Here is a 288,358-nt window from a genome sequence, read left to right as displayed (position 1 = left end):
TGAACAGACAGCAGTGGAGGAGGATGTGAGCAAGCCCTGCTTGCTGCAGCACACAATAGCGATTACAGGTGAAGAGGAATCCCGCAAAAGGCTAGGCTCAGTCATTTCCTCCAGGGAGATCGATGGCCACATTTGAACCCCCGGGCCTGTCTTGCTGCTGCAGTGGCCATGGGATCTGTGGCATGACACTTTCTCAATGTAGCGATTTGTACTGAGCCTGTCACTAGCTCAGCGGGAGGTAAAATGTACTTGACAGTGTTTCCTGGCTCTCTCCCAGCCTCAGCGTGAGAGCGGGTGGGAGTGCGGAGTGAGTGGGTGGGTGCCAGGCATGGGGAGTCGTTAAGGCCTGCAGTCCCGGGAAGGGGAGGAGTGAAGGGTTCAGGGAGGCTTACACAGAGCTGGGGACACAGGTGCCAAGCAAGCATGCTTCCCACCCCGCAGTCCCCCATTCTCCATCCTCTCTGTATTCAGTAGGTAACTCTCCACATGCCGGATCTGCATGGGAGTGGACTCATGGCTGAAATTCATTCAGTCTTTCCCCCATCCCCATTTTCAAACCTCACATTGAAGTTCTGCTATTCTCTGGTTCCACTGGCTTCCTATTAAACCGCAGATGTGAGCCATTCACCAGCTGCGGGCCACTCATTTAAACCTTTCGCCTTCTTCAGGCTGGGTGACAACATTTGGGATTTTTTTCTTTCCCAACAAGAGTCTTGAGTTTAGGCCAAAGGGGGGGAAAAAAATCCCAGGCCCAGGATGAATGTGCTTTAGACCTCACTTTCTGTCAGGAGGCCAAGTGGACTTGGGAGAGAGGGTGGGGCTGTCTGCGGAGACATGATTTTCAGTTTTGCCCTTTGCCTCTGGAGCCAGGGTTCTGGCCCACAGCCAGCTGCACGGAGAGAAGATTATGGTGTTTTCTAGGTAATTTTAAAGAGTACAGGCCCAAAGCAAAGTCAGGTGGTTTCGAGTCTGCATTGAATTTTTCATGTTCAGGATTTGTCATGAGCCGGGTTTTCGACAGAGCTATATTTTAAATGATGAAGGGGGTTGTAGTCTTCTGGAGACAGGCATGTTTTGGTTGTTTGCTAATGACCTCTGGTTTTGCTTATGTGGAGTCTTGTTAACAAATTGAAATGTAGCGAAATAAAACATTCTCTTTCTTTCCTGCTTTCGTTTTTCCTTTTTTTTCCCTCCTTCTTTCTCTTCTTTTTTAAACAATAGGAACCGTTAGGATAAACTGTCAAAACTGGGCTATAGATATTGGTTATTGTAGCATCATTAATACTGTGCAAAAAATAAATTAGTCACTTTGGCAATCAAACACATTCTTCTTATCTCCTGTCTGTGCTTTAAACAGAGCCTTCTCCTTGTGTTTGATAGGTCCTATTGTTAAGAGAACCGCAGAAATGTATTCAAAAATTCTTTGAAAATTTTCCAACTTTGGGAACGTATTCAGCAGTAATTAGCCTTCAAGGCGGCTGCTAGGGAGATCTTGGCAGGGGGCTGCTCTTGAGTCTAAAAGTGCACCCCAAGCCCTGCATGAGAGGGTGTCAGCATTAGGACCCATGCCAGCTGAATCTATCCTGCTTGCTTACCCTGCCTGCCCTCTCACCACATCCCACATTACCTCTTGAACCTCTTTTCTAAAAAATAAAGACGTTGAGGCAGAGGATACAGGGAGTGGAATATCAGACCAAAATAACCTCTGAACTCAAGTGCAGAAAATAATGCTTAGGTGACCAAGGAAGTGGCTCAATGAGCAAAGTGCTTACTGTGGACGATGAGGTGGTGAGTTCAAATCCCCAGTGCTCCTGTACAAAACCAGGCTTGGCAACACATGACTGGGATGCAGGAACAGCAGGATCCCAGGGGCTTGCTAGGCTACAAGCCTAGTCTAGCTAATCAGTGTGTTCCAGGATCAGTGACAGACCTGTCTCAAAAGAATAAATTAATTAGTTAGTTAATTAATTTAATTAATAAGGTGAAAAGCAATGAAGGAAGAAGTCTATCATTGTCCGTCACATTTTCAGGCACAGACAAATACACTTACCAGTAGGTATATGTACCTACATGCATACACTACACTTACAAAGATATTGAAAGAAAATAAAAAATAACATAACTCTTACCTCAGGCAAGAGACTGACGTACTACAACAAAGCAGCCATTTCCTAGTTAAGTTTAGGCAGATCCCTGGGATAGTTTGTATAGAGACAATATCGCTCTCCATGGAATGTTCCTTTTCCTATCATAAGCTCTTGTCACAGGATTGTTTCGGAGTGACGGGCATGATATAAGTCAAGTTGAGATTTCTTCAAAAGGTTTTTGCTGTCTCCAGAAATGAAGCGCATGTTTTATATTCATTACAGGCAACTTGTTCCCTTCACCAGAAGGTGCAGTAGAGCTAACAGTAGAACAACTATCACTGGTCCCAAAGGGACGTGCTCGAAAAAGACAGAGGGAGCTGCTTAGAAACAGAGTGTGTCTCATATTGTCAGAGACCCTTCCATGGAGGCAGGAATGTCAGTAGATAAACCCCGGAGGGCATCGATGGGTGAGAGGAAAATGGAATGCCGCACCGCTTCCCTTTAAGTTCTGACTTCATTAGGCCTGCCTGAGTAAAGTATGGTGGGTGGAGAGGCTTCAACAGTGGGAATGTATTTCCTCACAGATCTGATGCCAAAGTGCCACGAGGGCCAGCTTCTTTTCAGAGAACCTCTCTTTAACCTGTAGCAGTCTTAGCCCTGTGTCTCCTAGCACTCTTCCCCCCTGGATGTGTCTGGGTCCTAATCTCTCCTTGTAAAGACACTGTTCATATTGGGTTACACTCCCCAAAGCCAAATTTAAACATAATTACCTGCTAGAAGGCTTTATCTCCAAATACAGCAATCACATTCTAAGGTACTAAGAATAAAGACTTCAGGACAGGGGTAATCTCGCAACCATTGCTATTCTTCCCATCCTGAGAACCGAGGCTACTTCAGCATCCCCATTTACCCTTGCTTACGGACCCAAACCAAACCCTGTTAGCATCACAGGCTACACAGGGCATCTTTTTACCACCCTGGCTCCTAGTACCTGAGTGCTGCAGTTTTCCCAATGCTAACATCCAGGGCCAGCTGGACCCTGAGGGAAAGTATAGTCGGAGAAATGAGGCTGTTCTGACAGTGGAATCTGCTCACGGTGAATGGAAAGACTGTTTTATGCAGGAGTACCACCTTGGCTGATGTTCTAACCCTGTGCAGCTGGTGCACGGTGATTGTTTGCATGAGATCCTGTACCATTCACTTTCCTGACATGGCTCTTCACAGACAGACACATGAGACTACCCCAAGAGAACTTTATCATCTCTGTCTTTCACACGTACATGCAAATCATTTGAAATACAAGAGTTACATACAAAGAATTTATGGATATATACTGGTGTCTTTTTAAGCTTATCTAAAGCTAAGTGTTATCTGTTTTTAATGAGATAGAATATATCAGATGTTTAATATCTTATTCTCTTGTGGTACAAAGACTGACCATTCCTGGCTAGAGTCCCCACTCTGCTTTCTAGAGTGGCTGTGCTGGTTTATAGTCCCAGAAGCAATGTCTGGGGGCTACTTTGCCCCATACCCTGGCAGCCATTTGTTTCCGTTTTTTCCTCATGGTAGTCATTCTAAGTGGGATAAGAGTGTATCTTTGTGTAGTGTTGATGTGCCCTTCCCGGGCAGATATGAATGTTGAGCATTTTTTTCCTGTATGAATTACACGGTTGCTTTTCTTTTGAGAGCTACTTACTTCACTCGCTTGCCCATTTATTGACTGGATGGCTGGGTTTGGGGCTTTAACTTTTTATTAATTTATATATTTATTTTTTATAATTTATTTTATTAATTTATATATATTATATATAATTAACTTTTATTAATTTCTATATTCCAGACATTGCTCTCCTGTGAGGTGCACAGCTTGCAGAGCACAGCACGGGTCAGCACCGAGCATGGCTTCTTCCAGCCTTTCCTTAACCAACACTATTGCTCATTTCACGTGTCTGTCTTCGCCACCATCCATGAGTCCTGAGCTGATAAATGCAAGGGATTCCCCTTAGCAGCCATTGCCTTTAATTCTGGCTACCGCTCATTCCTTTGGCTCTCCCCATCCTGGATTCTGTTCTACTGCTTTATCTTGGCATAGCCTTTTTCTCTTAAGGATATTTTTTCCTGTCCCTTAACACTTCTTGTAAAAAGTTCCCAGTCCTGTCTTAACTCCATGTCTGTATTTATTTTCTTGTCAGCTTAACCCAAGTGTCACTTCCAGGCCCAAATGTACCATGTTTAAAATGCCAATTGCATTCTTTTTTTAAAATCTATTTCTTCTGTCTTGCACTCAGCTAGAGGTACCCATCATTCAGCCATCCACACTCAGAAAAGATATAAACTTACACATGAATATTAGACATCTTCAAACGCATTTAGTACATGGCGCATTTCTCAATGCATACTTAATAAATTAGCAGGAACTGCATCAAGAACTCTTTTTAGTTTTTTTCCATAATTTATTTTTATTCACATTACATCCCAATCACAGACCAACTCCCTCCTCTCTCAGTCTCACCCTTACATATCCCTCCCTTATTACCCCGTCCTTTTCTCCTCAGAGAAGGACAAATCCCCTTTAGGTACCACTTGTCTTGAGACATCTAGTCCCAGCAAGACTAAGCATCTTCTCTCACTGTTGCCCAACCAAGTAGTTCGGGTAGAGGAGGGAGATCCAATGGCAGGGAACATAACCAGAGACAGACAATATACCCATGATCAAAATTACTGTTGTTTTATCTATGTGGACAGATGCTCAGTCCTCCTAGAGATTTTCCAGCTCTCACTTGACGTCTAGCTGGGAATGCCATCCTGACCATATGACCAGGTCTGCTCTGCTCTCTCCTCCATGACTCTCTTCCTTTGTGTCTATTAGGGTATCTGCATCTTTCAAAGCAGATCTCCTCAGCTGTCCTAGGCAATACCTTCCTGGAACACATCAGATGCCAACCTTCAAGCCCATCTTAGAATTCCTCTGGCATCTATCAACTATAGCACAGAATGAACACTTGGCTATCGTACCTGTTCTCTTTCTTTAGCAAAAACAAGACAGGGAGCTGGTCTGGTTTCCAGGGGTTCTCAGGTAAGGGAAGGTCCTCATTGAGTTTTACTCAGGAATGTGTCTTTGAGAAAGAATTTCCATTCCTTGTTTCTTACAACAGGACAGTCTCTGCACCTCCTTTTAATTCCATATGTGTCCCCTTTCATTTTGTTTTTCATGTTGCTTGGATCTGCTTCACCACCAGCTTGCAATAACCAATCATCAAGATGGCAGCAACAGCTATGCAGTCTTTCTGTCCCTGTTAGAGCTCTCTGTTGAGTGTTTGTTCTTAACATTGCATGATACAGGATCTGGAAGATATGGAAAATATTTTTGGAATACAGTGTAAAAACAGATTTTCTTAGTATTCATTTCAGAGTGCTTATTCTCCTACCTGGACGGTTAGTGCCTGAGAGCAGAGACAAATCTTGATTCCTATTGATTGCCTAAGGTAGAAAGATAGCTGATGTCCTACCTGGAATGTGTGTTCAGTAGAAGGAAGTTAGAGCATCTGCAGCAGGGATGAATGCCTTCTAGGATGATGTCATTTTAACAAAGGACTCTTCCTATGTGTGTTTCTGCTATTGTGCTCTTAAATATTCAAAATATCAGAAGGAAAACCCACACTGCACACGCTAAATTAAAATTATAAGTTCTACAAGCAAGAAGATGAGCAAAATTGGTAAGGTTTACTACAGAACAGAAAACAGAATTTGTCCACAACTCCAAAGGTCTGTTGGTGCTTTTCTGATAAACACAATATCAGACAGTGTCTGATTTATTTGATTTTTTTTTTCTTTATGGCCATTTTTATTCTCTCCTCTCCCTTCTTAGCATCGGAGAGTAAATACTAAAATTGGGTTTGATAAATCTGCCTGTGCTGTCACCAATCCTGTCCCGCTGCACATGTCTGTTGCATCCTTTTTCAAAAGCTCACCCACGCAGAATACTTTAACCATGAAAGAAACCACAGAAGAAATCGTAAAGCCACCTCCCAACTTGCCCTGGATGCATACTTCCTGTTCTTTGCTTCTACAGCCCTCCTCAACACTCGCCTGTGCGCACATGCCTTTGAGCTGCTGAATATGTATGCAGACATGTGTGACTAATTCATGTAACTATAAACACTTTGGGGACTTAAAATTCACCCCAGCTCACTGGACTTTCTCATTGAACAAGCAGTCTGGGCTTGGTAAATCTTTTGTTTTGCTCTTTCAATCAGCAGGGAGGGGAAATGTTAGCCTCTGTATTTTAATGATATACTGAGCAGGTTGACTTCTCAAGCAGAGCCTTCTAAATAATATTGTTGGGTGTGGGAGAGTTGCACGCCAATGACTTGCTTATAAAGCAAGTAAAGGCTCGCCCCCAGGTCCCCGCATTGATTATCATTGTATAACTAATATTGTAAGATAAGTCAGATCTCATATTTTTTTAACCCCAAGTAGTTGTTTTGGGGATCAAACCAATTTTTAAGACCTGTGACCTGTTAACTTTGCAAATTGTATAGAGCAAAAGGTAATCCAAGCAATCACGTGGCTATTTCCAATATCCGGAATAACCGCACTTCACCTCACATTTAGTTTGTGTTCGCTCCTTCAGTACAAAGTAATTCCAGCTTGGTGAAGCAGAATGGAATAGACAAGAAGAAATCTGGTGCAAAGATACGGCTAACTCGAGCAGAATGTTTAGAGCTTTTGCTTTCTAGGATTCTCCATTCTGGTCCTCTGCAAAATTAAGAGAAGTATGTCAGCTATATTTGTATTACGTATTATACAAAAGGTACAAAGGAGACGTAAGCAAGATGAGCTACCAAACCTCATCCTCGTTCTGAGTGCACACACACACACACACACACACACACACACACACACACACACATCCCTAACTGTTACATTTAAGTGAGCTCACTAATATCACATTAGCTTTGGTAATTGGCAAATACCAACCTGACCATTTCAGAAATAAATATGATGGGAGACTCTAATAGAATCTACCATTCTAGATTTGTAAATTGATATATTTTTTAATTTGTGCATTTATAACATGCACTTCACTAAAGCCTGTTGTTCACAAACTCACACTAGCGGTCACTACCTGTATAAGACTTGGTCTCTCAGAAATGCATCATCAACAGGAGAAGGGCTCCAGAGACTCCACCCCTCCCTAAGGGACTGCTAGGCCTTCATGGTTTCTAGATGGGCCAGGGATGGGAGTGAGGTAGTAACTCCTAAGTTGTCCTTGCTCAAATGGCTAACTCCTTACCCATGTCCATGTAAGCAACCCTAATTAAATACTGTGGGTCACCAAAGAGTTTAAAATAACTCAAAGTAGTAGTGGTCTTGTGAGAAGAAGACGGAGTTTTGCAGGCATGTAAGGGGAGTAAAAGAGATTAATTGGGGAAAAATAATTTTAGTACTTTGTGGTGTGTGTATGTGCATATTTGCATATGTCTGTGGTGTGTGTGTGTGTGTGTGTGTGTGTATAAAATTATGAAAGAATAGATTCCAAATTTGGTGCAAGGTTGACGATAGGAGTCAGTACCTGTCATGCACAAAGCTCTGTTTCATCTCTAGCATTGCATAAATCCAGAGGATCAGGAGTTCAAGGTCATCCTCAGCTTCCATAATCAATTCCAGTGCAACCATGGCTACCTGATACCCTGCCTCAAACAAGATCAACCACAAAAGATTGTAAGATCAATGTTACAGTGGAGATCAGCACTTAAAATCATTTCGATGGAAATATTTTAGCCTACTGGCTAATGAAATACAATTGTACAACCTGACATCAAAGTCATAATAAGTAAGCAGACACTGTCTGACTTGGTTTTTCCTTCTAATTCTTCATGACTTCATGGTACAGACACAGCCAAATGTCTTGCTTCTTCTAGGTCTGGTCTGTCCTCCCTCTTTGCACTTCCAATCCTTCATACTGGTATTCACATCTTCTGTCTGTCTGGGACTCTCTAATCACCCTAACTGTCATATACATGCAGAATGGTTTTTTGCCTAACTAATATGATGTTGAGTATGAAGCCCCTCAGCCACAGTAGCAGTAGAACTGGGAAGCATGCAACCAGTTCAGGGGACTCAACCTGTTTGCCCCTTTCTGTTGCTCTGCTCTTTCAAAAGATGTGGCTTGAGAGAAGACCTGTTGAAGAAATAAATCAACTCAGCTCGCTCTACTGTTAGAGACATAATTCTCCTCTCGGCCATCCCTCAGAGCTGCTCCCTGGTTAGTGTTTTCACAATGTGTCCATAAAATGTGTGTCACTAGAAAGCCAGTTTTAAGGAACCTTGAGGTTGAGCTAACATCCATAAAAAAATGACAGTGTGGGAAACACTCCCTTTATGAATTAGACAAAGCTCATAGCTTTCCCCATGGCTTTGAGCACTCCCATACTAGTCAAAACCTGTGAATATGTATACATTCTTTTTTATGGATAATTGGCCTCTTTATTGGTGGCGCCTCCTGGATTAAGAGGATTCCTCCATGCAAATCAGCTGTAGAGGAAGGCAGAGCAACAAAGAACGCCTTTCATGTGGCTTTGATCTCAGGTAGCAGACTGCTACATCTAGACAGAGACAAACATCAAATTCCTGGATGCCCATACTCATCTTTTATATTGTTTTAAGTCAATTAGTTAATGTTAAAGTTCTCAAATAATTTTGCTTAAAGCACAAAAACCAACCGACTGACCTGCTGTACATGTTGTGTTGAGAATGATTCCCCAAAGTTTTGATGTCTAAGCTGCAACTCCTGGACAGGAAGACAAGGTCATCATGCAGCCAACATACGGATTGAGTCAATAAGAGGCCACAGACATTAAGATAAATAAGAGATACTTTGTACATTAGCAGGACCTCAAATTAAGTTACACATAAAGTTTTCCAAAGATGGTACCAAATTTGCAACACCTCTCTGAGGCCAAGAGGGTTGGTTTCTTTGCTCTGGTTTGTGAGTTTTGGTTTATTTGTGTGTTTAACCACATTCTTTTTTTTTTTTTTTTATGGTAGAAGTATTCATTTTGCATGAGCCTGGAGTTTGGGGATCCTTTGCTTTTTTTTTTTCTTTGTTAAAGTGATAATGTGGTCTCAAATTTTAATAGTTCATGGAAGAACTGGATGTCTCTTTGTTTTAATTGCTCCACAGGGACCACAGGACAGCTTTTGAAGGATATCTTCATATTACTCGTTTTGGTCATCATCCTTCTCTCCCAACAGGGTACTGTTTCTAGGTCCACTTGTTCTTCTCCTGCTTCAGAACTCAACGTTAAAAACTGTATTATTAATTTTCTATCCTTTCCGTTACCTACCTGCATACTGTCCCCTAAATAATACTGCTCCCTAACAAATGAAATGTTCCCAGATTGGGTAAGCACTTCTATGTTTGGTTGGAAAGTTGATCATTTAGAAACAAACCCAACCTCAATACAGTGTTTGAGGCTGTTGGAAAATGTTGTAACAGAAATTGTTTTATTCTCTGGCCTTTGGGACACTAAATTATGTTGGGACCCTTGGAAGTCCCCCCATAAATGAAGAAGATAAAGAACACAGAGGAAAATTGCCATTTTCAACTCTGTAGTGTCAGGACAGGGAAGCCAACCCTATAGAAATCACTTCTGAGTTGACAGGTTGGTGGATGGGCAGGCCTGTGTGTTTTCACAAGTAACCTGATTGTGTTCTGAGTCCTAGTGGAAGAATGTTGTACAGTTTTGTTTTTGTAAACAGATCTCACAGGCTAACACAAATCCCGTATTTCTTATTTCCCAGTTGATCAAAGAGAGAAACTCTTACAGCTTTCATCGTTTCAAATGCCCCGATTTTATGTTATTATTTTACTGAGTTTGAAAGTTTAGAAAGCATTTAAATTTTTTTGGAAACTCATGGTCCAAATTCTAAAAACTCCAAGTAAGATGGGTTCAGGGATAATATGTATCACTGAACATCAATCAGAGAGCTTCCTTCCCATCTCACACCTAACAAAACTGTCACTCAAAGGCCTGAGGTGAAACTTTCCGAGGGCCGCCATTTCTCGTCTTTCAAGCCCTTTCTGGTTGTTCCTAGCTTCATTCCTCTGCTTTCAGCCTCCATCATCGTAGCTCTGTCTGAGAGGCTCCCAGTCAGAGATCTGGAGCCAAGCCTCTGTCTCCTTGCTCATTTTATTCTACTTTCCAGGGCACAGTCTCATGCTCTTCTGGCTAAAGGACAGTCCCCATCCTATTCCTAGCATGTTAGAGAGTTTTCTTTTCCTCCCACCAAATGCTAATGACCCCTCGGAAGTGTGGGTGATGCCCTCAAAGTCATTAATAACTGGTTTAGGAAGAAAAAAAAAACAATCATTAATAATTTTTTAACTGTTTGTACAAGTCATTTAGTGTGTGCTTAGTAAATATTGGTTGAATTGAACAAGAGTGTTAAGAATAAGGGCTAATAAATTTGTTGTTCTCTCTGTAAAGACTGAAGACCAGGTTGAAGAGTGCCTGCGAACACAGAATATGCCTAACAGCTAGAAACCCTGAGACCAAAAGCTACTTCCCCTCCTCCACAATTTCTGTGGCCTTATGAGTTACTAACTTCCCTGAGCTATAATTTTCTTTTCTGTAAACACCATCTACCTTACAGAAATTTTATGCGGATTAAGTCAGACAATGTGTGTACAGAGCCTGGCCCACAGCAAACCTTCTTCCCTGCTCTTCAAGTAAGTCAGTGCTGGCCGACCACTCTGCTTTGTTTGAAAGTCAGTTTTTGAATTAAAAAACAAGCTGGGCTATGTAGCTTCACGCCCATTATCGGGAATGGCAGACCTGGAGGCCTGATGAAGTCTAGGGTTGAGGTTTTATTTTAGTGGTGTGCCGCATATGCACAAGTTGTAAATGGTGGAGTTTTCCTTTTCCTTTTGTGACACTTTGCTGGCACTAAGCATGACGTTTGAAAGGAAAACATATAGGTGAAGGGGGGTGTTCTCCATTGAAATTTGACTGCTTTACAAAAAAAACGCTTTCTACAGCAATATGCTTTGGAGCAATATTTAGTTAACTCAACCACCTCAGGTATTTTTCCAGAGTAAATGTTTTAAATCATGACTCCTCTGTGACTTTGATATATACAAAGGATATTGTGAAATTCCCCCTCAAGATCATTGACAGTGTTTGTTCCCATACTGTCTTTTGAAAATCTGTGGTATTCTAAAATCAATAGCCATGCCCTCGTAAGCTATAACGAATTCTGTGAGCTCTGAAGTTTCTGCTGCACAAACTCCAAAGCAATGTTCTTGAGACCAGAGGCTTTCAAGGTCTTTTTGGAAAATATTAATATTTCATGATATTAGTATTTACAATAGATTTTTAAAAGTTAAGCATTTGAGGCAGATCTTTAATAATGTGATCCTTGGAGACAAAATGAAATAGAATGATAAAAATCCTTTATTGAACAAAGTGAAATTGCTGTTCAAAATAGGACTAGTATACAAAGGTATACAAAGGGGCATTATTCTGCACTGGTATTGTATGCCTCTGTGGGACATGGGACCTAGTGGTCTGTAGATAGGAGCCCAGAGCATACAGTAATGAGTTCAGTAAGTTTCCAAACCTATCAATTTACCAAGGTTAAACAGAGCCTTTGAAAATATAAAGCCTCCTCCCTTTTCCCAAGCACACACCTAATATGGCCAAGCGTGGCTTTCACAGTGACTTTTGTAATAGATGGTTCAGCTTTAGGGGTGTGTGTGGGGGGGTGAGAAGGCTTCAGAAAGACAAGAGGAGAAGAGTACTGAAGTGCAGTAACATGAAGAAGAGCAGTTATTTCCAGATGTTTCAAAAGTGATGTCTCCAGGATATAATTTTTACTGAATTTATCAGTAAAGAACATATCAAAAGGAAAAAGGAAGAATATTATAAAAAAAATTAACAGGATAATTTTTAAGGGGATTAGCATTGTCTTGTGTTAGCTCCTTAGAGAGTGGTTGTTTGAAATTTGATGGGGTTTAATTGATCAAAACAGTAATAGCAGGTGTGTTACATGTGCATTGTATGATTGTATGTGCATCCGTATCTACAGCTCTGTGTGCTTAGATAAACTAGTGACTGAATGAGAAAGAATACTAAGAATCCACTCTTTCAAACACATATGTCTTTAGCTGCTATTGACTCTAAAAGATGTGTGTTATGTTCTCTAACTAATAGTGGCCAGTTAGCTATAAAATCAAGAGTCTGTGGTGATATGTTTGGTTTTTATTTTTTTTACAAAGAGTTAGATTGTAATAAACATAATGGTCATACTTCCTTTTTAAAAAATAAGGCAAAAGGATATAATCATGCTATCAGGTAATCATTTGATACTTGGATTTTCTAGTAAAAGTTTGAATTATCTAATATGAACAATGAGAAGAAGACACAAGCAGTGGCCGATAAACAAATAATTTTGGTTTCTAGTCATATTACAGACATAAGACTTAAAATATTTTTGTATAAAATTTATAGAATAATAATATGACATCACTATAAGATAAGTGTCTAATTTGTTCCTTTTTAGTGTTTCGATGACAGGTATTCTTTTTCAAATTACACTCCCTCACAGACACTTTTTAAGTTAAAAATATGAAGTTAAAAATCTCTTTAAAAAACATCACACACACATTCACACACACTCATACACACACACTCATACACACACACCCTTACACACACACTGGTCTGCACACACACAACACAATCTGTGTTGCATTACTCTATCCAAACTTTGTTTAATCAAGCCAGTGACTTTCAAATGTCAAGAAAATGCAAACAATGGAAATAAGTCAATTGTAGTTTCTCCTGTAACAAGTTGTTGCATTCTGTTTCTGTTAAAGAACTGCGGGTTTGCACTGGTTCTCCCCACTCCCATCTCAGCACGTGTACTTTGAGCATCCCGAATACACAAGCAGCGCGCATTGGAAGCTCTCTCTGATACTTGGAGCCGATTCCCTACAGATGTGTTCTTTGAATATCCAAGGCAGAAAGGATTTGATTGTTATATTGTATGTTATCTTTTCTTGATCTCACCGCCCTGGCCTGTGTAGGCATTCCACAGAGCCGGGGGAGAGAGTGCAGACAGCTGACTCGAGGAAGAAGACAAAAATTCCCATTGTTTAGATTTCTGTCAGAGGATATAAGAATAGTTAATTTCTTTTATCTCTGGGGCTTTCATTATCATTTAAATTTCATTTTACATTAATTGATCAGGGATTAGTAAAGCCATTATGCAGAAATTAGAATAAGACAAGCCAGATGGGATGAATAATTCATAAAGTCCAATTACGTTTTATTTCTGGTGTACTTTCAAACTTGCCTCTGACTTCTGTGCTATTTTGATGTGACAATATTCACTGGAAATCAAGTGTGCCATTTTAATTTATTATATCCCTCTGGAGTGGAGGCATTTGTATGCAGTGGAAGAATGTTCAGTGTTTCCCCTCAGAACATCAACTTTAGGGGTCTTGGAAATCCTTGGTGACTTAGAAAGAATGTCATATTTTCTGTGTAAGTTCAGAGGTTCTAGAATGTACTATATTGCTCCACTTGGTTCGGGCTAACTAACCCCATAGAGAGAGGCTAGTGTCTTGAGTGGAGAAATGTCCACTTTCCTGTAAGAGCTGAGACCTGCCTTTAAAGGTATTTGTCCCCTTTCCTCTCCGCAAAGAATGAGTTAAAATATGAATTTGGCCTGCAGTTGGACTGGAAGAAGCCACCGTTGCTGCAGCGACAAGCGAGGACCACGAGGTGGCAGACGTTGCCTTCGGTGCAGAGCCAGGGTCGCCAGGGACTGCCCGGGCTTCGGAGCATCCCAGCGGGTCCAAGCCCCTCAGCCCACTGCTGGGTTCAGGCTCCCGGCGACCTGCACAGCTTGGCCCGGCAAGAATTCCAAGCTAATGGCAGTCGCGTCCACCTGTCTGGAATGTCGCTTACAACTGTGTCTGAAACCGCCTCGCTCCGCGGGTCCGGCCCCGGCCCATTCAGAGTATCCCCCACCCCCGGGGATTTATTTATGCCACTGGACAGTTGTAGTCACATTAAAGCTCCGGTTCACCTTCTCGAGGACTTTCATCTCGGGAAGTTTTATGACACTTGGTGAATGTGCAAAGTTTTTAATTAGGCTCTCTAGACAGCCCGAGGCGGCGGCAGCGCCACTAAGTCTTCACGGTCTCTCTGCTTTACAGCACAACAAGCCGCTCTACTCCTTTGAAGACAATGCAGACTATGTGTACGATGTCATGTGGTCCCCCGTGCATCCCGCGCTCTTTGCCTGCGTGGACGGGATGGGGCGCTTGGACCTCTGGAACCTCAACAGTGACACCGAGGTGAGCAGGAGGCTCCCGGGCCCAGGGCTGGGAGGGGGCACCCGGGCCACTCTGCAGTCTGGTTCTTCCTGCAAAAATAATAATAATGGCCTTTTGTGGACAGACCCTCCAATTGCCTCTGGGCAGCGATCTCCCCACATCCCCCAATTCTTGACTACTCAGAAGAGAACCAGCAGATGTATTGGCCAAAACTCCATGTCACTTCATCCCTAAATTGTAGCAGATCTTAGACAGTTATCGACTCTGCCCCCCACACACCTTTTTTCCCTAAGAGCACAAAGTGTGTTCACACTTTTCCCTAAGGGGAAGGACACATAGTGTTGAAATAACTTTGTTGGCAGAGACTTGGAAAAGTAAGCTTTCGTGGGTGCCGTTTTTAGATTGGATTATTGAAATGAGGTTACTCTGTCAACGCTGGCTATTTGTACAATTTCTGTTTTGACTCCATAAAAGATGATTCTCTACACTGCTTTCTGTTTAGATCTAACATCCTTTTGATTTTTGCTAAGGAAATATTCCTTGTCTACAATATTGAACTCAAAGGCAGTAGTGTCTAAGTTTAAACACGTGTGCAACACTCAATTAGTTTTTAAAATGGGATTTTAACATGTCACACTTAAAGTCATTCACAAGTGAAAAAAATGCCTATTTCTAAAAAAAGAAAAGTTGATAACAAAATGATTATTTTTAAAGTGTATGTCATCTGCTTTGTTCCTTTTATTTCAACCCCTCAAAAAAGTATTGAGGGTCTAATTCAGAGCCTTAGGATTGGTGCTGTTGCCAGGGAACATATTACATGAATAGTATGTGTCCTAAAATGGCCTCTGCATCATTTCTTGGGTTTTGGTCCAGGTACAAATACCCAGGTAAAGAGTACATGGTACAAGGTATGTGTCAAGTAAAGTAAGTCCTTTGAAGTGCTTGGAGCAGGAAGCCATTCAGCCTTTTTAATTAAGGGTCCTAAGGCTGGAGGACATGAAGGAGGAGCACAAGAGGCTAGAATTTTTTTGTGGGAGAGAAATTTCCTTCAGGTGATGTTGTGTTTGGGTACCTTTAAGGGCACAGATACCTGTAACTATCACCAGACAAATGCATTTTCATCGCAGCCAATTTTTTTTCTTTTACCTCCAAGAACGATGGAAAAAGAAAGTTACACAATAAAGTATCTTTGAAAATGGTCAGAAGGCATGAGTGAGATGCCCATCATTTGGGATGCTGAAATGTTTATAGCATCATTGCATTTAATAGTAAGATGCTATTACCTTACGTTGTAATGGTCTCCCAAAGTCTTTCATCACCGTTGATTAAAATCATATTGCTTCTATTTGCTAGAAGAAATTCTAAGCAACCAAAAAAAAAAAAATGCTTTCCAGATAGATTCGGGAGTATGCTATATCAGAAAGCAGGCCAGGCTGAGGTGATGCTTCCATGACACCAGTTCCAATGAACACAAAGGGATGCAGTAGTCCACACCTTAACAACTTAGATTTAACTTTATTGATCTCTCTCTCTCTCTCTCTCTCTCTCTCTCTCTCTCTCTGTCCCCATAAAAAAGAAAGTGATATCTTGACACTTTCTATAGGTATCAAAGAGAGAAACTCAGAGAAGTTTTATGGTTAACATTTAAAAACACATGGTCAGTTATACATACAGTTAAGATTGATGATAAACATGGCTCTGCCTTCACAGTGACAGTAAATGCACACCGAGTCTGACTCAGATCCAGGACCTCACAGTTTAACCTCCCCCCCCTTTTTTTTTCAGGTTTAAGTCAGGTTAGGAAATAGATTTTAAAAAGACTGAGGGAGGGAACCTATGTTCCCCATCTACTTTGTATTTCAGATTATTGTACTTTTAAACCAAGTTGTCCCCCCAACTCTCACTCCTCTGCAGAAATGGCTATTTACCCTTGATGCAACCGACTCTTACTGCTTAGTAATTTATGCTATATACATCTTGTATTTGCAATTAAAATGACTGTGTCATAAAAGCATGAGAATACTTATGAAATCAAAGTTGGAAGTAGGACACATGCAAAGAGCATGCAGATTATTTTAATACAGATTTTCACATTTGAGCATCAAATACCACTTAAATTAATACAGATATATATTTTCCTTCATGTACTCATTAATTTTTATCATATACCATAGGCTGTGATAGTGTATTTTATTATATTTTTATAACAGCTATGAAAGGAAAGGATTTTGGATAATCTTTTTAAATTGACTTCAGTTTGCTATATTGCTTACATTTCAAGTAAACTAATTAGACACACATCAGGCATTGTTTTAACTACATGAGAAGGTGATCGGGTTTTTAAAATTAATTTTTAGCTATGTTCCTACAAAGATTAAACATTTTACTCAGCTTTTAGATTATTCAAGGTAACATCCTATATGCTACTTCTAAGTCAGTGTTAAAAATGAACTTTGAAGGTTCTACAGCTGAATCATGAATCTGTTTTCAGGCCGTCACAGCAATAATAAAGTGTATTGACAGAATTATAGTCTATCTAAATTCACATTGTTTTTATTCTTTGCAAGGTTTGGTTAAAAATTCAGACTCCAGCTTGCACAGCAGGGACCTTGATTGTAGAAATTGAGTTTTTTTTTTTTTTAAATGAGCTGAGAATTTTCATTTTACGTTTTTGTTCACAATTGACATGCAATGATTTAAGCAGGTGGAGAGAATTCTTATTGATTTCAAGATGAAGTTTAAATGTAGATTCTTACATATGATGAAGTTTTCATTGCTATTTTAAAGATAAGAATTGGCTCAATAGTTTCCCATAAACAGATGGTTTCAGCCCAGTGACTAGCTGAATGCTAGGGATACCATGTTGCAGAACATGTCACGTTTCCGTGTTGGCGAGATGCACTTATTAAGCACAGATCTCCTAGAGTGGCAGGAGATGCTCTCAGTGGCTGTCTTCCATCTTTCTCCCCATTTTCCTCTAGCATGTACCACTTTCTTTCTTAATGATGTGCTGTCATTTCCGAATCAACATTCTTGTAGAAGGCTCGGGAGCTCTGAACAATTATAAACTTCCAACCTTGAAGACTAGAGTACACACACTGACAGAAGAAAGGTCGAGGCCCTCAAAATCCTTCCTCCACATACCAAGGTTCTTGAAATAAACAGACAGACAGACACACTGCAGATTTTGTCTCAGCACTGCTAGTTCACTGCAGTAATGATTATTAGGCCAATTACCAATGGTTCTGAATTTCCAGTGTTTATTAAAGGAGTCACACACATAGATAGCTACATTTTAACAGGATGTCTCTGAACAGACAGTGACAGTGTTGTGGACCATTCTCCAGTGTTGCCACAGGGAGAAAAAGAGACATGGAGAAAAGGAGAATTTGTGATTGATTCTTCGGGTTTTTTTGTTTGTTTGTTTGTTTTACCTGTACACAACTTTTTTTTTTAATTTTATTTACATTGGTGTTTGCCTTTATATACATCTGTGTGAGGGTGTCAGATCTCCGGAAACTGGAACTACAGAAAGTTATGAACTGCCATGAGGGTGCTGGGACCTGAACCTGGTCCTTTGGAAGAGCACACAGTGCTCTTGACCTCTGAGCCATCTCTTTAGCCTCCTTAACTGTCTTCTTCTTTTCCTCTGATCATCCACTTCCTGCTTTGGTGGATAATTCTCTAAGAATCAGTGCATGTATGCTACCTAGTATTGTTATGAAGACTCAAGTCCCTTGAGCAACTGACTGTTTTCTACCATACCACTGCTTTTTATAGATCCTCAGTCTTTGTAAAAAAAAAAAAAAAAAAAAAAAAAAAAATCTCCCACTGCCCCAACACATCCCATATGATCTGATGGTCAAGCATTGCATTTATCTGTCATGCTTCCGTGCTGGACATACACTTGACAAAATCCAGAGAGAGATTCTTGTTGCTGGCTGCCATGACTGGGAAAGTATGTCCCTGTATTCCGTTTTTGTTTCTCGTTTCTACTCCTTAAGTCAGTGGAGCGTACAATTTCAGAACAATGAATCTCGTTCATGTTCACCCTTTCTCGTGGGTGTGGAAGTGGCACAGGAAGGCAGTTGTGGCTTGTGGAGTAAAACACATCACTGTGTATTAGTATATTTAAATTCATATTCATTTTTTGTATCATAACCCCTTTGGCAGGTACCAACAGCAAGTGTGGCCATCGAGGGAGCGTCTGCCCTAAACCGGGTTCGTTGGGCACAAGGCGGCAAGGAAGTTGCCGTAGGGGACTCAGAAGGTCGCATTTGGATCTACGATGTTGGAGAGGTACTTATTTTTCATTTTGTTCTGTTTGGGGACAGGAGTTTGGCTTGTGTTTCCACTTTAAAGACCTGCTGAAACTATTAACAAGACTTTCTGAGCCACAAGAACCCTCTCGATTGCGTTTGCAAGTTTCCATTGACTTCGGTGTGAGTTTGGAGACACCTCCTTGGGGTCTAATTTGGCCTGTGTCTCCGTGCACAGGACACTTTAGTTAATGATCTGGACTCCTATTTGTGCAGTAGAAACCCCAGCTTGCCAGGCTGAAGCATGACACAGGATGCTTTCGTTCGACTAAAAGCTGGCCAAACTCATCATGTTAAGATCGAAGTTGAAATTTACCATTTACTCCCAGAAAGTGAAATTGTGCTTAGAGCGCTGATTCAAAATCATACTATTTAAATATAGTGCCTCCAACTAAGAAGACTAGGATGAGTCAAATTTTATATCATTTTTGACATTTATGATATTATCATGTAGGACCTCTTTTGGTATGTCTTATTATATGACATGCAAAATTAAGATATAAAGAGAATGTCATGGCATGTATCAATGTGAAAAATAATACAGCTTTTACTCCAGAAAAATTCTCAATTTGCATCCTATCTTTACTTTTCCATTGCTGATCAAATTGAGCTGTTTAAATCAGTTTTCTTTTACTTCTTGTGAAAGTGTTGGTTTTAAAACCTTGATTTCTATTAGGTTAAGGGTTTTTGTTTGTTTGTTTGTTTGGTTGGTTGGTTGGTTTTGTTTTGTTTTGTTTTTCTCTTAAAGACAAAGAAAATGCAGGAAAAATAACCAGAGGTGTCCTGTAGTTACTTAGGCATAATTTGAATCTAACATTTGCATTCCGGAGAAAAAATAGAGTGCATTTGTATGCATGGTGTGCTAGGCCTGGGAAATATTCTGTCACTACCTGGTAGACCAGCTTAGCTGATGTCTCTGAGGATTCTTCCCAGTTTCACCAGTCAGCATCATGGGACTTTGACAACCCCAGATGCTCAGCAGAGGAGCTTCTGAAGGCACATTATATAATGTGCTGGTCTACAGCTCATTATGTTGCAACAAGCTAAATGGTTTTTTTCAGATTTCAGCTGGGCACAGAAACTGAATAACATTAGAGATGGGGCTTTCTATCCCAGCATGCAAAATGCTAAATAAAACACTTAAGCACCTCTTGGCTGCCCTGTATTTAGACTCTCATCCCCTGCCCTGGTTATTACTGATGCCACAAGTTAAGATAGGCAAAGTGGCAGAGACCATCAACCCTGGCCTACATGGTGAAGCTCCAGATGGCCAGGTGCCCCACAGTTTGAAGCTTGGGAAAAAGAATGCCGTTTGAGCTAGAAATATTTATTACCCGTGATTTTCTAGCCATATTTTCTGCCGTGAGGTTTCTTTATATTTGATGTTCTTCTTAATAGTCCTCACCCAGACAAGACCAATATTTATTGTTGATCTTTTCCTCAAATGAGAGAGAGAGAGAGAGAGAGAGAGAGAGAGAGAGAGAGAGAGAGAGAGAACATAAAGGACAATTAAACATGGTTTCTTTTTTCTCTTGTGTGTTCTTTCTTCCCTGTCTTGATAACAACTGTTCTTGTGGGGAGAAAAATAAAGGTGAAAACTGCCCAGAAAGAGCAGAGATGAAATATTAAACCCCTTCTCTGTCTCACTCAAACACATAATGTCCATTAACTCTCTTTAAGTAGTACACATTACTTGCTTTCCCCTTTTATTCTAGCTAGCGGAACAATATAATTTATCTCATAAAGGTCTCCTGAAAGACCTCTGTGTGTATTGAAATTTTACATAGGTATAGAGACACCTCTCAGATTAAAAAAAAGAACCAGCCTAACATGGACATCATTTTCTGGAATAAGGTACATTGATAGCTTATGCCCACAATGACTGGAATATGACTCTGTCTGGGGAGTATATGTGATTTTACAAAAGTTGCTCGGGCTGATATGAAATGTATAGCCGCTCAGCTTCTTGCTAGGACACTATCATCATCTCTAAATTGTGAAGTGTTGCTATGCTCATATGTCTGCTATCACTGCGGGTCAGGCTGGTTTTCATTTTTGTATTATTGCCCTTGCTTTTCTAAGTGATATTACAGGCTGCAGAAATGTCTGCAGCTAGAGGCCAGTCTCGCCTATTGTCTGGAGTCTAGACAGGCTATAGAAAAATCTTGGTGACATATAATAGGCTAAACAATTTGTAGGGTTGTTTATCCTTACAAATTCACCACGAGGAGAGGAAAGGGGGACTATACCATTTTATTGAGTGTAGGTAATGTTACAATCTTTAGCCCTTTTCTGAGTGAGTGAAAACCAGGCTTCAGCGCTTGAACAATTCTTCCTATATTGTTTGATCACACACAAAGCAATGGTTAGCTTAGACTTAACAATGTCATTTAGACTAACGATCTTTTTTTTTTTCTCTAAGTGTTTCTATAAAGTATCTTAATTTATTTTTGAGGTAAGGAGAGTCATTTCCGTTTCTCCTTGCTGACCTCTGTAGCTTTCCTGAAACTTCTGAAGACCGCAACTGTCAAGGCACCAGGGATTGACAGCAAAGACGAAGTCTTACAGTTGAGGCTTAACTGAAGCTCGCTTCTTAGAGATGGTAGATACACTCTGAGCAGCTGCTGCCATTACTGTAATTCCTGTTATATCACTTACTAGCCTGGAACTGACAGACTATCACTGAACGTAGAATGAAGGAATACACTCTGACAGTGCCTTCCCAGACTTCTAATGGGACAAGCTGGGCTGTTGAGAATTAGAGGTCAAATCTAAGGCTGGTACATGGCTCATGAGAGGAAGAGAGTCTGAGCAGGAAGCAATTCAAATATTAAGAAATATAAAGGAAGAGGAAACATGTATAGCATTGAGAACCAAATTGTTAGTAGGCTGTGCTACCACGATCAACATTCAAAATCAGTCCTCTGGTCCTCATTAGAGCTGAACTCCTCACCAGGGTCATGCTGGCCTTTGGAAAGCCTGACAGAAAAAGATACAAACACTTCTAGATAACTCTTAAAATGTAGTCTGTGTACCGATGAAAATGGTCGTTTCCAGAATCCTCAATGTTGATCTGCTTGCCTTGAGACCCCAGTACACTGAAGAGATGTCTATCTGTGGAAAGACTTCTCACATCCATTTTTCCATTGCTAATGGCCCGAGACTTTGATAAGACTGGAGGAAGGCAGCTGCTATCTTCTGCCGAGATCTTGTTCTACATGTGAAGCCAGCTACACTGGTGTGTGAGTGATTCAGGTTCACAGGGCACTGTGCTTCGGAGCTCTGAGCTGAGCCCAGTGTTCTATTGTCATTGTCTGGCAGTTGGTAAACCATTGTCAACGAGAGGTTCCCATATCTTTACTTTGTAATGGACCCTGCGTGTTATGACGCCTGTTCTGTCCCTAAGAAAACTGACAGTAAAACAAATAAGAAATAAAATATGTTGGCCCTGACCAGGATCATTGGGGAAAACAAAGAGAAATCTCTAGAAATGTGAGTCAATGGAGCATGCTCCATCACTCTGTTACCTACTTCTTAAATTACAAGATTCTAGATTATAAACCTTAGACGGCTTAAGCCAAGGTGGGGTTCTATGACACCTCCCCAAAATCTCATTTCTGTCCTATCATAATTTAAGATATATATTTCATTTGGAAATTTTTTTTTTTTTATAATTCTTGCTTCATTAGATGAAACAGGGTGGGACAAACTGATATTATTCTTGCCCATTGTAACTTCCCATCAACACCTTTGGAGACAATTCCATTTCAGCCCAGGTAAGAAGGCCACTGCACAGAGGGACTCTGGTGTCACCAGTTGCTAACAATCATGTGCCTCTTCTACCCCAGCTGCAGCTGCAGCTGCTGCTGGGAGTCCCAGCTCAAAGCACCAACGATAGTGTCCTTTTTTATTACGTACAATTATCCTTAGGATGATAGAGGTGGCTCAGATCCAGATACTGATGCAACTTATTAGGAACTTGTGAAGAGGTAAACAGAGGGTTGGGTAGGAGCTCACCGAAATCAACAAGTTGACTTGGTCTACCCAGCCCCCACCTGTTTTACTTTTTGTCGCATTTAAATGGCAAAAGTGTGAGTAATCTCTCAGGGCCTGTAACTCAGGGAAGTAAAACATAAAACAGGCATGTTTTCAGGACGGCTACTTGATGCTGTGTTTGTGTAGCACACATTCTTGCTTGTTTGATTTCAGCATTGTGTCTGGAAATCTATTGCACATATTTATTTTCACAGATAGGGGCCTATTTCCTTCCCAGAACAGGTGTTTAACTTCCATTAGCATAAATAGAAGCTCCACAAACCCAGTGTAAGACAAAGAGCCCCCCCTTTTACTATTTGGTTGTAATTTTTATTCTATTTGTGCTTTCAAAAATCACTTAAAAAGAAAGTGGTTGCATGCATCATTTAAAATTTCTGAAATCTAAAATAAAGGGCTGAAGAGCCAGCTCAGCAGTTAAGGATGCTTGAGGCTCTTCCAGAGGACCCAAGTTCAGTGCTGAGCTTCTACTGCTCACCACTACATGTAACTCTAGAGGATCTGACACCCTCTCCAGGCCTTTTAGAGCAACTGCACACACACACACACACACACACACACACACACACAACTAAATAAAAGAAAAAAATAGATCCACTTTAAAAAAAAAAATGAGCCTAGCCTTTGACTCCATTTTGAGAAATTTCTACAATACAAGATGCATGATGCTCACACTATGGGGTCTCACTCAGTTAATTAGAACATGAGTGAAATCACAAGCCACAAATTAAGCCTAAGTATAACTTCAGATGTATTTAGATCAGAATACACTCATAGAACTCTGTTGAGAACTGCTGGCATGCGTTTGTTGTTTGTTTGTTTGTTTGTTTCAAATGATATGGGAATGCACATACCTTAAAGATTTAAGACTAAAAATTCCTTAGCCATCATACTTTCTTTTCTGACCAGCAAGCTTTTCTGCATGTATACATAACAGGTTTTTCACTGCACATGGGCCAGTGTGTATAGAGTTATTGCCGTGTCCTCGTGATTGATAGTTAGCCTATCTACCTGTCTTTCCTGGAGATGTGTTTTATGGAAAGCCCGTTGTCATTGTTAATGCTTCACTGCAGTCACACGGATGCGGCTGTCACAAATATCCCCTAACGACTACGTTGGCTGCTTATCTGAATTAGTTAGGAGGCCGTGTGCAGTTCTGCTTCTCAAAGAAGCAGTTTATCTTCCATCTCCTATTATTTCTTTTTCCATTAACCTCTTCCAGGGAAGATTTTGTTTTTCAGTTCTGATAAATACCTGCAGCTTTCGGATCCCTGATTACATTTTTCACACTGCACACGTGACAAAATTTCAAAACCATGTTCAGCTTAAAGGAGGATTTGCAAAATAAAATTATCACCTAGAAGCTGTGACTTATGAGGGAGGTAAATCTTATCACCCTAGCTGTGTTTGTCTGACCCACTTGAACAATTAGTAAGTAGAAGCATGCGTGTGTCTTTAAATTTAAACTTCTAACTTTGGTGTTACAAATCACTCATTTGGTATGGACCACTCATGGGCCAGAATGACAGCAGTTATATCATTACAAATCTCAGTGGATGCAATGCATTTGTCAATATATAAGTGCATTGAAAAGTTCTTGGGATGGAAAATGCGGGTGAATATATTATATCGAATGGTATTGCTAAAAAAATAAAATGTTACTTTAAGTATCTGTTTGAAGATTTTAAAAACAGAAGTGAAAAAGTAGATTCTAAAGTTTATTCAGAGACAAAAAAAAAAATGACCCATGCTATAAACTTTAAAACAGTGACCAAGGTGTTACTTGCAAAAGCTACTTTAAAAAAATATACTTCCAGGATTTGGGATATAGCTCAGTAGCTAAGTGCTTAGAAAGAAACAAAACCAAACAAAAATACTCTTTTTCAACTTTTGCGCAGCTGGCAAGAATAGGAATAAAAAGAAATTCCAGGAGCCGTTTCTCTTGCAGTTTGTCCTAAATAGTATTTGGTAGAGTAAAATCTGGTAGACAGAGTGCTACAAGTTGGTCGGGGCTTAGTGACACAAAATCAACAGAGTATATTTATAGATTTTTTTTCCAGTGGATTATATGAAGCAGTAATTGTTTGCTCTTCACAGTTTCCTGCAGCACAGGCTATACATTACTTTCAAAAGAAGCCTGGGTCTTTGTATGAATAACTGCTCTCCTTGGGAATTGGGTAGACAGAATGCCAAGTAGAAAGTTAAACTGAAACCTGGGTATTAAGTCAAACAAGAGTTCCCTCGTGACCAAACTGTATATGAAGGTGGCCGTGCGGTTGCTCCCCTCAGCTCAAGAACAACTTAGGTGACAGCTCGGCTTTAGCAGTTTCCAGGAGCAGGGCCGGGCTAGTGTCACTTAGCAACATCTGGTTGTGACCGTCCCAGGCACTGGTGTTTCTCATTAAGAAAGTTTGCCTGCAACTTGCTAGAGTCTTGTCGGGCCATCTAGAGTATTGCCTTCTTCGATGGAGAAACGATTTTAGATTCTTTAGCTGGTGCCAAACACTTCCTTTGGTTTTCCCTTCTCCTCCCTGAGAGAGCTAAAGACAGGGACCATTTCTTCCATGGTACCAAGCACCTAGATAAAAGCTGACAATCTAAACACCAACTCTGTCTGTGTTATCTACGCATTTGATATCGCAGGCAAACCCTGGGATTTGTGGTTAAGCTTTTTAGATTTCTGATACATTTTAAGGGTGAGAGCCACAGAGCCATGCAGTGAAGTCAAAGTACTATACAAAACCATATTTGTATGGGAAATTGGTGATACTAATAAACACCATTATAGGGAAACAGCCACTCTGAATTAATATATTAATTTACTTCATTGTCATAATAAGTTACATGTATTTAAAATAATTGAAGTAAAATAATGTATAATTATAATTTTAGCGTTAACTTGATTTCTCCTGCGAAAAGTGCGTAATTTAAAAAGAGAAAAAAAGAGGCACTGTTAATTTCAATAAAATTATTTATTTTATAGTCAGTGTGGTAGCAGCAGCTTCCGTTGATAATTATATATGTAAAAGATCATGATCATGATTAGATTAATTACTATATAAGTAGTGTGCTTATTGAGGTAGTATTGGTTTATAAAAATGGACTTACAGTATTAATACCTTTACAAGCACATTGGTTTTTTTTTTTTCAAAGTTGATTCAAAAATACTTAGGACTTTGATGTTTTGTGAATGGTTGATAAGTGGGAAGGAAGTCCTAATGTTAAGTTTATAAAAACCAAGCTAAAATGGGTATAGTCCTTTTCAATACAGCTATAGTGATAAATGGCCTATGACTATATACCTCCTGGACAATTATCCACCTTCATCATTCGTCTGCCATTTCACAGCTGTCTTCGGTGCTTGTTTGAACTCTGAAGCAGTTGTCATTGGGTTAAACGTTTTATGACTGACAAGTTGTATGAGTTTTATAATTTCAAAACTTTTTCTTGTTTGTTTTTTGTTTTGTTTGGTTGGTTGGTTTTTGTTTTGTTTCTTTTTTGGATTTTCGAAGCAGAGTTTTCTTGCAGAGCTTAGCTGTTCTGAAACGAGCTCTGTAGACTAGGATGGCTGCAAACTCACAGGAATCCACCTGCCTCTGCTTCCTTGTGCCAGGATTAAAGGCGTGTGTCACCACTGACACCAAACCTATTAAATTTTGTCTCAAAAAAGTGTCAATGAGAGCAGTTGCCTCAAGTCACATAAATCACATTGTACAAAGCTCAGGAGAAAGTTGTGCCCTGCCAGCAGTAGAGATTTTTCTGATCTGCAAGGAAATCGAGGGGTGTGTCTCTGTGTGTGTGTGTGTCCCAGTTTCTGTGTTGGCATATATAAAATATAATATGAAATCAAATATCTGCTTATGTGTGTTTATGTATAAATGCGTATATATCATATAGGTTGGACTTGAAAATTATGAAGAATAAATGGCCCATTATATTCCATCATTAAGGAAGACTTATGTGTGTTTTCTAGAATATCAGTTATCACTACATCCTTTACCTTAGATTTTTTTTACTTGAAATATATTAATTATGTATCATTTAAGTAATATTCAGCCTTCTGCTACTGTAGGAAAAAATCTTGTTCCTTTACCTAGTAGGCAGACAAAACAGATCAGTAACCCACTCCTAAGCCTTCTCCTGATGAAAAGGAAGCCATTTCCCAACATTTAGATTAAATCTTTTCTTCTTATTGACCTTGACATTAAGTCTTGAATAGAAATTGAACACCGTCTAGTATCATAAAGACTAGACTGTCTATCAAACATAACAGTAAAGTATTATAACCTTTGGAGAACCAAGTTCAAAAAAAAAAAAACCCAAAGATACATTCTTGTCTGTTAAAGCAGGTGCACCATGCCCAACAGTGTCTGTCATATAACAGGAATGAATGAGTCCTGGCGTGAAGCGAGTGGGAAAAATTAAAGCAAAAGCTAAATTGTACAATGTGTTCAGAATGCAGCCTCCAAGCTGAGGATAGTCTGGTAGACACAGGAAAGTTGACTGTATTTGCACAGAAAAGGAGTTGTAGAAAGTAGCATTTGTCCTTCCTCCTAGCCATTATCCTGGTCTTCCTCCCTCCTGTGCTTTTAGAAGAGAGATTGACTTGGCGGCCAGTGTGGTGAAAGCCTAATAGTTGGACTCAAACAGCTGTCAACCGCTGGAAAAACGCTTCCCTTTCATTGTGCTTTTTTTTTTTTTTTTTTTTTTTTTTGGACACTATAGATATGATAAATCATGAACTGCATTATAAAAATACTTCTTTTATGCCCAAACATTCAGTGGGAGGAAATGACACTTCTTTTATTACCTTGGTAAATGTTTTTTGAGGTGTTTAGCGATAAGCTTTCTTTTTGTCAAAACTGCTTAGATTCCGTGGTTGCTAGGAATTTACTCGAGAAACCTATAGTCAATACTATCAGGGAAAAGGCAGCTGCATAGCTAGTCAGCTAATGTGGAGGAAGGCTTGACTAGCAAACCCTTTCTTTCTTCTCTCTCTCTCTCTCTCTCTCTCTCTCTCTCTCTCTCTCTCTCTCTCTCTCTCTTTCTGTCTTGTGTACCATAGAAAGAGAGGCAATTGGAGTTTAGAAAGTTTATTTTCCATCATTGCCCATCAGCCATTGCTTCCAGCACTTTCTGCATCTTTTGGGCTGAGAAGTGGATTGTCTCCAGTAGTAGACAAAATAATAACATCCAACATTTTCAGGAGACAGGAAGCTGATATGATTTCAATACTTGTGCAAGCAAGGGCATCTCCAGGTCTTGGGGAATCAGTACTTTCGTTCTCAGCTGTTGTTTGGTTTTTGTTTTCTCCAGAAGTAAAACTCTGGATTTTGGTACCCTTGCTTACAGGCTAAATGTTAGCATGAAGAATAATTGCAACTGTTAATCTCTCAAGACAAATGTTTAAATTACTCATTTCCTTCTGTAGTTACTGCCTTACTGCCATTGATGGACCGGTTTCTATTACTATTGACTTTGTCTTTTACGTCTGACTTTCATTTCTTACCTTAATTAGATGGTAAAAGTTTTGTTTTGTTTTGTTTTGTTTTGTTTTAACATTGCTCTGAGAAATACAGTAAAAAGAAACCACCCATTTAAAGATAGAGGGCAAAGGGACTTTGGCAAACGGGTCTGGAAGCTTCTTGGTATTTGAGTATGCAGAGGAAAAGAAATTCAAAAGCAGATACCACAAGAGAGTACTAGGTTAGAAAGCAGGTGACCTTCCTAGCAATGTTAGCCTATTGACGAGCTTAGCAGTCTACGGAACAGATGTGTGCGTGTCCAGCTTTCTTGACTTCTCTGGAGCTTCTTCAAAGGCTAAGTCGTCTCACTACAGTCTGCCTCGTTGCAGAGCTCTGTAGTGTATCTTCGTCCGTGTAGCTGTGTTCTGGCACGGGATTCTAGTCCGTGGTTTCCTCCATTGTTAACAATGATGTGGGCCTTGCCACTCTGAGAATTAAACCCAGCGAAGCTGCATTTACGTGAAGCGGGTCTGCCTGGTCGCTCCACCGCTGCCGTTTCAGTGCCTGTTACCTCCCACTTTGCTTCCATCTGTGTGTGTGGCAAAGGGAATTGTCCTTAAAAAAAAAATACAGGCTTTCTCTGAACAGAAATTCATGTTTGCATGCCAGTGGGTTAACGCTCTCCTGAATTTGGGTGCCATTAATAACTGTCGGTGGGTTTGTTTTGTTTTAACCTTTTGAGTCCAGGGGAGTTTAACTGTTATTCTGCAGAAACCTACATAAGCTTCCCTCGTTTCTGTAAATGCACTAAAAAATAGTGTGCATTAAAATGAAAAAGTCATTTGTACAATATCTTTTTAGCAGAAAACGTTCGTGCTGGTGTTAACATAGAATATGAAATCGTTCTTGTGTCTGTTCAGAATCGGTAGTTCATGTTATAGTCCCACAGACTTTTTAAAATTGACTCCATTTAATTGAAAGATTTCGAAGATACCGATGAACCACACATCCACAAAATATTTATCTTGAATCTATCTTGAACCTAGAGACCACCTCACTTAGTTTGTTGGCCATGATTAATGGAACTGAGAAACCTAATTGAGAATATTTTTCTAACCTCTTAATTATCCAAAAATTTTCAACCCTGCTTTTGTAAGTAGTGCCTGAGATATATTTTATCATAAAAGTATTCATAGGTAGAAGTCATTGCAACTATTTAATGGAGTATAGAAATGATCCTTGAAACAGAGTCTTTACTGCAGCTATTTAAAATCAGCTGCTAGGGACTATAAATTCTTAGAATTTACTGAAAAAATGAGGGAGACCTGACTGAGCACTGTTCAGAGCGGTTAGCTGTGTGCTTATAAAAAGAGGCACGTGAATGATATCTGTGTGTTTAACCCCGATTATAAATAATCACTTGACTTTTATTACAACATGTTCAACAATAATCCAGCCTTATAACGTAAGGTTAAAAGTAAAATCCAGCTGCAGAAAATGCTGTAACAATAAAAAAAAAATAGCTTCATTGAGATGCATTGGTGATATGTGGAAAAATAATAGAGCTGTGAAGAATATTTGTATATACGTATGTGTATGTATATACATGCAATCCAAATATTCTAAATTTAATTTTAATGGGTAATAAAAAGTAACTATGACAAACTTCTCTTATAACCCCCAAAAAATCTCTTCTCTTACAGTTACACATTTTCCCCTAAAGTTAGCTATTTTTTTTTAAAAAAAAGATTTAGGTAGTCATGTGTGACATTCAGAGAAATAAAATGGTACTTTAAAATAAACTTTATAAAAAATGTAGTTCTAGGTAGGTGAAAAGAAGAAAAATAGGAGGAAGAGAAGGGGAAAAGAGGCAAGAAACCAAGAAAAATTAGAAAGAAGATAAGAGAAAGAAAAAAAGAGAGAGAGACATTATTTAACAGGGATTATAATGGGCCAAGCACTGAGTCCATTTGTTTCTTTCTTGCTCGTGTTACTATTAGTCATGAGGCGTGCTCTCAAATTTCCTTCAACTCAATAAGGGAGATCAGAAAGGTGGCCTAAGGACACGCAGCAAAAAGTGACAAGCTGGTGTGTGTGTATGGGGGGGGGGGGGGAACCATCATTTAGTGACTCTCTGTGGTGGATGAAGCTACTCCTGTCTGTGCCTCTTACAAGGTACCCAAGATTTCCAGGCATGACACCCCATGGTCAGACTCACTAGTCTTGGAGGACCTATGGTGAGGCTACAGGCAGCTACTGATCCACTCAGTCAGGGAGAGGCTCAGATCCCTAACCCAGCAACAGAGGTCAGGTAGACGGAGGGGCTGTGGGAGAAGCTAAACTCACCCACATCTGTGATTTATTCTTCCTTCAAGTTTTGTACTTCTGCTCCTTGCTTGGGACCTTTTGTCCCCTAAGAATCTTGGGTTACAGTCTTTAGAACCTTTTGGTGAGTAACTCAAAACTCATTACCTGCCACCACCACCACCCCCCATTCTACTTCGGAGGGCTAGCCCTTTTAGAGGGCGAGGCCTTCCCTGCTTCACATGGACTGGTGAAACTGACTTGAGAAAACTGTTTAGCTGCCTTCATTTCTCTTTACCTTGTAGGCAAGGATGGATTTCCTAATGTTCTCATAGCAGTCAGAATGCATTCTTTAAGGAAAAATAACTTCTCAGAGACATACTGAAGATACCTGTTTTTTAGGAATCTCTTTTATCTGAGAGACAGCTTACAGCACGAATACTGCACTACAACCTCAGTCCCTCTTCACTCCTGTCCTCTCCATGTCTCTGTTGATAAATGGTCCGGTGTCCCGATTCCTCATCTGACAATTGAGGCAATGAGAGGTTAAATGCCTGCCCACTGGCGGCAGCTGAAATAAGAGTAAGACTCGATTGTCCTGACCGAATATGAGGTTCATTTTCCCCTCTTTCTTAAGGCCAAATTGCTACCTCAATGACTACCTTTAGCCTTCAATCCTTTGGCTGTTAAAACAGGTCATTCCATATCTATAAAAGGTGGGTGCTTTTAGAGTTGAGATTTTATTATCTTAGAAATCAGAGCCCTCGGTGCTTAAGGCATTCAAATGCTTTAAACACTTAGCCCCCACCCCAGATTAGGGAGCAGTTCTCAGGCAGGGTGGACTGGCTATGGGTGAGCTCCGCTCCAAGAAGCAGTGGAAAAGGAAAACATGAGTCCCTCCGTAACCTACAGTGTGACTCCAGCAGACAAATCTGCAGCAGAAAATATTTCCAGATCCAAGTGGGTCCAACAGAAGAAGGTTTCTAAAAGTCAGGCAATGCTTTTATTTCACTGCATGTATTTTTCTCTCTGTTGCCTCTCGTGGATTTTCAATTGATCAGAATTATCATCTCCACGAGAAATGAAAATATTTTCTCCATCATTATTTATTTATTTATTTATTTGGAGACTAGGTTTTACTATGTAGCCCGGAATGTCCTGGAACTCATTATGTAAACCAGGCTGGCCACCGACTCAGAGATTTGTCTGCCTCTGCCTCCCAAGTGCAGGGGTTAAAGGCATGAGTCGTCACCACCACACCATGCAACACGTGGAAATTATTTAGAAATTATTAGAAAGTGTTATTTGCAAGGGGCAGGGGAGTAGTCTTCAGTGATGCTTGGATACTCTGCATTTAGCCTTCCAAGCCTTGATAGAGACCGAAGAGAGCTGAAGCATCAGACTCAGCTGCCTGCTTGACAGGAAGACATCACTTACGGTAAGAACACTCTCCTTGTGCTATTCAGTTTCTGAATGTAAGCCAGTAGGCACTCATTCTGATGAAAACCTGCATTGATTATCACCTCCATTTTCTGGTCATGACATTTCAGAAGGGTTCTCAGTAATCTCTAGTTCTGATACAGAGTTGTATATGCTGATTAGGTACTGGATAGGAACAAAGCCTTTTCCTAACTAGTGAGTGAGGTGTGGTTAGAAATGCCCCGGCGTGTTTATACTCTCTCACCTCCTCACTCTGTCTGAGAACACCATTCGAGAAAGACTGAGAACTTCCCAGGATAAGAAGGACGGCCCCACCCAAACAGATTTTGTTTGGAGTCATAGATAGAAACTGACAAGAGTGGCCACCCTGTTTGTGAGGCACCTGTTTGGTCTCACCTACAAGTAACTCAGATGCCAACAATTATTAGTTCAGCCTTGGAAATGGCCTGTGAATACACATTCTCACGTTTGAGCTAAGATTATACTTAGAGTGCTTCCTGATGTGAGATTTCATTCTAAAAATGGAGCAGGCTGCTGTGTAGCTTCCACAACGAACAGTGGGTTCAGGTTGGGTTATTTTTACAGTCAACTGGATGAAAAGGTGTAACCGGATGTGCTAGGAAAAGGACTTCAAGTTTTGAGAAGCAATTGTGTTTCTATCATTTCGGTTCCAGAATTTGATGCAAACAGAGCAAATTAATATTTCCGTAATGTACATGGTATTTCAGGAAGAAAGTATTTGACAGAATGAATTTGATTTATTTTTAAAGCTTGATATGTGTGTTTGTGTGTGTGTAATGTGTGTATGATTTTACACAAAATATTAGCATATTAGAAAGAGGATAAAATCTTCATATTTCAAATCATGTTTCAGTATTAAAATATTTAATGTCAGTTTTAGTTCCACTAAAACCATTAAAGAGGAAGGCCAACCATAGTTTAATTGCTAGGATAATTTTGTTTAGTAGAAACATTTAGGTTTGAGAAAATTTAGTTTTTATACACTAGAGGTGTGGTTTTGTATAGTATGCATGGCTGCCAGTTTCAACCTGTGTCTGGCCACTATTTGAACTTGATGTTCCAGAATCTTGGTAGTATTACTACATGAAACTATGTGAAAACTTGGGTCTATTTTCCTGTTCTGGTGCATAACTCCTATACAGTGCTATCAATAAGATGTTCCATGGGCCACCAAATGTGAATTTATTTTTACTGCATGGAAAAATATTATATTCTTGTGCCAGTGGGATGTCCATCAGTTTGTGAGCAATATGCTCCTGGCTTGGTTAAATTCTTTTTCCAAGTGTTTAATGTCACACAGCAGTCTGAGGTGCTTTAGCTCTGTGTTTCTCTTAGCTTTACTTTTTGAGAAAAATAATTAATGTTCTGTTGATTGAGTTCTCATCTCTCCTCTGGCTTTTGTTACGTTGATCTTTTTGGAAACACTTGCTCAGGCACTGGGAGAGAGAAAACGAAAATGGGCCTCTTCTTTCAGATAAATGGTACCAGCCCTCTTGCCTGCTTATACTTTTCGTTAGCCATTTTGAATCTTTTATTTTGGGGGGTTCTCATTTCCCCCGGGACAGTATTATCTAAAATGGAAGACAAAAATGAAGACTCATGAAATCTGAGAGAAGATCCCGCCATAAGGAAAACGGTCTGGGCTAAGGGTAATGATGTCACTCAGTATTACTGTGAATTTGTGTCATTGCTGCAAGAGAAATTTAGATTCATTTCAGTAACTAGGGATGGGCTTCTATTTCACTATTCCAAAATGTACTCATATGTTTGAGTGAAAACTCTCACTGGAGAAGCGTTTCTGATAATGAACTGGAACACTTCCCCACCTGGACTTCATTTCCAGAATTATATTTTTGAAATGTTTGACCTTAGTACTAGAAGTCACCTAAGGACATACTTTACAGAACGGCACTGCCACTCTCCAGTAAGTTTTCTTGGACAGATAGTATCTGAGACTATCATTTCCTCTAATAAAAACCTTAAATGTTCTAATCAGCTGGCTGTGTGTAGTGGGCAATTTTCTAGCTACAGACATAATTTGAACACTTACTTTCTTCTCTCTCTCTCTCTCTCTCTCTCTCTCTCTCTCTCTCTCTTTACTTTTAATAATGTGTATTGATTGAGTTGATTGTGTTCTTAATGTGAATGGGATATATGCATACCATGTGTGGTCCTAGTATGTGGATGGATTGATCATACCTTTTTATAGGGTGAAACACCCAGAAACTTCCTGTAATGTAGACATGACTTTCATTGCCTATGAACTCCTTCAGCATTCTACTCAATCCTGCTGTTCATCTTCAAATATTTTTTTTTCTATTTCAAACACATTTCTGTTATCTTTAAACAACTCATTTGGAATGCTAGGTAGTGCAATCATAATCTTTAGCGCAGCTGAGAAAAATTCTTATGCAAAATTTCTATGCAAGGGTATGTTAATTCTTCTTCATTGAATTGCACACAGAAGACAACATTTGGGAAGTATCATAGATCTCCCCTTTTGGCAAATCAATATAACTTATTGATGCAATGCTGAAATAGCATAGCATTGGCAAAGGTACCTGCTGGTTTTGTAGCCCTGGTAGGATCCCTCCCAACCCTGTGCCTCAATCCCTACATCCTGCTTCTTGTTCTATAAAATGGAAATAATTTGCTTGCATACATAAGGTAAATTTACCCCACCTAAGACTGCTATGAGGTATGAGTTAATATATGTGAAGTACTTAGAATAGAACCCTTGGTCAACACTAGTTAGTCTTGCAGTTACTCATAGCCATGAACACAGACCCTGTCGGCAGTACTCAACTGTGACCAGAGACTAGGAAAGTCTCTGTGCATATGCAAGCTATTTTTTTCTCCATGTGTATTGACTCATTAATGGCTCTTTAGGAAACCAATAGATAGCTTCGACTAGAAGGAAAATGCCATAGTCATTCTGAAATCGTGGTTAATAACGCAGCCTTTATTTGCTGAGTTCACCGTGGGACCTAAGAACAAAGAGCCAAAGAGCGTTCCTTACTATGAGTGCTTTAAAGTGGCCTCTGGGGTTGTTTGGTTAACGCACTTCTAAAGGTTTTACGTGTTCCCTGAGTGATGTCCCTGCTAACACCACACTTCAGGTCTCCCTTAATTCTCACTGTATTTGGTTTCCTTCGCATTCTTTGGTGAGGAACGGCCGTTCTGACACCAATAAGTGTAAGATGAAAGAGGTTGTCTGGCTTATCATTTCTCTGCTGATTTGCTTTGCAGCTTGCGGTTCCCCACAATGATGAATGGACGCGATTCGCCCGGACCCTGGTGGAGATCCGCGCCAACAGGGCTGACAGCGAGGAGGAAGGTGCCGTTGAGTTAGCTGCCTAGATGTGCCCACCGTGGTACCCGTCCTTTCATGCTAGAACTCAGTCTGCAATCAAGGCCCCCGTGCAGTGTTTTGTGTCCCTTCTGTATCACTATCCCCATGGCATCTTGTGTGCCATATTGTGCAGTGTTTCCCTGTATTCTCCACGTGTACCTACTCACCCGAAATCCACCAATGCATTTCTACCTTTGTGTCCCTGTCTCAAAAACAAATGGGGGAGGGAACCCTTAGGGGTTTAGTTGTTGCCTTTTAACTACTTGGTAGCTGTATTTAATAGCTGGAAACCTCTGGTTGAATTTGTGCTTACATGTACTTCTGGCGTAGTCCTATTAAATCCATATGAAGCCAGATATGATTGGGTACAGATGTGGCGTGCCTCATGATATGGTACAGGGCCAAAGGCTTGCGATGTGGTGTTTTACATGGTGATTCACATTATGAATGGATTTACTACAAGAACATTGCTGCTCCTTATTTATTGTAACGCGCTGCATGGAACATATTTATTTGAAAGCATTAAAATAAACGATCTTAGAGCATGAGCGTAATGAGAGGACTCTATTTTCTCTACTGCTGCCGAGGTTACATTAAGTTCCAAATAACAATTACAGTATGCCGGTTCCACCGAGAGCACGAAGTCTTTAGAGGTTTGTTGCAGTGAACGGAATGAATTTTAATGCCTATTATTTCTATGTACTTGAACAATATTTCAAATATAGTTGACCATTGATACTTGTCATCCAAACTAGCACAGCCCTACAAAAGTCTGTGGTTCCTAAATATGACCCCAGTATTACCCATAAAATGTTCCAACTAGGTCTGTATCACTGTGGGTAAATATTTTGCTTAGCAGAAAACCTGACATGAGGTTTGCTTTGTCAAGGGATTCGAGAGATGCGTGAAAACCATGTTAAAAACTGAACACGACTTTTTAGGCAGCCAACCTGGTGGGCTTAAATCAAGACTCTTAGTTGTATTTTTTTTTTATAAGGCTACTTAGGTATGTGTGTTGTTTTGTTTTTTACTGTTGTTTGGTTGGTTTTTAGGGGTAGACACTCCCTTGCCACTTCACCAAAGCCACCAAGTTTAAAAACAATGTCAAATGGTAGAATAAGAAAGGACAGGTTGAAACAAACGCAGTATGTTCTACTAATGTGTGGTTTTAAATACACACTAGAAATTATGCTAATTACTATTAAACTAGAGACTGCACCTATAAGCAGCTTTAATCATGCTTTATCTCATGGGTTATCTTATTGCTAGAGAGAGTAAAAATAAATTATAGATAAATAATTTTAAAATTAGCTTGTTAATAGGCTTTTGATATTTTAAGAAGAAAACTTCCATCCACACATTCTTGGTAGGGGTTCCTTGAACTAATTTTTTTTTTTTTAAATATTTTTAAGATGTAATATATTTTCCTCCAAGTGCTTTATACTACCTAAATAATTAAATTCCCTTACAAACAGAAATTAACATTTTATAGATTAAAAATGATTGTCTTCTTCTGTGTATATTTAAACATAGTGGGTAGAAGTATGAAGACAAACATTTGAAAATGTCAGCAAATTTTCTGTTTTGTAAAAGAAAGTTTTAATTTAGCAATATAGAGATTGCTCTTTAGATATTATGAAAATATGACAGCATATTTATGCGAAGCTAAGCCAAAATGCCACTATGACAATGTGATGAGGCACAAGACAAAAACATCTATCTAAAAACAATTTTGCTAAAATCTGGTGACCTGACATCTATTGGGACTCATACAGTAGAAGGAGAGAAGTGACTCCCACATGTTGTCTTCTCTCTCTCTCTCTCTCTCTCTCTCTCTCTCTCTCTCTCTCTCTCACGCATACATGCATACAATCAAATAAATGTAAACAGTTTAAATTATAAAAGCAATCTAGGAACAAAAAAAATGGACAAAAGCTCTCAGGCATACACAAAACCATCATTAAGAATAAATCAGAGCTGGGCGGTGGTGGCGCACGCCTTTAATCCCAGCACTTGGGAGGCAGAGACAGGCGGATTTCTGAGTTCGAGGCCAGCCTGGTCTACAGAGTGAGTTCCAGGACAGCCAGGGCTACACAGAGAAACCCTGTCTCGAAAAACAAAACAAAACAAAACAAAACAAACAAACAAAAACCCAAGAATAAATCAAAAGTCTAGGTTGTGACTGAAGACCAATCTCTGAATGTTTCCTGTGAAAGGCAACAAGTCAGAGACACTTCTGAGGAGCACATTTGATGATTCATGTTAAAGTCCTTATTGATCTCCTGAGACTGCCACCTCTCTATGTCCTCAGACCCTGTGTTGAGTGGCTATTGACCTCATGTGATTGACAGAATAAGGGGACACTTTGAGGAGAATAATATTCAAGGTGAACCTTTGCTCCACATCTATGAGAATCTGTTGTAATCCAAAGTGCTAGGCTGGACATGGTGGCACATAGTCTTAAATCCCAGCACTCAGGAGACAGAAACAGGAAGATCTCTTTGAGTTTTGAGGCCAGCCTGGTGTACATAGGGAGTTCCAGGCCAGGACACTGAAAAGAGACTCTGTCTCAAAACAAACAAACAACAAAACAAAATCAAATACCCAAAGAACAAACAAAAATCCAAAACAACAATAAAAACCAACCACAACTAATAGCTGTCCCCTCTGATACATGGTAATGGGGTATTTGGCTGAACAGTGACTGTGCAACAGTGAATTCAATAGCCATTAATCCGAAAAGCCAAGTCCCTCAGCAGTCTCAATCCAAGCACTGATAGCTTGGAACTCCCTAGAGTCACTGGTAATGAGAGTTCCATTAGGATGCCAAAGAAGTAGGAGTCCCATGTCCATGGCTGATCTCAGCAGAATGCTCACTGCTTTTTCCTCAGACCTCTTTCTAGCTAGACTTCGTGTTGGAAGATGCTACCTACTTTGAGAGTAGGTCTTTCTTCTTCAGTTGACCCTCTCTGGGAACACCATTACAGGTACTCCCAGGGATGTGTCCCCCTAGGTAATTCTAAATCTTAATGAATGTCAACAGGCTCTCACATGTGCCACTGGTAATATGAAGCTAAGAGATGAATTCAAAGAAAATTTAGGGACCTGCTACTTCAGTGAATTTGTTTGGGATCTTCAACCCTCCCAGTGGTTAGGAGCATACTGATATTTCCCCTAACATAAAGGCGAAAGTGCTAATATTTAAAACTCTCACCACATAGAGGAAAAACCAACAGCACAAGGTCCTGTAGAAAAGGATTCCTTTGCCATAAGATATGACTATGCCATGCATTTAGATGTCCTACTGTAAGTTAAGCTCTATTGGCCCCACTGGATCACAGTTAGAACCGCAAGCCATTTGCAATATAGAAATTGTGATCACAATCAAAGAGTTTGAGAAGCAAGTAACCTAAGAGCCAATGTTGGCCAACAGAATCTCACTAGTTCCCCTCCCCCGTGCTTGCATGGGTGATCATATGTGGGGTTAAGGAAAGTTCTGTATGACTAGCAGTAAGAAAAGGAAACACATCAGAGCTTGGTGTAAATATAGGTTGGCTCAATTCATAGAGGAAAGTTAGACATGGATGACAGCCACATATTAAAGCCATCTTCTGGACTTTGAAAGACAGTACATATTAAAAACAAAACTTTCCCATAGATCAGAGATTTGGGCTGTACAAGCTGTCATCCACAAACATGAATCTATGGGGGCAATTACACATTCAAACCACTTTGAGTGGGTGGAGAAAGGGCTAGAGTTCATGTGCCTATGGCCAACCTACCTCCAGCTCTGTCATAGTTTCTGCAGTAGCAACCACCCCTTACCTTTCAGTCCATCTCTTTTCAGAATAGCCACAAGGGCTGTGTTGCTCAAACACAGAGGTCACCAGAATACGCAGTGGGAAGGTCCAAATCCTTATAATGGTCTATATTCCTAGATGATTTGACTTTGACCTTAGGTGTTGGTTACAGTTTTTTTTTGTTTTGTTTTGTTTTTGTTTTTTGTTTGTTTGTTCTTTCCTTGCTGGGATGAAACACCTGAACAATGCAACCTGAGGACTGGTTTATTTTAGCTCCTGGTTGAAGAGACACAGTCCATGATAGGGAAGGCATGGTCATGGTGGTTGAAGGGTGAGGTGACTGGTCACATGGTCTAAAGTCAGGAAGCAAAGAGTGGACAGGAAGTGGGGCCAGCTATACAATCAAATGGCCAGCTTCAATACCCACCTTCACTAGAGCCTCTCCTCCTCCTAAAGTTTCTGCAACTTTCCAAAACAGCACCACCAGCTGGTGACCAAGTGTTTGAACATATGACCCTCTGGTGAACATCTCACAATCGAACCAGGTCCTCTATGGTCTTATCCCGGTGTGATCTTTACTACCCTACTCAAGTTGCATGGGTTTGCTCATTCTTACAGACACACAACCAGTCATAGGGCCTCTGCAGCAACTGTTGAGAACACTGAATTTATCAATCTTCATGAACACATTCTGAAGTTCAAGCCTTTAATTAAGGTCATTCTTCTGACTGACTGATTTTTCAATTAACTTTTTAATCCGTGAGAGCCGCACATCCCTCAAGGCCTGAGGTCAATGTCAATATGAAAAGCTATAGCCTGGAAGAGCAATAATAGCAAAAATAATAAAATGGGCTGCAATTCCTCATCAGAGACAGAATTAAAATGAGAAAAGAATGATCATTTTTTTACAGTTTAGTGCATAAAATGAATAAATATCAAAAATTTGATCATCAACTTTTTTAAAGTTAAAGATGATTAAAATACTTATTTTTGTGAGTATGAGTATTGCCTGCATATATGTATGTACCATGTGTATACCCAATGCCTACAGAAGGCAGAAGAAACCGAGAACTGGAGGTTCATGACTGTTGTGAGCCACAATTTGGGTGCTGTGAGCCAAAGGTAGGTCCTCTGCAAGAGTAGCAAATGCTCATGAGACATCCATCCAGAACAAGACAGCCCTCCTCTTATGTTTGAAGATAGGGTTCCACTATGTAGCCCTGGCTTGTCTGGCACCCACTATACAAAACAGACTAACCCCAGTGTTTAACCTCCTCCCATACCTCTGACTCCCATGTGCTGGGGATTAATGCCTGGCTTTATTCAACAACTTTTAATAATTATCTTCACAATGTTTAAAAGGCTAAACCATGGTTTTGAATCTGGTTACCTAATCCTTTGGCTTTTCCATTTTTATTTATGTACTTTGAAGTTGTTGCTAGATACATAGGTTATATTCTCTTGGTAAGCTGACATGTTTATCTGACATACGAGAACTGAACTCAACACTTTGTGCAAGTCAAACATGGAGCAGGGCAACCCTTAACCCTTTATATTAGTTACTGGGTTAGTGTCCTGTCATTTCAGCCTGAAGGACTCACTCTACTGTTTGCTTCTTTGCATATATGCTAGTCACATGTGCTTGCCTTACCTCTGTAGGATTGCCATAGTTTCCTCTTTATCTTTGATGAATTTTTTTATTATTATTATTTTTAATCAAAAATGGAACTTTCGTCGACAGATTCTTTTGTTTGTTTTAGCACTTGAAATGTCTCAGACAAGGCTGGGGAGATGGCTCAGTTGGTAAAGTGCTTATAAGCACAAGTGTAAGGTCATAGGTTTGAATCCCCAGAACCCATGTGAAGCTGGGTGAGGTAGTGTGTAACCCCAGTGTTCCTATGGTAAGATAGGAAGCAGATACAAGAGAAACCTTGTACGTTCACAGGCTAGGTAACCTGGCATACCAGAAGAAGCAAGATTGTCCAGTGACCTGTAACCATATCCACACATCCATGAGCACACACACACACACACACAGAGAGAGAGAGAGAGAGAGAGAGAGAGAGAGAGAGAGATTTTCTAGGGTAGGGGCTGTGGGGTAATATCTCAGACCATTGCCTGTTGCCCACCCAGTTTCCTCTACTTTCTTGACATTATTTATAATTTCTGTCTTAATGGTTTTGTTGCTAGTTTCACAACTATCTATCTTTTGGGGTCTTTCTATTAATTTTTTTTACTTGGTTGTGGCTTTTCTTGTCTTTAAGATTTTAAAAATGCTCTTATTCCTTTAGGTCTTGCTTTTGTGTTCTGGCAGTTAATACTTGAAGATTGTGAAGTCCTTGGGAGGATCATGTTTTGGCTTTATTAGGAACAGTGTAGTGACTGTTGTCAGTAGCCTAATTTAGCTGTTCACTGGACACTCTTCTGAGATGTCTACTTGGTGTGCTGTGTAGGCTGAGGACTTTCCTGTGACTTTCAGTGCTGAAATTCCTTCTTCTCGGGGAGCTCCAGAATTTTCACTCTTTCCTGGTTTCTGTGATTCTCTCCAAAGGTTCTTTTCACATATAGCTGGATTGGTACTTGGCCCAAAGCTGGAGACACCTCTGTAATGCCCACAGCCGTCTCTAGGATGGGCTCCTTTGTCTCTCAGATTTTAGCCCACTTAGTTTCTTTGATTTCTATCTGTTCAGTCAATCAGGGAGACTCATGGCGGTCTCTGAGATCTTCTATTCTGCACCTAGAGTAGAAAGTGCCTCACGTGACAAGCTAAAGCAGTGATAGTGTCACACCCTAAAGTCTCTTTCTTTCCCACCTACCAGCTCCTTGAGGAGCTCTTTATCCCATAGTTCTGTTACATTCTGGGTTTTCCAACTATTCCAAATCTATATATATTGTAAGATACAACTTTCAAAGAAGAAAACAAAGGTGAAATCAATGTCTCACAGAAGCCGAAACTGATCAAATTTACACTGATGACATTGGTAACTCATTTAAAAATATGCAAACACTTTACAGATGAAAAATAGAAGGTATCAGTTAGGGCATAATGGTGCCAAATGTCATTGTCATAAATCAGCCAGATATGTATAGAGAGGATTAGGAAATGTAGCCACTATTTAATCCCAGCACTTGGGAGGCAGAGGCAGGCGGATTTCTGAGTTCGAGGCCAGCCTGGTCTACAGAGTGAATTCCAGGACAGCCAGGACTACACAGAGAAACCCTGTCTCGAAAAACAAAAAACAAAAAAACCAAAAAACAAAAAAAAAAGGAAATGTAGCCATTCAACTAAGATTCTTCCTAAATTAAACAAAAGGGAAAAATTGTAAGCCTTAACTTCAAAGGGACAAAACTGATGGTGTCTCTGCACCCACGGTCACAAGCAAACTGAATACAAAGGAAAAGAAGATTATAGACTTTCTAAATGGATAAAGGGTAGGCTAAAGTTTCAGGATAAGCTTAACCTGAATTTTTAGTTAGGAAGAGGCATCCAGTGCCCAGCATGGCAGAACAGAGCCCCAACTGAACTGGAGAGGCTGGGTTTCCATAGCAATAGAACTGGCTTCACTTCTCTCTGTAGAAGGAAAAAAATAAGTACCTGGACTCCTGCTAATGATTCTGGCTTCTCTTCTTCCTCTCCTCCTCTGACTTTCTGATTTTATAAAAACAGAGCATCAGCCTAGTGTCACAATGAGACTCTCTCAAATGACAACAATCATCAGAGGCAGATTCTTAAAGGCTGGAGAGATGGCTCAGAGGCCGAGAGCACTGTGGCTCTTGCAGAGGATCTGAATTTGCCTCTCAGCATTGACAAGGTGACTGGATGGTAACTGATGACTATTAACTCCTGTTCTAGAAGATCTGATGCCCTCTTCCAGCCTCGGAGGGCACTAGGAATGTATATGTGACACAGACACATATCCAGTCAAAATACCCATACACATAAAATAAAACATGTTTTGAAAGCAACCTTGAAGAAATTAAAGACATAAATTCTCAGAATATAATAGCATATATCACATTGTGTAGGACTTAAGTGCAAAATTCTGCTTCAGAACAGTCTAAACACACAAGAGTGAAAGTATGACATCTTAATGTTACTTTTTCCCAACAAGAAAATGTTGCAAGTCTTTGGAGTGGTTCCTTGGTCACATTTATGTGAGAATGGGTGAGACAGAATGTTTTTTTAAACTTGAGGGGGTAGTAGGAACCCTCTTGAGCATATACAGTATGGCTTTCTTTTCATTAGTATGAGAGGAATCTCATGACCAAAACCATTGAAGCATCATCCCCCACATTCTGGAAATTGTCTCAATTCCCTCCAGACACTGAGGCAAAGTATCCACAGATATTTACTTTTAACGTAGTTTTCCATTATTTCCAACCCTTGACAAAAAAAAAATGGCATTTTCTAATTAAGAGATTTTGAAGACGATCCAGTTCCGTTTGGTTGATATCACGTTGCACTCTAACCTTTTGTAAACTTACCTCTGCTTTTTTCCACATTACCTTCCAACTTTACTCCCGTGGGGCAAATGCTTCAAGTTTACCTCCTCAGTCCTCTTTACTGACTTTAATAGGCTGTAAAACTGTTTAAGAGGAACCTCAAAAGACTGCCTCAGGATTCACCTGGTCCTCAAGTCCTGGAATTCTTTGAGGTAGCAAATGCACTTGGTAAGACAAACAATCAGAGATCGCACTTCCCCCTTCCTTGAAGGTGGGCACGGTTCCTCTGGTAGTGAGAATTGGCCACCCTGGGCACACTGTCCTAAGACCTTTCTGCACCAAGTTTTACAAAGAAACCTTTCTAGAGGAGGCCTTTAGGCAACCAGACTCAAACCTGGGCTCCATCACTGTGGTGCCTGAGCAATAAGACACTTATTGCTGGTCTCTGTCTCCTCATTTATAACATGGTAAAAACAATACCTCTTCAAGGACCAGGAAGACTTAATAAAATCATGACTGGCATGTGACAGCTCCTGTTTAATGAGTCCTTATAAGTCAGAGAACCCTGTCCTCTAAGAGTCGTGTGCGTGTGCACGAGACAGTTGCAAGAGCTAAGACTGGCAGCTTTGGGGACAGCAGTGGGATACGTGCCTTTAATGGTTGTTACTCTCAACTAGTTTTTTTTGTATCTTATTGTAGAAGTCTGTTTTAAGAATTTGCATCAACCTTAAAATCACCATATTAACTCTTCCACCCTTGAAGAGTGTCACACTGAAACAACTGTAGGCACCCAAAGCCTTGGTGGCCAGAGCAGAATAAGGGGAGGCGTGTCTGTGACCCAGAAGTTGGTCTGAGACAAGCACAATTGCTGTGTCTTCCTAATTTTCTTCCAAGAGTTATTCAAGGGGACTGTGGTTTTGCCTTAAGCAAAACCCCTTTAACAGCCCAGCATCTCAAAGCAAACAACATTATTTTATTAGGTATCCCAGAAGATGAAAGCAAGCGCTCCATTTAGACTCTTCTCAGGCAATTAATGCATTAGCTAAAGACAAACCTCTCTGAAAATAAACCCACTGTTCTCAGGAGCATCCCATAGATTTGAGAAACAGACAGCAAGCTTCAAATGTGTATCCACTGATAAGAGAAACAATTCACAACCCACTTCAAGCCCAAGGTAACATTCAAGATTTTTAAAACTACAGTTTAATGTTCACAATGTCCCGGGAATTTAAATCCATCTTCAAGCTTATGTGCTACTTCCTGACTCATAGGAACAAATTACTAATAATTAAAACCTGTTTTACAGCTATGTTGATTTAATAAGATTAACTTATGATTTCTAAAGAAAGTGTTTGATACTCACGACTGTATCAGTTGGTCTTCATTTCTGGTTTTAACACTAGCAGCAAAAAGGCCCTGTAAAGGACAGAGTGGAAGCCAGCCTGATGGTGCTGCCTTTGTCTCCATTCTGATGGCTCAGCCTATATCCCCAGTCTGATGGCACAACCTATGTCCCCAGTCTGATGGCACAACCTATGTCCCCAATCTGATGGCACAACCTATGTCTCCAGTCTGATGGTACAGCCTGTATTTCTAGGTATTTGGTTGGTTGAGAGTGATGGATTAACTTGGACAACTTGGAAAGACCATGATTCAAAATAAAAGAAAAGTAAGAAGGGCTGGGGACCTGGGGACACAGCTCAGTGACATGACATTTTATCCAATGCCACATGGTTTAATTCTTTAGTATTATAACAAAAAAAAAAAAAAAAAAAAAAAAAACCCACAAAATAAGAGACACAGTGGAGGAAAAAACATTTATTAAAAATCCACCAATTTGACTGTTCATCCATGCATACTTCAAAATGGTAACTTTAAATGTTCATGATCCAGACGGTCTCTTTCTTACAAGAGAGCCCCGTTTAGGTCTCAAGGGAGACGCTGCCACTCTTCCGAAAAACCCATGGGGATGCTGGTAGGTATCCGAGACATGAAGAAGCAGGCAATTTTGTGAGTACATTTTGTCTTAATACCAAAGGCTGAACCTTTTGGAGAAAACTGTGTCCCATCTGCCCGTTCCTCCAGGTAAAACAAAAGGCACACACCCCTTTGTGGAAGACGCTTGTGGAAAGAACATTTTAGAGAGAGCTCTGGAAAAATCCACATCCTGAAAGCATTTGATTACCCAGAATTGAAAATGGGATTTTACTCAGTGGCAAGACTACAAACTCATCTATACAAGTCTGGCTTCTGTGGTCAGAGGCACACGAGGGTTTGGAGGGAAGGTTAATTTGGAAGGCAGATAAACCAGGGCCTAAGACAGACTCAACAAATATTACCATTGAAGTGCTCTCATCCTTGCACCTGAAGCTTCCCAACATGCTGTGCACTCCGAATACACAGTCTGAGGAGGTTGCAGACAGTTTCAAGCACAATTTGTTTCCCGTTTTTATTCCCTGCACACCGAGTTATGTGCTGCTAAACATTTCCAGAAGACTGTCAAAATGTAGGCATCCCGAGGTTTACACAGGCCACACCATTAAATAACATATAAGCACGAAGATTTAAACATTGTTTTCCAGCAATGCTAAATATTTTAGCTAAGTAAAAACTGAAGCTTGAAATGCAATAAGCATTTAAACGACTCTTTTTTCTGTGCCAGAATTCTTACTTTTCCCTGTGCGACCCTGGCTGCTGGGATTAAGGCGACCCCAGGGAGTTCAGCAAATGGCTGTGGGTTATGAGGTGCAGCAGGGGCTTGGCGACAGCGCGCCACCCAGCTTCAAGAAAACCCAGCCACGACTGGAACCCAAGAACCAGTGTGTTCACTCTGTGGTCAGCTTCGCATTTTCTCTTCTCCTTGGAAAAAAATTAAAAAGGCTGCTACGAAAAGCAGGCCCGTCTCCCCCGCCTCCCAAGTAATCACAAGCTGGGCCAAGCACAGAGCTGCAAGGATCCAGGGCTCTCCACTAGGGAAGGCATGGAAGCATACAGGAGTGACATGCCTACTGTGCCTCTCCCTTAAGAAGGGACACGGTCCAGGGACCAACTGCAGCAATGACAGAAGCCATGCCGATCCAAACATACTGTGTGTGCTGTCACTTTAGGGAGAAGAAAAACCCAGAACAAATTTCACGTGGTTCTTACCGCATGGTGATTGCAGTCCAATTCTGGGCCTGTTACAGGCATGCCACCCACAGAGCAGAAGTCATGGAAATTAGGCCTCCTTCAAAGGCTCTCAAGTCACTGCCTCTCCAACAGAAAAAGTCAAGGATTTCAAAGAAACAGGGACAGTGGGATCCTATCTCCTATCAGCTCTTGGGCCTCTGGTTTCTTCTTGTTGTTTTTCATTCACTCACTCATTCATTCATTCATTCACTTTACATCCCAGTATCAATCCCCCTCTCTTCCAAGTCACCCCCCTCATAGCTCCTTCCCCAGTGTAGAATCACGCTCAGTCCCACATAAGTCTAAGTAGAACCAAGATGCTCTCTCATCAAAACCAACAGTTCATAAAGAAATGGATGGACTATGCTTTTTAAGCGATCTGGGTCAGTGGTTTTATTTCCATCAAAATCTGATCTTCTGTAAAATTTCCAACAGGGGTCAAAGGGGAATGCGTGGACTCAGGAGCTTCCTTCCACACTCTGAAGTCCAAAGCTGGAACACTGGGTATTATACCATCTTCAAACTAGTACCTGTAGTAGATGCCACATTATGTGATGGGAAAATCACTCCTTCATAAAACAGACATTTCCTATTTCTGGTAAAGATCCACACCATTAACAGGCATGCAAATCAAAAACTTGTGGATGATGTTGACGCTTTTCCAGCTTTAATAGAACTGCAGGGACTGGGACGGAAACCTTCAGGGACGAAGCACATTCACAAAACTCTAGTAGATCAACCAGCATCGTCTTTAGGCGATGACTGCTGTTGACAGTAACCACAAATTCTTAACATTAACTTTTTTTTCCCCAAAGTCATCACAATGAGGTTAAGAAGGGTTAGATACAGCAAAATTTGATTCTGGTATAACCCAGTAGTAAATTACATTACAGATATCATATCATAGTTCTTATGTCCAACTTCCACTGAAGCTTTAGGTCACTTTAATCATCAGGAGAAGAAATTGTAGCAAGTTGGGCTAGGGAGATGGCCCTATCAGCAAGGGGTCTGCTGTGCAAGCATGGGCACCTGAGTTTGGATCTATCACTCACATAGAAACCCAGGACTGGAGGCACTCACATGTTACCCAAGGACAGGTGGTATGTTTGTGAATATGGCACAGGTGGATCTCTGGAGCTCACTGGCCAGTTAGGTAGCCAAACTTATGAGCTTTAACTCCACAAGAGACTCCTTCTCAGTAATTAAAATGGGCGTAAGCAAGGAAGATGTCTGGTACTAAACCCTGGTTTCCATATATATGTGCACACGTGTACACTCACACCTAAGCACTTACAGATAAATGTACCCACATAAGCAAGTATGCTTCCCAAATACACAAATTGTCTTAAGTACTAAAGATGGTTAGTGTGAGCATATCCACTCGGTAGTTCTTTTCTTACCAAGAGTGAAATACATGCTCTCTTAGTCATTCTGAACTGTGAACATGAGCCCACACATAACTTTGAAAGCCAGCTTCAATGGAAACACAATAACCCCGAACATGGCATGGAGAGTAAGAGTTCATTGATGACAATATTTTTTGCTATTCATCATGGAAGAAACACACAAGAGCAAGCAATCAGTAGCTTTAAAAATAGTTTATTTTTCCCTTCAAAGACACACAAGCATCTGACCATGATACAAAGCACCCCAAATTAAATATAAACTTAGAGTATATTTGTCAGACATGATTCAAGATAAAGTTGATTTTAAAGACAAATGGGTGCCAACCATGGCGACTCGAGGAGGGTTGTACCAGCCAAAGGGTGTACATTATTCTTACAGTGTCTATTAAAATTGGAATCAGCATGTGTTCATCATATACATATTTATCCCAAATCAGTACATTCAGGAGTAGAACTGTTTCTTCTGTCTCTATAATAAAAAGGCCAAAAGCACTTCCTTAACATTCGAAACTTTTCCCTACTAGACTTGGTAAAGTAAGAGAATATGATTGCTAAACATCCTCAATGTGGTTTTCATTACGAAAAAACATGTTTCACATAAAACCTTCATAATATAATCCAGAGGCCAAATTTGTGCATGTTTAAAATTTGAGTCCAGGCTAGATAATTTGTTTTTTTTTTTCTTTCCAGTGTTTTTCATTTTTATAAATATATACCTAACTTTCTACTACTTTAAACATACTCAGAACTCTTTGGGAAACCATGGCCACCTTTCAGTAGCATTAGTGAGACCATTACCCAGGTAGGAGGCCTCCCTAACTTCCCTTCAGACTTACTCCAGATCAAGTTAGTATTGACCAAATCCCAGTATTGAAAAGATACAAACACAGGCTGTGGGCAGAGTGCCAAAGAATAATTAGGAATAATTCCACATGATCTTGCTACAAAAACATCCAGAAAATGAACCATTGCATTCAATATAAGAAGCATTGACCTGAATTTAAATGAGACAGATGCAGAAGGGGCGGAGCCACGCTTCAGACCCAGATGAGGCTTATTGTGGTTCCAATCATTTTACAGCCACCTCCAGGTCAGTCTCCCTAGGAGTCCCCAATAGTCACTTTTGAGGTAGATGCCGATGGCTTAAAGAGAGGTAGGTAAAGTCCAAACTTGTTTTCAATCCCTGCGAATGTTGCAACAGCCAGTTTGTAGCCCCCTACGTGGTCAGGATTGGGAGCAGGCAGAGTAATCCGGGATTTAGGAACCGGCTCGGATCCCATGGGCTTCCTATGAAGAGAATAAAGAGTGTCAACTGACGTAAAAAAAAAATACAAGTAGAAACCAATAAAACCGTGCAACATGAAGCAATGATTGCATTCTGTGTGCTCCCTGGGAAACAACTTTGTGGACACTGTCACAGGAGGCAGACAGCCCCCTGCACTTTTCTCAATGAGAGCCGAGTATTAGAGGCTGTGGACGTTTAGCAGCGCATTCTCCATGACACTTACACGCCTCCGAAATCGACGTAGAACCATCGCTGAAGCAATTCATAAGTAAGCAAGGTGACACCGAACTGGGGCGAGGAGCGGAACACACGCGCTACGACCAGGATGAAAATAACAGACACCATTAGAGTTTTAAGAAATTTCCCTGATACCAAAGGACTAGTTAAGAACCGATTACTTCCGTACCACCAGCTCCTTTCCACAATGCTTTGGGGCCCTCTTCCCGAAGTATCTTTCTGAAGCAGTCCGTCACACCGCTGTAAGTGGTTTGGCCAGCCCGGGCAGCCACCTGTAATCTAGTCTTGATAACATCAGCAGGGGTCACTAAAGATGCTGCAGGCATACCTGGAAGCAAGACACAACACCATCTCAGTCCACTCACATTCTCACTATATAAAAATAACTGTGCTTTGAACTGCTGGCCGTGGAAAGAAAGTTAAGCAGCCAGTGCAATAAAAATGCCCATTTTGCTGTCCTCTGGAAAGCACAATGTGACAGTTCTGTCTGCAAGCCACCACCCCCACCCCCCACACCAACCTTCATTTGTTGTTTCTATTCTTAAATACATAAATATTTTTAAGCAATTATTTATCCGTAACACTATTTCAAGTGGTTGAGAACAAACAGAGAAAGTGGTTTTCAAAAAAATTATTTTCTTTTTTGCTTTCCTGTTGAAATCAGAACCTCACGAAGTTATTAGGGCTGATTTTTCAGAGCTGAAGCTTATTATGTGTTTCCTCTTCATGGTTTCCTGGCTGCTGGCAGCCACAGGACGCTGCTTTCCCTCACACAGCCAGCCACCCTGTACTCCAAAACCCCAACTTCTCTTACCAGAAGGTTGTACCGATAGCTAAGCAAACACCCGGAGCCTATTTGTGACTTGCACACACATCTTTCTCCTAAAATCGATCTATCTAGAAAACTTTAAAACCAAAAGCTTAAAATTTATACTGGTTGGTAATTGATAAGAAAGAATAACAACAACAACAAATCCCTCCTAACAACAATTCCCTCCCAAAATTACCAACAGTAAATTTTTTTACAGTCATTTTTATCCAAAAATGGGGCAGTCCATGTTGAGAGTTTTAAAATGGAGACCATTCAGAAGACACTGTCTCTTACGGTTTTATTACTTTTCCACTATGAACCTATTCCAAACCAAACTGGTCAGATGCAGATGCATAAATCTCCTTTGCTTTTTTTAAGGCTTAATAATTCTGTAAGAATTTCTGTCCAAACCAATATGGTCTGGCTTAGAATTCCATCTCATCCTTCAACAGACAGTTTTAAAGTCACATTGCAAGTGTGTGTGTGTGTGTGTGTGTGTGTGTGTGTGTGTGTGTAGAGGGAAGGTGTAACTACATGCTCCCATTTCTACCAGAAGAGCAGCAAGCGTCTCTTCGCCTTCCATCTCCACTCAACTCCTTTAACACTAATTCTTAGGAACAGTCATTACCCAAACACCGCCTTTTACATATGCGAAGCTCACTCTCTATCCAGTGTTCATCTAAGAAGCAGCATTGCTTCTTAGCTTGGAGGGATTACTGTAATTTTGAGCCAGGAATTTATCTTCTGACATGATGAAAAGAAACTTGAAAGATGCTTGGAAACCTACTGTTCACACTGGCCATTTTGCTTCACTCTGGTTTAGAGAGAGTTTAGCAGGGAATTTCCTCTACACACGAAATGAAGTCCTCCTAACCACACTGCAGGTGTGGTCATGTGATGCTGTGAAAGACACGGGGGCAATAACAAAGGACATGTTCTTTTTTCCACAAAGATACTTTGCATATGCATTGCCTGGTCACGAGAGGATGTTGGAGAGAGAAGAGTATGAAGAATACATGCAATGAGAATAAAAATGACAGAATGAAATATGAAATGCTAAAAGAAACAGATAAACTACTTAATAAGATGCTTGGCAAAGCAGCTTGATGTGTGGTGTATATGTGTGTGTCTGTGTGTGTGTGTGTGTGGTGTGTGTGGTGTGTGGTGTGTGTGGTGTGTGTGTGTGTGCACGTGCTAGAAATCCTATAACCCAAGCACAAGCCCAGTCATCTCGTCTGCAGCCCCACACCCCTAAATGGATGATGTCTTGGTTCTTGTAACTGTTAAAGATGTGTTCTGTAGATTTCTGAGGGGTGTGTATAGGGGGTGTGAGGTTGACATTAAACCTGGAAAACTGAGTTCAGCTACTGTAAAAGTTGGCCAGCAAAAGAGCTTGGTCATCTGAAAGCTACTGATTTTCCAATCCTGAGTGGGCATAGATTATGAATTGATTTGTCAGTTCATCCTCTGCTTTCAAAAGCCCGATGTTACACTGATGAAATGACTTGAGTATAGAAGAAGAGGAGATCAGAAGATAGGAAGGTATCTTCTGTGTCCTCACAGGAAGAGGACATGGTTCATGCATACATGGGGGGGGGTCCTACCCACCACCTCAACAACAGAAATGACACTAGGTACTCAGCAGCCAAAAAAAAAAAACAACTGTGGGATTTCCAGAGAGCCAGCAACTACAGAGGATCTCTGAGAGCAAGAAGAAAACTTGACTTGGTGAATCCAGACAGCTTTGGGAACCAAGACCTTAATTTTTTAAAGTATTGTATCAGGATCAATAACTGTGTTTTCTCCATTTAAGCCTTAAAGGTTAGTACATATTTATTTTAGGTCAAAGCTAAGGCTTTCCACATTATACTTTTAGGCTATTGGCTATATGATCAATCTACTAGGTTAGTGACTGACAGCAACATGATAAAGTTATTCATTAAGAAGGAGGAAAATCAGCCAGGCAGTGATGGTGCACCCCTATAATCCCAGCACTCAGGAGGCAAAGGCAGGAGATCTCTAAGTTCGAAGCCAGTATGGTCTACAAAGTGAGTTCCAGGACACCCAGGGCCACACAGAGAAACCCTGTCTTCAAAAACTAAGGGGGGGGGGGAGGAGAAAATTCTTAAGCTGTTTATATTTCATTTTAAACCTGAACTGAAAGCATCGGTTTTCAATGGATCCATTTCCGCTGACTGTGGCTAGTGGACCCGTTCCTCATGTCCTGTGTATGTTTCTGTCTCTTCTACTTCCAGTTACTTCCTGCTTGATCTCCATTTCTCCACTAGATAAATATACATAGCCGCGGCATGGCTGCAGCATGTATATACCTACCACGGGTATGACTCTAATATGCTTACATCCCCTTTCAACAAAGTGAGGATGAGAGTCACTTTTGCTTTGGCCCCTTTCATGTGTCTTCCAACAGCTCTTCTTGCACAGTAAGTACAAAACCAACGTCAGAGACAATTTGGATCAATTCACACCTTTTATTTTTTCCAGCTCAAACTTTTCTCTGTCAATGCTACTTCAAGTATCCCATGGTGTCCGTCTTAAATTCACTCCTAATCTGGCTGAGGAGAAGGGAGCCCTTTCAAGCAGAGCAGATGCAGGCTCTGCCCTCCCCTGGGATGCTACCACATTGCTGTGGTCAATACCTCATGTCCTGAGCAACTGGGAGGCGTTGTGTTTCAAACTGGAAAGCAGTGTTCTTTTCCTCACTTGTGTCTGTCCTTCTTCCTATTCCTATTCACGGTAGTATCGTTTCAACGGACAGTACCTCTAAGCTATGTGCCCCTCAGTTCTGATTTTCCATCTACATATTTTTATGCCACATTCTAGGGGGTGATCGTTACCATGTCTTTATTTTCTAAAGGTCTATTTTTCTTTGTCCTTATTCTTTACTTAACACAGGTTCTTACTGTGGCACCCAGGCTGTCCTCAAACTCTTAATTCTTCTGCCTTAGCATCCCAAATGTTGGGATTATGGGTAAGAACCATTAAATAGAGCCTAGCTTGGTTTTCTTTGATGATGTCTGCTTTATCATTCAGAACCAAAGAGATTTTTAATTTTGACAATCATTTAATTAATTAAAAAACAAAAACAAAAAAAACCCACTCAAGGCCACTTTGGTCTACGAAGGTTAGCCTCAGTCTTCCTAATGAGAAACTGTCTTAAGATATCAAGTAATCACTGCATTCAACCCTTGAGTCCATCCTCAAATAAACACATAAAATAAGTTTAAAATATCACAGAACTCTGACATGTGTTACATGTCAATTTGCTGATTTTGACCTTGTTTGATGGTTATGAAGGACACAACAGTCCCAGGAAGAGTGGGTGAAGGATTACTATATTGTTTTTACAACTTCCTGTGTACTTACTTTTATTTTAGAATAAAAAGTAAGATAAAAAGAATCACCCCCTCCAAGTTTCCAATTACAGTTCTTGCAAGTTCCCCTGTGGTCCCTAAATTACCGTTTTCTCTGTAATTTTTCAGTTGACGTTCCTTGCTGCCCCTTCCTGTCTGAGGATGGCTGGCTGTCTACTGATACTCGGGATTAAATAAAAGGCTGGCCAGGCACTGCACTCGGCTCTGGGTGGCATCTGCCATACTCCAGACTTACTTCCCTACCACTTTCCTTTTTGGATGGATGAGTACTCTCTGCTGAAGGGTCTAAGGCAGGCTACAGGACCAACCAAAGCTTCGTAAATGCTGACGTATAGAAAGCCAGCTGAACTGTGAAGTGAGAATACTGTATTTCCTACTCCGCTGGGGAAAAGCTGTTAATTTATGTTTTGCTGCACCTGTGGTTAAGGTCTGACACGAGCTTAAGCCTTGTCCTGCTTTCCATCAGTTCTACACGAGTCGTTACCAGGCCAATGGCCCATTCTCTACATTGTAATTCTCAGTTTGTAACTTGCAGACAAATGTTGCTTGATGCTCTAGGTGGCATTGCGAATGGCCAGGCTGACTGTATGTCCAGAAAGGCAGCTTGCTGGTTTCCTGCTTTTAGAATACATTCTTCTGTTTACTCAGAGGTCAAATGGAGGGACCTCCACTTACACTTTATACTATCAATAGCTTTTCCTGCCAGTTTTGGCTTGTGGCATCAACAGTTTCAGACGCAGAGTAGTTGGCTTTCTGAGTACAGATGCTGCCATATTTTATAGCAGTTTAACACATTCTGGAAGAAAGGTGTCTGAGGAGTATGTGCACTTCATGACTCAGATCTGTCTCCATTACTTTATACTTGCAAGGTGCTAAGAACTGAATTATTTAATTATCAAATCTTCTGTGCCAGCAGCTCTCCCCTCCAAAGATTTTGAAACAGACCTCAAGCCACAGACACCCCCCAAAAAAACCCTGCTCCTGACCTGCACCCCAAAACATACAGTAAGTACGCGTTTTAAGCCGAGAGGCTCTGAGTTAGAAATAAAGATATGCTGAGTGTGCTGGGTAGTTTTATGTCAACTTGATATGAGCCATAGTCTTCTGAGAAGAGGAAACCTTAATTTAGAAAATGCCTCCTTAACACTGGACATAGGCAAGCCCTCTGTGGGTGGTGCCATCCTTAGGCTGGGTAGTCCTGCATTTTAAGGCAGTAGTCTGAGAAAGCCACGAGGAGCAAGCAAGTAAGCAGCATCCCTCCATCACCTCTGCTTCAGCTCCTGCCTCCTGGTCCTTGCCATGTTTAACTTTTTACCCTGACATCCTTCAAGGATGAAAAATGGTGTGGAAGCATGCGCCAAATAAAATTTTTCCTTCCCAAGTTGCTTTAGGTGGTGGTGTTTCAGCACAGCAATTGTAACTCTGACTAACACACCAGGTGAGTGCACAGAGAATGGGACGGCTGTGGGGCGAAACATCAGCACAGAGGTGGTAACGCCTCCAGAACTTCAAGGCTAATGTCACTTCATGTAAAAACAAACAAACAAACAAACAAACAAACAAACATACTTTCTACCAGCAACCTCAGTTCCCAGAATCTATTTCTTCAAAAAAGAGATATAATCTAAAACAAGGTGAAGTCTTTGAGCCTAAAGATTCGCTTTGTTTTGATAAAATCGCTTATATAAAAGTTTCAGTAATTTGGACAGTTCTGAGTATCTGTGATTAAGAAGTATATGATTCTATCTCTTTATTAAATTTTATTTTAAAATCCTGGATTGGCCTCATGATTTCCATCAGCTTTATGTTTACCTTTTCTTGGGCATCACTTAGGCATTTGATAGATCATAAAAATGTAGTACATATATGCAATAAATGTGCCGGCCATTATTAGTGTCTACATGACTAATCTGGAATGAACTATAATCCAGAAATGGAAGGAACATCTGAGAGAGATTTTTTTTTTACTTGGTTTAGAGTGGATGGATGCACTTCTAGACTGGGCCTTTGAGGTAGGAAGACACACGTCTTTGATCCGAGTCTTGAGCTTGGAAGACACACCTTTAATGTGGGCCATGCCTTCAGCTGGTAGTCTATATAAAGAATAGAAGAAGGAAGCTTTTGCTCTTTGCCTGCTTGCCCTTACCTTGCTAGCACATCCATTCATTCGCCAGCATCACTCACTTCTTTGGGATCTAATATATTCTGAAGGCCATCTGAGGCATCTATCATTATGGACTTTCTTTTCATAGCCAGACACTGTTGGAGTAGCTAAACTATAGCCTATACGGCATTACAAGAAATTTCTTCTATCTATCTATCTATCTATCTATCTATCTAGCTATCTATCTATCTATCATTTTTCTAGAGATTCATCTTATAAGTTCTGTTTCTCTAGAGAACCCTGACTAATATAATGAAATACTATTTAGCTGCAAAGAAAAGAATGGTATTATAAAATGTGCAGGTAAACAGACAGAACTAGAAAAGAACAAACATATTGAGTGAGGTATTTCAGACAACGAGAAGCAAGTATTTCATGTTTTCTCTCATCTGATGCTCCTAGCTTCAAATCATCGGAAGAGAATATATAAAAACTAGAAGAGTAAAGAGGGAGGCAGATGTGTAAGTGTGGCCAGGCTTTAGCTGGAGGGGAGGGAGATAAACACAGAAGGACGGAGAGTAAAATAACTCAGGATATCTGAAAAGATAATAAGGAGCCATAATATTAGCTATCTACTTAAAGATACCTATAACATATATAAGTGTGTATATACATATTCACAAAGAATGTCATCCCCAAGAGCCATATGCTATCTAATAAGAACCTTAACACAAGGCATGAAACACCCTCTTTAGAGTTGCTGGTCAGTGTTATCTAAGAGAATCCCAAAACATTATAGGCTATTGTTGGTGTTGTAGGTTGCCACCTATGGGAGAAAGGATAAGTTTCTATTGCTGCAGACACTACCCACTTCGGACATAGGACCAAGAGGACCAGACCTGCGATATGACCTAAAAGCCTTCTTCCTGGGGACCATCTTTCCTAGTACCAGAAAGCACCATGCAGGTTTCCAAAGGAGAGCAGAAATCAAGAGTCCTACCCTACTATGCTGCCTCTGAACCACAACAACTGGCATGACATAATAACCCTAAAGGTGCAATAGTGGCACATATACCTGGTGGTAACCAACAGTTTTCTAATTGGACTTAAGGCCTGATCAACAAAAAATGGAATCCTACCTTCTGCTAGATACCTAGCCAACTACCTAGGACTAGTAAAGTCATAGATCTTGGAGGAGAACCTACAATTGCCAGATTAGTAAACCAGCATAACTCCTAACTACATTCTAAATATTTGTCCTTGTACCCACAGATACCTGTAGTTCTGAACCCTCATCAAGGAAACTTCTCTTTTCAACAAAGACCATTACAGAAAGCCACAACTGAGCAAAATGCAGAGTGGTGGATTCTAGTCCCAAGTGATACATCCACAATACATTACAGCTTCTGTATCTAAGGCTCAGGAATATTCATCGAAGAGGGGCAGGTAGATTGTGGGAGCCAGATGAACATAAAGTTTGCTGCGATATTGTGTCTCCTAGAAGTCTTAATAATAACAGAGATGCTTAAATATGAACTTAACAAGGATGATGTCAGTAGTCATGCTAACATATAAGGGTAAAGCTTAAGGCCTCAACAGTGTTAAAACAAAGCAAAACTAGAGACACCTAGGAAATGCTGAAAGCAGGAAAAACAGTCTTCCCCCGGGAAGAGAATACAAATTGATTATCCAATAGCAAATGGTCAACTCTGAAAGCATACACATAATATATAACACCATATAGAGTGAGCAGGTTGAATGTACATATTTAGAACACAGACATACACACACTGCTGTAACAACCATTAGAGTAAAAGAGGCAATCATTTTGAAAAGGAAGGGGTGACAACACAGACTTAGGAAGGGCTGTAGGGAGAAAAGGGAAATAGTATATTAATATTATAATCTCAAAAAATTATAATGAAAAATAAGGGTATGATTATCCATCAGTTAAAACTATGTTTAAGGAGTTGAAAATTATACACATAAGAAAATCGCTATCGTTGAACTGACATGATGTCAACTACTTTAAATCTTTGTCTTTTTATTCTACTTAATTCTTTAGTGAAGCTAAGACTGTTTTTATCCCCAAATTCGAAGTGGGCCAAGAGGGAATCAATGGCTCCTGTGAGTCACAGAGGTCTGAGTGGGAAAATGAATCTGACCCATGCAGCCAGATCCCACAGCACATTCCACTAACCACCAGCCTACAATAGTCAACAACGCTGCTGATAAGATGAAGTACAAACACAGGTACAGTGTGACTGAAACTCCATCAGAAACTACTCAAGTAGGCAAAAGCAAAAATGTTAGAGAGATGGCTCAGAGGTTAAGGCAAATGCCACCAATTCTGCCAATCCAAGTTTGATCCCCGAGAGCCACACAGTTGAAAGTAAACTGATTCCTTCACTGTGTCTTCTGGGCTCTGTGCACCTGGGCGTATGTGTATATACATACCTTCATAAAGTACATGAATACTTTTAATAAGAAAATTAAATTAAACAGAAACTCTCTTCTAGTAATAGAATCATGAATAATATTTGCCCTTTAAAATATTTTTATCATAAGCTGTATGTATCACTTACATAATCAGGAAAAAGAAAAGAAAAGAAATGTTCAGCTCTAGTAACACAGGCTAGCTAGCATATTCCTACACAGACATGAAGTTGGTTCCCTGTGCCTCTTTTCCCTGAGAGAAAAGTGAACTATTTTCTATAGTTTGAGGCAAACAAGGTTAAGAGCTAGTCCTCCATCCTGAGCTCAGCTCTACTGTTCATCCTTCATTTCCTATCTGGTACTTGTGGAGTGATTTAATGGGCCGATTCTTCTAGAATCTAGATTCAGCCTACATATTTACTGAACACCTGAGTCATGATAGATGCTATGCTAAAGGCCTCCCATGATGCTCCCCCTCCATTTGACACACCCTGGACTCTGTAGTATTATCTCTATTCAAAGCCAAGGAAATCAAGTCTGGGGAAGCAGCAATTTGTCAAAGGTCACACATCAACAAGTGGCACTTAGTTTTCCTGCAGCCCTAACCTTACTCAATTGGCCGGTCTGAAATAAATTGTATAATGTCTTCTTTCCGTTTCTCCTCATGTAGACATACATAAATGACAACTCGGGACACAGTGAAAACATGGCTGAGTTGGAAATGGAAATAAGGATTCTGTATTCCAGATCTTGCTACCTTAGTGATGGTGTTTGGATCTCATTACTCAAGCAATGAAAATCCTCAGTCGCCCAGGACAGAACAGCCCTGGCTCAAAGACCAGCATCCATGCCTTCGAGAAAGCAAATGTTAAGTATAAAAGAGAAACGCCTTCCTGCTATTGGGGTTCCTGCAGAAGAAGGGAGGCATGAAGTACTGATTCAAAGCTGGGGTTCACCTCCATTCTTGTTTCCCAGCTCTAACTTCCAATGATGAGAACATCATGTCTACCAAAAATGTTTGGAGCCAGGAAGCTCCGGACTGCCCTAGGGCTTGTTAAACTCATGATAAGCTTATTATTACTTAAAGAGCTAATGTAGCCAGATTCATCCCATAGCTTCTCTGGACAAGGAGTTCCCAAAAGCCAAGTGCTGATTCCCCCACTGTGCTGATAATCAGTATCTATTTTTAAATCCCTATTTTTTGTGTGTAATATTCCTAACTATTCTAGCACAGCACTAAAGACAGAAGACAGTCAGTTCTGAGATTCACAGAAAATACATCTAGCCCCTGACCTGACAGCCACTTCAAGAAATAAATCTAATCACCCTAGTTATTACACTAGTTTTCTTATACTTCTTCTAACTATATAATAATAACTTTGCTTAAATCCTGAATAAGCTTACATGCAATCATTTGTTTAGGGGGTGAGCCTTTAACGTTTTAAAAAGTTCAGGTCAAACCATTTTTATTTTTGTGTTACTAAGTGAAATTAGGAAATAATACAGAATTTGACTTAGACTCTACCAGTACCACAGAAACTAAAGAAACAAAGAAATAAATCAAAACGAACCAATCACTAGCAAACACTTTCTAAAAGCTAAAGTATATCTAATAATCTAATGTGTCAAAATACAAATTAATTTCTTATCTGCCTTCTAGAAGCTATTTAAAGAGGGTCACGTGGACTCAGCAGAAAACTGTCAGGAAAAAAAAAAATCCTATTTCTGTAACATGGGTGGAGTTAGGCTAGATCCTGGAGGGTTTGGGGGTGGGTGGTGGGAAAGCTCAGTGCTGCACGGATAAGACTTACCAGCAATAGCACCAGCTAAGAGAAGGCTTCCAGGGCTGACCTGCCCGTCTTCATTTGCAAAGGAAGCCTTCACATGGGCATAGCAAGGGAAGTAGATGGCCGAGAAAGGAATGTCCCGCAGAAAACACGCTTTGGCTCCCTGTGAGGTTTGTAAGGGGAAGAAGAAAAACCACATGAAACACACATCCCATTGAGAAGGTCAGGCTTCTCTGGAACTTACCTCAGGACAAAATATTCCTGGAGAAGACCAAATCTGTACTCATGCACTGAGAGAGGGAACAGTAAAGTGCAACCCGAGTTCTTGAAGCAACAAGCCTGAGTTTTGATCTTCCAAACACGACTAGCTTTGTCATAGGGTGTGCGAACATGGGAAAAGGGAGTTCACGGTCACTGTAAGGTGGAGCTTTCAGTCAAAACAATTTTGGAACTCTGCCTGTGACTCTTTTCAAGTCTCAATGGGCAGAAGACACTGGCATTTCAAGGAAGATCTGTTGGCAGGTCTCAAAGTAAGGAAGGAGGCAACAATCAAGGTGCCTCTCTGTTTATACAGGAGGAGAGAGACAAGCTATGTAGGTGCAACGGGAGAGGTCCAATTTTTTTTTATTATTTGTGAATCTGATGAAAGTGTTGGAGTCTTTCCCAGAAAAAAATTACATGTACATAAAAATATATCTTTTTTGAGAGTTCTTGGATTCTTTTCCTTGTTGAGGGTTTATGAAATATTGATGAAAACCTACCTAAAATATTTACCGTAATTCTGACACATTTAAGAGCTCAATGTAGAATAATTAACTCCAGAAGTGAAGTTTTCCCTAAATAATTTCTGATGCCAAAATCATGCCATGCGGAGGCCCCCAAGCATTGATGATACCAAGAAAAAAATCATGGTGTTATAATGCAAGCTCCAACACATATACTGTTTCTCAGGCAGGTTGAGTGGGAAGGAAATTATCTTTTCAACACTTAATGATTTAATACTGTTTCTTTCATTGGTTTCTAATGCTCCAAATTCCCACCAATTATAAAGATTCCCAAAAGAAAATAACGAACCCATTCAGACTCAACAGATTGAGCTGCATCCAATGCCACGCATGGAAATCTGGATATGCAGTATCCAGGGCTTCTGTCTGATGCTGGTTCCAGTCGGTCACAGCTCTCTCTCTCTCTGCACTCCTCTGTCACTCACTGAAACTGACTTTCCCTACCAAACACATTTCACTCGTGCCTGCAACTGAGATCCCAGAGTATATACAAACCCTTCAGTCTTTTTTTTTTTTTTTTTTTTCACAGAAACTGTTATTAGTCCAGGTCTACTGCAACTTAATTAGTTGTCTTACACAAGTAATACAAGTGGAACTTTATCCTTAATCCTATTAAATTTAATCCCAGTTTAGCTGAACCTTCCAACCAGAACAAAAGCTTGAAATCTGGATGCTGTCCAGACCTGACTGGATGTGGATATTCCTCTTTTGACTGACCTATGGAGACTTCACGTGCTCGTTCTGCACGACGGTATTAAAAAAAGGGCTGGCCCCCACTCAGGTACTGTGTTGCCAGTCAGTTCATGCAAGTAGGTCGTCACTCTCCAAACTGTTAGATGCTGAATAGAAAATAAGGTCCTCACTTCACAGATGTAAAACCCGATGCCGGGATGTTTATCTATCAGCTGCATAGTTGAAGGTTGTGCTCCAGTGCAATCTTAGAGATAACTGCAGACAAGTCTAAAGCTGTAGATGCTGAGATTTTGTCTCCCAGCTCTCAGCTTTTGGGAGGTTGGCAGTTGAGTGAGGTGTGAGTATCTACTGACATGTACATGTACAGTGATTCCGTTATGACGTGTTCGTTAAATAGTCTCAGGGAATTAGTCACCCCCTTTGAATTTCTCCTTTTCTCCTCCAGTTTGATTCTTCCCTCAGGGTGTCCTGTGAGTTCTAGTTATCTGTTCACACATGTGTGCTGTCTATGAGAAACACACCACAAAGGCAATTCCAATAAACATCGGTTAAATACGGCTCCCTCCCTATATAGAAAAAAAAAATCACCTCACATTATTCCCAAAATAAATCATAAGGATTTCTTCATTGATATGATTTTTTTTCTATAGATTTTTCTTTTTACTATACCTCTACCCGTAAAGGTCTCCAGTATTACATTTCACAGCCATACCCCCGTCCTGTCTTTATTTCTTTGCTAATAATAGCTTCTCCTAAGGAAACTAAATTTCTCTGTAGAGAAATTTGTCTATAGAACATAACGTGTATTTAAAAGCCTACAAATTTAATCTGGGGTCCATTGTTGCCACTTCGAGATCACCACGGCAAACACAGTAAATGTTTTAGAGCACTGTCAACAGGAATAGAAGTGACAACTCGGGCTCAGACCGTGCTGAAGCTGCTCTGGCTCACTCCTTTGCTCCTTAAACCCACAGTGCATGGCTTAGGCTTGTTTTGATCAGGAATGATATGGCGTCTCCTTCCTTCGGCCTTTAGTTGTGCAGTCTATAATCTTATTTCACTTGCTCCTTTAGCACCCTCATGCCTTTCCTTGGTTTGGGACGTCCTGCAGATAGGTTCCTGTATCCTCACTCCTTTCAAAGCTTTGTTCCTCCAGGTGCCTCTCACTGATAACCCTAAGTCCTGTCAGCCACAGCCATCAATGCTCTATTCATCTGAGCCGCTACGGTGTCCCCGTCGCTCCTCACCTTCTTTGATGATTGCTCTGCTGGGGATGCCGACCTTTTAAATATCATCTCTTCATTTATTTAACCTCCAAACACCACCGTCTCTATTGAGCATCTTCTAAGGAGAAGATGGACAGGCATAGATTCCATATGGCTCCACCCTGTCTGCATCTTCTCCATGTCGTTCTGAGTTTTCATACTTACATACCTGCCCATTTCAGTGTTCGTGTTGCCTGCTTCCGATTGGAAACAACCAGAAATAAGGGATGACTACCTGATTTAATTTATAAAACAGCTCTAACAAAATCTGGGGGTGCCAGGCATGTTCTTGATGCCAGTGATCGTTGCTTTGGTGATGTCAGTAGGAGGAAGGAATACAACTAGAAAGATGCACAAGAGACTTTGGAATGGGTTAGCTTTCTAGAATAACACTAACTCACTTCTTTGAAAAGTATTCTCAAAAGCAAAACCATTAGTTTTTGAAACAAACATCCATTATTTGTTTGAGACTGCCAAACTGTAGCAGAAAACAGTCATTTTGTACCAGTTTTTAAAAAGCAAGATCAGTTTGTTTCAGGTTCTGTAGATTCAATGTGAGCAAAAGCCATGCATAAGAAGGCAAGGAGTGCAGACTGAAAACACTCCTGGGACATAGGAAGAGCACAGGCACATGCAGAACAGCTGAGTTCCCCAAGAAGCATCCTTATCTCCCAACATCCCTCCTTTCTTGAAAGCATGAGTCAATTGTACATCCCTATGAGAAGATGTAAGGAGATTGAAGGGATGAATAAAGTCTGAAGGCAACTGACCTGGTAAGAATCAACTTAGAAAAAAACAAAACAAAACAAACAAACAAACAAAAAAACCAAAAAAAGAGAAGCAGAGCTGCACCTGTAACACGAAGGCACACGGTAGGAGTAGCACGCAGTAGGAGTAGCACACAGTAGGAGTAGTACCTGTAACAGTATGAACACTCAGGAGGAACAGGCTATATTCTTCCAAGAAACAGGCAGTGTGGTCAAACAATTTATATAAACCCGAACAGACGTTAGGCTGTGTTAGAGGTCTTAGGCTGCCAATGATATGAGAATACAAAAGACATGGAACAGGCCAGGAAGGAAAAAAAACCTCCATAGGCAGGATGGCCATGCCAGCAAGGGAAGCCTACCACTGCTTCTTTTACCTACCTACTCAGATAGGAAGCACACTCCACGGAAGGGCCTCCACTTGGTACTGTGGAGGAAGTGCTAAGCCCTGGGAACAACTTTACACTCTCAAACACCCAGGGGCAGAGGAGGGAGTGGGGCTGCAGGAAGGCGTGAGTAACACCTGTTGCAGTCCTGTGACATACCCACTGTCGCAAAAAATGAGAGGGACAAATGTGGGCAGAAGGATTGTGTTTCCTCGACTCTCCTTTGGTGCCTACCTCTATTGTTCCCTAAACCTGTCCCTCTTCAACAGATTCTTTTCAGCAAATCATTCTGCTTGAGTCAGAAGGTGACCTTAGTCTCTCCTGGTCAGCCAAGGCATCAGAATCCAATCTTCCTGGAGAGGTAACTTCAAAACCTATTCAATTTCCCAGGCCTCCTTTTCTTGACCACTCCCTCCTTCTAGGTCTTAGTGACAAAGGCAGGTGCCAATTTGCAGGGCTGCCTTAGGCAATCCCTGACCTGTTGCTCCCACACAATGAAACGGGAAGCAGGATGCTAAAAGGGCTTTTGGGGGGGTTTCCAAGGGTGGAGAAAGCTACTTCTCTACCAGATCGCTTGATAAATTCTTCATTCTGTGGCCAACACTCATTTCCCGGCCCAATCTTTCAAAGGGGAAGCTGCTTGGTTTGAGTTCTAACTGTCCTTATATAGTCTGACTGAGTGGTCAAATCATTCTCAACGGGCTACCCCGCAACAAAGAGACAAGCTGTGCTTCTCTGCAGCCTGCATCAGCAATGCGGAAATCACAACTTCAGTCACTGAAAATTAACAAATCGCATAGAGTATGCCGTTTAAGTCCTTATTTTTTTCTGCTCCCGTATGGAAATGGCCAGATTCTCTGGCTTCTTTTTCACTAGTTATCTAGGTGGATTTTCCTTTATCCTCTGATTGGCCTTGGATTATCAGAGTACACAGTAAAATCACATATGGAAAAATTACTAAACGTAAAATATAACCTTCTAACCTAATCATTAAAGTACCCTCTATCTCCAAAGAATGGGAATTATTGCTTTTTTTAAATGAAAGGTTCATTGATGAACAGATGGGAGCAATAAAAGCATTTCCAGGCAACCTAATATGCAAATAATTTTGATCTGATGACATTCCAGTTCTAAACCATTCCAATACCTTCCATCACCATGCCTACTTACAGATAACCCAAGTGTCTTTAAAGATAGGCTCGCTTCAGGTTCACAGTCCACAACGGGCAGGGGTCGTTAGTAGCTTGAGGATGCTAGTCAAAGTATCCTCACAACAGAAAAAAATCTTTTTTTTTTTGTCCCTCCTGTTTTTGATGTGGAAACAGTTAAAAGCCCAAAGGAGCTTTAATCAATTCTTAAGTTGCTGGAATTATCCATTCACGTTTACTCCAGCAGTTTTGCTGGGCATGAGATTCTCATGAAACAACACACAAGACTGCCCTCCGTCTGTCTCTTACACACACACACACACACACACACACACACACACACACACACACACACACACACACACCTCTTTAAAAGCTCTTCATCTGGTGGTATTCCACCAGCTCCATCAACCTAACTTTAGGCAGGAAAGCCAGTCCTATGCTGATAAAGATGTCAGAGACAGGGCAGGTCTTTTTGCATGCTAATTCCTGCTTATTCTAGCAGTACCTGCAAACACAGCTCTAAACAGACTATTTCTAATACAGGGAAAGGTAATTACACTCACAAAGGCACCTCTGTGTTGGTCTGGGCACCAGGAGCCAGCAGGTCTGGGGGACTGGGGCTTAACAGAGTCTCCAGCAGTGAATGCACATTGTCTAGCATAGGGGAAAATGCCAGACTGGGGGACCCCCACGGTATTCAAGACAACAGTGGTGCACCTTGTCTGAGGAGGTTATTTAATGCTTCTGGCACCTGTCGTCAGAGCCACCCCCTTTTCCAACCTTACAGGTTTAGAATTTATTTGGCATGCATAATTGTATATTTTGATCTGGAGCTGCAAACAATGGGCAGCGTGTCATGTCTTGATCCTTTAGCATTCCTCTTGGCTTGCCCTCAGAAAGTTAACCCTTCCATGCACAGCTTGGCAGTAGTGGGGGTTTCTGCCCTAGGCTCAATACACAGTTTCATTAATGGGGTGCGGTGGGGTGGGTGGAGAGTTATGCAATATTCTTCAGGTAAAACACAAACTGATAACAGGTAAATAACTGGGATGAGATGCAAAAGAAAACTCTGGGAGGTTTCAAAGCATCATCCGGACTTTTGTATATGACTACACAATGGTAATAACATGGCACTTCAGCAGGATCTTGCTAGGAATCTTGACTCCCCAGTGTCAAGAGCTGCTATGAAGATGGTACTGCAGTTAAAACCAATAAACTACCCACCTACTGAAGATGTCAGGGAACAGCCAATGACTCAGATTTGAATATAAAATATAAGGGCCTCTTATCTGGTTCTAATCAAGGGACTTTGGTGGCATTATTTGCTTCTTAATTTCATTGTAAAGATAAAAAAATATCTTGGCAGCCCGGTGTCTTTTGGTGGAAACACCACATGTTGGTCCAGTTCCTGTGTGACTGTAAGCTGCTCTGTCACCAATAGGGCTGTCACTCAGATGGATGGAAGCCCTGTGACAGACATGGAGTTTTTTTATGTAGAACTTTGGGCTCACGTCATCAGCAGGGCAGCCACCTGTGGAAAGGTGCTTTTCTTTACTGTTCTTCCTTCCCCCTCCTCCTCTTTCTCCCAGCTACACCCATGCCTGACAAGCATATATTTTGCCTGTCTCCGCTGTTTACTTTAATGCTGTTTGTAAATTTATCTGCATTCTGCCCAACACACATTCTTCCGACTACTTAAATTAAAAGCAGTCTTCATTTTATAGTTATGACTATTAATTATAGCTAGTAATATTAATAATGTAGTTACACACACACACACATATGTACATTAAGACAATGCTATCAAACAGTTCCCAGTGTTTCCATTTCATTCCTGCTGCATGATTACCAAGTTTCATTTTTTTTCTTCTTCCTTATGTGTATTGTAAATTTCCCCCTTTTCTCTCGTTCTATTTAGAACTAGGGCTTGAGTCTATGGCTCATGCATTCTAGGAAAGGCCACTGTCACAGAGCTATAGAGATAAAATTTCATTGTTTATTTGCTTTTTGTTTTGTTTTTCGACTAGGTCTCCTCATGTAGTCCTGTTTAGTCTGGAACTATGTAGATCAGGCTAGCCTCGAACTCAGAGATCAGTCCGCTTCTGCCTCCTGCATGTAGAAATTATAGAAAGAAATGATAATTTCTTTCTTTCTTTCCTCTTTTTTTTTTTTTTTTTTTTTTTTTTTTTTTTTTTTTTTGATTTTTCGAGACAGGGTTTCTCTGTATAGCCTTGGCTGTCCTGGAACTCACTCAGTAGACCAGGCTGGCCTCGAACTCAGAAAGATAATTTCTTTCTTAATGACTAACTTCTTGAGTTTTGTCAATCTTTATTATTCTTTTTTAAAGATTTTTGTTACTGTTGTGTCTAAATATACTTTTACAAAGTATGGAATTCTAGTCTGAAAGGTTTTTTTTTTACCCCTTCCACACATGAGGATACCATGTGAAGGGCTAGCCTCTGAATTGGGATCTGTCATGTCTCTGGCATCAAGGAGCCTCTTTGCAGCTGTGAGACTTGGCACTTTGAATGAGCAACATCGAGCTTGAATATTTTGATTCATTCTGCTCCTGCAATTTGTCATATTTCGCTAGTCCTGGGAAATCTTCAGCCATTGTGTCTGCCTTTCCTTCCAACTTTCTTTCAAACTTAGTAAGCCATCTCAACATTCTCACCGTCTCGAGTTCTCTCAGAAATGTTTTCTGAATAAGTTCTACCTTCCGGTTCTCTAATTCTTTATTTAGCTATGTTCAGATTTGTCAGGGCCACCCGCTGAATGCACAATTCTAACCATCATCATTTTACTTATTAGTTTTTTTTTTAAATAAATCTTCCACTCACATTCCCAACGGTTTTAAGATTGTCACGTTTTTGTTTAGAGTCCTTCCTATTCCTGTCATCTCTTACTGCTTTGCGAGACTTGAGATCTTTGCTCTTTTATTCACCGTGGATCTGTATCTGAAAAATCCTTTGAGGTTAGGGTTGAAAATGGGCTCCTTCTCAGAACACTAGTGCTACACTGTGTCAGTCACATAGGGAAACTGCCTCCTGGCATTCCCTGCACACCCCAACCCCCAACAGAAAATACGAATTCAGTGTGTAAACTCAAGTCAGACCAGCTTAAACCTTCTCAGTGTTAGAAGAGGGATTCCTCCCCTTTCTCTTCTCCAGACAAGCAACCTGATGTGGGAAGGTGCACGTTTGTTTGTTTTTGTTTTTTGTTTTTTGTTTTTTTTCATTTTGCCATCCATCGCATTCATCCGCATGATGAAGGGTATAGCTTTTGGAGGTGGCAGTTTTGTGGGGGAAGACTGTTTAGCACCAGAAACGAGGTCAGAGAAGTGGGGCTCGGGCAGAAAGGATGCACAGACAGGTGACCTCTGAGAACAAATATCATCTGAATTTCTGTGACCACCTCCCCTAATACCAGCCATATTCTTTCGCACTTCAGACGTTACTAAGATATCTGTTTGACAAATGCTTTCAGCTGCAGATGCCTGACGAATTCACCAACGGCTGTATTCCTTTCCATACTAACTCATGGAAAGGCCTTTACACAGTTTGTTCCTCAACATTTTTAGTTGTTTACATGTGGATGCTCTGGCAATGGCTGGAAACCCTAAAGAGAGCCCTTATTGGAGGAATCCTTAACCCCATCTTTAGACTATGTCTTTCCAAGTTTCCTTCAAAACACCGCAGATCACACATGCAGTGTTCCTCATGATTACCTTTTCATTTTTCCTAACTCCTTGTTATACTCAATGAAGGTTATGTCTCAATAGCACTGGCAGTTATGGATGACCCCAGCTATGTCAGGATTCTCTTGCAGCTTTGTACTGGCTGGTTTTGTGTGTCAGTTTAGAAGAAAAACTGGCTTTTTGGTAATGGTGTTTCACCGAAGCAAGAAAAACCCTAACTACAACTACGGCAGGTGGTAACATGGAACACAGAGTCTGCCGAACGTTCACTTGTTGCTAGGTGAATGGAAAGGGAAGACTTCAGATAGGCAAGAAGTTGATGGCTTCCAAAGAAACAAATATTTGAATACTGGATTGTATTCGAAATCATGGCTGCTCCATGTAGGAGCCAGAGCACAGGCCTTGCAAGTCAGAGGACTTTCTCTAGGTGAACTTCCTTATTTATAAACTTTATAGAGACATTACATGTAAATTTGGTGTTAACATAAAGTGCCTAGTATAATGATGCAGGATGGGGTCCTCCAAAATGGTGACATCAATCACCATTATCAATGCTCAGTACCTTGTTCTCTCAGATGAGAAAATGAAAACGGTCAATGTATATTCTTTTAACTGTCAGCTGGGAAACAGCTCTGGCTTCACAACTGAATCATGAAAGAGTACATTTTTCAGCTTGAGAGTCAAAGTGCTTTTAGTGAAGAACCCAATCCTACTAAAGATGTTTATACGAGTTCCCTTAACTGATCATTCTCCACACAGGGCTCCGGCTGCCACAGATCTATCTTTTTAGTGAAGTACTTAATGAACATTTCTTAGCAGGCTGTCCCTTAGTATATAACTCAGTCACAATTAGAAACCAGAGAGTGAAAAAGCTGGCTTGGTAGAAAGGGAAACATCTTCATCACTTCTGGAAAAATATATTGGGAGTAGTCTATGAATAGGGGGTTACCATCAGTCTACATCCTTTCTAACATGTATATTATAGTCTCACAGTTTTGATACTTTGGGCTCTTTGTAAAGAGAACAGACCAAAAGTTGAAAACAACAAAACAAAATAATAGACTTGGTAAAAATTCTTGCCTCTGGAAAGACAGATTCACAGAAGCTTAGGTGTGAACAAAGTAACATCTTATTGTCATAAGCCCTTTTTGTGTCTGAATTTTCTGTGTTGACTATTAAAATACTTAAAAGAAGTTGATGGGACAACAATGTTTACATTCCTCCCGGGCCTCAACAATGATCCCTTTGAAGGCCACTGCCTTCATACACATCTTTGTAACTTCAGTTAATGAAGTGCTTGCATGCAACACTTGGTGACTGAACAGAAGGATAGTTGTGGTTTGAACAAGAATGGCTCTCACAGACTCATGTGCTTGAATGCTTGGTCCCTACTTAGTGGGACTGTTTGAGAAGGATTGCGAAGTGTGACTTTGTTGGAGGTGTGTCACTGGAGTTGGGCTTGAGGTTTCAACACCAGGAGCTAGAGAGATAGGTCAGTGGTTAAGAGCACTGACTGCTCTTTCAGGTCAAGAGTTCAATTCCCAGCAGCCACATGGTGGCTCACAACCATCTGTAATGGAATTCAATGCCTTCTTCTGGTGTGTCAATGACAGTGAACTCATATACATAAAATGTCTGTCTCTCCCTCTCCCCCCACCCTCCGCTCCAGTGTCATATCTGTCAACTTCCTGACCCTCTAATATTGTAAGCAAGTCCTCAACTAGGTCATGGTGTCCCTTCTCAGCAATAGAAAAGTAATTAAGACAATGGTCAATCATTTGTGTTTTTTAAGTACCACCGCTCTCCTACAGCTTATTTAAACACTTAATTCCACTAGGCACTGTAGGCACTGTTCTGTAAAAAAAAAAATCATACTTCTAAAAGTCATCTTCACTTCATTTGTTCATCCAGTGTTCCAAGCCTACCTGTAATCCAGGTGCTGAGGTGAGGGCTGTAGGGTTAGGAGTTCAAGGTCACCCTCCTTGGCTACATATGCAGTCGGAAGCTAGCCTAGGCAATAGGAAACACCCCACAATCTTTCAAAAACTAACAATAAATAAGAAACTATAGGCCCAAAGTAGTATGCTCAGTCCAAGTGATGGTGATGTTTGTGAGGGGGAGACAGAAGAGTTTAATGCAGAACCTCAGAGATTATCCAGGGCTAGGGCAATATTGAAAGAGCAGGGTAGGAATTCCTTCATAATCTTTGAGCTCACGCCCTCTAGCTAAAAATTATGATTGGCAAGTAACGCACCATCTGTACTATGTGCTAAACTCTGTCTAATATGCTTTATATGTACAGAGGAGGACTATTTCCATGGAAAGTTAAGGCACTATGCATGTGTTCTTTCCTACCTGTCTCCACAAACATCGTAAGATACATCAAATTTCAAAGAGAGATGTGGTTGAGTTTGAAGTCCAGACTCACCACGTAGATGACCCTGGAAAAATGACCTAAACCCATCAGGTCATCCTTTTCTCAGCTGTAATTTGGAGCTTAAAAAGAAAGAGTGTCTGCCTGATGGGCTGGTGAGGACTAACTGACAGAAAGCAGACACAGCTATAAGCATGGGCCTGGCAGAGGAAGCTCACCATAAACTGTAGCTTGAAATGAACTTGCAACTGCACAAATGCTGTCCCAGCACTGAACCTATCTCTCTGAATCCTGAATATTCTAGCCATAGCTGATCTTGCCAGCCTTCAGCTGTGTCAAATACTGACTTCACTGGCTCCGTTTCTTCTGTCTACAGATAGAAATTCCTCCCAATAATTACTGGGAGGTAATCCGAGTACCACAGCACATACCCAGCATGCACTAGGCCTCAAGGTTTGTTCCCAAGCATTGCAAAAGAACAAACACAATAAAGACAAATTGTAATAGTAATCTCTCAATGCTCCCTTCTCTCCTAGAAAACATTATCCCTCGACTCTAGTTTTTTCTAGTTGCTATTTTCTTTCACGGTAAAACTCCTAGGTTGAGTGGTTTATATGCCTGTATTTCCTCACGGAGGTTTCTGCCTCCATGATTCTATTTCCACTGGTTTTTTAATGATGGCCATTGTCCCACATCTTTAGCGCAAAGACCTTGCCTTTTGCTCCCTTTGTTGCTCCACTGGATACTCTTCTTCCCCCTCTCTTGTTCCTCCCCAGGCTGTTACAAAGCTATTTCCAGCCTCCATCTTTGAGCTACATCTGCTCTTTCCCTCACTCGTACCTCCTGCCTCATTGGGTCTCTTCATACCATCGTTAGCTTCCTGCAGACAGAGATATCGACATTCTCGTGGCTCCGTGCCGACGGATGCTCACACAGCATCTTCTGTGTCCATCCCTCTGACTTCTAGAACCTTCACAAGAGGAAGAAAACTGGACCTGGATCAGAAAAGTCTGTCTTTGCGCTGCTTGCCTGCGTCACCTAGCTAAGCTTCCCAATATTTCTGGACCTCTATTCCTCAACGGCAGGGAGAAGAGCAGACAAAAGAGCTTTTAAAAGTTTCTCGAAGCTTCTATGATTCTGAAGTTCTAAAAATCCCATCACCGCCAAATTTACTTTCTCCCTTTTGTACTTTGAAAGACTGAAGCTTCCTTCAAATCTATCCTTAATTTCTATTCTAACTGCCACCACTCCAGTCGGGTCAGTGTCACCATGCTGCATCTGCTGCATCCTTCTTTCCTCCCTGTCTTACTCTCCATCACTGTGGTCTACAGGCCAAAACCACAGTTCCTGTCCTCAGACCTTACTGGGTTATTATAACAGTCCTTCCACCCGACTAACAATGTGATACCTTTCCACACCATCTCCTTCAAGAAGCCCCTGGCTTTTTTGCTGTGAGTGGGATCTACTTCCCTCTCAGCTCTGCACTTTCCTGACAGATGTTCTTGACTGCATATAGACTGCAATCCAGAGATCTGGGAAGCTGCATGACTACAGCCTATGAGACAGTAACACGCTCCTGTAACCACCCCTGGCTGGTTCCTTCCCAGCACCGAGACAGAGTGCACCGGGAGAAAGGGCTTTCCCTCTTTACCGTTCCAACTTTGCAGTGTTGTGCTCTTTCTTGGGTCATTAGACAGCAGACTGCTTGCCTTCTGTACTCTGATACCCTCGTTTGTAATGGGGAAAAAGACTTGGCTTCCAGTTACCACTTAGTTGCCCAACAATCATTTATCTGATGTCTACTCATGTGCCAGAAAAGGCTACAAAGCAGCAGTGAACAAGATAAGTCTCCTATCACAGACACTGAAGAAAAAGGAAGCACGGGCATAGAGAAAGTGTCAGACAGCCACATGAGCTCTTAGCTAACTGTAATTGAGATGTGACCGCAATGCAGTGTTCATCTTTCTGAGAATGAGCCGGCTGAGCCGTGAAGAGCCAAGCCTTTAGCGCTATCTGATATGTTATTTTCTTGAAGGTCGACTTGACTCTTCCTAGTGTCCAAACTGTGTGCAGCAACTCAGCTTTTTTTTTTTTTTTTTTTTTTGTCACCTTCTAAATGGCCACAACGGTGCCAGGACCTGAGTCAGTTCTCAGTATAAGTGCATTAACCATTCTGTCTCCACACTTTCTTTTTCCAGACGTCCTGTCGTCTGTCCAGAGTCTTGTCTTTTACATAATGGCATGAGTTTACCTTTCCTCTGTGCCTCTTCATGGCTTTGTAGTTCATTTTCTTTTTTATTCAAGTTTAATTTATTTTATGCATATTAATATTTTGCCTGCCATGTATGTCGGTGCACCATGTGTTTGCCTGGAGCCAGCAGAGGCCAGAAAATGGTGTCTATCCCCTGGAACTGGACATATAGATAGTAGTGATTCACCACTGGAAATTGAAACTGGGTATTCTGGAAGAGCAGCCAGTGCTATTAACCGCTGAGACCTCTCTCCAGCCTGCAGCTCATTCCTCTTCAGCATTTGTCCCATTGTCCAATACACCACAGTATGTTCATCCACTCATTTACCAAGGGACAGCTTCATTGCTTCTAGGTTTGGGCAATTATAGACAAAGCTTCTATAAATAATGACACATGTGTGCTCAGAGAGTGGATCAATTTTATTTACATTATTCCAGATGCTGGGTTTTGGAAAAGCCAAGTCTCACAGAAAGCCCTCAGGAGGCTCCTACAGAGGTTCAGTTAAAAGACAGAAGCAGAGATGGGAACGTGGGAACGGCCACTAGGGTGGACCCAAAGTGACAACTACCTGCTCCCTTCTCAACTGAAGTGTTCTCAAAAAACAATCAAATACCTGCACAATTTCTTTCTTCATTCAGGGCAGAAATGCATAAAAAAAGATGCTTCATAAGCTAAGCAGACAAAGGGGTAATTATTCTTCTAGGTGCTTGTAATATTAATAGAATGAAAACAATAAATAGATGCAATAGATAAAATCCACTAATATTGAAATGTATACACAGCGTGATCTACAACTTCATTTCTAAGACTCTGTGCTTTACAAACACACCCAAGGGTATGCCAGCACACACAGGAATCCACAGCCTAACTTCTAATATCTCTGTAAGGGATACTATGTTTGGTCCATTTTCAATATGAGGCATGCTTATAGTTCATCAGTTATAGATAAGTGGGAGGTGCCAGGCCTCTCTCTCCCCTGGCTGGCAGCTGGGGACTATTAACTTCTCTGGGGACTCCGAGAGTCAGAAAGTCATGTGTAATGTGCTATACGAGTGAGCCTGTGATTAGAAAAAGGGGCAGTTTCAAGGCCCAGATAATTCGTTAGTCTCAGCCTGTAGGAGAAAAGGACACGGAGTTCTCAAGATTGGAAAACTTTCAAAATATCAAATCAGTGTGCCAGCCGTTCTCTATGCTGGGTTCCATTCTGCAGAATAATGTATTAAAAGCTGCTTCTCTTTCACTAATCTCGAGAATTTATTATTGCCTATTTCCAACATCTCTAAAATTAGAAAGAAACAATTACTCCTCCTAAGAAACTAGTTTAAAAACTTATATCCGTAACACACACACACACACACACACACACACACACACACACACATACACACACTCCTTAAAACCATGCAACCATGAACAGGATAGACGAGCCCTCGGATATACTGTACTTAGAGACATGGGATTTATAATGCACTGGTACTCTAGCATAGTTTTGGGTTACAGAGAATTAGAGTCTTACTCCGGTATCCTGGATGGTTTGAGATTTTGAAACAAATAAGCTGATGCTACATTTGCTTTCAGAGCACACCCATAATAGCTCCAGCAATCTATTGACACAAAATGGTCGAGCATGTAAGCGTTTTACACTGATTTAAAAACAAACCCATTTGAACAATGCCCAATACAGTGTAAGAATGTGAACACTTTGATTAGAACACAGGAAGAGGAGCCCATATTCCTAGGTGGCCTCTCCCTGCCAGCTAACACCTGGGATTACAGTAAAAACCCTTCTGTTAAAGCAGGGTGGCGCTCATCCTTACTCCTCGGTGGCCAAGTTTTGTCCGCAGAGACAAACTGTACCGATTCTGCTTTCTAGAGAAGCTGTTTTAGCCTCCATTAATCATGAAGAGTAAGCTTTATAAATTGACAGCTCCAACACAAAAGGGAAATTCACAAAGCCCTCTTTCCATGGTAGATGGCTTACTTTATGGGCAGGAACGTAGTCCATATAACAGGGTAAGAGAATTATATCCACACACACATACGAGGCCATGACTTTCCCTGCTCCTCATTCTCTGTTGGGCACGCATGTGCGCATGCATGTACACTCGTGCATACAGACATAGCATAGGTAAGGACTCCACCACTGAGCTGCAAGCACAGACCTTGCATTCTCATGCTCTGAGAAAAAAGCAGTGCACGAGCATTTGGCTTTCTTTTATCTTTTTGGTTTTTTTTTTTTTTTTTTCATATTAAATTGTCTTTCAAAGGCAATTCCTTATTCTCCCTTGTTTCGATCGGCTCCTTCCTGTCTGCTTTAACTGAGTCTCAAATGCAGGTTTTGTTTACATAGTCCACTACATCTTCACTAAGTTATTTCTAACTTCTGGCGTGTAACGTGTTTACAGTACTCATTTTGATTTTTCAGTTGCAAATGTACTTTTACTTGCCATTCAAGGAGAGGTCACAGAGTGCTAAGGTACTTTGCAAGTCAATTCGTGAGAAAAAACAGAGAGCTTGGTCAAATCAATTCAGTTAAGGTTAAGCTCAGCAGTCCTAAACACACAGACAGAATCAATCACACACCCCTCAGGCCTCCAGTATTGTAATGTTAACAGAGCAAACAATGGGGACCCTGGGGAGGAGAAGGAAGAGCATCTGCCCCAATAAAAGTTAGGAATGGGGTCCTCCTCTTAAAGACTCACCTGAAGGGACAACTAACTGCCTTAAAGTATCCAGTTACTCCAGTCATTTGCATTTTCTCTCCTGAACTAAAGCTGCTTGAGAAACACTTCAGGAGTAGACCGCTCTACCTTATGAAACAGACTCTCCTGGAACGACAAGAAAACTACTATCATGACGCCCACTTGCTAGCCGTTCTTAAGGAGATGCCTGACCAAGGAAAAGTAAGGTAGAGAGGCCTGGAGTCCAGGTTCACAAAACAAAACTGTAATAACAAGATTTAAGCTCTCTGGGGTGAAGCCACAAGCAGACATCACCAGAGAGGTCCCAACTTCTGGGCAACCCTTGCTTCTCTGGGAATTTGGCTGGTGTAGATGCCTGAAAGAAGTTAGAAGTGGCCAGGACACTTTCACACAATGAAACCGACTTTTCGGGCTCAGAATCACTAGTAACTTCATGTGGTAATTATCAATTCACCAAAACAGCATTTTGCAAGGCAGTGCCAAGCCTTGTGGAATGCTTCTGAACTAGATTAAACCACTAGACTAGTAATTAACTAATGTATGGGAGAGTGTTCTTGCTCGAACGTGAGCGATCTTGCTCATTTTAGAAAAGCAACTTTAGCATAAAAGTGCAAACAAGCAGTGGCTCAAATACTGCGGCTGGCAGCCACTGCTCACCCAACTCCAAAATCAGGGTGCCAGTGACTTCCAAGGAGGGTTACAGGGGATTAAGATTGAGAGATAATATGAAGATGGAAAGCACTAAGCCCCAGCCTGGTGTCATCTGCAAGAGTCTCACAGTCTGCTCTTGCATCAGCAAACAAGTTTCTACCATTTCATCTACAGAGATATTATTTCGATAACAGTCATTGCCATCGTACCAAGTGCTTTTTACTAGACAACCTGCTGAAAGCCTGCCTGGCATCCTGTCAACGTGACAAGCTACTACATCATGTCACAGACGGCAAGGGCCTACGATGTTAGAACAGAGGGTGTTTGCTCTCAATAATACTGTTTACTTCTTCTAGCTGGTAATGTATGTGCAAACAAAATGGCTATAGACACTGTTCGCTGCTCAATCATAAGATGAACACCTCTGGTGCTATTTAAAAACAAAAGGGCCAACATACCAAGGGCCTTAGGGATGGCTTTGTGGATAAAGTCACCCGCTACAAGTCTGGCAACTTGAGTGTCATCCTAGAAACCAAGATGAAGGTAGAAAGAGAGAGATAACTCTTCAAATTTGTCCTCCGACCTTGAAATGGATGCCCATGCATACACACAAATATGCAAAATTAAAAACAAAACCACTCTACAACCACGTATTTATTCCAATCTATTTCATGCACTCAGCTGCCATCTTAGGCGAAGCCCAGTAGAGAGAGAGGCACATTCTATCTGACTCTAGAGACTCAGATCACGGGGTACTCTAATCACCTCAGGATCTGGGAGAATGCGGAGAGCCATCTGGGGGTAGGTGAGCTGTCTAAAAGAATCTCTCCATTGGAAGCAATTCTACATATTCACTGAGGTCACCTGCAGAACCCAGAAACAAGCCAAGTATTGGGGAAATGGGAACATAAACACCGTAAACACCATGCAGAAGGCCCTGACTTCTCAGAAGGGTCAGTTGTTACCCATGCAGGTTCCCTTATATCCATGTGGGATAATGGGGGAGGGGAAGACTTCAGTGTCCCAATGTTAGGTGTTTATAGGGTAAACTCCTAGGGCCTCCGACAACAAAAGCACTTCATCTGCATGGCTTAGGTAAAAGTGAAGACAGTGCACGCTAGAAGCCAACCTAAGTAGGGTCTAAAAGCAGTAAGGAAGGGTGGAGGGGGGGTTCATCTTTAAAATTCACACACATATTTTGAATAAAACATTTCTATCTGTGTATATACTCTATTAATTATCTATTTTTCTGCATATATAAATTAAACGGCTTCAGGCAGACTTTGAATTTTTCACTCCACTGAGTTGGTAACAGATTCTGTTAAAATCTTGTTAGGAAAGAGTGGGTGCCTTCTGTTCAATAAAATTTAGTGCTGGACATAGATGCAAATAATGTACTTTATTTTACATTTTGAGACAAGGTCTCTGTGTGCGCCTCTGGTTAGGTTTGAACTCTCTATGTGTGGCTTTGAAATCACAGTGATCATCTGTCCCAACTCTTGAGCACTGGTATTAAGGGCTATTCCAATGCAACTTTGTAGTAGAAAAGTAGGGGAAACTTTCCACTAAAAATTTCCACTAAAACTTGACATTGTTATCCTAGAAAACCATTTTATAAAAGAAGAACAAGATTAATAATAATTAAGAAGAGGTATTGATACAGGAAAATCACCTGGTGCCCGAAGATATGTACGACCCGAAAGCAAATTCTTGATCTAAGATTTTGGTTTGGGGGCTGGGGAGATGGCTCACATTTTGCTTGTCATGCAGGGTTAAAGATCTCAGCATGGCTGTCCAGGGCACATATAAAAAGCTAGCTGTGGTCACATGCCTGTAAGCCCAGTGTTGGGGAGGTGGAAACTGGAGTCACTGGGACTCATTGCAAGCCAGTCTAGTCAGTGAGTTCCAAGTTCAGCGAGAAACACATGTCATAAAAGAAAGGAAAGTGGTAGAAGACACTCAATGTTGACCTCTGACTATCACATACATGTGTTCACACATAAAAACATGTGTGTGCCCACCACCCCATGTAACACACACACACACAACAAAGAGAATCAAGTTTTTATATCAATACAAGTCAAAAAAAAAAAAAAAAAAAAAAAAAAAAGCTGCAGCCAGTGGCTGAGGTCAGTGTCACCGAAGAGACTCATGCTGTCAGACTCTATCAGGTGCCACCCCCATCACAGACCTTCTGAGTCTTCCTATCTAAGGGCAGTTTGCTGGCAGATGGTAGGAAGGGACACCACCTAATTGGCATGATAGTGCCCTATGGGTTTCAGCAGGACTTATTCTTATATACTTAAGATAACAGCAATCAAACAAACCAATAAAAGAAAAGTTACCTTGTAGATGCCAAAGAACCCCAGGTCTCGCACCACAGACAGAGCGCTGACTCGGGGGCCAGTGGTGATCTCTCCAGCCACTTGCAAGCGGATCTTAACTATTTCTAAAGGATTTGTGAAAATCACTTGGGAGCCTCCAGCCTAAAGAGAAAAAGGAAAATTTTAGGATCAAAGCTGAAACATGTTAAGGGATTAAAGTGAGAAGAATACATTCTTTGAACAAAGTTTGGGATATTCTATCCTCATAGGATGATGGTCTCAGATCATTGGTTCTATCCACCAATTAAAACAGTTAGTGGATTGGTAAGATGGCTAAATGGGTAAAGGTATTTGCCACCAAGCCTGAGGATCTGAGTTCAATTCCTAGAAATCATATGGTGGAAAATGGAATTTGAACCCTTGACTCCTACCAAGTTGTTCTGTGACCTCCTCTATTATGTTTGTGTGTGTGTGCGCGCGCACACACACACACACACACACACACACACACACACACGTAATTAAATTTAAAAAATGCAACTAGGGACTATAAGTGTGAATCAAAATTCACTTGTGGCTTGGATGCCTCTAGACAGAGATTTTAGTTTCTTAGTGTGGAGAACAAAAGAACACAAAGAGCTGAGAGAGACTGGGGTTGGCTCCCCTCACCCTGAAATCAGAGAGAATTCTCAGTGGTGTGCACAAGGCCTTCCCATGCACCAGACTTCAAGTTTGATCCCTAGCACCAGAAGAACAGAGGATTTCAGTAGGTATGGATAACTGCTACCACAGCACCCAAGCCAAAGATACAAAGGCATTACTAGACACAAAATAATAAAATAAAAATTAATTAATATTCAAATAGACAAATTTGTGTCTCAAAACAGGAGGGGGCAAAGAGGACAACTTGTATCACAGATGTCCTGATTCTGGCAGTGATTTAAAAATGGTCAAAGACTTGTGAACTCAGAGGGAGAAAATCTTAAGAAAAACCAGCAGGGTTCAAATTCCATTTTACGGGATTATTCTTACAATTTTATTTATATACTGCCTGTGTATGGAATCATTCTTTTTATGTAAACTAAATGATACATCAAATGGTAAAGATATGAATTACATTGATTACAGCCTGGACTTTGACACTGTGTGCTCATTTGCTTTGGGGATGGCTGGGTACCACACCCCCAAAATCGACAGTGAAATGTTTAAAGAGTGTAATACAGGAAACATCATTTTGAAGCTAAGTCCATATTAACTGTAAGCTTGTATTTTTTTTTTCTTAATGGTCTCCAAGTTGTTATTTCTTTCTTTTTTTTTTTTCTTTTTTTTAATTTTATCTGCATTTATTTTATGCTGAATTTATTCCCGTGCCATGAGCTTTTGTTTCTTCAGTTTCTTCTGGGATATATTTTTCTTCTGTGCAACCTCCTCTTCTGGATTTGGAACAATCTGCTCCTTCTCAGTGAGGATCATCTCAATGTGGCAGGGGGAGCTCATGTATGGATTAATCCGGCCATGAGCTCTGTAGGTTCATCGGCGCATCTTAGGTGCCTTGTTCACCTGGATATGTTCAATGACTAGAGAATCTACATCTAAACCCTTAAGCTCAGCATTACTCTCTGCGTTTTTAAGCATGTGCAGCAAAAACTCTGCACTCTTCTTCGGCCACCGTCTCTGTGTCCAGCCCCACTGTTTCGCCTAGGCGCACCTACCAACTCCACCATTATACCGACGGAAGGGCACACACTGCTTTTTTAAAGTGACATCCTTCAGGTACTTGGTAGCTTTGCGGATGTGCATGCCCTTGATGGCCTGAGCAGTTTCCCGCGTGTTCTTAAAGTGAACACGAAGGTTTGAGCCTCGTGATTTACAAGATTTCGTGGGGTTTTCTGGGTCAAGAGAGTAGCGAACCATCTTCACGGGTCACCTTTCGCCGCTTACCAAGTTGTTATTTCTCAATTAAAAATATACCATTTTTTATATAATCCAACTAAGATTAGTCACGATGCGGCACAATTCTGAATGTGTGTTATGAAACGATGTCACTAATGCCAGACCACAGATATGAGGCTCACATAACTTATGGGGACAGGTAAATTAGGGTGGATATCAAACAGAAGTGCCTCCTGAAAGATTCTCTACTCTCTGGACTCAACACATGCATCTCTTTTTTTTTTTTTTTTTTTTTTTTTTTTGGTTTTTCGAGACAGGGTTTCTTTGTGTAGCCCAGGCTGTCCTGGAACTCACTCTGTAAACCAGGCTGGCCTGGAACTCAGAAATCTGCCTGCCTCTGCCTCCCAAGTGCTGGGATTAAAGGCGTGCGCCACCACCGCCCTGCTCAACACATGCATCTCTCAGATGGTCCCTCTGTACTAAATAGACTGCACTAAGCTCCGAGAATGGTCTTGGAAGTATCAGTCATAATAGCTGCAATAAGACTAAGAAACAACATGAATATCCAATGTTGAGAACAGATTAAATAAATTTGAGTACGCCCATGCACTGAACACAAGGTACCAAATACTCTGTTAAATATTCAATGTACATGTTAAGTGGAAAAGTGTTATGGCACACAGAGAAGATGCACACCGAAGGGATACTTCAGAGGTGATAACATGGCAGTCTAATTTTTTCTTATTATATTTAAAATTTTTGTACAGATGCTGTACTCCTAGGACAATGAGGCGAACAAAGTTCTCCTTTCAACAATATCCTTTCAGTATCTTCATCAGGACACATTTGGTTGTTTTAGAACAAAATTTCCCTGTCTCTGCATTTACAGAGGAGTGGTGTTCATGCATTTCTTAGATCCAGGCTACCTCTCCCTGTTCACTCTCCCGATGTTTCTTGCCCATACCCTTGTCTAGGAGGGCCATCCAAACAACTTGGGAGGTCCCAGGAAGGCCCTCATGAAGTAGGAAATAGAGCCTGAGATAGCATGACTTGGGGCTTCTGTGTCTACCTTGACCATACAATACTATCTTGTCCCCTGCTCAGAAGAGCTGCGCATGCTCATATGTGCTTCCTGTAGGAACCTGGGAATGTGGGGGGTGGTAGTTTCCACCACCCTAGAGCACACTGTGGGTTTGCAGGTGATTCCTCCACAAGATGTGGTCAGCTGATGAGCAAGAAATGAACTTAGTAACCATATTAAGCACACAGGGAAGATTCTTTTAGTGCTTCTGGACCAGAGAACTCTATAAGAAAGTGGAGATCATTATCAAATACAAAAATGAACTATAAAAGAGGAGAGGTTCTAGTTTGAGCAATAAAACCTCTTCCATGGGTCAAAACAGAGTAGGATGAAATTAGCCTAAGGGTAGGTTTCTCTACTGACTTTCATTGTTTTTAGAGTAGAGAGAACATTCTGAGCATACAATGTAAGGGGCAGGAGGCTAGTATACAAAGAGGCACTGCAGCCTGCAACCTTAATGGACGATTTCTCAAAGCCCCAAATAGGGGTACATCCCAGCACACCCCAGCCCACTCACAGCAGGTGAGGAGGCAGCTGAGTGCTCCATGTGAAGATAGACCCTCAGCTCACTTATCTGTCAGATTACCTCGTTTATTACAAAAAGCAAAGAAATGCTGACCATGCACCGCTAGCCTGGCTGGCCTGCGGTTAAGGCCAAGCAGTGGCGCTACACAGATAGGGGTCCTTTCCTTTTCTCATAAGGTCCTGATTCTGTGTCCAGGCGAGGTCACAATCACCTGCTGAGCTTGTAAGGGGTAGTGACTTCTGAACTCCACACCAGATAACTAATTAAGAATTTCCGTGTCTGTGCTTTTTTTTTTTTAAACAACAACAACAAGAAAAAAAACCCTTTCCTATCTGATTATGCACACAGAGGACTAAAAAATCTCTTTAATATGCAATCTGAGGATGCCTGTCAATTCTGAGGGTTTTCTCATCGTCTATAAAAGCTATGATTTCTAATTCCAGTCCCCCATATTATTTCAGAGAATAGCTTTTATGTTTTCCTTTTGATCTCACAACCAAGCATTGCCATTATCAAAGGTATAATTTTTAGACACAGAATTGTCTCATTATTTTATTTCTTTACAAACACCTATAAAAGTTAACAATGTATCCAATAAAATAGGAACTTAGCTCTCAAACTCTAACTCCAAGACAACAGACAGATACCAACTCTTAGGAAAAGCAAAGTTAGATTGCTGAATTTAAGATACTTGAAATACACAAGAGAAAAAAGACACTTCCTAGGGCTTCAGGGACAGGATGCAGCAGAAACTGTAATGGAAGGATGAATACCTAGCTTCTGGAAGACTAAGAAATAAAGAACCCACAGACCCAAGGTAGCACACTGGAAAGGTGTCAAAGATGAAGCAGATCCTTTAGAGTCAGGTAGGGAGAAAACGAGACTTGAAGGCACCGAGCAAAGATGCTTATCATTTGGTACACAGTATCTGGGCAACTCTAGGGCTTGATCACTGCACAGCACACTGGTTGCCTACTGCTCTTCCAACTCCGGTTCTATTGTCCATTCATAGTACCTCAGCCATGTTCCTCCTCTGTAGAGATCAAAGATACCTCAAACAGGCCAACAATGAACAGGAACATCTATTGTACACATAGGCTTTGTGCCCCTCATCACTTGAGAGCTCTGGATGTGCAAAGATACTGGCTTTTGTGTACATGTGGTGTTTGTCAGAAATCATTTTCTTATGACTTTCTGGAGTCTCTGGTGGGTTTCAAAGAAGATTTGCCATACTGAACTCACAGTGGTAGATTGTACCCTCAGTGAAGGCAGGGACTTCTTTCTGGTTTTCTTGCTTTAGCTTCTGTTACTGACTCCAACTGAGGGAAAAACACAGACTTGCTGTGGTGGTTTGAATGGAAAATGTGCTACTTAGACTCTGGCATCTGAAACCCTGGTCCCCAGTTGGTGGCACTATCTGGAGCAATGTGGGGAGTTGTAAACTTGTGGGAGGAAGTGCAACACTGGGGGTGGGCTTTGAGAGTTATCCTACTTCTGGTTTGTCAGCTTCATGCTTGCTGTTAAAGACTCACATTTCTCAGTTTCCTATTCCTGCTGTCTATCTATGGGCAGCTTGATAGCTCCCTGCCATGGTGGATGGATGGACATGTATCCCTCTAGAACCATAAGCCCACATAAACTCTTTCACGGAGTTCTTCTGGTGATGGTGTTTTACCACTGCAACAGAAAAGTAACTGATACACTTGTTTCTACTCCTGAATATTTATCCACATGCTTATCCTCTAAATGTTTTATAAACACTTATGTTCAAAGTTGTGCCTAAGAGCTTGGAGTGGGGGCACACTATCTGTAACCTCCGCATGTGGGAGATGGAGGCAGTCAAGAAGACAAAGACTTCCTTTATTGTACAGAAAGTTTGAGGTTAACCTGGGCTATGTAAAACCTCTTAACTCACTTTCTTCCTTGCTTCACCCCCAAAAGGGCAAAGTTCACCCTCGGAATTTTGCAGGAACAAGAAAGCATTCCCGTTCCCGGAGAACTTAAAATAAAAGGAGAAATAGTACTGGGCATCCAATTAATATCTCCCATGAATGACTTGGACCCTGCTTTGCATGTACTATGTATCTTTACATCAGGGTAAATACAAAAAAGTAATTGTACAAGTTAAACTAGTTTATCAAAAGTCACAGATGCCTGTGACTAAGCCGAGAAACCTAAGCACCTACATTTCAGCAAGTGCATGTATTTGGAGATGGAGCTTCTAAAAAAAAAAAAAAAATTAAGTTAAAATGAGTCTTACCGGTGTATGTTTGTTTCTTTGTTAAGTGAGGAGCAAGCTTAGGTCTTGCTATGTAGTCCTGGCTGGCCTGGAACTTGCTTTATAGACTATGCTGGCTTCAATCTTAAGTGATTTTCTTGCCTCTGCTACTTCATAACTGTAATTTTGCAACCAAAATGAATTATAATACAAGTATCTGATATTTAAAATATCTGATATGCAACTCCTGAACAGGTCTCAACCCACGGGTCAAGAACCACCAATTTAGATAGAACAGAAGGGTATGAAAGAGAATAGTGGCAAATGAAGCCACTGAGCCAAATCATGGAAAGACAGTCTGGGAACAAAGACTGGACCCTGACCACCATCCTGAAGAGGGACCTGTACAGTGGATGTGGTGCAGTTAAATCTGAATGAAGAGAGGGTATGTAAACATAGATAGCTTAGAACTGCAGGGGAGCATCCAAGGCTTGGGAAGAGGCTTAGATAACAAAGGGCTGTGTTTGGTGCTAATTTGGAGAAAAGGGGGCCCAAGCCAAGGGTAACAATTAAGAGTTTTAGCAGATTGGGCAAGAGAGAAAAGGTACAATTAGAACAATTATGTCTGTAAGGAGAAGGGAAGGGATGAGAGGCACTGGGTGCAATGAAAACCAACAGTATTAGAATGCAGAATGGGAGGAAAGGTGGAAGAAGTTGAGTTTTTGCAGCTATTTCAGAGGATGAGAATAATAAAGAGATATCAACCCAGAATGTGAAGAATGTGAGCTGAGAGATGAGAACTAAGACTCAGTTGAGGCCACACTCCACTGATGCTCAACCGAGGGGTTTGTATGAGGTTGGAAGGAGAATTAAAGGCAAGAGTGGTGAATGAAGCTGGGCAGTGGTGGCACACACCTTTAATCCCAGCACTTGGGAGGCAGAGGCAGGCGGATTTCTGAGTTCGAGGCCAGCCTGGTCTACAGAGTGAGTTCCAGGACAGGCAGGGCTATACAGAGAAACCCTGTTTTGAAAAAAAAAAGTGGTGAATGAATAGACTAACTAGACAGTAGTGTCCTGGGAATCAGGATAGGGCAGAGAAGTAAGTTGGGAATGTGGCTTCTAGAAAGGAGATGGTGAACTAAGTCAACAGGATTTGCAGACTTCAGACACAGTCAAACCTGGTGACCTAATGTGAAAGCAAAGTGGCTGCTGAGGCAGAGCAGAGGGACGAGAGAAAATGACTGTCACTAGGAGAGTATGCAGAGGACAGTGGGTATTTAGAGTCACCAAGGAGTGCAGAGATAAAACAGCTGGGGATATATATTTTTCTTACTAAAGCAAGACCCAGTCATTTCTGAGTACAGGAGGGGAGTGAGAAATAACAATCTGAAGACTTTCCTGGAAAACAAGTTTTAGGCCAGCCTGAGCTACAAGGCAGCTAATGTTCCGACATGTCACCACAGCGATCTCCCTGGCCCCTGGAACTGATGGCAAAACAGGATTCTGGCACTCTACAAGAAGTTGTGACCAGCAGCATAGAGATGATGGTGAGTGATTAAAGAGGAATTGCTTGTGTGTGCTCTTGCTAAACTCAACAAAAACAGCCTGGAAGCCACAGCAGACAGTGAAGTACCAAAACCCAATTTAAGGCTGTATTGGTACCTGTCAGCAGAGGAGCCAGAGTCATAGGCAATACCGAATGGGTATTCCACAAAGAGCCTACTGTGTGTATACATGACTCATAAGTTCAGTGCCATGTGGATCCTTACCTAGGAAGTTATCATACCGAGGAAGAATATTTGACAATCCACATTATTTCAGTTTTGCTACTGAATAGTAGCAAAAAAAAAAAAAAAAAAAAAAAAAAAAAAAAAAAAAAAAGAAAAAAAGAAAAGAAAGAAAAAAGAAAAAGAATAACCAACTATTACATTTCTAAACAGGAAGAACCTGATGTTCAAAAACATTACATATCTTCAGAGGAGAGAGAAAGAACTGGTATATCCAAAAAGAGTTTATACCTCAACTTTTTTTTGAAAATAAGTATCATTAGCAAGAAATAACTATGTAAGATACCCAGGACCAAAATAAAGAAAATTATAGGTTTTGTGTTTTGTTGTAACAGGGATAAAAGATTTAAAGACTAGGGAACCAACTATTGTTATCAGGAAGAGTCAATGTTATAAATATATATTTGCCCACAATTCAATTTCAAATACAGATGTTATTAAAAACACCATTTAAAAAAATTAAATTAAATATTATTAAAATGTCTTTTTCCTCAAACTAATTTAACATTCAAAGCAATTTTCGTAAGTAAAGTTTTCACTTAGTTTTCCAGAGATGTTAAAAGAGTCACATGGAGAATTTTATAGGTGTTCATCCATTTAGTAGAACATCAGAAAAAAATTTAAATATAGCACAAACCAAATAAATGAAAGACCCATAAATAGCAAGACAAAGGTACTGAAAAGCCATGTACAGGCAGCACAGGCAGTAAAAGAGGGAGGCTCCTTCTGCCTACAGCTAGGAGCCCCTTTCCCTTGCATATAACCTGTGAGCATGATAGTCAGTAGCTATTTACTGATCTTTTCTACTTCAAAGGAGGAATCTAGGAGACTGGTTTTAGTGTGTATCAGCATTAGTTCCTTCAACCATGATGAAGAAATCTGCCTCAATGATCTTTCTAGTATAGTCTCCAGCATCTATTACCAGGAATCTCATCTAGTCCATAGTTAGGCAGGGGTTCCGTGTGCTGGAGGAGGGCCAGACACTGAGAATATACCAATGCAAGGATCATAAGAAGTTGCATTTAGTTTACATTTGTCAAGCTGTGGTTGTTTGGGTATGAAGGCTTTCCCAGGAGAAGAAACACAACCTTGAACTCACTTTGCAGAACCACCTGCCTAGCCTCTTGAGTGCTGGGATTAAAGGCATGCACCACTACACCTGGCTAGCTGCCTCTTAACATCTCCTTCATGTCTTTAGTGTTTGAATGTGCAAGCTGTTCTAATACCTTTGGCCTTCTTAGCACCAGGAGGTATCTACTGGTCCTTATCTAGTAAGGCTGTCCCCGTACTGGGACCACCACTACAATCATCTTCACAAAGCTTCTGACAACACCAACTATACATGCATCGACCCTGAAAGTCCCTTTCTGGAATGATGTGGTTTGCTAACAAGCAAGGTAAAGGAGGTCTTTCATTTTTGGTGCTAATGATGGGCCTTGTGCAGGCTACTCAGACCTTCTTCCATTAAGTTACATTCTGGGACCTTGGATGGATAGTCATTTGAAGACTCAGATCCCAAGAATGAATGGTTCATAGGTGTGACTAGAAACAAGTCACAGTTATAAGCTTTGAATGACAGCACCCTCACAAAACCTTTCTCTTCATCTTCCTCTCAAGAGGCCAGAGTTAGACATCTGGGGTGCCCTTGCAGCGCAGTGGGCACAATGCTGAACTCTACTCAGACATCTTTGCCCCCATCCTCCATTTGGGCCAGTGCAGGCTCTGTTACTCTTGCCTTTCTGGAGATGAGAAAGGAGAGATAGAATTCTGTCCACAGTAGAGATAAAAGTTGAGCCCAGCATGGCCTAATTTCAAACCAAAGCTCAGAACCTTTATGCTAATTTATTACCAAAGAAACTGAGCATCGAAGTAGGTTTTGAGTTTTTTTTTTTTTCTTCTTTGTGTCTGCTTGTATCTTTAGTCAATCTGATCATCTAGACCACAGTTCCCATGATGCTTTTATCAAACACATAAATAAAAGATCCATACACATCAAAGAGATGTGAAGAGGTGTTGTTTTTTTTTAGATAAATCAAATTGGTTTAAAAGATTTATCCCATTTTGTCTTTGTAGATTAGTCAACAAATCACACAGAAATCTGACAAGTAGAAATTATAATCTCTAAATCATTAAAATAGAATCTTTGAGGCCTACTTTAGACTCAATGGGTAATTAGAATTGGGTAATTAGTGGCAAAAAAATGGTTATTCTAGGTGGTATAGATTTAACATAAGTACAGAATTAGTTCACGATCGAACAATAGACACTCCACCTCTCTATATACCGCCATTCACACCTTTATACACAGCTTTGGCCATTGCAATTCCTACCTGACTCCTATCATCAACACAAATGCACCTTTACACCCTGTGGCCCGAGAGCAACCAGAGAGGGAAATGGGCTGTGGCAGCTGCAACTATGCCAGCATGGAGCCCCCACACCAAGCTTCTCAAATGAATACGGCTTTCTCCACACAAAGCATCATCATTTCCAAAATGCTCTAATTTTTCACATGATATGATTTCTTGGGGCTCAAAGTAAAATTATAGTTTTTTCCGTCTAATATCCCCTCTCAGTAAAATGGGCTAGATGGTTACTCTGCAAAGAACCTGAAATATGGCTTCTATCACGGCTTCTTTTGGTCCATGCCTAGGTGTTTTTATAAGCTTGCTATCTCTGCTTCCTCACAAGTTTGCAACCCCAATTTTTCTTCTTGTGTTACAAAAAAGACTTGCTTTACTCTTGATGCCTCTGAATGCACTGGGAACATTATGGCTGTGGGGTGAGGGTACAGCTATCTCTTTAGTAGAAACAGCATTCCAAAAAATATTTAGAAATGTAACACAGTCCTGATGTATTGTCCCTTTTCTCTAAACATCCAAAGAACAATGACCCTCAATAAACCTCACGAAACTGACAATATTCTTTAGGTAGAAGGGGCACAAACAAATCAGTTTTCTTGCTATAACTCGAACAGGCTCATTATCACGACTGCAGAAGGTATCAGCCATCCAAGTCTACTACATCCTCAGGGGCTCCTACTCTTTCTGTTCTCCCATAATCCATTTTCTTTCATTTGTCTGAGGACAACAAGCTTTTCTGCAGAGTATCCTTACTCAATGAGACAGTATCCCCAAATATTCATTTGTAGAACCTGGAGGATTCTGTCATAAGTAACTAGGAAAGTGTTAAAAACACAAAACAAAACAAAAACAAAAAAAAGGAAAAGAAAAAAACAGCCTTTCTTTGAAAACAATTGAAACCATCAATCTGTTGTCCACAGAAACATGGCACTATATTTTAATACAGCATAATTTCTGCTATGTTTTAAACTAAAGGCATTAAATATATCCATAATTTAATCACCTTCCTTTAATTTGAATTCACATGGTAGATACTTATAGCTACTTAAAAAATTAAGTGGCAAAATGTATATGAAGAATATGTATCTTGATATTTTAATTATGCTCAATTGAGTGTACTTAGATTTAAAGTGCTTTTCACAAATGACATGTGCTAAGAATATCTAATTGCACAGTGACATTCTAAAATATGTGTTACATGTGTCAAAAATAGATTAATATAAAGTTATTGGGTAACTTTTTTTCACTAAACCCAAATACATTATTTTGATTATTTAGATATAACAAAATTGTACCTACAAATAAGCTCTAGACTAGTAAATGCCTACTGGCTTGTCACATTAAAATGAATATATACAATTGTGACAGCATTTGAGATGTGAGGAAGTTAGAAAACAGGCTTCTTAAGAATTCTTAGGTTCAATGTATTTTTCCATTTACTCATCGTGACTTGATGTCAATGGAAGCATCAAAATAATTCGAAGGTAGAACAAGTGTTTTTACTCTTCACAGAGATCACAGAGAGAAAACAGATTCTCATCAAGTAACAGTAGATGGTATAAATTAATGTATATTGCTCAGAAACAGTCAAGGTATTGAAGACAGACATTCAGCAGCCTCCCAAGCAAGCTGATAAATGTGGCCAGCTGCAAGAGTTCATCCAAGGTCATTCACTCCATGCTGGGTCTGGTCCCTTACAAGAAGTATCCTCACCCTCCCACAATCACAAGTTCTTCTAGGTTGAAAACAAAACAAAACCCTTTGCATACCTTTTGACACTGTGACATGATATTATTATGCTCACCCTCAAGAACCACACAATCCAGTTTTAAAAATGGAAAAAAATCACAAATCTCACTATGCTTTAAGTAAGATAACCACTTTGTATTAGGCCGATTCATAGCTCTCTTCCGCAACAAGTGTGTCGGACATGCCTAGAACCCCACTTGTTATGGTTTGAATCATAAAATCTAAAATTTGTACACACAGCTCTGCTACCAATGTCAGAATGAGTCTACATTTTGAGGGAAGTCTTTTTTTAAAGAGGTAATTCAAATACAACCAGGTCATAGGGTTGGCCCTGCTCGATGACTATCCTCAGAAGAGATGGAGACATACACAGCACACTGACTGAGGGGGACCTCATTGAGGAAACAGAGAGAATGTGGTCATTCTAGAGAATATGCATCTGGCAAGACCTCAGCCTTGGCCTCCCAGCATCCTTATCTGTGGAGAAAATACATAACTGCTGTGTACGCCACCTGACCTGTGGCACTTTGCTCTGGCAAACCCACTGAAACTGAAACTGGACAAACTGAAACTCAATGCAATATAAGATTTTCCTCTTTTAGTTGGGTATATGAATTTAAGAACTCTGAAAAGAGGCAAGAGAAGATCCTTACCATTTAATTGTTCCTGAGATACCAAACGGGAAGGTTCTAGACTTAACGATTTTAACCACATGGCGAAGGTGGAAAAGGGCTATCATGTTTACATGTTTCATCAACATCAAATTTCTTATTTTCAGCTTCATGGGGTTTTAATAGGCCCTTAGCAGCCTGGCCAAGAAATCAAAGTGGAATCTATTTGACATTAAAAAGCAATTAAGTTACAGACCTGTCAAACATGTTGACATTCAGGGTCTGCCTGTTACACTGTCTACTGTGACTGCTAACCACCAGAATCAGCTAATGCTTAGCAGGCTATCGGTGTCTGAACTATTTTAACTCTAGGACAACTGTGGCCCAATCATTTCTCAAATTTTCATATCATAAGAAACCCCTCCTCTATTTGTTAGAAACCCAGAATATGACCCCAATGTTTCAAGTGTCCTGAATCAAATATTTTAACTGCTGAAGAGAGGGGGAAAAACCAGCAACAAGTTCTCTGGCGTGCTGAGTATCTGCCATGAAAGCTGGACGTTCCTCTACTAAGATGTTTCCTAGCATTCACAGACAGCTCTGATCTAAACACATTAATGTCTTCATGTTTGCAGGCTACAATGCCAAATTATCATAGATTGGTCCCCTGTGCCACTTAAAGGTTGTCAGTTTGACACTAGCTAGGGTCATGTGGAAAGAGGAACTCTCAAATGAGAAAATGCCCCCATCTGGATGGTCCTACAGGCAAAGGCTTTGGGGGCATTTTATTGATTGATGTGGCCCAGTGCAGAGGACCCTGGGTTGTGTAAGAAAACAAACAGAAAAACCATGGAGAGCAAGTCAGAAAGCAACACTCCTCCGTGATGTCTGCTTCTGTTCCTGCCTGAGGTTTCCTGCCTTGAGTTCTTGTTCTGACTTCCCATAACAACGAACATTAAACTTCAGCTGAAACAATCCTTTCCTGTTCGTGCTGTTTTTGATCATGGTCTTTTTTTCATAGCAATAGAAAGCACACTAGGACAGTCAAGTGCAAATGACACCAAGTGATTCCTCTGGGTTCCCAAAGTTACACATTCAAGGTCAGGTGCCAGGGCAGCACATGCAAGGAAGAAGCTGGATGCCTGTGACCTCAGAATGGCACTTCCCCCTCCTAATGCCATCACGCTGGACCTTAACTTCCAGTGTATGAACTTAAGGAAGAGATAACCACTGAATCCAGACCATGGCAAAGTCCTCAGCATCATCTGCCATTGTTCTCATTTTTACCTTCAGCTCCAGTGGAGTTGTCTAGAGAGAGCTCTCAACAAGGCATGTGGAGGCACATAGGTACTGGAACTCTGTTCTATGCCAAGGCCTAAGTTCCATCCCCATGAAAACTTCTTGGGTAAATGTCAATGAAAATTCTTCCTTCTAAAAATTTCTCCAAATTTGGATATTGCTATGGGTAAGCACTTTTTTTTTTCCTTTTCTGCTCATCATCTCCTTTTGAAATCCTTTCTTATATGGTTCTTTCGTGGTTTTGACATGGTGATTTTACAAGTAAAACTCTTTTCTACTTAAAACATGAGTCATCATAAATAAACTATACTAAATGTCCCTAGTCATTATCTTCATCCTGTGCTTAGGGCTCTGATGTCATTTTTAGAAATGAAGTCAAATGAAATAAATAGGAACTTTGCAAAGGTTGGTTCGATTTCTGCGTGCTCATTCTCTCTTGATAAGGCAATACATGGTCATGGCTACAGCTGTTCCCTGCAGTCCATCACCTGCTTCACTTGCTCTTTCTGGAGTTAACACTTCCCATGGGCCATCTACCTGTAAATTCATACAGCATGGCACATGGAATAACTCTACCCTCTTTACTAACTCTTCCCAGCCAAATATCTAAGGACCCTATGCAGCTTTCAGGCTATGCAAAACAATTTCCTCTGGAACGTTTCAAATGATAACAATAACAAAAATTTAAAATAAAGAAAATGATCATTAAATTCTAATCAAATTATAATGATATATGCACCAAAATAAAATAAAATAAAATTATATGCATTGCATTTTCTTGGTTGCCTGACCTGTTACATCAGAGTAGCATCAAAGAGACTCCACTTAATGACTAAGTTAACATCATCTGATACTTATAAGTAGGATTGGAAAATAAAACTACCTTAAGGAAAAAAACAAAAACAAAAAACAAAATACTATGAGGCCACATCTCTACAGGAACCCTTGAGAAAAGAAAGATCACAAAAATAGGACTTAAATCTACTTCATGCTAGCTTCTCAACATCTCTGGCAGCCTGTGTGTTCATTATTGAGGAAATTTTCTCCCTGGCTTGAAATGGCTGGGTTTGCAATCTCAGGTTCAGTGATAGAGCATCTGGCTTTGGATATATTTCATGACCCAGGTACCCACATCATCATTCAAGGTTACTTCTTCACAGAACAAAAATCAAAAGACTGCAAGAGGGTTTGATCATGTTCTTAGATGATGCAAATGCAGTCTTTCAGAAAATCTGGGTGGGGTCACACCCCAAACCATCCATAATCAAATCTATGCACTAAATTTCTTCTCTCAAGGAGTCACTGAGTAGGAGAGCATAGCTAAGCAACTTGAGTTAATTACCTTGGTCTAGGGTAGGAGCTGAAGAGGTTGAAAGGTCAACCGGAGGGGCCAAGTGCCTAGTGAGAACATGAAGCAAATTCTTGAGGCAATAAATACCGTGAAGAGGAGAAACTGACAGCAGACTGATAAGAGGTATGGAGAGATGTAACGGCACTGTGGGAGGAACCAACTGGCCAAGTGGAGAAAACGAAGACAGCACCGAGTTTCCAGAGGTGTCCAAATTTCAAGAACTCTGCCTGTTATTTCACGATCCCCTCAAGGTAAACCCTTATTGGTTATTGCTGCTGAGATGAGTTCCTGCTCCCCTGTGAACAGTGACGATCTGGAGTAGAAAAGTGAATCTGAGAATCAACAAAAGACAAGAAGCCACTGGACCTGCTCCGAAGACTTCTTACGAAGAAGGCAGTGAGCGTGCTCCCAAACACTGCTTCTGTTAGTGGCTTACAAGTCACCACTGTATTGCAGAGAGATCTGTTTTTTCTTTCTGAACCTGGGCCAGCCTCACATACTTATCTGATGCAAAGAATACAGTGGAAGAATAGTCCAGCAGAAGTCCTGCAGCTTCTGCTAAAGATGAAGACTCCATTTCAGAATCAAACTACCAAGTCCAAGCTACACAGAGAAGCAAACAGTAGATGTTCTCTGAAAAATTGCCCCAGTTATTAGCAGCTGACAGAGAAAATTAGTGCCAGCCATAAAAGTTCACCATTTTGTTATCCACTTCAGGCTAGGTTTTAGAAGATTCGTCCCCAGCAGCCCCTTGTTAACAATATGGAGACCCTGACTGAGACTCTCCCAGCTGAGCCCACTCAATACAGAGAACTTAGAGAAATGATGGCAAAACATCACTGTGTGAAGCCAGACGTCTTCAGTAGATACTCAAGTCTAGAACCAGAACCTCCATGCAGTATAGTCCAAGATGAAATAAAAGCTATATTTAAAAGATGTGGGTTCAGGGTGCAGCTTGGTAGTGGTGCACTTAGCTAATATATATGAGAAGCTGGTTTTGATACCCAATGTTATGGTTTGATATGAAATATTACCAGAAAACTCATGTTTCCGAGGCTTGATTGCCAACAGTGATCTTCTTGTGTCTATACCATGATAAATTCAATGATAGATTCTTAGTTTGATAGTGTTACTGGGGGGTGAGGGGCAGTTGAAATGAACAGGTTGAGCTAGTTGGGAAGATTACTATGGCTATGTTTGTAAATGTATAGTCTGTCTCCACCATTTTGTTTACTCTCTATTTCCTGTCTACCAGGAAGTAACCAACATCCTTTGACCAAGCCTTGCTGCCAAGTCTTTGTTTTGTCACAGATCTAAAATGGAAGCCAAGTGACCCTGGACTGAAGCCTATGAGAGTGTGGGACAATGAGCCAACAATAAACCATGGGATATTGCCACTGTGACAAAAGCTCCCATTGATAGTATGGCAGAATGGATTAGGAATGTCAAGAACTCTCAAGGTGGCATAGGGCCTCAGTGGCTGCTGCAGTCAGACCCCAGTGCATTTCCCTGTCCCCCGAGAAAACTGAGTATGATTACATGTCGTCCTCTCCAAAAAGCCAAAGGGAAACACTGTCACCAAATCTAAAATACATGTACCATAAGCTCAAAAGAAAAGAGTTTTTGATTATTTTATTATATCTGATAATTCTTAAAAATTTGATGTGAAAACTTTTGAAAATAACACTTTTAGTGTGTCCAAGGAGGGTCCAACCATGTGTTTACTACTCATCTTGACTTGGAGACCCCGGGAAACATGCTGTAGAGACAACGGCGATAAATTTTATTATGGACAGAAAGACACATGACAGGAAGCCGAGACACAGAGACCACCAAATCTGTCACTGAAATTTTCCATATTTAAAAGATCACTTTTAGTTTTGGTGCTGAGAACTGAGCCCAGACCATGAGTGTGCTAGGTGAGTCCACTACCACAAGGCTGTACCCCAATGTTCTTTGTACTTTTTAATTTTGAGACGAAGTCTCACCAAGTTATTTATACTGGTCTTTAACTCACTCTGTAGGTCAGGTAAGTCTTAGCCCAGCAATTAATTCTCCTTCCTCAACCAAGTAGCTACAATTATAGGTCTAGATCAACTGCTCTGGCAATGAAAATCACTTTGAAGAACAGTTTTGACTTTGAAGCTGTTTCCTTTATCAAATGTTTAAGAGTCTGATGGCAAAATGCCATGTATTATCTGAGGTCATTGGAATATGTTAGCGAGTGGAAGGCATGTCCATTACGTGGTAAGAAGAGAGACATAGAAAATGGAGAAATTATGAGAAATACAAACATCATATAGAAAGATCTCTTGTAAATGGCAAGAGCCACAGTAGGAGAGAGGAAGGAGAGAAAAAAAAGTAGAAAGAGAAGAAGCATCTGTAGTAAGGCAAAAGGAGAGGTCACCTGTGGCAGGAAGCATTGAAATTTTGAGTTTACTCAACACTGAATATAAGTTAAAATTATAAGACTCTGAAGGAAATATTGTAGTCTTGGTTAGAAACCTTCTGTTGGTTAATTAACCATGACACACTGTCCTAACTACAGGAATCTCTATGTCACAGCTCTGTAGCTACAAACATCTGTAACAGACACCTTCAAGATAAAGCAGCGTTGCAGCCTGGGAAGTCATGATCCCACTTAATGCTCTTTGCTGACAAGCAAGGCCCTGAGGAAAAGGCTAAGCTTAGATCCGGCCAGCATGGGGTGCTCCTGGAGCACCAGGCGTGAGCACAGCACTCAGAAGCAATCATTTACACTTCTGAGGGATATGCGCTCAGATGTAGTGAAGAGCTACCTAACTCAGGATAATGGTAACAGTGGGGAAGGAGGGAGGGAAGGCCACCAGACAGCTCCAGAAGGACCCCCAGTTGCACTTTTCCAGTCTGCAATTTTACCATAACCTAGAGTCGTACCATAGATTCATATCTTTGCATTTCCCACAGTTTTTTTTTTTCAAAATAAACATTAATTTCAACCAAATGTGATACAAAAATGATGAGTAATAAAGGTTTGCCTTAAAAGTAGCACCTAGGGTCCTGAGGCCAGAGAGATAGCTCAGCAGTTAAAAACACCAGCTACTTTTACCAAGGATCCAGGTTCGATTCCCACATGGTGGTTTACTATTCCCAGGGGAATTGACACTTTCTTCTAGGTGCCACAGGCACCAGCAACACAGTTGGTCCACAGACATACAAGTGAAATACCAACAAATAAAATAAGATAACAACAAAACATTAGAAGTTTCTGGGACATCACTGAAATGGTTAAGGGGTTAAAGCACTAACTAGCTGCCAAGCTTGATGGCCTGTGTTTGGTGACTGGAAACCAAGTAATAGAAAGAGAGAGCCAGTTCTTACGATTTATCCTTTGGCCTCCACATGCATGTGCACATGGACACACACACACACACACACACAAGTAAGTATATGGCCAGCACAGTGATATACATATGTAATCTCAGCACTCAAAGATGAGAAAAGGAGACCTTGAGTTCCGGTCCAGTTTTGGTTACACAGCAAGATCCTATATCAAAGAAACAACAGCAAAATTAACTAATACACATCTACAAAAGCAGATACAAAATTCATAAACATACGAGAATACAGAAGCTGGGCCTAATGGCCAGGCCTGTAATTCAAGGTACTCAGGAGGCCAAAAGGAGAAGGAGAACAGGTTCAAGGTCAGTCTGGGCAACTTAAGGAGACCTTGCTTTTAAGTTGAAATTAGAGGGGAAAAAGTGGTTGTGAGATACAGTTCAGGGTTGTCATACAACACCCAAGGCCTTAGGTTCACTCGCTCCCTAAAACCAGAGAAGAAAAAGAAAGCAGAAATATAAGCAGACAATAGCATGAGGCCCTGACCATCTGCTAGGGAGAGTAACTAGATTACATTTCCTACCTTTCCAATCATGCTATCCTGTTTGCAGATGTGCAGACAGGCACATGTGTGTGCATGTACAGGAGTACATGTATGCACATGCAATAGGGAGGCCTGACAGTGAAGCCCAGTGCCTTTCTTAGTCCTGCTGCACCTTCCTTATCAAGGCTGAGTCTTTGGCTAATTTCAGCTAGTCTGGCTGGTCAGCTCGCTTTGGAGAATTCCTAGCTCTGCTTCCAATAAGCTGAGATCACAGGAAATCCACAGCTCCCAGTTGGCTTTTACATGGACGTTTCAGATGACAGCTCCAGTCCTCACACTGTGTGACCAGTATTTTACCCACTGGGCCATCTCTCTAGCTCTGGCTGTGATATTTTTACCTATCATTTCTAGAAAATCATCTTATCAGTGACTTTTTCCCATGGACGAATACAAACTCACGACATCACATGCACTCAGGTATGTACACATGTGAGCGCACTAAAACCAGGAAATATCGGGGCTTCATTACCACAAGTGCAACCACTGCCTTTACAAAAACTGTGACAGAATTTTATTTTCTACTGACATAGAAATAATTTTCTTTCTTCTTTCTTTCTTTCTTTCTTTCTTTCTTTCTTTCTTTCTTTCTTTCTTTCTTTCTTTCTTTCTTTCTTTCCTAAGTATGAGCTCTGTAAAATAAGGGGTATTGAAACAGTTTTTCTGGTGAGTATTATAATTTCATGCCAGATACTTTCTTTTTTAAAAATAATCCTAGGACCACATCTGTCTTTCCTTACCTGGTATTTAATAAGATCAAAAGAGCAGAGGATTTCAGACTGCTCACACTCCTCACCTAGACTTTAATCCTTTATTCATCTGGATGCATAGAAGAGAGAATGACTACAACCCAAATATTATCAGCATTGTATGCTTTGATTATTTATTTATTTATTTAGGTAGAGTTACAGCAAGAAAGCATTCACGACATACTCAAAGCTTAATTTCAGGTTAATTTCTAGAGTTGCTGGCAGGGCTGTGCTCACATGTCTTTTTCTCTACCAAATTTAACAACAATGTGTCCCCTACCAGTCACACTGTTTTACAGAAGGAGCCATGACCAACAAGGAAAAGGCTGGAAAGAAAAGGTGCATGTATCTTTTGTTCGAGGGGAGCTTGGGGACCCAAGTTCTCTCAGAATTCTTGTATTGCTGAGTGTAATTTAAAAACCAGAAATTCTACTCAGAGAAAAACACTATCACAAAGATTTCTTTACAATGGAAGAGTTTATAAACTTCACTCTTAGCATCTAGTTGAGTTACAAATTATGGTGAAAATATCACTACTATTCACTGTGGATCTATAAAAAAAAAGCTCAGGATTTTATACTAGAACTAATCTCAGTAAGAAATTTAAACTTTCTTTTTTCTTTTTTTTAAATTGGATATTTTAATTATTTACATTTCAGATGTTATACCCTTTCCCTATTTCAGCCCCCAGAAACTCCCTAACCCATCTCCCTTCCTCCTGCTTCTATGAGGGTGTTCCCCCACCCACCCACCCACTCCTGCCTCCCCACCCTCGAATTCCCCCACACTGGGGCATAAAGTTTCACCTTTGCCCTTTTATATGAGCCTGCTTTTAAAAAAATACTATTTTATGAAAATAACAAGAAACAGGATACGTTTTATTGAGATGCCGATGACTGACTCTCTCCAAATGGCTGATCGAGTTCATTCTTCTAAAACAAGTAAAGAACTGAGATCAGCCAAGCACTGTGAAGATGTAGGTTGCGAGCCAATCATCTTTTCGTATTTTCCCTGTTGGCAAAACCATTGTAAACCAGAGATGGCTTTGTTCAAAGAAACGAACAGCTTTGGTTGACGTGAGTGAAAAGTCAGCCATGTGTGCTAACACTCAGCACTAACGCACCACGGCGGGCTCCCAGGGACTTAAAAGTCAGCGCCCAGTGATGCTTGGCTGAGCTAAAGCAAGAAACTGCTCATGTGACACGAGGTCACAGAACCCTTTGTGCTCTCAATCACACAGACCAGCCCATAGAACTCATGACTTTCTACAGTGTACACCAGCTCTGAAAGGGAGAAACAAAAAAAAAAAAAAAACAAAAAACAAAAAAAAAACCAAAAACAAAACAAACCTAGGAGATGCTGCTATAATGTACATACACAGACACAAATACAAATACACACACACACACACACACACACACACACACACACACACACACACACAGAGGCATGCAAACATCCATTTTACTCCCTCCTCCGTTCTTTGCTCCCTATATGACTGCTGAACTGAACTGAACTGTAAACTCTTCTTAAAGCCTTGGCAAATGTGGGGAGGGGCGCAAAACCAGGGATGAACTTCAGAGGCTGCCTGTGAGGTAAAGGGTGGCAAACCTCATTTCACAGATATTTTAAGTAGCTGTAAAGCCCAAGTGGCTCCAACTTTAAGCCTGTGTTTAGATCAAGCTTGAAAGGGACTGCATCTCTTCACAATAGCTAGGCACCACTTGTGATGCCAATCTGTGCTCTGTGTTTGAAATGGGCCACCGTACTTGAAAACAAGACCACCTACAGAGGGGCACCTTGACAATGCATGCCACAGTCAATCTCTGCGGCAGCCAAATGCATGCACAGGCATTAAGGAAAAAAAAAAAAAAAAAAAAAAAAAAAAAAAAAAAAAAAAAAAAAAAAAAAAAACATCTCCAGGCTCCATGCCATGATGGTGGCCTGCCTAGAGTCATAGAATGCATTCACATTTTAAATTCTTACATTATTCTAATATCAAGTGTCTACGAAGTTTAAAACTGTAATCTACAAAATACAAAATGAAACCTCCCCCTTTTCCTGACTAAAGTACCCTGCTGTGGCAAGGCTCTTTGCAACAGACTCAAGGACTGGGCTAGACTCAGCCTAGGAAGACAGACATATCTAGTCAATATCTTAGCCTCATTGCAAAATTCTGAAGGACTGCGCTAGATCCAACCCATGGAAGCACCCATGTAAATGTTAAAACAAGCTGGAGAGTTGGGTGGCTCAGTAGGCGAAGGCAGATAGTGCTCTTCCAGAGGGTCCCAGCTCAGTTCCCAGCAAAGACCTCAGGCTGCCCACTACTGTTTGTAACTCCAGCTCCAGAAAACATAACTCTTGACTTGGGCATGAACACACTTGATACACATTCACAAACACACACACTAATTAGTTAGTTAGTTAGTTAGTTAGTTAGTTATAAATAGAAACCCTTGCCACTCGAATGGCAAAGGCAGGGTTGCTCAAGATGAAGTTAAGAGAAAGGACGTCTGAACTCTGATTATTACGGTGCATCCTTTGCACCGAGGGCATAAAGGATCCCCTTTTCCATCCTCAATGCTCCTAGAGTTACAGAACAAGGGACCCTACCTGGCCACTTCTGACAGGTCAGTGATCAAACAAAGAGTCAGGCAGCAGTCAAATTCCATCCTCTCTTGAAGTTACTAAGAACAAGGACTCCTGGCAGCTTCTACATTCAACATGAGGCAAGACCGTGAGCCTTTTCCACAAAAGCATTTCAGGTGTCAGCCCAACTTCTACATTCAATGGTTTTCAAGGAGAAAAAGAAAACAAAAAATGTGTGTATTTGCTGTATGACCAGGCCAATTAAAAAAAAAAAAAAAAAAAAACAGAAAAATGTGACCTCATGTTTTCTTATATGAAAAGTTACTTAAGATTAGCGAATGAATATTCCAATATTGTAGTGCCTGGGTGATCAAAGTCTGTTTACTTAATGAACCTTATCTTTAAATGGCTCCAGCCTTTGTACAAGAGTTAATTTTCCTGAAGTATTTGCAGTCACATGGACAAACCGGCCCATGAGACAACGCCAGCGCCAGACAATGTTCTGCTGAGCTTCAGAACAAGATGCAGGCTGCTCACCCATATCCCAAAGCAATCAGTCCACACATATCTGACAAGGCAGAACACTTTCGGCCAGCTGCTTCTCAGCCTTTCTCCCCCAAAATCATTGGAGCTGGAATGTTGGTGGCCACTAGCAAGACAGAGGAAAGCAGAGAGCTGGAGTGGCTGACTTCAAGCTACAGACTTTCCTGCTTGACCCAGCAGAGGATGCCATGGAAAACAAGATGCTACAAGGAAAATTCAGAAAGGGCTGGTAAAAGGTCTTGTAAGGGCCAAACACCTCCTTGGCCCATGAGCTGACTGCAGAACTGACTCCAAGCAGTGAGAAACGTTAACAGGCACGAATGAAAAGAAGACAGAAAGACCAGCAGTTCACCCTTCACCTCAGAAAACAAAGCCTGTTTAGGAAACACTGGCCTTATACTGACTCTGCAGTCAAACAGATGCTTTAGTGTATCCTTGCTGTTCATGGCACTGAGACGTAAATGAAGACCGGCTTTCCGATATAGAAACTGAGAAAAGGTACTTACACAGCCTCCAGCAAAAATCTCTGCCAAAAGTGGGACGGAGCCATCTTTGTGCATAAATTTATCTCTCACAAAATCATTCACCTTAAAGAGAAATATTTATAGAAGCTGATGAAAAATATAAAGTCATTAAACATATATAAATATACATCTGTCTATATAGGTTATTTTTTTCTCAGCCGTTTGCCTAAATTAATGGATCTTCAAATAATCTAAGAGAAAATTTTCATAGCATACAGGTAGTTTTTAATTTATATTATTATAAGCATATATATATATATATATATATATATATATATATATATATATATTGCACGTGCCTGATATTGGAGAAAAATTCAAAGGAAGATGGCCTAAAGAAGCAAAAATTTACAGATGTCCTGCAATTATAGAAGCATGAAAGGTAAACATATTGATAGTACAGATGAAAACATACATTTTATAAATTAAAAACTGTCTTCTAAGTTGTAATTAAAGTCATATTAAGTCTTTTAACAAAATTTAATTTAAAATAGCACTCCTCAGTGAAACAAATTTAGGCTGCTTGCTTGTTTTTTTTTCTTTTTCAGCTTAGTAAATATTCGGTATCTAAAACTTCCGGGGGTGGGGGTGGGGCTGGAGAGAGCAGTGGATCAGCAGTTAACAGTGTCTTATGTTCTTTTAGAAGATCCCAGTTGAATGCCTAGCACCAACGTCAAGTGATTTCTAACTGCCTGTAATCCCAGCTCTGGGACAAACCAAAACTCTCTTCTTGCTTTCAAGGCTACCTGTACACAGCTGTCATACACTTGCAGACATACACATAAAACATTGAGTATAATATTCTCTGGATGAGGAAGCACTATAAGCAATTTTAAGATACAACAATTATATTGTTTAGGCAGATACAAGCCAAAGATTAGCTACGTCACTGTCATGTCATAAGGTGACACGCAAAGCATTCAGAGACCAAGACTACATAGTCTCCTCTAAAGCCAGAGGAGACTTTCTAGGGCTCTGGACCTTAGGGATGTGCATCTATGCACTCCACAGACACTAAAATGGGTACCAACCACCTGAAGATGAGCTAGCTGGTGTGCAAACGTCAATGAGAACCCAGATCTCTCATTACTTAGCTTAGAATACTCCTAGTATACACCCTAAACATGTTCTCCATCAGCATCGAGAATAGCAGCAGGAGGACATAGTCATAAGTCCCCAAGCTTACTCAGCATTCTGGGTCTCTGACTCATGAATCAGGTAGGCTACTTGAACACTATAAGCCTCACTTACTGTGTGTACTCAGTGAATCAGACCTTGGACTGACGGGGTAAGAAGACACAGGTCAAGTGCCTACTATGGTAGGCACTGTAGGAACTTCACTGATGCTGTTGCTAGGATGAGAAGGCATGGGTGCAGCCACCTGCAATCATCTCTATGCTCAGGACAACATTTTAGGATGTTTAATGCTACATGAAGAACAAGGAGAAGGTCTGTGTGCTGACTGCTCTGACCACCAAATTCATCAGCACGGTGGAAGAACCACAAGCCTGACGCATCCTAGAAGAATACCTGCTAGACTGTTGAGTCTGTGTAAATTCCCTTAATAAGAAGCCCCAATTCAAAGACTTACTGTAAGTTTTATGGCCTTCTCCGGGGCGACTCCCAGTAACTGTGGCAGCAAACCTAAAAATCAACAAGAAGCAGAGGTGTATTAAATAAATTAGCATTAACTACACAAATCAACAGCTCTGCAGAGGGGATCACCACTTGAAAACTGGGGCAATCTCTGCTGCAATTTTCTGCTATTACCTTTAATGAGAACACTTGTGACGGAATTTAAGAACCAGCTTCTAATAGCCACATCAGCCCCGAGTAAATTCTCTTCCACATTCTGGACCATTTGCACATTGGGTAAGTCAACAGTGTTAGTAATACAGGAAACCTCATTATCTCGGGAAGTTTGCTCCTTCCCCTCTGCCTCCTCCTAACACCCTTCCCAGACCCACTAAATGCTCACAGTGCAGTCATTCAGTCACTGACCAACCGTAACTCAGTGATGAGCACCAACAAATAAGGGGCAGGATCTTATGAAGGGAAAGGCCTTTCTGGAACTGGACAACTGGAGAAGATTAATTGCTAAGTGAAGAATAGAGCAGGAATAGAAAACAAGGGAGAGTGAGTCTGTGTGCTCTAGAAATGAGAAGGACATGGGCCTAGCCCTTATAGAGTGAATGAGAGGAGAGTGGTACAGGTGTGCACCAGATGCTGTTTCTATCAGAGGCCAGGAGACTCAGCCTACTTATTCTGTTAGGCGAGAAGCGTGTATGTATGTATGTACATATACGCACACATATACACATACATAAACACACTCACACTTTTTCTTTTCTTGTCCTTTTACAGGCTTACTATGTAGTTCTGGATGGCTTTAAACTGTCTATGTTGACCAGGTTGGCCTTGAATTCATACAGATCTGCCTGCCTCTGTCTCACAAGTGCTGGGACAAAGGGTGCATGCCACTGTGCCTGACACAAATTTATAGTTTTAAAAAACGACTAGCCACTTTGTGTGGAGATAGTGTAGTGTAGTGTAGTGTGTGAGTGTGTGAGTGTGTGAGTGTGTGTGTGTGTGTGTACATGCACATGCATGCAGCTGTGTCTCAGGAAGGGAAACTGAGGAAAAAAAATAATGGGACACAGGACAGTGTTCCAGTTCTTTATGGCATAAACAACTGGGTTGAACTGAGGAGGTTTGAGGCAACACATGGATTCTATTGGGGCCTCAAATTGGATTCGCAGCTTGAGAAGGTGTAGCCTCTGACATAATAGTCAATAAGACAGAGTAGCTCTGCTTTTCTAAACCAAAATTCAAACTCTTTTTATTTGTTCTTTTTAAGAAAATAAATAAGTAAAAATCAAAGAGAAGCCTTCCCTTGGAAACATGCCTAGGTGCCCTGGAGCCTGTGTCATTCTTCTCTCCTTAAGAAGGGTTTCATGTTCACCTTGGTCCACAAGTCACACACATAAACTCCACTAGCAGTTATAGCCCCTTCAGAGGGACAAGTATGATCACATACACTCTTAAAGGTACAGCCTGAGGTTAGAGCTTGTCCTTCTGAGAGACAAGTCTGATCACATATACTCTTAAAGGTACAACGTAAGGCCAGAGCTTGCAGCCTGTGAACTGTATGCTTCCAAATCTGGACATGTGCTTGATTGAGTAGCCCAAGTTTTCAAACATAATCCAGCCATGCTCTTTGCCAAGACAGAAGAGCACAGCTGACAGCCTTGGGCCTCGTTGTGATGTCTGTTTAAGACAGGCAACGCTCCATTTTTTAGACAGAATCTATGTATCCAGTCACCCAGGTACCCACCCTACCCTATGGCAGACATCAGCAGACCAGTGCCCAGTACTGGCTTTCATTTTTCCATCCTGTTGGCATCTTCACAGTAGAAATAAGCTTCCTCTTCAGCTCATGGTAATAACGGGGGATGGGAACTAAACACCCCGTAACAACTTCATGTTTTAGGAAAAAGGAGAGAAAGTCCATTTCACTGTGGAACGAAATGACGAGGATGGTGACATTCATGAAGACTGAAGACACACTACATGCCAGGCACCATTTGATGTCTCTATTATCTCATTTAATCCTCATAACCACCCTTGGAGAGAGAAAACTAGGGTTTGCAGAGGTTACGTAACGTGTTTGGTAAGTGGTGAGCTGATGCCAAACCTTCGTTCTTTCTAGCCAAGAGCTTATACTAGTAGACAACACTCAATTGCCACGGGGTTAGTAAGTATCTCCTACTCAGCCTCTGCGGCTCCCTGACATGACCTGCTGGGGTCCTCCAGCCTTTGAATTTCTAACACATTCTCCACACGGCTATATTTTTCAGATCTTACTCTATTCCTGGGGTTTCTGCTAAGAGGATAATATGCAGGCTACTAAGAGCTAAGTAAGCAGTCGGTGAATTAGCAACCTGAACTCTGTGAATGGGAACTGGGCCATCAAGGAGCTCTCTCCAGAAACAGGACTCACTGTTCTCTGAGGTAATGCACCCCAATTTGCACAGGAGCATAAAATGAAAAGATGTCTCAAACGGTGCAGGGAAAATGGTCCGTTAGATGCTAGGCATGTACTAAGGCCACAAGGAGGCAGAATCCATAAGTAAGCAAAGAACCTGGGTTGGTGGAGTGAAGAGAATGTGAGGCACAAAGTATGAGAAAAAGAGGAAACAGTCTAAAAAGAGCAGAGCACCTAGATGATAGAGTGATGGCCAGAGCACCTTCTGGCAGGCTCCAGGCTAACTGCTGTCCTTGGCTTGCTGGGAGATTATGCCTTTACTCGGTATGGTGGTTTGAATAGATGTAAAACCAGGCAGGCTCCAGGCTAACTGCTGTCCTTGGCTTGCTGGGAGATTATGCCTTTACTCGGTATGGTGGTTTGAATAGATGTAAACCCCATAGACCCATGTGTTTGAATGTTTGTCTCATAGGGAGTGGCACTATCAGGAGGTGTGGCCTTGTTGGAGAAAGTGTGTCACTGTGAAGGTGGGCTTTGAGGTCTGTATGCTCAAGCTCTACCCACTGTAAAATTAGTCATCTTCCTGCTCCTCTTGGATCAAGACATAGAACTCTCAGTGCCTCCAGCCCCATGTCTTGCTTTCCGCCATGATGATAATGGATCAAACTTCTGAAACTGTAAGCCAACCCCAATTAAATGGCTGTGCTTATAAGAGCTACATTGGTCAAAGCATCTGTTCCCGGCAATAACACCCTAAGACAGGTGCTCTTGTGCACTCTTAGAAAACGCCCCTCTCCCCCTATACTTGCTAGCTTGGAGGATGCTGGGCTCTCTACAGTCTAGATGAGCAGAGGTGACACAGGAGGGAGTGGAAAGAGACTGCGGACTGCTGTCTTTGCCCTCTGCAAGCACTCTAGGGTGCACTTACCTATCAGCCTCTGAAGAAGCAACTTCCAATTCAAAGAAAGGCTCTGTTACCACCCAGTGATACATTAATTTCTCCTATGAAAATGTGGGCAACTGCCATTTAAACTAATTCTTACTCTCTGAAAATCTCCATTTTTCTTCTTTTGCATTCAGGCCACACCCCCACAAATGTTTAAATATTTATTTGCCACGTGTATTTTTTTTTCTCACCATTAAATTGTAGAGCAAAAACCTGAACACACTGTGATCAAAATGATGATCTCTTGTCTCTATAACTACCCTGTGGGTCTTCAAATGACTAATAAAAACCTGCTAGAATCAAATGGCTACAGTATTACAGAGTCACTTCAGCCACCCTTGAAGCAGACTGAAATTTGTCCTTCTTGCTAGAAATTTAGTGATGCATTTTGAACATCAAAAGATACAAAGCAGAAAACCTTAATTTAAGACTGAAAATAGAGCAAAACAAATTTGCATTCATGAAGCAAGCATTTCCCCAATACTTTCCACTCGTGTCTGATAGAATGATCTGGGATGGCCTACTAGTTTACCACAGGACACATCTAAAATATCAAGATCCCGGTCCTTTCAGAGTCAGCAAGATGACTGGAGATGGTGAAAGAATCACAGATCTAATAACAATGGTGCCATTTAGGGCATTTATTATACAGCAAGTATTACATCTGGTGTTTTACTTAAATTAATACAATTAATTTACATGACATTCTTTCTTGGTACAACACTACCACCACCATGGTCCTCCTCCCTCATCCTCCTCCTTCTCATCTTTCAAACCATGAAAAGAATGAGGCTGACTTCCCAGGAGCTGCAAGTCCCCTGACTGTTGGATGGGGAACACAGTTCACCTGGGCAGTCTTGCTCCGGGATGTCTACTCAGCTGGTTAGAACATGGCTTCACACTTTGGAGCTATGCTAAGGAGCATGGACCAAATTCTGTAGGCACATGAGGTGGCTTTTAAGACGAAGAGCAAGGTGTAAGAAGAAGTTCTAGAGGCAGTTAGAGGGTATCTGTCAAGGCTGGAGGTAGTAAAAAAAAAAAAAAGAAGAAGAAAAGAAAAAGTAATAAACAGAGATCACAAGTTTCCCTTTAAATGAAAACCTCTGAAAAAACAAACAAACAAGCTACACATCCATCCCTAAGACCTGGGTTGGGTTTTGGTGCTCAGCAAGGAAGTGGGAAGGAACTAGTCTTACCATTCTTGTTCTTAACTCTCCTATGGCTCCACAGGAAAGCACAGGTTATAATATGAGGCTACAGACAGGCCTTGACACTTTCAGCTTTGAGCAAAGGTCTCCTGAAGGAAGCATGAACTGTAAGACTGTAAAAAGTACAGGGGTGGGAATTCCAGTAATTCCTCTTTTTCGTGGTTCCCAGAGGAGGGGAAGATGGCTTAGTGGGCCTCCAGCTTCCATCTCAGTTGCAGCACCTCATCACAACCACACTTAGAGCTCAAGAACAGATGTGTTTGACATCTGGGTAACTCAGCAGAAAAAGCAGGTTTCTAATATAAGGTGTCTCTGGTGGTCCCGCCAGAAATTCATTTTAAACCACTCCAAAAAGAAACGGGATGTATGTGTGTGTGTGTGGTGTGTGTGTGTGTGTGTGTGTGTTGTTTCTAACTTGTCAAAACAGCAGTTCATTTTCCAATTGCCTCAGATGAAATTTATTAGTGTGGTTACTTCTCTAATCTTCTCTTCTTCGTTTAGCTCCAACAGCACACATGGCAATTCTTCCCTGGCACATTTTACCAGAAGGCCGCTAATGCGAGAAAAGATTTACAAGGCACAGAATTAATGCAGTATTTTCTCTTCAGATTTCACAGGCTGAAAATATAAATCACACTCTTTCTTCTCCCTTAAAGCAGCCAATGAGAACTGAGTTAGAGGGGAGGACACTGAGCTCTCACCGGGAGCCTGAGCTTCAGACCGCATCCCAAAAGGAGGTTCCTTCGAGTAACAAACTCAACTGTCATGTACCAAAGAACTTTTCATGAATACGTAAAAAATATTATGCAATTCGTAGGATTTCAGAGTTGACAAAAACTGGGAAAAAGCTTATTATCAATCCAAGCCCAATTAAAGCTTATTTATTCCTCAGAGTTGGTAGCAGCTGAATACCAAGGCATAAACTTTAGGATAGACAGATCTGGGTTACAATTCTGGGTTTGTACCTCTTCCTAGTTGAGATGTCATTATAACATTTGGCCTCAAAGTCTGAGTTTCCCCGTTGGTAAAGCAAAAATGCTAGTGACTACCTACTGTTTATTTTGAAAATTCAGCGAACAAACATTTACAAAGCACGGGGTCCTCATCCTGTTTTATACATTCAGAACAGTATTCTTCTTTCCATCTTTTCAAGCTGTAGCCTTGCATTGCTTCTGATTTCTAAGAGGCAATCCAGGTTGAGCAATGCTTTCCATCAGAAGTAGGTAAGGAATGCAATACTATTCACAGGACATCATGCCTGTTCTTGGATGAACTCTTCTTAATCAGGGGCACCTGAACTGAGCATCTAGATGGCCCCAAGTTAAATAGATGATAGATAGATAGATAGATAGATAGATAGATAGATAGATAGATAGATAGATATAGATATAGATATCACAGGAATAAGACAAATCTTCAATTGTTTATTTTATGTTAAAGTAAAATCTTTTATTTAAGTATTGATTTATTAAGTATTGATTTCTGTTGGTAAGCAACTGTTTACAATGTAGTGTCTCCTGGGTGGCTGAGAAGTCACGTGATTGAGGCCATGGGTCTGAGGCCCCCACTACAAGGTTTGTCTTCCAACTGTTATTTGTTGGCTGTGAAGTTGTCTGTCAGTGAACTTATCTTTTTGAACCTTCGTTTTCACCCTTTTCTCCATGAGAAAGATCACGGTTGCTCCTTCTTAGGCCAGTTACGAGGATAAAATGAATTTATACAAATCTTCAGAACAGTGCCAAGCACACAGTAAATGCTTCTAAGGTGGACTTTAATCACCCTTATCACCATCATCATAACAACACCGAACATTTTACTCTCTCTCCTCTTTCTTCATGGGAAACAGACTTCACATAGAGACTAAGCAGCCTGTTCCACAGCACGGTCTGCAGCAATACGCCCATGGTTGTTCATGGTCAGTGCCAACTCCCACACCAGGCTCTATCTATGCCTTTCATATTCAGCTTTTCTCTCTAGTAAACACACTGTTCAAACTTTACAGAGGGTGCCCTTCGTGCAACAAAACTGGGTGGATGACGTCACACCACACCTACTCTGCCGATAGGTCACGAGTACCAGGCTCTCTGGAGAAGCCAGTGATCAGAGATCGATCGGGCTGATTGTGCATGGACATCTGTGGCCAACACAAGTGCTGCTCTAACCATGCTCTACAAGTCAAGCAGGTCCATCAAAGCAACAGGGTCTTTAACAAGGAAGAAACTCAAAACCTAAAAGTTCAAACCAAAGAGAGGCAGGGGTGCTCAGCCCTGAGAAAGGTGGTCCAGCCTACACACAACAGGATGGAAGGCATGCAGGGTGGAATTCAGTGGGGAAAATGATACACATGACACCCTTAAGCCCTTTGAGCCCAGTGGCAACCCTCTTGTGTTGTCTTACCCTCCTGACCTCACCGAGGAGGCCACTACACTTGTTCCCAAGTCCCCAGAGAGCACCTCCTTGCTTTGAAAATGAGATTAACCCCCACTATCATCCCTGCATGCAGCCTGCCTTACAGCTTTTACTCTCATTCCTTTCCCTCCACACCAGTTCAAGCATTCCATCCTCCTTCCTCCTCAATGCACAGTCATCTGCTTCTGACTCCTACAGCCCCAGGCAGTAGGGCTCCTCCACCTTCCCAAACACACTATCCTGTTTCAAAGCCTCACTGCAGTCCTGTTCTCCACAGGCTCACAGGCTCTACAGTGGCTAGATTATGAGGCCAGAAGAGGGGAGGGAGAAGCAGTCGGGTTTTCCACACCTGTTTCCAGGGTCCCCATGCTTTATTAGAATCTTTGACCACAGTCTACAATATGGTTCGGCATTCTTTTGGGAGTCTAAGTATTAAGACATAAATATGAATGGCACCAATAAAGGTCTAGAAAAAAAAAAAAAAAACGGTCTTTTGATGCTTCTATTTTGTTTGAGGCTTCCCAGAAGTAAAGACTGTTAAGAAGTGTCAAACCGTCTTCTGTATTCTAGTACCTTTCCAGATGCTGGCCATTTAGTATTGAAACTATGAGGTTTAATCTGTTTCTATCTGAACAAGGACAGCAGCTGCTCAAAGACTACAAACAGCTCCAGAAGTTTTTAACAAATTTGTTATTAATTTCTCTTTCAGGTTCCAAAAATTTGTCATCCTCCCAAATTTGCTGAGCTCATCACTATTCCCATCCAGTGCTCTGAGTGCCCCCAACCCCCGCCTTCTCACCAACCTCAGTTCAAGTGTGTGTCACCTCAGTGTCTACCAAAAGCTTCCTGTGCTCCCTAAACTTCGGAGTATCCAAGTTTTTTTGCTCACCCTTGGTTTCCTACAATCAAATATCTGTTCTTTGGGTTCTACAATTTAACATTATTAAATGAAAATGTTAAAAAAAAAAAAAAAAAAAAAAAACAGGGCAGGAAAATTAAACCCAAAGTAGCCCATTCTGCACAAAATGAACATTCCACTGGACAAGAGTGATCACATGTCTCAAGGAAGTTCACAGAGTAACTGTGGTGATGTTGGTGTTATTAAACGATGCCAATAAGAGTTATGAAAACATCAATGGCTTTATTTTAGCATGAAGATGTCTGGATCTATTTTTAGCCACAAGAGCCAAGTATGAAGAAGGGCTTTCATGAGAACCCTACTGAATCTAGATTCGGCCATAAACTATAACAAGAGACTTGGTTTAAACCAGCTAGCTGCCTGCCAACTTTCTTTCTAGAACATATACAGATCAATGGCTTCCTGAAATATCACCCCAGCATCCTCTAGATGTCACCTTGAGAACATGCCAGGATGGAGGATGACTGCTTTGAACCACAAAAACAACATGAAATCAACAGTTCTGAAATTCGGCACACAGGATTCAACAGGCTGACTAGAAAATGTTTTATATTTGTGGAAATTAATTTTATTTGTCAATAAATACTTATCCCAATTAAGGTATGGCTCATAAAATGATCTAATTTGCTTTTCAGGAATTTTTTTTTTTTATTTCAAAAACAAACTTTAGGGATCTCACGCCAATCAATAGAAACAGAAATCCTTCAAGAAATGTTTCTGATGTACTCTGACTTCTCTTGAATATATTCCCTGTCCTCAAAGTCCTCCCAATGTGTAAGACATCTCAGGTTACCACCTGGGCCCTGCAGAAGACAGGAGGGTGCTGTAAGTTCAGAAGCAGCAATTAGTTGTTTCTGGAACGTTAAGAACATTTGATTATGGATGACTACCCAGCAATTGTTTCTCTTAGACCAGCTCAGACTCTGGCAGGCCAATGAGTGACTTGATTTACTCAAGCAGTTCACTCAAACCAAGGGAACTGTCAGGGAATTCATTCAAGTTTCAAACACCTTTGAGTGAGTTAAATCGGTCTGGAAACCCTGGAGGAAACAAAGATTTTTAGAGTGACTTTGGGGAATCCTGGATTATCTACTTAGCCCTAAGGGTGAAATGTTCAAAATTTACAAAAATACCTGAGGAGTCATTTTCTGGTAAAGAAAGTCACCTGCCCTGCAGAGGGGTTTGAGGCCCGAGTCATCCTTCGAGGATCTTTTCCAGTAACCAAGAGTTGTGTAAGAAAACCACAGTGGTCCTGGGGATGGAGCGACAGGGCCCTACACTGGGCACAAAGAGTGAGTGCTCACGAGAGAACCATGTTTGCTTTCTCAAAGGCACTCCACTGCACGCCATTGCTGGCACTCAGTCTTCCTGGTGACCACTGGCAGTGACTCCGACATGTGCTCTGATTACTGCCTGGTAACTTGCCACGCTCTGCTCTGTGCAGACGCTGCCAGTTGAAGAAGAAAAAGCCAACTGAGCCCTAAAGCACTGCTCGTTCACTCGGGTTCGATTGGGAACTCCTTCTAAATACAAAACCACCTTCCTGTGTTCCTGACGTATGAAATGCGGCAGGGAGGTATTAAGCTTAGAATAAAAACACATGATGAAGAAATGCCTGCTTCGACAGTGTTTGCCACTGTCAAAGCAGCAAACATATGTAGTTTGTGAGAGCGTATGCCGAGAGAGTTTCTAACAGGCAAGAAACCGCATTTGAAACAAAGTCTCAAATTATCTTATTTAGGAAACACAATGGAGAAAAATTTTATCTCCTGCAAATTCTAAAATGTGAGAGAATGCTCAATATTTTATAGCGCCTCTATAAATCAGATATGCTCCAGTATTTCAATTACTGTCAGTCCGGTGTAGTATCAACAGCAAGTTTATATTCTCCAAGTTGAAATTTGACCATTGTCCTCTATAATTATAAATCTTCAAAAGCCAATTCCATTACACATAAAGAGAAACGTAAAGAAAGCTGCACAAGGATTTGTTGTATATATGAAATGAGTTCGTATACAGAGGCCAAGTCTCAGAAATACTTGTCTTTTTATCTCTATATTTTCCTTTTTAATAGTGGGTTATCTCCAGTTTTGTTGGTCTCTCTCTGGCTCAATGACACATATTTAGGAACACACAATGATTGTGTACACTGAACTCAAGAGCAGTAGTCAGTCCCTCAGCAATCCAGAAGAGGGATACATTTTCAGGGCATACTATCTTTAACAGTCACTGTCTATCATCTCTTTGCTTGGGAACCAAAATAAAGATAGGAACTAATCAAAAGTTTATTACAGTCACCTTTTTTTCTTTTAAAATCCACCCTCTGGCAAAGATAAGCAAGAGGAAGGAAAAAAACATAGGCGAGTCCCAGTGCTAACCTTCGTGCAATCCCATTTTATTTATCACCACATGACAGACAGCTTCAGTCCCTGCCCTGAGGGTTCTCACACCCAAAGCAGGTTAGATAAATGGCTGTTTATAAACCTAGAAACAGAGCAGTCTCTTGGTACCTGAAATGAGCTATCTCTCTCTATGCTAGCTCACTCTCTTGTCTGGTAGTTAAAAGGAGTATGTCTCTTCTCTACGAATCCCCAGCTCAGTCCTCAAGAGGGATGAACTATTTTTTACAACCTAACAGTCAGTCATTCAACACAAGGACCCCATGAGCTCTTCTGTCCCTGGGGTCAAAAGGTGAGGTCACACAGAGAAAGATCTAGATATAACCAAGAATCGGATTCTGCCAGGTGTAGTCACAGAAGAGAGAAAGGACTGAAACATTAAAAGCAAGTCTACACAGGCAAATTGAAGCCGAATGCTGTTAGGCAGGGATCTCAAAACTTGAAAGGCATCCTTGCCATTAATTTCAATACCATGAGAGCCCATAAAAGCAAGAAGCAACATCAAGACTTGAATATCTACACACGCTAGAGGTTCAAAGTTTAAAAGAAAAACAAACAAACAAAAACACATAGAAGTCAGTAATCTGGTAATTTTTGCCTGCGTTACTGTAAAGCACTCATTGTGACATTAACCTTGTACTACATAGAAGCCATTTTATTTGAAAGGTTGTTGTCACCAAAGAGGAAAAGCATTTCAAATGGAAGGTGGTGACCCTACAGGGGTCATCATTAATCACCCAGGGGTCAAAGACCTTCAAAATTGTAAGAGGAGGCAGGGGGCAAGGGAAAGAAGGGAGAGAAAAGATCAAAAGGCCTTTGATGAGGGTTATCTACCTACACAATACACCTGTGGAATGGAGCCTTCTCTGCAGTTGGAAGCCTCCCAGCTTCTAAGGTGACAGGGTTTCTGTTCATTAACTCAGCTCACCTTGGAGACCAGAGTCAGCAGATGGCAGAAGAGGCCTAGTGGTCTCTGGCAGCTGTCACTTTCATTGGGCCTCGGTGGAGCCCAAGACGCTATTTTGTTTTCCAAGACCAAGCTCTACGAAAGGAGGGAAAAGCTATAGCTGGGGAAACAGCAGCTGCCTGACAGGAAGCTCCTTGCAATTCTGCATTTTAGTTTATGAAAACACACAGATCTGCCCTCTGCAAAAAAGGCAAGCACAGCCAGGAAGTTGGGGAGTGAGGGTGTGTTTCCTCAGGTGGAGCCAACAGAATAGAAGGTCTGTGGGATTGTCTGGTTTGATGACTTGGTTACTCTTTGCTCCTGTTAACACTGTTTAATGAACCTTCCATGTCAAAGATGCAGGTGGACTGGCTATTGTAATGTGTGAATCCAATCCTTTTACACAAAGGGAGGAGGCAACTCAGGATGAGGAGCAAGCAAGGCCCCAGGGAACACTTGGTTATCGGCCTGACAGGGTTTTCCTCATGCAGTGGACTTTGCACCATCTCTACGAGGCTCACTCCAAGACCTTCAGTGGGTGCTTAACCTTAGACCGTCCTAATTTTGGATGCTCTGATCTTTCCTATATGTATAAACTTAGGGTAAAGTGGACTTTACAAATACGACAGCAAGAGGTGAACAACAATAACATGACCCAAACAACCGTAACTATGTAATTAAAGGCATATGAACGTGGTCTCTCTCAAAGTATCGTAGTCTATTGTCCTCACTCTTCCTATAATAAATAATGCAAACTGATACAATGCCTTGGTGATGGGAGGGAAAGAGAGGGGTGGCTGAGAGATGCAGCATTAAGATGCAACTTGCCCTAAGAGACTTAGGTAAAACAATGGCTGTATTTTGGAGCAGAACCATGAGCAAGTTCACAGACTCGTACACTATTCACAATTTGTGAGTTGCTCATTTCTGGAATTTTCTAGTCTGTATTTTTAGAACATGGCTGACCATGAATAACTGAATCCATGGAAAGTGACACTATGGGATTGGGGATCATGGGCCATTCCAGGAGACTCAGAACTCTGAAGCAAGCTGTGTCTTGTTGCTACGGTACCTCTCCCTGGTAGACGGGGAGTGAATATGTCAAGAACACAAACAAGGAGCCTTTCAAAACTCACTAAAAATGTGTACAAAAATAATTTATTATTTTAAGAAATCAAACACACAACGGGGCAATATAAATGGCTTTCAGACTATGGGCTGTTTTGATTAGCCATGCCCTAGATGCCTACAGCCTTACCATCAGCATGGATAATTGAGAATCCGCTGGATTTCCATCTGAACACAGGCTCTCTAATTCATTTCAGGCACTGAGATGGGAAAGCAAACCCTTGGCTATGATTCCATCTGCACGAACCTCTGTGCAGTTCTGAGGGCTGGCCCACTCCGTGCCACACTAACCTCTGTACAGTCCGAAGAAGCCCTCGTAACGCAGCACTTTCTTAAAGCAGTCAAAGCTGTTTTTATACATGAGCTCTCCCACAAAGGAGCCGGTCGATCGCTGGTTCTGCATTCGAGTCTTTACAAGATCGATAGGATACACAGCGGTGGCTCCGACAGCTGAAATGAGGGACTACCATTAGCACAGCCAGAATTAAGGTGATTTGGGTAAAAGAAATAGGTGGATAAAAATCAAAGAAAGGACTGAAAACAGAAGTATTTTTTATGCATAGATCTACTGAACTACCTTTGAATACTCTTAATTTTTATCCAAATGTCCCCTGACAAAAGGATATCACTAGAGTTTAAATTAACAGCATAAGCAGGGACGACTAACCTCACCGAAGGGAGTGAAAACTATCACTTGTATTGTAGGATGTTGATCCTGCCCAAGTGTAGGAAAAGCCCCCTTGGCTCTGGTCCCACCTAATAGACACAGCTTGATAACTGACTTGGGGAACAACCACTGAAAGCAGCAAGGTAGAAAAACAGACAAAGACCAAGGAACAACAAAAGTAATGCTTATCCATGACTAACCTCCAGCAATAGAACCCAGTCCAAACCTGTAGGCTGACTCTGCGAGCTGCAGAAGAAAGGGCCGAGCAGCATCACCTGAGGCCTTCTGTTTCACGCATACCATAAGCAGGAAGTGAGCAAGCCGAGAAAAGGAGAGAAACGTGGACGGTCACTTAAAATATCACTCACCAGACTCTAAATCTGATATAACTACCAAAAGGAGAACTTGGTTCAAGTCTATCAATTTCTTACTAATGAAAGCGTTTGCATGACTGAAATCATACTGGGACACAAAATCACCCCGTGAAAAAATAGCGTTATAGCTGATTTTCAAATGCTCAATTCTCAGAGTGATCATAAAAGTGTCAGTGTAAAAAAATACCAAAGAGACATCGCTCTTGATTCATCAAACTCGCTCAGCTTTGTATTTTAATGTCTTCTTTGTTTTAAATGGTTAATATTCGGATTAGTGAGAATTATTAAAATGTTATTCTCAAACTCACTGTTAAACCAAATATGAGCTTTCGAAACTCTAATAACGTATACCTAGACCCTTCAATTGAATTTAATCTCTGATGCTGCAATTCTTAAAGTTACTTGAGAATATCAGTGAAACACAGGGAAAAAGGAATTGGCTCTTTCAAAAGCAGCACTCAGTGTAAATATTCTGGAGCTACACTAAATGACCAATACAAGAGGCTTAGAACACTGTACTGGTGAGCACAGAGGCACACACCTTTACTCCAGTGCTTAGGAGGCAGCCTCAGATCTCTGTGAGGTCTGGGCCAACCTGATTTACATAGCAAAGCCAAGCAAACCAGGACTACAGAGGGAGATCCTGTCTCAAAATTAAATAATAATTAAATAAATAAAATACTATCACTTTTAAAACAAACGTACATCATTTAAATGGTATTCTCAAAGAAGATCAGATGTTGGTAGAGAAAAATGCTCACAAAACTCTTCTTTTATAAAGAAAAGGTTAAGAGTGGGAGAGATGGTTCATTGGTTAAGAGAACAGGCTGCTCTTCCTGGGAATCCAGATTCAATTCCGGCACCCACATGGCTGGCTCACAGCTTTCTGTAACTCCAGTCTTAGGGATCTGATGCCTACAGGCATGCATGTGCTACACCCATAAACATATTAATTTATTTATATTAATAATACATTATATTAATTAATACATTTTTTTAAAATGAAAGAAAGCTAGCTGAAAAGAGCATGGAGGTGGGCAGGTATTTGTTATACTTCTTTTACCTTTATTAAATGTTTAAAATGGTTCATGGCATTTTCTTTATGTGTATGAGTGTCTTGCCTGTTGTATGTATAACATGTGTGATTCTGGTGCCCATGAGGGTGCAGAACTCCCAGAGCAGGAGTTGAAGATGGTTGTGAGCCACCATGTGGGTGCTGGGAACTAAACCCAGGTTCTCTGTAAGAGCAACAGTGCTTTTTACCGTTGAGCCTTTCACAGTGTTTAAAAAAGTATGTAAGAGAGTAGAATATGAAGTCTTTAGTTGATGGTGTTAAAACTGTTTGTGGAGATATGTATATCTGTGTGTGTATATGTAGATATGTATATATACACATATGAAATTAGTACTGATATTTTGGCATCTCTATTACCTAATGACACTGTAAATGTTTATGATGGCCATAACTAAATAGGTGAATTATAGGTGACTGTATTTTTCCTCAGTTTTGGCCATCTTCCTAAAATTCACGTTTCAAGGCAATCAGTTGTTTTGTTGTTACTTTTCTGACCTGTTACCATTAGTACTACCAAGGCTGAAGTAGAATATTGTACTACGCTGTCTGTGTAAATAAAATATTGACTTTGTCCCACAGAGTTGTCAAGTGAGAGTGACATACAGTCAGCACCTACTAATACCTGTTGAATGAATAAATACATTCAATAAAATTTGTTTTCAAAAGGCACGGTAATTAACATCAGTGAACAATGAAAACAGTCACCAACCTGAGCTACACAACCCACTGAATTTTAACTGCTGTCAGTGCAACACAATTCCAATACAATGAGATCATTTGAAATCTTCAGTCATTTAACTGAAAACAGCTTTACGGAGAAATATGCATGTCTAAGAAGGTAAAACATTGCTTCCACAAATTCCATGCATTGTCTCCAATTCCACCCCTGTAGTCTACCTTCGTGGTGACTGACATATTTCAAAGAAAGAACATTATTTTATTTACATGCATGAGAACATGCGATACTAAAAATATTCTGGCATCAAAATAATGAATGAGAGTATTTTATGCTAAAGGAAGGAGCCTGCCATTACTGCTAATTTTTCCTGGAAAAGACAAATATGTTCTTAAAATGACATGAGGAAAAAGAGTCCAGCTCCATCGCTCCTCTGTTTAGGGCGAACACTCCACAGGCTGTAGGGTGCAGGACATGCAAACTGCCCACAGGTAGATGACCTGACTTGCTTGATCTGTCAGGCACAGTGGGGTTCATGCATTAAAAAAAAAAAATCACCCTAGAGTTCAGGTGTGGTTGCTATGAATTGCTCTAAACCTCTGAACACCGGCCAATCACTTCCTACTGTAAATCTCATCAAATTCCTCTAACCCTTTCGAGGCCAGTACCAGCAAGCACCCACTATAAGCCCCCCAAAGCTGCAAAGGGCGCACAGGGAAATGAAGAGGTGCTGCTGCCAGGGGGAAAGCAGAGGAGATCTGAAACAGCCCCTCTACTTTCCTTAATCCCCAAATTTCTACAATAGTTGGTGGCACGCAGACGAAGAGATAATTATCTCAGACACAGCGTCTGAAATCAAAGGGAGGAGAGAGCAAGGCTGCTTCCTCCTCTGCCCGGGATTACACAGTTCTTACTCCTGCACCAGGGGGAATCGGCTTCCTCTTTTAACCACAGCCAGCTGGTTTCCCAGAGGTGCCTAGTTAGGATTTACTGAGCACACACCCACTCCTTCCATTTCCATGCTGCACACAAGTCGCTGCTGCCCTTGGGTGGGAAGGAGCTAAGGGGTGGAGTGGGGGAAGATCCTGGCTCCAGGCCTGACAGTCCTAAAAATGCAGCCTGCGTCAACCCATTGTGGTCAAACTGGCGTCGCTGTTCAGACCCAGAGATCCAAGCCAAAAACAGTTAAGTCTCACAAGATTCGGAGATGGCTTTGCCTTAAAGGAGGTCTTTTTCTTTAAAAAAAAAAAAAAATTACTTTCTTGTCTGTTCATGGATTTATTTTACAAGCACCATGCAGGGATAACACATGCAACGAAGGCCTTGCTCTCTCTCAGTCCCAGCTACAGAGCTGAGCAAGAGTTAAGCGAGGAGGTCCCGTGTCTTAAGTTTCTGACTTCCACAACTTTGAGACATGGGCTTCTGTTAACCATAAAATAAAACCTAGCATTCCTAACATTGTTTCCACATAGCTTATGAATCCTTTCACAGAGAAAATAGGCTTAAAAGCCTCTGAACTATGACTCCAGACTAAACAAAATTATCTCATTTTGATACTCAGAAAAAAAAAAAAAAAAAAGGAAGGCATGGCTGTTAGACAACGCTCTGACAGGACCCCGCTGAGGAGCAACGATATCGTTCATTTAGCAATGCCAGATGCTGCTGGGGACAGTCACAAGAACCAGTGCTCCACTTCCACATCCCTCAGTACCAGATGTAAAGGAGAAAAGAGCTACTTGGTTTTGGAGTGTTGGGGCTTCTAGTGTTGGAGGTAACTGCCCTATCTTTCTAAGAAACACATGCCTGTATCTGTTCACCAGAAGGTTGCTAAACAAATTCCCTTTCAGCCTCCTCAGAATGCCTGCATTTGGGGAGCAGAATTGGAAACCAGTTAAGTCAGAAACCAACGCTGGAAATTCAATGGACTTGCTAAGGCCCTGGGTATCTCTGGAAAGCAGCATGAAAGAAGTCGCACCCAATCACTCACCTGCCTCTGAGCCTCGGCCAAGTTGAAGGGCAACATTCCTTCCTCTAGGGGAGCGATCCGCTCAATGTCTGCTAAGGTCAAGCGCCTGAACAGAAAGCAAACAAGGATGAAGTCCCAGTTTTCTTAAATTTACATTATGGAATTCTAGAACGTTCCTTTTATCGCTTCCCATATTTCTGCATGGGCCTTCATTATTTGGTTTCTGTCTCTCCTGCTGAAATCTCCCTACACCTAGCTCCTAACCTTATTTTATTAAACTAACTTAAAAAAAAAAAAAAAGCCAACTTACCCCCTCGGCTCATATAAATCTGCTAACTGAAACAAGATGTCAACTTCCATGGGTGTAACCTGACCAAACTTCTGGGCTGCCAGAGCAAACTCCTCTGTATGGAAAAAAGGAGAGAGAGAGAGAGAGAGAGATTCAGAAAGATCAATGCTAAATTCAATGTTCAGCCAAAGTGCTGGAGGAGTGGACATCACAGCACGTTATCATGACGTCATCCTGCATTGCCCCGGCTCTTTGGCACACTTGGAAAAAGAATACAGAACCCATCCCAACCACCACTGAGAGTAAAAGCTGGGTACCATTTGAATACTCTAAACAAATGGCACTGGATGGGATTCCAACTACACTGACACTGCTGATCCCCAAGTCATTTTTTCTAGGGTTTTTTTTTTTTTTTTTTTTTGAATCCTATAGAAATGCTGATAATATCTTCTTTGAGTTCACAGATCACATTATGCATTATCAATAAGGGTTTGTGGAACCTTCTTGTATTTTTGAGGGCCACTGCATGTTTAGCTTAAGTTCTTGTAAGAAACGAAAAGATTCAACAAATCCTATATCTTCTCTTCATTCAAAAGCTGTCTTCAGATTATCAAAAACTTAGTGTAGATTGTTTTTTTGTTGTTGTTGTTGTTGGGTTTTTTTTTTGTTTTGTTTTTTTGTTTTTTTGTTTTTGTTTTTTTTGGCTTTAATTTGTCTGATCATGGACTGGAGGATACACATCACCAGTATGAATGGGATAGCAAATTCTAATATAAACTCCGGCTGCCTTCCTCACCAACCCTACTTCTCGGCCCCTAACACACTTGAAACACAGATTCTACTACATCACTCACCCTTAGTCACCTCCACGTCTTTCCTGCCACCAGCCAGAGTACTGTAGATCTTCCTAATGAGCTCCATGTTGTTAAGGAGCGAATTAAATCCATTAAAATAGGAGAAACTAACTTGATGGGACGTAGTACCTCCAGCAGCCTTGGGAAGTTGAAAACAAAGAGACGGAAGGAAAAAATAAAAGATACAAAGTCAAAGAGGTCCTAAAAGTACACACATTTATCGCTGTTTTGGAAGTAACTAGGAATGAGTATACAAAAAAAAAAAAAAACCAAAAACAAACAAAACAAAACAAAACAATGACCACAGTATTTTTCTTTCACTTTAGGGGAAAGAGAGAGAAAGAGAGAGGGGGGGGGGGAGGGAGAGGGGGAGGGGGAGGGAGGGAGGGGGAGGGAGGGAGGGAGGGAGGGAGCGCGGAGCGAGCTAGAACCGAGTTTTAAAAGTGACTAATCATGACCAGGACTTGTGCTTCTATACACAAGCCCAGGAAAACTAAATAAATACATGTGTAGGATTATAACAGGACCAGTAGTCATTTAGAGTTCAAATTTCAGTTGGAAATGTTTTATAAGGTGGTTTATTTCACCTAATGAGCAAATCTTAAGGCTTTAAACATACAAACGATAGCACCCACATGCATGTGTTCACACACGCAAAACTGCATTATATCTGTGCAAACATACTATGAGAAGCAGCTAGTGCAACCTTAGTATCAAAAGTTGTTTCAATACTTAAACTAGCAATAAATAATCACTGAAACCCCAAGACTTTATGTTGCTGGAATAGCTTAAGAACAAGTGTGTTCTGGTAAAATTTGAAGATGCCATATGCCTACCTAGATGGGGGTTGAAGTTGATCGGAATTCTAATAATCAGAATTTTTAAGGAAACAGTTTTCTTCACAGGGGACAGGGGGAACAGATAGTATATCCACTGTGAACGGAACTTCAGTTTGGGGTTTCAAATTCTATCCTTCCCTAACAAGGCAAAATATTTTTATTAGGAAAGCGCTTTTTCAAAACAGCCACATAAGTCTTCACTTGGTAATCAATCATTCAAAAGACCTGACATGAGAGTTTACCTGGGGGTGGTGGTGAAGTGAGGGGGGCGTGGCTGAAAAGCAGTGAGATTAACATTGTGCCAGAATGGGAAAGGCCATGTGTTCAAAATGGAGCACAAGGAAACAAAGAACTTGAAAGGCTCAAGGTCAGCAATGTGGGGCAGCCAGACAGCTGTGAACTCACAGTCCAGCAAAGGGAGAGTTTCCAGAGAAGTGGTTTCCAAATCCTAGGAATCAGCTAGAAGCTTTAACATTTAGATGCTGAGATGTAGCCACCCATTGGCGGTGAAGAGCAAACCTAAGGAAACCTGGACACCATATGTAATGCTCTTCCCTGGGGATCTAGATTGTCCATGACCAAGGCTTGGACCCACTACTGAACATGCTACAAGACACCTCGAAATTCCAAGAGGTAGTAAGGACATACATAAAACCAACCAGAATTTTGCAAAGATTTTTTTGGGGGGTGGGGGGGAATATATCTGCACATCTGTGAATATGCACAGATGTCTTTTCTTGCCATTATCCCCTGAACAACACAACAAAACAAAGATTTAAAAATACCACATTAGATGTTGCAAACAATCTACCATGATTTAAAGTACAAAGGAAAATATATGTACGTTATATCCAAAGATGCTGCCACTGTGAAGAAATGATCTGAGGATGGGCACACTTCAGTATATGAAAGCACTGTGCTACAGGCCTCCAGGGACAGTAAGAAACAACTGAACACGACATCCCCAAAACATACAATCCAGACAGTCAATTAATCTACCACTAAAACGAACCATGACATAGTTTGGTTTGCAAGGGTGTTAATATACACGATTGCACAGTATTTTAAACAGGACAATTCATAAGAACTGTTCCTTACTATCCCAGTTCACTTAGCACAGATTAGGGGAGAATAAACTACTCCATTAGACAATGCACAACTTACAGCTACCAGACATTCTTCAACAAAAGGAGTCAGGACATGGGGACGGATGGTGACCATGATGTCCCGGAAGTCAATGGCTGTGACTTTTCCCGTTTTGGCATTGTCTCGTTGCACAAAGGCTTGCTTCGCGTGCTCCAGCTGTATCTCCTACAGTTAGAAAAGGTAAAACGGTTAATTTATGTCTCTTTCTTACTGCAAGTGACTGCTCATTTTTAAATCAGACAGAAGAAATAAGCCTACATCGTGATTTAACAGGCCCCACCTGCCTGTTTAAATGCTTCCCCCTAAACTACTTTCTCCTTTGAAAGAAAAGAACATTTCTCAGAGCATTGAATATAAAATTAATAATGTACACTGTGTTTTAAACCTTACACTCAGTAGAATCAGAGCCTGGCACCATGGCATCTGTCTGTGATCTCAGTACTTGGGAAGCAGAGGTGGAAGAGATCCAGTTGAGAGATGGTCACAGACACATTATCTGATGTCAACCTGAGCTGTGTGAGAAAACCCTGTGTCTAAGTTACTGTTCTAATGCTGTGAAGTGGCACCATGACCAAGGCAACTCTTATAAAAGAAAGCGTTTAATTGGGGGGGTTTGTTTACAGCTTTAGAGGGTTGATCTAAAACAGAATGGCATGGCACCAGAGCAATAGCTGAGAGCTTTGCCTCCTCATCTGCAGGCAAAGAGAGGCGCTGAGCCAGGGATGGACTTTTGAAACTTCCAAGTCCACCCCCAGCAACACACCTCCTCCAACAATGTCACATCTCCTAATCCTTCTCAAACAGTTCCAGTAACTGGGGACCCTACATTCAAACACATGAGTCTATGGGGGCCATTCTTATTCAAGCCACCACACAATGTTTCAAAAGCAGGAAGAAAAGGTAGGAGAGGAGGAGGAGGAGGAGGAGGGAGAGGGGAAGGGAAAAAGTCAAAGGAATCAAATCAAGTACCTTTTTTTTTAGAATCTGAGCCATGAAGAAAATTAAAATAAAAATGAAGTTTGCTAGCTTCAAAGACCTGGCTAGATCCAGGAAGCAATCATGACCACATGCTAATATGTAAGTGCTTGACTTAAAAAGAGTGAAGGAGTGTTCTCTGCTGGAAGGAGCTAATCCCCAGCACTGGCACTACTGATATTTGGGGCAGGTTATGTCACTGTCACAAAAGGCTGCCTTGTGCCAGCTGATCCTCCCAGTAGCTGCTGGTAACTCCTCCACCCAAGGCTGTGAGGGTCAAAAAATGACACCACATAGAGCCCTGTGTTCTAGACAAAAAGCTGGGCAGTCTGTGCATCAGAGGGGGAAACACCGTAGCAACACACTTGGATATATAATTCATCTGACCGAACTCCAGCAAGAATCATAGCTCTCTGTTGCTATTCCCAGGAGTTAAGTGTAGACATAAAAACCAGACACTGCTTTCTACTGAGGCTCACTTCACACTGCTTCTGTAGAAAGTCCCGTTATCATCTTCCTCAGCACACTGCCTATCTTCCAAATAGACCGCAGAAAGCTAATCTGCATGAAACTTAAAAGTACCACCAAAGGGCTATCAAAGATGAAATTATTTAAGATGAAATGGACTTTCACAGGTAAGGAAGCCATCTCTTAGCTTTGGTAACAAGATGACACTCATTGTTCTATAGATTACTGCAATGTGAAGCTACAGGAGTCTGTCTGATGTTGCTGTGAAGCAGACTGCCTTGTTTTCTTTGCCCTGCCTGAGAGATAGGGTGACACGTATTTGACAAGATATTAATAATGACTGGACCTGGGTAATAAATAGAGTCATGAGTTAGGCTTCTCTGTCTCGTTTTCTACACTTTAAAAATGTAAACACTGGAATGTTAAAGACTAATTAACAAGCAAGAAAAATGGTCATTTTCTTACTGACAGTTTCTCCTTAGTTACATACAGCATTGGCCCCTTCACTGCAGGGCACCTAGATGAACCTTCGTGGGCCTAGATCCTTCTAGAGCCCTGCACTTGAGCTTTACTTAAGATGTGTCCCCACCCTGCCCCAGTCCTCAGATGATGTTCACTCTGCTTTTCAGGAAAAATGATGTCACAAAATGTCAAAGATTTCTTAAGAGCTAAGGATTACAGTCTACCTCCAAATCTCCCATTCCTACCTGCTAGACCAGAATTTCTAAAAATGTATCCTGTATGAATCTTATAAAGGCCATAAAATTACACATCACTAACCCCACTATTAATGTCCCCACCCAGGACTCAACTCTGGTCCCTTTGCCAAGTTCAAAGCTTAATTTTCAGCATTCTGGTTTCCCAGTGACACCATCTGAAAAGCTGTCATTTTCAATTCCGTAAGCTTCCTTTCTCCTGAGTGTGAACCAATTGCCAAATTATGTTCCCCAGGCCTTTAAAAGTTCACTCAGTGAGTATCAGGACAGCCAGGACTACACAGAGAAACCCTGTCTCGAAAAAAACCAAAAAAAAAAAAAAGAAGAAGAAGAAAAAAGTCCACTCAAATAGTCCACTCAAATGCATCTTTCCTTTTCTTTCATGACAGAGGTGGTTCAGTGCTTCCTCAGACCTGGCTTAGGTTCTCTGATGGTCCTCACTGTCAAGTTTCTGACCACAGCAGTCCACCTTGCCTGCACCCCATCACTTTTCAAAGTCCCAGATCCAGCCTCCTCTTTCCTCAGCAGACAGATCCAGAGGCCTGAATCATAGAGACCAATCTCCAATGGAAGGTGCTCAGGAGTCTCGGGGAAGTACTCAGGGCAACAACCCTTCTGTGCAGACCCTTTATGCCAACTGCAAAACTCATCTTGGCCACTGCCCTAAAAACCAGAGCCCTGTCATGTGGTTCTAGAGATGAGCACGTTTTGAGATAATATTCCACCTTACATCAGAAATAGAGTCAACACCGTTGGCTTTCCCACTTCTTCCAAGGATGAAGTGTCACATTCTACTTATATTTTTTCCTAGCTGTGCTGGTTGTTACAGTTCTAGGTACAGTAGGCACTCATGTGACAGACATTATCAATGACAGGCAGTCCATAAAGCCAACTGAATAAACAAATCAGGACCTAATCAACAAAAATGGAGTTGTCTATCCAAGAACCTCCAATTCAACAGGAAAAAACTAACTGCTCAAGACATGTAGTACAAAAAATGACCACAGTAGGTATTCCATTGAAAGCAAAGACCATAGTAGGTGTTCAGTTGAAAGGAACTGAAGGAGCACTGTCTTAAGACGCACTGCCAGCAATATAGACAGAAAAGGTTACTTTGAGCAATAGCAGAGGTAATTTGTGAGTATTTTCTATTTTCCTAGTTATAACTCAGTCTTAGGGACCCAGAAGCAGCTTCATATGCCATAGCCAACCCTTCTTCTCACAGAGCAGAAACCCAGAACATGAAGACTAGCTTGTCTGGAATGGTAAAGAGAAAAACAGATACCAAACCAGATACCTTGTAGAAGGTCCATGACATGACAGCCACACCACAAAAGAGGGGGTGTGTTTGTGGTGGGAACATATAAAAAGAATATTGCCTCCTTTGCTAACTACATAATTTCAATGGGAGAGTTGCCAGCAGGGATCCTACAAACAGGCAACAAAACCAAACAAAAAACAAAAACTAAACAAAACAACAAAAACAAAAACAGCCCCTTTTATCCTTATGATGAGCAAACCGAGAGTTCATTTTCTTTCACAGCTCCTAGAAACTGGAGATATAACAATTCCACTCTTGAACTTGAAGCTATACCAGTGAAGAAGGTTTAGGCTGGTCCTTCTATGTAAGCTACACTAAAAACAGGGCTTGTTCCCACCCCAACACTTGAGGTCAAGTCCTAATATGTAGCCTAGGCTTGACCAACCTTGAATCCTCAGAATCCTCTTCCCTTGGTTAGTACCATCGGATGCAGCACATAAGTCATAAGTATTAACCTTACTGCATCCAGGGAGGGAGCTGAGGTCCTTCTGCCAGGGGCAGCAAAGCTAGAACTGAAGCCTGGATGCACCTTCCACACACACCCCGCAGACCCCCAGGGACAAGTGCCTGCTTGCTACCTGACCATGGTGCATGTGAGGCCCTGGAGAACCACACTGTAGGGAACTTGACTGAAACTACATTTGACACGTAGGAATCTAAAAGGCTGTAAGAATTTTATTTTATGTTACTCTACCCATCTATGTATTTATTTAAGCCTGGGCTGGGCTCAGACTTTCTACACAGCCAAGAAAGACCTTAAACTTTCTTCCAGTTTCTCTGCCTGCTGAGTACTGAGATTATGGGCATGCGCCATCACACCCAGTTTATGCAGAAGAATGAACCTAGGGTCTTATGCCTGCTAGGCAAGCCCTCTACCAAGTGAACTACATCCCCAGGCCTGCTTTAATATTACTGTTCATGCTCTAGACTTTGTCTCTGCCTGGTTTTGTGAGAATATAATAAAATTCCTAAGTTTCCACTAAGGCAAAAGGCAGTGTATCCATAATGCCTGGCTCTCCACTGATCGTCATGGGAAGTGCAAGGCAAAAGTGTGGAGAGAGGTGATTCTTCCCTCAGGTTCTACTCTCCTTTCAGCCCTAAGAGCCCTGAACAGGGTGGGGGGTGGGGGGGGGAGTGGAAGCCTGTAGGGCCAAACATATAGACAACTCTGCAAATGTTAAATTCAAGAATGTGTTAGTTTTGAAATAAATGACTGGGCTTAGTACCCACGACACAGTGACTTAAATCCCTTGACAGTATCTCTATAGCTACTGAAGGATATTTAACACATATGTAAGGGCCAAAAGTGGAATGGAGAACACAGACACTAACACTCATTTTCATTTCCTAAGAGATGAAAACAATTGGAGAACCAATTATAATAAAGTATTCACAGGATAACTGACTGGCAGGTTAAAGATCCAGGGAAGGAGCCAATCCGCCTCTCTGTATTTTTTTTTCTTTTTAAAGAAAATCAATAGAAAGAAGGTACTGGGGTAGGTTGCTGCACAGTACACTAGTCTCTCACGTAGAAAGTTACTCAGTGATGAAAGGAGACATCTCCCTCAAGCGAGTGTCACTGGTAACACTTTAACTCTGGGCAAAGGGACGCCTGTCACAGATTTCACTTTCCGTGGATGAAGGGGAGTGGCAGCCTGAATGACAGGAGACTGTAATGCACCATGACACTACTTACTATGTGTCGGAACTCAGGTGAGCTAGCTGGTGTCTTAGGCCCCAAGGGTTTCTCCACAAAATGCACACACCAGGGCCTGCCTGCCGTCTAGGTCATGCGTGACAGAAACTTGGTAAGTGGTAGCTTTGATTTCTGTGGAGGTGAAAGGCAGGCTTAACCGCCTGTAAAGTCCTCTCTAATCCAGAACCTCTGAGTGATGAGAACCAGCCACAGGCACAGAAAGATGGACACACCGGACACATGGACATGGCAGAGAATTAAAGTAACAGCCGAATACTAACATTTACTGCCGGACTAAGCTTGAGGCAGGTTTTTACTGAAGCCTTGTAATAACTTACTATCTTTGTTTTACTAAAAGACACATGGGGATGGGGGCAGTGGCTAAATTACTAACTCAAAGTCACAAAGCAGCTGAGCTGAGATATACACTGAGGATGGTGTGGCTCCAAAATGAGATTCCTCACTTCAGGGTTATCCTGTCGGGGGGGGGGGGGGGGGGGGGAGAATCACAGTGGGATCACAAGCTGATTTGGAATCTAAAAAGAAAAAAGAATTTCAGAAATGCTTTGAGTGAGCTTGGGGTGTTGGAAACGTGACTTTTACTAATCCCCCAACACACACACACACACACAGATGATGGGGAGACTCTATGATGATAATTTGGATGCTAAAAAAGATCTATCTGCCAAGAATTCTCACCTAGGAGGATGGGGAGAAAGAAGACTCCAGCACAGATTAAAAATACTTTCGTCTGTGAGAGAGACACAATGGGTGGCCATAATGAGAAACACAGAGTGAATACTTTATGTTAAAAACAAAAGTTAACCTTTCTATAAAAGGAATGCTGAAAGAACCAGTAGAGTGTAAATCTGGGAAAGTCATATGGGCTCTAAGTCAGGAGAAATAGAAAGTAAGCCTTGTGCTGGGTGCATGCTTCACCCTTGGGCCTTGCTTTCTTAAACTCTCAATACCTGATGCTGTGGGCTACTTAAGTTTCATTCTATGGATGGAAACAGGAAGTATAGCGCTTGACACTTGGACACTAAGTCTGGCTCTGGAGCCTTCTCTCTCTCTCTCTCTCTCTCTCTCTCTCTCTCTCTCTCTCTCTCTCTCTGTGTGTGTTATATTAAGTTTGTGTGGAGTGGCGAGTATGTATGTGTGCATGAGTGCATGCACGTATGGTGTGAGTAGTTTGTCGTGTGTGTGTGTGTGTGTGTGTGTGTGTGTGTGTGTGTGTCTGTCTGTCTGTCTGTCTGTCTGTCTGTCTCTTGCTATGTAATGTCAAGCTACTCTCGAACTTAGAATTCTCCTGTTTCTGCCGGTGTGCCGGGGTGGCAGGTGTGTTCTAACACCACTTGCCTGGGAGCCACAATGTAAACAAGCAATTGGCCGCTTGTTTTGAAAAGATGTCTTTTGAAAAAAAGAAAAGAAAGAAAACTTGAAGCAAAAAGTATGGTTGTAGAAAGAGATGTGACTCTCTCAATCCTCAGGCAGAGGAGGCACAAAGATCAAACTGAGACTTAAACAGAGTACAGCAAATGAAACAAGAGGCCTTAGAGGAAGTGGAAACAACAAAGAAACCAAACAAGCTGGGAAGAAGGCACGCCCTGAGAGAAGGCACACAGGTCTGTGAAAGGGGTGCTCCTCATGTGCCAGGCCAGAGATGTTTGCTGATGTCAGACAGTTACTGACAGGAAAAGAGGGACAGGACATGGATGACCCACGACACAAACCAGGACCTCTGTCACCTAAGCCCAGCAGGTCCCAGCCAGGCCATCTGCAGCCATCTCTTACGCCCCTCCGCTCAAGCACCAGTGAAGATGTTTCCTGTTCCCTCTACTCTGCTCCATGATGAGTAATGGAACAGGCTTTTACTGTAGCAGATTCCAAAGACTTCAACACACCCATTCGGATTGCTGCAGGGAAAAAAGTCAAACTTCTCAAAATTGCTACCTGTACAGAAATAAACATACATGGGGTTACCCTGCTTCGGGTGTAAAATTCATGCTTCTAATGGTTCCAGGCCTGTCATTTCCTTAATAATCTCCAATTTTCAAGTGGGCATATTTTGAATGTAAAAAATTCTTTTCGCCTCTATTCAGACATGCCAGTACACTTGGGCTTTAGTCTGAGCACAATTCATCCGGCAGCACATCAGCAACAACAAAAGTCTACAAAACAAACAGCAGATCTACCTGAGCTGGAAAGCAAAGACCATGGAAAGAAAATGAAACGAGCCGAAACCTGGCTCATTTTTACTTTTGTGTTTTCAAAACTTAAAAAAGATATACGATTTTAATAAAAACAGAGGCAAAAAAAAATTTTAAAAACCTCTGGTGGTCAAAAATTCCAGACAAAATAAAGATGAATGTGAAAATGAAGAGAAAAATGAGTAAAGAGGGTTTGCCCAGGTCTCTAACCGATTTAATGGAAGTACCTGTTAAATTTTCATAATTTTATACTAATTTGAAAACAACCTGAATTAAGATAAGGATGAACGTATGTAAGTGCATGTATGTGTGTGTGGTGTGTGTGCACGTATGTGTGAACATGCATACACAAACGTCAGAGGAAGATGTCAGGCACCTGCTCTACCTACCATTCCCTGGCTTCTTCCTTGAAGACAAGGTCTCTCAGTACCTAGGCTGGCAGTCAGCAAACCTTCCTGATCCTCCTGTTTTCTGGCCCCCACCACACTGGAATGACTGCCATATGCATAGCTACCCACGGTTCTTTACATGTATGCTGGGGTCTGAAGTCACACTGCCATCTTTGCACAGGAAGCACTCTGACCCACTAAGCCGTCTCTCCAGCTCCAATATCTACACACATTTTAAAATGAGGTAAAAATGGAAGCCAGCAATGGGTGCTTAGAGAGAGAAGGCATTTCCATTCTTCACACCTCATAATAATGAATTCGGCCATGCAGTCCGATTTGAAGGCTCATGGTGAAATTCTACCCCTAGTTCTGTGGGGTGGACCATCAGGAAGAGCCCTCAGAACAACGTTACCTCATCCTCTGCACATAGGCAATATCATGATGGAAAACAAGACCAGTGAGTCTCTGTGTTTCCTTGCTCTTCTGATTTCCTGCTCAATTTTTCAGTGAATAGCAGCTGGTGAGGTGCTAGACAAAGTGTTTGCTCTCAGCAGGATGTTACTGTGAAAGCCAGCTCAAGCTGCTCAACAGGAGGGCAGGCTGACCAACCCTGGACACAACAACAGTGAGTCTTGATTTCCTTTGTCCCAAAAGTAAAAGATGTCTGAAAAAATGGAATCTACCTATCCAACTGAGCTGGAATTCTACATGGATGCCAAAGAAGCTATCTTCTGTAGAGCTGGGCAAATAATGTCACCTACCCGTACTACACTACTCATTTGTCTTTGGAACACTTATGGTTATTGTAATTATAAACCAGACCCAACATGCATTACATATTCTGCCAGTGGCAACTTACAATCAACAGGAATAGGTTCACATGTTGCAGGCCAAAATACCAATATGGTCTTGATACTTTCATTAACCCCAACTTCAAATAGTAAATATTTGACATCTGCTTGCATTTTCACCACACTGTCAAGTATATAGGAACATGGCAAGTATCCCCCCTACATCTGTCCATGAGTGTCTCAAAGCTTGTCATCTTTGTGCCTTTCAGCTCTTTGCTCAAAGTCTCTTCACAAACCTTACCTGTTCAACAAAATGTTAGTGAACAACCTCTCTTGAATAAGTAGTGACAACAGCACAATATAAGTAGAAAACAGAGAGGTAGGTAATATGTACACACTGAATCAGGTGTAAAACACAACAGTTTCCAATTTCTCCAGAGTCAGTCTGTCCTTCCTTCCTTCCTTCCTTCCTTCCTTCCTTCCTTCCTTCCTTCCTTCCTTCCTTTCTTCCTTCTTTCCTTCTCTCTTCCTCCTTTTCCTTCTTCTCCCTCCTCCTCTTCCTCTTCTTCTTCCTCCCCCTCCTTCTTCTTTTCTTCTTATTGGGTGGTGGTGGTGGTTTGTTCTGAGACAATATTTCTCTGTGTAGCCCTGGCTATCCTGGAACTCACTCTGTAGACCAGGATGGCATCACACTCAGAGATCTGCCTCCTGAATGATGGGATTAAAGGCATGTACCACCAACCAGCTTCCAAGTTTTTCTTAACAATCTCAGATAATATCAAAATATATTTGTAAAGCATACATAAAATCAAAGCTTTGCTTTAGAAGATGAGAACAGAGGCAGACAGGGAGTCTTAGAGAAACACACTTATTTGCCTTTAATCCTAGCGCTCGAGAGACAGATGTAGGTGGTTCTCTTGAGTTTAAGGCCAGCTTGGTGGATATGGCAAACTCTAAGCCTATCAGAGCTACATTGTCACAAATAGAAATCTAAAAAATACATACTTAAAAAACTGTTCGCTTTGTAACACATACACACAAATACCATTATTCATGGAGTGGAGATGAAAGAATTACACATTAAAAATATAAGCTATCCGTGCTTTAGTATTAAGGGAGTAAGTTATGTGTCCCCTAGTGTCTTCTGAAGTCTTTCCCCAGAAATGAGGAACAAGAATCCAAAAAGTGGGTTTTCTGTCCCTGCTGTTCAGTCCTATATTTGTGAAATCCATACACAAAGTACAGACAAGAGCATACAAGCTCTCCATTTAAGCTCTGACAGACAGCCATGACCTCAGTGAGTGATACTTATTCAGACCAGGCATATTTGCTTAAATAGGGAAGAGATTTTTATTAAATAAAGGAAAGAAACTGGAGCCCACAGAGAGTGGTGTAGCTGAGCTATCTGCACACAAGCAGGGCTACCATCCCTGATGGCTTCAACCAGCTGAGGTCTATCCTGGGAACATCAGTATTTCCCTGAGGCTCCTCTGTCTCATCAGAGATGTACAAGAGAGTGCATGGTGATGGTTTCCACATCTCAAATAGCCAAGCATCTCTGTGCTTATACAACAGTGATTACAGTCAGGGAGCAGCACCTACCTTTCTGAGCTCTTCTTTAGAGCAAGTAAATGAGTGTACCTGATAAAGCAGCAGCCTCAAACACAGGAGACCAAACACACTGTCTTAGAGGTTTCATTGCTGTGATAAAATACCACGAGCAAGGAGCAAGTTGGGGAAGAAAAGGTTTCATCACTGAAGGAAGTCAGGACAGGAACTCAAACAGGGCAGGAACCTGGAGACAGGAGCTGATGCAGAGGCCATGGCCAAGTGCTGCTTACTGGCTTTCTCCTCATGGCTTGTTCAGCCTGCCTTTTAATGGAACCCAGGGCCACCAATTCAGGGGTGCTCTACCCAAATTGGACTGGGCCCTCCCACATCAATCACTAATTAAGAAAATGAAAGTCATCTTCTCAACTGAGGTTCTCTCCTCTCAGTTGACAATAGCTTGTATCAAGTTGGCATGGAACCAGGTAGCACACTCTCTTATGTGTTTCAGAAACTATCTGAACCAGTACAGATGCCACAGAAGTAAACAAAGGACCTGAAGTAGGGGCTTGGAATTCAACCCTCCTGGAGCCAACAGCTTAGGGGGAGCAAACAAAACATCCAAAATGAAGAGAAGTGACTCAAAGTAGTCCTCAGACCCAGGACTGATGGAAAGCCAATTCGATTCATCTACTCATTCTTCTGAGTCTGGAGCTGGGTTTAAAGCAAAGTCCCTGTCCATATCATTGGGTGCTATGGTCACTTTAAATTAGTAAAAGTTTAGGACATTTCTTCTTGCTCCAAAGGCAAAATCATCCCATGCATGCATGACACTGTAGGATGTCCTCATGTACCACCACGGGTTAGAGTCAAGTTTAAGCAAATGCCCACAAGCTGTAGCTGGACAGAGAACAAGCAATTTCTGAATCATCAAATCTTGGACTCTGGCTCCCCACCTCTTGAAGAAGACCAAGAGGCTGCTGTTGGTAGTTACAGTTGACTGGATGCAGCCTGGTTAATACTAACGTTAAAGGTGGTATCTCAATTATTCTTATTACTGTTAACATCCCATTAAAACTAAAAGTTTATTAGACTGTGTTCCACAAAGTTAAGTTGAGGCATTTGTCTCAATAGCATTATTGTCATTATTCTTCATCAAATAAACACCACCTCCTACCATGTGCCAAAGTCCTGCATAAACAGTGGTAAAAATCTACCTCATGTTCCATTCCCCACCTAAATCACTCAGCTAGGTTTCTGTGTATACAGAACTGGAAATAGAGATTCAGAGACATTGGCATATTTAGCAAAGAAAGAACAAAGCCAGTGGCAAGGTATCTTGTCTTTACATTTTGCTTTTCTTGGTATGAATATGTATGTTTGTTGGGGGATCAGGGTCCTGGTGTCACTCCATATCCTATCCTAGCATTGAACCTGCAGCAAGTAATTTTCCTGTCTTAACTTCCCCAGTGCTGAGACTACAGGTTTGACCCACCAGGCCTCTTCAAAGTATCTTTGAAGCTCTGTCTGAAAAGTAACAGCAAACTTGAAAGCCTGACAAACTCTGAGTATTTTAGCAGCATTATTAAAAGTTTAAAAGAGAGTCAGGGAGATGGCACAGTCAAATGGATCTGAGTTCATCCACTCTCTCTAGAAAACCATGAAAAAAAAATACAGCACTGTGGGAGTACACACAGATTCCAGACCTTAGCCCAACTGATGCCATGTTAAAGGCACCATTCTAACCTTAAAACCCAGCACGTAGGCCCGAAACCTGCCAAAACAGGAACAAAGATTAATCCATCACAGACCTGGTAGATAGTTCCAGGATCCAGGAAAGTCCCTATACTAACCTTGTCTTTTGGCTTCTTGTAGTTCTGCTTCTTGCCAACTGAAGTGTGTCAACAAGATATGGATTTTTTTTTTCATAAAAGACAAAGAATTGTGAGGATCTGAGCTGTATGGTTTGTTTAAGTTTTCCTGTGTAGCCACTGGCCAGAAATAAAGAGCTCCTATTCTGCTCCAACTGTGTTCATGTGTGTTGTTCGGTGAGCAGCTGGGGAGGTGCAGTTAGATGAGTTCCTGGACACACACACACACACACACAGACACACACACACACAAAGGGGGGGGGGTCTAGAAGAGAAGCACCTTTGGACACTAGCTGGCTATACACACTAGTCAATGCCTAAGCATGGTGTCTAGAAGTCCCTTTAAAGAAATAACCTTGAGGGGATTTGGCTCTTTCCATCCCCACCTCTTCATTCCAGTTCTGTCTCCATCCCCTTCATCTGGCAAGATCTGGGGCAAGTTAGATAAACAACAATAACAACAATAAAACAAAACAGAGGAGTTGAGATACTAACAGCACTTCTGGTAAAAAAAAAGAACTGAGGGTGATTCCCTAGGCAGCGTTCCTCCAGTCTCAGAGATGAGCGATCCCAAGAGAATAACATTCAACATTGTGTTGTAAGTAACAGATTTCCTAAAAAGAAATAAGGCTGCTGAAGAAAGTAAACGAGTTCATTAAAACCCCAAAGAAATGAACTCTTTATAGAGATTTGTCTACCAATAGATATTGATCTCCGGTGACTAAGCATAATGGTGTAAATTAAAACATTTTAAAATGACATTTGAAGAGTAAAGCCCAGACATATTCATAATTTTATTTTTTTAATTCATTCTTAGTTAATCTAGAAGACATGAGATTCATTATGACATCATCATAGAATAAGAATGGTATAATTGTATTTAAAAAATACTGTTGGGCTGATCTCATCATTGGTCCAATGATCCAATCACAATAGAGGGGAAGAGGGGGCGTGGCAGGGACAGAGCTAGCTTAGGAGAGAAGCTAAAAGCTTATGTCCCCACAGCAGGCCACACAAGCACACAAGGTGTGACACACACAAGGCAGCACACACACACACACACACACACACACACACACACACACACCTTGGCAACCTCTAAAGACCAACCCAAGAACCAGTTTTTTTCCAAAGCAGCCTGGATGATTTCAATATGCAGCAACTGGAAGCTTGGTGGCTTCATCTATAAAAGACCTCAGAGGAAACGATTTCACAGTGAGAGCAACGGCTGCATTTTCTCAAGGAAAAAAAATGCAATATTTGTGCATCATGGGACAACCAGGCACAGATCCCAGTCACAATTCTGATTTTGCTTTCTTAGAAAGCTGCAAGAAAAATGAATGCCACTGAGCCATCTCTCCAGCCCCCTGATTTTGCCTTCTTTGACCCAGCAACCACGAAAGGATCATTTTCACACTCTCCAACAGGAAGAGCTCCTACACAGTCTCTTAAGAACCATGTAATTCTACAATTTCAACAAGCTGAAAAAGAAATACTTCTAAATTTCTAGCCTTACAAAACTGTGGTGAATCCGGCTTCAGGGCAAAAGCGAGCTTATACTTAATTCCTCTCTCTCTCTCTCTCTCTCTCTCTCTCTCTCTCTCTCTCTCCCTCTCTCTCTCTCTCTCTCTCGTTTTAAGAATAAGACTCCAGGAGCAGGAGAGAAGCTCTATGGCTAAGCACAACGCTGGATGCTCTGACAGAGGACCGAAGTTGGATTCCCAGCACCCACATGGCAGACAGCTCACAATCATCTGTAACTACAGTCCCAGGGGATCTAATGCCCTTTCTAGACTACTGCATAAGGCTGCACAGACATGTAGGCAAAACACTCAAATATATATAAACTAAAATAATTTTTAAAAATTAGAAGAACATAAATACAAATAAAACTTTTGATATGAAAATATAACAAACTGTGGGAAAAATAATTCAGAATGAAAACATCAGGTAATTAAAAAAAAAAAGAAAAAGAAAAGAGAAACAAAAAAAAAAAAAGAGAGACTTAGACCTACCAACAAAAACTGAGTGAACTCTGCGTATGTAAGGTGTCTTTTTCTTTCTTTTCCAAAATGTAGTTGCACAAATTCAGAATCCCAGTTAAATGGAATATGTTGATGAATTGTAGTCTGTCCAAAGACTTGTTTGACATCCTCTGAAAAAGAATAAATTTTTGATTAAAAGATAGTTGTGTTCTTTCTTAGATGAATTCAAATGGGCATTCCTACTTGTTATAAAAAACTATGACTGCATAGATCACAAAACTTTGGCAGAAGCAGAAGTCAGAATATTCATGAGAACAGTTGAAATATTAAAGGTAATGACAGAAGTCAGGTAAATTTGCTAAATTTTATCCCATTTATTTGTTTCAAAATATGTAAGGACAGGATTTCATCTTTAGTGGCCATGGTAGTTTGAATGAGAAATGTCCCTCACAGTCTCTCATACTTGAACACCTGGTCCCAGACTGGTGATGCTGTGTGGGGAACTTAAGGAACTTTTAGGAGGTGAAGCCTTGCTGAGAGAAATGTGTCATGAGGGGGTTGGCTGTGGTAGTTGGTTTATATCTTGTCCTCACTTGCTCTCTGCTTCTTGTGTGGAAATAAATGTAGCCATCTGTTGTCAAGCCTTCCCCTCAGATGCAGATCCATCTGGGATCATAAGCCAGAAGCTTTCTTCTGGAAATTGCTTTTGTCATGGTGTTTTGTCACAGCAACTGAAAAATGTCTAATACAGCAGCAGAAAACCCATCCATACACAACAAAGTCGGTTGCAAAGTTTTTGAAAGATTTAGCATCTTTTAACCGAACTGAAGCAATGTTCCACACCCCTGAGATGCCATTTGAGCCGGAGTCTGTTATAAATCTCTCAAGCTGCTCTTGTGGCAAAAGACAAGAAAAAGAAATGGCAAACAGACCTAGTTTTTAACTTCAATACCAACATCCCACCCCACAACCCCAAGACAGGTTTTTTCTGTATAACCCTGACCATCCTGGAATTCAGTCTGTAGACCAGGCTGGACTTGAACTCAGAAATCCACCTGCCTCTGCCTCCCGAGTGCTGGGATTAAAGGTGTGCTCCACCACTGCCCAGCTTAACTTTAATTTTTGGGGGGTGATGGGGGTGAGGTGCTTGACAGAAGTTCAAAAATTGTCCAAATGATTCCATTTCAAGTTATGTTACTCTGTGTACTAGTCTCTACTCATCTCTTCACCCTCAGAAAGTGGCGCTCAAGTGTGGCTTGCTCACTTGTAGAGTATGTGCCTGGCATGGGGGGAGGGGGCAGAATGGTACATGTGCACACACACACACAAACACACACACACACACACACACACACACAAAGTATAGGAAGACTGACACAAAACAACATGAAAATTACTTTTCTATATAAAGCATTATTTTCTTTACTGGTCTCTATCCATAACGAAAATGTACCTTCAGAAGTTGGTGGGTAAAATAAATGAGCATGTTAATGAATTTTATCCTTGTTTTCCCACCTGCTTTAATATATCTGTCAAAGGGGTTCACTAAGCCTGAATCCTTCTCTTTCCCCTTTTTTATCTATGAAGAAAGCAAAAGAAAAATCTAAAGCATCCCTGGCACCTGTTTCTACGGCTTCCTCCAAAGCGCCTCCTTCTACCTCATTATGCCCACAAAACTCCTCCTTCTACCTCATCATGCCCACAAAGCTCCTCCTTCTACCTCATCATGCCTACAAAGCTCCTCCTTCTACTTAGTCATGCCTACAACGCTCCTCCTTCTACCTCATCATGCCCACAAAGCTCCTCCTTCTACCTCGTTATGCCAACAAAGCTCCTCCTTCTACCTCATTATGCCTACAAAGCTCCTCCTACCTCATTATGCCTACAAAGCTCCTCCTACCTCATTATGCCTACAAAGCTCCTCCTTCTACCTCATTATGCCTACAAAGCTCCTCCTTCTACCTTGTCATGCCCACAAAGCTCCTTCTTCTACATCGTCATGCCCACAAAGTTTTCATCCTATGTTTTTAAAGGTTCTGGAAAATTTTACTTGTCATGAACATAGCAAAGCCACCACTGGCATATGGTTGTGTATGTTTGTTTTCACAGAGAAGGTAAGAAAAAAATCAAAATTATGCTGGACATCAATTTTTAAATGGTAGCAAAAAACAAAAACCCTCCGGCTGAACATGGTGAAGACAGTAAAATAAAAATGTCAAAGTACTACCCTCAAGCTGTCTGAGAAAGGGGGGGAGAGGGGGAGATAGAAACAGAGAGAGATAGAGATACACACAGAGAGGCTGGCTATAAAAGAAATAATATAAACCAAGAAATAAAATTTTAAAGGAAAAAAATATGGCAGAGGTTTTCCAAGAAGTGAGGCTCTCAGAACATCTAGGCCAAGAGTCAATAAGGTGAATTAGATTATAAACTCTGTCTGCATTGAGAAGTTTCTGAGTTGTAATGTCTAGGGCTCCAATACCACTAGCAAAGACAGCCACCATGTCTTGGGTGCTTACCAAGTGGCAGGATTATTCTAATGATGGATTCAAGCCCCTTAGCCTGAAGCCAGATTTTCCCTAGCAGCAAGGCTTCCTAAGATAGCTGCAAGTGCCTGTCCAGTACTGTGTTCACACCTCAGCGTGGAGCAGGCCCAAGAGATTCAACAAAACCACCACACCGAATGAGCGTCCACACTCAGACAATAAAGACAGCATCAAAACCACACAGGAACGGTTCCCATACCCTAAACACAGTCAAATTCCTCGACTCTGAGGTGAGCTTCTAATAACAAGCAAGCAAACGCGGCCGTCTAGGGCCCTCAGGTTAGCTGAGGGTTCCTTTCAGCCACACATGACATGGAAATCATTTTAATGCATTAATTGCAGGATGGCTTCCATAACATCTTTTCTTGGCCCTTACTTCATGTTTCATGGAAAGTGACAGAAAACATGAAACAGACAGAATATACAGCCAGTGTATCCAGGAATTTTATCGTCATGTGGTCGGAGGCAGAAGGAAGTCTGGAGAAACCGAAGAAACACATGCTAAATGTTTGGACACTTTTTGAACGTCTAACACTCCTGTAATAAACTCGTATTTATACATACTTATTTACACATATGAGGAGCTCAAATAACTTAAGTTAGTGAATACATTACTAATATGTTTTATTCCAGCCAATCTTTTTTTCCCTAGAGTTAACTATCATCTACTACCTCCTTGAGGTCAGACACAAACACAAAACTCTGAAGCTTTAACCCTAGAGGTAGAGCACTTTCCCCCATAATTCTAGAAAGCTTGACTTCTGAAGTACTGAAAAGTACTTTAAAGCTGCACTTTTTAGCTATAACACAGAGACTTTGCTCAACCCTAAAACCGGCCAACCCTAGTTGTTACAAAAAGATATGTATGTGGGCTGTCTATGTACATTTGTCTAGATTTATTGTACATCTTGTAAGTTCCAAGTAGATTATTAATGCCTTGATGGCACAGGCCCCACTGTCCACATGTGACTCCTCTCCATGGCTGGCATGTGGTAGGCAGAGGACATCTTCTCCCTAAGTAGTTTATCTAACTGAAATCAGTCAGCGAACACTTACAGTAGTTAACAGGTCAGACGGTAGTTTTGGAAGCATGATGTTTTCCGTATGGAAAAGTAATTTCTGCAGTCAGTGGCCAACAGTTCACTGGCTCCTGCTCATCCTGAGTCCCTCTTCTCAGTGACCTTCAGGAGGAGTAATCTCTATGGTATGGTAACCAACCCCCCTAAGTTATCCTGACTCAAGGGTAAAGGACCTTACTTTGCAAAAATCAGCTTACTAAGCTATGGAAAAGATTCATTCGTTGTTAAATTTTAACTCCCCGTGGAAAGCAAATATGCAGCAAATACGCAAAAAGCACTAGGGTAGTTTCCAGATCACCGAGTGCAACAGTCACGTGCAACAGTAGTCATGCATGGACCCTGAAGGACACAGGGTAACCCCATTGCCAAATATTCCTTCCATGGTTCCTGAGAGTGTTAGCTCCTGGGAGCTGCACAGCATAAACACGAGGTAGCCTTCAGAATGTGGCCCAATTACCTGTTTCTTAGCTGTTTCAACACACCAATGTCACCCTAAGATGTGCCAGTTGGCACAGACTCTACATTTCAGTCACTCTCCTGACCTTCCTACCAGAATTATCACTTACACCGTGAAATTGTCAAGCCAGTAGATCAGCCACAGCCAGTGATGTGCAAAACACAGAAGGTCCTTTCTATTTATTGTCCCACCCAACGACTGCTACGAAACCTTCAAAAATCAATTTCTGTCATACTGAAAAGCACACGTTTTTCCCCCCAAATTATTTTGGGGGTCATAATCTGAACTATTTGTTCTGCCTCAACAAAGGGCTTGGAGGTCATTCATTTTCTAAAATCTTTGCCTTCAGGTTTATGAACAGAAGTAATCACTACAAGTGAAAAAAATCACAATAGTTAGTGGTGCTCATCCCTCAGTGGTGCTCATCCCTCTGTGGTGCTCATTCCTCTGTGGAGCTCATCCCTCTGTGAAGCTCATCCCTCAGTGGTGCTCATCCCTCTGTGGTGCTCATCCCTCTGTGGAGCTCATCCCTCTATGAAGCTCATCCCTGTGTGGTGCTCATTCCTCTGTGGAGCTCATCCCTCTATGGTGCTCATCCCTGTGTGGTGCTCATCCCTGTGTGGTGCTCATCCCTGTGTGGTGCTCATCCCTCAGTGGTGCTCATCCCTCAGTGGTGTTCATCCCTCAGTGGTGCTCATCCCTCTGTGGAGCTCATCCCTCTGTGGTGCTCATCCCTCTGTGGAGCTCATCCCTCTGTGGTGCTCATCCCTCTGTGGAGCTCATCCCTCTATGAAGCTCATCCCTGTGTGGTGCTCATCCCTCAGTGGTGTTCATCCATCACTTTGGGAAGCATGAACATGCTGCCCTAGACAGTATCCTCCTTTCAGAGGCACAGATACCTTTTTCATGTAACTGTTTAAGAAGTCTCTCTAAGCTCCACATTCTGCCTTCCATAGGCAAATGGCCTTTACCATAAAAGACTCCAGGAGTTAAAATGTGGGACTCTCCTATGACTAAGCTAAGCCCTCGCCATGTCCAGACCTTTCCAGAATTTTTTAGAGCTAAGCTGAAGGTGTTTTTTTTGTTGTTGTTTGCTTTTTTACATTTACTTATTTTTATTTCATGTGCATGAGTAGTTTGTGGATCGTGTGCATGCAGTACCCATAGAGGCCATAAGAGGGCACTGGATCCTGTGGGACTGGAGGTAGAGACAGCTGTGCGTTCACAAGTGGGTTCTGGGAATGGAACACAGGTCCTGTGGAAGAACAGTACCAGAGCCCTTAATCACTGAGCTGCCTCTCAAGCCCATTACCTGAAGTCTTAGGGAAGAAGAGAAAGCCTTTTTCCCCTCTGCCATTTTGTTGCTTTCTTGCTTTATAACTCATCTGTTGATGATCTGCATGTTATTATCCTTATCACTGACCTAAAAGGAGTGAGAAAGAGGTAAGAGGCTTCTCTGGCATAAATGTAATCCTAAAGTTGTATCCACAGAGTAAGGACACTCAGACAGAGCTGTTCTAGCTGCAAATGGGATGGCAGCACTGGGTGCAGGGTTTAGAGAGACAGAGGCATGCTTTTCTAAGTTCCATTACTCTTCCAGAAAGGGAAAGAGAATGAAATGCTTACCTTTTAAACAATGTTATTTCATTGGCTGCCTAACTGTGTTGGGAAGGCCTACCTCTCCCATCAGATCACCAGCAATGGTGATGTTATTTAAGCCAAGATTTGTCCAAGCAAGCTCACTCCACCTTAAAGTCAGCTTACTTTACATACAGTAAAAACATAATTACAAATGGGCAGGATGATATTGGCCTCTAAGTCCAGCGTTCAGGAGACTGAGGTAGGAGGATTGTCAATCTGAAGCCAGCTGGGCTACATAGTGAGATCTGGCTTTAAAAGTGGTGGAAATAATTACAAAGTAACAACTGTTTCTTTCCTGAAGATGAATAGTTGCACTTCCTAAGAAACATTGACTCCCTCCAAATACTAGCTGGCTTCTTGTAGAAACATAGTAGCCTATCACACACACACACACACACCAAGAATTCTACTAAAAAAAAAAAAATGTCATATATAGTAAGCAAATCTGGCCAGATCAGAATATGGGAGTTCAGCATAAAAAAGTCAATTGTAGTTTTACATATATAAAACAGCAGTATAAAAATAAAATTGAAAAAACAATTCCATTTGCAATTTCCTCAATTTCCTCAAAAAGACAAAAAATTTAATAAAAAATATGAAATACATCTATTTTTCAAATGCTACAAAATGCTGTTCATTAGAATAATTAGTATTATTAAGATGACAATATAAAGCCGGGCGGTGGTGGCACACGCCTTTAATCCCAGCACTTGGGAGGCAGAGGCAGGCGGATTTCTGAGCCTGCCTACAGCCTGGTCTACAGAGTGAGTTCCAGGACAGCCAGGACTACACAGAGAAACCCTGTCTCGAAAAACCAAAAAAAAAAAAAAAAAAAAAAAAAAAAAAGACAATATAACCAAGGATTGTGGCTTATACCTTTAATCCAGTATTCAGGAGTCGGAAGCAGGTGTAAGTAAGGCCAGCCTGGGCTACATAGTGAGTTTTAGGCTGGCCTGGGCTATAGTGTGGATCAAAATAAATGACTAGATAAAATTTAGGGTGGGAGGCAGAAGTACATTCCCAAAATAGGTATTAAATGGTCATACTGGCCAAAGTGACATATAGATTCACAACATCCTAGCTGGCTTCTTGAGAAAAGAGACAAGCTGATTATCGAATGCATCTGAGAACTCAAGGAATCCAGAAGAGCCCAAATTTTTTGTATGCATGCGTATTTTTTTTTCAAGACAGGGATTCTCTGTGTAGCCCTGGTTGCCCTTGAACTCACTTTGTAGACTAAGCTGACCTAGAACTCACAGAGATCTACCTGCCTGCACCTAAAATTAATGACATGCACCATCACCATCCAGCGAGCCCAGGGAATTTTGAAATACAAGAACAGAGGTGGATTTTAGTCAGTACAAAGTGACTGCAACTCAGAACTGTAGTTAGAACAACACAGTCTAACACATGACCCAAAGTGAGACAAGAAGCATGATTTATAGTCAGGCATGTGTGCTTGTTGCCATGAGATTTCCAACAAGTAAGGCTGACTGACAATCCACCAGGAAACATGAGCCGTTAACTAGTAAAACAAATGATCTCTCTATGCAAAAAAGTCAAGTCCAGTCCTGACTACCTACAACTAACGCAAGATAAACAAAAACCCTAAAAAATGAAAGGTGTTAAGAGGTAAAGATATGAATATAAAAAATAGAGGCATGATCCTGTGGCCTTGGGTTAGAAAATAGCTGACTGAATATGGAGAAAAAAAAGAAAACGAAAAGAAAAAAATGAACAAGCTGAACATCATCAAACTTGTTTTTATCAAGTGTAACATCAATTAAGGTAGCTTACAGACTAGAGGTGGTGGAAAGGAAATCGTGTATGATAAACTCTAAAATATAGAAAGCGTTCTCATAACTCAGAAATAAAAAGACTATTTTTAATAATTATGTGTATGCGCATGTAGTTTACATGAGGAGGTTGGAGTGGTGTCATATCCCCTAGAGCTGAAACGACAGGGAATTGTGAGCTCCCTGTTGGTGGTAGTATGCCCAGTGTGGCCTTGGTGAGGACAAAGTAACAAGGTTCCTGCCCCTGGGACAGGGCCCTGGTGTGAGCCTCCATGAGTGTCCAGGGCTTCGGTGAGCATAAAGCTTGTCTGTGTGATAATGTACATATTTCACATTCTTCCAAGGAATGTCCTCCCTGTTAACATTAATGACTACACGAATCTGAGACAGCAGGAGTCCAGGAGTTAAGGATATGACTTATGTCTCAGCAAAATGGTAAACACTGGGACCTTCAGGACAACCCTTAGGGCTATAAAAAAGAGCTCTAAATATATAAGTTCAAAATATATAGAATTTCTCAACTATATGGAAAATATAAGGATGTAATATGAATTATGAGGGGCTTGGTGAATCTAAAGGAACAAAGGCAGCTACACTATGAGCCAGCTTGTCAGAAAGATACAAAAGCAGGCAGATCCTGAGTTCAAGGTCAGCCTAGGGCAGAAGGTTAGGCCCAGGTGTGGTAGAAATGGTAATTTCAGGGTGGGGTCTGGGTCCCGCCCAACAGTTTATCACCTGTGCATAACAAAGGCAGACAGATCTCTGAATTCTTTTGCAGTGTTAAGAAAAAACAATTATGCTTGTTGTCTCTTAAGAATCACAGTGTGGGCCTGGCAGTGGTGGCACACGCCTTTAATCCCAATGCTTGGGAGGTAGAGGCAGGTGGATTTCTGAGTTCTAGATTTCTGGATTTCTGGTCTACAGAGTGAGTTCCAGGACAGCCAGGGATACACAGAGAAACCCTGTCTCAGAAAAACAAAAAAAAAAAACCAAAAAACAAACAAACAAAAAAATCAAAGGGTGGGGTAACGGTAACAGGAGGCTGATTCATAAGATAATCAAAAGGAAACCTGGAGTAAATGACTAGGTTGATATGGAAAATAAAAGACTGGACCTGTGTTCTGCAGGATAAGAGCTATATAGAGAACTTTTTAAGATAAAAATTATTGTGTGCCTGCATGTCACAGTATGTAGTGTGCACGTGTGCATGTGTGTATGTGTGTAGGCCAAAGAATAACTTACAGGAGATCTCTTAAAATCTCTTAGAATAGCAAGCAAGCAGAATCTCCAGAGAGAAAGCAGAACATAGAGAGAAGCCACCTGGAAATGCTGTGACAAGCAGAGCACAGCTTCAATGCATGATTTGACGTCAAGTCATTCTTATTGCTGCTCCCAGACACCCCTTCTCTCGGAACCCCTCTCCATTCCAAGGCTGGTCTTTGGCAAACTTGGGTCACATTCAGAAGCAGTATGTGTTCTTAACCACTCTTCAGCTCTGACAATTGTACTCAAAATGGACAAGAGATAAAATGACAGTTTTTCAAATGAAAAAAAAAAAAAAAAAACTAAGGAGACATTTTTTTCCAAAAGTGACATAACAAAATGGGCTACAAGTAACTGAAAAGGTGTTCCACAACATTAGCATCATCCAGGAAGATGAAACACAATGGCTAACACTTAACATGGGTATCCATAGCCAAGAAGAATATATATAACAAGTGTTGTTGAGAACGTGAAGACACTAGAACCCTCAAACACTGCTGAAAAGACGAAATGCCACTTTGGAAAAAAGGTTACACCCAGAATTACTGTATGACTTAACAATGTTATTTCCAAGTGTGTAGTCACAAGACATGGAACCACATAGCCACACAAAGTATGCATATGAATATCCATAGCAATATTATTCATTGACAAAAACCAGTAACTAACTATACGTATACACTCAGTACCTGATGAGCTAAACAACATATGTTAATCTATATCATAGACCATTATCCAAATATAAAAAAAGGAATAACTGAATGTTAATATGTGGACAAGTGTACTAATATTGTGGGTAAACCCTGTAAGCATTATGCTAAAATGTCTATACTAACAGACCATATAGTCTATGAGTTTATTTATATAAACTCTCAGCAAGATGGCTCAGCAGGTAAAGGTGCCTTCTGCCATACTCTCATAAGGGGAGAAGTAACTCCTGTAAGGTCTTCTGGCCTACACACACATGCACACATACACACACACACGAGGCACACATGTGTGCACACATACATGCACACACACACACATACTATGACATGCACACACACTAAATAAATGTTAAAAAAAAAAAAACCAATGCTACAAACAGACAAATTGATATAGACTAAGGGTTATCCAGGCCTATAGGGTACCAAGGAACCGATTTGGTATTGAGAGGAAATGGTTGACTGTTAATGAATCACTTGTTAGGGTGATGAAGAGTCCTAAAGTCCAAAGTGCTAAGGGCTGTGCGAATCTGTGGCTGTGCTTAAAGCCGAAGAATTATGTAGCTAAGAAGAGTAAATGGGGGCATTTTCAATCTCAATAAAGCATGTTTAAAAACCTAAGTGACTTCTATAGATTCACTCCCCGACTAATTGCCACAACTGGGCAAACTGCTTAAATCAACACTCAGTCATTAAAATGGGATAAGATACCTGTCTAGGAGAGTTATTTGAGTTGAATGTACTTACTACAATGTTCTGCACATAGTAGGTGAAGTGACCATTAAGTTAAGACCAAAGGTCTTAACTATACTGGAAATTATTATTTGGGCAACAAATATTTACAGAGGATTTTTTTTTTCTTAAATTAAGCAGAGTGCGATTTGGAAATAGCTTATACATCTCTCAAAAGGCACCAGTTTTCCTGCAACATTTAAAATCCATCCTTCCTTGAGCTCACATGCTGAAACCTTGAATGAAAAGTGATCAAAATCTACGTAATTTTCTATTATGTTTCTTAAAGTATGAAATTAAGAAAGATTAAGAACCTCCACTCTTTACTTTGAAGATGTTTCAAATACTAGAAATATTTAATTGGCAAATTACTTGCACATGCCATTAAGTGGTTAGACTGAATTTGTTTTTACAAAGTCTATGGGCTCTTATTGCTTAACCTCCACCACACTATAATCTGAAATCATCAAGGTCTTCACTTATGCAAATTTTAACTTCCTACATCTTTGTTTCCATACAGAATAACTAAATTAATGCTCTTTAATTTCTAGAAGATTCACTTTTCGAAGCTTCAAATCAGTGAAAACGAGTTTCCCATTAAGATAAAAAAGATTCATCAAGCTATTCCAAACACTAAACCATAATATCTCTCCTATTGATCTTACAAAGTCTATTAATACAATAAATACAAAAAGGATGTTTCTGTTAAACACCAGAGTAAGCCTTTTAAGGAGACAGGAGAACTATAGACTGCACTTGCCTTCTCTCTGAAGGGTTCCCCACTTTCTCTAAGGCTTATTCCTCAACGAAACTTTGTGGATTTCCTATGAGAAGTAATCTTTCACCTGCTGATACAGCTAACAGCAGCATACATGGACCTGGTTAATCAAGCGTCTCACAAAAGATGAACTTCATTCGCAAGTGAAAGAACAATGGACTAAGTGGATGCAGACAGCCTGTGTCCTGTGCCCCAATGTCAAGGTTGTCATTTCAAACCCTCCTGATGAGGACCACTTTATATTAATCATAGTGAAGGGTCTGAAGAGAGAGAGAGAGAGAGAGAGAGAGAGAGAGAGAGAGAGAGAGAGAGAGAGAGAGAGATGGTTACAATTGAGGCTCACTGAAGAAAGGTCTGGAAGAGAATGGTTGTCATTAAAACAGCAGAGTATGTCACATGACAAATGAGTTTTCTGAAGAATTTTATAAAGACTTTTATTGTTGTTTGGAACACACAGAGATAGTGGTGATAAGGATCTTAAGATAGACAGACAGATAGTGTTCGAGTAGCCAAGCTGAGCTCGACTGAAGCCATATATGATGTCAGTGTATTTAACAGTGAAGTGTAATTGAAAACTCTTCCAGTTTTACACTTTGAGAGGAATAGAGCTGCCCTAACTGAAGCTCATGTGACATTCTGGAAAGAACGCTCTTGGAATGCCAGAAGACAAGCTGTGGTTTCTATGAAGCCAGTCACCTTTCCCCACTGAGCCAGCTCACGCATGGAAGAATAAATGACACCAGCTATTGTTCACCTGAAGAATGAGCTATGTTCCCTAGGAGAGCTTGTTTAAAACACATTCCCAAGCCTCACGCCCCAACATTCTGAATCAGCAGGGGGAAGGTGGAGCCAGAATATCCATGGCTTTAACAAACGCTAAAAACCTACGGCCAGCCTCAAGAACCTAGGGTCAGCCTCGTGGATAAGAACCACCCTACTCTAAGATCTGAGATCTACAAATACTCAAGCATAGCACCATAAATCACCATAGTGGGTGTTGATGAACAATGTGGCCAAAAGGCAAAAAGCCAGCAGAGATTTAACATAAGATATAAATGGCCTCTCACATGCTCTAACTCGACCAACAGCAGAGAGGCCAACTTGCAGGCTTTCTATGTTTCTGTTAGAAAATGCATTTTTCATACAGTGGAATGACGAGGTCTTCAGCCTTCACATGTAAAGCAAGTCACTTAAAATAGCATTTGGAAGCAAACAGCAAACTGTGGTCCATCCCAGATGTGCTTGCTTTAATCATCTGTTGGGTCAGTTATCATTTTCTTTCATCACCTAGATGTGTTCCTTACACACCCAAGCCACTCCCAAACTTCAAAATTTTTAAACAGTGTTAAGAATCCTAATTCATGCTGTATATGAATCCTAATTCATGCAAGCATAATATCTATATTGTTTTAAAAAAATCCTAAGCAAGTTTCTTTAGACGAATGTTATCAAAAATAATTCTCTCACAAAGCATTAAATACATTTAACCCCACTTAAAGGCTTCCAGAGCAGATGTGCAGCAAAAGCACACCCACGGCGAGCCCATATTAGTTTGAAACTGTTTTATTTCAATTAAAATGTCTAACTATCCACCCCCAACATATACCTAAACTGTAATTTTCTCTAAGAACTTCCAATATGCTCTTGATTTTTGTTTCCTTTATCAACCTATCAGAACAAATCTGCCTTGCAACTGTTGGAAGAAATCAGTCATTAGCGGCAAGATTACAGCGAATTTTCCAATTTAGAAAAACTGTATTTTTATCTCTCTCTCATACTGAAAGAATAATGGTATAATTTTACTATTTTTAAATGAGCTGTACAGTTTAAAATAGTCAAATTTCCCCATGGCTCCAAGCTTCAGAATTTAATGCTAGCAGCTTGGCTGTCTGTCCCCTGCACCTTCCTTCATATGAACAAATTCTCTTCAGCTTCCATTTTGCACAAACACAGGCATGAGGCATGGGTACACAAAGGCACACACACACACACACACACACACACACAAAGACATGCAGAAAGACACAGAGAGACAGACACACACATGCACACATACAGAAACACATACAGATACACACATACACACACAGAGAAAGACACACACACACACAGATAAATGGATAGATGGACTGACAGATAGACAGACAGTAGGGGCTCGCAATCTAATCACTCTGTATCCCTGTGGAGAACGGTTAACCTCCAGGCCTGTGGTTAACTAAGAGTGACTTCACATGGCTGTTGTGTGATTTACTCTTCAATTGACATTCTCCCACCTTCTCAACAAACCTGCCCTTCAAAAAAAAAAAAAAAAAAAGCCCTATTTTTAAAATGGAGTGATGAAGTAGCAAAAAGTACAATATTTTAGCCATTTGAGCATGGACGATTCTCAAATTATCCCACCAACTGGAAGTGCTCTCTGATACTACTATCTTTCAAAATTGAAGCCATTATGGTCAATCGTGCAAATCCGTATTTAGCTTCTCGTAAATAGCGGATTTTTGACCCAATGAACTGGAACAGCTTCTGCACAGCGTCTGCACTCTGACAGGATGCTCCAGCTCGGCCTTGTTCCCTATCCATGTGGAGGCTTCGGCTTACAGAGCTCATGCCCTCCTTCCCTGGGGTCTCAGCCTGCTACAATGTGCCTGTGAGTGGAAACATTCGCCTCAAATTAAAACCTACTTACTGTAGGGCACTAGGTTTCTTTTAACAAAATAACATTACCTGTGTGAGATGTCAAATCTAAAATCAGCATTAACAAAGGTGGTGGAAAATGACTCTTTTTTTTTTTTTTTTTCCTGAGCTTTACAAACAAGGCCTTCATTTTCATTCAGTCTGATACCCAGGATGTCCCAGCATTTTGGCAGATCTGCCTTTACCTGAATCGTGTGGCTTCCCTTGACAGTTTGTGTTCCCATACAGTTGGCTCTTATGCCTTCCTGTTTCCCCAGCCCAGGACTGGAACAGTCTGTTGCAACTTATTTCCTTTTGTCCTCTAGCCTGCCTGTTGTCCCAGTGTACACCTAATCACATGTATCACTACAGGAATTCACAGACAGACTCTAACCGTGAACCCAGGGATGGTCCCTGTACATGTCACTCATGTCACAGAAGCAACTGGCTGAAAAGAAACAGTCTGGAATTAAGAATATACTAGCCCAACAGTCATCTCAACTTTATGGGTTTTGCATAGTACGACACAGACATGGGACAGAAAGCTCACGTTCAGACTTGTCTCCCAAATGCTAGTTTCAGTAAAATTAAAGAGATTTCTTTTCCTGTAGGACTTGTCAGTGCCTTAATAAACTCAAGTTCTTATGCTTTATGACTGCCTACTGGTCTTTTTCTCACAACCCTTGTTAACATGCACAGGAAATGCTGCATGAAATTAAACATCTTTTGATGTAAAAATTAAAGAACAGAGTCACTGTACTTTCTAATAAAGGCAAGACTGGACTGGTTTCTGGGCTTGCTTTGCTCCAGTTTTGAGGCAGGGTCTCACTCTCTGGCTAGGACCTTACAATGTAAGCCAACTGTTCTACTCACACAATAAGACGCCTATTCCCCTGCCTCACACATAGAAAGACATGTTTGAGGCCTTGCCCCACTCAAAACTCCCTGTTCTGAGCATCGTCATGGCCCTTAACCAGTGCCATAAAAGACTGCACTAGCTCCTAACTGCTCTCCTTTCAAACTCTTGCCAGGGGTCCTGAAGTTGATGTTACATGGTTTCTCCTCCCCGACAGAAAAAAATCTATACCTCTTAATCTCTTCCTCATCCTGTGTCAAAATCCACCTTTCCCACGGTCCCTCTCCCCATACTCGGGCAGCCTGCTTGGATAGCTTCCATCCTTTACAGGCAATTACAGGCACTGACCTATAGTAGTGTGCTTTTCCCATTCTACTGGATTGCAACTTCTACGAGGAGAGAGTGTTTCGGTCTTGTTCATTGCTCTATCTATCACCTGTTCTATCCACTCACAGAATTCGGATCAGTGGCTTCAACCACTGACTTGCTGAAGCCCTCCTCCCACAAATTCCATCTCTCAACCCCCTACACTCTGAGTCTAAGTGTCTATGTTCTTGCTCAGTAAACAATAGGCAGGAACCACCGTATGAAAAACAAACAAACAAACAAACAAACAAATGAGCCCCTGCTTCTGCCAACCAAGCCTCAACCCAGTCTTTCCTCTCTTAGCTGAAAAGTCTACCCTTCCACTGGATCTGGACAGACTGCAATCATTCTATTCTGAATATTCTCTCTCTCCTTCTCTTAGCTGTCTTCTTGTCCATTTCTCTCAAATGCATCACACTCAGCCTATCAAAGAACCCCATATAATCTCTTTTCATAAATGTACCCAGAACCTGGGTCATCATGATGGCTCAGCCGGAAAGACACTGGACAATGTGAGTTTCATCTCTAGGAATCATATGGTTGAAGGAGAGAGGTGATTCCTCAGAATCTACTGTGGCACTTACATGTATGTGTGTGTACACACACAAGTAACAAAAGAGACCCAGAATCTAACCAGTCCCCCTATCCCCACCACCACCTCTAGCCCTCTGCCCCAGCCAACACGAGATTCGTTTTTTCTACCCAAGTTACTCTACTCTCAAAACAAAAGTCAGAAAATATGAGAAATGAAAACAAAGCCCCCCAAATACAGAAAGGATTTATGGAAACCACATCTGATTACTTGCCCCAGTCTCCATCTGAGTTTTGTTTGAAGAGTATCACATTAGTGAAGGCAGGTGCACGGCCACTTGTGACAAACACTGGAGCACCCTGAACTCACCTGACCTTCTGTGAATCCACACACAGATAAAGAGCACATCTGCTCTCACCTTGTATAAAATGCAAGGCTGGGGTACAGGGTAGGGAAATAAGACCACTCTCGAACCTTCCTGTGTTCACGGAAAAGCTCCAAGTGACCCCAGCACAGGGTGAAAACAAGTCCCCTTTAAGATCAGCACAGTAGACAGAGCCAGTCTGGGAGGTCAATGTGGAGTCTCCAGCTTTTCTCACCAAGGTCATTCGTCACTCGCAAAGACGCACACTATCTTCCAGAAATGTAAAGGAGCCATCCTAGACCAGGGAACCTATAAGAGCTAAGGACATGAATGATAGCCACCGCCTGTGCTGCAAAACAGCCTCTCGGAGGCAGCCAGGCACTGGACTTCTGTTCTCTGAAAACTTCCTGCTCATGACAGCAGGACTGAGTACGGTTCATCTTGGTTCATCCAATTTCACTGTTGTGTGGCTGTCTGGTTGTTTTTATTTCTTCGTGTCTATGATGAATTTCCCAGAACACATTGCTAACTTCTTATAGCACCTACTGTCCAGAAGTCCTTAGGCTGCCACATCCCATTTGACTTTGTTGACTTGAACTAATAGGCTGTTAGCCACACCCACATTTGATAACTCCATGCTACCCTATGAAAAATCTTAGAACTTGCATTACTAATCTGCAGTTCAATAGTCATTTGGATACATTAGTACTGAGGATTTCTCCAGCTAGAATTATCTGGGGGTTAATGGCTCAGCAGATCCGAGACTATATTTCAATGAGACCTGTAGGGTGAGGTCCGACTGGGTTTATCATAAATGTACACAGGACATACACACAATGCATCACTGTAATTATTCAACTGATGACACAGGTAATAAATTACACATGGATGGGCTGTGTGCTCTGTGCCATTCATGGGCAATTGATGGGGTAACTGAATGGGATGTAGATTGTGAACACCCCAAAGTTGGGACTGCCAATCTCATATGGCCTGAGAAATAGACAGTGTTCTGCTCATGGTCGATAGGCCACATCACGCTGCTGTCCTTTCTAAATTCATAGCTGGACTCTAGTCTGCTACTCTTGCTTCTCCTGCCCTAACCTCTCATCCTACACTGCTGAACATCTAGGTCTGTTGACTTAATCTGACATGTCCCTCACAGGTTTATGTGTTTTAACATTTTACTCCAGGTGGTGGTGGTGTCCTGGAAGATAGTAGAGCTTACAGGAAGTAGAATCTCATTGGAGGAAGTAAGTCACTCAGGGTAAGCCTTGGAGTTTTTAGCTCAATCTCACTTCTGGTCAACCCTCTGCCTCTTGACTGTGGTCACAATTTACCTAGCTCTGTCACATCTTGCCACACTTTCCTGTCCTGCTCTCTGCTGTAGACTATACCCCTGGAACTGTAAACCAGAGTAACTCTCTCCTCCCTTAACTCTCTTTCAGTCAAGTAACACCGGGTGCTTCTCCAAAGGGACCCCCTAGCCCAGCTGGCACTGCCAATATCCATTGCCAATTTGTCCCTATGAAGAAAAAAGTGTCATGTATCAAAGAGCCCATTCCTTAACTCTCTTTACCCTAGCCCAGCTTCCTCCCATTTCTACTCAGATGTGTAAAGCAAACCAAGTAGAAAAGGCACCATGCTCTGTGGAACCCAAAAGGTAACACTGTCATGAGACCAGCTTCCACTGGCCGCCGAGACACCCTGAGCTAGATGCTCACCGGCTACATGAGGACTCTCACAGAACTGCTGGGGGAACTGGGTGTCTTGCCATACAGAAGTGAATAGGGTGAAAAGCCAATACAATAAATCAATTAGCCTAGCTTACCTATGGAGTTCTTATCGCCACTTGTGATAAGACAATGGAGACAACTGGGCTTGGGGACAAAAGGAGCAGAGCTGAAGGTGACTAAGTGTGTTTGGTTATGTTGTGTGACATCATCTGTATTTGCCCCTAATCTGTGAACGTCCCACAAAACACCAAAACAACACAAGATGTCTGAACAAATTGGAAACAGAATCCAGACATTGAAAGTGGGCATTGTGAAGGCTAATCTTCCTAACAACTATGCAGACACACTCACACTCCGGGATGTATCACAAGGGTGTTTCCAGAAAGGCTTAGCAAAAAAGGACGTGACCCACCTTGAATGTGGGTGGCACTGTCCCAGTGGCTGAAGGTTTGGGTTGAATAAAAAGGAGACAATTAGTGGAGTGTCAATGTACAGTTCTTTGTACGATATGAGGAGCTACCTCATGTTCCTGCTCTGTGCTCTCCTCCCAATGCCTTCCCCATAAGGACAAGTATTTCAAACTGTAAGCAAAATAAGTGTTTTCTCTCTTCAGTTGCCTTCTGTTGGATATGTGTTCACAGCAACAAGAAAACTAATACACACATGTAGGTCATTTCCCTTAATGTACAACCTATATGCTCAAAGGGCTCCAGGCTTCTTTCTAGGCAAGGGTGCAGCTGGTTCACAGAAATCTCCATCCAAAGTAATCACAGAACTTTCTAGAACCTCATTAAAAACTCTTAAAAAAGAAAGAGCTTACTCCAGCCTCAGCACTCCAGGTCTTTCTCTTCTACACACTTAGATTTCAGGGTTTTCTGTAGCTTTGCAGCAAACTTTGATGAAGATGCACCTGCCTTTTTATATTAAAAAAGGCTGCCACTGGACAAGCACCATGTGCACAACAGCTGGAGAGAACCAGTTCAAAGCTCCTGGTACCCGGAACCATGCATCCAAAACCAGCAAACTGTTCCCTGAAACAGGGTGACCACAAGAAGTACTGGGAGTGTGGGAACCTCTGGTAGTGGGTGGCTTATAATCCCCATTGCCCCAGGCAATAGAAAGCATGGCCTTTCTAGTGGTCACCCTTTGTAACTGTCCAAGGAGTCTACCTAACTAAAGCATAGTATTAAAGCTAAGCCAGAGCAGAGTCCATCCCCTGCAAAGAGAAGACGTGTGAACCATACCAATGCGGTACACTTTAAAGGAACATGCTTACTTCTTAAAAGAATGTGTGGGCCAGCCCAGCGACAAACCCTTCGAGATAGGCTAGAGCAAAGCTTGTGGGAGTGACCGACTAATACCTGCTTTGACTTAAGGTTCATTCCATGATATGGAACTATACCCAACACTGCTTATGAGATGAAAAACCTGAAAATAAACAGCCCACTGACTTACAAACTATTGTTCTAAAAAAAAAAAAAAAAAAAAAAAAAAAAAAAAAAAGCAGTGAAATGACAAAGTGACTCTTGACCCCTAGTGGCACTATGTTTTACCCATAGGTCAATGACTTGCTCAACCATCATCAGAGAAGCTTCCTCCTATAGCAGATGGGGAAAAAACAGAGACCCACAGCCAGACACTATGCAGAGTGAGAGACCTTGGAACACTCAGCTCTAAATGTTATGTCTCCATCAAACCCCTCCCCTCAGGGCTCAGGGAACAGGGAGGAAGGGAAAGCAGAAAGAGTGTAAGAGCCAGAGGGAATGGAGGACACCATGAAAACAAGGCCCTCTAAATAGACACCTGTGCTCATATGAGATCAGAGACTGGGGCAGCATGCACAGAGCCCATACAGGACTGGAACAGGTCCTTTGTGTATACATCAAGGATAGTTTAGTGTGATATCAAGTTCAGTATGTATCAAGGGTGTGAATGAGTGGTTCTCTGTCTCTTGTGCCTTCTCTGGGGCTCTTCTATTTGTGTTGTCCAACTTGAGGTATTTGTTTTTGTTTTATCATATTATATTATCTTTTATTATTATCCCTTGGAAGCCTGTTTGTTCTCTAGTGAGACAGAAAAGGGAGTGGGTGTGAAGGGATGTGGGAGAAACTGGGAGGAGTAAAAGGGGAACCATAATTAGAATATATTATGTGAAGGAGGAAAAAAATCTGAGAGAGAGAGAGACAGAGAGACAGAGAGAGAATGAATATGAATGTGGGTGCCTTTCATTCCTAAAACAAAGAAATGCTCCCCCACCCCCTTCCTTACCAAAAGTAACCTCTCCTTTGCCAGCTTTGTCAAACAGCTGGAAGGCCACCATAAACAAGGCATCCGGAGCACACAGGACAGATTCAAACGCTACAAATTCTTGGAAGGATATTAACCTGGAATATAAAATAAGCAAATACACAGTCAGTCTCCTGTAGAAAATAAAACTATACAATCATACACTAAAGTCACAAAATCAGATGTCACTGTTGAACCGTAAAATCCAAATTCACATAGCTAGTAGCATGCAGTATTTGCTTGGGCATCCAGTGTGAGGGAATACTCCTCAGAAACCAAAGGAAGGTGAGCCAGGAGCACGTGAGCAAACACTGCCTGGCCTGCGATTTCTAACCCAACTGTCATCCATGCCTCAGGCCTCAATTTCCCCTTGGCACATTGTTGGGTTCTGTCACCAAAGCTTGGCTACTTTATAAAGTGATGGCAAAATCGAGAAGCAGCCCCGTTCCTTATAAACAGTCTGATATACCAAATACAATGAACTCATAAGTACCTATTCATGACTGGTGGCTGCTGACCACACGTGAGGCAGGGATGCTACACAGGAAACTTCAGCTGGATCAGGTAGTTAATGGGACTCAAGGCACTTCTGGAGACATTATAGTTTTGCTCTGGGGACAGTATACAGGAAAGACAAATCCAAATGCAGGGACCAGTACACAACAGTGGACTTCTGGCAGAAAGTAAAAAGGGGAGGGGACTGCAAATGTCAGCAGTTAAGAGATTTGCTCCTCTTGCAGAAACTGAAGCACAGTTCCCAGCACTCTCAATGCCCTTTAAGTCCAAAGCATCCAAGGATCCAATAGCCTCTTCTGGCCTTTCAATGACATGCATTGCACACACACACACACACACACACACACACACACACACACACACACTCACACTCATTAAAATATTTTTGTTGAGTTCGAGGCCAGCCTGGTCTACAGAATGAGTTCCAGGACAGCCAGGGTTATACAGAGAAATCCTGTCTAAAAAAAAGAAAAACAAAAAACCATTTTTGTACAAAAAGCTTTATGGCTGAAGTGGAACAAAAACTGGACCTTAGAAAAGGCCAATTCAGCTGTTCAGGGAGATGAGGAACCGAACCAGCAGCATAAAGTGGGAGACAGCAAAGCTAGGGCATGCACAAGAAAACGGAAATTGTAATTGATTTATACCAGGAGGATGAAGCACATAAGAGAGAAGAGTGTACTAGAGGGCCAGAGGTGGCCTTAAAGGCAAGAAAAGGACCATGACATTCTTCTGTATAAAGGAGAAATGGAGAATGCAGAGGAATATCACAATATCAATTCCATGCTTGAGGAATGGCGTGACAGGGCACATGCCAGAACTCACAAAGAGGAAAAGGCTCCACAAAAGACTTTCTAGGAACAAAGGTCTTTCCCTTCTATGTTGTATTATAAAGGTCCAAATATTTCCATAATCCACTGGGAAAGTCCAAGTCTCTGGAGGTAATAAGAGAAGAAAATGAGAGTCTTTCCATGTTTCACAGAACACTTAACCCCTCCGAAACTTCTATAGACTTCTGTAGAGAAAAATACATTTGTTTACAGTGCTACAAAGTTAACTTAGCTGCTTCCCAGAATGTCACCTGGCCATTTGTTTACAGTGCTACAAAGTTAACTTAGCTGCTTCCCAGAATGTCACCTGGCCATTTGTTTACAGTGCTACAAAGTTAACTTAGCTGCTTCCCAGAATGCCACCTGGTCACCACAATGCTACAAAGAAAGGAAAACTCCGAGTATGTTCCATGTAGCATCTCCCCAAAATGAATCTTTCAGAATGGGTGGAACATTCAAGAATAAAAAGCATTCCAAGGGAATGCCTGCCCAGAACAGGTCTCACTGGAACAGACCACACAGGGTGGGGGATGGGAAGGGAAGCAGACAGGACTCAAACATTCTCGGCTAAAGTCAGGAGATAGACAGAGCATACATAACCCAGAGAGCACAAGAGCTGGGTATAAAAAAGCAAACAAAATAATGTACAAGGATTACAATGAAAGAGTGATTTCTTTTCCATGGAAAAACTTGGAAGGGCTTCACCAAGGCATGGTATTTAAAACATATATTTTAAAAGAAACTAAACTTTAGAGATCACTTTATCTCAAACTCCTTCTGCCTTTGAAGAAACAAACTAAAATTATTGGCCTCTGGCATTTTGTACTGCAGAGTGTGTAGACTAGCCATCCATCTGAAGAGAGCTGGAGAGAACAGGCTAACAAGAACATCACACACGGGGAGGGCGGCGGGTAAAACAAACAGATCAAATTGTGCATACAGAGGACATGGTAAAGATCTAGAAACCAGTTTCAGTTGTCATGCAAGACATCTAAGTCAGGAAACAGACCTCCGTGGGTCACTGACAGAGAGAAATCACTCCGTGTTTTTAGATTAAAGTCAAGGTGATGTCTCTGCTTAGGAAGGATGGATGAGGAAAATGAATCGAAAGAACAGAAGCAGCGATAGGCTTGACTAATACCTAGAGTAGGCTGGAGCCAGATGGAGACTTGTGGGAGAAGGAATATAGGACATGAGGTGGGGCCATGGTGACCACGCTGGTCAGGTGGCGACGTCAGAGGATAAGCAGAAGGACGGGGAGCCTTCCTGTAGACTGATGGGATAGGTGAGGTAACAGAAACTACCAAAGGACAATGACCCTGGGAGCTTTGGAGAAGAGGCTCTGCAGTTCTGTGATACTATCACCTGAGGGCAGGTAGTTCAGATGGTGGGGGTATGAAATGAATGTTGTCTCCAAAATCCCAATCTGCAGAGCCTACCATAAGATTACCTGGACAAGGGTTCTTGCCACGATGGGATGAGGAGCTACTGGGTAAGATGATGAGATAACCCAATGATTAGAAACTTGGACACATATGCACAGGGATGGGGGTACACTGTGTGAGGACAGGAGAAGTCACCGTCATGGGTCTACACTAAGTCAAGGAGCACCAGAGATTGCCAGCATACCACCCCCATCTTGCAGAAGGTAGAAGAAAGGCACAGAACAGATTCTCTCTCAAGTCCTCCAGGAAGGAACAGCCTCACCAGCAACCTTCACACTTTCCACCATCCAGGGCATGAAAAAAATAAACTTTGAAAAAGTTTAAGACAGACCATTTTTAGTACTTGGTTACAACACCCAACACTTTATATAGAAGCAAAGATTGGAAACAAAAACCTGGGTGGGAAGGGGTTAAAGAAGTTACTGAAGGCTGGGCTGAAACTGTGATAAGCATCTCCAGTCATCTTCCTCAGAGTGTTCTAATAGAGGATACCCCTGAGGAACTTTTCAACTGGCCCACCCCTCCCAAAGAACTACAGGAACTTGGGTAACTTTCTGTCTGCTCCTTGCCATCACTCCTTGGTCCCTCGCACTTGCTGGGCAGCTACCAGAAGCCCTGCATGCACCCTGTCTGTTCACCAGAAGAAGAGACAGCCAGCAAGCACAGTGTTAAGTCAACCTGCAAAGACACCGAGCTCATCCAGAGAGCCACAACTCTGTGGGGCACAGAAAAGAAGCTCCTTGTTCTGTGGACTGACTGAATAAGGCTTAAAATTCAATAAAAAGAGCATCTTGCCAGCCTCAGGATGGTTAAAAGGCCCAGAGACTCTATATGGGTGTAACAGGTTCTTCTCTGCCGACTTAACGTCACTTCAAAACCATAGCTGGCCAGTGAAGACTGGTATTTTAAGCATGTTACTGATACCAAAAAGGTATGTAATTTGGTAATCCTATTAGATACAAGCATTATACCTCTATGTAGGAGGTATGCAGAGGAACCATGAAATCATAATGCACTATTGTTCATCAAGATCATTCTGGATTTTCCAAGTAATCTGACTAGAAGACCATGGGAATAATTACAGTACTATATTCACTTACAGAATGGTTTCCACAAACATCTATATTTTCATATAAACACTGCTTCAACCTGACTTTACAGCTTTAATGGGTATTAACATAAGTTACAAGGAAGAATACAAGCTTCATCAAGTTCAGACCTGGCTGCTGAGCTCACTGGCTTCCTTTACCACCACCCTCAACTGGCAAACTTCCTTTCAATATATTAGATGTCCTTTAAAATAATCACATGACTCTGATTAAGTCCATGGCAAGAATGTAAGGAGAGGTATTCTATGTCTGCACTCACAGCTAACGGTAGGATCCAGCCAATAAAGGTGGAAGGAAACACATAAGTCACATCTCATGACATGGCTCAGAGGTTAGGGGACAACAGGTGTCTAAATAACCAGGACAATATTCTAGCGTGTCATTTGGAACTTCCAGAGCACCCGAGCCACTGTTCTCCTCAATCACTTACAACAGCAGCAACTCTACAACTGCTTAAAGTCCAGATGAAACACCCTAGACACTGCATAGGATAAAACACTCAGCCCAAGAGGAACTGAGATAAAAATGGATTGCTTCAGGCAAGAGAGTTGCATTGGCAGATAAAATGACTTGTCGTTCTTTTCTAATACAAGGGTTTGATTCCCAGCACAAACATAGCAGCTCACAACCATCTGTAACTTCAGTCCCAGGCCCTCTTCCAACCTCCTGCGCATTAGATGCACATACACACAAGCAAAACATCCATACACAAACAATCATTAAATAAATAAATCGAAAAAAATCAATTTAAAAAATGGAATGCATATCAACAGGTCAGAATGAAGATATATGTTTTAACTAGCACATGCTAAAACAAAAAAAAAAAGTAGAATCCATTGTTACAGTTTATGACGAAGGAGACACTATCACATAACAGAAACTAGGAGTCTACCTACCAAAATACAACCACCTTTTTTTTTTTTTTAAATCACAGTACAACTTTGGGTCTTCCAGACAATCCCAACTGTGCAATAAACAGCTCTTAGTCTCATATAAGAGAACTCAGATTAAAAGCTATATTGTTATGAGAAAGTAGAAAGGTAGGCAGTAACATCAGAGAACTAGGGACAGGTCAGTGGGTTCACAGAGAAAAAGACTAGTGTTGTGTTGAGAGAGGAGACAGAAAATGTTGCTGAAATCTGAGGAAAGATGGGATGGGGGAAGGTGGGGTCGGTCTCTGAGAGAAGGGACAGGGTGAAGAGAGGATGAAGCATAATGAGCCTGCAGCAGAGCTGAGATGAAGTGAAGCACAAAGTTGGGAAGTGGCTGACGCACTGCAGTATGGCTTCTGTGCTTCCCTGCTTGTGAGGTAGGCAGAGGCGAGTGCTAAGAACACTTGTCTATGACCCAAGATGGGTGGGCCAGAGGAGCAGCAAGTAAACCAGGAACCAAAGAAGAACGTCCTAGACGAAGAGACACAAAGGGAACCGATCAGCTTGCTGGGGGGCAAGTACCGCGGAGCTGAAATGCGCACGTCCGAGCTAGTAACAAAGGCCTGATAGTTTATTGACAAATCCACACATTCTCCAAAATATGCAAATAAGCTGAAAGGAAAAGGACTAGATGTGAGGACGCATTGTTAGGATCCAAAGAACCAGAAAGGCCTAGACGACAAAGGATAGCCAATATCAAGTACTCATCTCTTAAGGACAATTTGGAAACAGAGCAAGAGTCTTAAATGTCGTTATTCTTAATCATAATTATTTCTACTGCTGTGATGAAACATGACCAAAGCAAGTTGAGGAGAAAAAGGGTTTGTTGGCTTATGCTTCCACATCACTGTTCATCACTGAAGGAAGCCAGGACAGGAACTCAAACAGGGCAGGAACCTGATGCAGAGGCCATGAAGGGGTGCTGCTTACTGACTTGCTCTCCATGGCCTGCTCAGCTTGCTTTATTATAGAACCCAGGACTATCAGCCCAGGAATGGCACCACCCACAATCGCTGGGTTCTCACATATCAATCACTAAGTACGAAAATACTCTACAGGCTTGCCTACAGCCAAACCTTATGGAGGCATTTTCTTAATTGAGGTTTCTTCCTCTTAGATGACTTTAGATTGTGTCAAGTTCACTTGAAACTATCCAGCACATTCTTTGACACCACAATCTCACTTCTAGGAATTTATCCTCGGAGAAAAGTTAGCGAATGAGTACAAGCTTTTGCTCCCAGGAATCCTCACAGAACACTCACTGATATTAGTGAAAAAACAGAAACAAACAAAAACAAAACAAAACAAAAAAAAAACTCAACATACAATATGTGCCAGGTTTACTAAAAGAACATTCATATATACAGTACTACCTACCCACCAAAAAGTTATAAACACACCCATGGCATTAAGTTAAAAATCACTTAAACACGCTATGTAGTAACTGATTCCATTAGCAGAGCCTGCTAGTACCTGCATGTCATCCGAGCACTTAGGAGCCAAAGGATGGAAGATCTCAGCCTGAACTTCAGGGGGAATCCCAGGACAGCCTGAGCTATAGGGTGGAACCCCAGACTCAAAAACTCCAGCTCAGAGGGCTCAACAGGTTAATAGTGCTTGCCCCAAGCCTGAAGAAATGAGTTTTAGCCCTGGGACCAACATGGTAAAAGAAAAGATTCTTAAAGGTTATCCTGTGTCCTCAACACATGTGTTCAGACACATGCTCACAGGTACATTTCCTAAAAGAGAGAATCAAAAAATACTCCAAAATTAAAAACAAAATAACAAAGCCAAGTTGCTCCATTTTGCTATTAAAAAAAAAGGAATAAGAAATTTAAAATTTTTTAAGCACAAATTCTGAACAAAATCTGAACCATGCCTATCAAACTGTTAACCATATATATCTGTCATTAACTATTTAAAATATAAGGCTTTTTTTTTCTTGCTCATATTTTCTATCTTTTCCCAATAACACATAGACCATAGTGGTTTTTGCAAATAAAATAAAATTTATACAAAAGCAAAACAGCCCAAGCCTTGATTGGGGCAGAGGGCTGAGAGAGAGAGGCAAAGAGAAGACAAGAATGAAAAAAGGAACAAATGCTTGGAGGGCATCACGGGAACTTGAATTATCCAAGGTGGGTAACTCTCCTCTTCCTCCCTGCTGGGGCTCATTCCCGCCCTGCAGAGGCTGAGACCCCATGTGGTCCTTTCATCTTCTCCCAGCTCCTATCTCTAGGCCAGTTCTGAGGCTCTGAGAATTTACACAGCTGTGCAGGAGGCTCTGATCTGCTCATACTTGAGGAAGTTTGAGTGTAGACAATGCACCATATCAAAATCCAATTACCACTTTACTCCAATTCCTAACCACAAAGAGGGCTTCCCAAAAATAACTTTTGCTTATTACTCCCTTCTGTGAGCTGCAACAGAAGCCAGGCAATTGTCCAGGATTAGAGGCAGAGATAAAAGTAAAACAGTAAAATCTAACTCCAGAAACAGAGTTCCAAGACCACCCATGTTCAAGTACTGTGATTCTGAAGAGGAGGAGGAGAAGGGAAGGAGGAGGAAAGAAAGAGGAAGAAAAAAAGAGGAAGAGGAAGTGGTGGAAGAAAAGGAGGAGGAGGAGGAAGAGGAGGAGGAAGAAGAGGAAGAGGAAAAGAGGAGGAAGAAGAGGAAGAGGAAAAGAGGAGGAGGAGGAAGAGCAGGAGGAGGTGGATGAGGAGGAAGATGAAGAAACAGCAGCAGAAATTAGAATCTGATTCTGATCCCCAGTAAAGAGCTATGGGCTCTATAATGTTAACATCTTTTAATAGCTTTTTGGCTTTGCCAGTTCTGTTCCTTGAACATTTTGCAAACAATCCACTGGACAGGTATGGTGTTCCTACTCTAAGCTATGTATGTCCTAAACATAAATGACGACAATTAAAAGAATCTGGCTCATCAAGGAACCATTCTTTAGTGGAGGGGAAAAGCAATGAGAACAAAGGTCATCCCAGAAACGGGTGACAAAATGCAAAGAATAAAGGAGACAGATGCATGAGAGCTGTGCTTCAGCCCTAGGCCCGGAGGCTCTTCTTCACTGGTGGAAAGAGCCCCAACTTCTGTGCTTCTAGCCTGTGGAGACCGAGAGTCAACAAGCAACTCAGAGTACAGGTAGGATGCTTTGTGTGAATGGTTAGCGAAGGGGTATAGGAACCATGCAAGGGGCCTAAGAAAATCCAAGTCTAGCTAGCCTCCCTGGGGTAAGAGGGCAGTCAGTGGCTAAGGGAAAGCATAGCAGAGCCATTTAATGGCCTCCACTGGCATCAGGCACGCACAAGGTGCACATACATGCATGCAGGCAAACATTCATACACAACATATAAAAATTTAAAGATGTTTTTGAGAAACCCTGAAAACTTACCTTATCACATATTACATTATTCCAATACAATTCCATTTACAAATACTGACAGCAAAGTGATAAGTTTATATCACAAACATATAAGTACATATATGTGTATATATATGTATATATATGTACATATATTGCATTATTAATATTTTAAGATTACCCAAAGACTTTTTAAAGAGAAACATACTGAGCTTACCCTGGAAGAAAAAGAAAAACAGCCTACTACGAAGCCCTTATGTTGATTTCTATATTGTCTTTAAGAAGATACTAAGGAAGGAGGGGAGGGTAACCGGACAGCCTGTTGGAATAATGATTTACCCTAACTGCAGGGTTTTTTTAAAAGCACTGATTCCTACATCTTTTCTTCTTCTTTAGTTAAGGCTGGATGAGAAGCCTTCTCGTTATTAAAATAGCAAATGAAGGATAATGGGAAGATTAAACTACAGAAAAGCAATCACTCACTGAAAAGCCAGCAGGTGAGCCATCTGTCAGCCAGCTCTAAGTGGCCACTAAGGTTGTTGATTCTCCAGTCTCCGGTTCTTGTCTTCCCTCCAAAAATGGAGTGGGCAGGCAGTGATGGGCGAACAAATGAGGGAGACTTTTATTTGTCGTGAGGGGAAAAGAATAGAGCAGGGAACAAGCTCAAGCGGGAAGGCAGGGACTTGCCGCCGAGCTCTCCATGACCACTAGTGTACTGGCTGAATGTTCCAAGGGGCTTGTTACTTTATCCAGATTAACTCTGAATAATCAGTCATGTTGAATGCACAAAGACCAACCAACACGCAGAGCACACGCTGCAGACGCATGGCTCATCACACTGCAGCTTAGAGATGGAAAGCTTCTAAAACATCCCAAGGCTCTAAGTCAGGGGCAGCCAAGGAGTGATGTTCTTCATGGAAAAGTTCAGTAAGACATGGCTGTACCTCTGCTCAAACAGCACTGCACGAAAATCAAAATTGAGCAGAATGATTGTTATTGGAAGACACTGCTCTTCTCCGAGGGTTTTTCTGAATGTCTGGACCCAAGTAATAGTAATTAAAACAATACTCTAAAACTAATAAAAAGCCCCAAAAGCGCACACACAAAGTCATGAGGGCAAACAGGCTGGAGTTGTTTGTTTGTTTGTTTGTTTGTTTGTTCGGTTGGTTGGTTGGTTGGTTTGGGTTGGGTTTTTTATTGCTGTTGTTTTGGTTTTTCTGCTTTGTATTTTGTTTTACTTTGTTCTGCATCTGCCAATGGCAAATTCTGGTTTCGTCACTCTTTAGAAATTATAAATAATAATCATCAACTGAGATAATGCTTAAACACATTAAATCAAGTTAGACTGGTTTCCCATGAGAACCATTTTTTTAATTACTTAGAAATATTTTAGTATTGTCTTCCATTCAATTCTACTTCCTATGTTTGGGATAAAAGTACACCAGACTCGCTCTTGGTGTGAAGGTAACACAAACCCCAGGCAAAGCAAAACGTAAATGTCAGGAAAAACCCCTATCATTTTAAAAACATAAAGTGATTCATGGTGTGGACAAAAATAAATAAAAGTCCATGGTCCAGGGCCAGAATAGCACCCCAAATCCCACATTAATATCTGCTGTGCCAGCTGAATTCAAATTAGCCCAATTTTTACATGTTAATTAAACCAGCTATTTTCTTCTTATTGTATTTTTGCTTCTTAAATAGTAGACTCTACGAGTGATTCCCAACAGATTTGTTCCAACAACAATGACGTATTCATTTACTTCTATTGTGACCATACAATACAGTAACTGAGCAGTAATTTTTCACAGTCAATTACATGTGTGGTTCTTTATGCTTAAAGATGCTGAAATAATGTGTACTATAGAGCCATATGCCTGAGTCTCTAGCCTGCCAGAGGCAGTTGCCTGGGTAACACATTTTCTCTCCAGTTCAGCACAGCCCTTCATTGAATATCATTAGGTGTCATTAAATAGCAAACATTAACATGAACTTCAATATAGGACTTGCATAGAGTCAGTTTACCCATGTAAACAAGTGTTCCATCAGTTACAATAAGTTTAAAATAGATTATGATTTTCTATATTTAAGAACATGAAAAAGTACCTACATGTTGATCCTAAATTGAATTTGCACAAATTTCTGGTCAAATGAAAATTCAGACTGAGTTTCAGGGACAATACTTCTCATCAACATGGTCATAACATCCCATGTAAACAGAGAAGGGTGAGGTGTTTTGAATTCATTCAGTGTTGCAAAAAACTATCTACTAAGTCTCCAATCAAAGTGTTACATTCTTTTCTAACAGGAATGAGAGAGAGGATGCACCCACCTTCAGCAACAAAAGAAATTTAAAGAAAGCAAGAGGCTTAGAAGTAAATAGAAAGCATGAGCTGTTTCATCCATCACCTAAAGCATGCTTCTAGACGGACTGAGTTATAAATGACTACCAAAAATTATACCCACTGAAGGCATACAACATACTTTCAAATGCATACACATTTTGAGATCATTAACATAAGGAAACTAATTTACAGATCCATCATCTCAATTATCTCACACAGTTAAAATATTTTAAATACTGAAATTTTAATGAAGTGCCACATAGTTTCAATTACAGGAATAACTGGTTTGTGCAGAGTATTTTAGAAAAATCCTGGACTTAACCTAAGTAGCCATCCTGCATAATATGTAAAAAAGTTACCCTGTGGCACCATGAAGAAGCATCTGTGTCTACAGAAACAATGTGTTTCTTGCTGTAAACTGTCTCAAATTACATATACACCTCTTCTCAATTGGCCTACCCCCTCCCAAATTACAAAATGATGTGGCTTTTGACTCATAGCCTGATTGCACATAAACTCAACCTCTCAGGCTACCCCTAACCACGATTTTTTTCTCTGTCACTGCATCATAAAGAGCCTCCAAATGTTCCCTGTTGGTTTTAAAGGACACATCGAAAGAGACTCCCTGAGCAATACTCCTTCTCCTTTATATTTTCTGAACCCAAAGAGCTGCCCCAATAAAGGAGCCCCTGCTGGTGTGGACAGAGGTACTGCCGTGTTACCTGGCCCAAATAAAGGCACAAAGCCACACAGCAGGAAGAGACTTTGCCTCTGGTGCCATGGTGCCACTGGGTTAGCTCCAGAAACTTTGTACCAAGCATAACGTGAATAAAATAGCAGCCACATGTTTGACCCAGGGGCAAAAGAAAAACAAACAAACAAAAGCTTGACAATAAGTATATAGTTTGTCTTGCTTTCAATAATCTACTTTGAATGCATGTTTCTACAAAGCAATTAATAAGAAGCAAACTGTTGGAGAAGTGAGAGGAAGGGATTGGGAGGAGGGGGGAGGGGAAGCTGCAATTGGGATGTAAAGTTAATTAATTAATTAGTTAGTTAATTAGTGAGAAAAGGAGGAACAAACTGATTACAAAGGTAAATACATCTCTTACAAAAACACAGCCAAGGAGTATAGAATTCAACCAAGTCTGATGGAGCTATGGCCACGCCCCCTCTCAATGGTTCCACAGGACAAGCTATAGTTTTAAATTAAGTCAAAGTTGAACTGCATCAACTGTAAAGGCTGGGAAGGGTAGCCCAACAACCTAAAACAAACAAAAAAAAATCAGGAATGAAAAGTGAAATTAAAAAGTGATTCATGTTTATAAAAGTCTAATTAGGTAGTTATTTCTAGAATCTTACCTCAGGTTCACAATGCAGCAAGCATTCCTTCCTCTCCGTTCCTGCGTCTTACAGAATTAACATTTCATTATAGGAACAAACTATGCTTTTACATTGGCAGAAATCAATCTCGACCCCAAAATGTGAATTTTCCATACAAAATTATGTTTTCTTATACAAAGAATCTCAACAAAAATGTTCTGAGAATCTCCTGTTATAATAACAGGGGGTTCCCCGTAGATGTAGATTTCACTTAAAATCATCACAAGACTTTATTAGGACCATCTTAAACCTGGATCTATTTAAGTTTCCATTTTATTTTATTCCGTGAAGGCCGAAGAACAGGTTACAGAAGGAAACGCGTCTGCCCAGCTGACGCGTGTGCTCAGCCCCACCCCTCACTACCTATGCACTTGTTTGAAAGCCTGTTTCTAAGGGTCTCATGACACTACCAAGCTTTCCTCAAGGCCCGAGACTACAACACTGAGAAGCCCTGGTAGGAGCAGCATGAGAAGTGGTTGAGAATGCTTCCTGCTATCTTCGCAAAGCAAATTAAGCCACAAAGCTCTGAAGCCTCTTTCTCTAGATAAAAGAACTACAGAAGAGAAGCCTCGGACTTTTTATGCTTATTTTGTCCCTTCCTGAAGTTAGTGACTCTTCACTTCCTGTCTTAAAAATAAATAAATAAATAAATAAATAAATAAATAAATAAATACTGAATTGGGCAAACACTAGGATCAGAAGAAATCTTGAATTGCAGTTTCAGCCAGTTCTCTGGTTCTTTCAAGGCTTGGCTAGTTTGTTTCTGAAGGGAAAAAAAAATCTATTACTTTGAATGAATCTAAAAACTAATTTGAAATTAATAACCCAAACCATAATGGGTATGAGGAGCTGTAGCTGCATTTACTTCTGTAGAAGGCAGGAACTAAACAAATATAAACCACAGATGAAGAATCAGCAGGCATGTTCTGGGGACGGTCAGGACGAAATATCTTCAATGTGCTTCCAAGTCAGGTCCCTTGCAGGGGTGCTGGAAACAGGACAGAAGCCTCAAAAGGAGAACTATGGTTCAGTGGAATGAAGAGGCAAACATAGAAAGTATTAAGTATTTAAGATGTTTAATACAGGAAAAGAAAACCCAGAGAGTATGAGTGAAAACTAGGGAGATGAAGAAAACCTGAAAAGGAGCCCTGCAGTGGAGCAGGCGGCGAGACCGAAGGAAAGTGGGCAAGCACAATGTTCGGAGCATGAAGAAAGAAAGTGATATAAGAAGTGTGATGGATCACCCATGCTGACCTGCCGGCTAATATTATCATTGGAGTCCGCTGCCGTGCTGACTTAACAAGGGCAAATTCAGTCCAGCAGCAAGGGAAACCTGCGGAGAGCAGAGCAGCTAAAGAATGAACGAGCGGAGAAATTAACTGCAAGGGCCGGAACACGCACCTCTTTAGATGAGGGTTTCAGGAGGAGAAGCCGGGCAGAAGCTGGTGGCCAGTGGGTACAGTCAAGAAACTGTTCTTCATGTGGGAGGTTATAAGGATCATGTAGAAGGACGCTGAAAATCAGGGCGCTATAGAACACGTGGCCATAGCAGAAAGTGGGGACGGAAGAGGGAAATGGTATCTCTGAGCCAACTGAGGTGGAAGCTAATGGAACACTCAGATTCCATTCCCCTGGGTAGCAACCATCAAGCGGGATGTAGCACAGTCTTCTCAGTGACAAAACGGGCTCAGAGAGTGCAGGTCATTTGCCTAAGGTCTCAGAGGTTTTAAGAGACCTAGTAAAATGCAAATGCTGTGTCAGCCACTCCTACTGTTCCTTCCACTAGGGCAATGCTTTTCCTATGAGAAAGATCCATTATGCCTGATGGCAGGAGTTATCAGAAGTTACATATACATCAATGCATACATACATACATACATACATACATAATACATGTATGTCACAATAACAAACAGAAACAAAACATCAAAGCAACCCTAAGAAGCATTTGGTGCACAAACAGGGGCACACAGGAGCAACTCTGAAGGACAATTCAGTACACATCATGTTGTGCCCAGTTCTATCTAACAACTGTTTGTTTTATATATCAACTCAACTAGGATATGGGGAGCCAAGATGAAACACTGCTTTGAGGTGTATCTAATGTAAGATTGGCATTTTGCTAGATGGACCTGCTCCCAATATGGTAGGCATTCTCCAATCACCAAGGGCTTGAATGAAACAAATACTTAAGAGCAAAAGAGAAGATCATGGTCTGTTAGCTGAGCTGGAACACTGACTTGTCACAGGTGGAAAGCCACTCTATGTGTGTGTATGTGCATGCATGTGTGTGTGTGCATGTGTGTGTGTGTGTTTTCAAGTGTATCATCTGTATGCCAGTGCTTATACACCTGTAAAAGTCAGAGGACATTGGGTGTCCTCCTCAAGCCTTTTCCACATTTGTTTTTGAGACAGCGTCTCTCACTAAACCTAGAGCTTAGACTAACCTACACTAATGTTCATGGAGACTAGGTGGCCAGCAAGCCTCAGAAACCTTGTCTCTGCCTTCCCAGAACTGGGATTACAGACATAGCACCATACCCAGCTTTTTACACGGCCACAGGAACCGTGCTCACTGAGGTCCCTTTGCCTGTGTGCCTGTTCACAGATCTCTTAGGTCCCAGGTTGTCGGGCCTAACACGAGGTCTAATCTCCATTCCACCTTCACCCTTCAGTCCGTACACAGGAGGGTGTGACCCAGACCCTAGAGAGATTTACATACTAATAAGGTACCTGAAGGCCAGAGGGTGGAGCCGATTAAGCATTCCTCCCCAGCCCCTACCCCCTCTTCCCCTCCCTATTTAACTCAGGTCCACCCTGGGTTTTGTGGGGTGTGCATCCAGATCCAACCACCATCTGCCATGTCAATAAACTGGTTTTGGAAACCCAAGGACTTCCTCGTGTGTTGGGGCCACACCTCCATGAGGAGCCTTGAGAATCATGGAGAAGCCTTTAGTTAATGAGCAGCCTGGCCCAACTTCCAGCCGGAGGAACCCAGAGCTTTCCCAGCCGACTACCCACAGCATGGCGGGAGGAACCCTGGGATCCCCAGCCATATTTTTTCCTACACCTGGTCTCAGAAAATAAACTACCACAACCCCACTGGCTTTCCTCAGGCTCCAGGCAGCACACAGGTGAGACAGTGGGACAGCTCGGGCGCCATAACTAAGAGCTGACTATACTGACTGACTTTCTTTGGAGAACATAATACACACACAAGTGCATATAAAACGCTCTTTCCAAAGTGAGTGTCTGTGGGGCAGGATGGAGAAAGCATTTATTAGCTGTCTGTTCTGTTAAGAAGCCAGCATAAACACGAATATTAGCATCAGTTCACTTATGGAGGAAGAGAAGTATTCTGTGGCAGGAGAAACTACAGACTCCAGAGAAGGGCTGACTCCAGAAAGGAAGGCACACAGCGGAGAACAGATGTGAGTGAGTCAGGCTGCACAGCAGACATTCCTTCTATGTCACAGTCTGAACTTTGGGGCCATATGTTTTACATATGCAAAATGCAATTAAGTCCAAAGTCCCCCACACACAAGAAAAAAATGTCTAAAAATTGAAAACAAACTGAAACAAATGAACTTAACCATCAACTCAGTGGCAAAACCACACAGAGCATTATTGGATTATTATTATGGCTTATTTCAAATGCTCTAGGACACAATGCTTTAACTGTGTATATTTTATGGACTACAGTATAAGCACAAACAGCTGAAGAGAAATCTTAATCTTCATTCAATATCTAATTGTTAGATGTTAGGAGCCGACTTTTAGCAGAAAGCGGCTATCAGCTTTGCAGCCATCTTGAGCCATATACCCTGACATGAGACTTGTTTTTCAACAGCCTACAACAGCTGAAGCACACTCTGATATCCCACATATTTTGTTTTGCTGTTTACTGCCCCCAGCTGCAAGGCATGCGGTTCACATGCTATCCACATGCTATCCACACCATACATGCCTGTAAGGCGCACGTGGTAGCCACGCCTGCAAGGCATGCAGTTCACGTGCTGTCCACGTGCTATCCATGCCATACATGCCTATAAGGTGCACGTGGTATCCACGCCTGTAAGGCTTACGTCATATCAACACCTGTAAGGCATGTGATATCCACTCGCCTACAAGGCACGTGGCAAAAGCCTATAAATACCCCAGATTTCCCTTCAGTAAATGAGACTTGATCAGAACCTCTGTCTTGTCTTCATTCTTCGAGTCTCTTCCCCTTTATCTCCTCTCTCTCTCTCTCTCTCTCTCTCTCTCTCTCTCTCTCTCTCTCTCTCTCTCTCTCTCTCGCTAGACCGAAGCAGCAGCTTGGGCCAGGAAACAGTGGCCGCCAAGCGTGGAGTGGAGAGGGCCGCAACAGTTAGAAGCAACACAGGTGTAGTTATTTTGAACATCTGCATAATACAAAGATGCAGTTACGTGTAGGCTGCCGGCCACCAGGATTTTGAATGAAAAAAAGAGACAAACAGAAAAGCAAAGAGATAAAAGGAGTTTGAATTTAGTGTATCAATTTAACTTATCTGTGAGTTGGAAATATTAATGTGAACTGAAAACGCACCTCCACCCACTCACTGAAAAGGTCGTAAGACATTCCAAGTTAACGGGAACCTACTTGCCAGCTAAATTTCTGTACAACTGCTCATGAAAAAAATTAAAAGGCTAGGCAGAGAGATATACTCCTAAAACCCCAACACCTGGGAGGCTGAGGCAGGAAGAACTTTCATCTCTTGCAATTTTTTTTTCCCACTCAAAGCTGATAGCTCTAAAACTATTGTATCAGATCACAGCTCAGGTCTTAGTCCCAACAGCTTTACTAGAGCCTGACATGAACAGTTTATTCTGGGAGGTGACTCATGAACCAGAGGGAAAGTTAATAAGCCCTAAATCCCCTGGTGGTTTCTATCTTTTGTGCTGCTGTGGCACTGGGCCATCTATAAACAGCAGATTTGCACTTCCAGTGCTGAAGGCTGGGGACAGGAGGAGGGGGCACTCCAGATCACAGCACTGGTGCCTGTTAAGGGCTTCTTGCTGTGTTCTGATACAGGAGAAGCCATCACACCAACGAGGAGGGGAAGGCCAGCCTCATCATTTTTTAAAAAACACCCTCATGCTAGCTCTCATCAGTAGCCAACTCCATAGAGTTCCATGCTTCAAGATCCCGCCCCTCAGCACTGTGGCCTTGGGTAGACATTTCCAACACACATGAGCTTTGGTGGGCACATGCAAACTAGGACAGTTTGCTCCAGGAACTCCTCACAACCTTAGCGAAGGTCATTTTTAATGAAGCAACTGTCACATCCTGCTCTAATGCTGCCAACGGCAGAGAAACAGATCATTACTAGCTTTATATAACAGTGGTTACATTTGCTTGCCCTTCTGTTAGAATTTTGTGTTGCAGATTCCAGTATGTGCGGCCCGGAGGAATCTCCACATCACACTGTGGCTCTCGGCACCAGCCTCAGTTTCCCACCTCACCCATCTTTTTAGGCACCAGGCTGGCACTGACTCCACCTCCGCTGCAACCTGAGTCCTCAAAAATTTTAATATATTTACCTTTTGAATCAAAATAGTTGCAATGCATTATTGATACTTTAAAGCCCAGACACTTCCCACACCAAAGCCCTCCGAGTCACACTGACGTCGCTTTTGCTAGGATCTCTTTCGCCCCCTTCTTAGCTGCCCACTCCATGGTCAGAACTAGGCTTTTAACAGTACCAGTAACTCCTTAATCTCAATGTTCTGCTTCCTGCTTTGCAAGCACTGTCTCTTTGTTTCCTTGCTCTCTCCCTCAGTGCCCCAACTTCAGCGGCGTCCATCCGCACTGAACAATGTAATTCATTAGGCCTATACTTTCGTATCTCCTCTAGTGCTCTGACCCCACCATTCACTTCACCCCTCTACAGAAAATAAATCTAACTGGGAGTGTGGCACAGTGATAGAGTGTTTGTTTAGTATCCACAAGGCCCTGTGCCAATGCCCAGTAGTACCCCCCCTAAAAAATGAAAATATGTACTATATTAAAATTGTTCCTTATGTGTCCCATACCTGTATGAAATGTCCTATGCTCTGGATTCTTTATAACTTCAATCCTTGCTACACCTAAACCCATGCCAGGGCTAGAACAGCTGAATTTTAGGGAAACATATAGTACTGCTGTATTGTTTGAAGGTAGAATGATTCTCACAGGCTTATGTGTTTAAACACTTGGTCACCAGCTGAAGGGGGCGCTCTTTGGGAAGGTCATGGAACCTTTGGGGTGGGCACTGACTACCTAGCTTGAGTCACTGGGGCAGACCTTGAAGGTGCATACACTTCTGAGCCTCTTTCATCTTTCCGTATGCTGACCCATCAACGTGTGATCTAGCTATGCCTCCAGCTCATGCCACCACAGATGACAGACACTATCAGAAAAGTAAGTCCTTCCTTCTGTCTTCCTTCTAAAAGGGAATTTTTTAAATAGGCCGAAACTAATAATAATAACAGGGCCCTTTCTCTAACCTAAATAGTTAAAAGTGCCTGCCAGCAGGTTTGGGCCCATCTAATTAGTTACAGAGGAGGGGGAGTTACAAGACAAAGGCCTGTTAAGAACATCCCAGAAACTGACTGGCCAAGGGAGGAACTACACCCTGCCCTCATGATACGGCCTGCTAGTGTTCAAAAAAGTAAAACAACCAATCCTGTGCGCCCGCGCAAAAGTTCGCTTTTTCCCCACCCCGCCCATATATATATAAGCGCTAGACCCCTGAGCCACGGGGTCAGTCCCTCTATCTCCTATGTGAGATATGGGGATATGGGCTGGCCCAGAGCTCTGATTTAATAAACCACCTCATGTGCTTTACAGCAAGACGGTCTCTTGTGTGTCCTTTGGGGGCGTGCCATCCTGTGACTCAAGTGGGCCCCCCTTCTGGGGAGTCCTGGACCTTTCACTTCCTCTCAGAAGAAGTAAACTGCTTCTGTCCCAGTGATGAAAAAAGGCAGCTAGTACATATATGCACTGGTCTCAGTACACACACTCACTGGTCTCAGTACATACACTAACTGGTCTCAGTACATACACTAACTGGTCTCAGTACACTGACTCACTGGTCTTCTCAGTACATACACTCAATAGTCTCATGTTCGATTTTATGTTAGTGCCAGCTGCGCCCTCAGATAGGTTCTGCCCAGTCTTGCAGTTCCCTTATCCACTCATCACAGTCAAGACGACTCTAGAGTGTTATTCTCTCCATAAAAAGCCGATACTTCAACCTATACCTTCCACTCATAGATTTCCAGGACCAAAAAAAAAAAAAAAAAATCAATGAAATCTGAAGAAAACTTGTTTCTAAATCTACCCAGCAGGTCTGCAGTCCAGCCCTCTAGTCTCTACCTTCTTTCTGTGCCCCATGCACCCCCAGGTCAGCAATCATCACATCTGTCCTGGGACAACTCAGCAGCCTAGAAATTACTTAGATCGCACAAAGCTTTTATTTATAAGGATCTATATCTATCTGCCATACTATTAGAAATTAAAACTGAGAAGTTTGAAGTGTGTATATTACTCCATTAAAGAAATTTATAAAACAGTAATATATTTGTTTGAAAGCTATCTGTTTTTAAACAGAAGATTTAGTGAAAAAGTATATTTATATCCAAAAACTCTTTTAAGGTCTCAGTAGAAAACCACTGCATTCAATCTGTAGAGACAAGCTGTTCTGATGAATATGAAAGACTACAGGGTCCTATGGATTCACAGTAAGAGAAGAAAGTTGGGCTTTAATGGCCCTTTCAGAAACCTGGGATGTCATTCTTTACAGTAACATCAACACCAACAAGCAAAGGTTTGCTAAGGGTTAGTTGAAGCTGTGTGGCCCTTTCTCCACTGTTACTTTAAAACTCGTGTGTGCTGTGCTGCTTGAGCGGATCCTTTGTGTCTCTGCGATTCTTTTAGAACAGGTCTTGGTAAACTGAAAATACTGTCCCTGAAGTTACGTAGATAGCCCAAACATTGCGGATGTCTCATTACCACACTTAAAACGCTACTTTCATTAATGTTATTGCCAGTAACGTTAGAAAAATCTTTACTCTCAGGAATCCGTCACAAAAAAAGAAAAAGAAAAAAAATTTTAATTATTTTAAATAATTCATTCTTGGGGTAAAAAAAATTTATAAAAATATTAATTCAGCTATTAACTCAACCAATCATTTTCTCTTAACTATCGAAGTATAAATACGTAAATTCTTATGTGTACTTCTCACTTGGTCACCCAGTGTATGTTAGAGAATTTAGGAAGTCAGTATACGTCATAAACCTTCTGAAGCAAAAGTACTATTTTTGTTGTTACTATGTGGTTAAGAAGACAATGACAACTCACTGGCTTGGCATCTGTCGTACTTCATTCAGATTACTAAACAACAGAAACATTTTGCTCACAATTCTGGAAGATTAAGGACGCCAGTAGATCTAGTGTCTAGTAGAGACCTCTTCCACACAGACGGTCGGTACCTTCTCTTCATGGTGGGAGGAGTGGACAGGTTCTTTCAAGTCTTTTTTTTTTTTTATAAGATCACTAACCCAATCCAGGAGTCATATCCCTGGTGACTTAGCCAAAGCCCCACCTCTTAAATTCATAGTTGTTGGGGTCAGGTTTCGGCAGGAATCTGGGGACACCAACTGGTGGCAAAGCCAGCAATTTCACCATCTTCAGTCTTAAAGACACCTGCTCAAACGTCACGGCTGTAATAAGAGTAGGCTGCACTTCCATATCTGCTCAGGAACAGTTCTGACTTCCCGGGCTCCTGAAAAGGTCATTGGGCTTCCAGGGGTCCACTGAGCACACTGTGAACACGGCTGTTCTAGAACTCCCCATGTTATTACAAGAAGCAAATCTCTTAGTCTAGAGCCAACTGTCTTCCTTTTCCTGCCTACAGGATGGGTTTTCTCCACCTTCCAGAGAGTCCTGTCCAGCAGCACGCCTTCTGTTCGCAGTCTATGTGCAAAAGAAACTCCTGTGACCTTCCTTTCCCCCTCCCTTTACGTCCATTTCTTGTCCTTTCAACAAAACTCTCTCAAAGGGGGCTTGGAGCGGAAGAGGAAGTGGAGGGGGGCAGGGGTGTAGGTACATATGAATGAGATGTGAAATCAGTACCTAGTCGCTAATCAACCCTTTCTGGAATTAAAAAGAAAAATACAACCCAGGCATCTGACATCCCTAAAGATTTTTCAAATGCATCAGCAACATAATACCAACCTTTTTAAAAATTCTTTTGAATTTACTCCTCCGTAGACAGCGTCTAGCCACCACATTGCATACACCCCCCCTCCTATGATTTCAGACATCAAATATTAAACGCGCAGTGAGTAATGCAAAGAGAAAGAGGGTTAATCAGACATCCGCAGAAAGAGAAAGAAAATAACCCCGACTCAATGAGAGCGGTTAATGAGGCCTTTTGTTTTGGTAGATTAATTTGGGAGTCTAATGACTACGAAGAACATTTAAGCTCCTTGCTTTGGCTGGTGTTGATTATCAGCAAGGTTTTTTTTTTTTTTTTTTTTTTTTCCTTTTTAATTAAAGAGACACCTCTGGTTAATTCTGTAGATTATGAATTTCAGGTGTATATCTGACATGCACGTCCACCGTAACTCGGTGGTAAACTTTGCTCATTAGCCAAGAGAAAGGCCTCCTCTGCTGACGGGGCGTACACCTCGAACAACAGCAGCTCAGCCTGTGAACAGCTGATGTTTAAATACATTACCCTAATGCTCTTTAAGCACTGCCAATTGTAAACCTCATTAACTCCCAGCATGTGGCCAAGGCCTGGATTTCTTCACCACAGCCTCACAAAGTGAAAACAGGTATATAAAAATGATTTTATCATTGACACTATTACATCCTCCTTCATCCTGGGAAGGATTTGAAGGGCTGTAGTTTCCATGCTATGAAGCAGTGAACGCAGAAAAAAAAAAAAACAAAAAACAAAAAAACCAGAACACTCTATTACAAGGCCACATGTCTAAAAACCTTGTCTTCTCCTTTTTCCTTGGCACCCTATAATCCTCAGGCAGCAGGCCTATCCCAGGCCTGTCTTTGTTCTCTGAAGAGAAAGGATTTATTTCTGTGTGGTGATTATCCTCTCTGATCAATACAGCCGGGTGGGGGCTGACAAGGTGGTACCCTGTACCTGTCAGCTCTGACACTCCCCTTCCCAAGTCTATCTTCACAGAATGCACATCTTCACAGAGTGAAAAGAGTTCTATACCCAAGGTGGGAAGCATGTGCTGTGTCCATGGTCCATTCCCCCACCCCCCAAATTTAAACATTTAACCACCTACAGCCAGAAAACACTCAGAAAAAGAAATGGATCTGTACCAAGCAGGCACATTCTTATCTGATGCCGGGCAGTGGTGGCACACGCCTTTAATCCCAGCACTTGGGAGGCAGAGGCAGGTGGATTTCTGAGTTGGAGGCCAGCCTGGTCTACAAAGTGAGTTCCAGGACAGCCAGGACTACACAGAGAAACCCTGTCTCGAAAAACCAAAAAAAAAAAAGAAGAAGAAGAAGAAAGTCATCTAATTATGATTTAAAGCACAGTGGAAAACATGGTAGGTCAGATGTAAGAAGCACAGAAATTGATCCTGTGAGGGTCCTGAAACTAATCCACCATGTCCATAGGGAGACAACTGTCTATGGAAAACTTATATTTGAACCTAGGAGGCCAATGAGATATTCCAGCCACAGGAGCTTGAAAGACAGGGCTCAGTAACTGTTGCAGGCAGCCAGAGAACTCAACAACCCCAGCTTATCCTAGCCCCACTTAGTCACGGAGTTTCTTTGGTCTTAGCTTGCTCTTCTGAGCATGAGAATCATTAAAAACAAACAGAAATGTGTTTGGCAAAGATCACATGGACTAGCATGAGACTTCCACCTAGTTCTTAGTAGATAAGTGGTATGAGCTTTATATGAAAATTGTATTTAGATAGACAGAGCACAGTTAATTACTTAAAAGCTGAATTCAAAGCTACAGTCACCACCAAATCTAAAAGGCATACCAGAAGCCATGTACAATTAACAGCCAGGAGAACATTCACACTGCTTAGTTACATGGCTTTGTAAGTGGGTCTGGGCCCTGAGAAATCCTGAAACCCATCTCTTCTTTCTCCTCAGATAGAAGGCAAGCCCCCTCACTCAGGAAGCCCTCAAACCAGAAGCTTCCAGGCATTCAAAATCTCTCTTCCTCTCCCTCAAGGACCTTAATAAATTGATTAAATCCATCTTTAAATTGATTAAGACAGTAGAATAAAAGAAACCCTAAACACAACAAAGAATATCAATAGGGATTATGCTGTCCCACAGGAAACCCTGTCAAATTCAAACCAGCCTTGGGTGGCTCTCCACAGCTTAAGATAAACATTCTCATCCTCCCCCTTAAGTATGAGCCCTTACATGGTCTACACATGGCCTATCTTTCCCACCAAGCCCTGCATTTCTAGACCTAGACATGCTAGACTCAAATCTCGGAATGTAGGGCTTCTCCAGAACCTGTTCTTTCTGCCCTAAATGTTCTGTCCTTGGTTCCTGACCCCAGTTCCTACAGCCCACATGTCACTCATGAGATGTCTTCACCAACCTCTCAGTGGGAATGAAGCTTCTACTTACTGTCTCTCATACCATTGTCTCTTATCCAGGTCTCTTCTTGTGCTCTAACTAATAACCCTCTTTCTCTTTAGAAAGACCCTGATGGGACTGGAAAGTTATCTTAGCAGCTAAGAGTACTTGTTGCTTTTGCAAAGGTCTCCAGTTCAGCTCCTAACACTTTCAGAGTGTTTTCCTCTTCTGACTTCCTTGGGCAGCAAGCATGAACATTGTGCACATACATAAATTCAGCAGAACACCCATACACATAAAATATATCTTTAAAAAAAAATGTTTGTTTAAAGGCTCCAACAATGGAATTTAGAGCCCACAGGGGTAATCCAGGTTAATCTCTTCCATCACTTCACATGCATTTGCTTGTGTTTCTCAGACTAACTTCACACATTGATTAAACCCATCTTTAGAGGCTCTAAATTGGGCCAGGCAGTGGCGTTACATGCCTTTAATCCCGGCACTTGAGAGGCAATGACATATCTCTGAGTTTGAGGTCAACCTGGTCTACAGAGCCTGCCAGGCCAGCCAAGGCTACACAGAGAAGACCTGTCTCCAAAAAAACGAATAAGAAGGAGAGGAAGAAGAGGAGAAACAGGAGGAGAAGGAAGAGGAGAAAGAGGATGAAGAAGATGAAGAGAAAGAAGAGGAGATGAAGATGAGGAGGAGGAAGAGGAAGAAGAGGAGGAGGAGAAGCTGAACTGCATAGAGTATTTCAGCCAAATTGGACTAGCAAGACTGACTCAAAAGCCAAAGCAAAGCAAACCAATCTGAGGCAGGCAAGCAAATCATCCCCTATTTAATTTGACTTGTGAACACCCTTCTCTTCTAATAGTGCACACAGCAGACAGCTCCTTTTCCTTCATGTACTGGGCACACACACACCTCTCATTGAACAATGCACCTAGCAACCTTGGAGCCCCACCTGCAGGCCAGCCATACCCTTCTCAGAATAATGGAGTAAGTTTCTCCTCCCCTATAAATAGTCAATAATAGAAACCTAGACAGTTTCTACTCAAATATATCCCTAGTGTATCCACATAAAAGAATGGAAAGTCTGATCTAGCCTAGACTGGTTTGTGGAGCATAAGCAGTAAGGTAATACTCTGTCCTCAAGTGAACTTTTAGAATCCCCTATTTACCATCTTATGCCTATGCATGTTGGGCACGCATGTGATTAAAATCAGATGCATTATGAGAAGATATGTACAGTAGAATAACATGACTTAATCCATCAAATGAAACATGTCAAGGCAAGAGCAGAGGATCTGAGATGGCAAATTCATGTTTCTCCCACAAACCACACTGTCCTCTTCCTTGCATACACCATGTCATTCTCTACTTAGTCATGTAAGTGACAAATAGAGCCACTACATGGCTGCTGGACAGAGAGACCAGGGAAAAGCTCCTGGCACCCAGGGGCAACCAAGTCATAAGCTCATGAACCTCTAGCTTAGATACAAGTGAGCTCCAGCAAGCTGGAGACTTTCAGATGAGGAGGTCATGCTGAACACAGGTATTTAACTCCGAAGTACAGGGTCCAACCCCAAGTAGGACAGGCAGTTACTGCTGCGTGTCACTGCCTAGTAAATCTCTGGATAAGACCAAAGGTACCAATGGGAAAAGAAATGGCTGTTTTTCATAGATAAAACTGGTTGCTGAGCAATAAAATTTCTATACAACTATGAGCTTTCTAATTGCCCAGAGAAAAGAACTATTACAGTCAATTATAACACAGAAAACAATCAATGTATTAAAAAAAAAAAAAATGCCTGCCCTCCCAGGCTCACCACAGTAGCCAAGATGATGATGTCAACTCAAGCAGGTATCCATACATGAGTAAATTAAGAATGTGCTATGGACACCTAATAAAAACAGTATAATACTCAGCCTTTAGAAATAAAATTCTGTCACATGTGATGACGCATATGCACCCAGAAAACTTTATGTTAAGTGAAATAAGCCAGGCATAGAAAAACAAAGGATACATGTTCTGACCTATAAGCAGAATCTAAAGAAATTCAGAGTCCACAAAAGCAGAGAGCGGAATGGTGAATACACAGGCTGGCATGGGGGAGGTGAGGTGATGCTGTTCAAAGAACAAAAGAGTTTCGAAAGACAGTCTTGGGGAATGTGGTGTTGTGGTTAAGAAAACCACACTTATAGTTGAAACTTGCTAAGGAAGATTTAAATGTTCTGAATATAAAACAAAATATGCACATAGTGTAATAGATATGTCAGCTAGGTAGATTAGTCCATTTTCTACAACAAATGTGTATTTCAAAATATGTTGTAAATGATAATAGTCTTTATCAATTAAAAATAAATTAATTAACCCAGCACTCAGGAGGCAGAAGCAGGAGGATCTCTGAGATCCAGGCAAGCCTGGTCTATAGGGTGAATTCCAATCAGCCAGGGCTACACAGAGAAATCCTGTCTCAAAAAAAATAATAATAAATAGAATAAACTTTACTACAAATTTGAACACTAAGGATAATACCGCAAGACTATATATTGTAGTTGAGACACCCAGAAGCCCTAAATGAAGGTGTCAGCAAGGCCATCCAGATCCTCTCTCTAGAGGCTCTATGGGAACTCCATCTGAGGTTCACACAGACTTGGGTGGCTGCCGGCACTCCATTGTGAGTGTACCACTTGGACTCCAGCCTCTGTAGTCATATGACACCTGGTCCCTGTGTCACATCTTCCTCCACCTCCATCATCAAAGACACTCTTAATGGAATTTAGGTCCACCCAGATAACACAAGACAACTTTTTTATCTCAAAATGCTTAATTACACCAGTCCCCAAGATTATCCAAATAAAGCAAGATTTACCAACTCTAGAGTAAACACAGAGGAAACTAGTCATGGGGACAAGGCAAAGGGTGCCCTATAAACTGCCTGCTTGGTTCTATGCAGTAGAGACTCAACTCCAGCCAGGCAGAGGCCTTCCTTGGAGACTTGGAATCATCAGAATTTTCTGTCTCTCATTTTCATACCATCTAACCATGCATGAAAATTTAAAAACAATGTAGACAAAGGGACAATTATATGTCCATAGAGTCATGTTGAAATTCATAATTTTACAGCTATTTTGAAATATACAAACATACACATATACACTCCTAGGTCTTACAACACCCCATTGGGTATGACAACCTCATCGAGCTATAAACAAGTCTTACAAACAGAGTCCACAACTCTGGAACATTTCTTGAGGAAATATTGAAATGTCATTTCTAAAATGATGGATTAATAGGTAGAAAAAAACAGTTTTGGACATATAAAGGGTACATACATTTAGTGACTTCTTTATCATTAAGCAAAAAAAAAGCTGGTTTGACCAGAAGGAAGGTATTTAGGAGTACACATACCCATCTTTGGTCTGATCCACTACACCACTTAAAAGTTCCACAGTCTTCGGGTTGGGCTGGCTTTCTCCAAAGATATTCAAATACCGAGTGACAAAGTCATGAGGAGACATAAAAAATTCACCATTTCTTTCAATGCTCGCATACTGTTGAAAGAGTGAAGAGGTAAGGAACGTTATTTAGTATCTCTGATTCTTAAACATATGAAACCTTTCAAAAGATAAAAATCACACAGACTAGAAACATCTTTGAAAGATGGTTACCATCAGTCACTTTAAAGAAAAAAATTATATAGTCAAATTTTATGCTCATCAGAAGCTCTCAACAATGGCTTTTGGGAGACATGTGACAATATCTGATACCAGTTTTCACTGTCATGTCTTGAAGAAATGGAAAGTTACTTGCAAACATAAAATAATGCCCTACAGGGGTCTCACTAGAAAGCCCAGGTGGCCTCAAACTCAATCCCTCTACCTACCTCAATCCCCCAATACGATTACAGGCATTCACACTATGCTTAAGGATGTGTCCTTTCTAACGTGAGATCAACCGTGAAGTATTAAATATCCTTCCATAAAGCCTGCAGTGAAGGTCAGCGCCTAGGCTTTGCATTCCTGTGTAACAAAGCCCAATCCAACTTAAAGAGTGGAACAAACTGATGTTCAGCCAACCTGAAGCCATCAAAGAGACCTCTAACTCTTGTTTTCTATTTTAGCCAGTCAAATATAGTTTCTTTATTTTGATTCCCACAAGCACTTTATAGACATTTCTCCTCCCACCATCTTGGTAGAGCCCCAGATGGCTTGGGGTCAGATGCTACCCAATTCTCAAGTCCACAGCTGCTCAAATAACTCACTCAAATGCTTAGAGTCCCTGAGAAAAGAAGACAAACTGGGCTGACGAGCTGCTGGAGCCACCAGCACCCTCTGTGATGTTGGAAGCAGGTTTAAATTGCTGTCCTAGTCAATGTCCTCTCAGCTCCACACAGGAACTCACTAGGCCTCAGTCCACCTTAGGCAAGAAGGACCTGGCTGTGTCTTGTTTCTGGGGACACCCAGCTCGTGAGAAATGCTGCAAATAAACATGGGAATATGGCCTCCTTGATGAAGAGAAGCAGACCTCCTGATTCCCAAGATAAAAGAGAGGAGGATAAGAAACCTGAGGATGGGGGTCACTAGGTGACGAGAATCACACCAGCATCAGGGGATGAGGGGCATGGTGTAATGAGGAGCAATACCAGGCTTTGTGGGCTTGAGGGCTTTGGCTGTACTTGGTACCACCTGAAAGTCTTGAGAGTTGAATGAAAGTTTTTGGGCTCTGATGTTTCGTGTGCAGAATGAGTATAATAATATTCCCAGCCCCATTTGGCCGATGCATGAAGCAAATGAGACAATAATAAAATACACTATGAACAATGCCCAGAACGTAATAAGCACACTTTTGATTTTGATTTTTTATTATATATATGTATGTATGCATCTATGTACATGCACATGCCACAGCACTCATCTGGAGGTTGGAGGACAACTCGTGGAAGTCGGTTGTCTCCTTTCCAACACGTGAATTGGCAGATAAAACTCAGGCTGTGACTTAGCTGCAAGCACCTTTACTTGCTGAGCCACTCTACTGGTCCATGGTTTTGCTTTTCTAATTCTTTTCTTTAATCCTCTGTTTCACTGAGTGACATCTGCTGTTGTTATCAGACCAGGTCGAGGATGTAATGAGGGGTTTTCTTTCATCACTAGCAACCTGGTCCCTGGCACTGCCTAAGGGAAGCCATGACAAAATGCTAGGATGCTAACTTCTAAGTATGTCTCGCAGATAACAGAACAAAAAAGAGAGCGCACACCAATGCTACCATTTACTTCACTTTGCAGAGGATGTACAGAAATCATTTTTTTTTCCCTAAATGAGGACAAACAAGCTTGAAATGGAAGTGGCATGTCACCACTAATGATAGCAATCCCATGGTTAGTTATACTGCGGTTTCCCTATGATAGTGATTAATTTACCTTAGAACACAATTTAACTTTTCTCCTGCTGGTACACATTTAGATTATTTCCAGTCTGGGTTATTTTGTAAGAAAAACCTAAGATAGCCGTTCTTATATATAACATTTGTCCCAATTCCTATTTTCAAAAACCAGACTTCCCCGAAAGAAGAAATTGTTGAGTTAAAGGACAGGAACCCTCAGGCAGTTGTCCCTTATTATCACGCTGTTCTCCAGAACCGATTGTACCAATCGCTCTGCCACCTACAGCGCGACAACGCGCTCCCGCCCCTTCTGGGGTCACATTTGTTTCAAATACTTTTCCAGTTTGACATTTTTATGTAATAGAGTCTAGAGGGCTTTTTTTCCGCCTTTGCAAATCCTTCCACTGCTTTCCTGACCTGAGAAATGCAGTCCGTTCTCATCTCAAGAACAAAAACCAACACAGTTTCTCTCCCGACTTTTGACCAGATCTGCACTTCTCATTAGACTCCAGGATACCAAAGCGCTGCTTCTGTGTGTGTTCTGACATGAGAATATTCTGACTTCTTCCAGTCAATCTACTGGCTGTTCCAGGCTCATAAGCCACATCTACACACCCACCCGCCTCGCTTGGCTCTTTAGGATCCAGGTTTTTCACTAATAAATTATCAGATGATCACCAGGGAAAACAGTGAGAAGCAGACTCTACCTGCACCTTCAGGTCTCAGAGGTTGGAATGGCTTCCTGGGGCCAGAATGTACTCTCTGGAGCTGCTGGGCACCGCACCAAGATTGTGTCATGGATCGGCAGTTCTGATCAGTGGGAGATGGTCCAAGACCAGCCTATCTTGTTAACCTGTCTGTCCTTGCAAGATAACAATGACTCTTACATGCTACAACCGTAAGAGAGGGTCCTGTCAAGACAGGACTTTTTTGGCTGTGTTCTCTCTCACTGCAGTTTCCTCAGATTCCCAGACTGCAGACTGGCCGTGAACTGTGAGAGAAATACTTTTCGGGATGAATGAAAGGTTCAGAAGGCTGTATTACTTTTTTCTTGGCCCGATGATTATCCTTTGAATTCTCACCAGATGACCTTGGGAGTCATTGTCAAGTTGTGGACCAAAAAAACGCAATTGTCCCTGGAAATGCAAGCTCAAGCTCTGAGGAACCACACACTCACTCTCAAGATAATGAGGGATAATAAAAGTTGGCAAAAATGAGGAACGTTCCCACATGCTGGTAGTGTATCAATAAACTGACAGAGCTGGTAAGATGGCCCGGCGGTCAGAAGCACTGGCTGCTCTTTCACAGGACCCAGGTTCAGTTCCCAGAACCTACATGTCAGCTCACAACTCTCTGTAAGTCAAATTCAGAGAATCACAGACATACATGCATGTAAAACGCCAATGCACACAAAAATGAATAAATTTAAAAAAATACTTGTGTATATATATGTATATATGTGTATACATGCATATACATGTATGTGTATATATATATATATATATATATATGAATAAATTGACAAACCATTTTAGAAAACTGCTAAGCAATTCTACTATAATGTGTCTAACATAACCTTGGACTTAGCAATTTCAATCATAAGGAAATCTCCAACAAAATGTATATGGGACATAATACCAAAAAAATTAAAATATTCACAGGAACTATTCTTAGGATGACAAAAATGCTTTAAAAAAAAAAAAAAAGCAACAGGCCAGAGATTACTCAATGATTAGATACTTAACTGACTGTCATATAGTCACACGAAAAAATACAGTGTGGCAATAAACTAACTCGACACAGATGAATCTACATAAAATCAGAGTTGGAGGTAGAAGTCGGTGGAAGAGTTGACCTGTGCTGATGCAGGCTTGCATCTCAGCACGCAGTGGTGCAAGAAGTTACAGAGAGAACACACAACGCAGGACTAACTACACTCACCCACCATGGAATGAAATAAAGGACTGAACTAAGGTGTTGTGAGAGAATTCAACCCCAGTTAGCTTTGGAGGCAGTGGTGACTGACTAGTACAGGGAGTAAGGAATTACTGGGTGCTGGTGCCATGGGCTGAAACACCCACTCTGTAAATAACCATGGCAATGTATGCTTATGATCTCTGACCAGACTTAGGCCAACGGTCACATTATCATTGAGGGATTTTTATTGCCCTCACTTGTTAAGAAGTGATAAAGAGGTCATCTCTTAAATGACATGTTAATTTGGATGCAGAATATAGTTTTGCTTAGTTTAGAACAAGCTAGTCTGCCAAAGGAGGAATGACCCACTTTGGGGTTCAAGTAAATACATCAAAGGTTATCTCTTTTTCACAGACAGAGGTCAACTCTGATAAAAGCATAAAGTAGGGGTGTTGACAAAGGCAGCTTGGTTGTCCTTGAAGCAAGGAACAAGGGTCACTGCTAGGGAAGAGACTCTTCCAGCTGCCACAGCTCTAGAATAGCTAGGATATCCCTCAGAAGGCTTTTCTAATTCTTTAAATGATCCTGTATCTCATCAGCTGTGGTAGCACTGAATGAGGATAGCAACAGACAGACCCAGAAAAGGAACCTGTCCTTGCAGTGTCTATTCCACTAGGACCAGAGTCTTATCTAGTTTGCTCCCCACTAGTTATTTTAATAAAAGCCTGTGAATGGTGATCTGGATCAGAACCTTTATCATCTGGCCACTCCTGTCTGCCAGGAGTCATTCACACCCTGGAGCTGAAAGGCAAATTCTCCTGGAAACCCTTTCAGCTAGAGACGCTCTGTGCACACCAGGTCCTGTCACACGCTAGCCTAGCCTTTACCTTGATTTCTTGTTCTAAGGACGGAATAACACCAAACAGGGAATAAAAGCACTGAAAGTCAATATTGTCTGTTATCATGAATCGCTGATTATCTTATTGGGGCCACAATGTAAACTGGGAATTTTTAACATTGTAATTTTAACTTTAAATTTGAATCATTTAAATTTTAAATGTAACTGAAGATGCGTGTTACAGCACCTAAGGTGAATTACAGTGAATGCTGAACAAAGAAATAAGCAGAATATATGTGAAAATTTACAAACCAATATGGCAAATATTCAGTTAAATTAAGGGCTAATTATGTACATATTTGCTTTATAATCTTATTTCTGTGTGAAATTGTCACAATAAAAAATTTAAAACCTCAGAATCCCGAAGCTTTAATTTTAACATATTTCTATTAAACATAAAAATTTTAAATAACAATTTTTCAATTAACCAGAAAAAGGGGGGTGTTTTTTTTACAAAAAAAAAAAAAAAACAAACAAAAAAAAACCTGGTAGCGTAAATGTGAGAAATACACTTCCACATTCCAACTCAAAATACAGAGTCAAGGATAACCAAAACCTGTAGCCCACCATGAGCTAGCTACATCTAAGAATTTCTCTTAAAAATATAGTGCAAAAGCCAGCAGTGGAGACCCACATCTTTCATCCCAGCACTTGGGAGGCAGAGGCAGGTGATCTCTGTAAGTCTGAGACCAGCCTCACTCTATAGAGCAGAGTTAGGACTCTCTAGAGAGTCCGGGGCTTTGAAACCCTATCTGGAAAAACCAATACCTAAACCAGACAAAGCAATAACAACAAGAAGAACACTAGTGTAAGCTAAAGGAAACCTGTCGACAGGAGGCCGGGCAATATGAAGTGAGGGCTAGCACTCAGTTGGCAGGGTGCTTGCCTGGAAAGGGTGACACAGAGTTCAAAACCAGGCATCATAAAAGTCAGGAGTAGGGTAAGACCAATGCATTACTCTGTTGCTATGAGAGCTAATCAGACGCAGCTATTAAATAGACAATTATGGAGAACTGTTGTGGATAGCCCAGGCTTTGAATTTTGATGCGAATTCCACTTTCCTGGGAGGGGCTGCAGAGGAGGAGTGAATCAGTACACAGGTGACTTCTAGTGAACCTTCTGCCCACCTTAATTTGTAAAATAAAGGCTAGAGCCAGTGATTGGGCAGAGAAGGGGAGGTGGAGAAATAAAGGTTGGTAGGAAGAGAGAGGAAAGAGGAAGACAGAGGAGGAAGATGACAGAGAGGAAGACGGAGGAGCAGGAGGTGAAAGGACAAGCAGATGAATCAGAAAACCCGAAAGTTATAAGGGTCTCATAGCTGGGGAATAGTGAAGTGGTGAATCTGCCCAGTCTAGGCACACAGAATATATTCATAATTATTGAGTTGTGTTTTCTTTGACCGGTCTTATTTGGGTTGGAGATTTATCACAACAGAGAACAACTAGATAAAGCAGCATACAATCACCATAGTTAGGAATCTCATAGTTTTAAAACTCACAGAAAAGCAAGTATAAATTAAAGGTGTTTGTGTATATTAGATGGCGGGCTCTCTGCAGGCAGTATTTGTATTGTTTTCCTCATGTTAAGAAAAGCAACTGAATGAGGAGGCAAGAGACAAGGAGGGAAAAGAAAGGAGGGTGGGGGAGAGAGAGAGAGATCTGTGTCTGTGCTCAGATCCAGAGGCAGTTTTCTTTATGCATCTGCCCTCTGAATCTTCAACAATGATAAAAACTGGGTGGAAGAAAAAAGTCCCTCAAACGGGAACTTAAATGGTTTTCCGAGTTTTCCTACAAACGTTTCCTGATGTATGTCATGCTTCAGTCACCAGTCCAGACCTGAAACTCTACAGACAGCTCACGTCCTCCCCCGCCGTGCCTGGCCACTGCCACATCAGAAATGGAGTCACTGTAGACTCTTATTCCTAAAGATTACACATCTCACACACTCCACACTCATGAAGTACTGGCCCTCATCCCATCCTGTCTCATCTCATCTTGTGTGTGTGTGTGTGTGTCCTCCTCTGTTCTGTGACTGTGCACTCAGGCCAGGTACATAGTGTCCATATTCACACACACAGCCCCCTCCGTTATGGAAGACTGATTGGGCTGGGCACCCTTGAGCATCCCTGTAATCCAGCACTTGGGAGGCACACAGGTAGAGCTGTTGAGTTCAAGGTCAACCTGATCTACACAGTGAGTCCCAGGACAGGCAGGGTTATGTAGAGAGACCAGCTCTCAAAACAAACAAAAAAAGAGACCAGTCATTTTCATCAAATACCACTTCAAAGTATCCTGACCAGGTCCTGCAACTACCACCGGAATCAGAGATCTCCAAAAGGATCTCTCTTGTGGGCTCCAAGACCTCCCTCCCTGTCTTAGAGCCTTCAATGGTTTCTACCTATTTACAGACATGGCAGGCTTGCACAGATGCTCACCCTCCAGCCTTCTATCACATCCTGGACGGCATAGCACTCTCTCTGACAGTCTCATCCCATCTCTAGGCTTTCCTTCGGTCCTCTTTGTTCTCCCACTGCCCCAAAAGCTCCCCCATGCTCTCCCACCAGCTTCTCTGACACAACGGAATCCTTGGAGCATGTTTACTCAGTCTCCTTACCTGCTGTGCTCCTGTAAACCAGACCTGTGCTAAACCTGAGCTCCTGAGACTTTGCCTGATCTTTTGTTCACCTCACTGTTAACAGAGCATGATTTAATCCCAGAACTTGAGTTAAATTACAAATCTCTTTATATGAACATGAAGCATCAGCTAATATACTAGGCAGAAAAAAAACAAAAAACAAAAAACAAAAAAAAATGTCACCATATTGAGATGCGAACCAAAACTGACTGTTTAACTTCCACATCCAGATAAATCCTTGTCAAGCATTTTTCCAAGAACAGCCTTCCATGTGATCTCCACTGTCCTAGCCAGGCATGCTGCAAACCAAGCACCAACATCCCCACTATTCTCTATTCATTCACCAAAACTGGACGTCCACTGTTAAGGGTTGTTCCCTCCACACATGGGGCACACTCTACTCTTACTTCTGCCTTTGTCTGGAACAAAATTCATCCCCGTCTCTATCTGATAAACACCTATTCCTTTTCACTTTCAGCTCAGACTTCCTTTCTGCACCTTTTCCATAGGAAGATGTAATTGGTCTCCCGTAAGTTCCCTACACGTTAATGTTGTGTCATACTTATCAACCGTACCATGGCTCTGTTTTCTTACTCACAGTGAGATATTTCAGGGCAGGAGTCATGGTTCAGGCATCCTTCCTAGATGCCCAACATCTAATAGACAACCTCAAAGCAGGGTGAGCAGAATGAGACTGAGTCTCCTTCTCTAAAGCACGCTGTGAGAAGCCAGAAGGGTGCCCTCTAGAAGCCAGCCTCTCTCCCCACTTGCACAGCTCCATGGTTCTCTCTGACCTTCAAGGCGGCCACCTCCCACCATGACCCAGACCCCTACCACCAAAGGCTCAGATAAGGCTTTTCATCCCTCCCTAGCTGCAGAAGCATCCTTCTTTCTGCCTCATTCAGCAGAGAGGTGGGCTGGCACATTTCATATGGAGTTTTTATTAGAGAGAACAATCACATTACATTAATGAACAGGAAACAACACAGGAGACAGACTTGCAGACTGGTAACCGTTCGTCCCTACTTAGCAAGCCCCACTGCGTCTCAGTCTCCTTTCATCCCTTCACCACAACCTTCATCTATGCTAGACAGTAAACAAGAGAGCCTCCGCACACTGCGGTGGAGTAGATTTAGGTTGGTCCCACACTATCCAGGCCTGGTGAGGTCACTAGACCCTGTGCCAGATCCAGAATCCCTTCTATAAACTGCTGATTTGGTCTCCTTCACGTAACCCACCTCCTCCCCCTCATCACCTCAGACTCTAAGCTAGGGGGAAAAAAACCCACCTCACTCAAAAGTCACGTAGTCTCCTATTTAGTGCCAAAGATTCTGAGCCTGGCTTTGAGGTCACCCACATAGAAACACCACCAGTGGCTGTTCAGAGACCCACACGGAGTTCCTACTCTCTCTGTGTTTCCTTGTGCCAGATGGAGCTGTCTCTCCAGCCCCAAAACATTAACTTAAGGAAGACATGAATATCATCCATTTTCTTGATTTCAATCATTGGGGACCCGTTTCTACCTTATAATATACTGTGTTGGCCCTTCTTAGCTAACAGCAAATTTGAAAAGTGTGCTGTGGCCGGGCGGTGGTGGCGCACGCCTTTAATCCCAGCACTTGGGAGGCAGAGGCAGGTGGATTTCTGAGTTTGAGGCTAGCCTGGTCTACAGAGTGAGTTCCAGGACAGCCAGGGCTACACAGAGAAACCCTGTCTCGAAAAACCAAAAAAAAAAAAAAAAAAAAAAAAAGTGTGCTGTGTGTGTGTGTGTGTGTGTGTGTGTGTGTGTAAGTAAAGTCCAAACATCCTTACAAATTTAACCCTGTTTCCTCCTCTGAAAACTTCTTCTATATTTACCTTTTGGAATCTTTGTCTTTCCTGCATTTGTTTTTTGTTTTATTTATTATGTATATGTCTCTGTGCCTATGGGAGATTACGTGCACCACATGCCCTCAATGGCCAGAGAACTAGAGTTACAGGCAGTGTTGTGCTGTCTGATAAGCCTAGTGCGAATCGAACCTGGGTCCTCTGAAAAAGCAGGAAGCACATCTAACCCTCCTAAGGACTGAGCCAGCTCTGTAGTCTGCCTTCCCTGTATTTGCATCATTTAAATACAAGCACTTTACTGAGTCAACCTGAAACACGCAAGCCGAGTGCTGGGCAGTGGACACCAGTCAACTGACGGAATCGCTATCATTTCTCCTAACTTCTCATTATAAAAATGCACAAAGTAGAGAAAGAAGAGTCTAATAAGGCTAATATTGCATTTCCTAATTTTAACTATTTTTCATAATACCATCTATCTCCCCCTCCCCCAAATCAGATTTTAAAGCAGATTCTACTATCACACTATCATTTGTTTTTTTTTTTTTTTTTTTTTTGAGACAGAGTATTACATAGAACTGGGTGTTCTAGAACTCACTGGTGAGCACTTTCCCTTAGAACAGCCTTCAGCATCAGTGAGAACTCCAATGTCTTACCCAAGCGTGTTGCAAACCAAGCACCAACATCCCAACCATTCTCTAACCATCCTAACATGGACCACTAAGCTTACCCTTGTTCCCTCCATACACCTGATTCACTTTGATTTGCAAGAACTGTCTTTTTGATGTGTAGAGAAAGCCCACAAATTTTGCTTCTATTGTCAAAAAAAAAAAACAAACAAACAAACAAAAAAAAAAACAAAAACAAAACAAAACAAAACAAAAAAAAAAAACAGGCCTTTTCTTTTTTAACTGTGTTGAGCCACAAGAAAAAGTTTGAGACCCCAAGAAGATTTTTGTCATACTAACCACTTCCTGTCTAAAACCAGAGTTGGGAGTGTACAGAAAACCAAAGAAAGTTCTTAGAGCATCTGGAGCATCCAAGTGTCTACAACACCCAGTGATACCCAAAGATGATGCTAATGATCAGAACAAAACAATGGGCTTCTTCTACCTGAGGGAGGAAGGACAATCTTCTCTGGAAGAATATAGAATTTACCACGATGCTTGTTGGTACAGAACCTGAAATTTCCTAGGAGAAAAGGCAATCTGTGGACCTTCAGAGACCAGTCCTCAAGAGGTAAGAAGTCAGCACTCACTCCTCCAAGTTTTTTTCAGATGAACTGTATGCCGTGAAAGAAATTCAAATAGAAGCCATATCCCCATCACCAGAAATAACCTACATGGTTTCCATATATTTTTTAAAAACAGAATTATAAAGGATCCCTTTCAGGAGTCTTACATTAAGATACTTTGGGAGATGTTTTTAAATTTTTCAACAATGAAATAAAGAGCTGTTTGAAATAATCGTCTAAAGTTATAGAACACAAACCAAACAAGAGACAAAATAGATTCTTTTATACTGACCTTCAAAAATATTGCTTTAAGCTCAGCTGGATCTGCTCTCTTGGTTAAAGCCACCTATGAATAAACATAAAAATGTTTATATTATTAGAACAAAGCGGAGAAATCAAGCTAGCAGGAGAGAAAATAAACTTTGGGTTCGAAATTAGTACATTTCATTTTTTTTCCTTAATACTTAAAGTACCAAACTGCTCCAGTATGTAAACTCGTCCGCAGATTCTAAGGTAGACTCTATGTGGCTTCTAAAATGATAACATTCTGTGTAAGAAACCAGAAACGCTTGAATATCTAGCATTCGATGTATAAAAAGCAGGGGGGAGAAAGTTGAAACAGATTAGTGAACACCTGGCATTTTAAACCGCACCCAAGAGTAACTCATACCTTCTCATGGGAATATTAAATATTAAGTACAACCTGTTTGCCAATCCTGCATAGGAGCACATTTCTTAAAAGTCAGTGAACTAGTAAATCATATTAAGGGCCCAAAGAGAACTGCTTCCCACAGCTCCTCCATGAACAGCACGTACACCCACCAACCTAGACAGGCCACGGAACTTCCCCACCTCTCCCCAGCGTTAATAAATCATAAGTCTCTAAAGGTGTGACTATTATTCTTCACATTCTAGAAACTCAAGGGACCGTGGTTACCTTCCACCAGTAAAATTTGACAGATTAGCTCAGAATAGGTGTTGTGCTTAATTCTCCAGGCCACAAAGTCCAAAAACATCACTGGGAGAAAAGCAAGACAAACTTGAACATGACTGCCCTAGGCCAACACAAAAGAACCCTTATGCAGAAGCAAACAGTGGTCTTATTCACTGCCCATCACCCAGTCCTGCTGGCAAAAGTGGTCAGAAGACACAGTTCTCAGCAAGCACAGTGTCACCCCATGATACAACCAAGGAGGGGCCACTGGAACCACCCCCAACGCTGGAACCTTGTCCCTATCCAGGAGGAGATTTATGCAAATTGTTCTAAATCCCTTCTGTGTGCTTGCAAAGGCTCTTCTGAGATCTTTAGACAATGGATTTTCTGTCCCTCAATATGAAACTACCAGAGCTTGTTAGCCCGCCACTATCAGGAATATTAACTAGTAATGGAACAGGAGGTAGCCTCTCTGAAAGGTGCTCATTGGTCACCTTGTTTTGCTAACTCTGATAGACTCTTTCCACGTCCGCTGAATATCCGACACTATCAGTGCCTTAAACCCAAAATTAGCTGACGTCCTTTGCTGTTCAACAACGGAGGGAAAATAAGACCGTTAACCAGTCCGGCCATGATTAATGATACTCCTGACCACTAGCCAACACAACCATGATTAATGATGCTACAGACCTCCAAGTTTTAGAAGAGGAGGCCCTGTTGGTGGAAAGGGGAAACTAGGATGAACACTCCTAGAAAAGGCATCACCGAAGTGCCTCTACCTCCACTTGCAGAGCGGAAGCCTTCCTCCCACCTTAGTAAGAATCCTACACCCTTTGACAGGTTATTTACTTGGCACGAGAAGAGGGGCTGCACATATGCTGGCCTAAGTTCCTAGTGTTTTTTCTTTGAAAGGCAAAGAGACTTTCTACAGGATGAGCTATGCTTGCTCTGTGTGAATGCACACTCGCACACCTGCTTAGTTCGGCATGCTACACACTTTGTGTGAACAATACTGCTATTTAGCATGGACCTCCTTGGCCTAAATTTCCATAGCACCATAGTCTCCTGATCCCCAAGCATAAGTCATTCACTGCTCCTAGTGAGAACTGGACCTCTTTGAGAGAAAAAGCAAACTCTTGAGTCTATCCCATGCAGGGTTTAGGCACAGAAGAGCAAAAAAGACAAAAGCTCCTCTGGGGGGACAATGCTTCAAGTTCATGCCACCAAGAATGGACCCTACAGTTTACAAAACATGGCCAGGTCCTCACAGCAAGTCTGAAACTCAGGACACATACTATTTTCCCCAACTTACAAAAGGGAAAATCAAGGCTCAGAAGCAGTTATGTACCTTCATTCCCTAAGTCAGAAGGAAAGCCAGTTTCCCCCCTTACATTTGAGTTTTCTCAGTCTCAAGTCTCCCATTCCCCACATTACAGGCTTACAGAAAATATACAAAATCAACACTGTAAATGTAGTTTGCCTGACATGGTGGAAAACACCTGAAATCCCAGAACAGCAGAGACTGAGGCGGAAGGAGCCAGAGTTTGAGACCAGGCCAGGTTACTAGTAAGATCCTCTGATAAACGAACCAGTGAAAATGAAGAGGGTTTTAGTATCAAGACCTTGAAGAGAAGGGAGAACTAGGAGAGAGGGAGGGAAGTAGAGGCTCTTGAAAACACCCACCAAAGCCCCGAGCAAACACCCAAGACCATCCAAACACACCAGCCATCCCTAGTATCCTTGCCTGTATAAAACTACTCTTGAAAACAGCCCCCAAAGCTGTAGGAGTAGTAAGTGGCTAATAATCACTTAGGAATTTGCCTAAGACTGAAAAACCATTAATAGCTATATCACATCTTAGGCATAGATAAGGATGGAACCAGGAGATGGCTTCCTAGAACTTCATATCAGCCTCCTCATCTCTCCTCTGTCCATCTACTTCCCACTTTGGAAATGATAGGTAGCTATTTGGAATTTCCATTTGGGCTTCCACTCACAGCCCTATGTCACCTGCAGCAATGCAGGGACAATCACAGTGGCAATCACAGAAAGTTGCAGAGAGAGCCATGACGTCCTGAACGTGCACTGAGATAGAGTCTAGCTGTTGGCCAAAGCAATACCCAGAAAGACACGTGCTGAGGAACGCAGGCCAAAGAAATGGAGCTGTGCTTTTTAAGCTGACACAGAACCGCTGTTCAGTATGCATGCTTTATAGCCAAGGAGCCTAGCGTTATTAGACCTAGCTTATTCTTGGGTTACAGAAGATCCATCAGACTTCAGATAGTTTCCAGATGTACATACATACATGGGTGTGTATATCTAAGATAATAATATAGAAATATGTACAAGTACTAGCCATTTAATGACTTGATGTCATCATTACTTACCATTATCTTATTCTTCCTCATCTGTACTTAAAGACTAGAGTATAATACAGTCTAACATTCAAACAAAAGTTGTACTACGCCTTAAATAAATGAAGTAATTGGTTTCCAAATCTAAGAAGGAAGAGATTCTTTGCAAGTGACTATGAAATATCGCTTGATATTTAAGTCAACACAGTAAAGAATTTTGTACTCAGTCAGGTAACACATTACAGTGATTCCAAACTTAAGATTAAAAGAAGCAAGGGGCTGCACGGCTGTCCTCCCCATACCCTGGGAAACATCTAATTTGATTTGACTTAGAATAGAATTTTCAGGTATATCCCATAAGCCCACCATGCTATTCGATGGTAAGTAAAACTAGAGAATCACGAAGCACGGATTGTACTTTAACAAGCTCAACACTAGTTATAGCCATGTGTGGTGGTCACCAACAGACTAGCTTAAGAAGCTTAAAACCAGTAAAATAATAACGCAATTTAGCAACTGCCTTTTTTTCATAAAGGGAACAAAAATATAACAGGAAGAACCAGAAAGGTGTCTTTCTGAACAAATAAACTCATTCTAACCCAAGTTAGCGTTGCCAGTGGGAAAGATTCCTACACATAGGAGTGGTTTTTTTCTTTTTTCTTTCTTTTTTTTTTTTTTATTTAATCAGCTTGTTTACCCTGGAATCAAGCCACAGTACCAGGCTCGTTACTTTCACAAAGTGCAGCAGCACATACTTGGGCACTCAAAATAGTTGGTAGGTGTGACAGATGGCGGTAGGGACAAATAAGAAATGCAACATGGCTGGGTATGGTAATCCCAGCCCTAGAGAAGATCCTAGAACCCAGAGTCAGGAAGACCAGGAAGAGTTCAAGATCCTCCTCCATACCTAGCAAATTTGTTTGGGACCACCTTGAGATGGAGGAGACCCCGTTTTAGGATGGAGAGGAAGGAAAACAGCAGGATAAAACTGGGTCACTCCTCTCTGGAAGCTGTGAAGATGAGAATCCAGGCTGGATCTCCCGTGGGGCTTCCTCAGACTTTGTCAGCTTCTACAAACTTAAGGAAGTCCTCAACTGATAAATTAAGTGTCTTGATGAGTAAGATAAGAGATCTACAATGGTGGCTCCCTTCAGTTCAGTGTTCTCAAAATACTGAGCCCGGACACTTGAGCTCACATGTACATCCCCACAGGCAGATGCACACTCTTACATACAATTCAAATATCTTTGAAAAAAACTGAAGGGCGCATCCAAAACCAAAGAGTGACCTAGGACCCTGAGTTCAGAATCTCTGCAGTGGATAAGTTACAGTTTGAATATAGTTTGAATACAAAATACCTCCAGTAGGCTCGTGTGTTTGAAGACTTGGTCCCAGGTAGTGGTGTTGCTATTTGGGGGTAAGGTGGGGGTCTAGTTGGAGGAAGTGGTCACTCATAGGGAAGGCTCCGAAGTTTATAGCCTGGCTCTGCTTCCCAGCTAGGGTTTGCTTCTTGACAAGGGCAAGCTCCCACCTCCACAGCTAAGAGTCCCTCCTGCTGCCATAGCTTCCCCACAATGGATTCTGTTCCTTCTAACAATGAGCTCAGACAAGTACTCCCTCCCTTGTGGGCTTAGGCTGCTGATTTTGAGTATGTGCGTGCCGTGCGTGCGTGCGTGCGTGCGTGAGTGCGTGCGTGAGTGCGTGCGTGCGTGCGTGCGTGCGTGAGTGCGTGCGTGCGTGCGTGTGTGTGCGTATTGATTGTGTGTGCATGGTGCCATTATCTACTACTTTCAATTGAAATAAAATCAAAATTTTCATCTTCATAAAACAAAAAGTACTCCCTCCCTTAAGCTGCTATATCTACATAATTTATATAGCAGTAATGAGAAAAGTAACAAATATAACATAAAGCTATAAAAACAACAATACAATACGGCATATCTTTAAAAGATTACAATGGGTGGGTAAGCAAATCCCCTGGCTGAAAGCCAGCTGCAACATCACCAATAGCACAGGCCTCCTTCCCTAACTCACTTCCCCAGTCTGAGAGATCCGTGAACTCAGAACACTGGCAGGATTGCTTACCCAAAGTCATCCTGATATAACAACTATATATCTTTGATATAAACACCAGAAAAGATGACTCATCAAAAGCTGGCCACCATGTGTCTGTGTAAAAGCCAGTACTCGGTGATTAGAATAAAGGAGCCAGGAGATCCGGTGCCACACGATGGCCCTCGTACCTGAGGAACCAAGTGTTAAGAGGACCTAAATCCTGAATAAAAACTGCTCCTGGGCATTGCTCAGCAAGTTAGCAGCTGCAGCCCACATTCTCTCTCCATCTTCCTGTATGGCAAAGTACATAGCTAAAATTCCATTTCTCAGAATCCTTTGCAGCTATATGGCCCAGGGACTGTCAGTCAGAAGAAATATGGTAGCGTTTGCAAAGAATAGATTTGGAGTCTATGGACCACACTCTTGCTGCTTCTGCTAACAGACACCTTTGCTGACAGTGCCTGGCTTTCCTGTGACACTGTCCCGCCCTCCCACAGTTGGCCTCCAAAACATCCTGTGCTTGGCAGCAGACATCCTGACTGCATAGGAGGCCACTGCTCCCTTGGTGGCCTGGTCTACTTGTGAGGCTCTGGAGTCATTCCTAAGAGCTCAACCTCAAGTCTGTTTCTTTACCCACCCAACAAATTCTATAACCCATTTAACAGCCTTCAATAAATCTGCTGCTGAAACCAGCTAGCAAGGTCAGTTTTCTACAAGTAAACCTGGACTGATACAGTTATTGCAAAAGAAAATTTGGAATTCCCTGAAACCACAGTTACCATTGTCTTGAGGGAAGAGAGAGGCATCTCATCAAATTGACAAAATCCATTTTTTACTGAAGTCACCAAGTTGCTCACTCCAGCCTTATGCTAAGTTCCTTGGGTTCTCTTAGTGAAGAGGTGTAATTATACAGGAAGTTACTGAAATATACATTAATACACAGACAAAATGCTGTGATAAGCATTCTTCCAACCACCACTCTTCTGGGTAATCAACCCTCAAATGTCCCTATCACTTCTAAAGCATCCCAGGGCTTTGCCCAGGGCAGGTCACTTCAGGGATGCTGGCTGGAGACGCTTATCAGAACGACTCAGTAACTTGTGACTCTGCTCTGCCACAGACACCCATTAAACAACTCTGAAACCATTAGGATTAAAAATCTGGCATTGAGAAGCAGATTATAACAGTTAAGTAATCCATGGTGTTTTAGGCTATGGGTTCTGCTATGCCAAAAAGGCTTCAAACACATTTTCCGTTCTGTTATCGTCATTACGCTGAAGCTAGCATGCCAGTAAATGTTCCCAGGAGAAAAGACACTAAGAATCTTTTCTAAAATACACTTTTCTGTTGGCATGCTCTTGCCTTATATATATATATATATATAAAAAAAAAAAAAAAAAAAAAAAAAAAAAAAAAAAAAAAAAACAGGAGCTGCTGACACTGCCAGGGGTCCTCTGCAGAAATTTAGAAGAAAATCTTGGGACCCAGCCACACCTAATGTCATTGATCATATCAGTTACCATCTCTTAGTTTTAAATCTGCACTTACAAAATGACAAGAACACCTACCTTCTCTCTTTCTAATGGTTACCTGACAGCCACTTAGAATGAAGGAAAAACATCCTCAAAATCTCCAATGGTTAATGTTGGCTACCCCCAAATTGTATCCTTCCCCCAGCCATGAGCAGGCCTGAGAGACCTTGCTTACCACAACAGACCAAGTGGTAGGATCTAGGTGGAGTTACCCACCTTAGCTGCACAGAACACAGAAGCAGAACTGCCCCAGGGCTTGCCTTGAGATATCTCCGGCCTGACCTAGAACGGATTATGGATTATCCCACCCATCTTCAGCTGAAACCAGGAGGGGTTGTGGTTTAGGCCTTCCCCATTAAATTGAAAGCTGAACATTAAAGCTTTGAGCCTTGATCAGAGAACTTTATCTTGGCTTCATCTCTTCTCACCCTCCATCCTTTTTCATTCCCAACCTCCCTTTCAGGTGACCACAGTTGATGATTCGTGGGTGCAGGCAGCTACACCAAATCAAACAAGCTGACAACAAGACTACAGGACACTTCTGCTTCCAAATACAAATGGAAGGTGAGGGGGTCAGACATACTGAACTCAGACTAGGTAACAAAAGATAACATGCTAAGAAGAATGGTTTACATACAATGCTTGTGGGAGCTCAGCTGTATCAGTATACTATCTGACTACTAAGCACAAAAGCCTGGGCTTTCTGTTCCCAGCACTGCATAGATCAGCCATAGTGGCTCACACCTATAACCCTAGAACTGAGAATATAGGATCCTTCAGCTACAGTGTGAGTTCAAGGCTAACCTGGACTACATCAGACCCTGTCAAAAAGACAGAGAGATAGAGAGAGAAACAGAGAGAGAGAGAGAGAGAGAGAGAGAGAGAGAGAGAGAAAGGGAGGGACAGGGACAGAGACAGAGACAGAGACAGAGACAGAGACAGAGGAAGGATCGAGTGGGGAAGGAAGAAAGAAAAGATACTATAGAATGTCTGCTGTCTCATAAGGAAAGCTGGAGAATCAGCAAAAACCAAGGAGCCACCAACAATACCCTCAGATGCCTAGAATGACTTGGCAAGAAGCCAACATAACACTCAAAGCAGGCCAACAGCATCAGGCTGGGACAACCAAAACAATTTCTCCAAACATTGTCAACTTAACTGCACGTGGCAGAGGGCATGTACTCGACCCCAGTTGTCACGAACATGGTAACTAGTGATGCTCCACTTGCTCACTTACAAGCTTCCCTCATCTATAAACCCAGAAACATTCCAGGCCTACTTGCCAGGCACTGCCAGAACCCTCCCGAGGGAGAATGACATACTTAGCAGTGAGTGGCCGGTATGTACTGTATGAGGACACATAGTGTACCGGAAGCAGAAGGTACTGGATCATTCAGTTTTAGCCATAGCAAGTTGCCGGTAGTTTTTTCCATAGCCAGCCTAGTACTCAAAGCTTCAAAGCAGATCTCAACTTAACACCACTCCAGCTCTCTAAGGTGAAAAGCCATTCATTCATCTATTTTCCAGAGGAAGAAACAGAGGTATTTCAGAATCATTAATGGGTAGCTCTACATTACAAAGTCAGAAAGGATCCCAGGACCAGGTCATTCAGACATTCACTTTTAACACCTGAGAAATACCGGAGGCGTGGTCCAAAGCCCTCCAGTGAATCATGCACAGGTAATACTGGACATGACCTTGAAGTCTTTGTCACTTAGTATCATAGCCAGCCCAATGAAGAATATTACTCTCCAGTATTATAAGCTGAAGTTAGTCTCAATTTTTAAAAGCATAGAGATCACGGTATAATTAGGAACCAGCTGCAATTGTAATTATCCCTCCCAATATAATTTGTTACCTATTAGCAAGTGTCAAATTACTACGGATCCTCAAATGAATAAAACCTGATTGCCCTGTCCTGAAGACAGGTATGCATATTCCTGTTGGGGAACAAAGAAGTCTAAAAGCATATGACGCATTTCTAAAGTACTGAAAGGCCCCGAGTAAGCTATCACAAGTAACAGAGCCCTGACAACTTATTAAGCGTACAGGGAAAATCAAAAGCAAAGGGCCAGTAGAGAAACAGCTTCCACTAAGCAACATATTCTCTGTTCAAAATTCTGCTAGGCACCAACCTATTCTCAATGCAACAGAGTGAAAAACCCAGATGGAAACAAAACCAAAGGACATTCAAACAGGCAGGAGCCCATCCTGGGGACAACACCTTCCTACACACCTGAACACTCCACCACCTTCTGGCATACCCCAGGGCCTTTTGATGGCATTCCAGGCAACTTTTCCAGCTCCGAGGCCACAGCTGATACTACTCCCACAAAACTTACACTGCCCCTAGCTTTATTCTAAGCGTTGCAAGCATTAAGCACACTGATGCTTTCTAACTGCTTCCCAAATAGTGAAATTATGTACCTTTTATAGATGACGAAATTGAAATACAGATGAAGATAGAGATGTAGACGTGTATGTGTTTGTGTGCGCGAGCGTGCGCTCGATAGTTTTATGTCAACCTGACACCAGCCAAAGTCATCTGAAAAGAGAGAACCTCAAGTGAGAAAATGCCTCTGTAACGTCTGCCTGTAAGGCATTTTCTTAACTAGTGATTGATGGGGAGAGCCTAGCCACTGTTGGAAGAACCATCCCTGGGCTGCCAGCTCTTGGGTTCTGTAAGGAAGCAGGCTGAGCAAGCCATGGGGAGCAAGCCAGTAAGCAGCACCCCTCCATGGTCTGCATTTGTCCCTGCCTCTAGGTTCCTGTCCTGTTTGAATTTCTAGCCTGACACTCTTTGATGGTAAACGGTAATATGAAATTGTAAGTCGAATAAACTTTTTCCTCCCCAACCTGCTTTTTGGTCACGGTGTTTTGTTGCAGCGAGAGAAACCCTAAGTAAAACACATAGTTGAGTAACTGGATGGGATGTCACACAGCACACTGCAGAGTCTTAACAGGCACACAATCCAAGGTTTGCATACAAGACTGGTCTGTTACAGATATTCAATTACTGTAAGAATTCAGCTGTGACAATGGCATTGTGAATCCTCCTGCTTTTAAGAAATCTTATTTAGGGCTTGGTGAGTTCAAAGCCAGCCTGATCTATATCACCTAGGCCACCTAGGGTTACACACATAGTGAGTCCTTGTCAAAAAAAAAAAAAAAAAAAAAAAAAAAACCGGAAAGAATGAATGTTGAGGGAAGGAAGAGGAGCTTAAGAGAGGGGAAGGAAGGGGGATCCTATATAGGGGCTGGAGACACTTGGCGATTAAGAACTGCTCTTCCAGAACAGTAAGTCTGATTCCCAGCATGCATACAGCAGCTCACAACCTGTAACTCCAGCCAGGCCTGCATGATCCACACAGTTCCAGACTGCAGCAAGGCTATGAAGGGAGGCCCTGTCTCAAGAAAAAGAACGAAAAGGAAAATAGAAAAGAAAGGAAGAGAGAGAGAGAGAGAGAGAGAGAGAGAGAGAGAGAGAGAGAAGGAGGGAGGGAGGGAGGGAGGGAGGGAGGGAGGGAGGGAGGGAGGGAAGGAAGGAAGGAAGGAAGGAAGGAAGGAAGGAAGGAAGGAAGGAAAAGCAAAGCAAACAATAAATAACTAGACAGAAATCTTGTTCCTATGTAGTCCCATAGTAAAGTGCACGCCTTGTCCAGGTGCAATCCCAGTGCTACAAAAGAAACGGGAGACAGAGGGAAAGGGGAAGGGAATAAAAAAAAATTAGACAGATGAAAAGAAAAGAGGGAAGAAAAAGTTCCATATATAAATGCATTCCAAAGTAAAGTACTTACTGACCATACTATGGGGCTTGAGGTTCATATTTAAGACCGGAAATGGAAGGAACAAACTACTGGCTACAAACTGATACGTATTACTGATTAGATAGAGAGATATGGGCTCATGGAAATATCCTTAAGGAGAATTCTAAACAGTGTTGTTTTTCCTTTCAAAAACAGAGTCAAATGCTTCTTCCTCTAGGGAGATTTTCTGTACTCTAACCAGATTCGCCTCCTTTGGTGCTACCTGGACCTTTCTTAAGGTCTCTACAAGGGTATGTGTAAAACTCTGACCCTTTCAGTACCAAGCAACATGAACGTGGATTTGTTTGGTTTTTCCTCACCTGTTAAAAGGGAGAAAGAGAACAAAGACTGCATGAAAATGCAGGGCCCAGGACAGATGTAGCAGTACTTGGCTTTGCAGCAAGGTCAGAATAGCCCACCTGAATGGCTAGCACAAGACACCTGACCAGGGGAGACTACAAAAGCTTTCTCTGGACCAGAAGATTTGACCCCAATGGCAGCAGGTCACACTGCTGATCACAGGGCACCAGTGATAACTAGCGAATCAATGTAATGACCCCAGCTGAATGAGAGGCACTAGAAATATACACGAGGTGTTCATCGCTTCTGTAATATTAAGCGAGAAGTCTGGTTTTAAACATGGCACAAACGAGAAGCCATACAGGAAGTCCAAACGTGAGGTGTGTATGAACCAGTTAAATATCAAGCAGCTAAGGGGACAAAAACAAGATGCAAACAGGGCAAAGGGGCAAGGTTCTTGATTCAACTGTCCTCTTGGAACAAATCAATATGGAAGGCAAATGACCCGGGAGAAAAATCAGGCTAAAGGTCTCCAGACACTGCTGGAGTTGCTGATGAGACCGAATGTGTCCATGAGCCATGCTGAACAGAGAGCCCAAGGCTGAGCTTGGCAAAAGAAGGTGGAATCCTGCAACTCCGGGCAAAGAAAACAATTGTGTGTGACTGAAACCCAAACCCAGACACTAATCCTTTGTGGTGAGCAGGTTTAGGACCAAGAGTCTGGATTTTCATGATGGAAATGGATTACATCTATCTCCTGATTTCAGCCTCTCTCTTAGAGTATGATAGAGTTACCACTTCAGAGTAGAGAATGTCACAGTAGCCTTGACCAGGGCACTGATGAACGCCACTGGGGAAAGATGTGTCTTCCTGCTCAGAAGAATGCAATCTGTCTCTGACATTGCCTGGATCTTGATATCAGACAGTTAGCTCTCCAAAACTGTGAAAATTAATTCCAACTATTCAATCTGACTGGTCTTTGGCATGCTGTCATAGGCGCCCTTACAAATGAATATGCTCCAGTAAATACACAGTGGTTCCAACTGAGCCAACGATTGCTTCATTCGCTGATTTTGCAACCATGATCAAGCACTGCATTTGTTCATCTCTCTTTGGGAGTCTCCTTTTCTTCAGCCTTTTGCACTCATGATCCGTTTTTAAAATCCGACTCAAGAGCTTTAAAGATCTTCTTGGACACTTCCCCTTGCACCACTTCAGTAGATACAAACTGCTCGCTTCCCCACACTTAGGAGAGCCAGGTTGAAACACAACTCCCCATGGCAAAGGTCCTTTGCTCCTCTTGTAAGAAGTGAGCCATTGATTTACCAGATAACACTGAGAAGAAGTGAACGCTAGCAATCATTCACCAAAGCCTTTTAGTATCTGTGGATAATTCTTACCTGAGTCCATTATTATTTGCAAATTACAGAATGGTCCTTCTCTTGTTTTCTACTTCTGGAATGTTCTTTTACATTTTCCTAGGTAATATCCTTTGGTCAACAGAACTAAAAACAATACAATAAAATAAAAAAAAGCTGTGCTTTTTCTATTCTGTCTCAGTTTGATTCCCTTTGAGAAGTAGTAATTGTCCACTATGGACTAATAGAATTCTTTCTTATCAAATATGTCACAGTCTATTTCTAGCTGATTGGGTTTTGTTTTTGGTAATCTAGCACATTACAGTAAAGGTGCCATTTTTAAGTGAACAGTTCAGTGTCATTAGCATATTCAAATGCTAGACTCCAGCAGCGCTATTGTCACCCCAAAGGCAAACTATACCCATTGGTTAACACACACCTTGTTTGTAATAGCCGCTATGTATGTACATATGAATAACTCTGGGTACTTAAAGAATAAAAACTTTCATGCTCTGTGAAGAGCATGCAGTCAATATTCAAATTTAGTAGTCAGCCTTTAACAAACAGCAGGTGAACCTGGATCACAATATCTGAACCCACTCATCAAACATAACCTCCAAACAAACATCCAAGAATCCTGGGCCAGGTGAGTCCCAGCACTTGATGGTACCATCTAGCTAGCATGCTAGCCAAAACTAAATGCAGGAGCCTAATTTGATCAAGTTTTGAGAACTGTTGCCTTCAGGAAAAAAATCAAGAAGAAGCATAAAGGAATCAGTGAACTAGAAATTACGGGAAAGTGCGGGGGGAAAAAAAAGAGAGATAACCTAAAGATTGACCAAACTTGAAAGACTATATATAAACTACAATAAAAATACAACCCTGAAGATGTTAACTCAATTCTGAATGAAAATGGGCAGAGTAAAGAAAGCAAAACAACTGCTTCATGGGTTAAAAGGGGGAAAGTTCAAACTGCCATGGCTAACTCCCAGGAAAGCTGGGGGGAAGCAACTTTCTTGATGCCAGCACTGGAGAGGCAGAAGCAGGCAGATCTCAAAAGCTAAAGGCCAGATTGTTCTATATAGTGAGTTCTAGGACAACGAAGGGTATGTAAAAAGACCCTACCTGAAAATAAAGATGGGTGGATGGATGGATGGATGATGTCTTAGGGTTTTACTGTTGTAAACAGACATGACCAAGGCAAGTCTTATAAAGGACAACACTTAATTGAGGCTGGTTTACAGGTTCAGAGGTTCAGTTCATTATCATCAAGGTGGGAGGGAGCATTGTATACATGTGGCTGGAGGAACTGAGAGTTCCACCTCTTGTTCCAAAGACAGCTAGAAGACTGGCTTCCAGGCATCTAGGATTAGGGTCTTAAAGCACACGCCCACAATGACACATACACCCCAACAAGGTCACAACTACTCCAACAAGGCCACACCTCCAAATAGTGCTCCCTGGGTCAAGCATATACAAACCACCACAGAATGGTGTCAGCTCTAGAGTCAAGCTACATGTGTTCCAACCGTGACTCAGCTATTTACAAGCTGTGTGACCCTGGTAAAGATAATCTCTGAGAAAGTTAACCCTTCTGTACCAGAGTAAGTTTCCTCATCTGAATAGAGATAATAATAGCAGAACCTATGCTTACTGTGTAGATTAAATTACATGATTTATAATGCTTATTGAAGCACCTAGCTGTTCTAACTGTTATAATGGTGATATAAGAGAAACATCACTTTTAAATAATATTTCAGGGCCTCAACTTTCTGACCTGCCAAATGACATTAGCGACACCTTCCCGCTTGTTGCAAGATGAACAGAAAGATCACATACTGGAGCTTGGGTGGTTACTTACCTTAGTCCCTAAGGTCATCTTGAAAAAAAGCCAAGCCAAGTGTCACTTCCCCCACTCCAAACAAACAGCAGTTAGAATGGAGCTGGCAAACAGTGGGTGCCAGCTACACATCTGAATGCAGTTTTAAAACTGTTCAGTGCTATGCCTATGAACACACTGTTGTTACCAACATGAGTCAGTCTTGGAGGATTACTTTGCGAACTGTGAGAAGAATGGAAAGGGAGAAGCCAAAGGCAGTGTGGAAGACACGGCAATTGTGTAACTAAGAAGTACTGAGGACCTGGATAGACAGGACACTGCACTCCAAGACAGAACATGGGTTTAACTGACACTCACAAATTCCTGCAGAGAGCCTCTCAGGCTCCCCAGAGGAAACAAGATAGCAGGCAGAAAGTAAGAAAGATACACGCCAAGAAGATACACTCAGTTCTGAACCAAAATGGACAGCAAAACCCAAAAATCGATGCTCCATGAGGTAAAAGTTTAACCCACACTGTCACTGTCAAGGCTATCTCCCAGGAAAGCAAAGAGAAACAGAGGAAAGACTTCCAGGGTTAACTGAGGAATGTCCAGCTGACATTGACAAGTCACCACAGTCATTTGTTAATGGAGAGCCAAGTGTTCCTCTGGCCAGAGATAAGAAGAGCAACTCCCTTTTTTAGCAAGTAGGAACTTTCTTCAAGCCCCTAACAATGTTGGCATTTGTCTAAAGGTCTGACCTTAGGAAAATAAACTTCTTGGGGGAACCAGACAAGTTCTAGATGGGCAAAATTTGAAATATCTCTGAGGTACCCAGGTTGAGTTTTACAGCAAACATTGAATCATATAAACTGGAGCTCAGATCCACAGGCGTGGCCAGTCTTCGAGAGACAGATAACCGGCACTAAACAGAGGAGAGGCAGAGCCCTGGAGACACCAACCTCCTACCACAGTCAGGGAATCGGGAGAAACGCCCAAAAGGGAGAAGTGGAGGGCATGAGACATCAAATCTGAGAGTTCACATGAGGCTAGTGATAAAATTATTTCTTCGACAGTGAAATGAGCCACCTCATACCTGGATAGATTATATGAAATCCAAGTTTACTGGGAAGGCAAGTTCACTGGCCCCAAGGAAGAAGGACAGGGAAGTCGCCATGAGGGAGAGAGGGGAGTGGAGAAGAGAGAAAAAGAGCCAGTGTGCAGAGAAAGGAACAGGGGGAGGAAGGGAGAGAGAGCAAAATGTCTGGATTATGGGGGAAGGGGGAGGGAGAGGGGAGGGGGGGACGGGAGAGGGAGGGATGCCTCTGGTGAAAAGATAGCCAAGCCCCTAGGCTGGAAAGTTCCAGGTTGGGGCTAGGTAGAGACTGAGGAATGCTGGGAGAACCTGGAGCCCAGGTCTGCTTTGATATGTAAAATATGCATCTCAGTCCCTGGTAGCTCTGAAACCAAACACTGAGAACAGAATGAGAACTGAGATCACCTGTGAGCACTGGCGAGCTTGTCAAAAATCAACCTGCAGGAGAGAAGTGAAGAGATACACAAAAAGCTCAACCCTTATGCAGCACCCTTAAATAATCCCTCTGAGATATGCTACAAAATAACTCCTGGGCTCCGAGGAATACTCAAACAAAGACCTTACATTCATAGACGATTTTGACACTGTGTATTTAATTCTGCAAAAGGTTGGACAAACAATGAATCCAAAGTCATCATGGAATCCTTATTAAAGAAAGGCCTTTAATTACATGGTAATGAGTGTTCAAGATGCAAACCCTCCAAACTTCCATGGGAACAGGATTTCCTGGGGATCTACCTAAAATGCAGATGCCTGTGCAACAGGCCTGGGGCGGAGCTCCATTCATGCACTTCTAACAAAGGCCCAAGGAAAACATCTGAGGAAATGTGTCTGATTGCAATCTGAATGAGCATGACAAGAATTTCAGTAGCAAGACTCCCCAGGTGGACCACGTGGACACGCCACTAAAGCAGCCACGTTTCAGCCGCTATGGGGAGTTTTAGTAAAGCACCTGTATGGTTCAGGTACCTGTCCCTTAGTTTACAGTTAGGTAGGATGTCTCACAGGCTCCAACAGACATTTTTTGATATTCCTATTAAACATCATGATTCCCCAAAATGAACTCACATGTTGCACGGTAGCAGAAGCAGGCTCTCCAACTTTCTCATCACTGAATATAGTGATGTGGGATGACTGTGGGAGGAGGGCCCTGGTAGCCTCTTCCTACTTAGGAAAGTAAACTCAGGGACTAACCAGTCCTCTGCAGAAATGCTAACTGCTCCACTAACACGGTGACCAGTACTCAGAATGGACATCTCCAAATCGCACTGTAATCCTGGTAACTCCTGAAAACTCGCCCCACATGTGTTAAAGTTACACTCCCTACACAACTTCCTTACCCACGGTGCTGCACACCCCTATACAAGAGGTATCTTAGCATAGATGGTAAACATATCGCAAACTATCTGAATATCCCATTGTGTGTCACACTAGCTGCGTGGAAGTCAGTCTTCCACTAGCAGCCTTCAGATGAAGAGGTAGAACTCTCAACACTGTCTGCACCATGCCTGTCTGGATGCTGTCATGTTCCCACCTTGATGATAATAGATTGAACCTCTGAACCTGTAAGCCAGCCCCAGTTAATGTTGTCCTTTATAAGACTTGCCTTGGTCATGGTGCCTGTTCACAGCAGTGAAACCCTAACTAAGATACTCATTAACACTATGCATAGGTAACACAAAATTACTCTACTGGATGACTCTTGTTAGGCTGGTCACTTTGTCTTGATTTCCTTCCACCTGTGTTTATAGTTTTCCTGGGATTGAATTTCAAAGAAATCTCAATTATTGTGAATGAACTGTGTTGTCAGCACTGAAAGTCAAAAAAGAAAGTCATCTAGCTTTTTTCTTCGTTCATGCAACTACATGCAAGTTTTCCAAAGGGAAGGGAGATTGTGAGTACTATCAAACATTGTAGAGTGACAAGCAGAAGCAGCAGACCAGGTTCCACACATGCATCAGGGAATTACTTACTCAGCAGAGATCTGTGTCTAAAACAATCATTTACATGAGTTGGCTGGACCCATAGGAAGAGTCTGGGTAGACAAGACCTAAGGGCAGCTTAGCTACTGCATCACTTGAACAAGGCCACCCTCCTCCCCACACAGAACCAACCCACAGAAACAATTCCAGCAGGCCAGAGTCTTCAGGCCTAAAGCCCACCCTAAAACCAAGAATATATGAAGCAGGGGCTCGTGCAAACAACAAGCAGTGAGTGGAAAATCGAACAGTTTGGTAGGCCTAATCCTAACAGATAGTAGAAGATGAAGAAGAAATGGCTCAGTATGGCAGAGCTGGTCACAGGGCACGTGGCTCAAGAGTTGACCCTGGGAAAGGAAGTCGATCATCCTCTGACATCTTCTAAAAAAACTCAATGTCCAAAAACACAATGTGCCACCTGATTTTCTTACACTACACACTGCCCTCCTCACCAACTGTACTGGCTGGTTTTGGGTCAACTTGACACAAGCTAGAGTCATCAGAGTGGAGGAAGCCTCCGCTGAGGAAATGCTTCCATGAGCCGATCCAGCTGTAAGGCAGTTTCTCCATTAGTGATCAATGGGGAAGAACCCAGCTCATTGTGAGTGCTATCCTTGGGCCGGTGGTCCTGGGTTCTATAAGAAAACAGGCTGAACAAGCCATATGAAGTGAGCCAGTAAGCATCACCCCTCCATGGCCTCTGCATCAACTCCTGCCTCCAGGTTCATGCCTTTTTAAGTTACTGTCCTGCCTTCCTTCAGTGGTGAACTGTAAGCCAAATGAACCCTTTCTTCCACAACTTGTTTAATGGTCATGGTATTTGGTACAGCAATAAAAATCCGAACTAAGAAACCTACCCTCCAGTCCTTTATGTGTGGACCAATGCCTATAAAGCTGCAGGTCCTAAATGAAGGAATACTAGAATCCTCATGTACCACCAGATCAGGATGGAGGAAGGGGCTAGAAGTCCGGGTGGTTTACTGCCTTGTCGTTTTCCTACCCCACCCCAGGCACCTACTCTCGCCATAGAAAACCACTGACACATTACAAGAATCCAAAAGAGCTTCCAGATGATTTGAGTGCTAAAATCTAAATTCTCAGGTAATTATAAAACTATATGACCTTGGTACCTAAGCAGCAAGGAATCACAAGCAAGACTGAATTTTTTTGCAAAAGAATCGAGTGTCCCCACCTGACCCTCTTCTGAGTTAGAACACCATCCCCTCCCGTTATATAGCCTGTGGTCTGACGACTCTCCAGTCTTGTCCTCAAAGGCAACAGGGAATCTCGAGGAAGATCACTTGAATAATGGTTGCCATCCACAACAGATGTCAATTCAGTCCTGAAACTGGGTGGGAGCCCTGCATCAGGATCTCTAAGAGCTTTCTAGATGATTCCAACGCCTGGGAGCCACTACCCAAGAATGGTCTTAAAGAGAAAAGGAGTTCAGGTTAACTGGGATCAAACTGCAAATTTTCCTGGGACTTCGGATCTTCCTCTGGTAGAAGACAGAATCGAGGACAGGGGCAATACAATCTTACACTTCATAAATCTCAAGGTACATCCATCCCTAATGATTTCAAAACTCTAAAAAGGCAAACATGAAAGGCATCATAGGGACCTGCTCTCCTAAAATCTGTCTTGGCATCATAAAAAAAAGTTCACTTCATGCAGGATGTGATGACTAACAACACTTGTTGTAATCACAGTATGGGGAAACTGGTCGGGAGAGCACTGACCAGTTCAAGGTCATTCTGATCTGAATATAGTTCAAGGTCAACCTCAGCTACCTGAGACCTGGGGTCAGAAAAATTCTCTTTCTTTCCTACAGAGCACAAATCAGCCTGTTTATTACTACACTACCAAAGAGTTAGCAGCAGTTCTGAAGACCCACTAGCAGAGTCAAAATCCAGGCTGGCTCTCTTATAAGCGGAAAAACTGAAGAATTCACACACTTAAGATTTTTTTTCTCCAACTGTAAAATGAAGCAGAAACTATAAAGCATTGAGTCCTTAGTATGACAATTATGCTACGATTTGTAAAGCACTCAGCAAGGTACCTGGCACACAGGAAACACTAGGTAAACAATCCTTAATTAAAGTCTGATTTTCAGGGAGGAGCCTGGCTTCTCCTAAGTCATCACTCACACCTCAGGTTCAAAATCTGTCATTCCAATCCTGCCATGCTGGCTCCTAAGTGTGTTCCTGTCGCATGCTCTGCTGCCATAGGGACAGTACGGCAGAGAGGGCAAGAACACACTCTGGAGCCAACATGGCAGGATTGGAACGCCAGATTTTGAACTTCCTAATTAGAGAGTCTTAGGTCTCTCACAGCAGTTTAGGGTTTCTGAGTCTTCATCTATTGCAAGATGGCAGTACTAATATCTAACTCAAAAGACAGATTCATTAACAGAGTTAAAACTGAAAAGCATTTGGAGTGGAATTTGGTATCTAGCAACCATTCCTTATTGACAGCCATTATTTTTTAAGTACGTGGTATTTCCCAATGTAACATGTGTTCTCATTATCCAGCTTCCATTTTGCTGTGTGTGTGTGTGTGTGTGTGTGTGTGTGTGTGTGTGTGAACCTTTCTGATTGCTATTCATCTCTTCTGGGATATAGCCACACTTCTGAGAAGTCTTCCCTCAGATTAGTAGTAATCTAGGGGTCCCTAGTTAGTTTTTTTTTGTTTTGTTTTGTTTTGTTTTGTTTTGTTTTTTAGGTTTAGTTGTTTTGAAGCAGAAGTCCAGTTGGTGTTACCATTGGGGCTAGAATCACTTGCAACAAGCAGACAGATCACAGCATATAATTCCAATTGAATGAATTGTCACCACCACCACATACCCAAAGACAGGGGAAACATGAGCAGCATAAACTCTGGTCCTCTGGAGAGCACTTTGTTTTTTAATTTTCATTTTATCACCAAATTTCTTTCTTTAGTTCTAGACTAATTTAAGCCCAGCGATGTAGTGGATGTCTGGATTTACGTATGAGCATCTTAGTCTTAGGGCTGAACTTAAGTGAGCATTCTTAATGCATATACTTAACAAGTGCCAAAGAAGCTTTTGAGATAATCTCAAACATGCTAATTCAGACCATTGTTTCATTAAAAAAAAAAAAAAAAAAAAAAAAGCAACTCCTTTACTGATGGGCAGTGTGGTTTAATGAGGAAAGCCAAAATAGAAAGATACAAAAGAAACGAATTATTGCATTTGAGTCACTACAAAGACCCAGGAATTAGGATAAGATTAGGGAATAGCTGTGGCTACATCTTTCCAGTCTGTCTACTTAAACATTCCAGTGGTTTACTAAAGTACTATGTCTATGTCTTTGCTTTAGCAGCTAGAAAATGCTGTCACCTGTACTAAATACACGTTTGATCTCCATTAATTTAAGTTCATCTTACTTTCTTGTTGTTGTTGAAGGCAGGGTTTCTAGGTTTAACAGCTCTTGTCTGTCCTGGAATTCACTTTATAGACCAGGCTGGCCCCTGCTGCCAATGCACTGGGGTTAAACCTGTGTGCCACAATGCCCAGTTTCTCCTTACTTTACCCTGACTTTCTCATCCACTTACCGTTGGCTTTGTTATGTCCTATTGGAAGGTAATTGTGTATCTATATATGTCAGCCATCAGAAATGAACAGAGGTGACTTTCAGTGAATACATAACAGAGAACACAGGTTTCCAAAGAGTAAAGGTGAAAGGAATGTTTCAGTTTCCTTGGCCCTCGTGATTTGGATAAAAACCAACTGTCCCTGATAGAATGTGTCTCAATAAGAAAAAAGGCAACTAAAGAGTTGAGCCTGCTTCCTTACTTGTTACTTCGTATCTGCCCAGCCTTCCATTCTGTTTCTAGACATATGTCTCAGTTTAGTGCCCACCACTACTTTATCTCCAAATAAAGTAACATAAATAAAGTAACTAAAATTCTGAGTAGGTGTATAAATGATGACTGAGTATTTACTCCAGAGAACTGATTCATACCAATGCCTGTATTCTAATATCATGCAAAGTTAATGCAAAGAAAAGGGCTGATGGCTTGAAAGAGCTAAAGGAGTTTCTGAAATAAATCAACGCATTCATCCACAGCCTCAAATACACCCAGTGCACACTCCTGAGGGTTACACTCCAAGGAGTTACAAAAAAAGGCCACTTAAGGCACCCAGTCTACGAACAAGAAAACTGCGGATTTGGGGAGCCTGGAGAGACTCTAGTCACCGAACAGTATTTAAATATATTTGTCTGCTTACAATTTCCATTGCAAATGTGATTAGTTTGCCTGAATAAATAAGAATATGATGTGTTGGCCATGTTTTCCTCTCCAGGGTTATCACAGAGTTTTGATTAAGGACAAATGTTTGAAATGTTGGGTATATTTAAGTTCACTGCACTTAAAATGATCTAAGAAGTTGTATAGGCTTGATTAAAGGGCTGCCTTCATGAACTTAAAATTAAAAGCAATAAATTCCAGTGACTCGAGTGATTGGGACTGAATATGGTATTCTGCCAGAAAAGTTGAAATGCAGTCCAGCGAGGCTGAGATGGTGTGCAGGTTTGAAGAACCGGTGAAAGAGGAAAGGTCAACCTGTCAGAGCTGCCTTCTGCCTGGGTTCGTGAACGATTCACATTACACAGAATTCCTTTTAAGTAGAACTTCACAGGAGTGACAAGCTCCCAGGACAATCTGTTTTGTCATTTCCAAAAAAGAAGCCTCTCTGAGGCTGGGAGGCTGGCTTGTAAGTGTTGTCAGATGGAGAGAGGGAGGGGAAGGATGAGAGATGGGAGGTGGGGGTGGGGAAGGGTCCAGGGCTAGCAACGCAAACCCGCAGGCCAAGTCTCCCTGTTTCCAAAACGGAAGTCAAGGTGACTTCCCTACCAGCGGGAGGGCGGAACCCTTGAAACGTAATAGGATCAGGCTTCAGCCCCAGTTGGGGCCCCTGGAAGAAGAAACCCAGGTCAACAACAGTCGGGTCAGAAGCAGGAGAAGCCCGAAGTAGTAGAAGAGTTTGTGTGTCCCTGGGCTCTTCCCTGCCCCAGGCTACCTGGCCCCATTCGCGCGCTCCTCCTTGCTGGCTAGGGCTCAGTCCCGCGGGACACCGCTCCTGGCCGGGCCAAGTGGGAGTGTCCGGATGGCAAAGTTTCTGTAGCACGATCGGGCCGCGGTACCCACGCGGCCACAAGTGCAGTCCCCTGTGCCCCCTCCTCCCGCAGCTGCAAGGTGGAGCCCCACATCTACTACCCCGGCTGGACCCCTCTGGGCTCCAGATCGCCCCAGCCCGCCATTCTTACCTTGGCGGCCGCCATGCTTCGGCCGGGGTACAGGCGGCTTTGAGACCTGCTCTCCGGTTGGATTGCACTGGGGACCCCGGCAACTCACTTCCCGTCCCGGCAGAGGTGGGGGCGGTGATTCTGCCCGGCAGCGTGCGCGCCTGGCCTGCCTCCCCACGCCCTCCTGGCGCGGGTCATGCGGGCGCCGTCAGCCCATTGGCTGGGCCTGACAAGAGCCTCCCGGGCGCGCGTGATCTGAAGGCCTCTGCCCTGTAGACAGGGAGGGCCTCAGTATGGGAGCTACTGAGGGATCAGGACACGTGACTTAAACTGTGCTGTCCAGCTTTAGTAGCCATTGTCTTGGATACCCCAGGGCCAGGGAGAAATGCAAGCCACTGTCCTGAAAGACTGGTGACCTGATGAGGAAAGTTGCTGCTTGGGCTGGGGCCAAGAGCTGGCTAGGCCTGTGCTCATGAGCTCGCCAAGTTAAGAATGGTTAGCACCCAACACCTGGAAATTGACACACATACTGTCATACATGCACACCTAATGGAGGCAGGTTCTTGGCAGGTTCACTTTGGATTTTGCTTCAAGATGCACCTCACTTTAATGCCAGCATGAAATCCCTGGAGTACTAACTAATAGAAGAGAAGATAACAAACATACATCTAGCCTATGTTGTAGATCTAACTTGATAAACTCTTGACTATGGTACAGAACACACATTTGTAGAGCTGTTTTGCAACAATTCTACATGAGGACAAAAGAGGTCAAGGCCTCAAAGAGGTGACAAACCTTAAAAAAAAAAATCCTAAGGGCTATAGTTTGTTCCCAGGACATCATAAGAACAATGAAAACAAGAAAGGCTCTCAGAGCTTATTCCTGAGGTAAGGATGTCAGTCCAATGCATAGATAACAAGAGATGCCTCAAGCATACAGAGAGACGGGAGACCCAGAATTGCCGGGGGGACCCCAAGGGTTTTGTCAGAGAAGGCAACCTAAAATTAGAAACTGCTGGAGAAAGAGTCTGAGTGACAAGAAAGATCTGTGTTGTGGAGGGTCCTGGGTACCCTGCAGAAAGAATGCAAAACACCTTAGGGCTTTTAAGGCTGGAAGCCACATATCTTAAGTACCAATGTAGCTGGGGTTCCACTCAGTTGCCGGAACATACCCCTGACTCACAAGTTAGGAACTCAATCAGGAGTGTAATATATTCAAGTCCTAAGGGCTCTGCCCGAAGGTATGCATCAATGCCTTCGTTAAAAAAGAGCTTATAATCCTTAGATTCTCAGCACCAGGAAGAGAACAGGTGGACCAAGAGTTTCAGGCCACCCTAATCTACATAAGAAGATGTGTCAAAAAGAAAGAAAGAAAGAAAGAAAAAACAGACTCATAGCAGTAAGTTTACTCTCATTGTCTCCTGCCATGTGAAGGTATCACTTTCCTCTCTCTGGAAGATATTGTACTCAGGGAACCATCTTGGAAACACCAAGACAAGGCCTTGACTTAGAACTTTGATCCTGGAGTTCTTAGCCGCAGGGACAACTAAGAGGAATACGTTTGTAGCCTTCCTCTCTAGTGTATGAAAAGCCCAAGAAAGAAGCATTTGCCTTCCTAAGGGTTTGCCGTGCTCCTCTGTCTCAGGAGCCAACGGGCATCTCACTTTTCTCTAACTCTGGCTCTGGAACGTGAGTTCTTTGCTGTTTATAATCTCCCTGTCTCCCATTTAGAAGGTCATGGTGGCAAATGTCTATAAGCCTATTCCAGCATTTGGTTGCTTGAAACAGAAGGGTGTAGAGCTCAAGGCTGCCTGGGATACATGATGAGATCTTGCCTCCAACAAAGAAACACGAAAAGGCGCTTTCAGTTGCTTGTATCAGAGGCCACTCAGAGAATCTAAGCTATCTCTCCACTGCCGGGAGCCAAACCTAGGAAATTACCTGCTCTCCTAGAAAGACTAGTCAGTACAAGGTTAAGAAAGGACGTTCCCAGGAACTTAAAGAACGCCTGTCATTTCCTTGGAGCTGGTTACAACAATGGGATGGTCTAAGGCAATAAGGATATGACAGTGGACTGGTCTTAGACAGTAAGGATTCCATAGTAGGATAGCCCTAAGCAATGACCCTCACCCAAACTTCCCGGTTTGCTGTGTCTTTATAACCTGCCCCCAAAATTAAAGTTTCAGAGCTTGATCAGAACCCCAGACTTGCTCTCATTCTTTGTGTCTCTTGTCCTTTCATTCTTTTGCCCCCTTCCCTAAGGTCTCCTCGATTCCCCTCGGGCCGGGGCACCCCACCTCCAATCCTCAATCACAGTTTTGAGCTTTCTGTCATAGAAAGAAATATTATCAATAGGCCCTACAATGTGGACATCTTTTAACCACTAAACACATCATACTGTAAAAATAGATTGTAAACATGAGTTTAAGTTATTTTGATTTACATCTAAAATCATTCCTAGTTAATTCTCACAATGGCATAAGTGACATGTCTCCTTTGTCCCCTCTCTATCCCCAGAACACTCTTCCCACCACCGTCATTTAAAAGCAGCTAGCAAGATTGAATTGTGAGCACAAGATTCCTAACCCCAGTGTCTCAGATTGGACCATCATTTGAAAATTGAAGATACAATCAGTTAAGATGAGGTCACACTAGAGTAGATAGGACCTTAATCTGATGTGACTGGAGTTCTTATAAGGAGACACAGGTCAGGCATGATGGTTCATGCTTTTAATCCCAGCACTCTGCAGGCAGAAGCAGGCTTAATCTCTACCTTGAGTCTCAACCAGATAATGCAAACAACAACAAAGACACAGAAACACTCTGTAGGTATTCTGCATGATAAAAGTAGAGATTAGAGTGATGGAGGGACAAGCCAAGGGGCAGGAACTTTATACCCACTACCTTGCAAAGCTCCGGTGCCTAGCAAGGAATAGGAAAGGACACAACCCCACTGGTTCCTCCATTTAAGGCTTTTCATCCACCAGAAATATGAAAGAACAAATTTCTGTTGTTTGAAGTCACACATCTTGTGGTATTTTATTCTGACGGCCCTCGGAAACTAATACAGGTCTCCTAACCACCTGTGTTTTATAGCACATTTTGCCAACCTTGCTGGCTGGGCAAACAGCCAACCCAAATGTCAGGGAAAGCTCTCTGACTCAAAGGCATGTACTGTGAGCGTGAGCCCAAGTTCAGAAGAGGGAGTGACGTGGCCAAGTCTGAGATTTCACTCTTCCCAGCACACCTAGGCCTTGTGAACACCCATTGACCCATGCCCTTTAATGATCTGATTTGTTCTGCTCAGTTAATAACAAACAAGCAAACAAAGGTCTCTCCCAGTACTGCCAGCATGCCAGTTTGGATTGCTAGAAAGGATATCCAGTCAGAACACAGGCCGCACACACCAGCTCCAGGAGGTTTTAGCCAGGTGACTATAAACCGTAAGGTGGATTGTATTTATGACAGAATAAAGCAAGCATCATAAGAATGAGAAGCTTCCAGCTGTTTATATTTGGGACTGGGGCCACTTCAGGACACAGCGGAGGGTTGCACATGCCTTCCCTGAGGGTGGCCTAAGGATAGGTCAAAAAATAACCTGTTCTTAATAGTCACAAATGAGAAAATGGTGTCAACATTTTTAGAGTTAAGAAGGGAGGGAATCGAGGAAATGAGTCAGGAAGGAAGGAAGCACGAGGCACCTTGGGAAAGTGTAACCAAAAACAAGTCCCCAAAATGTTGTGGTATTATATTCTGTGAACGAGGCTGTCTTGGTTTCTTTGGTTTCTCGAGGTAGGGTTTCTCTATGTATTCCTGGCTGGCCTGGAACTAACTCTAAGAGGAACTTCGCCTGCCTCACCTGGGACTAATGGTATGTGCCACCATTCCAGGCTCGAACAAGACTTTCAGAGCACATCTCTGTAAAATAGCAAGGTTGCTGCCTTCTGGAGATCTTTTGAGTGAATCCATTTTCTTAATAACTCTTCTAGAATCCACCCACATTCCTTGGGTCACCTCCCCTATGCCTCAGACCACATCTTTGCACAACTGGACCAGCAGCCCAGGGTCCAGTTCCACAGCACCCTGATCTCATCTTTGGCCTCTCTCCCTTCCTCATTTGAGGATGCTTATAGCTACATTGTGATCCCCCACCCCGATAATCTAGGAGAGCTCCCCCCATGACAAGTTCAGTAACTTGTATTAGTTTACTAAAGCTGCCATAAGAAAACATCAGAGCTGGTGGTAGTCGTGCATAACTTTAAACCCAGCACTCAAGGCAGACCTGATCTACCTCTACATAATGAGTTCCAGGCCAACCAGGGTTATACAGTGAGACTCTGCCAAGGAGGAAACAGAGAGAAGGCGAGGAAAGAGAAGGAGGGAGGGAGAGAAGGACTGAAGGAGCATGGAAGGAAAACGCTAGAGACTTGGTCCCTTTAAACATCAGCAATTTATTTCTTAGGATTCTTAAATCAAGAAGTTGGCAGAGTTGGTTCCTTCTGGAACTTCACTTCTTGATTGCTGAGAGCCATCTTCTGCTTATGTCTTCCCTCTGTGTGTTTGTTCTGTTCTTTTTAATGTAGCCCTATTGGATGAATATTAAATGCACCTGAATTCATTATAAACTAATGACCCCTTTTAAGGACCAAAGTTCAGCCTCCTTCTGAATGTCAAGTTAGAACATCAAGACAGAAAAAGATGGCGGGATGTTCAGCCTGTAACAACTGGCAAATTTAATTCCATCTGTTACCTTAATCCTCTTGTGTCAGAAATGTTTTCACCGAGTCACAGATTTTTAGGAGCACTAGTTCTTTGGTTGGTTAAGGGTTTTTTTTTTGTTTGTTTGTTTGTTTGTTTGTTTGTTTTGGTTTTGTGGCTTTTTGTTTTCCAAATATTTTATTTTGTTTTGTTTATTCTGTCTGTAACCCTGTAGTTCTAGAACTGACTCTGTAGAACAGACTGGCCTCAAACTCACAGAGATCCACCAGTCTCTGCCTCCCAAGTGGTGGGATTAAAGGCATGTGCTACCACTGCCCGGCTTGTTCTTACACATTTTACAGTAGCTCTAGCCATAGTCCCATGTACTCCCAGCAAAGCAAAGGTGATTACTCAAGTTAATTACATCAAAACCCCTTAAAGATCGAGCCCAGTTTAAGCCAAATATCCTTGGTCATGCACTAAACCAAAGTCTATGGTTATGACTTCAGCTGAGGTCCTCTGGGCCTAACAATGCCACTCAATGCAAAGACCAACCAGCTTAAGTCATGCTGGTACCCCGGTACACTCAGAGACATGTGTCAGAACCAGTAGGTTTTGACAGTTCCTCATCTGACTAGCAAGAAGTGGTGTTACTGAAGAATTTCTGAAACTCTTTACCAAAAGTGCCATGTGTTTTACTTAATTAAATGCTGGATAAAATAGTCTCTCTTTCTTTTTTTAAAGATTTATTTTTATTTATACGAGTACACTGCAGCTGTCTTCAGACACACACTGCAAGAGGGCATCGGATCCCATTACAGATAGTTGTGAGCCACCATGTGGTTGCTGGGAAATGAACTCAGGACGTCTGGAAGAGCAGTCAGTGCTCTTAACCACTGAGCCATCTCTCCAGCTCTGGGTGAAACAGTCTTACCCAAAGAAGTTTGTGTTTGAAGAAGAAAAACTTTATTTCACCAGGTGGCCAACCCTATGGCGACAGGAATGCCAGACTCAAGTCTTCCTCTTAGAGTGGGTTTAGCGAGATTTATGGGATAAAGTAGGAGGGTGGTCTGAGGCACGGGGAACGTGAGGGGAGGTAAGGAAGAACTGTCTTCTGATTTGTAGAGCTGGGGTCTAAAAGTATTCATTTTGCAAGGTTCTCACAAGTATGAATTGGGTGTATATAAATCACTTGGCATATGGGGGAAGTATTAAGAGCAATACTGACGTTAGGAAAGAGAAACTCAGAACAGCCTCTGAGCCACCTCTCAGCCTAACCTGTCATTATTTGGCTGCACAGATGAAGACCATGTATGCCCAAGGCTTGCTATCTCAGGATCTTCAAAGGTAGGGAAACCCGGGGGTGGGAAGAAATAAAGGAAGTAGAGCAACTTAGAAACTGGTGTGTGTGTGTGTGTGTGTGTGTGTGTGTGTGTGTGTGTGTTCACTGAAGATCTGACTCCAGCCACACACATGTAATCGCTTGTGCTACCTCCAAACTACATACCTCCATCCCCAAAACTTTACGTGCTGGAAACTTATAGTCAGGACAGGCAGAGAGCATGAAAGCACTTAAGTGTTTAAGAACAGCCTGTTAGTGTTCGCTCTAGATTTCCATTGTGAAGATACTGAACCACTTTCCCTGTCTGAACTTGCCAGGTGGATGCAGTCATGACTCCAGCCTCAGGGCCACCAGCCTTGGCAGCATGTTAACTTGTTCTCTGCTTCTGCTGCCTACGTCTGTTAGGAGGCGGTTGCTGGGAACAGGCAGCACATGTGACTTCCAAGCCCATTCTCTTTCGTTTGTAATGCAGCTAAGAGCTTTAAGCAGCAAAAGGTGGCGTGAAAACGGGACCAGACATCAAGAGAAACAAGGAAATCCAAATTCTAGTTCATCCAAATGTGTAGGTCATTGCCATAAATCTGTTCCTCATGGGGCTTGACCACCTTGTACAGCTTCCCTGTCCACTACCCCAGGATGTTCTGTTTCTACACTCCAAGCTAATTGCTGCCCCAGGGCCTTTCCCTGGAATTCTGTTAGCCCTCTCCCAGGTGTTCTCTCTCTGTCTTTCTGTCTCTCTCTGTGTGTCTCTCTCTCTGTCACTCTCTCCCTCTCCCTCCCTTTCTCTCTCGCTCTCTCGCTCTCTCGCTCTCTCGCTCTCTCGCTCTCGCTCTCTCGCTCTCTCGCTGTCTTTCTCCCCCCTCTCATTTTCTCTCTTAATCTTTCACATCCATGGCAGTAGGCCGCTACCTTTTCTTTGTCTCTGAAGCCCTGCTTTACCTACTTTAAGATTTGTATGTAACGGTATTTTGGACTTTGTTTTCTTAGTTTCACTATCAGAAGATGATACTGACATTTGATGGGAAAGACGAATAGCCTATCGTTGGCCTCGGGGTGTAGACCCTCAGACATCCTCTTGGTAAATGGCCTGGCTCATGAACTCTCTCCATGTTGTCGACAGGGACTTGAGACTAGACATAATTGACCGAGATTGAAACTCACTAACTCCTGTCTTTTTACGACTCAGTTTCTCCACTGATGAGCTCACTTAGGCTGATATTTGCAAGATACAATCAAATATCATCATCTTAACTCCTTTTCCTGAATTTGCTTACACAGTCAGCTTCAGACAGGAACTAGAATGGAAAGACCTTGACTCATTCGAGTAAGAAGAGTGATGACCTTGGGCTTAAGCTGTGAACTGGGTCTGTTCATAAGGAACCATGTTAGTTACTGTTCTGTTGCTGGGATAAAATACCAATGGCCAAAAGCAACAACAAAGAAAGAACTTATTCTGGCTCACAGTTCCAGAAAACTAAAAGTCAATCATGGTGGGAGGTGACAGGAAACTGAGAGTTCACATCTTGACCTAAAAGCATAGAGTAGAGAGGGCAAACTGGAAGTGGTATGAGACTTTTACCTCAAACTCTACCGTCAGTGATGTACTTCCTCCACCAAGGCCTCACCTACCATCTTAGTTATGGTTCCTATCACTGAGAAGAGACAGGATAACATAACAACTCTTATAAAGGAAGATATTTAATTGGCCTGGCTTACAGTTTCAGAGGTTTAGTCCGTTATGATCATGGCAGGGAAACTCGATAGCGTGCAGACAGGTTTGGGAGCTGAGAGTTCTACATCTTTATTCACAGGTGGCAGAAGGAAACAGTACGTCACACTGGGCATAACTTGAGCATACGAGACCTCAAAACCTTGCCCCTACAGTGACACACTTCCTCCAACAAGGCCCCATCTCCTAATATCTCCTCTTCCCCCATGGCCAAGCATTCAAACATGTGAGTCTGTGGGGCCCATTCCTATTCAAACCATCACATTTGCTGAACCTCCCAAAACAGTGTTATCATCTGAGAACCAACTGTTCTAATATTTAAGCCTATCAAGAAGATATTGTCATTCAACAACCACTACAGGGACAGACAGCTTGATCCTATCAGCTGTATCCTAGGGCAGATAGGTGACTTTCTATTCTATATGACAGAACATAGAAGTTACTTACCTGTTTGTCACACACTAACTATATCAACCATTTGCCCCTGAAGCCTGATTCAGAATAGTTTTCTAGTAGAGCCAGTCCCCCCCCAAAAAAAAACCCAGGATTTTGTATTTTAAGAAGCCTTAAACTATGTGGTCATATCATGGAAGTCATAATGACTTGGAATGTAAAATGTCCCACACAGAATTAGGTTTTAATGCTTGTCCCATAAGGCAGTGCCTGTTTTTTTGTTTGTTTGTTTATTTTTAGAGATTTGTGGGACCTTTCAGAGCTGGGATTTAGTTGGCAGAAGTAAGTAACTAAAGTGGGCCTTTGAAATGGATTACCCAGTCCCTAGTTCGACTTCCTGATCCGGCACAATATGAACACCCACTGTGACATATACCCACCTCAATGTGCACCCATTGTCACATGCTGAGGTGCTCTGCAATGCTTTCTCCACTGTGGATGACAGAAATGTCTGAAACTATGGGCACAAGCAAGCCTATCTTCCCTCCGGACACTTGGTCACAATAACGTGGGAAAACTAATTCAGAAGAGATGGAAGGGTTCCAGCCTGGAGAGCTCTGGTGTGACAACATGTAACTGCTCACCCACAATCTCCTGAGCGCCCATGCGCAGAGCATGGGCACGAGTGGCTTTCCACTGTGCCTGCCGGCCACCGAGGTCCTCATCAACCCCATGGAGTTCAACTCTGACTTTGTGGAGTGGATGATCCCCAAAGTGGAATGGGCGGCATTTGTGCAGGCAGTGGACACCTTAAACTTGGCCAAGGTACCCAAAGAGCTGGCTGAAGGCTATGAGCACAACAAAACGTTTTTGAGGAAGATGTACCACATGTTGCTTGAGGTTGATGTATTGGAGGGCACCCTGCAATGCCCAGAATCTGGTCGTTCTTTCCCCATCAGCCAAAGCTCCCCAATACACTGTTGAATGATGAGGAAACTGAGACATAACCTTGCTAGCTCTTTGGTATTTTGTGACTGTGTGTATCTGTTGTATGGTCTGTTAGCTAGACATGTCATGTGTGACCCCAAACTCCCCCCAGTGACTCACCACTGTGTACTTGAGCTCCTGTAGTGTGTGTGTTTCATTAAGGTTCAAAACGAAACAAGAAAACAAAACAAATAAACAAACAAAGAAATGGAAGAAAACAGACCTGGATTCTCCTGGCTTGTAATTCAGATCATGGAGAATAGTAATAAGAACTGAGGTGTGCTGAGAAGGTGAAATAAACACTGAATTCCCACGGATTTGTGTAGAAAGAATATTCATTAAATATTCATCAACTAACTTTTACACGGATTGCTTTTGAAACAACAATGTTTTAAATGTGTGGTTTAAGTGAAATACATTTTGAGGTTTGTTCCATCTGTTTCTCTAAATTTTAATTTTTGTTAGAAATTTTTAAAGTCTGTAAAATATTTGCCTTTTGTATAATGTTAATTTATCTCTAGCTCTGTGTGTGTGTGTGTGTGTGTGTGTGTGTGTGTGTGTGTGTGTAGTGAGAGAGATGATTCATGGAGGAGCTACAGATCTGAGTGAAGCAAGAACATACCAGTTTGGACATGATTGCACTATACCTCAGCAAGCTAAAAAAAAAAAAAAAGTCCTAGAATGTGATGAAACTACCTGGAATTGCCAGAGGTGAAAATTCTAAGAATTTTCAAGTTATATGAATATGACTTTGTATAAAGCAAGGTGTGGTGAATTAGGTTGGAGAGCCAGGGTGGAGGTGGAAGCTGAGAAATGGGATCAGACAACACAGTCCTAGGCAGCCTTGCACAGACATGTGGCACCTTGCTCCTCCTCACAAATGGGGAAAGGGGGTACACATGATGAAAAAACAGGATAAAATGGGCAGAGTGCACGGGAGACTGAGGCTTCTAAGCTAGTGTATGCAGAATGGGAGGTTTATTTTGTTCTGCTCGGGATTTAAAAAATTCTGATTATTGGAATTTTGAAAACATGGAAGAAGAGGCAAGAAGAATAGGGGTGGGGCTGGGAAGATGGTTCAGTGGGTGGAGCACTTGCCTTGTAAGTAGCAGGATCTGAGTGTGAATCCCAAACATCCACATAGCCCAGCCTGAGGCTGTGGCCATTACCTCAGCACTGAGCATGAATGGAGTACACAGGAGGATACCTGGGGGAGTGCCAGGCCAGCCACCTTAGCCAATTGCTGAACTCAAGGCCAATCAATGAGAGACTCTGCCTCAAAAAATGCTGTGGGGGGTGGTGGAGGAAGACACTCCACATTAAATATCAACTTCTGGTCTTCACAAGTGCATACCTGGACAAGAGCAGTTGCACACACGTGTGCAAATATACCACACCCCATGCAAATTTTAATAAGGGAGAAATAAATAGCGCTGTGATTCCTTTATTATTATTTGAATGTTTTAGTCATAGAAAGTTGAAAAGGAATTCAGTAAAGTTAGCCCTTAGTTCTTTGTTTTTCTTTTGTTTTTGCTTTGCTTTGTTTTAATGGAGGAAGTCAGTTCAGAAGAATATGCATGTATTTTTTTTTTCATTTTTTTCTATCATTAACAGGTACAGTAGTATTTTCTAATTATCCATGGATCATTTAGAATCTGTTTTAGCTACTTGGCTATCAACGACACTTTCATAATATATTTAATTTTTGTTGACTATATATAGATTTATTCTCTTTATCCCAAGTCTCACTTAAGGAAGAACAGAATTAGAAAGATATATTTTAAAGCTAGAAAACATTAAAACTTGAAGTAATTCATAATCAACATTATATACGGCAAAGACCTATGAAAGGTCTGAGATTTTCTTATCTTACCAGCAATCTATCAAGCACATAGATGTTGACAGAAGCCAGGAGAATCCTAGTTTGGAGACAAAGGACAGATTAATACTAAAGCAATGTTGACATCAATAGCCAGAAAATGACCTTTGGTCTCCAAGCCTCAGTTCCCACAGGACAGCATCTAAAAAGCTACATAATACCTTTCATCTGCCGTGGGGAGCAGTGGAAAGGAGGTAGGTTAGCTAACTTCTCCGTGTTAATGCTGTTCTGTATCTGGAGCTTCAGAACCCACTTGTGAGGCAGATGTCTGACCGTCAGTACTTCAGCAAGACATCCATGGATCCATGGAGAATTATCTGTTAATACAAATATTAAATTAGGAGCTTCCTGTTATATTGTATTTATCATCCGATACGCCTTTCTTCATGTCCAAATCAAGGCCTGTGTGGGGCTGGCATAGTCTATCAACTTTCTTTCCACATTCCTTTACCACAGAGCTTAATGTATAATCTACAGAGAAGCCCAGACAAAAATCCTTCTGTGGTGAAGCTGTTTGTTCCTGTGTGGGCTGTGTCAGGTCTCCTTCCCTGAGCAGTCAGGGCACTCTGCCAACAAGATTGCAAATGTGGACAGAAAGTGAGGGACTCACTCTGTCCCAGTTCAGGCTGAAATGGAAGCCCAACCTGGCACTCCTGTTTGCTTCCTACAACAGTCTCACCCACTGGATATGTCTGAAGTGTCCCTAGTGGCCCAAACTTCTAAAATGAGATCTTACCAAGAAGATGTTATGCTCCGGGAGAGATGTCATTCTAACGTCGGCATGAATAAGTTATGCAAAGCTTTCACGACTGGAAAAGACATAATCACCATTCATGTATAACAGATTTGTTTATTCTGTAAAGATTCATTTCAGTTGATTAATTATCAGTATCTGCTGTGGGGGGGGGTGGCTAAGAAGGCTGCTCTGATGAGGGAATTATTGAAGTACATGTTTAGAATATTTATCACTGAGTATGTATTGGATAAACAGCACATTTGTCATATTCTTTCTGTGTGGGATCTTTCTTCCCCAGAACACATCACATGCATTAGGCAGTATCCCAGCCAATACATTCCTTTTGTGGAGGAATTATATATGTCTCTCTGTGTATATGTATATATGTGTGTATATATATATATATATATATATATATATATATATATATATAGTAATATATTACAAACATCCCCAAATCAAATTAAATGTGATGTTTTGATTCTTTACTCTCCCATAACCTTAGGAAAACCTACTTCAAAATAGAAAGCAAATGGCCCCCTTTGACCACATCAAATTTGATCTTTGAACTCTCCTGAATAGTACTAATATTGCTCAAAACAAGTGATAACTTGTGTAAATTAACATTAGACATTAAATCTAGTGTGATAGAGTAGCTAGAGTTAAATTGAAATAACTCAATAGTCCTCAACAATCTATCTGTAATGATCTTCAAGTGAAACTCGTGCCTTCTATTTGGTGAACAGGATAATAATAACTACCATTTATGAATTCCTTACCACATCCCTTATCAGTGGAGTGCTTTAGATAAGCTTTTTCTCCTAATTTTTATTGGTTATTTTATTTATTTACATTTAAAATGCTATCCCCCTTCTTATTTTCCTCTCAACAAACTCCCATTCCCCTCCCCCAACCCCTGCCTCAATGCAGGTGCTCCCTGACATCCCCCCCCACTCCCTCCTCAGCGCCGTAGTATTCTCCTACACTGGGTCATCAAGCCTCCACTGGACCAAGGGGCTGCCCTCCCATTGATGCCAGATAAGGCCATCCTATGCTACATATTCAGCTGGAGCCATGGGTTCCCCCATGTGTTTAGTCCCTGGGAGCTCTGGGGGGGTCTGGTTGGTTGATATTGTTGTTCTTCCTATGGGGTTGCAAACCACTTCAGCTCCTTCAGTCCTTCCCCTAACTCCTCTATTGGGGTCCCTACGCTAAGTCCAATATTTGGCTGCGTGCATCCGCATCTGTATTGGTCTGGCTCTGGCACAGCCTCTCAGGAGACAGCTACACCAAGCTCCTGTCAGCAAGCACTTCTTGACATTAGTAATTGTATCTGGGGTTAGGATCTGCAGATAGGATGGATCCCTAGGTGGGCAGTCTCTGGTGGCCTTTCCTTCAGTCTCTGCTCCACTCTTTGTCCCTGCATTTCCTTTTGACAGGTGGATCTGGATTACTATTTTTGAGGTGGGTGGCTACAATGGCCTTGAAGTTGATATCATCACTTTCTGACTGTAGGGTCAGAAAACAAGGCATAAAAGGACCGAACCACTGTATCATCCCACTGGGTTCTGTCACCTCCCAATGCCAGGGCTCTCAGTTACTACAGTTCTTAGGCAAGACATGGGCTAGGAGTTACAAGACCTGGGTTATTATCCCAGCTATAGTAATGCTGTCTATATTATGTCTTTATTCGTTCTAGGCACCAATTTTCCCATACCTTCATCTCCTTCCCAGAGGGCTCCAGCATATGATGCCCAAATCTTATCTGAAACCTTATCTCTCTCCTTGATCTCCAGACTCTACTATCTATGTATTTATTTGCCTTCTGGTCATTTACATGTGTCCCAATAGACCCTATCCCAACCACATCCTCTCAGACGAATCTCTATCTCAATAAATGGTCCCACCAACCCTCTCCCAGGTGTACCTCTTCTTCCCATGTCTGGCATCAGGGTTCAGGCATGATCAGGTTTTGAGGAGAAGTTTTGACTAGGAGTCTCTTAGCCCGTCTCCTCATTCTCTGCCATAGTCTGCTTCACACCATTCTCAGCTTTGAACCCAAAGTCTTAGAAAACACAAATCACATCAGGTACCACTGTCCAGAATCTTAGCATATTTCCTTTTAGCCTCAGGTTTTAACACTGCTTGCTAGCTCCCACCTACCACTTCAGACTCGCTTTTGGCCCCTTTCTTCCCTGCAATTCTTCTTTGTCAGTGTAAACTAATTTCTGTTTCTTAAATTTTTCTTTTACTCTTACTCTCTCCTCTCTCTTTCCTCCATTCCATTCACATTTTTTTTTTTTAAATTTCAACATGAGTTACTCCTTTCTATCTGTCTTAGGGCTTTACTGCTGTGAACAGACATCATTATCAAGGCAAGTCTTATAAGAACAACATTTAATTGGGGCTAGCTTACAGGTTCAGAAGTTCAATCCATTATCATCAAGGCAAGAACATGGCAGCATCCAGGCAGGCATGATGCAGGAGGAGCTGAGAGTTCTACATCATCTGAAGGCTGCTGGAAAAAGACTGACTTCCAGGCAGCTAGGATGAGTGTCTTAAAGCCCACACCCACAATGACACACCTACTCCAACAAGACCACACCTCCTAATAGTGCCACTCCCTGGCCCAAGCATATTCAAACCATCACTTGATCTTACAATTCTATTTCTATTTAGCTTTTAAGTTGCTAGCCTTGTGGAGAGTCTTCCCTTCCCATATGGCTGCCTTTGCTAAGCATGCTTTCATTACTGCCTGATTCCCCTCTAGGATAGACTAAAATCAGGGACCCTGGCCTTGGATGTTCTACCAGGAAACAACATGATCTACTGTTCCTCGACATGTCACAATTTTAATTTATAAAGTGCAAATTATAAGCAACACCTGCCCTGCTTAAACCTTAGAGAATTTGGAGAGGGCTTTAAAATGTTTAAGAAAAAACATTTTAAAAACCTATAAAAGTAAACAAATACAAGTATTTTTTTAAATATCCAATGTATCCCTACTCCTAATTTGAAGACAGCAAAAAAAAAAAAAAAAAAAAAAAAAAAAAAGAATTAAATTAAAGGTAGCTGATATCTAGTTACATCAAAATCACTTTGGAATATCGTTTGAAACAGATTACAAATAGGGATCTACCCAGAGAGGTTGTATTATTTTAAAATTCTCGAGGTGACTCAGAGCACAGAAAAATCTGGGGAGTGGCGACTTAAAACTACTTTTTTATGATCTAAAAGATTATGGTCCTCATGAGTCACAGAGAACACTGTGGGTAATTTCTTTGGTCAGACTAATCAATCCTACAGAGATAGAGGAAGCATATTCTTCTAGAAAGGAGTCTATCAGAGGGCAGTGATAAAATTACAATTGACCAACCCAGCAAGCAGGTTATATTTAACTTGTGAAGGTCAGGAACTAGTTATCAGGAGGCAAACTTTCACAGAAAATGACTCATAATGGACAAAGGAGAACTCAGCCACTTTGGTTTTAAAAATAGACTGTAGCCTCAGATGGGAAAGAACAAAGGGCCCTCATGTCCTGTGTAACTGCATGTGTAACACTTCCCGAAAAGGATTCTTTGGGGCCCGACAAAGAGTTATACTGAACTATCTCCCATTTGAGAGAGCTATCCAGATTGAGATTTTAATATTGTTTTGCCAAGTGTTTGATAAATGTGTTTGAGAATGAACAAAGTGCCTTGAAGCTGTGCTGGAAATAAAAGTGTTTTAAGTTAAGCATCAAGGTACTTGCCTGCAATAAAAACAGGAAATTGAGAATCAGACAAGAAGAAGCTTCCTTGAGAACCTGAAAATGTAGCTCACTGGTGGAGCGTTTGCCTAGTGTGCCAAAGACCCCAGATTAACAACACAACGATAAATGAATAAACAAATCAATGCTCATTTGAATAGTCATTTCAATCCAAAATATGATTTTCAAGGTTCATAGAGATTATAAGAAAATAATTTTTTTCTTATTTAATTTTGCATTCCTAGAACTTCATGTATAACTGGGTACAATAATAATAGATGCAGAAATAAAACGTCTTCTGGTAGCATTGCTAAAATAAACACATAATTATTTATATATAGAGTATATGTATTTACACACATACATGTGAATGTAACTGTGGAATAAGATAGTTTTCTGTCTCATTAAATGGTTAGTATGGCACTTAAATCTCTGGAGAGGCTAGAGCTACTTTTCTTGTAGGGCTCTGCCATGGTATCTGGAAGGTTCTGGGTTCAGTCTCCAGTACTGCAGGGAAAAAAAATAATTTTTAAAGCAGATTTCAGATACTTAGATACATTCTTTTAATCATCAAAGATGATCAAAGATAAATATTTTACATATGCCATTATAATTGTCACCGAGTGGGGCTGAATTGTTAAATTATATACAAGAAGGTCACATAGATTTAGACTCATCCAATTATTTATTTCCCTTCTATTAAACTGTAGGCTTAATTTAAAGACTATTAACCGACTAATATTCTGTGTTGTGTAATTTAGATTATAAATTAAAGAAATACGTTAAGAGCTTTAGAAATTTCCTGACTCGGTTTTATTGTCGGCTGCTATTCAGTCTTTTATTTCCCTCCCATGAGTCTCTTCGCCTTTCTGTTTCAAGTCACCTGGTCCTGGCCTAGTGCAGCGGTTTATTTGGACTTCCACAGTTAACTGCTCTCTGTAGCTTCACCTTAGGTCAGTTTCTATGTAGCTAGCAGGAATCCTCATTAGATTTTCATCACTGTGACAAATATCCGGAGAGAAATAACTGAGGGGAAACGTAGTTCTTGTTCATGGATTTCAAAGATAACAGTGGGCTCCTTCCCTTTGGGCCTAATACAAGGCACAACAATGTGAATGTGGCAAGACTGCTCACCGCACAGTGGCCAGGAAGCAGGGAGAGGATTCTTCCGTGGAAGTCCTTCCTCCTTCGCTCTGTGTGAGCCCGTAGCTATCAGATGCTTCTGTCCTTGTCTAGAATAAGTCTTTCACTAATTTACCATCTTGCATAAGCCTTCACACCTACACCTTGAAAGCATGCTCGACTAACCTTCTTGCAATCTGTCAACCTAATCAATTGACAATCAACATTATCATCGTTTTTGTCCTTTAATTTATAACCTGGATCACTGTGCTTACTTAAAATTCTCCAATGTGCTCTTTTGGCACGCTCCTTCTCAAGACCTTCATTATTCTCTATTCTTATTCTCTCTCTCTCTCTCTCTCTCTCTCTCTCTCTCTCTCGCTCTCTCGCTCTCTCGCTCTCTCGCTCTCTCGCTCTCGCTCTCTCGCTCTCTCGCTCTCGCTCTCGCTCTCGCTCTCGCTCTCTCTCCTCACTATGATCATTAACCTCAGCTTTTCTTGTGTTTCTGAATGTCAGTTTCCCACCACTAGATCCTTAGCTCTTCTGATGCTCCCCCTACTGTTGCAACCTCAGTGTCCATGATTCCCTCTCAAGGGGCGTTCCGGCTCCTCTACCTGCATCTTCTGTTACTGCTATGCTTTCAGACATTCATCTGCCCCCGTGATGCTTTCCCTTTCTATCATGTTTCTCCCGCTAAGGCCCTTTGAGAGCGCTGCCTTTTTCTTTGCTCACGCTTGGCACAGTTGCTGGCACGTAGAATGCCTTCAACCACTGCTGAAGTCACGAAGGAAGAAATTAATTATAATCTAGCATTCTAAAGCAGCTAACCTTTTCTTCCCAGAGGAATTAAAACTTGGACAGAACTAGCTGTTCCTATTTCGTTGAAACTTAAGACAACAGGAACAGAAATTTGCATTTATCTTTGAGTGGTACAACTATTCTTTTTTTTTTTTTTTTGTCCTTTTTGGTGTGATAAAATACACATACCCCAAAATTTAACCCTTTCTAGTGTGCTACAATGCTGTGGCACGGCATTTACTGATTCATATGACCATAACAACAAGAACTATTTCCAGAGCTGTGACGTTGTTACAGAGGCAGCTGGAGTTCTTCCTACTCCAACCCTGGAATTCACCTTCTCTTTCCTGATTTGCCTAGTCTAGGGTCTTCTGACAAGTACAGTTGTCCAATAGGTGTCTTTATGTTTAGCTGATTCCACTTAGCATAATATTTTCAAGGTTCATCTATATTGTAGCACATGTTGGAATTTGCTTCCCTTTTAAGAATAAATACTTTCTTGTTGTACCTATATGACAAATTGTATTTATCTATTCATGTGTTGTTAGACACTTGAGTTTTTCTACCTTTGGGGTCTTTTTAATAAAGCGGCTGTAAGCCTCATTGAACAGCCTTCATTTGAGACCAAACTTTCAGTTCATCTGGATATATACCTAGAAGTGGTATTTGGAAGTGTGTCACAATTCTGTTTAACTTTTTGAGCAGCCAGTGTGCTTACTCTTCCTTGAACTCGCTTACCTTCCTTCCTACCTGCTTGCCTTCTAATGCTACAAAGATGCCAGAACTCCAGTGCTCAGTCCCATTTTGGTAACACCCTGAACTCTGTGCTTTCTAGCTGAGTGGATCTGTTTCCAATTATCTACACCAACTACTACGCTCAGAGAACTCCTGCCCTCATATTGTCTTCTGCGCTAGTCAAGCTATTCTAAAATAGCACATTCAGCTACTGTAAAGTATCATTGGATTGTTACAAGGATAAAACTAGCTCAGAAAAACAATGTAAACCAATGGTTTCTCCATGAGAACATTGACTCCTGACCTATTAGGATGCCCAGTGATGGATGGTTAGGATACAGTCAGCTCAGCAACAACAAGTCAGCTCTTCAACACAAGAGTTAACACAGGACTCAAGGTATCAAGTATTTTCACAGACCTAGCGCCCATGGGCACATGAAATCTGAGGCTACTATTTGCTTTCTAGTCATTAACCTGGGCGTTAGTCATGCTCCTGGAACTTGTCAGTGGTTCTCAGCCTGGTGAGGCTTGATGCAGCCACATGGAGCTATATGAAGCCCCATTGTTTATGGATCACTTCGTTTCCATTCTCTCCCTCTGTGACTTTCTCCATCATTCTTCTCAGCATCAGAAAAAAAATGCATTCCCAAGATTATAAACAGCAGTTGGTAATCAGCGCATAACAGCTCCCTGTGTATAATACAATCATTAGGTGTACATTAGACATTTGGCATAATGGAAATACTGTCGCCGTAATAGAACTCTGTCAAAGTACCAATGCCTCCTGCTTTGAAAATGCACAGATCAATTTTGTATCAGTCTACAGATGGAGAAAGGATGCCAGTAGTGTGGTATTACTCCGTGACAAAGCTCAATTGATTATGCTTATCAAATTTATGAAGACACTATGCATGTGAATGTGTTAATGCCAATTTTTATATGCCATTTAATATCCTTTAGTCTCCCCTTGTTTGGGCTGTACTCTTGGTGCTTTTAAGCTACATTTGAGCATGATTGCAAAGCTTAGCCATAGCTACTACCACAGAATTGGTGAAAAAAATGTGTGATGTTGACTATTGGAAATGTCTCAATTATAGGAACATGTAAATTAGACATACTGAGGCACATCTGAAATCCCAGAGTGAAGGAGGCTGAGACGAGGCAATCTCATGTTTGAGGCCAGCCTGGGCTACATAGAAATGTTCTTTGTCTGTCTGTCTCTATTCTCTCTCTCTCTCTGTCTCTCTGTCTCTCTCTCTCTCTCTCTCTCTCTCTCTCTCTCTCCCTCCTTTCCTTACTCCCTCCCTTTCTCTTGTTCCCTCATTCCCTCCACCAACACACACACACACACACACACAGAGAGAGAGAGAGAGAGAGAGAGAGAGAGAGAGAGAGAGAACTAAAGAAAATCTAATGTCACAAAAACTAAAGGATTGTTACAAAGAGGAGAAACACTTCTAAGAGGGGCAAGGGAGGGCAGTGAGAAGGTAAATAAGAATACCATATAGTGCTATACGTTTGAGAATATCACAATAAAAACCTATTTTAAAAAATGAAGAAGAAAAAAAGACTTGTTCCAAAGGTTCAGAAATGTGAAATTTGTTAAATCCCCCCCCCTTCCAAAAAATAGGAAAAAAAAAAAAAAAAAGACTGAGGGAGACTGCAGGGACCAAAGTAAAGCAGTGGCAGTGTGCAGAGCTGCAAGTACAAGCAGAGAACCTCAACTAGAAATGAATCTTATGGAGTGGAAATAAAATATTCTAAAATTGAATTTTTCATAATGGTTTGTATGACTAAATTTACTAACAGACATTAATTTGTGTGGTCTAAATGAGAAAATTTTATGGTACATAAACTACAATTAAGTGTTTTAGAAAGACTAAATGGGAGAGAATATACTTACATCCTTGTGGTCCTGTGTAAGCATATCCATAGAATTGATTCTGACATGTGGAATGTTTAAATTTTTTTTTCTGATTTTTTTTTGGAGGCAAGGTCTTGCTGTTCAGTTCAAGCTGGCCTCAAGCTTGGCATTATTTTAATTCATAATTTCAGGTTATGGTCCAGCATCGTGTGGAAGTCAAGGCAGTGGGTACCTGAAGCAGCCAATCACATCACATCACATCACATACATATTCATGAGTACAGACAAATGAATGTATGCTACTATTCAGACCATCTTTACTACTCCTCCACCTCAGGACCCAAACTCTGGGAAGAAGGCTGCTGCCCTCAGTGGGCCATGTCCTCTTATCAGTTAACAAGTTCAACAGTCCCCAAGATGCCCACAGGCCAGCCTGATCTACACAGTCCTTCCTTGAGACTCTCTTCTTGGGTGCCTCTAGGTTCCGTCCAGCTGAGATTTAAAACTATCATAGATATTTAGCTTTTGCTTTGTTTTAGAACTAATTGCAGAAGTGCATGAAGTTTCCATGTGCTCTTCACCCAATTTCTCATTGATGGTAACATTTTACATGATTAATAATCCAATACCCAGGCCAGAAAGTTTATATTGGTACAATGTATCTGATATCTATGCCATTTCATCGCATGCATAGAGTCATGTCACCACCATGGAATAGATCTTCTAAGGATTAGGAACCACCTGTGACCTTGGGGTAGCCCCCCCAGCTGAAGTCAGAGGAAGCCCTAATTTACAAACATACTGAACTGTCTTCCCAGGTTATGCCTCCCTTGCGTATCTCTTGGAAAGCACTGTGTTGTTTGTGGGAAGGGTCTGATCTTGAGGTCTATGCTGTTGGAAAACATTTTGAAAGGTGAATTGTTTCCTGTGGGCCTTCAATGGTCCCCATGGCAGAAGATGGAGAAACACACCACCTATTTTGGAATGATGCAGATATGTGAGGTAAGTCAAAGTGTCTGGGGAAAACAGAATGAAAACATTAGTAAAGGACCATAGTTAGAGTCTCAGGTTGAAGAGCCAGCTGCCAGCTGCCCATCCTGTATCATCCTTCACCCGGTAGTTTATAAGACAAAAACCTGCTGTACTTAAAAGATGGAAAAGAGGAGTAAGTATGGGCAATCCATTTCCTCTCACATAAGTGAGAGTGTGCAGGAGGGAAGGAAAGGCATATCATAATCTCCTTAGGGAGATTAAGAAGCTTTCCAATCAATTGTTGTTGTTGTCTCCTGGCTTTAAATATTTTCTATTCTTTCTTCATTCTTTCCCCCAATTAAAGCTGTTGCTCGAAAACATTCCTATAAAACCAGAATTGGAGGTCATTGAAGGGTTTTAAAGATCCACCTTAGTAGGAGATTTGCAACTACTTAGAATCCAAAAATAGAACTGTAGTGTTCACCTCCAAACTGACATCTGCCCTATCCTCCTGGGCCACCCCTCACCAAGCGTGGCAATCAGAATAATTTCTCCTACAAACTTTAAGCTTGTAAATATGTTAGTTTGCAGGGCAAAAAGGACTCGGCAGATAAGGTTAAAATAAGGATCCCGGTAACTATGTGGACCTGGTGTGATCTTAGTGGGGCTGTAGAAATGTGAGTAGGGAAACAGGCGCCAGAGAGAAGGGAATACAAGTGCCAGTGGCTGTAATGGTGGAAGAAGTGGGCCAAGGACCGTAGCAGATCTCTAGAAAGAAAAGAAAGAGAAGAAAGAAAAGAACAACAACAACAAAAAAGACACCTTTTTTTCCCCTGAAGAGGATCTTTTTTGACACAAGACAGCAGGAAGAGATGCCATGTCGTTGAAGTCCTTTACTCAGTGGGGAGGATCCTTTTCCAAAAGATTCCAGAAGATGAGAGTCCAGAAGATAACCATAGTCACACCTCCATTAAGGAGGCATGTACGCTCCACACTATGGGAATGTATCATGTAGATCTCCAAGGTATCAGGAAGCTTGATCTCTCTCTATTACCCAGTGAGATGGAGGGAGGTGTGGTGTGTGTGTGTGTGTGTGTGTGTGTGTGTGTGTGTGTGTGTGTTTATATGGAAGAAAAATAAGACAAAGAGTGTTAATGTATCAGTAAACAGTGAATCTGTCATGTGTTCATAACTTCACAATTTAACCTCCAGGAACTAGAATAACCGTCTCTCTCTGCTTGGTCATGAGGTGTGGCACATCAAATGATAGAAGTCAAATTGATAAGAATCCAGTAGAAATGAACAAGAGATTTCTATACTTATGTCCACAGTGTTTAAAAAAAAAATCCCCAAACATAGGCAAACAAAAGTGTCCTCATGAATGTAGTTGATCCATTCAACCACAAAGAATCATTCTGTCCTTATATTTATGTCCCTTTACCATACCTCAGAAACCACATTTGTGTTTTTACTTGGAGTGGCTACTGACTGCCCTCAATGGATGAGATCCAGCCTTTGATGGAACTAGGCAAAGGGAAACCCTAGCCGGCAGACTCTGGTTTGGCGCATCATTTCAGTGCTGAACAAACACTGTGGAACTGGGAATGGGGAGATGTGCGTTAGGCTCTTCCCAATAAGATAACTCAGCTCCAGTGGTTCCTGGTGAGGGAAAGCTGGGAACCCATAGACTTTCATAGAAAACCACTGCTGCATATACATGAATGAATCATACCACAAGTTACTGTTTACGGAGCTGTTATTCTTTGTCAGGCACTACATTAAAGTCTCTTGCAAGTATTTTTCTCATTGAATGGTCATAAGCTTTAGGCATAAATGTTATCATTCCAATTTTCTGATGAAGAAATGATGTCTAGGGATATTTATTATCTTATGACACCAAAGAGTCAGAATCTCAGTGCAATCCACTGAGTCCAAAACTACTCTCCTTAACCTACAATGCCCTCTTCTAGAGTTCTGAAATCCCAATGGATTTCAATGGATCAATGTAGTTGATCCATTCAACCACATATTAGCAGAATTCCATTCCTACTTACTGTGCATGGAAAGAGGTAAAAAAACAAACAAACAAACAAAAAAACCAGGCTTACATTTAATGGAATCTTTCTGAGCATAGTGGCACACACCAATGATCCCAGCATTCAGGGGGCAGAGGCAAAGTGACTGCTGCCTGAGGCCAGTTTGGGTACAGTTATGGTGTCATTGAGATCTTCTGTATGGCAGGCTAATACATTGGTGCCAGCATCTCTTATGCACATTGTTGAGTCCTATGATTACAGCAGGACAGCTATGCTCATGATCTCTGGCATTCATGTGACTACACACAGATTCATGTATTTGTAGAACACCTAACGAGAGAATGGGTTCAATCTGAGGATGTGCTTCATCTTATACTCTCAGGGATGGGGTGAAGTGGTGAGAAGATGCAGGCAAATAAACAACTAGTATCAGCTAGAAATAAGTATGGCAGAAAATTACGTAGGTGTTTTGACAGAGTAGCTCTCTTTTACTGCTATAATAAATTGCTACAAGCTTAGGATATTAAAGTAACATTGTTATCATCTTTCAGTTCTGGAAGTGCACACTGGCTTTTACAGGTTGAACGGAGGAGTCGGGAGGATTGTGGCATTCTTGGAGGTTTTAGAATGCAGGAAGCCGCATCCGCAGATGATCTGGGCTGAGTGAGATCTTCCCTTCTCGCTTGTAGCTTGTAGTGTTCACTGTACAGAGAAAGCAACATTCGGAACTGAAGAGGAAACGCCAGGGACAGCCAGGCAGTGTTCTCATTCTCCTAGAACAAGATGTTCTGTGATACTGAGCCTGGAGATCTAAGTTGTTCCCAGGGATTGTAAACCCAGGGTGCAGTGCCTTCTGTCCTTTAGCTGCAGAGTGACACACTACCTGTGCAAAGCTCAGCCTTAAGCAATGGTTCTGAGTACTAGGAACCAGGTCACTATTTGTCCCTAAGCTCCTTTATCCTTGCTGCCTTTTTGTAACAAGGTGCTTTTCTTGGCCCGTGTCAATGGACTAAGTAGGTAGAGATCTTTGCGTAGGAGATAGTCTGCTGTCCTGCATTTCAAGTTTTTAGGGTTCACTTGTCTCCCTGGACTTGTGGATATGTCACCTATATTTAAATCATCAATATAACACTTTATTTCACCATTGTTGTCACCATTGTTGTCATAGGGGTGTGTGTGTTTCATTAACCAATGAAGTGCACAAATCTAATATTGGCAGCTGCATATTTATAGCAATGCAAATGTATACAAATGCAGTCATGTAGACATCTTCTTTTATTATTTTTGTTGAAGTTTTTGTTGTGGAATTTATCATGTATAAAAGAATACATAAAATGTATATAAAAGTAAATTGTCCCAAACCTGATCTGAGAAAGAAACATTGTACATAATGTTGACAGCATACTAAAAGGGATTAAGAAGTAAATGTTTTATTTTGAAAGTATCTCAAACTTATCACAAAAATACACAGAAGCATTTTTGTATGTCATTAATCAATATTAAGTGATATTTAGTATTTTGCTAATATTCTCTTTTTTCTCCTATATATAATATTTCCTTGTAAATCAAGGGTATTTGCTTATACTTATATACCATTATCTAAAACATTTGACTTATCAACTATATATGCTATAATATATGGGTCAAATTTGTTGATTGGCACTTTTATGGCCTAATAAAATTTCTTACTCAACCACACAGGATCTGTCAAAAATCATATATTATATTAGCTCTTTTTTCTCTTTCTCTTCACTCCTCTCTATCTCTCTCTCTTCTAGGTCTCCCTAAACTGTTCAGGCTGAACACCTCCCCCCACCCCAGGGGGGTTATTTCAAAATATTATTATTTGTTGTTGTTATTTTTGGAGAAACTGAGTTAAAAGTTTAGCAAAAACACTGAATACAGTTACAGTTGCACCTGCCTGCAAGAGAGGCAAGAGAGGAGGATAGTGAATTTGAGGTCAGGCCAGGCCATGGTACATAGTAACAAGCTAGCCTGATTATATAGCAAGACACTAATTTTTAAATTTGCAGCTGAGTAATTAGAAAGGAGGAAAGGGGGCCCTGGAAATGGCACAGTCATCAGAGTGCCTGATGTGCAAGAATAAGGTCTGGGGGTCAGATCTTTAGCACCTACATACTGTGTGGATACAGTGGCGCACATCTGTAATGGCAACACTCAGAGGGTGTAGAGAAAGGCAGACCTTTGCAGCTTACTGCCAACAAGCCTACCCGCATCAAGAAGCTCCAGCCTCAGTGAGAGACCTTGTCTCCGAAAATAAGGAAGAGAGCAATGGACATAGAAAACTGAAGTCAACCTCTGTGCTCTACACACATGTGAACACACATGCACCTTCATGCACACACACACACACACACACACACACACACACACACACACACAAACTAAAAGAAGAAAAACTGAGAAACTGAGTTTATCAAGAACTAATTTCATAGAATTCAGGATTCCTTTGAGACTTCCTTTAGCTACCCATTAGACTGACCTTAAGAACTAATTCCATTTTGTCAAAAAAGAGCATTAATGTTGGGTTAGGCTTGGGGTTAGGATTAGGGTTACAGTATTAAGGTTAGGGTTAGGGTTGGGGTTGGGGTTGGGGTTGGGTTTAGGGTTAGAGTTAGGGTTAGGATTAGAGTGTTAGGGTTAGGTTGGGGTTGGGCTTGGGGTTAGGGTTTGAGTTAGGGCTGGGGTTAGCGTTGGGGTTAATGTTGGAGTTAGTGTTGGGGTTTGGGGTTAGGTTTAGTGTTGGGGTTTGGGGTTAGGGTTATGGTTAGTGTTGGGGTTAGGGTTAGCGTCAGGGTTAGGGTTCAGGTTAGGGTTAGGGTTAAGTTTAGGGTTATAGTTAGGGTTGGGGTTAGGGTTAGGGTTCAGGTTGGGGTTAGGGTTGGTGTTAGGTTTGGGGATAGAGTTTGGTTATGGTTAGTGTTGGGGTTATGATTAGGGTTAGGGTTATGGTTATTGTTATGGTTAGGGTTGGGGTTATGGTTATGGTTATGGTTATGGTTAAGGTTATGGTTATGGTTAGGGTTAGGGTTGGGGTTAGGGTTATGGTTATGGTTAAGGTTAAGGTTATGGTTAGGTTTGGGGTTAGGGTTAAATACTTTATTTCCATCATATTACATAGCAATCGGATGAGCATAATTGTAGTATTTCTATCTCCCAGGTTGAGATGCTTGGTGTGATGTGGTTAATGCTGGAAGACTGTTTCTGGACAACAGAGCCAGCATGCGTTGGTGCTAATGCTCAGTCCAACCCATGTTTGCAGCCATCCTTTGCTCGTCAGACTTTGGCCTCCTACATACCTATGACCTGTCATGGTGGTTATGCATCGATGTACTCTGGAACAAACACTGCTCGGAATTAGCTCAGAAATAATTGGGCTTCAGCACAACTGCTGTTAGTTACACTGGACTTACCAGCAACTGGACATGTCTTTTGTCTTGAGACATATTCTTCACTTGTCCCCAGGAGACTCTCTCATGGGAATACCCTCATCATCTGATACGTAGAGGTAGGTGATTCCTGGGATTGACTGTTGAGCTTTCGTTCTTATTCATCTAGCCTTATACAATGTAATGGTTAATTTTGATTTACAATCTGATGAGATGAAGTATCACTATGGAAGGACACCTCTGGGTATGACGATGAAAGTTGTTACCAGAAAGGTTTAGCAGAGCAATGAAGATGCAAGCTAAATGTAAGTAAGTAACTTCCCATGGGCTGAAGTCTCTGACTAAATACACAGGAGAAAACCCAGCGAGCAGGGACATTCGCCTCTCTCTGCTTCTAGACGGGAGGTGTGATGTAAGCAGCTGTCTCACGTTCCTGCTGCCATCATGTTGCCTCAGACAGTGACCCAAAAGAACCCTTTATTCATTAGTGTGATCTCATCAGATAGTCTATCACAGCAAGGAGAAAAGTGACCAATACACTCAGGCTTTGTAGCTCCCATCTGCTTCCACAGATGTCTGTGTCATCTACATGTCTGCACATTCCTTAGTTATTTCTAAGTCAAACCATTCCTTGGAACACTCATTGAGTGTCTCCAGGGGTGAATTTGACACTTCTGCTGCGACAGAGGACAAGCATCTCAAAACTGAGCTCCCGAGGGCGTCCATCTTAATCCTGCTCTGGATTAAGTCTCCCTTGGACAGAAGCAACTCCAGAGTTTTAGTTGCTTGGTCATGGGCTTTTGAGTTAGCAATAACTCTTTCTGTAAAACCCTGTCCAACCCATAAACAAATCTTGCTGGTCTTGCCTTCAAAATATATCCAGAGATGTCTTCTCACTCCCTATCACAAAACCTTCCCAAATGCCCTGACTCAGCACTTTATTCTGCTCCATTTTCCTAATTACTTTTGTAGAGTAAAAAATTATAAAGACCAGTTTATGAAATATACACAGGCTTTTTCTTTACCCTAGACCTGAGTGAAAGAATGCAAGTTCCAGAAAGCGGAACTGGATGTAAGATTTCAGGTCTTCACTGCCCTGGGATACATTCTGGGTGGAGGACATTATCCCTGAATCAGAGGACACTTGCTGGATTAACATTCCTCAAGCCTCAGGGAAGAAAACCCACCTGTGGGTGAGGAAGGCCCAAAGCAGGAAGATGCATTCCTGACCACAAAAAGGATGCATGTCATCTAGGTGGGGCTGTGGCCGGAGCAAGTGAGAAATAGTTAATCTGAAATAGTTGGTAAATGACAGGGTAGGGCACAGTGACATGGTAAAACTACATTCTTGAGAAGAATGAGTGTGCAGAGTGATTTTCACATGACTCTAAATCATTTAGGGTAGGTTCCTCTGAAATGTTCCACTATTTTATGTTATGTATACTTGACAACCCCTCACCCCCTTCCCACTCCCCTGGTTTGTGTGGTTTTCCCCTTTAAAAACCCTCCTCAGACTGACTGGCTTTATTAATTAAACTCCTGCTTGAGTAAACCGAATTGACCTTGGCTAGCCAACTCTCTCCCTAATAAATCTCTGCTGATTGCATCCAGGTACGGTGTCTTGTGAGTTTGTGGGTGGCTATGACTTCCCGAGACTTGAGTAAGGGTCTCCCGAGTTTGGGGGTCTTCACTTTCTACTGTTTAATACATTATGCTGTGCTTTTTGATTTTAACTTTATTTCATGTAATTTTTGGTCTACCCATTTGCTTGCTTTTGTTTTGTTTTAAGACTCGGTTTCTCTGTGTAGCCCTGGCTGTCCTGGAATGTACTCTGTTGACCAAGCTGGCCTTAAACTCAAAAGACTCACCTGCCTCTGCCTCCCAAGTGCTGCGTGTGTGCCACTACTGCAGGGTGGTCTGTTTATTTACTTATTTTTTTAAGATGAAAAGAGCTTCACAGAGGGAAGAAGTGTGTCTGTGTGTCTGTCTGTGTGTGTGTGCTGTGTTGTATGTATGTGTGTGCACATGTGTATGTAGGTGTGCTTGAGAGTATGCACATGTTTATAGGCTCAAGGTCAATGCCAAATCTCTTCCTTAATAACCCTTCTCCTCATTTTCTGAGATCGTGTCCCTCATTCAACATGGAGCTTGCCATTCCACCATACTGGCTGTCCAGCCAGCTCCTAGCATCTGCCTTTCTCCCCAGACCTCCTGCCCAGTGCTAGTGTTACAGACATGATTGAATGCATCTGTGTGTATGTGTGTGTGTATGGGGGGGGGGCGGTTCTGATGGATCTGCATGCTTATGTAGTAAGTCCTTGGGCTATTTTACCTACTGAAGAATTTTATCTGTTTGTCTCAGGGCTGTAGTTCCTAGACCTGAAGCTGCCTGGCACCACCTAGTAGATGCTCAAAACAGATTTGTTATTAGATGAGTTTGTGAACCAATTCTTCAGCTTACTCATAGACTAATATATGTAAAAGAATGTCCAGAGCTGGGGAGATGGCTCTTTGGCCTTTGTTGCCTAATTATGGGGACTGTCGATCAGATCCCAGCTTACATGCGAGGGCTTCTCACAAACACCTATGCCTCTAACTCTAAAGAATCTGACACTGTCTTCCAGACCCTAATCTGCATACACATGTAAACACACACACACATACACACACACTCACAATACCACTAAATTTTCATCTGTCAAAAGACATTGTAAGTATTTTCTATCTATGTATCCAGAAAGCTGGAATTTATTTCCCTTCCTGATAGGCTGGGAGTTATATACAGTTATAAAGAAATTATATAATTTATTTCTGAATATAAAAGAAATTCTTGTAGGAAACGTAGGCTATGTTAGCGGAGACAATACAGCTAACTAACTACTAACACAACCGCCCGGAGGCTGTTAATAGTCTTGGTCTACTTCTTTCCAGATGTATTTAATTTCAGTGATATTTTATTTGAAAGTTTCCTCATCCCCATGACAAGGAATGCAACAAACAAGCCGAGGCGCTGCATGTGGTTTCAAGCTTCGAGCAAAAAAAACGCCATCCTCCCAGCCACAAGCACTTCCATGGAATTTTTGGGCGCTACTATTTTCCTTTTCCAAGAAAGCATGCTATAATTTCGGATATTTAAGTTACCCAAGCTTCCACGAAGGGGTCTCCCTTCTAAAGTGACCTCAGAATTCCCAGAAAGATAAATACTTTCAACTTGGGGAATTCTGAGCCAGGGATTTCTAGGTGACCGAAGCACTAAACTAACGGGCCTCTTATCTCAGCTGGTGCAGGTTTCAGCCAGGGCGGCTTTGGGCTGGTCACGATTTCCAAGCTATGGCTGCTCAACTGTGAAATGCGTGCGATCCTGGGCTCAGTAGCGGATATTGTTATTAAGATAGCAGTAAAGGGGCTTGGTGTGGCAGTGCTCGCCTTAATCCCAGCATTCAGGAGGCAGAAGCAGGTGGATCTCTGTGAACTGGAGGCCAGCCTGGTCTACACAGTGAGTTCTAGGACTGCCGCAGCTATGTAGAGAGCCCTGTCTCAAAAACAAAACAAAACAAAACAAAACAAAACAAAACAAACAAAACAACCTCAAAGGGCAGCACAAGCACAGGAAATGATAACTGCAGTTGAGAATTGAAGTGTGACAAAGCTCAGGGCAGCGATGACCTGTGAAACACACACTTTCCATCTCCTCACAAGCTCAGGGAAGGACCTCTTACACGTCTGCAGAGCACTTTCTGGTCCTTACTATGTGGTCTTTCCACCAGCAGATGAAGTCCTGAATGAAGGAGTTTTCTTCTCCTCGTGTATTGGTATACCCCATGGCTTATGATCCTCAAGATTAAAACAACTTGCCATGTCAAAAATGTTACACCACAGGAAGCTTAGGAGACAGTCTTGTGGGGGCTTTTGCAGACATTGATATGGATCCAGAAATATGGAGTCGAGAGCCATCTGGAAGCCAGGAAAACTGTTTCCTAGTTCGGTCTTTCCCAGTTCTAAAAGTGTATGAACTCTGACCTTTGCAATGGCAAATTCAGTATCTGCTTTTTTGAGAGGAGGGATTGAGCAAACTGTTCGCTCAATATACGCTTGCCATCAAAACGACAGGCTTCAGTTCTCTGCACTATCTGGTAATATTTGGAACTCGTTAAATCATTAACAGTCAGTTGTTTACAGCTTAGATTCTGACAATACTCTTTGATGTTCGCTAATTATCATGCATGTTTTAAAATGAGTTCCAAACCACTTCTCTGCCTAATTAAACCTCATTGAAAATTGTTGAATTTTTAAAGAAACATTTGATTTGCAAAAATAAGTTATACATTCAGTAATCTTCAGTATTTCACAAAAGACCCAGAAAATGTTCTTAAGTACTGTAAGGTAAAGTGAATGGGAGATGCCCTGAACTAAATGGTGTAAAATTTGGAAGGCATCATTTTCAAACTATGCTCTTTGTGTTCATAAATTCCTCCTGATAATATTTATCCCCTATTTTAATGGCCATTTACTCTCTTATTTAAAAGTTTATAAAATATCTGTAAACCTTAAAAATTAATTGAATTACTTAAGAAATCACGAATAAATTACTCTGTGGTATGATTTTTTGTGAACCTGTCAGAAAAAAAAATGGTGAGTTTCTTTTCCTCTCTTTTTCACTTACTTTTTTTTTTAAAAAAAGAAATAAAAATAAAGGTATGTTTCCAAGGGCATACAAGGACAAGGGTCACTTAATATTTATCCCTTCCCATTATCAGTTAAGTGTTTATATAGACATTCATTTGAGGACATGAACACCTTAGATTATGTCTTTACAATGATAAGACAGATTCAGACATGCTGATATGTAAATTAGTGGAAACAGTTTAGGGGAGAGAGCATTTATTTTCTTCACAGTTCTAGGTTAGTCTATCATTGTAGGGAGGCCAAGGTGACAGGACCTCTCATCATATCACATCCACTCAGAAAGCCATGAATGCATTCTAGTGATTAGCTTGTGTTCTCTTTTTCTCTCTCCTCTCCTTTTCACTTAGCCTCAAGCCCAGCCCATGAACTGGTACCACCCATACTCAGGGTGGATCTTCCCATCTTAATCTAATTAAGGCAATCTCTCACAGAGAAACCCACAGGGTGACCTACCCTAAACTCCCCAGGATCTTCTAGAATGCATCAAGATAAAATTAAAATTGACCAAGACATCTTCTGATAAGTTCTCTTGAAAATATATGTATGTAGCATTCATATAAATGGAAGTAGGAAAAGACAGTAAGCTTATGTACACTTGTACAAAGCGATGATTATTGATGGTTACACATGTGTACCTTTGAGAGATAATATTTAAAATATTTTACCAGATGGAAAAAAGGCTCCACTTACAAGCATATGACATGTACCCATGTGCATACATTGCCTCTGTAAAAGTACAAAGGAAATCAGTTGTCGTGGTCGGCACATCACCAAAAGGTCTTGTTCATTTGTTCGTTTGTTTGTTTTGAGACAGGGTCTTACTATGTAGCTCTGGCTGCCCTGGAGCTCACATTGTAGACCAGGCTGGCTTCAAACTCACAGAGAGCCACCTGCTTCTGCCTCCCAAATGCTGAGATTAAAGGCATGTGCTTCTACTTGTGGCCTAAAAGTTTATATTTTTTATTTCATAGACTTGTTTTAGAATGACTTTTAGATTTGTAAGAGAATTGCAAAGATGGAAAGATTTCCCATAAACCCTCTTCCCCCCGGGTACATATGTAACCTTTCCTGTTTCAACATTTGCTACCATCTTAGTGCATTTATTCAACTAGATGGACCTATAGTTAATATTATAGCCCAAGTGTTAGCACCCACAACCCTCCAGGATCCACTCAGATGCTATGTATTCTACTGTACAGCCTAAGCATTATAACCAATGCATAATGGCATGAGTACATTGTGATAATATCAGGATATTTTTCCTATACTGATTCTTCTATGGAATTCATAGGTCCAGTAATTGCATTACTTGGGAGCTGGAGGCATGATGGCCATCAGTCCACAGCCAACTTGGACTACATAGCGAGACTCTAGTTCATCCATATCTTCTCTGTGCTCCAGATACTCATGTACTCCTATTTCCATCCTTGCATCCATGATCTTTTATTATTGGCATAGCTTCTTGTTTTCAGAATGTAATGTATTCATAATCTCATAGAATATGGGTTTGCCATACTAACTAGCTTCTTTCACTACTAATGTGCAGTGAAGTTTCCTTTGTGTCTTCTTATGGCTTGATGGCTGGTCTGTATTTTTCTTTTTTTAGCAAAAAACAACAACAACAACAACAAAAAACCCCATTTCATTCTCTAGGTGCATCTTGTTTGTTTACCCATATACCTAATAAAAAAAATCACCTTAGTTTTGTTCAGGTTTTTGCAATTATAAATACAGCTGTTCAAAAGATCTGTGTGAAAGTTTTGGGGTAGTTGTAAATTTATGACTTTTTCTGGTAACTATGAAGGAACTCGATTGTTGGATTCTACGAAATAAGCTACAGTATATTTAATATTGTGTTAGCTCCTTTACAAGTAGCTGTGTCATTTCTGTCACTATTTAAACTGATAACATGACAGCTCCAATGGGAAGGTTTTTATTGTAGATATTCAAGAGAGAACAGCCAGAGGCATCTGGAAGAGTTGAGCAGAAAGAGAAAGAAGCAGACTGAACGTGGCCAATAGACTGGACACGGCAAGGGCTATCTGCAAGAGAGAGGAGAAGAGAAAAGGATAGAGATGGAGAAAATGGTGAGAGAGTCAGGAAGAGTGAGACAGAGACAGAAAGAGAGACAGGCAGACACAGAGAGAGAAGGAAACAGAGACAGAGACACGGAAATAGAGACAGAGACAGTGAGACAGGGATACACACACACACAGGACATAGCTGGGTTATAAGGAGAATGTGTTGCTGTGCGGATGAAAGCTTGTAGGTTATAGAGAGTTTACTATAGAGGAGGGGGTGAGATGGGCATGAACCTTGAATGTGTAACAGGTACTTGTGATACTGAGGGAGCCCGGAGGCCAGCATGGGCTTTGACATGCTAATAGTGCCATAGATAGTCATATGCTCCTTCCCATAAGTAAAAGAAATGACTCTTTAGAGAAGAACCCACAACACAGGTTTCTGAGCCTTTTATCTAACTACTAGACTATCTCTGAAATGTGTGTTTCAGTCTGAGAAACAACACTCTGACTACTTGGAAAACACTTGAAACTTTTCACCAGAGTCAGGAAGTCAGCTCCTTAGAAATGTCAACTCACCAGTCCACTGTAGCTTTGTAAGGGATGTCTTTGAGCCATCAGATGTAAGCTTGAGAATTGGGAAGAGGTAACTTATCCATCAGCATTAGAACTAGTAAGTATTACAATGTCTGCACAAGTGAATACTATGTAGCAAGCGAGATGATTCTGAAGGCCTTCCTATGGTGGAATCTCAAAAGCACAGTATCCATGTTTTGGTATCCAACAGCAACAATGAGCAACTTGATTCAATTCTTTACAAGTCTCCAAAGGGAAAAAGTCCTGTAAGACAGTGTAAATGTGGTTCTGTGGAGTGCTGACTTTCAAGGAACCATAAGGGGAAATGGTTTTGTTGGGGCACAGATCACAATGTCTTTCTTAAGCTGTTGATCTACACTTGCCCAAGGCCTCCTGTTGCAGCTATATTTCAAGCTATGTGTTCATTATGTACTATGTAGTGTTTTTACAATTAAAACAAACTATTTTTCATATTTTGCTCTATAATTCTTTAAAAAGGTATATATGGTACAATCATGCAAGTTGTAGTCAGTAAATGTACCTTATCCCTTTTGAGTGACATGTTCTGGTTTTCATCTTTTATTTCAATTATTTTTTTCAATCACCAGCATATTTATTTAAAAAAAAACATAGGGTGCTTTTATATTTTAGATGTGCAAAGTGTGATCTTTATGGCAATAGCAAACATACCCTCTGACTTTTGTAGTTCATCTAGATTGGTCCAAGGGAGCTGTTCCCAAAGGGTGGTTCTGGACCATGGCCTATGCATATCTCTGTTTTAGAAATTATTGAACAAGCCGGGCGGTGGTGGCGCACGCCTTTAATCCCAGCACTTGGAAGGGAGAGGCAGGCGGATTTCAGCCTGGTCTACAGAGTGAGTTCCAGGACAGCCAGAACTACACAGAGAAACTCTGTCTCGAAAAACAAAACAAAACAAAACAAAACAAAAGAAAAGAAAAAAGAAAGAAAGAAAGAAAGAAATTATTGAACTGCATCCTGAACCAAAAGCTTTGGCTCCACAGCCTAGCAATATGTGACTTCATAAGATATTTGGGTATTCTACTGTTATTTTTGAGAATAGCTGATATAGAGTATTTATATGATAAATTTGTAAGTAAGTATGTATGTATCTATGTGGGGTGTGTGTGTGTGACAGAGAGAAAGAGAGAAAGACAGAGACAGAGAGAGAGAAAGAGAGAGAATAGTTAATAGAACTAGAAATAATATATTCTTTAAAAATCATATAGTATCCAGTATTTTTTCTTTATGGTCATTTATGAACAACTCTTAAACTTCAAAGTGAACACAGTCTAATCCCTTCATTCCCTTACATGCCTTATATGAAATACTCTGTAAGGAGAAATTTTTCTTTTGTCCCGTTTTTGTAATCTAATGTCCCTAACAATTTCAAAGTTACTGAGGGGTTCAGAGAATGAAATGAAAACTCACTTTACTTTCATTGACAAATTTTTAACATTTTGTAGCACTTGTTAATATCCTTCTCTGTGTCCATGTACATACAGATATGTATGTATGTATGTATGTATGTATACACATGCATATATGATAGAATGCAACTTACAGAAATCACTACACTTGACTCCTAAACTCCACTGTGAATTTTCCAAGAAGACAATCTCCTTTAAAACAATCCCAGTAACGAAATATCAAATAAATAACACCTTATACAGAATTTTATGTAGAATTCCTAGATAAGACATAGGAATTCTCCTGTTGTCCTCCAAATGTGCTGTATTGAAGTTATTTTTGATCTCCAATATCATATGCTACATATGGTTTCTTTTTTTGAGACAGTTTTTTTTCTACATAGTCCTGGCTGTCCTGAAACTTACTCTAGAGACCAGGCCAGTCTCAAACTCACAGAGATTCACCCGCTTCTGCCTCCCAAGGACGATTACTAAATGGATGTGCTACTCGGATGTTCTACTCTGCCTGGCTACATGTGGTCCTTATGTTCAATAAAAGAGTCCCTCTTGGACATGCATGTTATTTTTGAACGTGTCACTTTCCATTGCCTTAGGGAATTATGCCTATTTCGGGTCTTTGACAGTTTTCTTGTAGTACATACAGATTAAAGATTTTAGTGAGAACTGTATAAATTCCATGATACATTTTAAAAGAACATACATATGTATGTTCATGAATGTTCTGTTTTATGCACTCAAAGAGGTTGCTTGTGAGCCACCATCAGTTGCTGGGAATTGAACTCAGGACCTCTGGAAGATCAGCCAGTGCTCTTAACCCCTGAGGCATCTCTTTAGTCCCCCGCCCACCCATGACACATGGCATTACTTCTAGGGTTGTAACAGGATGATCTTTCCCATTACTAGGGTTGCCAGATTTGATCATCCGGTTAAACAATTTTCCACTATAAAGAAGGAAAGTTCATCTTATGAACAAGATTTCACTTAGTTTAATTAATGGTCATAGTGAAAAACTTAAAGTGAGTTGTCACTGTTGTACACAGATCTAAAACTCAGCCGGGAGCTTTGCAAACAGCATTAATCTACAGAGAACGCTACCCACTGTTTTCCCCCAGACTGTCACATAACTCACCCAGGAAACCCTTTCATATTAAAAAAAGAAGAAGAAAAGAAAAAAGAGAGGAAGGAAGAAAAGAAAGGAAGGAAGAAAAAAGACTGTAGCGAAAACTCCTCTTTTTGTTCTTCAATCTCCATTAAATGGATGCCTATTAACATGAATATTTACAGTCTCCTTTCTAAAAACAGTTGCTGGATTATGAAATTATTTTAGGCTTTCAATATAAAAGAAAAATTTTACTTAGTCTCAGAATTATATATATGTGTGTCTATATATACATATATATGTATATATATGTGTATCTATATGTATATATACACATATATATTACAGTGTGCACTTATATACATACACACATATCTACTACAGTCAGCTTTTAGAGAAAATAATTTCTCCCTTCCTGAATTCTCAACATTCAAAACCAAAATTCTTTTCTTTGCTCTGTATATGTTTCAAGCAAATTTTGTTATGACTAGAATGGAAGCCTAGCTTTGTGTATATTGTTGCAGATGGTACAGGAAAAGGAATCCCTTATCCCACGTGTTGCTTTGGAAGAAGTCCCCACTCTTGCGTTACTTTGATGTCCGAGGACTATTCTTTGGCTACTTTATTAATCACATCATTTCAGATGTGAGTTTATTTTGATTTCCAATTCAGCCCTACTTTTCCCTTTGTTGTTTTTTTGCTACTCCTCTTTCTCTGCTTTACTCTTGAGTGCTCTGTGCAGACACACTTGTCTGTATGTCTGTCTGCTCCCACATATGGTAGAAAAGCAGGAAGCCACTGCTTTCCAGCTGAATTGCCTAACAAGAATGGATTTTAATACACATTCATACATTCGATGTACTAGGTAGACTAACAAGATATAAGCCTGGCTCCTAAGTGTTCTGGATAACTAAAACTATTAGTCACTATAATTAATCTTTATGGGATTTATATAAGCAAGGATTGTTGATCACTCTTGCTTCATTGTTTCTTTTAATCTAAAGATTTGTTTATTTTTATTTAAGTGTGTGAGTGTTTTGTGTGAGTGTATGTCTGTGCACCATGGTTGTGTGCCTTGTGCCTATGGAGGTCCAGAAGATCCCTGGGTGCCCTGGAACTGAAGTTACAGATGCCTGTGAGCTATCAGGTGCTGAGAATGGAGCCTGGGTTCTAAGGCAGAGCAACAAGCATTTTAACTGCTGATCCCTTTTCCCCAACCCATCCCTTACTCTTTTGTGCTACGGAACGACCTTGGTTATAGCTGAGTAAAACAAAACATAAACCTCGCATCTTCTAATTGAGGACCCTGCCTGTCTCAGCCCCCGAGGTCTCCTTTCTCTGTTCTTTACCATCCTGTAGCCTATCCTGTGGTCTTTGGGGGGTGGTTTCTAAGGTTTTAGTCTGCTTTTATGATTACAAACCAAACTGTTTTTTTTTTTTAACTGCAGGATATTAGAATGTTCTTTTCAAATAGACTGTATTATTTGGCTCTCAACACTGTCTTTTCATGCCCCGTCACGATTTTCTCCATGGCCATGAAGAAAGGAAATGCAGCAGGAGATTATTTGGGGCCAAAGCTACTGTGGGAAAGTCATGGGTGACTTAAGAAGCAGTTCTCTGGAATTTAGCGCCGAGAGTCAAGTGTCCGTGGGGGTTTGGAGATGGTGGATGTGAGCCGGAGTGAGCCCTCACTGACCTGGTGTCTTAGCACCCCACCAGGAGGTCTGGATGGAAGGTGGATCAGTGAAGTCAGGCTTGGATGCCCTTGAGACTTAGGAGTTCTCAGAGGGCATAAGGGCGCTTAAGCGCTCTCCTTCGGTTGCCCTTGGCTTGAACTAGGAATAACCCCAGGGTTATTTTCTCAGGTGCAGTGGGTCAGCTTGCTCACTGACTAAAAAAAAGCACATGATAGCAATGAATTCCATGGTTCTCCATGGCAGTAAATAAATGTTTTCTATGACTATGAAGAATACATGGACTTTTATTTTCTGACTTGGAGAATGTATTTATAAGCATTTTCTCAATTTATTTGTTCTTCAAAAGACAAAAGATGATCACCTTCTAAGTCATATTTTTAAGAAGAGCTATAAATCTTGAAAAGTATTTTATATTTTGTAGCCTTTTATTTCTTTATTTAAAAAAAGTCTTTCACAAAGCACAATAAAAATAAAAGTCCCCACTGTTTCCAGACTTCTACCCACACATTTCTGTCTTTAAATGTTCTTCTGTGGTTGAAGTCATTACTTATTTTAAAACAACAAAACCAAAAAAAAAAAAAAAAAAAAAAAAAAAAAAACGTTTATTTTTGCTCAGAACAAAAATCCATTGTCAACAAAATGTCTCAAAAGAATACATCTCTTTGTTTGTATTTAGAAGCTTAGTTTACTCTGAAGAAAAGATAGTCTGACATGGCTTATCAACACATTGGTAAATAAGGTACTGAAAAAGCCAACCTTCATTGTCAACTATTACATTGTTATCAAACAGAACAGCCATATGTAAGCAGTGAACCTTGAGATTAGTATATTTCTTCTATATAACTTAAAAATTAGAATTATCCTGCTTTATTAACAGCTTGCTCATTTTCATGTAAAGGGGTCAGTTAATCACTATGTGATTATTTACAGGGGGAAAAAAGTACGTTTATAGGGTAAAGCGGTAGGTTGATTTGTGAGTCCCTTTTTAAACCGCAAGTGAACTGTTTTCAAGATCAATTTACTTTGTGTGATGACTAATCTTCATGGTCAATCAGAATGAATTGGCAATGATCCAGGGGAAGACACACTCGGGGGGTGTGCATGGGGGGGGGATGTGCGTGGGAAGGTGTTTCCAGAGAGGCTTAACTGAAGAGGAAAGACCCACACTGAGTGGGTGACACCTGTCCCATGGTCTGGGATCCACACTGAGGAAAAAAAAATGAGACAGGAACTGAGCGTTATGTCCCCGCCTTTCTGCTTCCTCCATTATATGTTTACTGTCCCTTACAACTGTGATCTAAAGTAAACCCTTCTTTCCATAGGTGGTTTTTGTTGGGCATTTTGTTATATCACTTAGAAAAGTAATATTGAGAAGATATTCAAGGTACTTGAATTACTGAGAGACTGGGCTGGAGAATGATCACTTTGTAGCAGCAGCAAAATGGCAACACCCACCTTAGTGGCTACACTGTCAAGAGGTCAACCAATGGCTAATAATTTCTTTCAGCCATGGAGCTTAGGGAGGAGGTAATTTTTAAGAAATAGTTTAGCTTTGTCTTATACACAACGTGCACGTGCATGTGTGTCTACCTTGCTCCAGACATAATGTGGCCAAATAACTGGGCTTAGGTCCCGCACTGTCTAAAAAGGAGAAAGCTTGCTGAACAGGGTCATTTGTCTCCCTCTGCTTTCTTGTGCATGTATTTATTCATTTGTTTATTTTGAGATAGGGTCTCTCTCTAAAGTCCTGGCTGTCCTAGAACTAACTATGTAGACCAGGATGGCCTTGAACTCCTGACTCTGCCTCCTGAGTGCTGGAATTAAAGACATATACCATGCACCTGGCTTCCCTTTGCTTTCTGGGTGCAGCTGCTTGAAACTCTGGCTGCCAGGATGCCAGCAACTGTGAGCCAAAATGAACCCTCTCTTAAGATGCTTTTGTAAGGTATTTTATCCTAGCACTGAAGTGGATAATGAATAGAGGATGTCCGTGTCCTGCATATTGGAAAAATCTCAAATAAGAAATAAAGCAGGGGCCATGAATCAAGGTGGTCAGCCTGGGGAGACTGAGGGCTCAGCTCAGGTTACACTTGCTGACACCGGCAAGAGAACCATGAGCAGTCATTTTAGATGCCACAAATTCAAGAATAGAGAATAGCAAAATAATTGTTAGAACATGCTGTGCAGTGTAAAGGGCATTTCATAGTTTATAGTAAGATCTAGACTGTATTATCGGTGAGTTTGGTTCCTCTTCAAACTTACGTTGTGTCTGTACATCGTTGTACGTTATAATACAAGTATAAGCACACACACTATACCTTTTGGATCCTAAATTATTGTTACTAAGCATCCAATGTTATGTGTGAGAAAGGTGGCAGCATCTTTTTTAGCTTGATTCTTTCATATGAAATCTGTTATGGAAAACTCTGGAAGTATTGCTCTCTTCTCCTCACTCTCCCCTAAGGCAGAGAGACAGAGAGGGAGGGAGAGAGGGGTGGATGGGAGGAGGGAAGGAGGGAGGGAGGGGGAGAGACAAAGAGAAAGAGATAGGGGGAGGGAGGAAGAGAGGGGTGAATGGAGGGAGGGAGAGAAGGAGAGAGACCGAGAAAAAGTGAGAGAGAGAGAGAGAGAGAGAGAGAGAGAGAGAGAGAGAGAGAGGGAGGGAGGGAGAGAGAGAGAGAGAGAGAGAGAGAGAGAGAGAAAGAGAGAGGGACGGAGGGAGAGAGGGAGGGAGATCTCCTCGGTCTCCTATCCAAGTCTTCTATGACATCAGAGGGAAGAAGGCAGAGAAAAACCTAGATTCATGCACAGGTAAAGTACACATGTATTGATGTGATACAATAAAAAGCGGTAGACTTGACATCTGCCTACCATTTTGCAAGAATAGGCATAGTAGCTTTAATTAAAGAAACATATACTCATAACCCGGGAATGACACCATATAAAACGGTAATCTGCTTGAGAGCATATCCACATGCATAAAGCTTTTTAGGTCATCTTTGTAATTCAGAGACAACCACAATTTGGTGGTGGCGTACGCCTTTAATCCCAGCACTTGGGAGGCAAAGGCAGGCGGATTTCTGAGTTCGAGGCCAGCCTGGTCTACAGAGTGAGTTCCAGGACAGCCAGGGCTACACAGAGAAACCCTGTCTCAAAAAAAAAAAAAAAGTGGATAGATAATGTTCGGCAGCATCCAGTGTCTGGAGGAAAGATGATAGAAACCTCAGAACCCGAGAAACTTAGAATGTATGGCACAAGACTTCTTAAGGATGCTGGGCCTCTGGAAGTTGGGATTCCGCAAAAGAATGCCATCAGTGGCTGGAGGACTGGCAGCAATTTCAAAGCATGCCAATTGCACATTTGTCTTAGAAGCAGTTTTTTTTAACTTCTCTATTCAGGTAAGTATAAAGGGGTTTCTGCACTTAGTAGAAAACAGTGCTTGAAGGAAGGATGTGGGGAGCAGGTTTATGGCACTAGTGAATCCAACTTATGTAACTATGTAGGATTTGGGATTTAAGGTTTTAAAATTATATTTATTTACTTGTGTCTGTAAATGTGTTTATGTGAATGGGTGTTTGTGTGCCACCAGATTCTTGTGGAGGTCAGAGGACAACTTGAGAAAGTCAGTTATTTTCTTCCATCATGTGGTCCTGGGGATTGATCTGAGGTCATCAGGCTTGTTGGCAAGAACCTTTACCTACTTGACTACCTCAGCAGCCCGGGAGGTCAAATTTTATGATTGTTTTCAGACACAATATCTTGATTAACCCTTTAAATGAGCATTTTAGTTAAAATAATGTGTGTTTCATTAATTAACTTGTACTTGCTGTTTAACATGAGCCAGGCTGGAAATGTCATAAAGATTAAGAGTAGCAATTCTGTGTCATTGGGCACTGTAGAGAGATAGGGAGACCCTTCTGTTTACAATTGGTTAAGTGTCTGGCTACCTGGATTTAAAAAACATCAGAGCATTTTGCAGGTAGAAGTGGCTTTCTTTTTAGAAGGTGATCCAAAGACAAGCTGGGAACATACATCACTCGAGTACGTATCTGGAAAACTTAATGTTTAAAGGAAAAGGATGTAGGAGGGGCCAGCAAAGCTGAGGTTGTGAATTCAACTCTTTCCCAATGGAGATTGTTACCCTAGAATAGATTTGTTGCAACTCGGCTTAATTCATGGGCCTGTGCTAATAGTATCTGATAGCTCCCTGGTTCTGTTTTATTATTATTATTACCAAATTTATGTTACCATTCAGGAACTGGGGTTACACCATAGGTTTGTTCTTAGAGCCAGACCTAAGGTTTTCAGACACATAAGACCCAGGAATGTGAAAAGCCAACCCCAGTCTCCTGGAACTAAATAAATCCACAACCCAGCTCAGATCTGCAAAATCCAGCAGGCAGAGCATATGGGGAACAGGCCAAGCACATTTCCCAGACCTGCAAAGTAAGCAGTGATCAGCCTCCAGCAGAGAGACTTTGGTTAAATGTGACCGGGAAGAAGCCAGCAGCAACCCTGCTGCCCAGCAAGACCTCAAATGAAAGAGCTGTGTCTCCAACTACGAAGCTCAAGTTCCAGCTTGACTCATTTACTGAACAGAATGTGGTGTCTTAGATAGCCCACTGAATAGCAGAGTTTGATAACAGCAGGCAGCTTTTACCTAGGCTCAATTATTTTTGGTTATTGAAGTTGGATGGAAGCCACAGTACCTGATAGAGTTAATGACGGTCTGAGTTTGTGGCAGCCTGGACAGTACATTGTCACATGCAAACATTTTATCAAAGGCTTTAGCATAGTCTTTTATCTCATCTTCTTCTTTATTCTTTTCACTTGGTTCAAGAACTCTTCACATTTGTGTGAGAGTGTGCTTATGTGTGTATGCACATGTCTCTGGGCATACGTGTGCACATATATGTGTATGTGCATACATGAGTGCATGAGCATGTGTGTGTGTGTGTGTGTGTGTGTGTGTGTGTGTGTGTGTGGAACAGTGCCTGTAATGGGTTTTTGCAGCATATGAAAACTTTCTTGGGGTTAAAGAAAACAGTCTTGCAAAAGAAGCCACATATGATAAAATAAAAAAAAGTATTAAAAACAAATTCATTATACAGTGAGATCTATGATTCTTTATTAATGCATTAAATAACAGTATCTTAGGATGAATAAATTGCATCATTTCAAAATGGGGATGAGAATAGAATATTTTTACATTTATTTTTGTTTTCAATTTATCCCAGCTGAAGCTTTCCTTCCCACCACTCCTCCTAGTCTCCTTGACACCTCCCCTCTCCCCCAGATCCACTCTCCCTCCATTTCTCTTCAGAAAAGAGCAAGTCTCCCAGTCAACACAGCATAGCAAGATACAATAAGACTAAGTAGAAACCCAGCTGGGTAAGACAACCCAATGGGAGGAAAACAGACCCAAGAGCAGACAAAGGAATCAGAGACACCCTTCCTCTCACTCTTAGGAGTCCCACATGAACACCAAGCTACACAACTGTAACATATATGCAGAGGACCTAGCTCAGACCCATGCGGGCTCCATGGTTGCTACTTCTGTCTCAGCTCTAATCTGTGAGCCCCTATGAACCCTGGTTAGTTGATATCTGTGGACTGTGTTCTCTCAGTGTCCTTGACTCCTTGGCTCCTACAATTCTTCCTCTCCCTTTTCCAAGGGTTCCTTGAGCTCCAAGAGGATGCAGTGGAGATCGCCATTTTGGGTTATCCTTTCACCTAATGTTTGGCTGAGCGTCTATGCATCTGCTCCCAGAGAAAAGAAAAATTTTGAGGTACAAGTGACATGCCAGCTTTTGAGCCAACCTATCTATATATAAAAAATTCTACTTGTATCCTCTTACGTGGCTTCTGTTAGCTTCCTTCTGTTGCAGTAATGACTCATGACAAGCTCAATGTCTTTTGTTGTTTTGTTTTCTTTTAAAGAAAGGGTGTTACTATGTAGTCCGGGCTAACCTTGAACTCATAACTCTCCTGCTCAGCCTCTCAAGCACTGGGATTATAGGTGCACATCACCACGCCAAGCTCACTTATCTTTTAAATTACACGAGCGTTCACATTCCATTCTGGAGATGAGGGCGGAAGTCCCCACCCTTGTGTAAGTCCTTCTCATTTCATATTTAGAACAGGGCATTTCATTTTCTTTGCTTTTCAATCCCTGTGGGTGATTTTGTCTACTAAGCTGTAGTCTTCCCATCTCTGCTAGCTGATTTTTATTATCTCTGTCTTCCCCTGTAGCACTTTCCCGTGGGATGCAACATTCCATGACTGGTCCGAGACGGAGGTTATAAAGAGCTAGGTTCTATGATGAAGTTAGACCTCCCCGATCCTTTACTTCTTTCATTTGAGTATTTGGCTGTGTGATACTTAATATTTTCCCCATTCTTTTCCATTCTGGTCATTTATGTGTCAATTGGTCTTCTACAATGCTTTCTCTGAGGGATCAGGTTGAATAGGAGTTTCCTCTGAACTTTGCTACAGGAATCAGTGCCTTAGCATCCATCCAAATCTGTCCATTCACTCATTTAAGAAGCATTTGTGGTAGGGGAAAGTGGTCCTTCGGGTTCTGACCCCTGGAAAGTGGGAATGTTAGATTGCATGACAATTATGAACTAAATTCATGTATGTAAGTCTTAACTACAGTATGACTGTGCTTGAGAACTGGGTCTTTAAGGAAGTAAATAAAGTCAAATGAAGTCATAGAGTAAGGCCTTGTTGTTCTAGAAGAAACATTTTCACAAGAGGAGAAAGAGGAACCCTGAATAGCCTCATGAGTACAAAGGTCAAGCCCATGTGTAGGTGCAATGTGAGGGCGGAGATCTACATGCTAAGAACACGGACATCAGCAGAAATGTCAGTCCTGTGAGCACCTGGATGCTCACACGTATTTACTCCAGAATTGTGAGAAAGCAGAATGCTGTTGTTTGTCTTCACAGTCTTTGGAGATTTTCATGGCATCTGTGGCTGACCAAAACACCCACCAAGAGAAAACAAGACTGTGGATGGAAATGAGGTTGCCAGGCGGCTGACCTTGCCTTATCAAGATCAGCTTCAGACCTAAGATGGCTAGAACCATAAGGTAAGAATTGATGATGTTTTCAGAATTGATCATTTGGACTGGATGATGGTGGTGCACTCCTTTAATTCCAATACTTGGGAAGCAGAGGCAGGTGAAGCTTTGTGAGTTTGGAGCCAGCCTTGTCTATAGCGTAAGTTCCAGGACAGCCAGGACTATACAGAGAAACCCTATCTTGGCTACCCCCTGCCCTGACCAAATTGATAATTTAGGAGTGAGGTAAGGCGCAGTGGCAGAGCACATGATTAGCATACCCAAGACCCTGGATTTAATTCTCAAGCAAGAGAAAGGAATAATAAATAAATAAATAAATAAATATCAAGCAATATTTAATTTTGACAATATCTTGTAGCACCAATAAGAAACTAATACCAGTGCTTCCTAACGTCCAGGTAACCAGAGAAACATACTCAGGTCATATTCTACCACAGAGCTAGAAACTCCCTGTGATGAAGCATTCTGTCTCACTCAATGGTAAATTCACTTAGAGATAGGTGGAAAAGCGTGATCTTTATTAACCCGCTGTCTCACTGAGGTCCCTTTATATTCCATTTTTCTTCCTGTTACTTAGAGACACTTCTGGTTGCTTCGGGCCCACCCACATGATGCAGACTCTCCCCTTCCACCATTACCAGACCAGTAGCCTTCATTCCCTTGAGTCTGTGGTCTCTTGATTAATGATCTGCTTTGAATGCAGTTTCTAGCATAAAACACAGTTTCCAGATGTGCACGAGGCAGAGGTGAACAAAGTATTATCTTCTGTAACTGGTATAAAATGCTATGTGAACTCTGCTAATTTTGTAGGACTAGGGAAATCACTTATTAATCATGCTTAGCCTGAAGTCTGTTTTTATATTGTAAAAGTATATTAAATTGACCCCTCTTAATGTTGCACTTTTACCATTGATTATTTGAGTCCAAGAGCACAGAATTCATTTATCCCGTTCCAATATTATTGGATTTATAATATTACTTTCTTTTTGCCTAACGAACAAATTTACAACTGTGATCCCATCATGTAAAACATCAACAGTTTCCTCTTGATTCAATGCAATGTTTATTGAACCAAGTGCCTAACATTGCACTAGATGAATGGAGCCATCTGTAGAATTAATATTCTATGTCACTATATGTGAGTATAAGTTTGATGAATTGGGCAGAGTTAAAATTAGAGCCCTTTCTAGAAAATGTGGAGAATTCATTCATCAACACCTTCTGGGTATTGTCAGATGTGAGCTATTCCGTCCGCACAGCCTTATACATTCCCCATTTCTTCACCTCCTTCCTTGTCCTGAAACTTAGCCAAACGCCTTTTGGAAATCCAGATGAATTACACTACTATTTCACATCCATGGAGTCATATGTTTTAACAAGGAAATGAGCTTAGAGTCTATACTCATGTACCTGTTAAGACCTAGTCCTAAGCTAGAGTGTCACGCCAGGTGCATGCACACACTCTCCTCGATCTCTCTTTGCTCCTTTTAGTGATTTTCTTTCTTTCTTTCCCTCCTTTCTCTCTCTCTCTCTCTCTCTCTCTCTCTCTCTCTCTCTCTCTCTCTTCTTTCTTCCTCTCTCTCCTTTCATTTCTTCCTTTTCTTTTTTTGAAATAGAATGCTAGCAAATAAGAATTAAAATATCTGGCTGGGCAGTGGTGGCGCACGCCTTTAATCCTAGCACTTGGGAGGCAGAGACAGGCGGATTTCTGAGTTCGAGGCCAGCCTGGTCTACAGGGTGAGTTCCAGGACAGCCAGGACTACACAAAGAAACCCTGTCTCGAAAAACCAAAACCAAAACAAACAAACAAACAAACAAATCTGAAGATAAAAATCAAACAGGACTTTAAATTGTTTTTTGTTTTGTTTTTTTTTTATGGGAGAGAGTTTGGGGCTGGTAAAATTGATAACAAGAATAAAATGATTGACAGGAAAGAGTATCAAAGAGATATTTTGGAAAAGATAAGGGAAGAGCTTATATCTAAGGACTTGTGATTTTCCATACAGTCACAGAGGGTTTTGTCTCAGAGCTCAGCAGAAGGCTGCTCGGTGCAGTGGCCTGATCTGTAGCTCTCTTAGCAAGGAGGCCCTTTCCCTGCTTGACTCACCCAGGCGGGGAAGTGAGGGCAGCTTTGAGGAATGTGCTGAACTTTGCAGAGGTGATTTTCCAGCAAGTTAAATTAAAATGTCTTCAATGTATGTGATACTCTTACTTCTAAGCCTTATGGTTTAACGCATTGGCTGGAGCAATGTTCTGACAAACCGGGTGGTGAGAGACTTAACGACATAAGCAGGCAGTTCAAACACACTCACTGGAACACTCTATGGTCCTCCCAGTGTGAGGAGGCCCACAGCACTCTGGCTGCTAACTTGGGTGGAGCATTGACTGCCTGCCTGCTTTGGAAACCCTGCTAGTCATCTTTCTCTTCAAGTTGCCAGAAATATTTTTCGACTGTCTGTTCTTCAGATGTGTTGAGGACATCCCTTGTTTCTAGAACAGGAATATGATGTATGAGGCCCTCAGATGTGGCTCCTGCCTTATTATGACCACAACTCTACTGTACTCTTTTTGTACTTCAGGCTTCCAGATCGTGTGGCATTTCTTGATCACGTCCAGTCTCCACTATCTACCATTGCTTGCCGCTATTCACTTGGGATGTGACCTTATTTAAATCTCCGGGCCACCATCCACTTTCCCAAAATGTCTTCTTCCATCTCTTTGTCTTTCCCCACATTGTGGAGAGAGCAGTTGCATATGACATCACTTTAGTGATAATAACGCTCTTAAACAATAGTGACAGCTGGGGATGTAGTTCAGTGGGTAAACGTGCTTGTCGTACAAACGTGAAGACCTGAGTTCAAATCCCCAGCACGCATACAACAGCTGGGTGTAGCTGCATGTGTCTGTAACCCCTTCACTTGGAGACTGAGATAGGCAGGTCTCTGGGAGCTCACTGGGTAACTAGCTCAGACAAAACAGTTTCTGAAAAGAAGCCATGTTGTTGTAGGTTGTTGGTTCTGCAAAGGCCAATTCATCTATCAAAATGTCAATGCTTGAGCAAATGCTGGGATGCTGTAAGTCTTGAGTGTAATTACAGTTAATCTAGGGCTGTCTTTGGTCCCATTAGAAGCTATTCATTGCCCATCTCTGTGTCTGACTTAACATCCTTGTGACTATTATATGAAAAAAATTTTCTGATATATTAAGAGGCCACTAGTTTTTACTAACCCCAGAGCTAAGAGTGTCATCAGACAGCATCTGAGGGCCAAAGTGATAGGAACAGGAAGTACAACTGGGCTGTGCATTTTATTATAAAATGACCCCCTCAAAAAGGTAAGTTTCTTTCTTCACCAAAACCGTGTGTGTGTGTGTGTGTGTGTGTGTGTGTGTGTGTTGGGAGGGACTTTTTGCAGTCTCATCCTTTCCAGAGGCCAGAAATGCCATGTGTGACCGCTGACTCTGTTCTGTTTTATGCGTCCTAAATGCTTTTCTGGTGCTCTTCATAGGAAGTAATGCTACAGCACGAGTAGCGTTTAGATAAAAGAATCACTCTCTGACCTTGATGGAGACCTAATGTTCAAAGTGAGCTGTTCCTTCACTTTGGTTAAGGGGCGATTCCTCCGAAGTGGATTCACTTAAAGCTGTGCTGAAGAGATGGGGAAGAATACATTTCCTTCCGAGAATCCTGCCCCTAGTGCGGTGGCTAACGGACAGCGGGCAGCGGCCGTGCAAAGGTCGTAAGTCTGCTTCCTTTTCTGAATTACTTAGCTTAAATGGCATGGCTTTCCCCCTTTTCTCCTCCGCCTGGTTTAAGAAACATTCATTAGTCTTTTCTGTCAAACACTATACAACTTCTGTCTATGACAGAGAACTCAAATCCTTTTATCTCTCCCATCTTGTAAAAACCTTTATGCAGATGTTCTAATCTCCCCATCAGCAAGCCTTTATTGACAGACGGTCAGTGATTTAAGTGGCTTCCCACTTTGAAAACTAACCAATCACAAAAGACTGTGAGGTCAAACCCCAGCCAATGGAGAAATGAGGAAGTAACCTCCTGCGTTAGAATCAAACCTAGTGCCTTTGCTGTCCCTGTGTGCTTGTTCTTCTGCTTTTGTGAGTAACACTTCCTTCTGACCAGAAGTTTGCCTCAAGGCTCTTGCTTTTTGAGCCTGCATGTATTTTGAATGTGGACAGAAGCTGAGATCGTACACCGTGCCCGCTGTGAGCTTTCTTTTAAACTCTATCTAATAAAATTATCCTTGAGCTTAAATTCTTTTGATGAGATTAAAAACCCTGCGGGGAGATCCCAATTTCCCTAGTGGTACACCCATTTGCACTACAATATTTGTTGAGATTTCGTGAGACTCAGACGGGAGCTGAAAACGGTCATCAGTTTCTTGAGCTTTTTCTCGTCTCTAGAGTATCAGCTACCACAGTCCGTTTCCAGTAAAATGGGTGGTAGTGCCTTTAAGAGCAGCAGGTAGACCAAGAGGCAGTGTGTCGACTGTCTCTTTCTGGAGGGAAAAAACCAAAAATGTCCTTAGAAGTACCACAGAGGGCTAAATCTTTGTAGAGATAGAGTAATTCATGTTTAGCCCATTTGAACAAAATTCTCTGCCCCCTAAGCAAAATAATGGTGACTCTTAAGGAATTCATACTTGATTGAATTGCAAGCTAAATGATTATGGCTTGGATCTAAAATTTCCCCAAACTGATGTTCATGAACCACATACATGCTTGGCTCTCAAGGAGGTCATAAGAAGGTGTCAGATCCCCTGGAACTGGAATAACCAATGGTTATGAACTACCATATGGATGCTGAGAGCAAACCCAGATCTTCTCCAAGACTAACAAGTGCTCTTAACTACTGCTCCATCTTTCCAGTCTTGTTATTTGATTTAAAAAAATATTTTAAAATTATATATAATTTTGTATTCAACCCTAATTTCCTTCTGTTCTTCTCAGATCCCTGGTATAATGCTCCCTCCTTACTTCAACTTTGTTTTCTTCTTTCTTCTCCTCCTCCTTCTCTTCCTCTTTTCTCTCCTCCTTCTCCTCCTTTTTAAAAATAACTCCTGAGACTAACTGGTGCTGACCTTATGTGCATGGGTTGTGGACATCCATTACAGCATAGTTGACTTTATTTGCGTTTGAAACTACCTGAGGGGCTGCGTTTGTGGCTCCGTGATAGAGTGCGTGTTTAGCTTACATGTTTAGGATTCAATTCCTAGCAATGCAAAACAACACAATCGAGTTTGGAATCGACTGTTATTTTATTTCTACTTGAAACATGCGGGAATCAAAACACCATACATAGAGCCAGTCCCAGCAGAAGCTCGCAGTTGACAGATCATGAGACTTCTTAGCCTCTAAAAACGGTGTGAACCAATATCTTATACCATTACTCAGGAGACAGTAATATAGAGTAATGTTAATATTAACACTAATACAATAGAGGAGGCAGCATTCAAGTTAGTTCTTGAAATTGGATGGAATTTTAAAGTAAAAGTGCGGATGAACATACAGGGACCCATGAACAGAAAGCTGGGTCCTTGGTGCACAGTGAATAGACAGATTGTTTTTCTAAGACATGCCAAGCCCCAAGTGCTCCTTGGCCTAGAGTATCATTTAGAAATGAAATGGGAAAATGTTGTTCTATATATGTGCCCAAATGTGGGGCATGTGTGTCTCCCAGCTTGGCAAGTCTGTACATCCTGAAAAAATAACGACGTTGGAAAAGGTCAAAGGAAGGGTACTTTAAACCATCAGAAGGGCAGAGGCACCTCTGAGGATATGATAATAGACTAGAAAATGAAGGGGTTTCTAACTGTACTGACAAAGAGAAAAGCAGGAAGGCATTTTGAGAGACTTATCAACTCTCAAAGGAGCAAGGAAAAGGTAAATATGAATTAGTTCACCAAAGACATTTTTACTTTAGTGGTGTAATGAATAGATGACTGAAAATCTTACTGGGTTGAGATGAAAAGCATCCGTGAGAATAAACAAAAGCCAGTGCGACTTTTCCATCTCAGCTACTTAGGAACTGTGTGGCACCACCAGCAGCCACCGATGTCAGTAGTAACTGGTTAGTGAATCAAAAATCTCAGTGACCTCATTGACACTATGTCACCGCACCAACCTACTTCATCCAGTAAGCATCGGAGTTGAACTTTGTTGAGTTGTGAGGAGAACTTGGTCTTTTATTTGTTTATTTCTTACTTTAATTCATTCTAGATTTTACTACGTTGTTGACTGATTTCAGGGCCTTGTACATTCTAGAGAGCACACTGTTTTTGAGTGGTCCTAGTCTGGAACATGCCCTTTTAGCTCCCTCCCTCCCTCCCTTCCTTCCTTCCTTCCTTCCTTCCTTCCTTCCTTCCTTCCTTCCTTCCTTCCTTCCTTCCCTCCCTCCCTCCTCCTCTCCCTCCCTCCCTCCCTCCTCCTGCTTCTTTCTCTCTGCCTCTCTCTCTCTCTCTCTCTCTCTCTCTCTCTCTCTCTCTCTCTCTCAGAAAGGATCTCATGTATCCCAGGCTGGCCTTGAACGCACAGTGTAGCTACAGGAGGATGACGTTGTACTTCTGACGCCCTGCATGATCCCCTTGTGTGTTGGGATTACAGACGTGCACCCCTTTGCTGAGGATTAACCCAAGGCTTCTTGTATGTTAGGCAAGCACTCTCCAGACTCTAGATGACATTTTTGAGCTATGATGGGACAGGTGTCATTCAAGGAGTACAGAAGAGGAGGTGATGGTGTCTCTTTGCAGGTGACCATGGGACATTTAGAAAGCAGGGTTCAGATAAACTTACAGAGAGCAGTATTGGCCTGGGACCAGGTTGAAAGTGGACTGGACACACAAGCAGGAAGGAATTCCTTTACTTTTTTTTTTAAACAACATGGGAGTTATGCCAAGACATGCAGCTTGGTCTACAGGCTGCAATTAAGGGTAAACTTTAAAGAGGAAAATGAAATAGAAGAGAGTTTGACCCCCTTTTGAAGTTATAATGACATAATTTGCATGTTCAGCTCTTAAGCTTCCACCACGCCACAGTAAAATTATGTCCTTTCCAACATGGAGGAAATAGATGCATCACTACAAGAGAAAAGCAGAGGACAGGATCATAGGGCCACAGCCTAGACCCGGTACAAAGACCACGTCAAAGTTTGAACCTTTCATTGAAGGAGTTTTGCTTCCTGAATTGTTTCTGTGCTTTTCTCTCTGTCGACCCCATGCTGAGAACTGCACATGCCAATCAATACATTTGAGAACTCTGAGATTTGCTTCCCCATCTCTCAAAAGACTACACCAGAGACCAGAGAGATGACTTATTGGTTCTGAGTCTTCATGGTTCCACATTGCTTGGTTCAAAACTGCCTGTAACTCTAGCAGCAGGTCATCCAACCCTCTCTTCTGAAGGTGGATGTGTGCACGTGCAGATACACACATGTGCACATAATTAAAAACATAAAATACATGTTAAATGAGTAGACTGCTAGATTTCCATCACAGGTAATTCTAAAAAAATTGTGAGATTGTCTTTTGACTTCTGATTGGCTGAGAACATCACTGATATTTCCTGGGCAGGTGTCAGGATGCCAATGGTATGCAAATGTGGGATTAAACTTCGGAATGAAAAATTGATCTGTGCCAGATGTAGTTACAAATTTGGCAAAACCTATATATAATTATTCAAACCACAAATTTAACTCCATTTTACATGCAGACAGGTGCTTACTGCATAGTTTTAATATAGCTTAAACTAGCCCTGTAAGGCTTTACAGGTTAGTTTTGTTCAGGATTGTTGTGGTTTTGAGACTTTTAAAAAATGTTATTTATTTATTTGTTTATTTTTTTATGTAGCTCAGGGTGAATTTAAACCCACAATTCTCCAAGTTTTAGAATTTTAGACATGTGCCACCATACCCTGCCAGAGCTTTTAAAAAGCTGTTTATGGTGTTTTATATTGTTATGTTATAACATTGCCGGAAAGTCTTTGTTGTGAACATGGCATATACTCAGTTTGTGTTTCAGCTGATGAACTGAAGTGCAATCCTCTACTTACATATAGATCTGACTAGTCTACTACCTATACTGATGTCACTATTCCCAAGTGTTTACATACTGGAATACATACTATTTTATACCAACCATTTTATTTGTCTTTCCTTTCCTTTCCTTTCCTTTCCTTTCCTTTCCTTTCCTTTCCTTTCCTTTCCTTTCTTTTCCTTTCCTTTTTCCTTTCTTTCTTTCTTTCTTTCTTTCTTTCTTTCTTTCTTTCTTTCTTTTTTTTTTTTGAGACAGGGTTTTTCTGTATAGCTCTGGCTTTCTTGGAACTCACTCTGTAGACCAGGGTGGCCCCTAATTCAGAAATCTGCCTGCCTCTGTCTCCCAAGTGCTGGGATTAAAGGCGTGCGCCACCGTCACCCAGCGTTTATTTGTATTTCTAATTCATACTTTTCTTGAAGTGCGGGCATGGGATGTGTATGTGTGTGTGTGTATACATAGAAACATATATATATATATATATATATATATATATATATATATACACACACACACACACACACACATACATATATACATATATATGTGTGTATACACAGGTGTGAATGTGTGTGTGGAAGCTAGAGTTTAATATTGGGTATTTACCTCTGTCCCTCTCTATTTTAGTTTTGAGACCTGGTCTGTCGGTGAGCCTGAAGCTCACTGATTCAGCAAGACTAGTTGGTCAGTAAGTCCTGGCATCTTCTTATCCTACATCCTCAGCACTGGGATGATAGGTGGGCTGTGTCATGGTTGGCTTTTTATGTAGAAACTGTGGACCCAAACACAGTCCCTCCGGCTTGCTTAGCGAGAACTTTATTGAGTTTCTCCCCAGATCCTCTAGTTTATATTACTCTTCAAAAATTATTTAAATTACATTTATTACTACTATTATTTTGTTTGTGGTGCGTGTGTGTGTGTGTGTGTGTGTGTGTGTGTGCGCACGTGGACCACGTAGGTTCTTGGACTCTAACTCAGGTCATCAAGGTTGAGGTAAGAGCCTTAATCCCCTGACCTATCTTGCCAGCTTGAATTTATGTATTTTTCTAAGAAATTAGCTTGGCCTAAGAAAATTAATGGCATATATTGACGATACATCTCCTTTTAGGACTTAACAAAATGTTTGCTGTGAAATGGCTTGGGCCTGGCAGGCTAGGGAAGCACTGGCCAAAGGTGCCAGAGCAGGCAGTGATCGTAAGCACAGGAGATAGTAAATGCCCATCACCCGACATCGCTTCCCTCCCTGATGTGAGTGAAGGAAAATTACAACCATTTTAGGCCAAGGAGGGCCAGAGCGGGAGGCAGGATCTTCCAGGGTTGACCACAATTCCCCAAATGTAAGAGTTTTAACCTTTGGTTTTTTAAAACAGAAGCTTCTAAACTCATAATACCAGATAATCTGAAAAAAAGAAATTCAAAACAAAATCCAGAACCTCTTGGGCTTCTCAGGGAAGGATTTCCATGTCCTGAGGAGGAGACTTTGTGTTAACCGATGTCAGGTGAGATCAAAGACAATATCCTTTCCTCCACAGACTTAACAGAGTAGACACAAAGCTGCACATACAAAGAACATGGGCCCACATTCTTTGCATGGAAAGGTTTGGCTCTCTTGGCATGAAATGTTCCTGTCTACAACAACCTAAATGGACTGGGAAAGATCACACTTAATGAAATAGACCAGATACAAAGGGGGCACATACTGTCTGCATAAAAAGAGAAAGGAACAGAAGACAGGCTTTGGGGGTGTGGCAGGAGAAGACACAGTTTATCTTTTGTTTTTACTGGATTAATGAAAAGCTTAGGATGTAACAGTAGTAATGGCTGCATTATTTGTGTACTTAATACCATTTAACATACACTTCAAATGAGTGCCGGATATGATAGTATGTATATCTTATCAGAAAAAAATTAAATTAAAAAAAATAAATCTTACCTCAGAAAAAGACTTTAGCTTCTTAATACAAGGCTGTCGCTTGACTATATAGACTTTAAGTTGTTCCTGTGTCCCTCTTCACACCCATTTTCCCCGTTCTGTGACATATGCGGTGAACACCCCTTTCTTGTGGGGAAAAGAAAAACAGGAAATGTCCCCATCAAGTGACTCTCAGATCTTCAAAGGCTACTTTCAGAATGAAGCAGAAAGGACAATTTGTCTGACAAGCAGACTGATTTCTTTGGGTAGTCGGTGACTGTGGCAGATCACGGACCCGAGTATGCACAAGGTCATCTCTCCAGTCCTTCTAGATTTTTAAAAAACGAAATCAATCAATCCATCAGTCAATCAAACACACAAAAAACCCTCCCCCCAAAACTTGTCACTTTCCACATACTTTTTCCTTACCAGGTTCTTTTTTTTTTCTTACAAAGAGGATTTTTACCATGTACATGTCAAATGAGAAAGGTATTAACTGACCCTGGGCAGGCAGTCAGTAGATAAGAACACTTGCTGCTGCTGTGGAGGGCCTAGGTTTTGTTTCTCTATGTGGTGGCTTACAACTGTCTAAAATTCCAGTTCCAGAGAATCTGACACTTCTGCTGACTCTGAGGGCTCCTGGATACTCATGGTGCTAATACGCCTACTATAACACACCCACATATGCATTTATGTTTTTTTTTTTTTTTAATTTCCTCTTCCAGCCTGACTCTGCCTGAGGCTCCACTTCTCTGGCCCTACTTGTAACTTAAAGTCAGGGCTGCTGAGAGGTTGTGCAATAGTTTCCTCCTCCCACCCCCTCCCACCCCACCCCCCCCACCCCCTTATGTGTACTGGTATTTAGCCTGCCTGTATCTGTGCACACATACATGAAGTGCCTGCAGAGGCCAGAAGAGGGCATCAGGGCCCCTAGAACTGGAATTACAGATAGTTGCAAGCTGCCATGGGTGCTGGGAATGGAACCTGGATTCTTTGAAAAAGCAGCCAGTGCTCTGAGCTGCTGACCCATTTTCTCCAGCCCCTCATACAATGTTCTTAAGTCTCTTATTTTGCGAGACAATTGGGAATGAAATTTCTGTCTTTGAAGTTTATTTACTGTGTGAATGAAAGATGGACCATTCAGTCTCCTTGGGGAGGCAAATAGATCTGTGCCAGATATCACCAGAACTTCTACTGGGACAGATCCATGCCAGGTCAGAGGACAACAGCAGGTACCTCCTTCTCCAGATCACCCTGGTAGATGCAAGAAAAACAAAACAAACAAACAATCAAACAAACACCACCTGCCCTCTCAGGGGTATAAAGCTGTATTTTTTTTCTTTTTTAATTTTATGGGAAAGATAAATAATAGTTACCGTGTTTTATCAGAAGAGTTAATGAAGTTTATTTCTTCAGAAGTTGCAGAGACTAGTACACACATTATGGTGCCACTCTCCCTGGAGTATACCGAGTGCCGACAGACACGCTGAGCATCAGACACATTTCTTCTTCCAGGAACATGATGCTTTATGGTGTGTGTGGGCAGAGGGGCCAGAGGAAAGGAAAACACTGAGTGTAGAACCATGTGTGAGACTAGAAGGACAAGCAAGGTTTTGTTGTTGTTGTTTCTTGTTTGTTTTTCATTGTAACTTTAAGAACTGTAGGAAAACTAATGTTTGGTCTCCCATGAGTCACTGAAGACTTTGTTCTGAAATGTCACTGGGATGGATTTAGCCATCATAGTCTCTCATGAGTGGAGACTGGCACTTGGGAGGCCCAGGGAGGGTACTGCCTGGGAGGCTGTGTGAAGGTTTGAAAGTTGTCTCTAAGATGGCAACAGGCTCTTGGAAGCAAACAAATCAGCTCAATTGGAGAAAGAAGTCTTATGCTCAAACATGACAGGAATAAAATACTGAGAAGGAACTTCATAGCTGTGGGTACAAGTGGGACCATTTCCCCACCAGCCCAACGCACTGCTCAAGGTGATAACCCTGGCTCCCCTGTTCTAGTCACTGTCAAAGGAGGGTTGTACTGTTATGTTATCCATGTGTCATTAGTAAAGTTGTCCTGGACTCAGTCTGGAATCTTGTTGGACTCCATCTTGAGTGGCCTGTGGGGCATTGTTAGTAGAACTGGGTTTCTTGTTGTTAAGGAAGATACAAAAGAGCTGATGGGGTGGCCACGTCAAGGCCTGGCTTGTGCAGGGGACCTCCTCTCACTAGGAACCACGGAAAGCCTGACCCCGGTACAAGGGCACATGGAAAAGCCGGCAAAGCAGCCTGCCATCAGCAGAGTACAGGAAGCGGTCTGTGCTGTGGCCACACCGCCCATGAGTTACACAATGCGATAGGATGGGGGAAGAAGTGGTTTTCTTCCTCTTCCAAATTAAAATAGCCCTTCCTTAACGAATTAATTTTTTTAAAAAAAATTCAATTTTTTTTTCTTCCAAGGATGAAGAATGATCTAGAGAAACTTGTCTGTTGGCTGATGAAATAAATGGCTTACTAAGGTTGAGGGAAGACATGGATACGTTGACATTTCTTTTCCCTCAGCACTGAGGGAACACAGAGACAGACAGCTTGTTTCATACTGGTCAGGAGCATGTGGCTTGCTGGTCAGGGGACAGGCCAGGGAGTCAGAAAGTCTGGGTTGTATTCCCAGCTTTGGCACCGACTCACTGGGTGACCCTGACCAGTGGCTGCACCCTCAGTGTCTGTATCCAGAAAACAGGGATTTAATGACAACCCCTAGAAAGGAATGTTTGAGCAGTTTCTAGGCATATGAGGCTCGATATTTTGAGGTCTCAGGCAAGCAAAGAGGACAAGAATTCCAAGATGTATTTTCTTACGCAGGGAAGCATGGTTGAGAGCTTTTAGAAACAATGGGGACAGAGAGTGAGATAAATCCCCAGGACTGTTATAAACAACCTTTGATATGTGGATTTAAAAACTCTCCCATCTCTGAAGTCACCTTGACACCTCCCAAAATTTCACACTGTTGTATCTGTTGAGTTTATTTGAAAACAATTTAAGACTACATTCCATGGCAGTGAATCATCTTTAGCCAGGCATGAAATATTAAGGTGAAAATCTTTGGTGACATTTAACACAATGGCTTCTCTGAGGTCTTGGATTAGATATTTTAAAGACTTGTAATTGAATGTGCTCTCTCTTGTATGAACCCGAAGAAGCCACGACAAAAACTTTTTTCAACTATAAGAGGAATATTTTGGATTTGAGACAAGGACATTTGTCTTTTGTCAGGTCCCACCTTCTATTTGTCCCATAAGCATTTGTGTGCGCGTGTGCATGTGAATGTGTGTGAGCGTGTGTGTGTGTGTGTGTAGATATGGATGACGCCATACAAATCATAACTAGGCTGGTGAGATGACCTATAAGACTCCTGACACTAAGCCTGACAATCTACATCCAATTACCAGGACCCATATGGTGGGAGAAGAGAACTGGCTCCCTCAAAATTGTCCTCTGCCCTCCACATGATGTGCACCATGGCTTGACCCCATCCCACATGCATCATTTCTGCACACACACACACACACACACACACACACACACACACACACACACACCAAAAATAAAAGCATAACAACAACAACAAAGTTAAAAGCCACAGTTAACAGAACACAAGTTGGGAATAGGATTTTGATCCTGGCAAGTTCACTCCAATGAATGTGAACTTTTGGCTTACGAGTCAGTTTTTGTTTCTGAGGGGTTATTCCACATTTTCTTTCCTTCCATCTACCTATCTGGCTATCATCTGTCTACATCAACTATCTACACATTGAAGTCATTTCAAGTACAAGAATCTGTGGGCGAAACAGGGAGGTGGAATTGGGACTTATTTACAGCCAAGCCATGTGGGTTGGTGGCTCCTTGCTGGGTTGAGAGATGCCTATTTTGGGTTTTGGTCCAGTCATTAAAAAAAGAAGGCCTTCAACGTTTGGATGAAAGCCACTCTGTAATGCTCACTTTGATGTGCCTTTGCTCTCTGCCCAGATACACTCTGTGGACCCCAGTCAACTCAAGCATTCCACTCCTTAGTCTGTCTTCTTACTTAAAACTGTGTTTGCCATAGAGTTTTATTTTTCTTCATATAAGTAGTTTCATTTGAAGAGAACAAAACCCTGCTTTAAAAAAAAATAGTTTCAATAGCTAGGAGTTACTTTTTCTTGAGTGGAAATAGCTTTTTAAAAGAATGAAAAAAATCATGCTTACCTAAAAAACATTACATACTATACAAAGTTTAAGGAGATTTTTATCTTGTCTATAGTCCTAGCTACTGAGTATGGTTATATATTCAGAATTTTGTTTAATATTTTGACATGTTTCTATAAAAGTTTCTTCTGTATGTACATTTTCTTAGATTTCATATAAAGCATTATTTTTTGAAAAGGGAACATTCATTTAAAAATGGGCTTGTAGTTTATGTAGCTATATATATCCTAAAACATATGTATCATGAACACACGCATACAACTTACAGTGTAAAGACATAGATTTTTATAGCTTTAATTTTTTAATACTTTACTCCAAATTCATGAAAGCATCACTCATCTTGTTGATAGACATTCAGTTTTCTGGGTACTCACGTATATAAACAGCAACATATTGAATATCTCTGTATATGAATATATTCTATAAAGTAGGATTTTTCTTTTGTTTGTTTGTTTGTTTGAGACAGGGTAACAGCCTCTGTGTAACAGCCTTGGGTGTCCTGGAACTATCTCTATGGAGCAGACTCTGCAGACCTCACAGAGACCTACCTGTCTCTTCCTCCCAAATGGTTGAATTAAAGGCATGAGCCACCACTACCTGGCTACACTTAAGATTTTAATATAGGTTTAATCTATATTAGGCAAAACAAAAATCCTCAGAGGTTTTAGTTTCTTCTAGAAAACAAAGTAGTACCAGTTTCTACGCTTGTTCATGGGTCTTAAAATGCATTGTCTTTGTTGATGAGGTTTCAGACTGAATAAGGGAATAATTTTTTTTTTTTTTTTTTTTTTTTCAGAGACAGGGTTTCTCTGTGTAGTCCTGGCTGTCCGGGAGCTCACTCTGTAGACCAGGCTGGCCTTGAACTCAGAAATCTGTCTCTGCCTCCCACGTGTTGGGATTAAAGGCGTGCGCCACCACCACCCAGCAGGGAATAATTCTTAAAGGAATAATAATGAGCTAAAGAAAAATAGTCATCCCATCCTGTGATTGGATAGTAGCTTAAGTCTCATGGCTATCTTATTAATTACTTAATTCATTTATCCATTCACTTATATTTTGCTATTTCTATTTATTTATTTTCTGGAGACAGGTTCTTGCTATAATAGCCCAAGCTGGCTTGGAATGCACTATGCAGCCAGGCTAACCTTCATTTTTCAATTCTCCTGCCTCCGCCTTTTGGAAAACTATTAATCTATTTATTATCCATATTGACTGAGAATTATTCTTTTTCTCCTTCCATTTTAAGTTTTTAATACATTTACATAACATTTATTCTTAAATAGTGATAAGACACAGACAAACATAGAAGAAAATTGATGTGGTCATAAAATGGCTAACTCTGAAGCAATTATACTACAACCTAATTTTAATTTACCACGGGCCCAAGAAAACGTGCTCCTGCAGGGTGAAATTAAATTCTTCAAGAACATGTCTTTGATTTTGTTCAACCAGTTAAGGAAGAGATCCTATTAGTTTCTGTAGTATGAGTTGATCTGCTGCGTTACACAGCTGGCCTGTCATTCCTGGTGACAGCACGGAAAGGGGCCCTTTGATCTCCAAAAAGTAACAGCAGCAGTCAGGAGTCACTATAGATGAGAGAATTCCTATCCTCTGGGACAGCCGGTGCAGCCCATAAAGAAAACCAATTCTGGGCCAGGCAGGAGCAGAACCTTCACTGAGTCATTCTCCCCAGAATAAAAGGAATGGAGGGATAAGAACAAATGTTGCTCATTAAAAAAAAAAAAAAAAAAAAATCTGCTGTCATTTCCTTAAGATTCCACATCCCTTCCCAAGCTAGAAACATAAACCAAGACCTTCTGGTTCAGCTTGACTGTGTGATTCTTTTAATAAAGGAAGTCGACACAGGCATCAGTTAATAATCACCCACAAACGTTCAAATCTCCCCAAATTCTCTGCGGAAGACATCGAAGAGACAAGAGACAGAAGCTGTCTCGTGACTCCGAGGTGTTGAGCCGCTGTGTCCGAGTCACATGTTTAATGAAAAGCTGGAGAGACCACGGCTCATTGGAGACAACCCGTCAATGCAGTGATCAGTTGTTTATGATGGAAAAATGATTATGAACGGAAGTAGAATTGGCTGCTCTAGCACTATGGTGAGGGCTGTCGTAGTGATTGCTGCTCCCTGTCTCCACTCCATCTCCTACCCTCTGCCTGGCAGCACAGCTTTCTGCTGCACCCAGAGAGCATGAATTACGGCCGTTGCTAGGAAAAGAATGCACTTTCCCTAGCTACATTCTCAGCTTCTGGAAAATCTTTTTTTTTTTTCCTGATTAGTATATTTCAACTACCAAGATAAGGGTAAGAAAGAGCACATAAACTCAGTTTACTTTGGATGAAAAAAAAAAATACTGAGACACAGGCTTACTGTGTAGTCAAGGCTAGCCTAGAACATGTGAGGTCCTGGCTGCATTTTTCCTAATGCTGAAGTGTGCCACCACGCCCAGACTCTTGGGCAGACTTTTCATTGTCTTTAAATTTATTTATTTTTAATTTAATATACAAGGTACTAGACACCCGTTACAGTATTTTTCAACAAAGTGTGTTTTAATATATTCTGTCCACCATACAATCTCTCAGTGCCCTGTTCCTCTTAGTTTCCACAGACTCAAGTCTGAGGTAGTCATGTACTGAGGATAGCTAGACTTGATCTACATACGAGAATTAAGGGCCTTAGAAACTTTTGTCAACCTTTGAATCTGAGGCTGCACTTGGTCATTGCTTCATTTGAGCATCAGGACACGATGGGTAGTTGGCCTCTGTCACCCTTTATACCCTCTGTTATCAGTTAATGCATGTGGAATGGATTTTTATTTTCCTCCAATATACACGAAGAACTATCTTGTCTTCTTAAAATTACTTTTTTCTTCCTTATAATATCTGAGGTCTACTCAATTTTAAAGACTAGACTATACATTGTATCCATCCATCCATTCATTTGTTCCTGCATGTGTTTATGTGTGTATATGATGTATATGTGTGTGAGTGAGTGTACCTCTGGAGGTTCAGGGACAATATTTGGCATTAGTTCCCACCATTCATGGTGTTTAAGGTATGCTCTCTTTTTTTGATGTCTGCCACCATACATCCTGGGCTAGTTGACCTGTGAATTTCTGGAGATTCTACTGTCTCTGCCTCCCACCTCACCACAGGACACTAGCATTACAAACATGCAGTGCCACGATTCACTTTTCATGGATTCTGAGCATCCACAGAAACATGACTCTCCGCGTTTCTGTGCAAGCACTTTACCCACTGCGCCATCTCCTTACCTCAGTCATAGAAAAATTTTAAATCATGTGTTAATATGAAATAATGGCACCTAATGAAATTCAAACTTTCTTTGTTCTCTCACCAGTTGGTCAGACCTGACCATTAAGAACTTCAGCTGTTTCTCCACATCCTCACCAGCTCCTTGGTACCATGAAGGCTGAACATGAGTGGGGGGCAATTCAAGGGTGGGGAGGTGGGAGTGGGGGGTAGGTGGGGGCACATCCTAATAGAAGCAGGAGAAGGGGGGATGGGATAGGAGGTTCCTGGGTGGTAGGAGAAATGGGGTAAGGCGATAAAATCTGAAATGTAAATATAATATCCAATTAAAAAAAAAAAGAACTTCAGCTGTTGACTTTGATGGCTGGGGGAGGGACACACAGTTTTTGTCTCCCATGTATCCGTTTGGAAAGCACTAAAAGATTTTGGTATTAGAATCGTTCTTTGCTTTTTGCTGTTGTTTGTTTGTTTGTTTTGACATGGTCTTGAGACATACCTCAGGCTGGCCCATAACTTACAATCCTTTGGCTTAGGTCTTGGCCTTATATGGGCTGGAATTACAGGCATGCACAACTACTCCTGCTGGGCTAGAATCGTTCTTGAATAGCAACGCTAAGGTTTCAAGGATTTGAGAAAAAAAAAATCCAGTATGAAGTTGATATATGGCCTGGTTCTTTTACGCAGCCTAATACACTGCTTACCTTTGAGCAGTGAACAGAGAACCTGAGGGAAAAACAGGAAACAAAAGGAAGTTGCTGAGGGCTAGGAAACAGGTTCCAGTCTAGACCCAGTTTTAGAAGCCCAACCAGTGACTGTGATTCTGGGTCTCACTCAGCCTCACCAATATGCTGTGCACAGGGCCCGGTGCTGAGCAAATGAATAAAGGAATGAACGCATGGGTAGGAAGGTGAGGATGTGTTCAGTAAATGCTGATGGGGGCAGCTTCAAAAAATTAACAGTAGACTCACTGATTAAGGTAGTTGGGGTGTATGGGGCAGTATTTCTTTTTATAAAAGCAACCCGTATAGTTTGCGCTTCTGGAAACAGTGGCCAATGGCTGTCGTTTCTCACCAAATGTCCTGTATTTGGAAAGGGTCAGTCCTCCAAGGCTTTCTTCCTGCTCCTTGGTCCAAAGTCTGCCATATTTTCCCCACAGCCATTGTATGGAATGTAGCCGGTGAGCTAAGGATTTGTCCAGTAGACGGCGCTGTTGTACTCTAGCCTTGCCCACCTGGGAAGGTCATCATCCTTCCTCTCCGTGGTTCCTCTTGGGTTTTCGTAAGGACTTCGGACATTTGGGAAAGAGGTTTTTTTTGTTTGGGTTTTTAAAAATTAGATACAACAATGTCTTTTTTTTTTTTTTTTTTTTTTTTTTTTTTTTTTTGCCATTGGGCTCACTTCTCTTGTCTTTTCATAGCAGCAGAGAAAAAAAAAAAAAGAAAAGAAAAAGAAAAGAAAAAGAAAAGAAAAGAAAAGAAAATACAAAGCAACATTCACAGTTTCCGGTTCTAGAATCCAAACAACCTTTGGATGGGATCCTGACACCTTTGGCTGAATGAAGTAGCCAGTGTGTGTGTGTGTGTGTGTGTGTGTGTGTGTGTGTGTGTGTGTGTAATGGTGGTCAAGTATCTTTAACATGGAACAGCCATCCTGTTTTGGCTAAGGGTCTCAAGTCACACACTTGGTAGAAGGCCTGGGCCGCACTGGGTGGGTCTTTTCCTAGTGAGGAGAGGAACACTGGGCCATTGTGGAGTAAGGTGTAGTGGCTCCTGCTGGATGGCTCAGGCACAGCTGTCCCCAGATGCCCACTACCAAAGAGTCTACAGGGCAGCACTGGCTTTGACCTCAGAGGGACTGAAGGAGATGTCACCCTAGCCTGGTCAGACTGTGTGTGGGGACACAGAAAGGAATGTAGACTTTGGCAGGGTAAAGAGAGGAAATATGGGCACCTGGGGAAGGCCACTGTCAGGCAGCAGCTTAGGAAGCTCCCATCGGACACCTACCTGGGAGGTCTTTTCAAATAAAACTTATAAAAGTAAAGTGCAACTGGAAACTACAGAGAATGCACCATGTAAAGGATCACTGTCAGTTAAGAGTTGATCAGGTTGCTTTAGGGTTGGGAATGTGTCAGGGTGAGCCTAGGATTTTCCGGTCTTCCAGTTCTGATGGATTATAGAATTGCCATGCTATTGCTAGGTCTTCTTCATTACCATAAAAACAGGACATTATCCCCGCCCCCCTTCCCTCACTGGGTTGCTATGACAGTCACACATGGGAAAGTCTGTCAGTTGTAAAGTTCCGGAAGGGTATGAAGTCCTGCACTTGCCAGAGACAGGGCTCCTGTCCTCTCCTCGTCTCCTCTCCTCGTCAAAATGCCTCCATGCCATAGCACAGAACTCAGAAATTTTTTCATACACCACATACTAAAACAAACAGACAGACAAATCAACAATGAGACCAATGACACGCGCTTGTCATCACTGACAAACGTCTCCGAAGAGTGATTTTACGTTGCGGTGAATAACCACAGTTCACATTCCCTGTCTTCTTTTCTTCCTATAGATAATGTAAAGCCCTCCCCTCAGAAACGTCAACGTTAAGCCTTTTCATTGCTATTGCTTTTGAGTTGATTCCTACACTCAGATCCAACCCAGAAAAAAGACTGGTTTGTGACCCTGGGAGTTTGAGGAAGCAAGGCTCCTCTAGGATATAATTACACAAGAGACAGAACAAGATAAAAAACAAAGTGTTTGTAATAACCCAGAGTGCCGGTATGTTGTGGTGCATGTCAGACTGATTTCTATATAAATGAGAGAGAAAGGAGTTTTAAAAAAAAAAAAAAAAAGCTGTAATATGAGGTAAGACTTTGAGGAATAAAAGAAAATTCCCTTCATCGATTGAAATATCCTAAGAACAGAGCAAGAAAACTGAAAACAAGTGGACCTCCAAGTCCTTCGGAACCCACTTAAGTTTTTCTGTAAACAATCACACACAAACACACGACTAAAGTCAACCTAGGAATCTTTGTTTGCTGATACTTCATCTATGTCCACCCAACCACTAAGAATACAGTTAGAGAAGCTGGCTGCTGAAGCAATCCAAAGGGAAGCTCTAGTGAATCAGAGTCCAGGACCTGAGGGCACAGGCTAGAGTGTGTCTGTTTGGAATGGTTTTGGCCTCCCCTCCCCCATAGGGCCAGCTGCCTGCTCTGTCTCCCGGCAGCTCTGTTTTGCTGATCTGTTTTATGCTCCATACAAAAGAAATGGCCACAAAAATCCTGGCACAGGGAATTCTGACATGAAAACTAGAGGCGCTATTAAACTAATAAACAAAAACAGATGAACAACCAAGTTTGACTGGAGTGTCAAATGTCCATGGTTAGGGGAAGCTCAGTAGCGTGGTGAGATGGTTGTTGGCCATTTAAATGAACAGAAAATGTTTACCACACCATGAAAGAGGGAGGTACAGTTCAGAAGGTATATTGTCAGAAGGCCAGCATGGAAATGAAGGCAGAGAGGACTCGGATTATGGTCATGTCTTGCAGACACACCTTCATCTCCACATTGGTTTTAATTGGACTTTAAACACTCACCTTCCTTTTTTTTTCCCTAGTTAAAAATATAGTTGTTCTAAATGCCACTTTGAAGCCGGGCGTGGTGGCACATGCCTTTAATTCCAGCACTTGGGAGGCAGAAACAGGCAGATTTCTGAGTTCGAGGCCAGCCTGATCTACAGAGTGAGTTCCAGGACAGCCAGGGCTATACAGAGAAACCCTGTCTCGAAAAACCAAAATAAATAAATAAATAGATAAATAAAAAATAAATAAAATGCCACTTGGAGCTCTAGAAGAAAAGAAAACATAATTAAATAATTAAATTACCTACACACCCCCTAGAACCACCAGAACATTTTTAATTCTGTAGTGTTCAATTTCAGTTCGAGTTGTTTTCTTCCTTCCTTCCTTCCTTCCTTCCTTCCTTCCTTTCTTCCTTCCTTCCTTCCTTCTTCCCTTCCTTCCCTCCTTCCTTCTCCTTCCTTTTATCTTCTAGAGGCATGGAAGCTCGTCAGTGTTTTTCTTAGGAGGAAGTCACAGGTTCTTCTGCTTCTTAAGTACACAATTGTTCGTATTGAACAAGCATTTAATGTACTTCCCTCAAATAAAATCTGTAATAAGATCTTAAAAGGTATAGATGTGAGCAGCAGGCAGGACAGACAGCCTATGATATCCTTTCAGTTACGTTTGCCTCATAAACTCGGTTTGTCTTTAGGATGCACCGTGATCAGAGCTGACACTCTGTAAGACAGGAAGAAACTGGCGAGAGAGACTTTTGATATGACTGAATCTCATCATGATCCAGAGCAACCTTTAGGCAGGGTCTAGCCTGATGTCACACTGAGGGTTTCCCACTCAGCTTCCTCCCTGGTGTGGAAGTCTTAGCTCTATGAATTTACACCAAGACTCTAAGATAAACACAGCCTTTGGCAAAGTCATTGCTAGAGCAGATGAGAGGCTGGGTCTGAACCCTAATCTTCTCATTTCAAATAGAGGGCTTTTCTAGCCTAACTTGTTTCAGTAAATTGAATTCAATCAATTTATCTTTAAAAAAAAAAAAAAAAAAACAGCTATTTTTTGGCGGGGTCTTACTATGCAACTCAAGCCTGCTGTGGGTTGTGATATTTCTGCCTCAGTCTCTCAAGTGCTGTGATTACAGGCATGTGGCAATGTGATTGGAGAGTATTTGTCTTTTCTTTTTTTAAAACAAAAATGACTTTATGTCTGTGTATCCTTTCAAATACTATACTATAATATAAAATACTCATATCTTATAAGATAAATATGAGATAAAAGGAATGCAAACAAAAACAAAACAGGAAATTGAAAGAAAGATGAACTAGAAAAAGAGAAGCCATCCTCCTGCAGGAGATGGGAGGTAAGGCAGAGACTGCCAGCTGGACAGGGTGCTGGGAGTGAGAGACCGGGGACCACACTAGCAGAATGGATGTCTCCATTAGATCCCTCCCCTCAGGGCTCAGGGCACTCAGCTGAAAAGACGGCAGAAAGACTCTAAGAGCCAGAGGAGATGAAGAACACCAGGGAAACTCGGACTTGTAGACACAACAAGGACAGACACACATCCAAGCTCACAGAGACTGTGGCAGCCTCACATACAAGGACCACACAGGTGCCAGCCAGCTGGGGTTCTGGAGCTGAGAGGGGGAAGCAAATGCACTGTCATCCCGAATCCCGAAGTTAGCACCAATAGTCAACTGCTCACAAAGGAGTTTTCTCCAAAGCAGTCTCCCTGGGAATGCAAACCACACTGAATGGCAGGCCCTGGGCCCAGCTGCAGATGACCGCACCAAACAAACTCAAAAATGGTAGTTTTGGAGTTATTTTTTTTATTTTTTTAAATTTTTATCATACACTGCATTGTTTGGACTTGGTTTTTGTTTTTTTGTTTTGTTTTGTTTTTAACCATACTGGTCTTTTGCTTATGGTTTCCAATTTTGTGTTTTTATGGTGTGTGTGTGTGTGTGTGTGTGTGCTTCAGATGATTTTTCCTTTTTTCTCTTCCATTTTGTTTCATTCTGGTTTGTTTGTTTTTTATATTTGCCTGTTTTATTTGGAGGGGGCTCATAGAGCTGGATGGATAGGGATGATCTCGGAAGAGAAACAGAGATCGAAATATATTACATGAAAAAATTCATTTTCAATTAAATGAAGCCAATAAGATTGGGACATTGCCACAAAGAATTCCAGTAAAAATGATTTAATTTCCAATAATCAGTTTATACTTGAGCAAATATAGTGTTATCTGACCCACAAGAGGCACAGCAGTTTCAACCTGACTACTATAAGTCTGGGTGTGATCTTTTAGTTCTACCAGATGTCAGAGGACTCTGGGCTGACATATTTATGGGTTTACCTAAGTAAGAGAGTGGTACTTCCATGAGAGACAGACATGGTCCTTCTCTTTTGATGATGATCCCTTGAAGCCAGAGTGATTGACACATCACTTAGAGAGGTCCAGTGCTCTGGACAGATCTGAGAGCAGAAAGAGAGCTTGTAATTTAGTGAAACGAAGGACCTGAATTATGAGTTTCTCTTTAATCTAGATAGTTTATTCTGGGTAATGAAGGCAAAATAAAAATTACCTCAGAAGTCTAGGAGGGATGCCTGGATCCTTTACTGAGGAGCTGTAAGTCTGGGCAAGTGACACTGTACTAAGTTTTGACCTAATTTATAGGTGAAAATAAAGAAAGATAATTTCACAATCTGATGCTTCCTCCTCTTCTTCTTCCTCCTCCTCCTCCTCTTCCACCTCCTCTTTCTCCTGAAGACTCAGGACTAAGGATAAGCATTCGTTCGCTTGACTAGGTCAAGGCTGGGAATGCTTCCCCCCTTAAGTACCAACTGCCCAGTTTGTCTCATCTATCATCATCTTAGCTGGATCACCAACGATATTTTTGAATGAACTGAAGACGTTATGAGTTTTCCCTTATGGCAGGCTCAAAAAAAAAAAAAAAAAAAAAAAAAAACACTTCAAGGTATATTATCGTACTGGAGAAATAATGCAAAGGTACAGGAAAGAAAAGATCATGTGGCTGTAAGAGTAGGCAGAAATTCTCCCTAGGGAGGGATGGAAATCGAAGGTTTTTTAGTATATCATTTAAATGTATACCAAGTTCAGGTATCTGTGCTGGTAAGTTTAGACATATGGCTGTAGATTTTGTTTTCAAGGGCCTTTTAAGTTCAGGGGTGATATAAAATTACATATGTACAAGATTACAATGTAAGAAACAGGACATTTTGTTAGAAATGGTGGGAGAAGTTGACTACCGTGATCAAGGAGTAAATACCTGTAAGGACCAGAAATGCCAAGATATAGCCTGGGAGTTGGTCCAGTGAGTGTCTTAGGGTTTCCATTGCTGAGAAAAGAAACCATAACCAAGACAACTCTTATAAAGAGCAACATTTAATTGGGGCTGGCTTACAGGTTTAAAGGTTCAGTCCATTATCATCATGGCAGGAAGCATGGCAGCATCCAGGCAGACATGATGCTGGAGCTGAGAGTTCTGCATCTTGATTAGACTGCAGCCAGCAGAGGCTGTCTCCCAGGCAGCTAGGGGGAGGGTCTCAAAGCCTACCTCCACAGTGTTACACTTCCTTCAACAAGGCCACACCTACTCTTACAAGGTCACTCCTCTTAATAGTGCCACTTCCTGGGCCAAGCATATTCAAACCACCACATTCCACACCCTGGACCCCTAGGCTTGTTCAAGCATATGAGTCTATTGGGGGTGGGGCATTCCTAGCCATAGCATAATACAAACTACATTTAGTTCAACTTCAAAAGTCTGTAACAGTCTCAACAATGTTAAAAGTCCAAAGTTCAAAGTCTCTTTGAGATTCATTCAATTACTTAACTGTAATCCCCCTATAAAATCAAAATCAAAAAGCAGATCACATACCTCCAACAACACAGGGTATACATTACCATTCCAAAACATCATATTGAGGAAACTCTGGACCAAAGCAAAACCAAAAGGCAGCTGGGCAAACTCCAAGCTCTGCATCTCCATGTCTGATGTCAAAGTGCTCTTCAGATCTCCAACTCCTTTCATCCTTTTTGACTGCGGTGGCAGATCTGGCACTCAGCAGCAACAAACTTCATTCTCTTGGGTTGGTTCTATACAACCAACCTGTATACAGCTTTCCTCAACAAGTATCCCATGGCTCTGGCATCTCTAACATTTTGAGATATTCAAGGCAATGTCTGGGATCCA

At 41.6% G+C, this 288,358-nt stretch overlaps 2 protein-coding genes and 1 pseudogene across 7 annotated transcripts in view; 2 read left to right on the top strand and 1 right to left on the bottom strand.

Annotated features, from left to right (window-relative positions):
• Dync1i1 (dynein cytoplasmic 1 intermediate chain 1) overlaps positions 1 to 35,938 on the top strand; it is a 302,775-nt gene extending 266,837 nt beyond the window's left edge. For all 6 annotated transcript variants that reach the window (XM_034519246.2, XM_034519242.1, XM_034519247.2 and 3 more), the window contains 3 exons: positions 14,317 to 14,457; positions 18,610 to 18,735; positions 35,288 to 35,938. In XM_034519246.2, coding sequence (XP_034375137.1) covers positions 14,317 to 14,457; positions 18,610 to 18,735; positions 35,288 to 35,398 — 378 coding nt within the window. In that variant the 3' untranslated portion in view covers positions 35,399 to 35,938. The remainder of the gene's footprint in view (positions 1 to 14,316; positions 14,458 to 18,609; positions 18,736 to 35,287) is intronic.
• Positions 35,939 to 48,384: 12,446 nt separating this feature from the next.
• Slc25a13 (solute carrier family 25 member 13) lies at positions 48,385 to 218,205 on the bottom strand. The gene is made up of 18 exons (XM_034519298.2): positions 218,056 to 218,205; positions 195,827 to 195,880; positions 185,056 to 185,198; positions 158,096 to 158,211; positions 138,335 to 138,474; positions 124,353 to 124,499; positions 122,350 to 122,488; positions 121,517 to 121,610; positions 121,228 to 121,312; positions 117,316 to 117,400; positions 116,740 to 116,898; positions 104,100 to 104,152; positions 102,491 to 102,571; positions 79,328 to 79,468; positions 60,284 to 60,422; positions 49,899 to 50,057; positions 49,716 to 49,806; positions 48,385 to 49,494 (listed from the first exon to the last, which is right to left on the bottom strand). The coding sequence occupies exons 1-18, from the start codon at positions 218,068 to 218,070 to the stop codon at positions 49,308 to 49,310; spliced, it is 2,028 nt and encodes a 675-aa protein (XP_034375189.1). The 5' UTR covers positions 218,071 to 218,205; the 3' UTR covers positions 48,385 to 49,307.
• An 8,665-nt stretch (positions 218,206 to 226,870) lies between these two features.
• Positions 226,871 to 227,212, top strand: LOC117721057 (multifunctional methyltransferase subunit TRM112-like protein pseudogene; annotated as a pseudogene).
• Positions 227,213 to 288,358: the final 61,146 nt, after the last annotated feature.

Source organism: Arvicanthis niloticus, chromosome 15 (assembly GCF_011762505.2).
Source record: "Arvicanthis niloticus isolate mArvNil1 chromosome 15, mArvNil1.pat.X, whole genome shotgun sequence".
Lineage (NCBI taxonomy): Eukaryota > Metazoa > Chordata > Mammalia > Rodentia > Muridae > Arvicanthis > Arvicanthis niloticus.
The sequence above is the reverse complement of the archived record's forward strand: the minus strand, read 5'-3'. Positions and strand labels throughout refer to the sequence as shown.

What these genes read in the sequence shown, in the direction of transcription:
- Slc25a13 (XM_034519298.2), bottom strand. An exon ending in CTTCTTCGGACTGTACAGAG is followed by an intron (nt 104,153 to 116,739) that starts GTTAGTGTGGCA and finishes GTTGATTTTTAG; the next exon opens with GTTTGCTGCCACAGTTACTG. An exon ending in GGTTCTTTGGCATCTACAAG is followed by an intron (nt 60,423 to 79,327) that starts GTAACTTTTCTT and finishes CAAACCTCACAG; the next exon opens with GGAGCCAAAGCGTGTTTTCT.